This window comes from Lithobates pipiens, unplaced genomic scaffold (genome assembly GCF_037356315.1).
Source record: "Lithobates pipiens isolate NorthernLeopardFrog02 unplaced genomic scaffold, aLitPip1_a1.2 Scaffold_19, whole genome shotgun sequence".
Taxonomy (NCBI): Eukaryota; Metazoa; Chordata; class Amphibia; order Anura; family Ranidae; genus Lithobates; species Lithobates pipiens.
Window position 1 is genome coordinate 467,597,980 of NW_027507764.1, and position 288,358 is coordinate 467,886,337.

The 288,358-nt window shown below is 43.5% G+C and overlaps 1 protein-coding gene and 1 long non-coding RNA gene across 3 annotated transcripts; one reads left to right on the forward strand and one right to left on the reverse strand.

Annotated features, from left to right (window-relative positions):
* Nucleotides 1-4,994: 4,994 nt before the first annotated feature.
* Nucleotides 4,995-158,690, reverse strand: SLCO5A1 (solute carrier organic anion transporter family member 5A1). 2 transcript variants are annotated; one of them, XM_077492846.1, is made up of 10 exons: nt 158,441-158,690; nt 151,108-152,517; nt 78,749-78,881; nt 75,538-75,764; nt 69,400-69,564; nt 43,059-43,257; nt 40,606-40,765; nt 32,801-33,042; nt 18,189-18,253; nt 4,995-5,706 (listed from the first exon to the last, which is right to left on the reverse strand). In XM_077492846.1, the coding sequence occupies exons 2-10, from the start codon at nt 152,078-152,080 to the stop codon at nt 5,249-5,251; spliced, it is 2,622 nt and encodes an 873-aa protein (XP_077348972.1). In that variant the 5' UTR covers nt 152,081-152,517; nt 158,441-158,690; the 3' UTR covers nt 4,995-5,248. The 2 variants fall into 2 exon arrangements, with proteins under 2 accessions (XP_077348972.1, XP_077348973.1); XM_077492847.1 differs by lacking the exon at nt 158,441-158,690 and adding an exon at nt 154,152-154,264.
* Nucleotides 80,926-82,082, forward strand: LOC143997291 (uncharacterized). Its single transcript, XR_013277669.1, has 4 exons — nt 80,926-81,024; nt 81,115-81,259; nt 81,637-81,747; nt 81,909-82,082. It is a non-coding gene; the product is annotated as an uncharacterized LOC143997291 (long non-coding RNA).
* Nucleotides 158,691-288,358: the final 129,668 nt, after the last annotated feature.

Sequence of the window (288,358 nt, forward strand, 5' to 3'; positions counted from 1 at the left end):
TGAACACTAGACATGTGCATTCATTTTTGTCCGAATGCATTTTCATCCACACTTTGGGTATTTTCGTTATCGTTTTAACAAACGATAATGAATGTGCAGAATCTGAAAAACGAAAGATCCGACATAAACAAATGCTTTATTTTTGTTTTCGTTGTGACAACAGTTCTATATAGATAGGAAATTCGTCTTGACGCTGACAATAGCAATCTGTGTCTATTGAACCTGTGGTCGAATGTGCCTAACCTTAGCTCTATTAGTCCAAGATTATTCTACATAGAGAGAAAAGATTCGACATAGAGAGGAAAGATGCAGCATTATAGAGACAATAGCAGAAAAGGTCAAATGTGCCTAACCTACAGTAACTCTATTCGTCCAACATTATTCGACATAGAGAGGTAAGATTCGACATGAAGATTAGACGAAGCAGAAGCTGTGAGTGGATATTTATGGTCAAATGCTCCGCCCAAAGGCTATAGAAGAATTCTAATGGTTGACTGATTAATAAATATAATTATTACTAGTCTCATACAACATTAGAATTCTACTATAGCTTGTAGGCGGAACATTCGACCGGAAATATACGATTGCGGTGTCGTACAGTTTAGCTGCTCCGTCGAATGTTCCGCCTACAAGCTATTCCGTTGAATCTCCTTAGAACAGTGATGGTGAACCTTGGCACCCCAGATGTTTTGGAACTACATTTCCCATGATGCTCAACTACACTGCAGAGTGTATGAGCATCATGGGAAATGTAGTTCCAAAACATCTGGGGTGCAGAGGTTTGCCATCACTGCCTTAGAACATTCGACAGACACCATAAGCCTTCAATGACAAATTTAACCTTAATTCTTTCAAATTTTTGGACGAATGCATTTTTTAACTAAACAAAATAAATAAAAATGAATTTCGGGAGTAACTAAATAAATGTATTTTTCGGACGAAAACGAAAATTCGTAAACAAAATATTTCAATATGCACATGTCTAATGAACACAGATTAGTAGGATTCTATGCTCATTGTACCCTGGGGAGTGGTTCTCCTCTGCACACTGGGGGACGTCAAAACAATTCTCCAAGACTAGAACTACAGTATTTTTATAAGAAGGCATAAGAAATTAAAATTAATCACAAACAGAAAAAATGTCAGTCTAGGCATTGTATATACTAAACTCAATTTGAACCTATAGCCACTTACAAAAAGTTGATCAAACAAAACAGAAACGCTCTATCTGTACATTAGTCCTAAAAAAAAAAAAAAAAAAAAAATAATAATAATAACAAAAGTTATCATATAGTAACAAAAATGATGTGACTAAACCTTTGTATACTGTTCATATTTCAGTTGCTCATGTATTACCAAGAGGTTACTATGTACATATAAACCCCTATGCTGATAGTTATTATATCAATGCCTGCAGTGAAAAGTATTGTTTTAGGTACTCTTGCCTGATAGATAACATTAGTATGGCTTGCATATTTATGAGTATGATTTCTGCCATGCTTCCAATGCAATTCTCCACAGTGTAGTTGCATAGTTTAGGCTAATTCAATTGTGCTTTAAAGCATACCTCACAGTAAAGTCCATACCATGTTTAGTATCTTCTAATTACATGTAGCATACCTGGTATCAATGACAAACATTCCGATAGATAATGCAGCCTGTTGATTTCCAGCTGTTGGCACAAAATATCCCAGCTGGCCACCTAGTGGCTGAGTCCTGCCAGCTGTGCCAGTTCTGGCAGGCAGTTACTATCAATCAAACGCTTTTGTACTTCATAGAACATGGGGGAATATGAGACAGCACACTTGGAAGAGATTACTGATCTCGCCTTATAAAAAAAAAAGTGCTTGCAATGTCCTAACATCCTCTCCTTGTAGTCACAGAGCATCTTCCATCTGTATTTGGAAAAAATAAACCCGCACAGTGACTTGAGCTGACTGATGCTGACATAAAATGTATTTTCTATAAGTCAGTTCATTAACTACTCCAACGCCACTACCTAGAAGCATCTCCAAAGTAGGCTTTATATTACAATACAGTACTGTCATGGACTCAAAAGTGACGTTTTTCACATAGCTCTTTTCACTGTTTTCACCTGGTGATCTGGCCAGTAACCCACCTCCACTCTGGATGAAGGAGCACAGGGGCACCTTTGGACAAAAATATTGTTAATCTTGCAGAAGGAGGGTATTAGATGTATAGCTGTGGCCAAAAGTTTTCAGAATGACACAAATATAATTTTTTCACAGTCAAGTCTGCTGCTCAGTTTTTATGATGGCAATTTGCATATACTCCACAATGTTAAGAAGAGTGATCAGATGAATTGCAAATAATTGCAAAGTCCCTCTTTGCCATGAAAATGAACTTAATCCCCCAAAAAACATTTCCACTACATTTCAGCTCTACCACAAAAGACCACCTGACATCATGTCACGGATTCTCTTGTTAACACAGATGTCAGTGTTGAAGAGGACAAGGCTGGAAATCACTCTGTAATGCTGACTGAGTTAGAATAACAGACTGGAAGCTTTTGTAAACAGTAGGGTGGTGATTAAAATCATTGGGGTAGATTTACTAAAACTGGTGCACTCAGGATTTAGTGCAGCTGTGCATGGCAGCCAATCAGCTTCTAACTTTAGCTTTAGTAAATAACCCCCATTGCTCTTAATCTGTTAACCATGTGATTTGAAAGGTAACAAGGGAAAGGGATTTTTATGGTGCCATGATGTACATTTAAAAAATATATATTCTTTATTTGAATCAAAATTATTAAAAAATGGGGCATGCAATTGCTCTGAAATAGAACATTTGTTAAAAGGGTTTTTACATATATAACACACATATAATGTTAATCGCAATGCTTGTTGCTCGACATGTTTCGCTTTTCTGCTTTTTCAGGGGCTGTAAAGCATGTGTAACTATAAACAATAATTACAGTAAACACTATTGTCAAAACAAACAGTTACAATATATATATATATATATATATATATATATATATATATATATATTTATTGTCTGTTTATGTGTGCTATATTTGTAAAAAACCCTTTAAGAAATGTTCTATTTGGGAAAAATTGCATGCCCCAATTTTTAATAATTTTGATTCAAATAAAGAATATTTCTTTAAAAATAAATGTGTCATGGCACCATAAAAATCCCTTTTCCTTGTTAACTTTCAAATAATATTATTCTGGGATGAAGGTGCCCTTTAACTGTAGGTGTAGGTGGCATATTCAAAGGTACTCTGTTAACCATGGTTACCTGCAAGGAAACGTGTAGTCATCATTGCTTTGCACAAAAAGGGATTCACAGGCAAGGATATTGCTGCTACGAAGATTGCACCTAACTCGACCATTTATCGGATCATCAAGAAGTTCGAGAAAATAGGTTCAACTGTTGTGAAGAAGGCTTCATGGCACCCAAGAAAGTCCAGCAAGTGGCAAGACCATCTCCTACAGTTTATTCAGCTGTGAGATTGGGGTACCACCAGTGCTGAGCTTTCCCAGGAATAGCAGCAGGCAGGTGTGAGTGCATCTGCTTGGAGGATGGTCTGGTGTCAAGAAGAGCAGCAAAGAAGCCACTTATCTCTAGGAAAAACATCAGGGACAGACTGATATTCTGCAAAAGTTACAGGGATTGGACTACTGAGGACTGGAGTAAAGTAACTTTCTCTGATGAATCCCATATCCGATTGTTTGGGGCATCCAGAAAAAACCTTGTCTGGAGAAGAAAAGGTGAGCACTACCATCAGTCCTGTGTCATGCCAACAGTAAAGCATCCTGAGACCATTCATTTGTGGGGTTGCTTCTCAGATAAGAGAGTGGGCTCACTCACAATTTTGAGAACAGAACACAGCCATGAATAAAGAATGGTACAAAAACATCCTCCAAGAACAACTTCTCCCAACCATCCAAGAACAGTTTGGTGACAATGCCTTTTTCAGCATGATGGAGCACCTTGCCATAAGGCAAAAGTGATAACCAAGTGGCTTGGGGAACAAAACATTTACATTTTGGGTCCATGGCCAGGAAACTCCCCAGACCTTAATCCCATTGAGAACTTGTGTTCAATCCTCAAGAGGCAAGTGAACAAAACAAAGCCCACAAATTCTCACAAACTCCAAGCATTGATTATGCAAAAATAGTTTGCCATCAGTCAGGATGTGGCCCAGAAGTTGATTGACAGCATGCCAAGGTGAATTGCAGAGGTCTTGAAAAAGAAGGGTCAACACTGCAAATATTGACTCTTTGCATAAACGTATTGTAATTGTCAATAAAAGTCTTTGACACTTAAATGCTTGTAATTATACTTTAGTATACAATAGTAGTAACACCTGACAAAAAGATCTAAAAACACTGAAGCAGCAGACTTTGTGAAAATTAATATTTGTGTCACTCTCAAAACTTTTAGGCTACTGCTCTACTAGTAGATACAATAACAAAAGTCAAACTCCAGCTTACACTTTATAAGCAGTTACTGCAAATAGTTGTTTTCCCTTTTGGGATAAAGGTGTTACATACAAAAAAAATGATCACTGTATGTGCCCATGTCAATGGTAAATAGTTTGTCTCATCCCTCTAAATGCTTCATCTGCTTGTTTTTTCAAAAAACAACAGACTTACTGGCAGGTGAAAATAATGGAAAGGAAGCCTAAAAAGGAAAATGAATGCAGTCACCACATCTAAGAATTAGTAAGCTAAAAATTTATAAATACTTGTTTTTGGGTTTAATACTGCTTTAAACTGAATCTGTCAGCCATTTTCAAAAACTGCAGTCCTACCTGTTGTAACATCTGTTAATTACAAAAAATCCTCATCCGTGGATTCCTCTGATTAGCCTGTTTAGTGAGTGCCTCAGAGCTATTAATGATCTCGGTCTTTTCACAAGAGATATTGGGTAATTCAAGATGGCCAACAGGTAAACTTTACATTGCAAACCTTACAACCGAGATTTAAATGTCATGGAGCAATTCCAAATGTGCTGTTCCCATATTTCTTCAGTATTTTTTATTCCTTTAGGAACCATTTAGTAAAGTACAGATTCAGAAGGGTAGAGCACAAGTTTACCACTAACAGTTAAAAAAATGGAGAAAACTAATTTTGTTGAGGTAACCAGCCCCCAACAACCTTGTTGCTACTGATTAAAAGGTGTTATCATTTTTCCATATGTTTGTAGTTCATATACAAAAGGCACGTGTTGCACAAGGCGCCACACTAAACTCGGTCAGGAAAAAGGACTCTCCAAACTATGTGTCAGCTGGGGTCTCCTCTTGGGAATTATCAAAGGATGAATTTATTGCTTCCAGGAAAGGCCCAGGATAGGTTTGTGCTATGTGTTGGATTCCTTTGTCTATGCTACTGTCTTCATTTGGCTCTTCCCTGACGCCGAAGGCGGGGCAGGATCTGGTCCGTGCATAATTTGGCTCCGCTCTGGTGTTGCCGATCATCTCACTGACTGTGCTTATTGGGGAGGCCTGCCACCTTCTCCTTTGCAACTGATCTTCTTTGTGTTTAATGGAATACCAGGCCAGAAATATAAAAATGAATCCTAAGAATTTCAAACCAGCTGCCAGTCCAAAATAAACGAAACGAAATGATGTCACGTTGTATTCCCAGCAGGAGCCTTGCACTCCACAGTCCTGCTGCCAAAGCATGCAAGTTGTATCAATAACAGCCCCGAAGTAGATCGGTGTAGGAATGTAAGCTGCAAAAACAAAGACACATTGGGGAGTTTGGAAATTTGCATCATTTCACACAATAAATAATGTGCAGTGAGACACGGTAGGTTGCCAATGTAATTACAGAGTGTTAGATGGAAAATGTATAGCTAACTTTTTATATAAAGTATACAAAGACAACCTTATTTCACTACATGTTTGCATTTATTGATACGCGAAGATCAAAATGTTTTAACCTAAGTGTCAAAGCCCGAGTTACAAATCGCTCAACATATCAAGTAGCCCTGGTCATCTTTCAGAATTATTTACCTCTAGTCACTAAAGCAAGTAAATGCCACTGACCTGGGTCTTACACCACTTTGATGGAATTTAAATATATACCTCTATACAGAACTGCATTCGCTCAGCAACATTTGCAGACTGTTAAGCATTAAGAGGTCTTTTCAGGTCTTGTCACATCAACTGATTTCAGGCCATTCCGTAACTTAAGCCATTTAGCTGTTGACCTACTTGCACGCTTGAGATCCTTCATCCTAGATGACCCAACTGCAATTCAGCTTCATCTCATGGACTTATGGCCTAACATTCTACTTTAGAAGTTTCTAACACAAAGAGGAATTAATGGCTCCTTTGATAACAGAAAGGTGCCCAAGGCTAGTAAAAAATACTGAGTCTATCACACAGCCACCACCATGTTTGTTGGTGTAGGGTCACTCTATTTGGTCTTAAGGTCCATGTCATACAGTTAGTAGTAAATCCTATTTATCACTTAACAGTAGCCAAAAAATAAAACATTTTCTGTACTTACAATATGTCACAAAAGTGAGTACAGCCCTCACATTTTTGTAAATATTTTCTTATATCTTTTTATGTGACAACACTAAAGAAATGACACTTTCCTCCAATATAAAGTAGTGAGTGCACAGCGTATAACAGTGTAAATGTGTTGTCCCCTCTAAATAACTCAACACACAGCCATTAATGTCTAACAAAGGTGAGTAAACCCATAAGTAAAAATGTGCAAATTGGGCCCAATTAGCAATTTTTCCTCCCCAGTGTCATGTGGCTCGTTAGTGTTACAAGGTCTCAGGTGTGAATGGGGAGCAGGTGTGTTAAATTTGGTATTATTGCTCTCGCTCTCATACTGATCACTGGAAGTTCAACATGGCACCTCATGGCAAAGAACTCTCTGAGGATCTGAAAAAGAGAATTGCTGCTCTACATAAAGATGGCCTAGGCTATAAGAAGATTGTCAAGAGCCTGAAACTGAGCTGCAGCACGGTGACCAAGACCATACAGTGGTTTAACAGGACAGGTTCCACTCAGAACAGGCCTAGTCATGGTTGACCAAAGAAGATGAGTGCGCGTGCTCAGCATCATGTCCAGTGGTTGTCTTTGGGATATAGACATATGAGTGCTGCCAGCATTGCTGCAGAGGTTGAAGGGGTGGGGGGTCAGCCTGTCAGTGCTCAGACCATACGCCACACACTGCATCAAATTGGTCTGCACGGCTGTCATCCCAGAAGGAAGCCTCTTCTAAAGATGATGCACAAGAAGGCCCGCAAACAGTGTGCTGAAGACAAGCAGACTAAGGATATGGATTACTGGAACCATTTCCTGTAATTTGATGAGACCAAGATAAAGTTATTTGGTTCAGATGATGTCAAGCGTGTGTGACGGCAACAAGGTGAGGAGTACAAAGACAAGTGTGTCTTGCCTACAGTCAAGCATGGTGGTGGAAGTGTCATGATCTATGGCTGCATGAGTGCTGCCGGTGTTGTGCCATATAATGTCCGGCCATCATATAGTGTCCGCGCCGGAGCAGACGAAGCTTCGGAAAATCTCCGAAGCTGAAGGGCGCCTGCGCCGTGAGTGGAGGTGGTAGCCCCTTCATCCAAACGGACATAGGGTTGTGAATATTAGAGGGCCCCTCGCGGGCGAGCTTCCCTCGCCACGCTTCAGGCTCGGCCTCGCTGCGCTCGGCTCTTTTATATTCCTACTCTATGTCCACTTGGATAGTGGGGACAGAACCTAGACTCATGGCGCAGGCGCCGTTCATCCTCGGCAATTTTCGGAATCTGTGTTGGTGTGTACTGCGCATGCGCAGTATGCAGCGGACACTATCGGATAGAGGACCTTATATGATAATACACCGGCACTGGGGAGCTACAGTTCATTGAGGGAACCATGAATGCCAACATGTACTGTGACATACCGAAGAAGAGCGTGATCCCCTCCCTTCGGAGACTGGGCCGCAGGGTAACGAATGATAACGACCGCATACACATCTCCAAGGCCACCACTGCCTTGCTAAAGAAGCTGAGGGTAAAGGTGATGGACTGGCCAAGCATGTCTCCAGATCTAAGCCCTATTGAGCATCTGTGGGGCATCCTCAAACGGAAGGTGGAGGAGTTCAAGGTCTCTAACATCCACCAGCTCTGTGATGTCATCATGGAGGAGTGGAAGAGGACTCCAGTGGCAACCTGTAAAGCTCTGGTGAACTCAACGCCCAAGAAGGTTAAGGCAGTGCTAAAGAATAATGGTGGCCACACAAAATATTGACACTTTGGGCCCAATTTGAACATTTTCACTACAGTACAGGGATGTACTCACTTTTGCTGCCAACAGTTTAGACATTAATGGCTGTGTGTTGAGTTATTTTGAGGGGACAGCAAATTTACACTGTTATACAAGCTGTACACTCACTACTTTACATTGGAGGAAAGTGACATTTCTTTGGTGTTGTCAAATGAAAAGATATAATAACATTTTTACAAAACTGTTAGGGGTGTAGTTAACTTTTGTGAGATACTGTATGTATGTATATGTATATATATATATATATATATATATATATATATATATATATATATATATATTTATTATATACATACAGACACTATATTACCAAAGGTATTGGGATGCCTGCCTTTACATGCAAATCCCAGTCTTCCTCAGTAGGGTTCGTCTGTAGGGTTCAACATTGAGTTGACCCACCCTTTGCAGCTATAACAGCTTCAACTTTCCTGGGAAGGCTGCCCACAAGGTTTAGAAGTGTGTCTATGGGAATGTTTGACCATTCCCCCAGAAGTGCATTTGTGAGGTCAGACACTGATGTGGACGTGAAGGCCTGGCTCATATTTTCCACTCTAATTCATCCCAAAGGTGTTCTATCAGGTTGAAGTCAAGCCTCTGTGCAGGCCAGTGAAGTTCCTCCACCCCAAACTCGCTCATCCATGTCTTCGTGGACCTTGTTTGTGCACTGGTGCATAGTAATGTTGGAACAGGAAGGGGCCATCCTCAAACTGTTGCCACAAAGTTGTGAGCATGAAATTGTCCAAAATGTCTTGGCATGTTTTTTTTGCTTCCCATTACTCCCTCTCTACATTGTGGAGGGACTTTTGCGTGCCTTGACCAACCCATGACTGTTGCTTCACCACAGGACTAGGTTTAGTCCCTTCCCTAGAAGGATTGATTTTATACAATTACTGTTATATCTGAGACACTCACTGAAACATCATTATCTGTTTCAATCCCCCAAGATGACATTCTCTAATATGCTTGATGTATTCTATGTTTTGCTGATAATTGCTGTTGATACTCATCAATGATATTTCTGATTGTTTCATCTGTAAGCTTGTATTTTGAAAACCTTCAATAAAAAATTTTGAAACAAAAAAAAATGTCTTGGTATGCTGACGCTTTAGGAGTTCCCATCACTTGAATTAAGGGCCCAAGCCCATCCCCTAAAAAGCAACCCCACACCATAATCCCCCCTCCACCAAATGGTTTGGACCAGTGCACAAAGCAAGGTCCATAAAGACATGGATGAGTGAGTTTGGGGTGGAGGAACGTGACTGGCCTGCATAGAGTCCTAATCTCAACCTGATAGAACACCTTTGGGATGAATAAGAGCATAGACTGCGAGTCAGGCCTTCTCGTCCACATCAGTGCCTGACCTCACAAATGTGCTTTTAGAAGAATGGTCAAACATTTCCATAGACACATTCCGAAACCTTATTGACAACCTTTCAAAAAGAGCTGAAGCTGTTATAGCTGCAAAGGGTGGGCCAACTCAATATTGAACCTTACAGATTAGGACTGGGATGCCATTAAAGTTCATGTACGTGTAAAGGCAGGCATTCCAATACTTTTGGTAATATAGTGTATATACAGTGGGGAAAATAATTATTTGATCCCCTGCAGATTTTGTACATTTTCCCACTTACAAAGAAATGAAGGGTCTATAATGTTTATTATAGATGTATTTTAAATGACAGAGACAGAATATCAACCAAAAATACAGAAAAAAACATGATACAAATGTTATAAATTGAGTTGCGGTTCAGTGAGAAAAATTAGTATTTGATGTCCAAGTAAAACATGACTTAGTACTTGGTGGAGAAACCCTTGTTGGCAAGCACAGAGGTAAGTCGTTTCTTGTAGTTAGTGACCAGGTTTGCACACATCTCAGGAGCGATTTTGGTCCACTCTTCATCACTAAATCCTTAAGGTTTCTTGGCTGTCACTTGGCAACTCGAAGTTTCAGCTCCACCCATACATTTTCTATAGGAATAAGGTCTGGAGACTGACTAGGCCACTCCATGACCTTAATGTACAAAGTCTTGTCTGTACATTTAGCAGAGAAACAGCTCCATAGCATAATGTTTCCATCTTCGTGCTTGACTGTAGTGATGGTGTTCTTAGGGTCACAGTCAGCATTTTTCTTCCTTCAAACACGGCGAGACCCCTCCTCAAGAAGGCACATGTACAGTCATGCCAACCAATATCTAAATGATTCCGAGAAGGATTGGGAGAAAGTGCTGTGGTCAGATGAGACCAAGATTGAGCTCTTTGGTATTAACTCGACTCGCCATGTTTGGAGGAAGAAAAATGCTGACTTTGACTCTAAGAAGACCATCCCTACGGTCAAGCAAGGAGGTGGAAACATGATGATTTGGGGCTGTTCCCTGCTAAATGTACAGGTCGACTTTGCAGCATTGAGGGGTCAATGAACGGGGCCATGTATTGTAAAATCTTGGATGAGAACCTTCTACGCTCACCTAGAACACTGAAGATAAGTCATGGATGGGTCTTCCAGCATGACAATGACCTAAAATATACTGCCAAGGCTACAAAGTAGTGGCTCAATAAAAAGCACATTAAGGTCATGGATTGGCCTAGTCGGTCTCCACACCTTAATCCTATATAAAATTTATGGTAGGAGCCAAAACTTTGAGTTGCCAACAGACTGTAAAGAAACCTAAAGGGATTTAGAGAAGATCTGTAAAGAAGAGTGGTCCAAAATCCCTCCTGAGATGTGTGCATTTGTGCAAACCTGGTCACCAACTATAAGAAACGTCTTACCTCTGTGCTTGCCAACAAGAGTTTCTAAGGGTACCAAGTCATGTCTTGCTTGGGGATTGAATACTCATTTTACTCATTGAACTGCAACTTAATTTAAAGCATTTGTTTTATGTGTTTTTGTTTTTCTATTATTTAATGATTTTTGGTCTCTATTATTTAAAATACACCTAAAAATTATAAACCCTGATAAAAAAAATTATAGACCATTTATTTCTTTGTAAGTGGGCAAACTTACAAAATCTGCAGGGGATCAAATAATTATTTCCCCTACTGTTTTATATATACATACACATATATATATATATATATATATATATATATATATATATATATGGTCGTTCGGCCGTTAGTCAGGCGCTTTTAAAGCCTCAGCAAAAACAACTGTAAATCGCCGCTAAAAATAGCGGCACTTTACCGCCGACGCCTCGTGTGAAAGGGGTCTTACAGTACCAAATGTGAAATCCAAGCCCAGAGGGGGGAATTTACTTAAACTGGTGCACACAGAATCTGGTGCAGCTGTGAATAGAAACCAGTCATATTTTATTGTTAAAGCTTAATTGATCAAGCTTAAAAGCTGATTGGTTACTATGCACAACTGCACCAGATTCTGTGCATCAGTTTAAGTAAATCTCCCCCATTACATTCCTACAGAGGCCAAAAGGATAGAAAAGGATTTATACAGTGCCTTGAAAAAGTATTCATACCCCTTGACATTAATTTATTTTATTGGTATTTTCTATTCAATATGTTTATTGAGATTTTGTAGTACACTTATGACAGTAACCTATCCTCTTGCAGGCCAACGTAGCCAGTCAAGAGCTATAGACATGTAATGAACGGATCGCTAAAAGAAAGTCTTAGGTATTAAGTCATGCATAGATCTCCTTACTTAACCACTTCCCCACCAGCACACGACGATGTACGTCGACAGAATGGCACGGGCAGGCATATTGGCGTACAGGTACGTCCAATATTGAATGCCGCCCTGCCATCGGGAGCGCGCCGCTGGCGGCGCGCTCCCGCGATGGTCGAGACCCCCGTGAGTCCGGTCGCGGGACCCGCGAACTCGATCGCCGCGGGCATCCCCGCGATCGTCTCACGGAGCGGCCGAATGGAGGAAATGCCGAGTAAACAGCATTTCTCCATTCTGCCTAGCAACTAGTGACGCTGATCTCTGCTCCATGTGATTGGAGCAGAGATCAGTGTTCACTAAATGAAAGCCCAACCCCCCCACAGTTAGTAACACACCCCTAGGAACACTTAACCCCTACACTGCCACCCACTGGTTAACCCCTTCACTGCCAGTGTCATTTACACAGGAATCACTGCATTTATATAGCAGTGATTATTGTATAAATGACAATGGTCCCAAAAATGTGTCAAAAATGTCCGATGGGTCCCCCACAATGTCGCAGTCACAATAAAAATCGCTGATCGCCGCCATTACTAGTAAAAAAAAAATAATAAAAAATGATTAATAAAAATGCTATAAAACTATCCCTATTTTGTAAACGCTATAACTTTTGCGCAAACCAATCAATATATAATAATCAATCAATATCAATATCGCTTATTGCGATTTTTTTTACCAAAAATATGTAGAAGAATACGTATCAGCCTAAACTGAGGGAAAAAAATGTTTTTTTATATATTTTTGGGGGATATTTATTATAACAAAAAGTAAAAAATAATGTGTTTTTTTCAAAATTGTCGCTCTATTTTTGTTTATAGCGCAAAAAATAAAAACCGCAGGGATGATCAAATACCACCAAAAGAAAGCTCTTTTTGTGGGAAAAAAAGGACGTCAATTTTGTTTGGGAGCCACGTCGCACCACCGCGCAATTGTCAGTTAAAGCGACGCAGTGCCGAATCGCAAAAAGTGGTCTGGTCTTTGACCAGCAAATTGGTCCGGTCTGAAAGTGGTTAAATCGATAACCGCTATGAGTTTTCTGTCAGTTGTGTATCATTTCTATTGCAGTGTATGTTGAAAAGGGGATCAAACCAGGACGATAACAGAAGTAACACATCGTCACAAAACATGGTGGTCCCATGGGGGACCAGTGACCCCTATAATCGGTCAGCTATGTCAGCTGCCTATGTTGATGGGTCAATTGATAATTTCCACTGTGGGTAGTAGTCTCGATGGAACCAACTCGGCCAAGGTGCCCCCCGTGAAAATCACCCCACCCCTATGGGTACTTCACTGTGGAGTGAGAGAACTCGTGGGCCCAGTCCGATGGTGCACCCCGCCCATCACCCCTCCTCCCCGCCAGGGTATGCCCGACTCGGCAGTCTCCCCGGTCGCTGCACTCCTTGGAGTTGGGAGAAGGGGGTCCCTCCACCAAGGATTGTATTGGGATTTTATGTGATAGACCAACACATAGTGACACATAATTGTGAAGTGAAAGGAAAAAGATCAATGGTTTTCCAATTTTTTTTCCAAATATGTGAAAAGTGTGGCGTGCATTTGTATTCAGCCCCCTTTACTCTGATACCCCTAACTAAAATCTAGAGGAACCAATTCCCTTCAGAAGTCACCTAATTATTAAATAGAGTCCACCTGTGTGTAATTTAATCTCAGTATAAAAACAGCTGTTCTGTGAAGCCCTCAGAGGTTTGTTAGGGAACATTAGCAAACAAACAGCATCATGAAGGCCAAGAAACACAGCAGACAGGTCAGGGATAAAGTTGTGGAGAAGTTTAAAGCAAGGTTAGTTTATAACAAAAATATCACAAGCTTTGAACATCTCACGTAGAACAGTTCAATCCATCATCCGAAAATGTAAAGCGTATGGCACGACTGCAAACCTACCAAGACATGAGTGTCCACTTAAACTGACAGGCTGGGCAAGGAGAGCATTAATCAGAGAAGCAGCCAAAAGGCCCATAGTAACTCTGGAGGAGCTGCCAAGATCCACAGCTCAGGTGGGGAATCTGTCCACAGGACCACTATTAGTTGTACACTCCACAAATCTGGCCTTTGTAGAAGAGTGACATGAAGAAAGCCATAAGAAGTCTCATTTGCAGTTTGCAAGAAGCCATGTGGAGGACACAGCAAACATGTGGAAGAAGGTGCTCTGGTCAGATGAGATCAAAATTTAACTTTTTGGCCTAAAAGCAAAGCGTTATGTGTAGCTGAAAACGAACACTGCACATCACCCTGAACACACCATCCCCACCATGAACACAAGGTGTTGGCAGCATCATGTTGTGGCTTTTCTTCAGCGGGGACAGGGAAGCTGGTCAGAGTTGATGGGAAGATGGACGAAGCCAAATACAGGGAATATCTTAGAAGAAAACCTGTTGAGACTGGGATGGAGGTTCACCTTCCAGCAGGACAACAACCATAAACATACAGCCAGAGCTACAATGGAATGGTTTAGATCAAAGTATATTCATATGTTAGAATAGCCCATTCGAAGTCCAGACCAAAATCCAATTGAGAATCTGTGGCAAGACTTAAAAACTGCTGTTCGCAGACGCTCTCCATCCAATCTGACAGAGCTTGAGTTATTTTGCAAAGAAGAATGGGCAAAAATGTCACATTCTAGATGTGCAAAGCTGGTAGAGACATCCCCAAAACGACTTGCAGCTGTAATTGCAGTGAAAGGTGGTTCTACAAAGTATTGACTCAGGGGGGCTGGATACAAATACAGGCCACACTTTTCACATATTTATTTGTAAAAAAATTGGAAAACCATTTATCATTTTCCTTCCACTTCACAATTATGTGCCACTTTGTGTTGGTCTATCACATAAAATCTCAATAAAATACATTTATGTTTTTGGCTGTAACATGACAAAATTTGGAAAATGTCAAGAGGTATGAATAATTTTTCGAGGCACTGTATATGTATACTTAATGAAGAATGCAGAGTTTTTTTTATATATATAGGTGTCTCAGAGAAAGAGCAGGTTAGGAAACCTTAGGAAGTCTTTTTTTTTCTATAATGGTCAGCAGAAGGTGGGTCATACTTTAAAGAGCATCACTACCTAAAACATTGTTATCAGTGTGATTAGAGTAGGGAATGGTAATGGGAACTCCTGTCAAGTTTCTATTGCCATTTGTGGCCCAGCTGGGGAGATCCACTGTTTTCAGAACAGATGGGATTAACAAACTTTTACACTTGTAATTAAACAGGAGGTGGAAGGAAATCTTCCACTAGGGAAACCTGTTGTGATGAAAATTGTCTAAGACAAGATTGCCCCTTTAAAGAAATGTCCTCTCTTTCTGTTGTTAGATAGAGAGCCACTTTAAATATGTTGTTCTGTTTAGTAGGATTGCCATCATTTTATTTCTTTATTTTATTTTATTTTTTGTTTTGCCACAAATATGTCTCAAATTCTCTCACTGAGACAGTGGGCAGACGGGAGGACAAAAGGGTCTATTTGAAACACCATAACACACTATATGATTTTCTGCTGATTTTTTCCTTCAGATTTACCAAAACCATATAATATAATATGAGGTCAAACCTTAGGAGTTTCAATTTGTATGCAATCATGCAGGCCCTTCTACTACATGGTTTTGGTAAATCCGAAGGAAAAAATTAGAAGAAAATCTGATAGTTTGTATGAGGCTTAAAACCCCTTTCACATTTGTGTGACTTGCCCTGCGACTTGGGACTGCAAAGTTGCACGACAAGTTGTAACCCATGATTTCCAATGAGTACCATTCATATCGGTGCGACTTCAAAGTAATTCCTGTATTACTTTGGTCTGACTTTGATTCGAGTTGAAGTCCATAGACCTCAAGTTTACACAGGCATTCTCTGAAATCGCAGCAAAATTGCATGACTTTCAAGTTGCGGCAGTGTGAAAGGGACCTTATTAGATGATATGTTTGTGTCCATTACTGCAGAGCAACATGTTGAAATGACTCAAATAATATGTTTCCTAATATTGATCAAGCTTGAATCCCAGAGTTCTGATCACTGTTAGCAATCCATGTAAGGACAGTACAATGGATTTTAAGAAGAACTTAGGAAGACATTTAACAAGACAATCCAGACCTTCCTCTAAAGCTCCAGTCACACTTGTGCAACTTGTTATGCAACTTTGGACATCAAAGTTGCATGACAAGTCGTCCTCATGTTTTCCAATGATACCCATTTATACCGTATTTAACAGCGTAAGCAGGGGAAAATCGCAGGTGCGTGTTATACGCAGATCCCCCGCAGTTCTGAGCCTCTGGGCGGCTTTCAGCCGCCTTTGGCCATTCTTGGCAGCTTTCGGCCGCCTTCAGCTCGTCTCGGCGGCTTCTGGCCGCCTTCGGCCGTTCTCGGCGGCCAAAAGCTGCTGAGAACGGCCGAAGGCTGCCGAGAAGAGCCGAAGGCAGCCGAGAAGAGCCGAAGGCGGCCGAGAACTACCGTACGCCGCCGAGATACACAGGACATCCGGCTCTGTATCTCGGCGGCGGCATTTAAAAATAAAAATAAAAGAGACAAATAAAATTGATAAGGCTGCAATGGTGGACAAGGCTGCATATGACACTGACAAGGCTGCAATGATGGACAAGGCTGCAGATGGACAATGATAAGGCTGCATTGATGAGCATTTAAATGTAAGGTTTTTTTTCCCTTAAACTTCCCTCCTAAAAGTTTTTTTCCTTAAAATTCCCTCCTAAACTTGGGGTGTGTGTTATATGCCGATAAATACGGTATATGCGTGACTTAAAATTGCAGCAACTTCAAAGTAGTTCATGCACAACTTTGGTCCGACTTTCATGCAACTTGAGGGTCATAGACTTTAATGTTAACCCTCAGAAGTTGCATGAAAGTCTTACCTAAATGGTATACAAGCAACTTGTGTGCACCAGTTGTCCTTTATCACTGGTCAAAGCCAAAGCCGTGTACAAGTTGCACCCATAGAAAGGTTGTGTCAAAGTTGCATCAAAGTTGCAACAAAGTTGCACTCCAAAGTTAGCGCAACTTTGGAGTCGTACAAGTGTGAGTGGAGCCCAAAGGATCCTAGTGGTACAGGGTTTACCTCAATTTTTCACTGGGAGATTTGGCAAATTGGCCATTATTTAGTACATTCACTGCTTTTACAGCCTCACTGAATAATACATACTTTACTGACTGTGGCTCAAGACTCTATGATAGAGCTGTGAAGGAACTTTAGGGAAATTGTCCCTAAAATGTATGTAGTTCTTTCCCATATTTACAGTGCACAGCACTGATGGATCACTTAACATGAGCCATTCACATCAGTCCCAAACCTAGAAGGCGTTAACATTGTAATTTGTTTCCTCTGATCCCTGGAATTTATATTAATACACCCATTACTGGGGCAGAATCTCTCAGAATCTAAATATTTATTTCATTACTGTTATAAATGCTTTTTCTCCTGTGTAGTGTACATATTTTAAAGACAGCTAATACATATTTTAGCAAACATAAGACCAATATGAGAGCATGATGTGCTTTACAAATGTAAAAATAGCACAACAGCGCCACCTTGTGGATGAACACCACAAATACAGAGGGCTCTCACTTCGCTGCATTATCACATCCAACACTTATGCCGTGTACACACGGCTGGACTTTTCGACAGTCTGACGGAACAAATCCGTTCGACAATTTGATTGTGTGTGGGCTTCATTGGACCTTTGCTGTCAAAAAATCAGACGGACTTTAGATTTTAGAACATGTTTCAAATCTTTCTGATGGACTCAAGTCCGGCAGAAAAATCTGTTCTTCTGTATGCTAGTCCGACGGACGAAACCCGACGCTAGGGCAGCTATTGGCTACTGGCTATGAACTTCCTTATTCTAGTGCGGTCGTACATCAACACGGTCGAATCCGTCGGACTTTGGTGTGATTGTGTGTGTCCAAGTCCGTTTGTTCGGAAAGTCTGTCGGAAGTCTGCCGAAAGTCCGTCGGGAAGTCTGCCGGAAATTCCGGGCGTGTGTACGCGGCATTAGCGATGTTAAATGTTTACAGTTCAAATTTCATGATGGTAAGCCTAAAATTGCATTTATTTTCATTACACAGAATTTTTCAAAAATATATAAATGTACTACAGGTTTATACGAAACATTTAATTAACTTTACTTTCCACTTCATACAATGTATACGTATATGAAAACCACTGATGATGACCTGAATAATCTTTTTTGACATATAAAAATAATACTTACCAAGAGTTCTCAGCAAAACAAACTGCATTCCTAATGCAAAAGGCCGCTCACTTTCATCCACAGACCTGCAAAGAAAACATTGTGTGACTCAAAAATGATAACAGTAAAATGAAATATCAGATGAAAGGATTCCACTGGCACAACCGTCTTTTATCTCACTGTTTAAATGAAAAGGGTTGTATAGGCAAATTCTGAAGACGCTGTTTAGACTGAGGATACAAATGTATCTTTTACTTATTACATGCCAATTACTATACTCACACCCTTTTATCTGACACTGGCACAATGGAGCAGACAAAAGAGCAAGGGGTAGTCTTTGGAATACTGGTGCCCAACATGCAGTTCACCAACTACACATGGCCCAACGGAGCTCTCTGTGCGGCCCACCATGTGTTGGGCACTTTGTAGCAAAATGCTGGGTGCTTGGACTTTCCCTGAGTTCCTGCATCCAGAATATAATGAAGGAGGAGTGGTGGCAGAAAACCCACTGAAGGGATGCCCTCTGTGTACCCACTCTCCGCACTGAGACTAAGCCAGTACTGCCAGGAGGTGTGATCTCCACCTGACAAAAGTATAGTCCCATCCGGACCTCATCAGTGAAAGAGCAGTGTGGTAAATAAGGTGTGGTAAATAAATTAGAACTAGACTTTTATTTTATTTTATATAGTGTAAGAAAAGGTTAGAACTCATAGCAGTTTTTTTTTTTTTTTTTGCCATCTGTGTCCCATTGGGTAGATTTCCCTTCACTTCCTGTCCTATAGCCAAATAGGAAGTGAGAGGAAATCCCTGCAAATTAGGGGAATTCCTTGGGGATCCCCAGGTCACCTGAACTAGTGTCCTCATTGGAACATTTCCTCCCTATTTCTTTTTTGGGGACAACCCAAAATGTTGTATTTTCTTTTACCTTGACTTTCAATGACAACAATAAACAGGATAAATAGAGGGGGTGAATCTCTTTAATGGGGGCACAGACAGCAATAAAAACCTAATAGGTGTTCTAATCCCTCTCCGCTCTAACCAAAACAAAAAAATGCTTTAACTGTATTACCATTAACCACCAATGCAGGATCATAGATTTAAAAAAATTATATTTCTCATTTTCCATAATAATATGTATTGAAATTGCTTTTGAATCATTGATTTTCTTTTCTGTAGGAGTTTTATTACCAATACTATATTTACTTTTCCTTGCTCCCTCATATTGTGGACTGTAGAATAAAATTTAAAGTGATTGTAAGGCTTCATTCACATTTGTATGACTCCAAAGTTGCGCCGACTTTGGAGAGCAATTTTGATGCAACTTTGGATAGGTGCGACTTGGATACGACTTTGTCTTTGACCAATGATAATGGACGACTGTTGCACACAAGCTGCATTGTATAATGTTCAGGTATGACTGTCATGCAACTTCTAAGCCCTTGTACACACGGTCGGGCATTTCGACAACCAAATCCGTCGGATTTTGTCTGAAACTGTTGCATACACACAGTCGGACAAAGTTGTCAGAAAATCTGATCGTACTTAACGTGATCTCGTTATTTCGTTAGGACGGGACTACGTTCAGGCTAGTAGCCAATAGCTTTGGTCTAGGAATTTGATCTGAGCATGCGTGGCACTTTGTCCGATCGGAATTCTCAACACAGTATGTTGTCAGAAAATTTTATAGACAAGTTGGAAAACTTGGTCCGTCGGATACTCCGATGGAAACAGTCCAATGGAGCCCACACACTGTCGGATTATCCGACAACACGGTCCTATCGGACATTGTCCATCGGAATATCCGACCGTGTGTACAAGGGCTAAGGGTTAACATTTAAGTCTATGGCCCTCAAGTTGCATGAAAGTCGGACCAAAGTAGTGCATGAACTACTTTGAAGTTGCTGCAACTTTAAGTCGCTCATATATATGAATGGTTATCATTGAAAAACACGGGGAACGACTTGTAATGCAACGTTGGTGTCCAAAGTTGCATGACAAGTGTGACTGGAGCCTAAGGTTCGGTTCACAGTAGTCTGACTTCGATGTCGTACGACTTTCAGTGCAACTTTGGAATCTGACTTTGATGTGACGTTTTATACTCTATAGCCGCGTACACACGGGCGGACTGTATGGCCTACTTAGTCCATCATACAATCCGACGGACAGTCCGTCCTACTTTCGAATGAACGGACTTGACCACACACGGATGCACAAACAGTCCGTCGAAAGCTTGCGCGATGATGTGTACAGCATGTACGACGGGACTAGAAATAGGAAGTCGAATACACAGCAATGCAACCTTTCGCCGTGTAAATCCTTTCTGAGCATGCGCCATTCTTAGTCCGTCGAACTAGCCTACTGACGAGCGGATTGTCCGCTGAAACCAAAGTATGACGGACAGTATTTCGAAAAATCCGAAATACTTAGTACGCCAGACTGCACGCTGAAAAAGTCAGCTGAAGCCCACACACGAGCGGACTGTCCGCTGAAATGTATTTCGACGGACTAAGTAGGCCATACAGTCCGCCCGTGTGTACGCGGCTTAAGGCATTGAAGTCGTATTAAAGTCGGACCAAAGTAGTGCAGGAACCTTTTCTAAAGCTGAAGCAACTTGTCTCGGATCAGTTAAGATGTCTCATAGGGAAACATATAATTTGACATGCCATGCAACTTGTGCTCTCACAAGTGAGATCCCATGTCATACCAGTGTGAACCAAGCCTAAAGCTTACGTGTTTTATTAAAATAATCAACATGTCATAATTACCTGCTCTGTGCAATAGCAATGCACAGAGCGTCACCAAACCTCCTCTTTTCAGGTCCCTCAACTGATGTTCTAGGCTCCTCTTTTTCTCGGTGTGCCACCAGAGGATCAAGATAGGACTCAGGTAAGTATTTATGAAGATGAGAAAGCTATATTACCAATGAGACATTTTTTAATTTAATGCAGGGAATGCATCAAGGTAAAAATGTCCTGCCTTTAGAATCACTTTGAAGGGTCTAGCATTTTAACATGGTTTAAAGCGGAGGGCCGTTTAAAAAAAAAAAAAAAAAGTCAGCAGCTGCTGACTTAATAAGCCCACTTACCTGTCCAGGGCGCCCACGATGTCGGCCGCCCGAGGCCGACCCGTCCCTTGGCTCTCGGGTCCCCGCGCCGCCATTCCTTGTAAGGGAAACAGGCAGTGGAGCCTACTGCGCATGCGCGAGTCACGCAGCGCTTTGTGAATGGGACGCGCTTTGTTCTGGAACACACAGTTCCCAGAACACAGCGCGACCCATTACCCAGAAGACATCGCGACGAGGAGACAAGACCAGAAGATCTCCGCGGAGGAGGAAGAGGAAGATTAGGATTATGTGCCTAGCAACAGGCATTTCTGGTAAGTAAAAAAAAAAAATTTTTTTCATTTTTTTTTTTTTAGATTTGTCATTTTTAATATTTTTTTTTTCAGGATGGCCTTCCACTTTAAATTGGACAAATGATTGTTTCGATATTGTTGATGTTTAGAACTTTTCAATTTATCCAGTTTACTCACACATTTCAAATATAATAAGGCAGATAACATTGTCATGCAGAGTTCAGCATTACTTAAAAAGCTAAATTGTGTTGAAAAGCTGATAAACACAAATATTGTTTATTAAAATCATAATATACTTATGGCATTATGTTGGGATGCAGACTTGTAATGCCGCGTACACACGATCGGACTTTCCAGCAGACTAGGTCCGGCGGACCAGAATCCATCAGACAGATCGATCATGTGTGGGTTCCAGCGCACTTTTTTTTCCCCAAAAGTCAGACGGACCTAGAAATAAAACATAAATCTGTCCGACGGACTCGGCTTTCTAGCGTGCAAACCGTTTGTCTGTGTGCTAGTCTGACGGACCAAATACGACGCAAGGGAAGCTATTGGCTACTGGCTATTGAACTTCCTTGTTTAGTCCCGTTTACATCATCACGTTCAAAACTAATGGACTTTCGAATAGACTTGTCCGGTCGTGTGTGGACAAGTCTGTTTGTTCAGAAAGTCCGTCGGACCTCTGCCGAAAGTCCGTCGGGAAGACCGTCGGACCTAGTCCGTCAAAAAGTCCGGTCGTGTGTAAGCGGCATTACAATAAATACATGGGACTGACACCAATGTTAGGGGTTATTATTGTGGCCACTGACATCAACGCTCACCTCGGAGTTACTATTACTTCCACTGACACCAACAATGGGGCTTTGGGAAAGGTTTGAAGAAAAATGAATTCCTTAATCTGGCATGATTTTAAGCACTCAAGGAACCTTGGGAAGACTACATGACATTATTGCGTATATCTGGGCTCATACTGGTTCCACCATGACACTGGTGTCACAGAATGTTGTGGGTTTTCTAAACAGAGAACACAGCAAAAGCTTGTTTGCCTTCAGACTTCCTCTGTAGGGTTCAGTATTGAGCTGGCCCACCCTTTGCAGCTATACCAGCTTCAACTCTTCTGGGAAGCCTGTCCACAAGGTTTAGGAGTGGGAATGAAGAGCATTTGTAAGGTCAAGACAATGATGTTGGACGGGAAGGCCTGGCTCACATTCTCCACTCTAATTCATATCAAAAGTGTTCTATCAGGTTGAGGTCAGGACTCTGTGCAGGCCAGTCATTTTGGAACAGGAAGGGGCCATCCCCAAACTGTTCCCACAAAGTTGGGAGCATGAAATTGTCGAAAATGTCTTGGAATGCTGACATTTTAAGAGTTCCCTTCACTGGAACTAAGGAGTCAATCCCAACCCCTGAAAAACAACCCCACACTATAATCCTCCCCCCACCAAATTATTTGGACCAGTGCAGAAAGCAAGGCTCATAAAGACATGGATAATGTGTATGTGTGTATATATATATATATATATATATATATATATATTTTTTTTTTTTTTTTTTTTTTTAAACATAAAAAGGAAAATATATACAAACCATTCTACATTCCCCTTAACAACGATCTCCATTTATCTGAACATGTTTTTCTATAAATCCCCTAATGCACATTTAGTTGCTCTTTAAAGTGAACTGCTCTGTAAAAATCGGCCTCAGGCTGGAGCTGCACAGACTGAAAGCCTGTGATATTTAGCAAGTTCATTCCAGGACACTGGTGACAAAACAAATGAGGCAGAATGGCAGAGGAATATGTTTGCAGGCTATAGAACTTGTATCATGTGTGGTTGAAAGCAAGCTTCCCTGTGCACCTCTAATCTGCACTTCTGAATGTAATATTGCAGGAAATAACTATAGGGAATATACGCAAGCTGTCTGCCTAATAGACACCACGTTCCTTAGAAAAAGGAAGCAGAAAAAAAACCTCTAAACAATAGGGATTATTTACTATAGGCAAATCCACTTTGCACTACAAGTGCAACGTGCACTTGAAATTGCACTGAAAGTGCACTTGGAAGTAAAGTCGCTGTAGATCCGAGAGGGACATGCAAGGAAAATAAAATAATAGCATTTTAGCTTGCACATGATTGGATAAGAAAATCAGATTTACAGCGACTGCACTTCTAAGTGCACTTTGCACTTGTAATTTGCACTTTAGTGCAAAGTGGATTTGCCTTTCGGAAATAACCCCCAATGTACTCTGTCAGGGGGGACTCCCCCTCCATCAGAATACACAGATCAGTGCTTGCAGCCATTGGCTGCAGTGCTATAAACCCTTACACTATATCTGTAGGATAGGGTTGAATGGTCTATGCCAGGGCATGCGTTGTACCTGCCGTAGATAACCATGAAGAAAATGAAAGTCCAACTTCCGGTTCCGGCGCCACATGAGGAGGAGGTAAGCGGACACCGCTCCGACCGCTCACCCCCCTGAAACCGGCCTCTAGCCTGCCATCCGCCTCGGGGAACCCCCCCCACCAGACTCCGGGAGTCGACGAGCCGCCAATGGATCGCTTTGTGGAGCGATCCGCGCAACGGTCGCTCTCCACGGCGATCGCTGCGGATACAGACCCAGCCGAGACTGCGGCCAAGATGGCGCCCGTGCTCTGCCTCACAGAGCCTCCGCCGCTGTCTCCGGCAGCGCCCAACAATGCCTCGGCCCCCTCTGCTGACATTGCACAGGCAGTGGTCTCACTCCTGACCCCCACGCTAACTGCTACCATTGACACTGCGATACAAAAAGCCATGGAACAGCTCCGCACTGAGCTTCACCTGCAGGCGCAGCGCCTCACGCATGCAGAGGAACGTATCTCCATCATGGAGGATGATACCACAGCACAGTCCACGGCCATAGCACGTCTTACACATTCTAATAGGGACCTTTGGATCAAAATTGACGATTTGGAAAATCGTGCTAGAAGGAACAACCTGAGGGTTGTGGGACTGCCTGAATCGGTTACTAATGCACAGCTGATGGACATTTGTGCCGAAGCCATTCCTGCACAACTAGGCCTCACTACGCCCTGTATTGTCGAGCGGGCCCACCGCCTAGGCCATCCCAATGAACAGCGCTCTAAACCCAGGGCGGTCATTGTCCGCTATCTCAACTATGCTGATAAACATGCCATCCTACAAAAGTTTCGATCCCAACGCTCCCTAACTGTCGACGGGGCAAACTTACTTCTATTTGCTGACTACTCCATTGAAGTCATGAAGATGCGCAAAGCTTTTTCACCGATCTGTGCGGCCCTCTTCAACAACCATGTTAAGTTCACTCTGGCATACCCGGAGGTACTCCACGTTACTTCCTCTGATGGTACCCGTCACACTTTTACATCCCCTGCTGAGGCGGAACACTTTCTTAACTACCCTGCAGAAATGGACACTACCCATGCCCCCTCAACAAGAAGCCTCTCACCAGGATCAGCACTGGACCCTCATGCCGGTACCTCCCAACGTATGGGCCCTGAAAAGCCGCATTACAAGCGAAGCCGCTCGACCAATCACCCCCACCGCACAGCACTTCGCTGAAGATCTCCTCTTACTACCCATCGGTATCATTCTTTGTGTTGGGGATTCTATTATCCCTACTGCCCCAGTGCAGTCTGGAAGTTCGCTGCACGGCAGGTTTGCAAGTTATCCTGCAAACCTGCAGTATGTTGGTTTGCAAATGTTCGCTCACTTTTTATCCTTTATGTCTTTTCTGTTACTGATAGGAATGTACATGGTTAAGGTCCACATTTTTACTGTCTTTTATGGATATAGACCCTACTGCCTCCATTAGGCTGATTACTGTTTTGTTTTGCTCTTCGCATATGTCAACTGCTATATTGATGCTCTCATTGTTTATTTTGCTGCTATCCTCTGCTACCTCCCGCAGTCCCTTCTCCTACCCTCCTTCCCTGATTTTCCCTCCCCCCCTCTCCTCTTCTCCTCCCCTCTCATCCCTCCCTCCCTTGTCTTGCCCTGGCCCTCCCAATCTTTCCCCTGCTTGTGCTTTCACCCCTCCCTCCTCCCCGGGGAATAAATCACGCCTCTCCCAGGGGGTACGGTCACTCTCTGGGAGATGCTCTCACACATCGTTCCTTGTGTGGAAAAAGGTGAAGGTGTTGATAGCACTTGTTTAGTTGATCTACTGTTCTCTCTTTCTCTTCCTTCTTTACCCTTCTTCTTGTCTCTCCCTCTTCTCCTCTCCTTCCTTCTCCCTCTCCCTCCTCCCCCCCTGTATCGTGTGCCATCTGATGTATACCTACCCATCCTCATTACAGTATCCACCCTGATCCCCTTCAGGTCTCCCTTAAAAATGACACTGAGACTCTTATACACTCCCCCCCACACCTGATGGCTGACACAAGCGGAAACCAACTGACCGTGGTTACGTGGAATGTCAAGGGCCTTCGATCACCTGCTAAACGCATGAAAGTACTACGACATCTTAAACGTCTGCGGGCAGATGTTGCGCTCCTTCAGGAGACCCATCTATCCGCTGACGATCTTTTTCGCCTCAGAAAACTTTGGGTTGGAGAGGTCTTTGGCTCCCCTGCCGATGGCCGCAAGGCAGGTGTGGCTATTCTGCTACACAAGCACCTTCGTTATACGACACGGGACGTTCGCACTGACTCGGGTGGACGTATGCTTACCATACATCTTTCCTTGAATAACAAAGAACTAGCCTTCACTAACATCTATGCCCCTAATTCCCCTGATTCTGCATTTTTCCAGGACATGCTGGCCTGGATATCGCGCGTACCTGACGCTCTACATTTAGTTGGGGGGGACTTTAACTCGGTCATTAATCCACTGGAAGATAGGCAACTTCGGGATCCTCCCGTCTCCAGCGCAACCAGTCCCCACACATCCGCCGTCACTCCCTTAGACAGGACATTCTCCACTCTGCAGTTCATTGATGTCTGGCGCCTAACCCACCCTACCGATCGGGAATTCACTTTTTTCTCGCCTCCACACAAATCTTTTTCGCGACTCGATTACTTTTTTGCATCCCCGCCCCTATTGTCGTTCGTTAGAGACCCGGAGATTAAAGATATGGTAATCACGGACCATAGCCCGGTCTTGGTCCGTTTATTACATACCAAACCCTCTTCACCATTAATCACGTGGCGCTTCCCTTCACATCTGACCGACAGCGAGGATTTCAAGCAGATGTTGTTGACTAGCTGGTTGGAATATACTGAAACCAATGCGGTACATTTAGCTGATCCCAATCTGTTTTGGGAAGCGGGTAAGGCCTACCTCAGGGGCAAAATCATTGCCTATGTTTCTAGACACAAGAAACACTCCAAACAGCAATACCTGCTAGCCAGCCAAAAACTACGGGCAATGCATTTAAACCTTCTTCGCAGTCGGACTCCAGCCAACGTTCTTGCCTGGCAACTAGCCAAGCGGAAATTTGACTTGTGGGCTGACACGCAAGAACGTCTAACCTCCTCTTATCACACCTTACGCCTCCATAAATATGATAACTTCTCTCTAGACTTTGTTCAGGTTTCCATCGCCCCACCTACATACACACCTTAAAACGCGCAGACGGATCCCTTGCTTCTGCTCCTGAGGAAATTAGTAAGATTCTTACTGACTATTACACGTCCTTGTATGCAACCGACCCTATTGACCAATCCTTAGCGGATAGGCTACTATCCAAAATCCACTTGCCTAAACTAACTACCCCACAACTAGAAGCCATTAACGCTCCCATCACGCTAGAAGATGTTAAGTCCACTATTAAACACTTGTCCTCTTCCAAAGCCCCAGGCCCTGATGGCTATACAGCGGAATTTTATAAAATTACTCAAGACTTCCTCCCCGACACCTTATGTAAAGTATTCTCTACTCTTTGGCGTGGGGGCTCCTATCTCCCTACGGGTTCTCAGGCACATATAAAACTGATAGCGAAAAAGGGCAAAGACCCCTCCCACCCTGGATCCTACAGACCGATATCCTTAATAAATGTTGATGTGAAGATCCTGTCCAAAATTATTGCCTCCCGTCTAGCTACGCTCCTCCCCTCTCTCCTCCACCCAGCGCAATCTGGATTCACCACGGGCAGATCCGCCACCCTTAACATCCGCAAGGTTCTCTTGGCATTGGAATGTGCCAAGCGAAATCCGGATTGTGACATGGCCATTATTTCGGTCGATGCCGAGAAGGCCTTTGACAACATTAATTTTACCTGGTTGTTCAAAGTTCTTCAGACTTTTGGCTTCTCTGGCCCGGTTCTACATTTCCTGCGGCAGATGTATGCTGCCCCGACTGCTAAATTGGTGACTCCAGATTTTGTCTCCCCAACTATCCCTCTCACTAAGGGCACGCGGCAAGGCTGTCCCCTTTCTCCCCTACTCTTTAATTTGGCCATTGAACCCCTCTCAAGAATTCTAAATTCCCCTGAAGGCATTAGTGGTATCCCCATACATGGTCATAAGTTGCAATCTGCCCTCTTTGCGGATGACATTCTCCTGTTCTCATCAAACCCTTTAACTGATTTTGACACCCTTCGTGACCTGTTTACAACCTTCCGGCTATGCTCGGGGTTTCGAATCAATTATGATAAAACTGAAGTCCTAGCCCTAAACCCACGCAAAGCCAAACTCTGGCAATCATCTTCACCCTTCACTCTTGCACGACACTTCATCACATATTTAGGTATATGTATTGGTAGAGAACCCTCCTCTCTATACTCCCTTAACTATCCCCCACTGTTGACTAAGATCATGCAGGAATTGGAGTCTTGGGCGGGCCTGCCACTCTCACTCTTTGGGAGATGTCATCTCTTCAAGATGGTATCCTTTGCGAGACTTTTATACCCGATGCAAACTATCCCACTTTTAATAAAACACTCTGATGTTCAAAAATTACACAAAGCCCTAAGTGCTTTCTTATGGGCAAACAAAAAACCTCGCATCGCTCTCCAGAAACTAAGTCTCCCGAAGTCTGAGGGAGGGGCTGGCCTGCCCAATATTCGCTTCTACAATCTCTCCTGCCTAGTACGCCAAGGGTTGGATTGGCTAGTGGGCAAGTCTAGATATTCGAACTATGTTCTTGAAAGTGCACTGGTACATCCCTATACTTTTTCTGCTGTTCTTCATTCCAACCTGCATGTCCTCCCGGGTCATCTCAAGGCTAATGTTCTCATCCGTGATACTGTGATCGCCTGGAGGGAAACCAGAAAACTCATGGGACTACCTACCAACATCTCTAAGCATCTAACCATCCAAGGGAACCCAATGTTTCCCCCTTTCACGGCTCATCAGGCCTTCACACTTTGGGGCACGAAAGGTCTTACTTCAATTGCCTCCCTATATGACCTCCCTAGGGGACGACTCAAACCCTACCGTACTTTGGCTTGCGAATACTCCCTCCCTCCCTCTCAGGTATTCCACTACTTCCAACTGACTCATTATCTACAAGATATAGGAGGGACTCGGCCTGACTCTTGCTCGACCTCTCCCCTTGACTCCATGCTTCAACGAGACACTTATTCTATCTCCGATCTTTATACTCAGCTAATCACCTATCAAGCAGACAAGTACCACCTCGCTCCTTTTAAGAATTGGGCCTCCATCTTCGGCGACCCGGGCCTCTCCGACAACATCCTCAAAGGATACAGACTCATTCATAAACTCATCATCTCTGAAGTCTGGCGGGAAACTCAATTTAAAATTATCCACAGGGCCTACTATCCATTTTGCACTGCCAAGGGAGATCCTTCCCAATCCAAGTGCCCATGGTGCTCTCTGGATCGCCCCACCTTGCTTCATCGCCTCTGGGAATGTACTTCAATTTCCACCTTCTGGGACTCGGTGCTCTGATACATATTCACCATTACTAATGTACATTTACCTAAGGAGCAACTTATCTGCTTGTTCAGCTGTGACCCCACCAATTCTGAAAGACCCCAACCAGGATCTGTGGTGCTCTCTCATTGGATGCACGTCTGTCTACTTGCTGCCCGCAGAACCATTATGTCTCATTGGATCTCCTCATCTCCTCCGAGTCTCCATGGAGTACAACAAGCTCTTCTCTCCCTGTTCTACATGGAAAGGCTGGACACTATTTCTTCGCATTTCCAGTCTACTACCCGGTTCTTCTCACGGTGGAAAAATTACATTGAACACTCGTTTTCTCCTGCTGACATTCCATCGATAATGTACCCTTTCAGATATACCAACTGGTACCTCAAACGTAACCTCACAAACTCGCTGGGGAAGCTTAAACTACCGACCTCCCATCTTTCTACTCACCCCCTCAACATCGTGCATTATCCGCCTTGAGCCCAGTGGATATCCTTTGGACTGTTCTGGTCATCCCACCGCTTCATAGGCGGTTGATCTTTCTATTCACCATTCATTTACTTGCACTTATGTTCTGGTCTCCCACAGGTCTACTTTCCTTGGGTTATAAGCTTGTCAACTGTTAGTGGTAATTAGGGGTATTTGGTATTTTGCTTACTGTGTTTATCAGTTCCCCCTGCAAAGGAGGTTTACTATACTCTGCGGTAATAGTGATGGCACACAATCCCCTCATCCATCCTCCCCCCCCCCCTCCTCTTCTCTTTTCTTTTTCCCCCTCTTTTTCTTCTTATCTCTCAAATTACTGTAGTGTTTGGATTTTGTCCTAAGACTTGACATACTAGATACTTGGCATTCATATTTTATGGAATCTGTCAATTGATATGCTTTTTGTAATCTGTTAAACTCTAATAAAAATATATTTAAAAAAAAAAAAATGAAAGTCCAGTGTGGTAAAAAATGTGTCGACTTATGCAGAACCTCAACTGCATCACTTCCGGTGCGACTACGTCATAAAACAGTTGATCGCAGGGCTCCACTGCGCATGCGCATGCGCGGCTTCACCGCAGCTATACCGAGCATGTGCAGACTCTTTCAGTCGGGGAAAATTTTAGACTCTACTGCCTCCAGCCCCACCCCTTATATGCCCCTAGCCTGCCCTGTAGAAGGGGGCGTGCCCATTTGCTACATAGCACTGTCTATATCAATGTGAGCAAGGTCCAGAGAAAATATAAAGCTCCACGGCTTCCAGCCTCGTCCCCACCCCTAGCCTGCTCTGCTGAAGGGGAGCTGTGCCTGTGGGAGGGGCCAAGTCTTTGCATAGAAGACATTCCACATCAATATGAGCATCCACACTGCATGATGTACATAATGTGAAGGGCTGTGCAATCTGTTCAGAAACAAAAACAGCAGCTTGACACACAGAGCCTCCGCTTACACAAATCTGCCTGTGCACAGCCCTGCAAAATACATATACGGAAGGTCAAGGAAAATTATAGAGCAGTGACAGTGGAGGCTGGTGCTCAAAATTATTATTTTTTTTTTGGGGGGGGGGGGCGCAAACAAACTGAAATATACTTAAATCCCCCCCCCCCCCAATCAATTGCAGCCTCACTGTGCCTGTCAGAAGCAGCCACTGTACCCACCATATGCAGCCACTTGAGCCCATCATATGCAGCCACTTGTGCCCGTCATACGCAGCCATTTGTGCTTGTCGAATGCAGCCATTGTGCCTCCCATATGCAGCCATTGTGGCCCATCATATGCAGCCACTTGTGCCCATTATATGCAGCCAGGCATCTCCCCCGGCTCGGCTGTCACTTCACTAACCCCCCCTCGTGGCCGGTCTGGCGGCACTTACCGAGTCACGGGGCTTCCTCCTCTTCTGTAGCGGTGGCTGGGGCTCCTTTGTCCGTTCGGCTCCTCGGGCTTCTTCTGCCATGTCTCCTCTTCCCCCAAAGCATTAGGCATCCAAAAGGATCACCTAATGCTTTGGCCAATCGGGAGACAGGTCTCACTGACCTGCCTGCTGATTGGCAGGGAGGAACATTAGTGTGAAAATAGCGAACATTCATTTGCTATGTTACACAACAGGGTTGGATCGGGACGCAGTGCTCTGCGCCCCGAGCCCACTCTATTTTGAAGCCTATTACAGCCTCTGGCTCTAATCACGTGCTTCAAAATACACCCCTCGCCTATCCCCGTCATAATGTGTCTGGTGTCCTGAAAGGGGCCAGGCACATGAATAGGGAGGATGGTAGAGGTGACGGGGGGCGGCGCTCGTAATGCACGGGCCGGCCCTGGTCTTTGATCTGTCAAGTGCTGGATCGACTCTGCTGCTTTTCCTCCATTAAGGGGCCAAAGAAGCTGAGTGTGAGTTTACCTGTAGCCCTCACACTGGAGACTTGTACACCATCATCATGGCTTTCCAGGACAGTGGGTACCAGGTCCTCTGAGGGCAGAGCACATGTGTGACCCGCTTTGGGGTCACTGGTGGCTTAGGGAGAAGGAGAGGGTCCCTGGGGGAGAAGGAGAGGGTCCCTGGGTGGACATGGGAGAAGGAGATTGCTCCTGGGTGGACGTGGGAAAAAGAGATTGCTCCTGGGTGGAAGTGGGAGAAGAAGAGGGCTCCTGGATGGACGTGGGAGAAGGAGGGGGCTCCTGGGTGGACGTGGGAGAAGGAGGGGGCTCCTGGGTGGACGTGGGAGAAGGAGGGGGCTCCTGGGTGGACGTGGGAGAATGAAAACTCCTCCTCCAAGCTTTATCCAGACACTGTGCCAATGCGCTGCAAGCCACAAGCATGGCATGTACTTGTAGGGTGCTTATGGTGCCTCCCCATTTTAATCAAAAGCTTGGGTTCATTTGGGGTACAGCAGTGGCGGTGCGTCAATTAAGGGCTCACAAGCGCTGCCCCCTCTCTCCAGCCACCCCCTCTGTGTAGTATGGATAGATTCATGCATTGCATTTTCAGAATTTTTCAGTTCGTTTGCAACCCCTCCAAAAAAGTTTGAGCACCAGCTGCCACTGGGGTACTGCCTGCTGAATGCGACAGGAGAGAGAATTGCATGTGAACAGTCCCATCTGCTGCCTTTTCAGCTTAAGAGAGGGTGCTTAAAACGTTGCTCAACCACACATTTTTAGCCACTTTGGCCCCAATTACATGTTTTATTTGTATGTCTAAAACCTTCCACCTTACAACACTAAATGAACCTTTGCATTTTTTTGACCAGAATATGCTTTAATGTAATGACTTTGTATAATAATATTAAAAAACAATGGATCAGAAAATAATAATTTTTCAGGATTAATAGTCATTGTTTGTTAGGTGGGAATGCCATGTAGGTGGTTGGTTGAAGCATCCGGACGCCCTATAAGGCCCAATCATCTACAGATATGCCCATATACAAAGCTCCTGAATATATGTGAACTCACCTGAGAGTCACAATGATGGCTGAGGGTTGTGCACATGCTGTGATGAGAGTAACTATGAAGAGAAATATCAGAAATGGAATGAGTGTATTGCAGGTTCGATCGCATTTGCCCGACACAGCATAACCATTTTCATGCAGATAGGTCTTGACAATGACCACTCGGAGTTGGCTGCGTTGGCCCACTGTAGGTGGAGTGATGACTTGTCGACTTTGGACACAAGCACATTCAGTGTAATTTTTTACCTGCAACAGACACAAGAAGAAAGAGTTATATTTGATGTTTATATAAAATAACTGTGCTGATATTGTGGTAAGGGTGTAGACACAAGTGTGTCTTGTAATGGTGCATTTATTTGCAGCAGATACTGCAAAGGAAAAGCAGGCAAATAGACAAGTTAGGTTAGGTTAGGTTAGGCAGGTTAGGCTGTGAAAGAGGTTGTTTAGTGAGCTCAGTAGTTCAAGTAGAAATTTACACATGCATGAAGATGAATCAGTAAAGAATCCTCAGGCTTTGTTTGCATCACTTTTAACTTGGCAGTGTATTTTTCAGGGTTTCCTTCTGACTTTTATTTAGCAAGCAGGACAAAACAGCTTGTTCCACACAGGGCTATATCCAACAGAAGAGCAAAATCAGGGCTTTGGTCAGCTGGCAAGCTCTACCCTCATAGGCTCAACACACACTCTGTAATCGGGAACCTTTTTTAAACACTGCTGTTCCTTCCAAGACTGGAAAACCTTGCATGGAGTGGTGGCCAGGGAGCCCACCCTTACTCTACCTGGCCTAGCCTTCAGAGACCAAAACAAACAGTATCCTACTTTTACTTTTACAAAAAAACAGCCACTGCTTTGGTGGTAGGTATCAACTCCATATACATATTTCATATCCTGGATTAATAGTTCTTATAGACCGCACTTCCATAATACATTAAAACTATCATAACTAGTAAAGTATATTCTATTTCTTGTCCCTCTATTCTGTGGCACCTCTTTTATAAACTGGCAGGTGCCCTTTAACTTATGACTAATATTAAATAGATTTTCTCAAACAGGGAAAGAAATGCTTCAGCACATTCAGCACATTCCTAATATGAATACACTGTCCAGCTGGTAGTCAGTATGTCTAAGGTTAGACAACTTGGTGAGAGAATATATCTCTCTTGTTTCAATCGGTTACACTGATCCTTCTATATAAATAAATGCCAGTAACTAATTGGAAACTGGATCTGAGCTACCAGGGCATGTCAAGTCAAAGCCTGGAATAAGAACACTATTCTGTAAAAACACAGCTGATATGATGACAGAAGGTACAGTCTTGTAATCAGGATCACAGCAAAGAGTAAAAGGTAGGTAGAACCAGAAAAGAGTTCTCACGGCTGTCCAGACAGTGTCACAATAACCTAGCGTGGTGCAGGCTTCTCAGGTTGCCTTGGCTCAGCTTTGAATCACTGAAATGCCAACATGCCATGGGCTTACATCTTGCATAGTTAAATCATCCCTGTCCAGAAAGTGATAGCTTCTCTGAACAGCTTTTAGGCATGGCTGCCTTTCAAAATGCCTTTAGTTATTATAGGGTCCTCACTGCTCTCAGTCTCTGAACAAGATCATAATAAATGATAAAAGGTATGTTGGACTCATATGTTGGGACTGTTGATTAACATTACAGTAAACGTGAAACTGCAAGTTAATTGGTCATGACAGAAATACAGGGGCTGCCATTGCTGGCCTTCTGAAAATGTTAGTTAAAGAGGGATTTCACTGGAAAAAAAAATTATTAATAGCCAGCAGCTATAAATACTACAGCTGCTGACTTTTAATAAATGGACACTCACCTGTCCCAGGGTCCAGCGATGTCGGCAGCCGAGGCCGATTGATCGCTCGCCATTCTGGGTGAGGGAATCAGGAAGTGAAGCATTGCGTTTTCACTTCCCGGTTCCCTAGTGTGCATGCCCGAGTTGCGCAGTACAATAGGAATGGTCCGCGCTGTCTCTGGGACCCGTGTTTGTCCCAGCAGACAGCGCATCGGGACAGGAAGAGGCATAGACTCCTGTGGGAGCAAATACCTGTCTTAGACAGGTATCTGCACCCCCTCCCCCCTGAAAGGTGCCAACTGTGACACCGGAGGGGGGGATCCGATGAGTGAAAGTTCCACTTTAGGGTGGAACTCCGCTTTAAGTGTCTGCACTGCTGAACTACTGGCTTTAATATGTCAGACCTACTCATTTTGAGCAAATATGCAATCTAGCAAAACCAGAAGTTTTTGCTTCTGAGTCAGTGATTTAGAGCAATGTGTCTCAACCTTTTTTTCAGTCAAAGCACCCTTTAAAATTATGGACAGTCCCAATGCACCCCATTCTAAAATGTAAAAACGATTCTAATAGTTTTACACAATGCAACAACATCCACACGTAGGACACCTAACCTTAGAGGTGATTTATTCTTCCACAGCGAATACGCTTTTGCACACTGGTACTGATTAGTATTCCATTGTTTCTCTTCTCCCTCAAGTTCTCTCCATCAGTCAGCTAATGTGACCCCAGTGCTGAGAGAGAGGAGCACAGGAGGGTCAAACAAGAATGCTATGGAGGCAAAAGACACCCTTCTTAACGGATGACATCATTGTTTGTTAGGATGCCAGTGTCTCGTCGCAATGATGTATAATGAAAACGTGTGGCTTTGTGTAACTAAAGGGCAGGCTTGATCCACTTGCTGGCTTGTATACACTTTTTGATCAATTTTTAGGCATTTTGCCAAGGCACCCCTGAAGAAACCTCAAGGCACCCTGGTTGAAAAGGGCTGATTTAGAGCATGTAAAGGACAACTATACTACTCACAGAAAATCCTTAAATTCACTTCCCATCCCTCCTGGACTAATCTGAACACCCCCACCCCAATTCTTACCTGTGTAGCAGAGGTGCATTCTGTGCAAAGATTATCGCACACTGAGCACTTACTGGCTTGTATAGGGCTGTTGTGGATGCCTGCACTGCTTCCTGGTATGGCCCCATATACATGTTTCATAGCAAGCCGGCACTGAAGAGGAATTCTTCCCTGCATGAAGAAAACCCTGCACAGGACTTGGGTAAGAAATGCTACTGGGTATGTAGGAGGCTGGAGTGGGGGTGTTAGTGCAGGTTCGTTCAGGAGGAATCGGGCAGCTTAGAGACGTTTCTGTTAAAAGAACGGTTGTTCTTTGCACGGAATTGCTAGTATCAAAGTGTCAGTATTTCATCTAGGAAAAATCAATCTTCAGAAAGAAGACAGGTTAACTTTGTTGGATATTTATACTTTTACATTAAACTGTAGAAATAACTGTGAAATTGACCAGGCCTGAAATGTTTCTAAAGTACCAGTGCTAACTAAATTGCAAACCTCATGTACCTGAGTAAGTATTCAAATCAATCAATGTACCCTTTGAAGTCCTCATAGATCCCAAGCTGTACAGAGGTCCTCAACTTCTGCCAAAGTGAAAACTATTCTCCCACTTCCAGTGATAAGTGCCACTCCTGTCATTCAACTTTCTGATGCAAAAGCTTTTACCGCACTGAATTTCTGCCATATAACAAGTTAATGGTAGGGGGTTCATTTGGCCTGGTCTATCTGGCTTTATCCTACCTAGGGAAGAAGTGCATGCACAGCCCGAGCCTAGGATCCTAAGAAATCCACAGAAAATTGATTTGAAAACTAAAGCTGGCCAATACACTATTAGATTTTTAAAAGAACATTTGCACAAACATTTGAAACTTCCCAGCACCTTCCAATGATTTGCCAAACGTTGTTTTTTACATTTGATTTTGGAACAAATGGACTTTATGGAACAAAAAACACATACATTGTTAGAAATTCCTTCAAGGAGGACTTTCCAGCCTGCTCCTTTGAATTGTCTTGTTACTGTGGCCGAAAACAAAATCAATTTGACTCCACTAATGATTAGAAAATTAAAGGAACGTTCTTAAGGGTAACATTTCTATTAGTGTTTGACTAGCAGAACACAGATACTACATTGTAACTATTCTACAATACTTTGTTACTTTTGACACATTTTAGGTCCTGACAGGCTCACTTTAAAGTCTGTGCTGTAAAACTGTATCATAATTGTTTAACCTTATTGGTGCTGAAAGACTGCCTAGAATTAACTGGCCCATACAATGCAGAATTTAAACCACTGGGGGCCCTGCATCCCCTTCACCAGGACAAGGACCTGCTCTGTGATGAAGTTGGGGGGGAAGTTTGTGCATCAGGTTGGCCACTATTTTCTGTAAGACACCTAGTCGTAGAAAATTACATATGAATACAATTAGCGTAGATCGTTCTCTAGGTTGCCTGTAGATTTAAAGCACATCTAAATGCTAATGAACATATCTTATTTGTTCCCTTAAATATCACTGAAATCGTTTTCTTGTATTTGTTTGATAAGTTCAAAAAACACCCGACGATCTTGCCAAAAATGTTGTGAGCTGATAACTTCCTATGCTCTCTATACAATAATCCTCAAAAACCTCTTTAATCCTTTTTGGGGACTTTTCAGGTATTCCTAAGTGTAAGCAAAGATACCAGAATATATAACAAAAAAAAAAAAACACATAATACAAAAATACAATTACAAAATCATCCCAAAATCAGAATCCAATGTAAAACTAAAAAACATTAGTAATGTTGTTGAAATCCAGAAAGATGACAGTGTAGAAATATATTATATCTTCTCAATGTCTTTCACAGGATAACCTTTGTCCTCAGGAATTTATATTAGTTTAGGTTTTATAACTGCAATAGCACAGATCTAGGAGCACAAAGTCAAAAATACACATCAAATTCTAACAATCAGACTTTATATTACCATTAATCCTATATTACCATTATTCAGACTTTTACACACATATATGGATGCTGTGAAAAAAGATGAAACACACCTAAAACATTTTAGCATTTATACATTCCATTGGCCAAAATAGTTTTTTTTTCTAGCCAAATGAATGAACGGTTAAACTAAATGTGTCTAGAATTCAGGTACATTTACATGCATTTGACACATTAAGCATTATTTTCTGCCCAAAAGCTCCTCTCCTAAACAAGCTGGCGATGGTTTTTTTCAGCCTGTAAAACTACCTGTAAACGCCTATGTGTGCATAAACCCATAGGCTAACATAGAGGTGTGTCTACATGCAGAAAAAAATGCCAAACATCGGTAAAAGCCACATTTTTAAAGCCCAGTGTGCATGAGCCCTAATACAGCAAGATGACGAAGTGCTGTCATCTTTTTTTCCTGCAAAAATATGTGCATTTATTATTTTTTCCTTAAAAGTGAACTTACCCTTTAACCAAGCTCAATAACTGAAGAATAAAATTTCCATGTGACCTCCTTTCTTTCTCTCTACATTAGAATGTATATAAATTCCAAAATCAGGGACAGGTGATGTTTGCACTTATCTGGGTAATGAAACTGACATTTGTCAGGATTTTGGCCTTCGATATGTAATACGGCAATGGACATCAGACATCAGAACAATTTTTATACTAATGACCTGGATACGTCTGCTATGAACATGTCTAATATTACCTTGGATGTGTTTATGTTACAGAAGTACCTCAGCTGTATCTAAGGAATTGTATTTCTTGTTTATCTTTCACATGCCTGTATTTTGTGTCCTTAAAGTGATTGTAAAGTCTTTTTAAAAATAAATAATAAACAGGTTTATACTTACCTGCTCTGTGCAAGGGTATTGCACAGAGTTGCCCCAAACTTCCTCTTCTGGGGTCCCCCACTGACAATCTTGTCTAGCCCCCATACCAAGCCACTTGTGGGCTCACTCTCGAGCCAGGCTGTGTGTTTCCAAAGACACACACAGTGTGTCTTGGCTTCACCCCCTTGCTGGATTTGACTGACCGCAGCCGCTGTTCTCAGGAAAGCTGAAGGAGGGAGAGAAGATTTGCAGATGGGCACAGCGCTGAATTGATACAGGAGTCAGGTAAGTGATAGGGAGGGGGAGGGAGGAACACACAGTGGAAGTTTTTTTTACCTTAATGCAGAGAATGCATTACATTAAAAAAAAAACCTTCAGAGTTTGGAATAATTTTAAGAAATTTTAAGTGGATCATTCTTTTTTATCAACAACTATGTTTATTTTTCAATAACAGTATGTTCATTCTATGCGTGAAGGTCAGAAACCTTTAGGGTGCAGCTCCCCCTTCAGCCCCCAATCCCAATCCATCAATGTGCCCTAGAGCATAAGCTCTCCTAGGGCTCTCCCTCCTTATTGGCAGAGACATAGCAGTGGAAGCCACTGCCTACCATTGCTGTCAATCACAGCTAGTGGGCAGCGAGTGGGGGGCGGGGTCGAGATGCGCTCTGTGTGTCTCCTGGACATACACAGATGCACCACGAGAACAAGTCTGCAAAAGAGCCAATAGAGCAAGCTGCTTGGCACTCAGCGGGGGGAGGGGGGGCTGTAGCGTCGGTGGGGAAGCAGGTGAGTATGACATATTTGCTATTGGAAAAAAAAGTCGTAACCTTTACAAATACTTTAAAAAGACGGTCACGCTAAACAGGATACACCTTTTTTTATAACCCCTGATGTTCTGTTTATATTTGGGCTACACTTTAGACTGATGGCACTCCCACACCTTCCTCTCAACTTTAGTTGTACTAAAAAGGAGCCATTCAATTATTTTGATTCAGCAGGACAGCAACCCAAAATGTATTACAGGTATTTCTTGTCAAGCACTGTAATCCAGTTATAGCACAGCAAGGTAGATCCAGCACTCATGTTAGTTGTTTGAACTCCACACAGCACAGATAAAACCAAAAGCCAACACTCGTCTCTCACTCTGAACACAAGCTTTGTTTCAGCCTCACATTCTAAAACTTATGAATAGGGTGAATAGAACAGTAAGAACCATTTTCTATTGAACAGCAAGCATTGGTAAAGCTCAAAGAATTTTGCCCAATTCATTGCAGGCAAATGTGTTTTGGGGCATGTGTTGATGGGCTTTTATTCACATTAGACAGGTTTTTCATTCCCATACGAGTCTATGCACATTCTAAAAATCATGAAAAGGGTGAATAGAACAGTAAGAACCATTTTTCCATTGAAGTACAGGCATTGGTGATGGTCTGGGAAGTTTGCCTGATTCAGTGCAGGCAAATGTGTATTGGGTCCTGTGTCAATGGGCTATTGTTTCGCAAAAGACAGGTTTTGCATTCCCATACAGATCTATGGAAATGCCAGACCTGCTTGTAACAGGTTAGATGGAGCTCAACAGCAGGTAAAGTTATTGCAAAAACATGCACATGTCATTGATACATGATTGATTTCCGAAGCATCTTAAACCAATGTCAATTTGATGCCATCAAAACAAGTCCAAAGCCCATCAACACTAGAGAACCATTCACTATGTTCATAAAACACATCTGTTTGCACATGCACTGAATTGGGCAACATTCAATACACATTTACCAAAAAGCCATTCACCGTGTCCAATGAAGCATTGAACACGGTGAATGGCTTACTGGTAAATGTGTAGTGAATGTTGCCCAATTCAGTGCATGTGCAAACAGATGTGTTTTATGAACATGGTGAATGGTTCTCTAATAAGTGTGCACTGAATAAGTAGCGATGGTTGTTTGCAGGTAGATGTGCTTTATTATGATGAATGACTCTTCGTGAATGTGCACCGAGCATGCAGTAATTATCACATTCACCGCTTTAGAAATATGCTCCACTGTCATAATCTCATAAATATAAGCATTTGTCTTGACTTCCAAGCAGCAGAGTCAGTAGGCGAGTACGGTAGTTCACATTTTGTACTTACTGCAATGCTTTGATTTCCCACATTGCTGCATCCAGCAAGACAAGGATTGAAGTATGTAATTCCATCCGATCCACACACTGGCTCGTATTCATGTATTTTACAACCGCAGTTAACATTACAGCCACCTGTTAGATTCCTGTGTGCCATCGTTAACGTGGGGCTGAGAAGGAAAGAGAACATTTTACACTTACTACAAACTGTGTACTGCCGTGAAGACAAGATGATTTCATACGCCAAGACTCTAAAATGAAGTTAAAAACCTTCTTTTATCCCCTATTGCGGTTGATTAAATATATAAATGACAATAGACAGTGTTAGAAAAATTAATAGAAGTAGAAACAAACTTTGCTCCAAACTGTAAATTAAGACTCATTAATTGCTGCTCCCGTCAAAGAGTGTTGTGCTCCTAAAATGTGAAAATTAAATGTAGGGGGCACTATAATATATAATATTCATGCTATTGGTACATCTCTAAATATGTGGCAATCTCAATTGTTCATATATATGAATAAAAAAATAAATAAAAAAAGTCACCCTTTAACCAAAAATGGAAATATAACATCCCAACAAAGTAAAAAATTATATATATAGTCCCAGCAAAGTGACAAATATATTGAATAAACCACAGAAATTAATCACTGAGAAAAAGTTCTTCAAAAAGGAATTATATATATATATATATATATATATATATATAAAACATCCGTCTTCAAACCGATGTCTTCTACCAAATATTGTGTGATCCTTCACCAAATATAGATGACCGTGAACACCCAAGGTGAAATGAAGAAATGATCTGCTTACCAGATCAGTTTGACTTCCTTCCTAAGAAAGATAGTCAAATGACTTCCTTCTGATAATGCTGGTTGCTTGGCTGTCATTCTGATCTCCTTATTTCAATACTGACCTAGAACAAGCATGCAGATAATGACTTTACTCTGACTTTCTGATTTGCAGATTTGCATATTCGTTACCGGTCAAGGCCTGAGAAATTACTGATACAAGTGGGTCAGTATAAATCATTTTCAGTAGGAGGTCAGTAATTGTAATCCCTGCATTTCTGTCATGACACGATTACTTTAGAGGATAACAATATTTCTATACTATATTAGCCTAACTGCTCCTTATAATGGACAAGCTGTCTACTTAGTTGTGGGCTTGCAGGTAAATGACTTACAACTGATGTAGAAAAGATGCAGGTGCTTGGAAGAGAAGACAGCAGAGCCATCCAACCTGGCACAGGCTGCAACCTTTTGAAAAGTTTGCTTACTAATCTGAGGTCTCTACTGGCAACTATTCATGGCATAAGAGGGTGAGAGGGAGCAGTTTCAGGAAAATGTCTTCATAAAAGTAAAATATATCCCTTAAGGGGCTACTGATCTAGAAGCTGCTCCTGATTTTTGAATATAGTAACCTAAACAGGCTGCCACCACTCTGATGCGTCGCTTATTCCAGATGAATAACTTAAAGTAGAACTATAGGCAAAACTTTTTTTTTTCATTTTGGATAGAGTAAGGGAGGGTTGTAACCCCGTCAGATTTTTTTTTTTTTGCCGTCTGTGTCCCATTGCAGACATTTCCCTTCACTTCCTGTCCCATAGCCAAACAGGAAGTGAGAGGAAATTCCTGCAAATTAAGGGAATTCTGTGGGGACCCCCTCCTCAGCAGAACTAATGTCCCCATTGGAAGAATTCCCCTCTTTTCTGGGGACAACCCAGAATTTGTGATTTTCTTTTACGTTCACTATCAATGATAATGGTAAACAGGACAAATAGAGAGGGTGATTCTTCTTAATTGGGGCACAGACAACAATAAAAACTGACAAGCACACTAACCCCTCTCCACTCCAAAACTAAAATAAAAAGGTTTGCCTTTAGTTATACTTTAAAGGTAACATATAAGGATATAAATATATAAGCTGCCTTTGCTGACCTGTTCCTGAAGATGCGTTGTTGTGACAAGCATCCCAGGTTCCTTTTAAGGTAGAGCAAGGTTTTGAAGAACTGATGGAGAGGAAGAGGATAGTAAAGTTGTGGAGAGGTACTGTTATATTTTTCTTGGGTGGGGGAATTGTAGTTTTGGGGGCAGCTTAAAACTGCAGAGAGAGAGGGAGCAGCGGTACATGAATACCCACATCAATAGGTCCCACGTGCTTTTGGAATGGTGCTCCAGATCATAACTACTTAATTGAAGAGGTGGGTTATAATAATGATTAACTAACAAAATCAGAAGAAAAATTACTTTTCTAATTAGATATGATGTGTATTTTATATACATTTTATACAAATTGCTGTAAACTGTGTATCCACAAACATTTCTGGTAAAATAAAACACAAAAGTGTCTATGAAGGATGTCTATTTGAAATACAGCTCTGTGCAGAAAGCTCATAGCAAGGCCAGTGTATAACTAAAACTGTATTGGAAGCAAACATGGTCAAGAAAGTGTATACCTACCCAGTAGTATAAGGTATATTAATACCACCAAGATTGATGCTCTCACATCCCACAATGAACAGGGTAGAGAAACAGAGCAGGGACACACCACTACAGATCATAGCCAACTTTGCAGATTCTCTTGCGCTCAGTTTAAGTTTCTTGATGATGTAACCACCTAGCACAATCCCAACACCAGCACTGGGCACAATGATAAGGCCTGAAATTCATAAAAACAAATCAAATCAGCACTGGATTTTATTTTGTGTCCACTCAGAAAAAATAAAACTGCATACTTGTTGAACAACCTCAAGTCACAACCCTAAATACTGTGATTTATAAAGTGAAGACATTCAGTAACAGACTATTAGAATGTGCCTGCATTGGAACTAGTATGCAGTGTGGGGTCATTATACAATTGCTTTGTGATACTGTCCAGACCGAATGGGCCCCAAGAGGACAGGTTACCTTTAGAGTCCATACCAAGAGCAATGAGCTGCATTGATTAAAGCAGCCTTAACACAAGGATAAGGCAAATGCAATAGTTGTCTATGTGCCTTGTTCACACCAAACCATTGCATTGGTTTGGAAAAAGAGCTACATACAAACTGGAGAAACCTATAGCCTCATTTAATTTTGCTTTACAGATTGAAGAAAGGTGAAGTTTAATGTGTTATTATACATTATTACACGTTGTAAGGCTCTGGTGTCCAACCTTCAGACTTTTGGTACTTATCAGTCAGTAGTAGGAGCGGGTGGCATTGATTTGTGAAGGCACTGTAATTGCAGTGATTTCTCACAATCTTGTTTAACATGTCCCCAGTCTCTGAATGTATTTGGCAACACGTATCCGTTCTCTGACTGAACCCATTTCCACAGTAACTGATCATCTCCTATATATTGTGTTTCTACAGATGGTCTTCTGTAGCATTACATATAATGAATATTAAGTGTGGTGGCCCATTGGTGATGTTGGAGGATGTAGTTGAGGCCACCATTATAATCAGACATCATCACTTCAGTTTCATCTCACTTTGCATGAAAAGCAGGCCCACAGGGTTAATTTTACCAGTCTAAACCACTATAGATCAACAGACCTATCGATTTTAGTACCCAAAAACCCATCCAGGCACATCAAATATTTTTTATTTCTTTAATTTACTTTTATTTTATTTTATGTCCAGGTTTATTTCCTATTTAACTTCTCTATTTTGTTAACCAAATGTACTGCCTAAAAAGCATGAAACCTATTTAAAAGAGATGCTTACAACTTTCAGGAGACTTTGAAATACCTAGTTTAGGGCTGGAGACCGCACTGGACTTATTTGATTGGTCGCTATAGTATAGTTGGTAGGTGGCTCCATAATGAAGTAAGGAAGGGATCATTTCCAATGGGTTGAACCCAACGGTGGGTGGTGATGATAAGCCCCCTTGGTCCTGAGCACACACACAGCTGGATGTCCTGAGCATACACACAACCAAAGCTGAACAGAATAAAAAATCTGTTGATGTATTATGTGCTGCTCTTTCCCTGAGCAGTTTAAAAGGTTCATTGCAGTGCAAACGAGAATAACGAGAAAGTAATTAAAAGGCTGCAGCGATTCCTAACCTGGACCTTCCCTTTTGTCCGGCAGCAATCAATAACTGGATAAAAGAGCAGCCCCAAAGAAGGAGGAGGCAATTCCCCTGAAACACATTGGCTCAATTTAAATGTGTACACCTTCAATAAATGCTCTTTATCCCATTAAAGAGTTGGATCTTTCTGGACACCGGGCGCATCTTCCTACTCACTCACTCAGAGGACTTTGAAAGGGAAAGGCCTGATAATTACTGTAAAGGAGACACACTGAATGTGTTCTACACATTTTAAATGATTTAATGGGAGGGAGGAAGAAAGAAAGAAAAATTTGCAAGGAAGGAAGGAAAATGGTGTCACTTGATTTAATTAGTCCTGGCAGCTATGAAAAAGGAGTAACGCCATACACAGTGATCAATAATCGCTATTTAGAACCCAAGGCTGCTCTCTGTCTCCCCATGGATTGTGCATTAAGAGTTGTATGACAGAGGTGTATTTTCAATTTTTTTTATTTTTTTTTTTATGTATTCTACAACTCAAGTAGATACTGTATGTTGCCTGTGGCCTGGGTGGTAGTTGATAAAAAGTAACATGACCCATTCCATACTTAAATACATTCATATTTGTAGACTTGCATATTCAGAGGGATAACAAGGCAGGAGGATAAACATGGCAATCAAAGCACTGCAGGTAAGTGACATATGTATATATCCTTACAATTTGTGCAATCTGAATAAAAATTTCAAAGTTAGCAAAAATGAGTTCAGAATGACCTCACTGTTTCCCAGAGTTGTTTGGCCGAAATATTTTCTTTATATACAGAACACCCTCTGCAGTATACCAGGGTAATACATTTGCATTGTGCAGTTATTTTCAAGGACAAATCTGTCTCATCTAGAGATGAAATTGGGGCCAAGGCCAGCTCTGTTAATTTAATTACATAAAGTCAGCATTTGCCAAAAATAACACATATGAATTGCTTTACCTATAGAGTATTCTATGCACCATTCTGCAATTCAATATCCACCTTCAAGAAAAGTCTCCTGTTATTTATAGCTTTAATATGAAATCCACTAAAAGCTTTCAGCATGCATTAGTGTTTTAAAGCACTGCATTAAAGGAGCTTATGGACTTCCCTGGCACAGAAACCACAGCATAAAATAATAAAAAAAAGCATTGATTTACCATAAGTCATTGACAAAAAGGGAACAATGTATCTATTCTTACAATATGATCCACAGCAAAGTGAACACTAGCCAGCATGATTATTCATTTACTCGCTGTCTGCACTATTCCCCTTCTGCCTGTGTGGTGTAAAATACTAATGTTTTGTACATTTAAGTAGATGATCTCTAGCCCTGATATGTGCAGTTACAGCTGATTTGTCTCCAGTTAATGTAATCCCGTAAAGTAAACCTGGACTTGAAGGGTAGGTCTGCTTTCAAAAATACTAGATCCAGTGCTGTATTAAATTGCCATCATGTGTCTTAAGGCAGCAGAGGTGGTATGCAGGTGTACAGTACTAATGTCAGCAGTGCCTGAAATGCAGGACTACTGCAGGTCAAAAAAACAAAACATGCAGGTGTTCCATCAGATGAGGCGACCCGTCAGATTTTAAAATGGAAGTGACGTTCCGTCATGCCCATCTTGGTACACCCGCACTCTGCCACACAAAGCCTACAGTCTGAAGTCGCCAAAGCCTATAGTCTGAAGTCACCGCCGAAATCTTGCATTTGACACTTATTTTTACCACTAAACTGAGCTTATATAGTGAAATACAGTATTTACAATTCTGTGACACTGTTTTGATGTTGAATTTTAAAAGCAGCGGCAAGCCTGCTGATCTCACAGTTTTGCTAATCTGACAGAAGACCGCTGCTTTTAAAAATTCAACATCAAAACAGTGTCACAGAATTGTAAATACTATATTTCACTACATAAGCTCAGTTTACTGGTAAAAATAATTGTGAAATGCAAGACTCCGGTGAGTGTAAAAAGATGTCCGCTTGGTGACTTCAGACTGCAGGCTTACTGCAGCTGAGTGCAGGGTGTACCAAGATGGACGTGATGGAACGTCATTTTCATTTCAAGTTTTGACGGATCACCTAATCTGATGGAACATAGGGCAACAAATTCACTTTACACCCCCACCCCTATCCAGCAGACTATGGTTCATCTACCAGGTGGGCAGAAAAATAGCTGTTTTTGGTAAAAAAAATCCCAATAAGCATATCGGCTTGCACAAAAGTTACTGCGTCTACAAACTAAGGGATAGATTTATGGATTTTTTTTTTAAATGTTGTAGTCATGGCAGCGATCAGCGATTTTTAGCAGGACTGCGACATTGCAGCAGACAAATCTGACACTAAATGACACTTTTAGGGGACCAGTGACACAAACAGTGATCAGTGCTAAAAAGAAATTCACTGTCACTGTAGTAATGACAATGGCAGGGAAGGGTTTAACATCAGGGGGATCAAAGGGTTAAATGTGTTCCCTGGGAGTGCTTGCTAACGGTGTGGGGGATGCTCTGACTGGGTGAAGACAGAGATCTGTGTTCCTGCTTAGTAGAAACACAAGCTATCTTCTCCCCTGTCAGAATGGCGATCTGCCTTATTTATATAGGCAGACCACCATTCTGCCTCTCTCAGGAATAATCATGGGTGGCTGGAGGACATCGGGTCTGCTGGACCCTCTGATTGACTCCCTCTCTGTCCAATAAGCGTATGATTGGTCTCCTGCAGCATGTGGACACTCCCCCAGAGGCCATTGCATATATACAGGTATGTGATTTTGTGCAATATAGCCACTTTGCCGCAGTGCATGTACGTTACTTGGTCTGCAAGTCATTAAAACTGATTTTTGTTTTTCTCACTCTCGCCACCCTTCAACCTCCAATACACACAAGTTAACTTGACCTGGCCTAAAACAATTCTAAACACAGTCACTTCCAGTGCTAAAAGGTCTTCTGACATAGAGGGCAACAGGTAAAGTAGGAGTAAAATGAGTGAGCTTCCTCCTTCTAAGGAAGTGAGCCTCCTCCCAAGACTGGGTGGATGCTCACTTCCTCAGATGAGGTAACCCGAAGGAATCTGCAAGAAAAACAAAATGGAAGGCGCACCCAGCTTATGCATTACCAATGATAATTTAATAGTATAACATAAAAAAAATGGGTACTCACAAGCAGACATAGCTCTGAGGAAGGGGGTGCACCCCCAAAATGCATCAACTGTACCCTGTGTTGTGTTCCTGAGCATGTCCATACACTTTTAATACTATTAAATTATCATTGATAATGCACTAGGTGTGTGCGCCTTCCATTTTGTTTTTCTTGTAAAATATTTCTAGGTAACAGTGCTAAAGCGCATGAACCAATGGTTTAAGTCTTCATATAGATTTCTCTGTTCTTCAGGGCCCTCTTGAAACCTTGGGCCAAGATGTCCTCTTGCCGGGGCAATAATTAAGACCTAGCCTATCTAAACCTTGCCCATATCATTTTATTTTTAAAAGCGAACAGCCTCTACTGTCCACTGAGATGCTAGCATTAAATGGTAAATGGTAGAGGGTTGGGCTTTGTACCAGTTAATCTTGGCCTAGGCAGAAGTCAAGGCTCCATGTAAAGCCTTGGCCTACAACCCAAGGGTCTCCACAAGGATCAAAAATTATTATAGGAAATGAAGACTAGCATAGCTATTTTTGGACACCATATTGTGTGTGCATTTCAGCTCTGTAGTTTTAAAGCCTAAACATTTTTAACCTTAATACATTCCCTGCATTAACGTAAAAAATGTTTAGGTATTAGTATTACCCCCTCACCACCACTCCCCTATACTTACCCTAGCTCTCACTCCAGCGCTGTGCCCCCACTGTAGCGACACTCTTCGCAGGTTTTGCAGAGGCAGCATTAGCCATTGGCTGTGGCTGCTGTCACTCAAATACTGTGATAAGGGAGCAGAGGGTGGTGCCAAGCCACGCTGTCTCTGTCTATGGAAGCTTGGGATCGAGCCTGCTGGTGTGCCACGATAGGAAGCTGCTTTCTATGGTGGCGCACTGAGAAGAAGAGGGGCCAGGAGTGCCAACGGGGGACCCAAGGAAGACTGGAGCTTGCCTATATCATTACATTTTTAAAGCAAGAGCCTCTACCGTCCACTGAGATTCTAGTATTGAACAATTAAATGAAAGAGGGTTTGGCTTAGCACCAGAAAACAGTGAGGGTTAATCTAAGATTTTATGGTAAACTCCATGAGCAGGGCTCTCCTAATCCATCTGTATTGAACTATATTTAACTGTACTTTCTCTCTTTATATCTGTATATAAGCACTGCACAAACTGTTGGCGCAATATACATTTTGTATAATAATAATCTTGTCCTAGGCATAAGTAAGGGTCCCATGTAAAGCCTGGGTCACTACAAGAATCAAACTAGGGACTAAAAACTAACAACTATTTCTAGGCACCAAATGTGTGTGCATTTCAGCTGTGTTGTTATCTGTGTGATGAACTACACCAACCTATTTATTAATTAACAGTCGTTCACATCGCTATATTTCTTTGCAGACCAATTTTTTTCGTAGCACTATACTTCTGCATTTAAGCATAAACTTTTTTTAAACGTTAGCCCAATCTCCCATGGGGTCGAGTCCAAACCCTGCTATTGAATTAGCACCTTTTTTTTTTTTTTCCTCTTTTCCCAACTGTCAGGATATTAGACACTTGCTCCCTGAAGAGCTTGACAAACTAATTTTATTTGAGCCATATTGTTGTCCATGAATTTGGCACAGCACAGAACATGCAGCTGATAATATTGTGAGAGCCCATAGATGTCCATGAGTGTTTTTGCACTTATTCTGGCATTTAATAAAATTTCACAAGTGTTAAAGCAGTTTTTAGATTACTAACAATACTGAATCTATCTTAGGGTTTCCTGTCACCTACTGACTCTCTAGCTGTGGCAATGCTGCCAACAGCTTAAGCTGTCAGGTGGCACATAACAAATAAACCTTTTCACAGGAAGTTTCTTCGGTTCATTACTAAATTCTGGTACTGTCAATGCCAAGCTCTCTGATTTAAATTTGAGCAAGCTTGTTAGCCCTTGTACACACGGTTGGAAATTCCGTCGGAAAATATCCGATCGGACCGTGTTGTTGGATAATCCGACCATGTGTGGGCCCCATCTTACTTTTTCCGTCGGAATGTCCGACCAACAAAGTTTGAGAGCTGGATATAAAATTTTACCAACAACATGATCCGATCGGACTTTGTCCGATTGTTTGTAGAGAATTCCTATCGGACAAAGTGCCACGCATGCTCAGATCAAATTACGAGACCAAAGCTATTGGCTACTAGCCTGAACGTAGTCCCGTCATAACGAATGAACGGCATCACGTTCTGAACGATCAGATTTTCCGACAACTTTGTCCGACCGTGTGTATGCAACACCAGTGTCGGAAAAAATCTGATGGATTTTGTCGTCGGAATGTCTGACCGTGTGTACCAGGGCTAAGAAGAAAGCTCATTGGGGCATGTGCTACTGTGGAACCAAGCGGCTTGCCTGGTCCTGTATAGTCAGAATGAAAAAGACACAGGTCTATCCAGTTCAAACAAAAGAAAAAATTAATAAATGCTCATAGTTGATTCAGAGGAAGGCAAAAAAAAAAAATCACATAAAGCATGATCCAATTTGCTCCACCCGAGGAAAAAATCCTTTCTGATTCCCCAAGGCAATCAGGTATGCCATGGATCAACAATCACCTATATTCTGCACATTTAGGAATGCATTCAGCTCTTTTTTTAAACATTCAACTGAGCTGACTAGGACTAGTTCTGAGGAAGTCGCTTACTGTGCAGAAGCCTATCTATATGTAGAGGTTTAATCTCTTTTCGTTTGGAAGAAGAGTTTCCCCTTGTCCTTTGTAATGACCCTAAAGTGAGTACCTCTGTACCAAGTTCACTAGACGGTCCGCCTATGTATTTATACATGGTAATTATATCTCCTCAAAATCACCTAGTCTCAGGAGAGAATGAAATCAGTTTCGCTAATCTTTCCTCATAGCTGAGCTCCCCCATGCCTCTTAACAGTTTGGCTGCCATTCTCTGCACTCTCTCCAGTTCCCCAATATTCTATATTATGAACTGTTCCCTAAAACTGAACTGCATATTCCAAATGAGACATTACGAATGCCTTGTACAAGGCCAAGATTACCGTGCATCCAGGAAAGTATTCACAGAGCTTCACTTTTTCCAAATTTTGTTATGTTACAACCTTATTCCAGAATAAATGAAATTCATTATATTACTCAAAGTTCTAGAAACAATACCCCATAGTGACAACATGAAAGAAGTTTGTTTAAAATCTTATTAAAAATGAAAAAATAAAAATAAAAATCACATGTACAAAAGTATTCACAGCCTTTGCCACGGCACGCAAAATTGAGCTCAGGTGCATCCTGTTTCCACTGATCATTTTTAAGGTGTTTCTACAATTTGATTGGAGTCCACCTGTGGTAAATTCAGTTGATTGGACATGATTTGGAAAGGCACACACCTGTCTATATAAGGTCCCATAGTTAACAGTGCATGTCAGAGCACAGACCAAGCCATGAAGTCCAAGCAATTGCCTGTAGACCTCCGAGACAGGATTGTATTGAGGCACAGATCTGGGGAAGGGTACAGAAAAATGTCTGCAGCATTGAAGGTCCCAATAAGCACTGTGGCCTCCATCATCCACAAATGGAAAAAGTTTGGGACCACCAGGACTCTTTCTAGAGCAGACCTCCTGGACAAACTGAGCAATCGGGGGAAAAGGGCCTTAGCCAGGGAGGTGGCCAGGAACCGATGGTCACTCTGATAGAGCGCCAGTGTTTCTCTGTGGAGAGAAGAGAACCTTCCAAAAGAACAACCATCTCTGCAGTACACCAACAATCAGACCTGTATGGTAGAGTGGCCAGACAGAAGCCACTCCTCAGTAAAAGACACATGACAGCTTGTCTGGAGTTTGCCAAAAGGCACCTGAAGGACTCTCAAACCATGAGAAACAAAATTCTCTGGTCGGATGAAACAAAGATTGAACTCTTTGGCCTGAATGGAAAGCATCATGTCTGGAGGAAACCAGGCACCACTCATCACCTGACCAATACCAAGCATGGTGATGGCTGCGTCATGCTATGGGGATGTTTTTCAGCATCAGGAACTGGGAGGCTAGTCAGGATCGAGGAAAAGATGAATGCAGCAATTGATAGAGACATCTTTGAGGAAAACCTGCTCCAGAGTGCTCTGAACCTCAGACTGGGGTGAAGGTTCATCTCTCAATAGGGCAACAACCCTAAGCACACAGCCAAGATAACAAAGGAGTGGTTACGTGACAACTCTGTGAATGTCCTTGAGTGGCCCAGTCACAGCCCAGACTTGAACCCAATTGAACCTCTCTGGTGACATCTGAAAATGGCTGTTTACCGACGCCCCCCATCCAACCTTATGGGGTTTGAGAGGTCCGGCAAAGAAGAATGGGGGAAAATGCCCAAAAATAGGTGTGCTAAGCTTGTAGCATCATACTAAAAAAAAGACTTGAGGCTGTAATTGGTGCCAAAGGTGAGAATACTTATGTACATGTGATTTTTTTTCAATTTTTAATTTGAATAAATGTGCAAAGATTTTAAAACAAACCTCTTTCACATTGTCATTAATGGATATTATTTGTAGAATTTTGATGAACATAATTAACTTAATACATTTTGGAATAAGGCACTGTATGTCTCTCTATCTGTATAAAATACTGCTTGTGGTCTTCTAGGTCACCCGCTGATCTGAAATCTGCAGTTAGGGAAATCACAAACATGGGGAGCATAGGGGGTGACATTAGGCTTAATGTTTTTAAGAGTATTGCTATCCTTTTAACATTATTCTCAATCACTTGCAAATTAAGATTTAAGTTTTATCTCTTTAATTCTGTGTTGTATAAGCTACTCTGGCATTTATATATTTTTGTCATACAAATGCTATGCATAATAGCCATGAAACACACATCACTTTGTGTGGTTACTGAACTGCATTCAGCTGTGATAACCCTTTAGAATAAAGCTGTATGTGTTGGCATTTTTCATGTCACATAGAAGGGACCAGATGAGCCTATGCAGCTATAGGATAATCTGCTCGCTCAGGGGATCAGTGACCTTAAAACAGCCTTTCACATTATTCCCACACTATTTTCTGCCTAACACATGGCAGCGGTGATACTAATTACTGAGCATAAATGATGATCTCCCATAACTCAGGGAAAAAAGCATCAAATAATCACAAGTTATATATTTATTTGTTGTCCTGTGCCTAGATACTGATGTAATGATGTCATCAGAATGGTCATAATCACTGTATCATTAAAAGGGAAAATATTTTTACAGCTAATAAGTATTAGGAGTTATCAAAGTAACATTCAGGTCTTAGTAAATTTTTGTTATGGTCGCATTTTTTACAAGGTTGTTCTTCCACATTTTCTTCATATTAAACATAGAGACTAGTAGAATAGCCACTACATTGAGCCAACATTCAATTTACAATTACATTACTTAATACAAATACACCTACACAAGTTGAACTGGATTGACTAATGTCTTTATTCGACCCTACCAACTATGAAACTATGAAACAAGTGTTGAGATAAAATGTTTCAACAGTTGGGACAGGTGCATTGTGTTCAGTTCATCAGCTGGCCCTACATGTTTCAGCCTCTTTTGAGCCATGATTTCAACCACTTTCAAGGAAACGGTTTCCTGAAGATCACAACCATTCTTCATGAAGATGTATATGGTAGTCAAGCTCAAACAATTCATTTTCCTATTCTTTTAAAATAGATTCTAATGGGGAATCCAGAGATGAAGAGCTTGACTACCTAGTTTTCTTTAAACCATATTCATGAATTTGGTACAGCACAGAACATGCAGCTAATCATACACCTGTCAATACGCCTGTGAACTTACTCTAGCATATAATAAAGATTTGTCAAGAGTTAGAACAGTTTAGGCCACTAACAATACTAAAGGATTGTTATTGATCTGACCTGGACAAAGGGGTTTCCAACTGAATCCCATTTCTGAATTTCGATCCCTATCCTTGCTGTCAACAGAAATTACCAATTAAATATTTGACTGCTTTACAAATCCAAATATAGAGATGAACTTCACAAGTTCAAAACATTCTGCCATATGTATGGCCAGCTATAAGATGTCTATACATTAGTTGGCTGCCAAATGAACGTTCGTATGAACATTTGTGCAAACGTTTGTATGAAAATTTTGCTCAGTATATTTGACGACATAAAGTGTTTCTAAAGGCGCAAGTTTTTTTTTTATCTTAATGCATTCAATGCTTTACGATAAAAGACCTTCTGTGTGCAACAGCCCCCCTAATACTTACCATGTGACCCATCTTGATCCAGTGACTCTCCCTCCTGGCTGAGGGACACAGTGGGCGCCACTGGCTCCCGCTGCTGTCAAAGTCAGTGAGTCAATGAGGAGAGAGAGGGGGCAGGGCTGAGCCATGGATCTGTGTCTGAATGGACACACAGAGCAGTGGCTTGGCTCGGTTGCCCCCATAGAAAGCTGCTTGCTGTGGGGGCACTGGATAGGAGGGAGGGGCCAGGAGCCCCGGCAAAGGGACTAGAGAAGAGAAGGATCTTGGCTGCTCTGTGCAAAACCATTGCCCAGAGCAGGTAAGTATAACATGTTTGTTATCTTTAAACCAATAAAATACCACTTTATTATCACTTTAATCAATGTAATTTGAAAGTACTTAAAAATGAAATTATTTGTAACCTCCAATCCTGGAATTATTGATAGAAATTAATTCTTTTGAGAACAATTTTTCATCCCATTCATTTGACTTTCCTCATTACTGCGGTAGAAAATAAAATATTGATTTGGCCCCTCTAAGATTTGAAAATTCAACAAACCTCTTAAAGCGGGAGTCCGCCGGGACTCCGCGTTTTTTTTTTTTTTTAAAGCCAGCAGCTACAAATACTGCAGCTGCTGACTTTTAAAATAGTGACACTTACCTGTCCAGCGCGCCCGCGATGTCGGCACCCGAAGCCGATCTCTAGATAGTCTCTCGGGTCCTGCCGCCGCCATCTTGGGTATGGGAATCAGGAAATGGAGCCTTTCGGCTTCATTTCCCGGTTCCCTACTGCGCATGCGCGAGTCGCGCTGCGCAATAAGGACAGTCGCCGCTGCCTCTGGGATCTGTGCGTTTCCCAGCAGGCAGCGGGGCACTTGCGGAAAGGGGCGGGCACTTGCGGAAAGGGGCGTAATCTACGCCCCTTTCCGCAGAGAGCTATCCCGGAAGTGGGTGCAGATACCTGTACTGTACAGGTATCTGCACCCCCCTCCCCCCTGAAAGGTGCCAATTGTGGCGCCGGAGGGGGGGAGGGTTCCGATTAGTGGAAGGTCCACTTTAGGGTGGACCTCCGCTTTAAAAATGAAAAATGTCTAAGAAAATTCTACTAGTGTATGGCCAGCTTTAAACTTGCACAATGAGTGGGAGAAGGAAGAAGATATAGAAGCTTGAATATGTAATAAGCAACAACAAATGTAGGGAGACCATATGTGCAGGAGGATAGTGTGAAGGGTATGTCAGGGGGCAATATATGCAGGAGGAGAGTGTGCAGTGTATAACAGCAGCAGTACTGCAGAGGGTATTATAGAGATAATTCTGTGCAGAAGAGTGCAAGGGGTATTACGGGGGGAATAATGTGCAGAGAGTTTGACAGTGAGCAGAATGCACAGGAATAGGATATGGAGGATATTACCATAAGCAGTATGTTCAGTACAGGAGTTTAGAGGTATGACTGGGCAGTATGTGCAGGAGAGAATTGTGAGAGGTATGAAGGCAGGCATTATGTGCAGGAGGGTGTGGTGGATATGACAGCGAGCAGAACAGTTCATTTTTGACTCACAAATGGGTGCTGCTAATCTTTAGATAATTAGCAACAAACTGCTAACAAATAAGGTTGTAAGCAAATGGGTATATAACAAGGGTTCCATTATGCATTTGGCACTCATTTACAAAACTGTGTAATTTATAAAGCAACAGCATGGAAGCCCAGCTCTTCACAAAGGACAAGCTCTGGCAGTTGAGGAAATAATGCACACAAACTGAGACATAAGCAGACAAATAGAGAGCTGAACGTTTAACAAACATATATTAGGTGCTAAGTGCTGAGGGGTTAAAGGAGAAGTACAGCCAAAGCTCGTTTGACTGTACTTCTCCTGTGGATCACAGGAGTGCAGTTCATTCAGCACTAATGTGACCAATTTTAAGCTGACAGTGGTCTGACGTCCGCTGTTGGCTGACATCACAAAGTCGGTCCAGGCTGGGGAAAGATCGCGACCATATGGTCAGGATCCACCCAGATGCTTGAACCACCCAGCTCAGCCTCCGCTGAGGGCCTGAGCCAGCTGCTCCCGCTCCCTCGAAAGACAAAGCTCCATTAACCGGGGCGGGGGGGGCTCTAAAGCAGACAGCTGGTGACTAACATTCACCAGCTCTCTATCTGAACGACCAGCGGTGTTTGATCATTCAGTTCTCAGTCTTACAGCCAGCCACATACACTGCAGACAAGTCACTGAGGGGATTAAGACTTATAAGCGGGCGGTAGGTTACTGAGGGCTGAAGCACTGAGAAGTTTAATGCTAATGCACATAATAAGCAGGCTGGTGGTTATTGTTGGGTTAATGCACATGCCCTCCTTGCATAAAACTGGCAAGAGAGCACTGTGTACTGAAGGGTCCATCTCACTGTTGGTATGTATATTGGGAAGTGATGTGTGTGTGCTGGGGCAAGATGCTGGTGAAAGACCACTGTTTTCCCTAACACACACAATCCCCCACTACATAATTCAAAGTACTGAGTGGTTCTGCAGAGGGGGGAAGTGAGCAGAGACTGCTGCTGAACCTTCAGACTGTGTGTCTGGGCTCAGAGTTCAATTTCCATGAAGAGGATATAGACAGTGTTCAGTCTGCAATTTGTCTGATGGATGTGTGTGTAAGGGTAAACGAGTGGTACCTCCTCTGTGGTTTACCTCTTCGTTGGGCGCCAAGTGTGGGTCACATAGGAGGATTACCCAGGAGTGGGTTATTCTGGGCTATGCTTTGTGCCTTATTCATCAATGCTCTGGGACACAGCAGAGGCCTTCATGGGGGAATACTCAACATTAAGGCGGGTCTCTACTTTTAGAGATGATTGTACACCATGTATTGTAAACTTGCAACTGTTTTCCAGATAACGCTCGGGTACACGCAACGTACACCATTTCTGTTATCTGAGTTCAAGTGGGACATGCCAAGCCTTGTCCAAATTACCTGTCCAGCGGTTTCCACTACAATTCTCCAGTAGCAGAGTGGGCCTTGCCGTGCATCCTGCGCAGGCTCCACACATGCACTTAACTTAACTCTTGAACTTACATATCTCTCTACTGGATGGGAACCTCTGCAATGCGATTCCACTCCCATTATTCTGGGAGACAGACCGCTGGTGGAAGTAGTGCTGACAACATTTCTCTCACTGCTAGAAGCCAGTCCACCTACAGTGGGGAAAATAATGATTTGATCCCCTGCAGATTTTGTAAGTTTGCCCACTTACAAAGAAATGAAGGGTCTATATTATTCATCAAGAGAAGCGGCGGTGGCGACAGAAGAACAGGCCACCGCTAGTAAAAGAGCTGGAAGAAGAAAGCGGAGGACCGGCAAGAAGACCCAAAGAGGGGCACAAGACCCCTGAAGAGGGGGCAAAACCCCTGAAGTCGGAAGAAGACACCCGGACGGCGGAGGCGACGACGAAGAAGAAAGCCGGGTTCCTCCACTAGTAAAAGAGCTAGCAGAAGATAGCGGAGGAGTCCGGCGAGAAGACCCCCCAAGACAGAAGGCCACCAGAGATGTGCAATAAATTATTTTAAAAACATGTGTTGTGTTTTTTTCTTTACACTTTTTTTCACCAGGTGAATGGGTAGGGGTAAATGGTAACAATACTCATTCACATAGGGTGGGAGGCCGGTATCTGGGGGCCCCCTTATTAAAGGGGGCTCCTGGATTCCGATAAGCCCCCTGCCCGCAGACCCCGACAACCAACGGCCAGGGTTGTCGGAAAGAGGCCCTTTTCCTCATCAACATGGGGACAAGGTGCTTTGGGGTGGGCACGCGGCCTGGTATGGCTCAGGAGGGGGGGGGGGGGCGCTCGTCTGTGTGGGCAAGTCCGTTCATTTTAAAAGTCCGGTGGACTCCCGCCATAGTCTGGCAGTTTGTCCGCCGTACCTAGTCCGCCGGAAAAGTCTGGTCATGTGTGGGCAGGTCCGCTCGTTCGGAAAGTCAAGGGGACCTCCGCTGCAAAGTCACTTGGCAACTTGAAGTTTCAGCTCTCTTTATAAATATTCTATAGGGTTAAGGTCTACTTCTTGAGCCACTACTTTGTTGCCCTGGCGGTATGTTTTGGGTCATTGTCATTCTGAAAGACATATCCATGACCCATCTTCAGGGTTCTGGCTTAGGGAAGAAGGTTCTCATCCAAGATTTTACAATACATGGCCCCGTCCATTGGCCCCTCAATGCGCTAAAGTTGGCCTGTGCCTTTAGCAGAGAAACAGCCTCAAAGCATAATGTTTCCACCTTCGTGCTTGACTGTAGGGATGGTGTTCTTACGGTCATAGTCTGCATTTTTCTCCCTCCAAACACTCCGAGTCACCCCTCCTCGAGAAGGCACATGTACAGCCATGCCAATGAACATCTGAATGATTCAGAGAAGGATTGGGAGAAACGGCTGTGGTCAGATGAGACCAAAATTTAGCTCTTTGGCAACGACCAGCCGTTGGTTACAGAAGGATTTCTAAACTTCTGAATGTTCAAGTGAGCACTGTTGGGGCCATTATGTGGAAGTGGAAAAAACAATTTCACCACAAGCTAGGCACAACCAGGTGCTCCTCGCAAGATTTCTGAAGGAGAAGTGAAAAGAACCAGAAGAGTTGCACAAGAGCCAAAGACCATGCGGAGAGCTTCAGAAAGACCTGGAATTAGCAGGTACAATTGTTTCAAAGAAAACAATAGGTAATGCACTCAACCGCTATGGCCTGTATGCATGCTCACCACACAAGACTACATTGCTGAAGAAAAAGCATGTTGAAGCATGTTTAGAGTTTGCTGCACAACAAGCCTGTAAAATACTGGAAGAATATAGTCTGGTCAGATGAGATCAAAATTGAACTCTTTGGATGCCATAATACACACCATGTTTGGTGGTCAAATGGCACTGCACATCACCCCAAAAACACCATATCAATATGGAAGTTTGGAGGTGGGAACATCATGGTGTGGGGCTGTTTTTCAGCATACGGTACTGGCAAACTTCATGTTATTGAAGGAAGGATGAATGGAAAAATGTACCAAGACATTCTTGATAAAAATCTGCTGCCATCTACCAGGATGATGAAGATGAAACAAGGGTGGACATTTCAGCAAGACAATGATCCAAAACACAAAGCCAAGGAAACTTGCAAATGGTTTCAAAGAAAGAAAATAAAGCTGCTAGAATGGTCCAGCCAATCCCCTGACTTGAATCCAATAGAACGTCTATGGAAAGAACTAAAAATCTGATTTCCTAGAAGAGGCCAAAGGAACCTTCAAGATTTGAAGACTGTGTGGAAGAATGGGCCAAAATCATACTTGAGCAATGCATGCGACTAGTTTCTCCATGCAGGAGGCGTCTTGAAGCTGTCATTACCAACAAAAGATTTTTATTAAATACAGTTCAGTTAGCGTGTTCAATACTTTTTACCTGTGCCATTCCATTTTATTACACATAAATTCATTGCTAAATGTATGTTTTTTTTGTATACTATAGATTGCATGGCTTACTGCATGGCTATGTCAATAGCACCTTTAGAAATATATTTATCTAGAAAAATGGTGACATGTTCAATACTTATTTTACACACTGTATATGTAAAGCAATAGAAAGGCATACCCTTTTCTGGTCTCCATATTCAAAATATTGTACAAAGTATCTGTTTTCTAGCTTCTTATTAAATGAATTAATTAATGAATAATTAACAGTTCTATAAAGATCGAATAACACACATCTACCTAAAAGAGTTATTTTAGCTTTTGATAGTTTTATCGCCAAGCAGTGTCTTAAGTCTCTCAGGAACTTCAGTGGCAAAATCTGATTCTGACTTCAGTTCTCCAGATTCTGCTTCATTCTTTTAATTCAATTTCTCTTATGAGTAAAAGCCAACTGGGAATATGAACCCTCTTTTGTAGCAAGAGAAATGAGACTCAAAGAACTAAATCGGGAACTGGGAAAAAGAAATCTCACTGCCTGAGGCCCCACATATAGAAGAATCTAGCAGATAACTCCACCCACCAGACTCCATCTATAAACTTAACATCGCCTCTGGGTTAACCGGCTCCTAAAGATAATGTCTTTATTGAAAGCAAACAAGGAAAGACTGGCTGGTAATATAACCGACATCCACATTTTTCATTCTGAAATTTGATAGTTCTGGTTCTTTTGCTTTCTTTGTTCGGATGTTTGGATAAATATGATGGGAAGCATGGTAGCTCTACATTTCGTGCTCTTACATTTGAACTCTGTCTTAGGTTTAAATCCCACCAAGGACACTGCTTGTATGGGGTTTGCTTGGGTTTCCTAGCATATATAAAAAAACATACTGGTAGATTAACTGGCTTTACTCCAGACTGCTCATTGGGAATGCATGTGTGTGGCAGGAACATTAGGCTATGAGTACCTTCAGGGACAAGGGAGTGATGTGAATTGCCCTATACAATCTGTAGTAGGCTGGTGCTATATAAATAATGGGGCCCATAATAAAATCATTACAGAGTTTGAAGCTCTCTTACTGCCATCTTGGTGGTAGCCTTATTGTAAATAAAAATGTGACAGTCGTGTAACTTGGTAATATACTGTCATGGGGGTGTATCTCTGCAGCAGGGACTGACACATCTTTCAGGATAGAAGAAAAGTGGATGGGGCAAAATACCCTCACATTCTTGAGGAAAATCTGCTGCCCTCTGCCAGAAAGTTGTCAATGGGAAGAATGAGAATGACCCAAAGCACACAGTGGTTTATGGAGAAAAAGGTGAATGTCCTTTCATGGTGTAGTCAGAGTCCAGACTTAAACACCATTGAAAATCCGTGGAATGACGAAGACTGCACTCCAAAAGCAGATACCGGCAAATTTAATTGAACTTTAGCAGTTCTGCAAAGTCTAGATGTGCAAAGTTAGTAGCAACATATCCCAACAAACTAAAGGCTGTAATTAAAGCAACAGGTGGTTCAACAAAATACTGACGGGGGGGGGGGGGGGGGTGATTCTTTTTCCAACTTAATGATTCTGTTTTTGAAGTTTTTTTTTTTTTTTTTTTTTACATGTTGGTGTTAAATCTTTCACGTGGATGATATAAGTTACACTAGTAAGTACAGCTTAATGTGTCTGTCTGTGTTTGTCTTCATTTCAGGCTGCAAAGCAACAAAAATGGGATTTTTGTATACAGCTTACCTGTAAAATCCTTTTCTTGAGAGTACATCACGGGACACAGGAGCTTCATTACATAGTGGGTTATATAGGCACCTCTGGTGATTGGACACTGGTTGACCCCAATTAAGGAGAATTCCTCCCCTATATAACCCCTCCCATATGGGAGGCACCTCAGTTTTGTAGCAAAGCAATAAGAAACCACGTAAAACCCAAAAGGGCCGGGAGCTCTGTGTCCCGTGATGTACTCTCAAGAAAAGGATTTTACAGGTAAGCTGTATACAAAAATCCCATTTTCTTGATCATACATCACGGGACACAGGAGCTTCATTACATAGTGGGATGTCCCATAACAATGCTCAGATTGAGGGGAGGGAGACACAGATCATAATTATAGACCGCCAGGGACCGGAGGACCTAAACTGCAGCCTGCAGTACGCTGTGCCCGAAAGCGATATCCTCTTGCCCTCTGACATCCACCTGATAGAATCTGGTGAATGTGTGGACTGATGACCAAGTTGCAGCCTTACAGATCTGAGCCAGGGAGGCCTGGTGATGCACTGCCCAAGAAGCACTTACAGCCCTAGTAGAGTGTGCTTTCACTTGAAAAGGAGGAATCTTCCCCTTTACACTATAGGCCTGAGAAATAACCTGTCTAATCCACCTTGAGAGAGTGGATTTTGACGCCGCCTGGCCCTTCCTAGGGCCTTCCGGCAAAATAAATAAACAATCAGTCTTTCTTATATGAGCAGTTGCCTGAAGATAAATACCGATTGCTCTAACCACATCCAAAGTGTGCAAAGATTCTTCTTCTGCGGACTGTGGGTCCGGAAAAAAGGATGGTAGGATTACATCTTGATTCAAGTGGAATCCCGAAACTACCTTAGGTAGAAAGGACCTGTTGGGACGCATTACCACCCGGTCCTTATGAATAATTAGATACGGCTCCTTGCTGGAGAGAGCTGCTAGCTCTGATAACTCTTCTAGCCGTGGATATGGCTACCAAGAAGACCAATTTTTTAGTCAGGAGAACTAATGAAGCCAGATGCAAAGGTTCAAATGGTTGCCCCTGCAAAGCCGAAAGAACCAAATTCAGATCCCAAGGGCATACCGGAGGTTTGACTGGCGGTCTCATCCGCATAGCCCCCTGGATAAAAGCCCGTACCAGGGAATGCGATGCAAGTGGCTTTTGAAAAAACACTGACAGGGCCGAAATCTGCACCTTGATAGTGCTTATGGCCAAATTAATTTCTAGGCCTGACTGGAGAAAGGCCAAGATCCTGCTAATGACATACTTTCTAGGATTCCATTTGCTGAGTTCACACCAGGAAACATATGCCCTCCAGATTTTGTAATAAATAAGCCTGGAGGCCGGCTTTCTGGCATTGACCAGAGTAGAAAGGACTGGACCCGAAAGGCCACGGTCTCTGTTGAACCTGGATGCAAACAGATCTACGTCTGGGGTACCCCACCTGTGACATATTTTCCCGAAACACGTTGGAGTGCAGAGCCCACTCTCCTGGGAACAACTGCTGGCGGCTCAGAAAATCTGCCTGCCAATTTTCCACTCCTGGAATGAAGACTGCAGAAAGACACGGAACATGCTTTTCTGCCCAGACAAGAATGCGATTCACCTCTTTCTGGGCCACCAGACTTCTAGTACCGCCCTGGTGATTGATATAAGCCACTGCTGTGGCATTGTCGGACTGAACCCGAACCGGGAGACCTCGTAGTGTGTAAGACCACTTTATGAGAGCCATATAAACTGCCCGGATCTCCAAGACATTTATGGGCAACAGCTTCTCGATCGCAGACCATTTCCCCTGCGAGCACGTCTCCTCCAATACTGCTCCCCAGCCTGTCAGGTTGGCATCTGTTGTGATAATCTTCCATGGAAGAGGAAGAAAAGTTTTGCCCTTCAGCAAATTCTTGGTTTGTAACCACCAGACGAGACTCTTGCGTGTCCCTGGGGATAGACGCATAGGAAGATCCAAGGCTTGGGGCTTCATGTTCCAAGCCGCAAGGATGCATCTTTGCAGAGGCCTTGAGTGGAACTGGGCGAATGGGACGGCCTCGAAGGAGGCGACCATTTTCCCTAACAGTCTCATGCACAACCGAATGGGGGAAGATCTTCTGCCCAGAATTAGGTGCACCAGATCCCCAATGGCCAAGGCCTTTGGCCTTGGAAGAAACACCTTGCCCTGAGCGGTGTCGATGACCATGCCCAGGTATTCCAATCTGGAGGCAGGCTGTAGGGACGACTTTTCTAGGTTTATGATCCAACCTAGGCGTTCCAGGTGTTCTAGCATTCTGGTGACGCTGTGGTTCAGGAACGCTGCTGTTTTCTCCATGAGAAGCAAATCGTCTAGATAAGCCATGACGGCTATACCCTGAGCTCTTAGGTTTGCCAAGAGAGGGTCCAGAATCTTTGTGAAGACTCGAGGGGCCGTGGCAAGCCCGAACGGCAAGGCCACAAATTGAAAATGGCGCCGCTCTACCGCGAACCTTAGAAATTTTTGGTGTGCGGGAAAAATTGGCACATGGAGATATGCATCTTTGATATCTATTGATGCCATAAATTCTCCCCCTTGCAGGGAGGAGACCACAGTGCGAATTGACTGCATTCGGAAGGACCGGATGCGTAAAAACCGGTTCAGATCCCTCAGATCTAGGATAGGTCTGACACTTCCACTTGGCTTCGGAACGGTGAAGAGATTTGAGTAAAATCCTGAACCCTGTTCTTTTGGGTCCACTTCTACTATCACCCCCTGGGATAGTAAGTGATCTAAGGCCAGAAATAGCGGTTTTTGCTTTACTGGATCCCTGGGGATCCTTGACCTTAGGAAACGAGAAGGTGGAATCTCCTGAAACTCTAGCCTGTAGCCCAGAGATAACGAAGAGATACCAGGCTCCTGCAAACTGCAGAAGCCTTCCCCCCACTCGGCCGAGCGGGGGCGCCCCTTCACAAGGAAGCTTTTGGGCTCTGCTTGGCAGGCTTTCGCCCCCAAGTCTTCTTCTTCTGCCCCTGGGCTCGGCCCTGAGCCTTTCCTGTAGAGGAGGGCTGAGAAGGCCGTCGCCACTGCTTAGAGCTTGATGCTCCGGGAGAGAGAGCACGCCTGAATGAAGGACGCTTGCTCCTTTTGACTGGAAGGAGAGTAGATTTACCTCCTGAGATTTTTTGGACGAATTTATCTAATTCTTCTCTAAACAAACGTTCCCCTTTGAACGGGAACCCAATCAAATGTTTCTTGCATGACAGCTCAGCTGCCCAATTCTTTAGCCATAGGGCTCTTCGCATGTGTACCAACATGAGAGACAAACGTGATGCTTGCTGGACAGAATCCAAAATCGCATCAATCATAAAACACAGAATGTGAGGCAATTCTGCATAATTTTCTACTTCCTCACTGGGAAGGAGCCCAAGCATCTGCTTAACCCGTTCCTTGAGGAACTGACACAACCCCACGGCTGCAACTGTAGGTTGCACCACAGTGCCAGTCATGGAAAAGGAGGCTTTTAATAAGGTTTCCAGCTTTTTATCAGTTGGATCTTTAAATACCTGCGCATTATCCAAGGGACAAGTCAGGCTTTTATTCACGTAAGCAACAGCCGCATCGACAGATGGGACCCCCCACTTCTTGGTGAAACTTTCCTCCACAGGATAATGCATAGAAAACCTTTTAGGAGGAGCAAACAGTTTATCGGGATGTCCCCAATCCTCATACAACAATTCATCCATTAAGGGATGAATTGGAAAGGAATAGGCAGTCTGTGGGGCTTTCCTGACTCTCAGGGAAGAAACAGAGGACGTAGCGACTTCTTCAGCAGGCATTCTGAATGTGGTACGCACCAATTCAGTATAATACTGCACCTGGGAGGAGGGGACTCTCTCCTCTTCCTCTGATTCATCCGACTGCTCATGATCCCTATCCCAAGATAGGGATCTCTCCTCTTTTTTAGAAGAATCATCTGAGAGAGGGATTTCAGCAGAGGGAGGGGATCTACCCCTTTTCCTGCTATCTTTCAGGGAAGTAGAAATACAATTCATGATTCTCCCTTCAAAACCCTCCAATGTAGCCCTAAGGGAGTCCTCAGTGACATAAACCGGGGCTGGGACATTAGGAGAGGCTGCAAAACCTGACAGGGGCACTGACTCGTCTTGAGAGGCTGGCTCCAGTCTTGCAGGGGGGGATGGTAACTTACAGGCACTTTTAGAACCCCTGGACCTAGGCGGTGATTTACCAGTGCCCTTGTTACCTCCCCCTGAGACCCTCTTACGAGGAGACATAGTCCTAAGCTACAAAGCAGAGGTACTAGCACAAGTGCAATCACTGTTGTGCTTAAAGTCTCACAATAAATATATATGCTTAAACTGCACAACCTGATGCTGAGTAGGTGTCTAAGGTTTGCCTGGATCCAATCCCCATGGATGCTTACTGCCCACAGCTCCTGTGTCTCCAATTACAGCCCCCTGACGCTCTGGGCTTTTTAAATCTGCCCCCTGGCGCCTGCGCAGTACAGTGCCGTGCACACTGACGTGCATGGCTCACAACCACACTCCCCCCTCCTCCATTAGGCTGGGAGCGCGCCCGGCGCGCGTGCACGAGGACCGCAGGATCCAGGGGGGGAAAAGGAGAACCCCACCATAGCTGCGTGGGACCCCCAGACTACGAAGGACCCCTGTTTACCTTGATGTGGCAGGGACTGTAATGGAGACGTGAGTCAGCTGGAGAACCAGGCTTCACTGAGCATGTGTACTGAAAGGCATGTAAGTATGCATCAGGCTGCTCTTACTCCCTCTAGTGGTGGAAACCAGGTAAGACATACAACTACTCACAATGAAGACATCCATCATATAATTGTATATATACATAGGATTAACTTCCCTTACCTGTCCTCGCCGCAGGAATTGCTGACCAGACAAATTCCAGCCTTCACCCATCACGGCGGGTATTGTTAGCCAACCTTCAGGTTTATCTGGGGCTCTTTCTCGGAAGAGCCTCCTTACCTGGACCATGTAAAAAGCTCTGCCAGAAACTTTCGTGCGCTGTATAAACAGTACACCAAGTCTGGTTTTCCCAGAGCCCAGTCTTCCAATGGAGAGGACTTACAGGCCAAACCTCGCTTCTTCGGCTGACGAGGCCCGGGTACCATACCATCTTGGGAGTCAAATATCGGCCCGAGGTATGAATCTGGTTTTGTTGTAGCCCTTAGGCCCTCGCAGGGACCTGCATAGAGCTAATGTTTTACGTGACCAAACACCATAGACACTGGTGAAAACTGAGGTGCCTCCCATATGGGAGGGGTTATATAGGGGAGGAATGCTCCTTAATTGGGGTCAAGCAGTATCCAATCACCAGAGGTGCCTATATAACCCACTATGTAATGAAGCTCCTGTGTCCCGTGATGTATGATCAAGAAATATGATTTATAATCAATGAGAGATAATCAAGCATAAATGAATGGTACCTCCCCCCCAGCGCTCAGGAATTAACAATGATGTTAGATCAACCAAACAACATAAGCAGCCATTATAAAAATAAACAGATAAGCTCAAAGGTATGCTACAGTGAAACTATAACATTAGCAGCGCTAAGAAATCAAAGCAAAAAGCTGTAGAAATTGTATCCAGATTTTGACACATATATCATAAGTCCATCAGAAAAAGTTCATATGAGGTTAGAATCCAGCTGTATCCCATCACCATACTGCATGTGAGAACTCCCCTAAGGTAATGAACTTACCAGATAGATAAAGGTAATTAGGCTTGTGAAATTAGGCAACTTCTTTTAGCAGGCACTGCGTCTCTCCATCTAGGTATTGCCCGTGACAAGCAAGAGAAATGTACACAACGTAATCCTATAAAAATGTATCTGGTGATAAAAATATTGAGTATTTTTAATACATATTCGAGGTAATAGTAGAACATAATGTGTATGATATAAATAACTATCCAATATAATAGTAGGGTAGATAAAGAGTGTAATGCGGTTAGCAAGGTATGTAGAGATGTTTTATCTCTGCCTGCTTTGTTGAGCCATGTGTCTCCCTTTGTGATTTAAACTCACCATACATTAAATGATCGGTCAGAAGCGATTATGATGGCACCGATCATTATGTATGTATGGTGATTGCTGGACATGCATATAAGAATATGGTAGTGGTGGCAGGTGGATTTATCTAATGCCGCGTACACACGTAGCAGACTATCCGGTGGACTTCCCGCCGGACTGTCCGCCGGACTTTCCGAACGGGCTACTTGCCCACACACGGCACTTTTTCAGTGGACTAATATGGCATACTAAGTCCGCCGGACTTTTGAAATGAACGGACTCGCCCACACATGTGGAGGAAAGTCCGCTCATTTTGATCGTGTCTCCAGGTAGGCGGGGCCTGCGAAGGAGACGTCGCTGGCCCCGCCACCTGGTATGGACTTAAAGGGGAACCCCAACGCCGAAAAAAATCGGCGTGGGGGTCCCCCCCAGGTCCACATCAGACCCTTGTCCGAGCAACGCTACCCGGCCGGCCAGGAAAGGGGGGGACGAGTGAGCGCCCCCCCCCCCGAGCCGTACCAGGCTGCGTGCCCTCAACATGGGGGGGTGCCTTGGGGAAGGGGGGGCCGCGCGGCACCCCAAAGCACCTTGTCCCCATGTTGATGAGGACAAGGGCCTCTTCCCGACAACCCTGGCCGTTAGTTGTCAGGGTCTGCGGGCGGGGGGCTTATCGGAATCCGGGAGCCCCCTTTAATAAGGGGGCCCCCGGAAACCGGCCCCCCACCCTATGTGAATGAGTATGGGGTACAATGTACCCCTACCCATTCACCTGTAAAATAAAGTAAAAAAAAAAAACACACAAGGGTTAAAATAGTTTATTGCACAGCTCCGGGGGTCTTCCGTCTTCGGGGGTCTTCTCGCCGGACTCCTCCGCTATCTTCTTCTAGCTCTTTTGCTAGCGGAGGAGCCCGGCTTTCTTCCTCGCCGCCGCCCTCTTCTTCCGACTTAGGGGGTCTTGTCCCCCTCTTCGGTTCTTCTGCCTTCTGTTCTTCTCTTCAGATGTTGCCTCGTCGAGTCCTCCGCTCACAATGGCACCGACGCGACACGCGGCGACTTATATAGGGACATCACCGGATGATGTCCCCGCCCATTATGGTGTCACAGTCCCAGAGGATGCAGAGGAGGCATAAGGATGGTGTTTGATCACATTATTGGACTGCTATATTGTGGCATTGAGAGAATACACAAGTTCTCTGGAGGTGATTTGGCAGACTCTGTGGATTTGGCCAGACGGAAAGAGCATGTGCAGGGTTAATACCTGGTGCTCACAGTGTATTTAAGGATAGGCGCTGTGCTGTGTGGCCACACCCTCTGACGAAGTGAAGACGAAACGCATCAGAGAGTGACCTCGCAGCATCCTACGCTGTCTGATCATCTGTCTGCTCGACCCGGGAACACCGCTCTATGAGAGATCAGCTGAGTGGTGAGAGTTTGACATGCGATAGTGACAGGAGTTATTGAATCAATACATGCTTGTTTGGAATTTTAAGTTTTTAAGTGCGCATTGGTAAAGGGGGTATTTTTATCACCAAATGCATTTTTATTGGATTACGCTTGTGTACATTTCTCTTGCTCGTCACGGGCAATACCTAGATGGAGAGACGCAGTGGCTGCTGAAAACAATTGTTTAAACACAAGCCTAGTAACCTTGATCTATCTGGTAAGTTAATTACCTTAGGGGAGTTATAGTATATAATAGTATATAGTATATAGTTATAGTTAGGGGATATAGCTGGATTACAACCCCATTCTGATGGACTTATGACATATGTATCAAAATCTGGAAACAATTTCTATAGCTTTTTGCTTTGATTTCTTAGCGCTGCTAGTGTTATAGTTTCACTGTAGAATACTTTTGAGATTAACAAAATATGATTATTTTAAAGGGGTGTGATTATTTTCTATACCCACTGTACATTACTGGCACCTTTATAAATCACTGTGGAGCCAGAGAGTGGCACCTTGGACTCATATCACAATGGTTACATCCTTGGTTCTTGTACTAAATGGATGGGGATCATGGAAGGGTCTAGAACAAGTTCACAGTACAGGAATTTCAGATTGGTGGAGATACTCAACAAAAAAAATCATTATTATCAGATCCCCTTCTCTCATCAACCCAACATTCCGAGGAGAGGCCCCCTTGGTAGCACTATACCTCTTTTTTTCCTTAACCCAAATGTGCAGTTAGGATGATGATCTTACCAGTGTAGATGCTGGCACTGGAAGCTGGGATGCCAAACTGTGACTCGATGAACTTGGGAATGAAGGTAATAAAAGCGGTGACAATGGCACTCTCAGCTGTGTATGACAAACTCACAAAAAGGAATGTCATGTTGCTTAAAATTCTTACTGCTGCTCTTGGAAGGTCTAAAAATGACAAGAGATGAATTTTATAAACAATGAAGGGAGAAATAAACAATACATGTAGGATCCTTGAAATGAAAGGCGTGCAATGGAGTTTCTGCTAGTGAAGCTTTTTTGTTGTTTCTGTTCAGGATAAGTAAACCACAAATAAAATATATATCTAAACAGGAAAGCATTGGAAGCATGTGTATACCGCAGTGTTAAATATTCAGCTTGAATTACACCAGATGCAAAGATTGATCTACCTGTAAAGAGCATCATGTGTGTTAGTACTCTTCAAAGTTGACCTGTAGTGTTGGAAAAACGTATATGCAGCAAAGGAGGTAGGTAGGCATTGGCTTTTGTGTTCATTTGAAAGTTTCACTGTATTTCAGAAAAGTGATATACAACTAATAAAGGTGATATACAACTAATAATGGTGATATACAAGTAATAAAGGTAATATACAAGTAATAAAGGTGATATATAACTAATAAAGGTGATATATAACTAATAAAGGTGATATACAACTAATAATGGTGATATACAAGTAATAATGGTGATGTACAACTAATAAAGTTGATATACAACTAATAATGGTGATATACAAGTAATAAAGGTGATATACAACTAATAAAGGTGATATACAACTAATAAAGGTGATATACAACTAATAATGGTGATATACAAGTAATAAAGGTGATATACAACTAATAAAGGTGATATACAACTAATAAAGGTGATATACAACTAATAAAAGTGATGTACAACTAATAAAAGTGATGTACAACTAATAAAGGTGATATACAACTAATAAAGGTGATGTACAACTAATAGCTCCACAGCAATTAGCAATTTCACCTGTAAAATCTGAGCCCAATCCCCTGAATAAACTTCACCAATTTCCCACATTCCACTATAAAGAGGTTACATTGTGGAAAAATTTGGAATTATTTAAAAGTTCTGAATGTTAGCTGGGTCTCATGTCTAATTCCCCCACAATGTATCTTTGTTGGGTTTCCACCATAATCACAGCACACAGTGCCTTGAAAAAGTATTCATACCCCTTGAAATTGTACACATTTTGTCATGTTACAACCAAAAACGTAAATGTATTTTATTGGGATTTTATGTGATAGACCAACATATTTGTGAAGTGGAAGGAAAATGATAAATGCTTTTCAACATTTTTTTTACAAATAAATATCTGAAAAGTGTGGTGTGCATTTGTATTCAGCCCCCTTTACTCTGATACCCCTAACTAAAATCTAGTGGAACCAATTGTCTTCTGAAGTCACCTAATTAGTAAATAGAGTCCTGTGTGTAATTTAAGTATAAATACAGCTGTTCTATGAAGCCCTCAGAGGTTTGTTAGAGAACTTTAGTGAACAAACAGCATCATGAAGGCCAAGAAACACACCAGATAGGTCAGAGATAAAGTTGTGGAGACGTCTAACCACTTCAATACAGCCCCCCCCCCCCCCACAGTCATACAACACTGTACCCAAACAAAATTTTTATAATTTTCTTCCCACAAATAGAGCTTTCTTTTGGTGGTATTTGATCACCACTGGGGATTTTATTTTTTGCTAAACAAACTAAAAAATCACCAACATTTTTGAAAAAAATAAAAGTTTTTCTTTGTTACTGTAATAAAATTGTGTTTTATACTTCACTAGTGGGCACTTATGAGCTGACACTGATAAGGTGGCACTGATGGGCAATGATGAGGGGCACTAATATGTAGAATTGATGGGTATTTTTAGGCAGCACTGATATGCAGCGCTGATGGGCACTGATAGGTGGCACTGATGGGCACTGATAGGTGGCACTGATGGGCATTAATAAATGGCACTGATAGGCAAAACTGATGATGAGATACTGATTGGCATTTACATGGGCACTGATTGGCATCTGACAAGGGCACTGACAGGCGTTACTAATGGGCACTAATTGGCACTTTGATGGGCACTTACTGGCACTGTGGTGGGCACTGAATGACAGCTGTGGTGGCACCTCTGATGGGACTGAGCTGATAATCAATGCGCTGATTATCAGCTCAGACTCCCCCTCTGACAGGAGAGCCAAGATCGGCTTTCCTGTTAGCGTGAACCAAGAAAAGCCGTTTACTGCCACTTCCTGATTGCATGCTGTGATCAGCTGTGATTGGCCACAGCTGATCACATGGTAAAGAGCCTACATCAGAGGCTCTTTACCTAGATCTGAATTGCGGTGTGTCAGAGTGACACATAGCACCTTTGATTGCCACACTGCACACCACCTCGGGCACGCGATTGTGGCTTTTCCTGCTGGACGTCATACAACGCCCAGTCAGGATAAGGCAACCACAGCCCGGCTGTCATTCTGCTATAGGCCGCGTGGGAAATGGCTACCAATTCCATCCTTCCTGCCCAAGCCAATTTGTTGCTTTCAGTGCTGTCACTATTTAAATAAAAATTGCGCGGTCATGCTACACTGTACCCAAACAAAATGTTTATCATTTTGTTCCCACAAACAGAGCTCTCTTTTGGTGGTATTTGGTCACCTCTGCGTTTTTTTGTTTTTTTTTGCTAAACAAATAAAAAAAGACCAAACATTTTGAGAAAAAAAAAAAACGTTTTTCTTTGTTTGTTATATAATTTTGTAAATAAGTATGTTTTCTCCTTCACTGATGGGTGCTGATGAGGCTGCACTGATGGGCACTGATAAGGTGGCACTTATGAGGTGGCGCGGATGAGGTGGCACTGATGGGCACTGATGATGGGCACTGATAGGTGGCACTGATAAGGTGGCACTGATGATGGCCAATGATAGGCAGCACTTTTCGGCACTGATAGGTGGCACTGATGGGCATTGATAGGCAGCACTGATGGGCACTCATAGGTGGCACTGGTAGGTGCCTGTAATGGGCACTGAAAGGCTGCACTGATGGGCACTTATGGGTGGCACTGATGGACACAGAGATGGCACTGATAGGCATCACTGATGGCACTGGCAGGTATTGCTGATGGGCACTGATTGGCATCTGTCTGGGAACTGACTGTCATCCCTGGTCCAGGGTGGGATACCTGGTGGCCATCCATTGTGGGCATTCCTGATGGTCATGGTGGCATCCCTGGTGGTCCAGTGTGCTCATCCTTGGGGTGGCTGCACTGATAATCATTCAGCGCAGTTCCCCCCTGCCAGAAGAGCCGCCGATCGGCTCTCCTTTACTCACGTCTGTCAGACGTGAGTGGGGAAAAGCCAATACGTGGCTTTTCCTGTTTACACTGTGATCAGCTGTGATAGGACATGGCTGATCACGTGGTAAAGAGCCTCCGTCAGAGGCTCTTAACCGAGATTGGTGTTGTGGTGTGTCAGACTGACATGTCGCACCACCGATCGCCGTGCTGCTCACCGGCTATTGTCTTGAAAGACATCATATGATGTCCAGTCAGGATAACTGAACCACCGCCCAGCTGTCATTCTGCTATAGGCCAGGCGGGAAGTGGTTAAAGCAGTGTTAGGTTATAAAAAAATATCCCAAGCTTTGAACATCTCATAGAGCACTGTTCAATCCATCATCTGAAAATGGAAAGATTATGGCACAACTGCAAACCTACAAAGACATGGCTGTCCACCTAAACTGACCAGCCAGGCAAAGAAAGCAATAATCAGAGAAGCAGCCAAGAAGCCCATGGTAACTCTGGAGGAACTGCAGGGATCCACATCTCAGGTGGGAGAATATGTCCACAGGACAACTATTAGTGGTGCACGCCACAGATATCGCCTTTATGGAAGAGTGGCAAGAAGAAAGTCATTGTTAAACAAAAGCCATTAGAAGTTCTGTTTGCAAAAAGCCATGTGGGGACACAGCAAACATGTTGAAGAAGGAGCTCTGGTCAGATGAGACCAAAATGTTACTTTTTGGCCTGAAAGAAAAGTGCTTTGTGTAGCAGAAAGCTAACACTGCACATCACTCTGAACACACCATCCCCACCGTGAAACATGGTGGTGGCAGTATCATTGTGGGGATGCTTTTCTTCAGCAGGGACAGGGTTCTGAGTAGATGGGAAGATGGATGGAGCCAAATACAGCACAATCTTAGAAGAAAGCCTATTATGCCGCGTAAATACGAGCGGAATGTCTGACAGAAAAAGTCAGACGGAAGCTTTTCATTGTATATTTCGATCGTGTGTATGCCTCATCTGACTTTTTTCTATGAATATTATGACAGACCTAGAAATAGAACATGTTTTATATATTTCCGATGGAACCAATTCCTATCGGGAAAACCGCTCGTATGTATGCTGTTCCGGCGGACCAAAAACGACGCATGCTCTGAAGCAAGTACGAGACGGAGGCTATTGGCTACTGAAAACTTCCTTTTTCTAGTCCTGTCATATGTGTTGTACGTCACCACGTTCTTAACGATCGGACTTTGGTGTGATCATGTGTACGCAAGACAGTATCAGAGGAACTCCATTGGAAAAACCTTCAGAGTTTATTCCGACGTGAAAACCGGTCGTGTGTACATGGCATTAGAGTCTGAAAAAGAATTGAGACTGGGGCTGAGGTTCACCTTCCAGCAGGACAACAACACTAAACATACAGCCAGAGCTACAATGGAAGGGTTTAGCTTAACCTCCCTGGCGGTATGATTCAGTCTGGAATAAGGTGCTGAAAGCGGTACAATTATTTTGCATGGAAATCTGGCTTTTATTTTGTAGTCCTGTAATTCTTAGGAATAACGCTCTGAAATCTCTTCAAACCAGAGTCTAGCAGACATCCCGGGTATGATAAAGTTTATAATATAATAAAGAATAATAAAAATTATTCAATAATGTAATCAAATCCAAAAAAAACTGAAAAAGGGACATGTTTTGGTTGCTATGGACAATCTCCAAATTCCAGGCAGAAAAAACAGTATTTATAATATAAAAGTGCATGCAGGGCACTGCACAGACCACTAGGGACAAAGGGGGGTGTATTTTTTAATACAGCACTGTAATCTGTAAGATTACAGTACTGTGTGTGTTTTGTGTGTTTTTACTTTTTTGAATTTGCCGCCGTTCTCCGCTCCCGTGCGTCGTAACGTCGCAGGGAACGGAGCTCGGCGGCATTCGGCACTGTGAATCGAGCGGAGGACAGCTCGATCACACAGCGCGGAGGACATCGCTGGATCCAGGGGACAAGGTAAGTAACTCTCCCTGTGTCCTCCCCTGCATCGAGCGATCCGATCCCGAGTCTGGCTCGGGGTTACCGCTCCTGTAATTAAAATCCCAACCCGAGCCAGACTCGGGATTACCACTAGGAAGGTTAAAGCACATAAAATTGTAGAGACATCTCCAAAAAGACTTGTAGATGTAATTGCAGTGAAAGGTGGTTCTACAAAGTATTGACTCAGGGGGATTGGATACAAATGCACGCCACACTTTTCAGATAGTTATTTGTAAAATATTTTGAAAACCATTCATCATTTTTCTTCCACTTCACAATTATGTGCCATTTTGTGCAGGTCTATCACATAAAATCCCAATAAAATACATTTAAGTTTTTGGTTGTAACATGACAAAATGTGGAAAATTTCAAGGGGTATGAATACTTTTTCAATGCACGGTGCATGTGATAATACCAAACAATAAAACATTTTTCACCAATGGAAGAACCAATTATAATGTTTACCCCATTGTCTACCTCTTTGTCAGTCACCATTCTCTGACTTCTAAGTATCTCTGCACTACTTAAAGTAGATTTACAGCCAGAATGTTTCTTTCCAGTTTTGGATAGAATGGGAAGACCCTTTGTCACTGTTTTTATTGGTGTCTATGTTCCATTGACCACTTTGACATCCTTAAAATCCTAATATATTATTATTTGACCTTTACTGTAATTATCGTATTTATGTATTTGTTTTGGGCTATAAAGAAAGGGTATGTATGTTGGTCAGTAACTATTAGGAGTACAACCTAATACAGCAGATTGTCTGCAAAGCTGCAGCTATGACTCAGTCTTTACCTCTAAAATTCTTGCCAAATCCAATAGATGGGCCAACACCAGTGTCCATTTTTACTTTGTTGCTGGATTTCTCCTTCATCACATCATCATCACTGGACACGTCATATGAATTACTTTTCTTTTTCTTTTTTTTCTTCTTCTGTCGGGGTGGAAGTTTTTTGGGGAAGGAAAACATTGGGAAGATAACCAGTAGCATTGCCATTGCACACAACAGGAATCCACTCCACCTGCAAGAAGGAAGGAGGTGGGAGATAATATGTGCCAATGAAACGATATGAGAATCAGCATGCAACGCTAATATGGGTCAGATGACCTAACATCTAAAGAATGTCACATCTATTGTATGTCAGACTGCATATGTTTCCATAAGCATACAATGATTTTGATTTACTAAAGGTAAATAGGCTGTATACTCTGCAAGTGCAATTACTTCAAAGTTTAGTAAATGAGGGAAAGCTCTGCTGACTTTCATCATCCAAAGAAGAATGGCTGAAAATCCCCCAATCCAAGTGGTGTAAAGCCTGTTGCGTCATACCCAAAAAAAACTTGAGGCTGTAATTGCTACCAAAGGTGCTTCCACAAAGTACTGGTAAAGGGTCTGAATACTTAACCCCTTGGTGCCGGCCGCACGCAAATACGCGACCTCTCTGCGCCTAGTCCTTAGCGCCGAGGAGCAGCATATTTGCGTGAATTGCTGCCAATACACCAGTGCTGTGCTCTCTCAGCAGTTACCATTGCCTAACCAAAGCTCCCGATCAGTTTTACAATCAGGGTGGCCACGTGATCTTAAGCCCCGCCTCCTGGCATCATAAACCTGGGAGCCGCCGGCGCTAAGAGGTTAAGTACATGCGATATTTTCGTTTTTTCTTTAATGCAATAACAGACATTTCTAAAAGTCTGTTTTCACTTTGTCATTATGGGGTACTAAGTGTAGATTAATGAGAAAAAAAATGAATTTAAACAACTGCAGTATCAGGCTGCAACAATATTATTATTATACATGTGTAATATAACAAAATTGGAAAATGCAAAGGGGGTCTGAATCCTTTATGAATGCACTGTATATTTATTATGTGCATACAACACACATTACTCTTCTTTTGTAATTCAATGTCTTAATGCCTTTTTTGCTTTGTTAAGGATCAAGTTTTGCTCAGTTTAAGCCATTATAATAGGGATGGGTGCTTTTATCTAGTGAAGGATAGCTAGACCTTTATTTTAAAATCAATATTGTAATAAGCAATGCGCACTTATCAAATCAGCATTATACCTAAGTTTTCACTTTGTCATTATGGTATGAGTGTAAATTATTTAAAAAAAGAAAGAATTTTAAAAAACTGTAATATCAGGCTGCAACATAACAAAATTGAAAAAAGTGAATTGGTTTGAATATTTTATGAGTGCACTGTATGCATAAAATAAATATATTTGTCCACAAGGTATTGCATTATGTAATACAGCAAATTAGTAATACTAATGACTACTCTGCAAGTCCTAAGGAACAGACAATGGTGATACCATTTATAACCCGTTCTGGCTCATCCAGATCTCTCTGCATGTCCTAAGGAACTCTGTTGACCTGCACATTCCACATATATTAGCCTGCTGTTGTTGTTTAGAATGTACTGTAATGCCCCGTATACACAAGCAGAATGTCCGACAGAAAAAGTCCGGTGGGAGCTTTTCATCGTATATTCCGATCGTGATCAGACTTTTTACATCGAAAATTCTGACAGACCTAGAAATAAAATATTTCCGACAGAACCAATTCCTATCGGGAAAACCGCTTGTCTGTATGCTGTTCCGACCTACTAAAACCGATGCATGTTCGGAAGCAAGTATGAGACGGAAGCTATTGGCTACTGGCTATTGAACTTCCTTTTTCTAGTCCCGTTGTACGTGTTGTACGTCACCGCGTTCTTGATGGTCGGACTTTGGTGTGATCGTGTGTGCGCAGCACAGTTTCTGCGGAATTCCGTCGGGAAAACCTTCAGAGTTTATTCGACAGGAAAACCAGTTGTGTGTACATTTTATTTCCATGCCCAACACAGAAATCCATGCACATGGGCATTAAGAACTGGGCCATGCATACGTTGACAGCGTAGAACAAAGAGAAAAATTTGCTGCAAGGTATAACTTTACTGAAGATGATATGTTCTGGAGGGTCCAAAGCCAACAGACTGTTTGATTGTTGTCCACAGATTTTTAAAAGCAGAATTAGGTTGATGCCTGCATCATGTCTTTGGTTTTTGCTGTACTGGAACACCAATCATCCACATTAATCATAACAAAGTGGGAGATTTTCTAAAACTGGTGCACTCAGAATGTGATGAAGCTGTGCATGATAGCCAATCAGCTTCTAACATCAGCTTTTTCAATTAAAGTATTTGTGAACCCATTTATATAAGTCTATGCCAGGCTCTCTATTAGAGCCTGGCATAGCACACTATGTATGTCATTTACAAAAAGAGTAACGTGTAAATACTGATTTTCAGCTGTCTTCAGGGCAGTCACATGACTCGCGTCCACTTTCCAGCTCCGATGGATTGCTTCTGTGGGAGGAGCTGTGATCTCCCTCTGACATCAGCCAGGGAGATCACGTGGCCGTTTGTCTCCTCCCGCAGAAGCTCTGTCTCATAGCTGTAAAGTGGCTGTAAGTCACGTGACCCGCCTGAAGGCAGCTGAAAATCGGTATTTACACTGCTCATTTTTTAAAATGATCTACACAGTGTGGTATGCCAGGCTCTAATAGAGGGGCTAGCAGTGCCAAATGTAGTTTTTTTTCTATAATAGTGGCAGGGGAAATGGGGCTGAGGGGAGACAGAGAGGGAGGAGGGGGTGAGGGGGAGAGAAAACAGAGAGGACAGATACGTATGACGGAGTTACGCACTCTGACCACGGTGTTCAGGGATCAGCAGCCCTGATTTTCGTGGTCAGTATAGAGAGGGCATACAGGAAGTGGCAGGTTCAGGGAGGTCTTTAGAGTGGGGCAGATTACACAGCATAAGCACTGTGCTATTTAATCTGCTTTAGGGACCAGGATAGGATTTTTTTTTTGCGTTAACAAACACTTTAAGCTTTGGCGTTAAAACCTGGAGGCTGATTTCCATGCAGAGTTGCACCAGATTTTGCACTCTAGTTTTGGTAAATAACCCCCACAGTATTTACATCACTGATACACGGTACATTGTTTTAAGTCATGTGATCTTACCAGTTACCGATGAATCGGGGGTCACTCTGTTCAATGTTAACAATGGTTCGGGGATCAACATAAAATCCAATAAGAACGCCTCCTAACAAATAACCCGCAGCCGGACCAAGCGCACCCATGACGTACATGATTGCTGTGGAAAGCAAAGGATTAAAAAAAGTGTTAGCAGTAAAAAAGAAAACCCACGATAATTTAAACGCACAGCTCTCACTAAACAACAGGTGACAAAACAGTGAAGATAAAGAAAGCACAAGGGACACCCAAGAGATTTCCAAATAGAATAAATCAGTAATTTGCATACTTAAACCAGTTGTATCTTCCTCTTGCACATTTTTACCTACAAGTAAGCCTAAAATAAACCTTACTTGTAGGTAAAAGAGATATTCAGCTTAAAAAAAGAACTTGATTCAGACCTCCATCAACACCCCATTGCATGGCACCTCATCCCTATTAGAAATCTCAATAAATTTTTTGGGAAAGACCAAACCAGGGAAATGGGACATTAATGGTGCAATACTCAAAAAGAAGAATTATATATATATATAAAAGTTTATAAATGTTTTATTATAACAATCTCATAAAAGCAAGGAAGCAACCTATATAATCATACAAAAATGTTGTATACAACTTGCGGTCCAAAAAGAGGTATGGTTGAGGTAGTTGTAATAGATTTATCCCGACATGTTTCGCTTATTGCTTCATCAGAGGATATGCCAACTACCAAAATAACAGAATCAAACAATAGAAAAGAAAAAACATAGATTAAGTTTACAATGTCCAATTCTTTAAACAATTTACATAATTTTGTACATATAATCAACATATATATTATTGACAAAAGGCATGAGTAAGGCTCAAAAATGGAAAGGTATGCTCACCCCCACTTCACCACCCCATTCACCACCAAAAGGATCTTCCAGATGAGATAAAAGATGCAGGGCAGCAAGCCTGACAGCCAAGTGATATAGCAAGGAGGGCACAGACAGCGACTAATCGGGACAGATTGATAGAAAGAAATATATATTTTTGTAATTTTAAATATTTTATGAGGGGCAATTATTTTAGCGTTTTAATTATATTACAAAATAAATTCTAAGTATACCCTATCCCAATTCCATTTTATTTATCATTAACCATATAGGCATACACAATGGAGAAGAAAGAAATACCTCTCCAAATATTCATTATAATAATATCAGTTAGTCATAAACCTATTATACTTTTTAAAGCAGATGTTGTTTTTTTGAGACATTAGCTAATCTTATAATAATATCAACTTATTCTATCATATCCAACAATCATTTTGATTTAATCATTATGCTTTTTGTGTACAAAAGGAACAGATTTATTCTAATTCGTCAACTTACATAATCAAAGAGGAAGTAGGGATTCCTTTTTACGATCCACAAATTTATTGTTAGACCAACAAGAGTATCCAGAAGCCCCTTCAAAGTAAACTAAGCTACAAGGGATAGCGCACCCAACAAGCTTCACAGCCTGTTCACAGGGTGTCTAAAATATAAAGAGAAAATATATTGTAAATCAGCTAATACTTAGAAAGAAGGATTCCAAGGAATACATCGTTCAGGAGTTTATACTGACCGTTTTAAAGCATGAGCTCCCTCCTAGCACGGCTCCTCCAAGAAAAAGAAAGAACACCCCCATATGTCAATGGATCCGATCGCTATCATGGACCAGACTGATCGTGATCGGATCCATTGACATATGGGGGTGTTCTTTCTTTTTCCCTCCTTCCTATATTCCCCCCATCGCCGCCTATTTACCATGTGATTCCCCCTTTTGGAGAATCGCATAGAATCTTTATCCCAGATGCATTGGCGCTAGCCTGCGGCCTGTGTCACTGTGGCATTAGGGAGGAGCATACGGACGCCCAAGGACATCTTAGCTCGGTTTGATAATGTCCCTCCGAGCGAGATGTCCGTGTGTTAGCGGCAATGCCTGCGTATTAGTCTGGGGAGTTTGACATCAAAGGGCAGTGCGAGCATGTTGTTTTGAATGCCGCACTCGCCGTGTGTTCGCTGTTCTCTTTCAGCGTGACATTAAATGCCGGTGATTACACCGTTGCATTATGGGAAATGTAGTTTCCCGTTCTATCTTTTCCCCTCGCGCATGCGCATTGCCGCTTTAGACGTCCGCATCGAGCCGGTGACGTCAGACGCCGGCTCGATGGACAGCGGCTTTATATATTGGGACACGACTATACCCGGCTCAGTTGTGGAGGAGCCGTGCTAGGAGGGAGCTCATGCTTTAAAACGGTCAGTATAAACTCCTGAACGATGTATTCCTTGGAATCCTTCTTTCTAAGTATTAGCTGATTTACAATATATTTTCTCTTTATATTTTAGATACCCTGTGAACAGGCTGTGAAGCTTGTTGGGTGCGCTATCCCTTGTAGCTCAGTTTACTTTGAAGGGGCTTCTGGATACTCTTGTTGGTCTAACAATAAATTTGTGGATCGTAAAAAGGAATCCCTACTTCCTCTTTGATTATGTAAGTTGACGAATTAGAATAAATCTGTTCCTTTTGTACACAAAAAGCATAATGATTAAATCAAAATGATTGTTGGATATGATAGAATAAGTTGATATTATTATAAGATTAGCTAATGTCTCAAAAAACAACATCTGCTTTAAAAAGTATAATAGGTTTATGACTAACTGATATTATTATAATGAATATTTGGAGAGGTATTTCTTTCTTCTCCATTGTGTATGCCTATATGGTTAATGATAAATAAAATGGAATTGGGATAGGGTATACTTAGAATTTATTTTGTAACATAATTAAAACGCTAAAATAATTGCCCCTCATAAAATATTTAAAATTACAAAAATATATATTTCTTTCTATCAATCTGTCCCGATTAGTCGCTGTCTGTGCCCTCCTTGCTATATCACTTGGCTGTCGGGCTTGCTGCCCTGCATCTTTTATATCATCTGGAAGATCCTTTTGGCGGTGAATGGGGTGGTGAAGTGGGGGTGAGCATACCTTTCCATTTTTGAGCCTTACTCATGCCTTTTGTCAATAATATATATGTTGATTATATGTACAAAATTATGTAAATTGTTTAAAGAATTGGACATTGTAAACTTAATCTATGTTTTTTCTTTTCTATTGTTTGATTCTGTTATTTTGGTAGTTGGCATATCCTCTGATGAAGCAATAAGCGAAACATGTCGGGATAAATCAATTACAACTACCTCAACCATACCTCTTTTTGGACCGCAAGTTGTATAAAACATTTTTGTATGATTATATAGGTTGCTTCCTTGCTTTTATGAGATTGTTATAATAAAACATTTATAAACTTTTATATATATAATTCTTCTTTTTGAGTAGTGCACCATTAATGTCCCATTTCCCTGGTTTGGTCTTTCCAAAAAAATTTATTGAGATATTCAGCTTGTATGCAGCCTCTGACATCAGCGGTGCATTCGCTCTGAAGGTCTGGCGGATGCTGCCAGACTTTGCCGGAACGGGGACTCCCACGCATGTGCGGTAGTGACATCATCGTGGCACCGGGCACTCACAGCACCGAAGCCGCAAACCCAGAAGAAACGCAGAGGGAACATGTCAGGTCCCTCAGCAGTGACAGGGAGGCGGTGTGGGCACTTAATTCTAAGGTACACACTACCTCATTATGCCTTTGCCTTACAGTTTTTTTTTTTTCTCAAGGCATAAAACCACTTTAACGGAAGCATAAATTATGATTGGATTACTATATGATAATTCATTATTCTATTGTGTATAAACAACTTATTTATTTGGGATGTTTATCCTGATCAATCCAATGTCGCAGCTGTGTCCTGCTAGCTCTAAGGCCAAGAAATGAGTGATCACATGACCTCAATTCTCAATCTTTACTGAGCAGAGAGCAGTGACTGTCAATCATTGGCTCTGTGCTTTGGCCTCCAGTCCTCACTGAAGTGCCGGGCTGTGGAGGGGGTGGGAGCGCCTGGCTTAGGTTCACAGCGGTGCACTGAGAGGCTGTGCCAGATTCTGGTCAGGCATCTGGGTGGATACCACCATTATTGTCGGGATTCCTCCAGAGCCTGAACCAGCTCAGGGATGTCAGCTAACAGTGGGCCTTAACCCACTATCAGCTGATTCAAGGTCACAAGATCAGACTCCGGTGACCCAGAAGAGAAGTAGAGTATAGCCAAACAAGTTTTGGCTATACTTCTCTTTTAATCCTAAACAATGGCTGTTATAACAGGAAGTTCAGAGTGGTATATAAAGGACAGGATAAAAAGACAGCTTTGATAGTGCAAGGTCAGTAGTAATAGATATCTACAGCTTCAGTGCCGCATTGTGTTCAATGGCGCAGTGATGTGCGGTTGTTTATTTCAGAACCCATGTTGCTATGTTATAGTTCTGTACAGTCAAAGAGGAGATCTAACTGGCAGCAGAAGAAACATCCATAGTTGTGATTATCCTGTACGAGAACACAGCTGCAGGCTCATTATGGTCTCTAACATTGCTTATGTTCCTGTAATAGCATGCTACTGGAAATGTGGGCTGGTGCCGTGCTGCTATGTAAAGCCACTTGTGCTTTCCCCGTTCGGTCAAGGTTACATGCACTTCCATCTCTTCTACTAAAGTACGTCTATCAATTGCTTCCATTTCTGTTTACACACACAGATTCAGTATTATTGCTCTCGTGTACAACTCTATTTGCATTTGGTATCCTCAAGTGCAATTTTATTTGAGCTACTTGTGCTGAATATATTGACACACTATCTGTATTTATTTTCCTTTGTGATTAGTGGAACTGGAGCCTTTGAAGCATCTGTGGGATTTCACATATGGTTCATTTAGAGCTATTAGACAATGTTTCTTTAGCCCTGGTTCACACCCGTGAGATTTGTCATGTGATTTGACAGTTTAAAATTGCATGACAAGTCACACCAATTGCCAACAATGGAACTTATGCAAAAGAGTTGCAAATCATTGTGACGCAAGTTGCAGCGGCTTTTAAAAAGGTTCCTTCATTACTTTTTTGTGATTTCATTGTGACTTGCATTGACTTCTCTTAAATTAAATCGCAAGTCGCATTGAAATTGGGGGTCCACATCGCACTGATCTGCCGCTTTAAAAACGCATTGATTTCAAAGCCGCACTGGTGTGAACCAGGGCTAACTCGATGAAGCAATTTACGTGAGACTTTTTATCCATAGACTGAGCTTGGAAAATATACATGTACTGTATATTGGAATTTGAATGTGTAAACCTATGTTTTATGTTTGTGCTATCTAAGGCTTCATGTACACTTAAACTACTTTGACCACCGGCCATGGGAAAATGCAAAACGCAGCAAAAATCCCATCTCGATTTTGCCGTGTTTTGCAGCCGGTGGTCAAAACGTTCCTATGCTGAATGCGATTCTTCCACGTTCAGGAGAGGGCAGTTAAGGTAGGTTGAACCTCACCTAACTGCAGTAGCTCCTAAACTCTTCTAAAAAGCCTTTGAGTACACGGACACGTAGGCTTTTATGGAGTTGAGTTTAGGAGCTGTGCTAAACTAATGCCAAAAGCTCTTAAACTCAAGTTCAGGAGCTGTAGTGTACATGAGGCCTTAACGTTACTCTATATTACACATCTGCACCACATTGAGGGACTGGGTGGATTTCTAACCATGGTTTTAACTATTGTGAACAAATGTATGGGTATTTTTAATAAGTATGCTTTATAATGAAACATTTCTTTGGTCTTCCCATTTCTTTAGATTACATACTGTGTGTATTCTTTTGATGTTATGTAATAAAGTGCAGTTCTTTGGGGTTTATTTACTAAAGGCAAATATGCAAGTGAAGTTGTACTCTGCAAGAGAATATTCCCCAAAGCTTAGTGGATATGGTGAAGTTTCACTTTGCGAAGAATACCCAATCACATGTAAAATATATATCTATTATATCTTGCACATGGTTGGGTGATGGAAGTCAACAGAACTTCACTTATTCACCAAGCTTTGGGGCAAAGTCCCTTGCAGCATGAAACTGCATTTCCAAAGCTAACAGTCTAGTTGTCTTTAGTATAACAACCCCATTGAGCCTGTTCAGACAGGGGTACTGAGGGTTTTTATTATTTTACCGGAAATTTTTAACCACTTTCTATATCAGATGATATGGAGTTTCTGATATTGAAAATACATCCAGTATTACTTAAAGGAGGTTCCCAGGCTAATTCAAAGCTCAAACCCAATTTAGATAACAATGACAGGTCACCTCCTTCTCCACACCAACTCTTTGATTCTTTCTTGAGGAACTGCAATTATATGGTTCGGCTACTATTCTCCAACCACTGAGATATGATGTTATTTGGAATGTTTACGGGGTTCATGCACATGGCATTGTGGTTCGTGTGCATAATGTTTTTTCAAATGAGTGGTTTTCTTCAACATACAAGTCAGTATGAATGCAAACTCAACTTGAAGCAGCTTGGAGCAACTCCTTAGGCAACTGAAATGCAAATTCAAATCAATTCAACTACAAGCTATTGTAGAGGCACCTGAAAACTAACAATTACTTCTGAGACTGTAGCTCATCTACACAAGCCCATATAAAGATAAGACTTAAAGTGTTACTAAACTCACAACATTAAAAGCTTTCTGTATATGCAGAATAGCATGCTTGTTATACTCAGATACAGCATAAGGATTCAACTGTGGCCGCATTTATATAACCACCTCAAATCCTGACAGGGTAAGGGGGAGCCATGGACCTTCAACCTAGCTGCCCGGATTTTGGTCACTACCACGCTTAACATGCAGATTCTAATGCGCATGCGCCTGGTCCAAGAGCCTCAAAGATCCGAGACAGGGGAGATGTCACAGTGAGTGCATCTCTCTTCCCCTATAAACCGGTAAGTTACCAGCGAGTTAGTGGGCATGACCTGAGGAAGGGGACCATGCCTCAGGAACGTGTTGTCATGAGAACTGTGTGATGTCCTCACTCTCTTCCCCCCTCTATCCTGCTCATGTGGGTTCATGTGTCCTCGAAGAGCAGTGTCGGCTGGACTGGGCTCATGCGAATTAGGATCTGCATGTGTGTGTGGTGGTGTATAGCCTTGGATGTGCTGCCAGGATCCGGGCAGCTAGGTTGAACGTCCATGGCTCCCCCTTCCCCTGTCGGGATCCAGAGGTGATTATAGGAATGTGACTACAGTGGAATCCTTATGCTGTATCTATCTTCACACAATGTGAGTTTGATCATTGTGGTGTTTTTAACTTTTACAATATTAAAGCCAAGTTACCCTAGGGTGGCTTTGCACTCTCTCATTTTGTGTTTTGTCTAGACGTGTTTCTGCCACCCAGAGGATCCATAGAGAGCAACAGGACCCTTTGACTTGTCTAATAATCACCAATAGCCAGCTGGAGGGCTATACTAAACTGTTGAGCAGCGCAACTGCTAGTTTTTTCTTTTGTGTGTATTTTTCTTCCACATCAGTGCCTGACCTCACAAACGTGCTTCTGGAAGAATGATCAAACATTCCCATAGACAGATTCCTAAACTTTGTGGACAGCCTTCCCAGAAGAGTTGAAGCTGTTATAGCTGCAAAGGGTCGGCCAACTCAATATTGAACCCTACGGACTAAGACTGGGATGCCATTAAAATGAATGTGCGTGTAAAGGCAGCCGTCAATATGGGAAAGTATGATGTAAATTAGTTATATTAAAGAGCAATTGATTTTCACGCAAGAAAAATAATGGTGGGGGTATTTCAAAGATTGGTTAAGGAAGCAAATTCTAGGACAGATAGGAAAGCACGCATTATGTGGGTAAGAGGGATTTTACATAAAACACAACAGATCTCCCCACAAAGAATAAAACTCTTTCTCTTCTAAATACAGCTATCAACTTTCAAAAGCCTTGAAAAATTACAGACCCCTCCATACCCTATGCTGCAATCCACCAGGCAAGCTAGGAAGCAGGGTCCAATATCTGAGTTGGGGAATCTAGAACATGGTATAAGTCCTTGACATGGGGGAAAAGGAACCTGAAATTAAATTCCACTCACAATCTGTAGTTTTTTTTTTTTTTTTCCAATCATTTCCAAGTTACTATATGTGTGGTCATGTAGAGAATAACTACAGATACTAAAGATGGCATAATAATCATACCGACATAAATTTTAATAAAAATGTTTGGTGTTATAATTATTTGTTTAAGTACTAAAAACAGAGCACTGTACTCAGTGTTACAGTAATCCTTTCTGTAGCTTTGCTATAAAAAGTAACAATCATGTAGCGTAGTCTAGGAAACTGCTGTGGATTTGTTACTGCCGAAAATAACTGAATAAATCATACTCAAAAGAAAAGTTATATTTAAACTGTGTAAATCAACCTCCATTTTATTTATAGTGCCTAGAGGTAGTTAAGGAAAAAACATTTTAAAGGGTCTGCCATTTAATCACAGCATGTGTATTGTAATTTCTACAGCTTTACACCCCATTATCATTTCTCTTTATCCATTTTCTTACCTTTTCAATCACCCCTCACCAAAAAAAAAAAAAAAAAAAATCTATATTATATATTGGAATGATCCAATTATGTAAATATTTCAGTATATGCATATTCTTGTGTATGTTTCCACTTGCCATCCAGGCCAATTCTGACATTTCTCTGTAAAATTCATCATTTTTTTTCTTTTGCTCGAAAATTACATAGAACCCCCAAACATTATATATGTTTATTTATTTAGAAAAGACTGGCAGTCGTTGCAACTTTTTATCTGGCACGGTATTTGCGCAGCAATTTTTCAAACACTTTTTTTTTTTCATGTTTTAGAAATAAATAAATAAAAAAAGCATTATAGTTAGCCCAATTTTTTTGCATAATGTGAAAGATGACGTTACGCCGAGTAAATAGATAACTAACGTGTCACGCTTCAAAATTGCACACACTCGTGGAATGGCGCCAAACTTTGGTACTTAAAAATCCCCATTTGCGACGCTTTAAAATTCTTTACTGGTTACATGTTTTGAGTTGCATGTGTGGTTTGAGCACATACCTCACATGTGTGGTTTGAACACTGTTTTCATATGTGGGTGGGACTTGCGTATGCGTTCGATTCTGCGTGCGAGCACACGGGGACAGGGGCGCTTTACAATTATTATTTTTCTATTGTTTATTTTACTTTTTTTTTGTTTGACACTTTAAAAAAAAAAAATGTATCACTTTTATTCCTATTACAAGGAATGTAAACATCCCTTGTAATAGGAATATGGCATAATTGGTCTTATTTACAGTGAGATATGGGGTCAATAAGACCCCACATCTCACCTCTAGCCTGGGGATCCTGAAATCAAAAAAAATAAAATAAACAATCTCGGCTTCCCATTTGTTTGAATGCAGAGGCCGGGTGTGACACCGCGCCCGACCTCCGAACAATCATAGAGACTCCGGCGACCATCTGGTCTGCCGGAAATCTCTATGGTAAAGATCGGCGGATCCGTTCTCCAACTCACCGATAGAAGCAGTAGAAGCACCGGAGGGCGGAGGGAGGGGGGGGGGGTCATCCCCTCTTGCCACCCGTAAGAACGATCAAATGGTGGAACAGCTGCTATGATCCTTCTTGTGGTGTAGGGAATCAATGGCTGAAAAAGACGATATCTGAATGATGCCTGTAACTGCAGGCATCATTCAGATATACCCGAACAAAGTCAAGGACGTCATAGGACATACCTTGGGTAGGAAGTGGTTAAAGTGCACCCATCATGAAAGAATTATATAGGCTATCTTTTCTGAACAATGCTTTTGAGGATGCTCGTTCCATGACTGTCATATTATAGCATTGGATTTGATGCTTTTTGAGTCAGTGACCTGGATAAAGTGAATAGAGAAGGTATTCTGACAATACAATGTGCAATGTGCATTACAATGTGCTTGTTCCAGCTATGTGATATTGCTTGCTTGCTGCCCAGCGTATATATATATATAAATGTCCTGGGCAGTAAGCAGTTATAGCAGGATCATGGCTGCAACTGGTACCGTTTTTTTTAACGCTTTCCTATAAAAATGATGTGGGAAGCTGGACAACTGCGTGATCACTTTTACATGGCTGGCGAGACTTTCCCCTCTCCCACTGCCACTGCTCGCCGCCATTCTCTGGCTTGCCCATTCCACCTGGGACCTAGGACATCTGTTCCTCCATCTCCTCTGCAATCAATGAAGCCAAAAGTGATGAGGATTTTGTCAATTCTAATTTCAGAGCTGTCTTTCTCCTAACTGTGAAGCAGCTGATCAAAAAGATCTGTGTTTGATCAGCTGCTTTGAAAAAAAAAGAAGGAGTATTATGTTACTGCCCAAAGCAATCACAAAAGGCGTGTTCATGCCTTGTGATAGCAATAAAGTTAAATAAAAAAAGTATACAAAAAATATTTTAAAAATATATTCTCTCTAGCAAAAAAATACAGATTTTAACATGTATGTGAAAAAATTTCAAAACTGCCCGGGAGGCAAGCTTTTAAAGCATGGAAGCCAGACATAGCCAGGCAACTAATATTTTTAGAAGGTCAACAATAACAGCTCCCACGCATTGCTTATGAGTGGAATTTTGTCAAAGAAGCCTGTGTATTCAATCAGATATCTGCGAAAATGCAATAGCCACAGTAGTAGATTAGTTAATTTGTATTAAAAAAAAAAAAAAAAATCAGTGTATGGCCCTTTAAGTTGTACTAGAGACTTCCAAAAATGAATACAAAATAGATAGACCATCATATTACATAGATTTTACAGATTTTTTTAAAGCGGTTCTAAAGCCTAAACAATTTATACCTTAAAGCGGAGGTCCACCCTAAAGTGGACCTTCCGCTCATTGGAATCCTCCCCCCCTCCGGCACCACAATTGGCACCTTTCAGGGGGGAGGGGGGAGGGGGGTGGAGGTACCTGTACAGTAGAGGCGGAACTCCCAGCGGACTCCAGCTTTAATACATTCCCTGAATGCCATTGGCTCCCTCTGCTGTCAGTCAAATCCAGAGATGAAGGAGTACGGGGTGGGGCCGAGCTACGCTGCCTGTGTCTGTGGATGCTGGCAGCGTGGCTCATGATCGAGTTTTCTGCTGTGCTACAAAAGGAAGCAGCTTCCTATGGTGGTGGCACACCAAGAAGAGGAGGAGCCAGGAGCACTGGTGGGAGACCCCAGAAGAGGATAGATATTGCACAGAGCAGGTAAATACTGTATAATGTTACTTAAAAGAAAAAATAAATGACAATCTCTTTAGGTATATGTCCTCCTTTAGTCATTTATGTCCTAGCAGAACTTATCTATACTGATGTCTTCATATTTGACTACCACAGTGATTTAATAAGAATTTTAAAAAATTTACTAGATATTACAAAAGTCAATCCTAAACATTACAAAACATTTTAATAAAGTGTGACCTGCTTTTTTCAGTTTGTAGCAAAAGTACACTTCTTCCTAGAACATTGCTGATTCATACGTATCTACTGAACCATTTAGCTGGTCTGCAAAAAGTTGGCATCTGTACCCACAGGCATCTGAACTGAGAGATTTCCATTGTGTGACCTTGAAGAGCTGCTTCTCCTACACATAGGAATCAACCACTTATTTTTCGTAGGAATCCTAAAAGAGATAATGGGCTTATTCACTAAAACTGCAAAAGTGCAGTGCCCATGGCAATTCATCAAATACAAAGTATTATTTTCAAAGCCAAATATGTTTTTTATTTATTATTTTTAGATGTTAGTGGGAAAATACGTCCATTTTTGGATATATGAGAAAATATGTCCATTATCAGGCTCCATGCACACTGGACGTTAAAATAACCTTATAAAAATGCCAGTAGCTTTGTAGTGAGTCTTTCAACGTTTTTTAAAGTTTTTGCAATAGCGTTTATTAGCGTTTTTCGGCATTTTTTTTTCAATGGATTAAAAACGTTAAAAAAATGCTGGTGCATTTGAGAATTTATTGACGTTTATCAGCATTTAGCATTTTTTTGTGGTCAGAAAAACAACTCATGAACATGATTTTATGGTGTTTAGAAAACAGCCCATATACTCCTCTGCTGATAAACATCTAAAAACATCCATGTGTGTATGGACACATAGGATAACATAGAGGGGGGTTTATGGGCAGTTAAAATTAACGCCCAAACTCACAAAAATGCCCATTTATGAGCTTCAGTGTGCATGCAGCCTCATTCTTTTTGAATTTAGCGCTTCATGGTGCATGGTTTAATGGTCTCCTATGGTATATACACCTCTTCAACAGAAACAAATGTGTCATCTTTATAGCACAGTATCTATTAGAGCAGAAAGGAATTTCACCTACAGCAATAATCAATATGCCTCTACTTCAGCTTTATTTCTACTAATGCTTTTGTCTGTTAGCATTCCCTAGTCATTTCGCCTTCATTTCAAATTGGCAAAGTTTCTATACCACATATATACTTTATCTATACCAACACAGAGGGGGCCAAGTAATCAAGGCAGGCGACATCAACCATTTATTTCTATCATGGTTTCGTATAACCTAAAAAAAAAATTAAGCAGCATTGTTAATGCTGTTTGCTGAAGAGAAAAGATCTACCAGGTCTAAGCCCTTGTACACACGATCGGAGATTCCGACAACCAAAGTTATTCTGACGGATTAATTCCGGAAGAGGTCCGGAAGTGATGTTGCATACACACGATCGGACCAAGTTGTCGGAAAATCCGATTGTACATAACGTGATGACGTTATTTCATTACGACGGGACTACGTTCAGGCTAGTAGCCAATAGCTTTGGTCTAGGAATTTGATCTGAGCATGCGTGGCACTTTGTCCGTCGGAGTAGGCTACACATGATCAGGGTATGTCCAATCGGAGCATTTTGTCGGAAAATTTTACCGGCAAGTTGGGAAAGTTGGTCCGTCGGATATTCCGACTGAAACAGTCCGATGCAGACCACACACAGTCGGAATATCCGACAAAACGGTCTGATAGGAAAGATTCCGACTGAATCTCCGACCGTGTGTACAAGGGCTAAGGCTCCATTCACACTATTGTTTTTCATAAGCTCAAAAAAAGCTAGAAAAAATGCTGTGTGAAAAATGCTGATAATAGCATGTTTGTTCTAGCGTCTAATAGTAGCCTAATAGCTTTGGAGCAGTTAGGGGCATTACCATTTTATAAGCATTTTTGCAGTACATGAAAAAAAAAAAACCCCCACAAAAGCTGTTAGTAGCATGTTAGTAGCTTTTAGAAGCAGTTAGGAGCATTCAGCATTTTTTTTCTGCTGGAAAAACTCTCTAATGCCCTGTACACACGACTGGTTTTTCCGACAGAATTCCACTCAAGCTGTCTTGCGTACACACGATCATTCCAGGATGGTGACGTACAACACCTACGACGGGACTAGAAAAAGGAAGTTCAATAGCCAGTAGCCAATAGCTTCCGTCTCGTACTTGCTTCAGAGCATGCGTCGTTTTTGTTCAGTCGGAACAGCATACAGACGAGTTGTTTTCCCGATAGGAATTGGTTCCATCGGAAATATTTAGAACATGTTCCATTTCTAGGTCCGTCAGAATTTTAGATGTAAAAAGTCTGATGGAGCATACACACAGTAGGAATATATGATGAAAAGCTCCCGTCTGACTTTTTCTGTCGGACATTCTGCTCATGTGTACACGGCATTAGGTTCCAGACACACTGGGCTTAAAAAAAAGTCTGTTCTCTCAGGAGTAAAAAACACTTGTATAGAGCATTTTTTGTACAAAGTTTAGACGAGTTTAGGAGAGTTTTCGTTTTTTTCTGCCTCCAAGCCCCAATCACAAACGTGAACGAGAAGGTTTTTTTTTCTGCCTCTAACTGTTAAACTCAAAATATGCCGTTCTAATGTGCATGAACACATAGGATAACATTGAGCTGCTTCTACAGGCAGAACACAAAACTCCTGTAGAAGCAAGTAAGCAACATTTTATAACCGCTAGATGACCAGCCGCCGCAGTTATACTGTGGCAGGTTGGCTCGCCTAGGCAAATCGCCATAGGTATACGTCAGGCTCTTTAAGACCACTAGGGGGTGTGCGCGCATGACAACGGAGCCAATGCACATACCCAGCGGCCGTGATGTTCGCCGGGCACCTGCGATCACTCCTGATAAACACAGAATGGAGATCTGCCAATGTAAACAGACAGATCTCCGTTCTTCCAGAGGTGAGGAGACACACCTGTTGTTCATACTAAGTATGAACAGCAATATGTCTCCTGCTTCAAGCAGTCCCAGCCCCCCTCGACAGTTAGAATCACTCTTTAGGACACACATTTAGCACCTTGATCGACCCCTAGTGTTAACCCCTTCCCTGCCATTGACATTTATACAGTGGCTGTTTTCAGCACTGATCGCTGTAGGTCCCAAAAATGTGTCAAAAGTGTCTGATCTGTCTGCCGCAATCCCAATAAAAGAAAACTCAGATCGCTGCCATTACTAGTAAAAAATAATAATAATAAAAATAAAAATGGCATAAGTATATCCACTATTTTGTAGAAGCTATAACATTTGCACAAACCAATCAATATACGCTTATATTGCTTTTTTTCTAAATTTACGCTCTTTTTTGTTTATAGCACAAAAAAATAAAAACCGCAGAAGTGATCAAATACCACCAAAAGAAAGCTCTATTTGTGGCAGGAAAAAAGACAATTTTATTTGGGTACAACATCGCACAGCCGCGCAATTGTCATTTAAAGCGACGTAGTGCTGTATCACAAAAAATGGTCGGGTCAATAAGGGGGCAAATCTTTCTGGGGCTGACGTGGTTATGCCAGTGTGCATGGAGCCTAAGAAACTCTACAAAATAATTTTTTTTTCTTCTCCTAGACGCTAAAGCTTGAAAAATGCTAATAGCCCAAAGTAGTGCGCATGAACACATAGGATAATACTATTTAGCTTCTAGGAGCAGAAAAAAATGCTAATAACAGCTTCTAGGAGCTTAAAAAAACGCTAGTTTGCTTGGAGCCTAAAGAATTTTTTCCAGAACATAGAAAAATCTTCATAAGCTGTAATTAGCACCATTTAGAAAACTCATTACCACTTCCTTAAAATACCACTGAATAGCCTAATCTGGGTACCAGACCCTCTGACCAGGAAGAGAGTGGGTTACTTTTAACCAGTGTGTGTTTTTAGTAAAGTGGATGCAAGACCAATTTATTCAGATAATTTTTTTTTAGTTGATAGAATAGGATGACCCTGCTCCGGTATTTACTATTGTTTGTGTCTATATTGGGAAGGATTCACCCTCGAGGACTGAAAGTAAGGAAAAAATCTGAAATTCTGAGTCAGGAATCGATCTTCCAAAAGGTGATCATTGTTTGGTGACAACCGCCTTGACAGAAGATTTCCCGTATTTTGGAGAATCCCCCCCCCCCCCCCAATGGGGCACAGCAAACAAAAACATGTCAGGAGTTTCCATGAATTGAACTTCAGAAACCTTTAATTAAAAAAAGCCTTTAAAACAGAATAAAACCACGCCAGAAGTTTGTTTTAACTTCTGCATTAAAAGCAAAAAAAAAATGCTTTAGATATACAGTACTTTAAAGATGTGACAGCGTTTTGCTGGAATTTCCCTTTCCTCTGAAGTCCACCCTGCATTCGGATTGCGCTCTAGAGGCTACTGGCAGGCGGTAAGAAAGTGATGTGAGGCCTCCTCACTGCCTGATTTGACCCCGTTTTTGCTGACAAACGCACCTAAAACACATTTGCCCACTTGCTTTGGGGTGTAGTGTTCAGCGGGCTTGCTGCCCACCAATCGCTACATTTCAGGTAAACGAAACATTGCGCCTGCGGCATGTAAACACCCCCATCCACTGCCTATTGCAGATTGGTTGGGGGGCAGTTGGAGGGTGGGAGAAACGCGGTTTAACCATGCATTTTTGCTGCCCCCCAACCGCATACCTAAATGAATCCTTAAGATAAAGAATCTGTGTTATTTTAAGCAGGGTATTTCATCTCATCAGTAGCTGAAAAGGTGTATCATTTGTACCCGCGACAGAAGTAGGCTAGACTGAGATGCCTAAGCCTGGTACACACCAGTGTGATTTCAAATATAACTTTAGTCGCACAGAACGCATGACAAGGGAAATCACACTGTTTTCAATGGTGTCTGTTCACATCAATGCGACGCAGCACAAATCGATTCGGGAAAAGGTCCTGTAGTACTTTGGTGCGATTCCAGAGCAATTTTGACCCTACAGAATATACAAGCCTTATCAACGTTGCACTACATCAGGGGTGCTCAACCTGTGGCTCTCCAGCTGTTGCAGAACTACAAGTCCCATCATGCTTCTGCTTTCGGGAGTCATGCTTGTGTAACTGTCAGCCTTGCAATGCCTCATGGGACTTGTAGTTCCTCAACAGCTGGAGAGCCACAGGTTGAGCACCCCTGCACTACATAATGGCATGGAAAGTTGGATCGAAATCATATTGCAGCAATGTAAACCTTGTCTAGGATTAACATTCATGTGAAATCATTCTTTAACCACTTGCCGACCAGCGCACGACGATGTACGTCGACAGAATGGCACGGGCAGGCAAATGGGCGTACATGTACGTCCTTTAAATTTGCCGCCCTGCCATCGGGAGCGCGCCGGTGGCGGCGCGCTCCCGCGCTGGTCGGGACCCCCGTGAGTCCGGTCGCGGGACCCGTGGACTCGATCGCCGCGGGCATACCCGCGATCCTCTCACGGAGCGGCCAAATTAAGAAATGCCGTTGTAAACAGCATTTCTTCATTCTGCCTAGCAACTAGTGACGCTGATCTCTGCTCCATGTGATTGGAGCAGAGATCAGTGTTCACTAAATGAAAGCCCAACCCCCCCACAGTTAGTAACACACCCCTAGGAACACTTAACCCCTACACTGCCACCCACTGGTTAACCCCTTCACTGCCAGTGTCATTTACACAGGAATCACTGCATTTGTATAGCAGTGATTACTGTATAAATGACAATGGTCCCAAAAATGTGTCAAAAATGTCCGATGGGTCCCCCACAATGTCGCAGTCACAATAAAAATCGCTGATCGCCGCCATTACTAGTAAAAATGCTATAAAACTATCCCTATTTCGTAAACGCTATAACTTTTGCGCAAACCAATCAATAATCGCTTATTGCGATTTTTTTTACCAAAAATATGTAGAAGAATACGTATCGGCCTAAACTGAGGGAAAAAAATGTTTTTTTTATATATTTTTGGGGGATATTTATTATAACAAAAAGTAAAAAATAATGCGTTTTTTTCAAAATTGTCGCTCTATTTTTGTTTATAGCGCAAAAAATAAAAACCGCAGGGGTGATCAAATACCACCAAAAGAAAGCTCTATTTGTGGGAAAAAAAGGACGTCAATTTTGTTTGGGAGCCACGTCGCATGACCGCGCAATTGTCAGTTAAAGCGACGCAGTGCCGAATCGCAAAAAGTGGTCTGGTCTTTGACCAGCAAATTGGTCCGGTCTGAAAGCTCATTTGTTGGATTGAGGTTATCTAGGGTTACAACTATACATCTCTAGCTAAAAAAAGCCATATTACCAGAAACCCTTGTAATACTAGAAAAATTAAAATTTGTGTCAGATGTTTTATGTGGTACATTAAAAAAATAGGCCACAATCAACACATCAAAAATCAAGGATAAATGGCTAACTTACACCATGCTTAATTGGATATGTCATGTGACAGCAAGATGTCGAATTTTGCATGTTTCTTCATGGGTTTAAAGTCCCTAACGAGTCAACTCATTTTCATTCTAGTCGTTGATCTGAAGCAACAAATGCCATAATAACCAGCATCTTTAGCATTTCAAATCTACAAACTTTCGAGATCACAATTCTGTCCCCCTGACATAAATTAGTCAATGGCAATAGAGTGTGAAATGTTGCGCCTTTATCTTCTTTTTGCTGGTTTATGACAAAGATGACAAACTAGTTGACAGGTTGGAAGGGAGAAATTCTTACTACTGGAAGCATACCTGGAATACCTTCATGGACTACAGAATTACATGACAGAATGGACTTTAAGGTCCTTGTTTAGGCCTAATAGGGACAAACTACCCAGATAGTATATCCTCTCTCTTTTGCATACTCTTTGATGTCTCCTACCAATATCAGAATCACCAACAATGGCTTCAATGCCAAACAGTTTGACTCCAGCCAGGTCGTGCATATGCATCTCAAAAAAGTGACAAAGGACAGAATATTGCCCTACTCCCTTCAAAGAAAAAATTGGAGCGTGAAGAAGGGGGAATATCCCTAATGCCACGTACACAGGAGCGGACTTCTCATAAGACTGAACTCCGAGGAACTTTTCGATGGAGTTCTGACAGAGTTCCGCCAAAACGGACTTGCCTACACACGATCACACCAAAGTCCAATCATTTAGAACGCAATGACATACAACAGGACTAGAAAAAGGAAGTTCAATAGCCAATAGCTGCCCTTGCATCGTTTTTGGTCCACCGGAACAGCATACAGACGAGCGGTTTTCTCGATAGGAACCGGTTCCAGCGGAAAGATTTGAAACATGTTCTATTTCTAGGTCCTTCAGAATTTTAGAAAGAAAAAGTCAGATGAAGCCCACACACAATCTGAATGTCCGACAGAATGATTCAGTCTGACCTTTTCTGCCAGAAAGCCCGGTCGTGTGTACAGGGCATTATCCTTGTCCTGAAAATAAGCCAATATACAACATATTGTGTGCCGCAGTTAATGAACTGTTTCATAGTATATTTAGTTCCATCAGCCCATGATACATCATTGCAATGCCACATAAAATTCACAGGCTTCACAGTTTTTCATGCCACACTTGTAACCAGCCTTTTGGTCAAAGAAAGAACCCAACTTTTGGCGCTATGTTCACTAGCAGAAGATTTGACTTTACAAGGGGCTGGGGCTATCTAACAGACAAGTGGCTAGGACAGGGTCCTAATTCAGTATATTGTATTCCAATTTTTCACAAGGACTTGTTGGTTAGCAAAGCTTTGTTATTATATCTGGTACAGAAATGTTCACGATTCTACTCCAATTTAGATGTATTTGTTGATTTAATAGAGCCCTCAGATTTGTTAGCTCTATACCGATCCTTTTATTTTTCAAAGGCCTCATCTATTAAGGTATTATTACAGCACTTCTTTTGAACTTTTTCTTCAAGAAACCACCCTGTTCCACATCATCCTCCACATTAGTACAGGTGCACTTTAACCTACAGAACTGCCCAAAAGAGACATGTTGGATCCACCCGTGGTGGTGACTGATATGTGCATGTAGATATGAATTGCCTACCATAGCCAGCAGTTAGAGCTTCACGATTAATCGTTAAAGAATAAGATTGCGATTCTTTCCCCCCTCGCGATCTTAACAAAGCATTTTCCTGATTCTTTGCAGAGTTCTCTGCTCATAGCTGACAGCTGTCTTAAAAAAAAAAACAGGTGGCCTGCCAAGTTTATGACATCATCGCTTAGACCAGCCTCTCTCACCCTTTTAGATCAAGGGAACGAACTTTGGTCTGTAAATGAGGGAAGTTTAATCACTTAACCACTTAACAACCGCCCATTGCCGATTAACGGCTTCAGGGCAGTTGTTTAACTCTGAGAGGCCGTTAATTAACGGCCTCCCAGAATTCTGCTCTCGCGCGCCCCCTGGGGCGCGCACACGAGAGCATCCGTGACCGCTGGGTCCAGTGGACCCGGCGCATCACGAATCACGGTAAACGGCCGCTCATCGCGGCTGTTTACCACGTGATCGCTCCGTCAAATGACGGAGTGATCACTTGTAAACAAGCCGGTGTCATGTTATGACGCCGGTTCCTCCCTCCCCCTCTCTGTGCCGATCGGTACAGCGGAGGGGGAAGAGATCGGTGTCAGCAGCGATGTGGGCTGCATCTGCAGTGCCCACATCGCTGCTCACCGAAAATTAACCCCTCAATTCCCTGCATTACTCTGCAATGCCCTGCCATTACTCTGCAATGCCCTGCCATTACTCTGCAATGCCCTGCCATTACTCTGCAATGCCCTGCCATTACTCTGCAATGCCCTGCAACACTCTGCAATGCCCTGCAACACTCTGCAATGCCCTGCAACACCCCGCAATGCCTTGCAACACCCCGCAACACCCCGCAACACCCCGCAACACTCCGCAACACTCCGCAACACTCCGCAACACCCGCCAATAGCCTGCAACACTCTGCAATGCTCTGCAACACCCGCCAATACCCTGCAACACTCTGCAATGCTCTGCAACACCCGCCAATACCCTGCAACACTCTGCAATGCTCTGCAACACCCGCCAATACCCTGCAATGCTCTGCAACGCAGTACTCTGCAACGCCATACTCTGAGATACCCAGCCATAGTCGGTGATACCCTGCAATACCCAGCCATAGACATCCCCCCCCCTCCCGCCGCCCTCCGCCCTCCGGTGCTTCTACCGAATCGCTAATACGATCAAAGCCAGAATCTTTTTTTTTTTTTTTTCAGGCTTCCCAGCTTAGAGGTGAGATGCGGGGTCTTATTGACCCCACATCTCACTGTAAAGAGGACCTGTCATGCCATATTCCTATTACAAGGGATGTTTACATTCCTTGTAATAGGAATAAAAGCGATCAAAAAAATTATTTTTGGGGAAAAAAATGTCAAACTAAAATAAATAAAGTAAAATGAACAATAAAAAAAAATGTTTTTTTTTAAAGCGCCCCTGTCCCCATGTGCTCGCATGCAGAAGCGAACGCATACGTAAGTCCCGCCCACATATGAAAACGGTGTTCAAACCACACATGTGAGGTATCGCTGCGAACGTTAGAGCAAGAGCAATAATTCTAGCCCTAGACCTCCTCTGTAACTCAAAACATATAACCAGTAAAAAAAATTTAAATCGTCGCCTATGGGGATTTTTAAGTAGCGACGTTTGGCGCCATTCCACGAGCGTGTGCAATTTTGAAGAGTGACATATTAGGTATCTATTTACTCAGCGTAACTTCATCTTTCCCATTATGCAAAAATTGGGCTAACTTTACTGTGTTTTTTTTTTTTTTAAAGCACAAAACTGTTTTTTTCCAAAAAAAAGCATTCGAAAAATTACTGCGCAAATACCGTGCGAGATAAAAAGTTGCAAAGACCACCATTGTATTCTCCAGAGTGTTTGCTAAAAAAACATATATAATGTTTTGGGATTCTATGTAATTTTCTAGCAAATAAATGATGATTTTTACATGTAGGAGAGAAATGTCAGAATTGTCCTGGGTGCTCCAGAACACCTGATGGCGCTCCATGCATGTTGGGCCTCTGTATGTGGCCACACTGTGTAAAAGTCTCCCACATGTGGTATCGCCATACTCGGGAGTAATAGCAGAATGTGTTTTGGGGTGTAATTTGTGGTATGCATATGCTGTGTGTGAGAAATAACCTGATAATATGACAATTTTGTGAAAAAAAATAAAAAAGTAAAAAGAATCTTGATTTTGCAAAGAATTGTGGGAAAAAATGACAACTTCAAAAAACTCATCATGCCTCTTACTAAATACCTTGGAATGTCTTCTTTCCAAAAAGGGGTCATTTGGGGGGTATTTGTACTTTTCTGGCATGTTAGGGTCTCAAGAATTGAAATAGGCCGTCAGTACTTCAGGTGTGATCAATTTTCAGATATTGGCACCATAGCTTGTGGACTCTATAACTTTCACAAAGACCAAATAATATCCACCAATTTGTACTTATTTTTACCAAAGATATGTAGTGGTATAAATTTTGGCCAAAATTTATGAAGAAAAAATTACTAATCTGCTAAATTTTCTAACAGAAACAAAGAAAAATTCATTTTTTTTACCGAATTTTCGGTATTTTTTCTTTTATAGCACAAAAAATAAAAAACCCAGCGGTGATTAAATACCACCAAAAGAAGGCTCTATTTGTGTGAAAAAAAGGACAAAAATTTCATATAGGTCCAGTGTTGCATGACTGAGTAATTGTCATTCAAAATGCGAGAGCACCGAAAGCTGAAAATTGGTCTGGTTATTAAGGGTGTTTAAGTGCCCAGTGGTCAAGTGGTTAAAGACTAAACCCTTTTTCTGACATTTGTTGCTTACAAGTTAAAATCAGTATTTTTATAAAAAAAAAAAAATACTTAGAACCCTAAAACATTATATATATATTTTTTTTTATAGCAGATATCCTAGAGAATAAAATGGTGGTTGTTGCAATATTTTATGTCTTACTGCATTTGCACAGCGGTCTTTCAAACGCAGTTTTTTTGGAAAAAGCACACTTTAATGAATTTATAAAAAAAAAAAAAAACAGTAAAGTTAGCCCAATTTTTTGTATAATGTGAAAGATGATATTATGCAAAATCGTGAGAGAATCAAGATCTTTATTCTAAGCAAAAAAAATTGTGATTCTCATTTTGGCCAGAATCGTGCAGCTCTGCCAGCAGTGCAGATTCCTCTGTCTATGCTGTTTAGTGTGGATGGAGGAAACTATTGATCAAAATGTGTATGACTAGTCTTTGTTTTTTAAAGCCAATAGAAGCTGCCTATAGAATCCTGTATATAAACCTGCTCCAAAGAAACAACTAGAAAGGTATGACATATATGTTTTAATTATTTTTAGATATGTTGCATCAATGAGAATTGTAGCACTTTTACTATTTATATGTTTTACTGAGCTCAAGGAGAACAACCATCACTATATTTTTGGCGTTCCAAATTTGGATCTTCTGGTCTCCTATTCTGCAGTTTCAGTGTCCTTTTCAACGCCTAGCCTACTCTTACCCAATCACAGAAAGTACAAAGTATTCTGTGAATAGACAGTGGAGGGGAAGTGCGAGCAGAGTTGCTGAAGTGTAGCAGAGTGCATCTCTCCTATCAGAGCTTCAGGAGCATAGCGATAGCAGTGACAGGCAGGTTAGAGGAGGGAGAGGTGAGCTGCAGTGGTGTTGCAAGAGGCGGGGTGACACCACTGCACCAGTGATCCCCTTCTCTTGCGGTCGTGGGTTGTCCGAGCGGTCCCAGATCTTTCACATATGCACAGCCGAGCAGAGTGAAGCCGTCTCCCCCTCCTGTTTATGTGTACACAGGGGGAGGGGACCTGCTGTGCATGTGCCACGCTGATCTGAGGTTCTGAATGGGGGGGTCTGCATTGTAGGGGGATGTCTGCACAGAAGGGAGGGGGGTCTGTACTGAAGGGAGGGTCTGCACTGAAGGGAGGGTGGTCTGTACTTAAGGGAGAGTGGTCTGTACGTAAGGGGGGGGTTGCACTTAAGGGGGGGTCTGCACTGAAGGGGGGGGGTCATGGATTAAGCAAGCCCATGGTGACTAGCTAACCGCGACATGCGTTCCATGACTGGGCTATATGGGAAACAAAGGGAATAAGGGAGAACTTATACTGAGCATGCAAGACTGACTGTGGTACTTTCACAGCCGGCACTACCTTTGGCCACCACTAGAGGGAGACTCCACTCCAATCCTGCTAGCTGACCACACACAGGCAGACACGAATCTTACATACAATCTGGTACACTCTAAGGGTTGGGGAGCAATCTAGCAATTAGCACATGCTTCTAGGGTTCCTCCAGCTATTCTGAAAGCTTGAACCCCGGTGTTAATCACTCTTCCCACTGTCCCCACACCCACACACCAGACACACAATAAACGATAACCTGCCAACACCCAACAGTTTGTCGGCAGACTGGTCTGCTGAGCCACCAAACACACAGATGTTAGCGTAAGATCTGCATGCTATCTGCCAACATTCAGTGCAATTGCATACCGATTGGCACGTAACTTAGACCGAGTACTTAGACACTAAAATACAACAACCTCTCCAGAGATATGAGTCCTAGCTTAGTACACAGAAGTCACTTATTCATTTTATAATTTAATATCCAGAAAGTGAGCAGTGCATAAAAGATATACAAAGAAAAAGGAGTTACTAAAAAAAGATACAACAAATACAGAAAGACACACAATTGGCAATTTGCTATGAAAATAAAAACAGAAACAAACTTTACCGAAGTATATCTGTTAGTAGAAGCATACTGTGGGAACTCCCCAGTTTCGAACTGGCTTTGTGGAAGAACGATGGCCATATCTCAGGCTACCAAATTTATTGAAATATGGATGAGGGCTGGAATTTGGCCCTTGGCCAATCAACCCTGGGGGGGGGGGGGTTCCTGTCTCAACCCACAGGATGTTTTGTGTTCTGAAATTAACAGAGTCGAATTGACTCAGAATGGTGCTGATTGCTGAATCATAGATAGGATTTCCGATACCAGTACATCAGTCCAATCACTACCTGCCTGACGCAATCAGGCGCCATATAACGATTTTGTGTGGTTCTCTAGGATTCCACACATGCTAAAAATACAGAGTTACATGTACACGCAACCCATCACATGTACGATCAAAAGGAATTATTTTCATCTCTCTGCTGCTAATATTTTAGCTTTTATGAGAGATAAAATAGGTTCCTTAGATCTGTTGATATTAATCAAAGTTTGCAGAGCGGTTGGGGCCTTGCGAATGCCCCCTGCAGATCCGTGTAGCCAAGATGACTAGCAGTTTTCTTTGAGGCCTCAGGAAGGTGGCAATCTATGTTTACTCTAATGAGAACTTTTATTGGCATCTAGGTGTCACTTCGATCCTAGAATCTGGCTCTGTCCTTTCCAAATGCTAATGAAAGAACATATGTGCATGACTGATATTGAATACTATATTTTTAATAACCCAGAATTAAACTACATCTACAATTACACTACTTCTACAGATCACATCACATCTCGTTAAGGCAAAACTATCCTACACTTACATTTTCAGGACAGGGGGGTCTGCACTGAAAGGGTGGGTCTATACTGAATAGGGAGTTCTGCACTGAAGGAGGTCTATACTGAATGGGGGGTCTGTACTGAAGGGGGGTCTGCACTCTCTCCATATCCTACTATTGCTAAACACTATGGGGTAGGATATAGTATGCTGATTTATTACATTCACTAAGGAAATCACAAATAAACTTAGTTTTAATATAAATCAGTATTAAAAATAATAAATAATTATATAATAATAAATATAATCACTAATACCTGTAAAGTAAAAAAGAGCCTTGAATGCAGATGCCGTCTGAACAAAATGAAAGCTACTCCACCTACACCATATTAATACACAAAAATTACACATTTGATGTTCAATAAAGATTTATTGAGAGCTGTAAAACAGTTATTTGATATTTATCATCTAATTTGAATTGCTTTTCTGAAACTGCTTCTTTTGTTTTTTAGTCATGTGACTAGCACAGCACCAATCAGGGTTGACCAGACACAGACTCACACTCTAGAGAGCATAACATCAGCAGAAATAGAAGCCCCGCCTACTTACATTTGCCATAGACTTAGCTTCTTACTATTCTTTTTACAGCAACATTCAGGATGGGAGAAGGAGGAACAGGACTGGAATTCAATCAAGTGTGTCACATGCAAAGGTTCCTACATGCTGACAAGAGGAGAGAGCAAAGAGATGACCTACTCTTTCTCCTGCTACTCTTTCACTGTCCAGTCAAACTTTTGATAGAGAGAAGACACTGCTGAATTCCTTCTACAGTCTATAACTGTAACAGAGAAGGCGGTATTATCCACCTTCCTGTGCAGCTTGGCAGGGCTATGTAATTCCGAGAACTGGATGCAAACTCAAATAAAATACTTTATAAACAGCTTTTCTATTTTTCTAAAAAAACATTTGAAAGACAATAAATTCCCTTTAACTATTGGTTATGATGCAATCACCATTTGTTTTTCTATAATTACTCCACTACCCTTCTATATGGTAACATCCATTAATGTTCATTATTCAAGCTTAGCCATTGTCACACTTCTATCAGACTAACATCAAAAATACAATATTTTATCATAGTGAGCCATTAATGGCATCAGGAAAGGAGATTTGTTATAATTTAGTTCTATTGACAGAGCACTTAGTACACGTCATTGCACTCAGACGAAGATAAAAATACACAATGACTTATTTGTGCTCTGTGAGAAATAAATCCTCCTAATTTAGGATAAATCTCAGAAATGTCATCGCAAGGGCAGCTACATTATAGTCTGACCTAACATACGTTCTATAACCGCACAGGTGGAGTCAACAGTGAAGCCAAATCTAAAATGTATTTCTGTGTGTACATATATATATATATATATATATATATATATATATATAAATATATATACACACACACACACACAATTATATATATATATATATATATATATATATATATATATATATATATATATATATATATATATATATATATATATATATATATATATATATATATATATATATATATATATTTTATATATTTATGATAGATAGAAAGAGAACAAGAAGAATCTTCAGCATTCGTTATGGGTGTATCAGATGCATGGTCCCATGCAGCACACCATCGTTCTACCCGTAGGAAGCTATATCGTGACTACGTCTTTAATCACATACAGTGGTGTGAAAAAGTGTTTGCCCCCTTCCTCATTTCCTGTTCCTTTGCATGTTTGTCACACTTAAGTGTTTCGGAACATCAAACCAATTTAAACATTAGTCAAGGACCAACACAAGTAAACACAAAATGCAATTTGTAAATGAAGGTGTTTATTATTAAAGGTGAAAAAAAATCCAACCCATCATGGCCCTGTGTGAAAAAGTGATTGCCCCCCCTTGTTAAAACATACTATAACTGTGGTTGTCCACACCTGAGTTCAATTTCTCTAGCCACACCCAGGCCTGATTATTGCCACACCTGTTCACAATCAAGGCATCACTTAAATAGGAGCTGCTTGACACAGTAAGGTCCACCAGAAGATCCTTAAAAGCTACACATCATGCCGAGACCCAAAGAAATTCAGGAACAATTGAGAAAGAAAGTAATTGAGATCTATCAGTCTGGAAAGGGTTATAAAGCCATTTCCAAAGCTTTGGGAATCCAGCGAACCACAGTGAGAGCCATTATCCACAAATGGTGAAGACATGGAACAGTGGTGAACCTTCCCAGGAGTGGCCGGCCGCCCAAAATTACCCCAAGAGCGCAGCGACGACTCATCCAAGAGGTCACAAAAGACCCCACAACAACGTCCAAGGAACTGCAGGCCTCACTTGCCTCAGTTAAGGTCAGCGTTCATGCCTCCACCATCAGGAAAAGACTGGGCAAAAATGGCCTGCATGGCAGAGTTCCAAGGAGAAAACCACTGCTGAGCAAAAAGAACATCAAAGCTCGTCTCAATTTCTCCACAACACATCTTGATGATCCCCAAGACTTTTGGGACAACATTCTGTGGACCGATGAGACAAAAGTGGAACTCTTTGGAAGGTGTGTGTCCAAGTATATCTGGCGTAGAAGGAACACTGCATTTCATAAAAAGAACATTATACCAACAGTAAAATATGGTGGTGGTAGTGTGATGGTCTGGGGCTGTTTTGCTGCTTCAGGACCTGGAAGACTTGCCGTGATAAAAGGAACTATGAATTCTGCTGTCTACCAAGAGATCCTGAAGGAGAATGTCCGACCATCTGTTCGTGTACTCAAGCTGAAACGAACTTGGGTTCTGCAGCAGGACAATGATCCTAAACACACCAGCAAGTCCACCACCGAATGGCTGAAGAAAAACAAAATGAAGACTTTGGAGTGGCCTAGCCAAAGTCCTGACCTGAATCCTATTGAGATGTTGTGGTATGACCTTAAAAAGGCCGTTCATGCTCGAAAACCCTCTAATGTAACTGAATTAGGACAATTCTGCAAAGATGAGTGGGCCAAAATTCCTCCAGGACGCTATAAAAGCCTCATTGCACGTTATCGCAAACGCTTGGTTGCAGTTGTTGCTGCTAAGGGTGGCCCAACCAGTTATTAGGTTTAGGGGGCAATCACTTTTTCACACAGGGCCATGATGGTTTGGATTTTTTTTCACCTTTAATAATAAACACCTTCATTTACAAATTGCATTTTGTGTTTACTTGTGTTGTCCTTGACTATTGTTTAAATTGGTTTGATGTTCCGAAACACTTAAGTGTGACAAACATGCAAAGGAACAGGAAATGAGGAAGGGGGCAAACACTTTTTCACACCACTGTAGATTGGCACATGGATTGTCATGGGGTATCTGATGTGATCTAATTTCACTTGAAGGTTTTGGGAAATGGAGATACTGGATCTTAACTACGTTTTTGAGTCAAGGTCTTTACAATGCAAAGAAAGAAGAATTATTTTACTACAGTATGGCTTGTTTTGTTATTTCCTTGAATTTTCTACTGTAGGATCATGAAGATTTCAGTGAATTTATGGTGATGACTATTAGATCTCCTTTCGAATGGCCATCCTCCATTCTGATCAGCAGGGAATCTGTGAACCCCTTTCAAAACAGTCAAAGGTAACAGATGTCACTTTCGTGCCATCCATGTCTGTTTTTATTTTCCTTCAGCTTGTGAACAGAAGCTACCCATGATGGGTCTATGGGTAGGCAGATGTAAACAAACATGCATCGGTTCACCTCCTTTTACCTCTAATCTGTCACCTTAAGGTCCAAAAAAAAAAAAAAAAAAAAGGAAAAAGATGCGAGGTACAGAATACAAGTTACATGAGGTCCAGTGTGAAGTTTTCACAGTCAGTGATGATTTGGGGAGCCATGTCATCTGCTGGTGTTGGTTCATTGTGTTTTATCAAGTCCAAAGTCAGCACAGCCCTCTACCAGGAAATTTTAGAGCACTTCATGCTTCCCTCTGCTGACCAGCTTTATGGAGATGCTGATTTAATTTTCCAGCAGGACTTGGCACCTTCTCACACTGCCAAAAATACCAATACCTGGCTTAATGATCATGGTATCACTGTGCTTGCAAACTCGCCTGACCTAAACCCCAAAGAGAATCTGTGGAGTATTGTCAAGAGAAAGATGAGAGACACCAGACCCAACAATGCAGATGAGCTGAAGGCCGCTATTAAAGCAACCTGGGCTTCCATAACACCTCAGCAGTGCCACAGGCTGATCGCCTCCATGCCACCCCAAATTGATGCAGTAATTCCTGCAAAAGGAGTCCAGGTATTGAGCGTATAATATACTGTACATGGACATACTTCTAGCCAGTCGGGTCTCAGGACCCACTTCCTGTTCAGCGGGGAGGAGAAGCAACGGCCCTGGAGTGAGAAGTATCTGGAGCAAAAAGCAGCAGCCCTACCCTGGAACCTTGTCATCTGCCTCCTAAGGTAAGGAGGCCTCTGATCACTGCCTTCCAGTCTATCTCCCGCAGGGGGAGGGGTGGATGATCGCCGCCTTCCCGTCCATCCCCCAAGGAGGGAAGGGGTGTTGGTTTGCCGCCCCCCCCCCCCCCCCTCATACTATTGAGCACCAGCCGCCACTGGTTAAGAATACATACTTAAATAGAATCCAGAGTTCACAGTTACTTTAGGTTTTGTCAACCTGATTGCCATATCACAGACTGATTCACTCAACTCTGCTTGCTGCACATCAAAGAATAATAAGACATCAAAAGCATCAAAGCGCATGTCAACGCCCATTAATGCGTGTTGATTTGCATAAAGATGCATTCCCACTACTGGTCAAAAGTTTTAGATCACCCCCATTTTTCTAGTTTTTATTGAAATGTACACAGGTTAACGTCTCAATGTACAAAAAAAAACAAAAACCATGGAACAAATAAACAATTGGACATAAAAAAGAAATCATGGAATGGTTTTCTTTAATAAAATGTAATCTAAATGATCTTGCCATAGAATTAACCCCAACCAACTAGGCATATTACAGAGGGTATTGCATGGCACTGCAAAATGTTATGGTAGTTTTGGAAAAGAGTGCCACTCACTCTGTGCAAGTTGCCAACTTTGGATCCAGCAAAAGTGCCCCAGACTATAACCCTTCCTCTTCCATGTTTAACAGTTGGTGTAGGAACCTTAATTTCACCTACTCAATGATGTACAAATACCCTGTGTGATGAACTGAAGACCTCAAATTTCGATTTGTCAGTCCATAAGACCTTCTTCTGGTCTTCAGTAGTCTGCTGGTGGTGCTTCAAGCCCCAGGCAAGCCTCTTTCTAATTTTGCCTTCTTAGCAATGGCTTGCCCTGTCAAACGTGCAGCTCAAAGCATTCTCTTCACAGTTCAAACTGAGACTTGCTTACGTAGATCAGTGTTAACGGTTTGCCGACTGCCACACAAAGGAGTACGACAGCAACGCGGCTCTCCTGCGATGGATCACGTATAGTACTAGATACGTGATCCAGAACTTCTGTGTAGAGGCCACAGTTGCCGCATCAGCTGTGCTGTGATTATTCACTGCCCAAACCGATCAGCGGGTCCTGGCCAATGATTGGTCGCTGGCCTCCACTGCTCAGCAAAGAGCATGACAGGACAGAGCTCTCTGAATGTAAATACAGAGCTCTATCCTGTCAGTGGTGACAAGTGTCCCTGACACCAAGAGAAAAAAAGTGACAGGGGAGGGACCTCCAGCTGATTGGCATCCTCAGCCCTGTTCCTGTGTGAAAGGGGAGGCTTCCTTTCCCTCCCCTCCAATCAGCTGTCAAAGCTCTTCTCACTGAGCTCTGCAGTGTGTAATTTCAGCTCCCTACCTCCTTTTTTCTGACATTTCAAGCAAGCTTTATGGACGTTGAACAGATGTAGAGTGAAGAATAAAGATAAAAAGGAAAAACTTACAATACAATACTGTACAAATATTGCTTAAGAGGGTGTAGTAACAGTCTGTTTCAACACTGTTTTTATAAAGAGAGCTTGTAAGTAATCAATAAAAGTTGGGACACCTGTAGGAATTGTTACTATAAACTTTCAAGGCTTAATTTACTTACATTGCTGCAGAGTTACGTCCCTGAAAAAGGCTTTTTTTTAGAACTATGAAATGTACACTATTTTTAAGTTTTTGTTAACCTGAACTTTTTTTCACCTCCAGGTTATTCACTGGACTTGAACTGTTGGGCTTAAATTTCAAGAAAAACTGGAAAAATGGGGAAGTTCTAAAACTTAACGCATGCATCAAGATGCTTCGGATACGTTTCCTTTGGTTTCAATGCAATATGCATCAAGCAAAAGTGCAAAGGAGAACCCCACCTTAACCTTACTCGCTGCCAGAAGAAAAGCACGTTTACCACCCAATGTGACACAAATAGGAAAAGATAGAACATTAGTGTAGAAGATCTATCTGGTCTGTCAACTAACCTCCTAATATTCTGAAAATGATTAAACACACGAAATCGCTGGTTGTCATGGCAACTTGCTGACTCACCAAAGTAGCGGAGAAGACCGGCAGTAATAGTGTTCTATGCTTAGTAACATCTCGAAAGAGCAAGCCCGTGTCAAGCTTCACTATTCAGCAGTGAGACATTGCTCTGTGAACTATCTATTATAGGAGCCCTAAGCCATTTAACATTGCAAAATATACAAGCTGCAAGTCATGAAAGTTAATAAATTCAAGATTAAACTGCAAACTCCAACCTTGTTCTTTCAGCGCGTACACTTGATTGGGAAGTGCTAGATTCTTTGTCCGGTATTTATGGAAAAGATGCCATTACTTAATAACATAAAATACAAAACACATGATGTGGTTACACTAATTAAAGCAATGAAGCAATCAAGGAAAACCAGGGGCCGCGATGGGTGCAATCTCATTTGGACCGAAGCTGTGCTTAGATTCAAATAAAGCCTCCCTCATCTTTACTGTTAAACCAAAATGACTATTTACTTGCCCATTACTCTTTAGACCCTGCATTCACTATATCTGGTCTCCCACAGTACACGGAATATGGAAATGCAATTCATTTAGTAAATATAAACTGCAAAATACTGCTAACTACAGATACTGTAGCTGTTGTATTTACGAAACAGACACTTAAAGCGTAATTTCACTCTTTTGTACATTTATTAAAAGTCAGCAGCTACAAAGTGTAGCTGCTGACTTTTAATAAACAGACACTCACCTGTCCCATGGTCCAGCAATGCGGCCGCACGAAGCCTCGCTCCTCTTCCCCTCCTCTCCGCCGTCATTGCAAGTGCGGGCAACCAGCTGTGACAGCTTGCGGCTTCACAGCCGGGTGAGCACTGCTCATATGCGAGTCAATCCACGCTCTCCTAGTGGCCAAGCAATCTTCTAGGACCTGTGACGTGTCCCAGAAGATTGCAGAGAGGGAGGGGCCACCTAGGGAGAGAGGAGTCGCCTAGGTGGCGAGACGATGGAAGCAGAAAGTGGGACAGGAAGTACCTGTCAAAACCAGGTACCCACTCCCCCCCCAAAAAAATTACAAATGTGGCATGTAAGGGGGTAAGGAGTGCTTAAAGCGGAAGTTCCACTTTTGGGTAGAACTCCACTTTAACATCCCAGGAGTCCAGCGCTGTCTTCACTTAAGCCAGGTCTTTAAATTCCTGGTGCCGCCATCTTGGTTTTGGGAGACGGCTGCGACTCCCTGCTATTTCACACCAGGCTCTCCACTGATCGCTTTCTGATTGGTCCTGAAGCCTCCTGCCCCATGTCCCACATGTCCCAGGAGGTTTGGGTCGGGGGGGTGTCCAAACTTTCACAACTCTCACCTAGGCCAGAATTGCAGAAGCAGGAGCAAGTACAAAAAAAGAGATCCTATAAAAATACATTGTAGATGCTCTGCCATCTCAAGGACAGGGTGTAATATGGTTAACCATTCTTATTTAGTCAGTTCAACAACTCATTTTTAAAAAAAAAAAAACATTTTTGATTAGACCAGAATCCTTTAAATAATGACCTACTATGTTTCTTTCCATATAGTATGACAATTACAGATGGAAAACTCTATAAGAATATTTTTAATGCTTGTGCTGGAGCAGAACATCAACAAACCATTGTCAGCACATCACATCCCTAGAGAAAATAGACATCACTAGGAACAAAATGCATCCCCAGATAATTACCAGATGGGCAATTTCATGACAGCACTGAACAAGAACACTACAAGGGAATGCCTGCTGAATCTTCTTCTCAGCACAATGAGAATGGTGCAGTGTATGCTAATTTACACTTCTACTGCATTAAAGAGGTTCTTCCATAAGAAAACACGCTTTTTGCATTTGAGATAATAATGTGGACCCAGGTTACAGTGGCGAAAAAAAAATATTTGATCCCCTGCAGATTTTTTAAGTTTGCCTATTTACAAAGAAATGAAGGCTCTATAATTGTTATCATAGGTGTATTTTAAAATCAGGGGAAAATCGCAGGTGCGTGTTATACGCCGATCCTCCACTATTTTGGAGCCTCTGGGCGCCTTCGGCCCTTCTCGGCTGCTCCCGGCCACCTTCGGACGTTCTCGGAGGTTTTCGCCCGCCTTCGGCCCTTCTCGGCGGCTTTCGGCCACCTTCGGCCCTTCTCGGTGGCTTTCAACCCCCTTCGGCCCTTCTCGGCGGCCGAGAACGGCCGAGAGCAGCCGAAAGCTGACAAGAAGGGCCGAAGGCAGGCAAAAGCCGTCGAGGAGGGCTGAAGATGGCCGAAAGCCGACGAAAACGCCCAAATGCGGCCGGTAACTACCGATCGCTGCCAAGATACACAGGACATCTCGGCGGTGCCATTTTTATTTTTTTTTTGACAATGCTGCAATGATGGACAAGGCTGCAATGATGGACAAGGCTGCAATGATGGACAAGGCTGCAATGATGGACAAGGCTGCAATGATAGACAAGGCTGCAATGATAGACAAGGCTGCAATGATAGACAAGGCTGCAATGATAGACAAGGCTGCAATGATAGACAAGGCTGCAATGATAGACAAGGCTGCAATGATGAACAAGGCTGCAATGATGAACAAGGCTGCAATGATGGACAAGGCTGCATGACAAGGCTGCAAATGACACTGACAAGGCTTCAGATGGACACTGATAAGGCTGCATTGATGGGAATTAAAAGTTTTTTTTCCTTAAACTTCCCTCCTAAACTTGGGGTGCGTGTTATACTCCGGCGCGTGTTATACGCCGATAAATACGGTACTTTAAGAAGGTGCTCCTAATGACAACTTGTTATGTGTATAAAGGACACCTGTTCACAGAATCTTTCTTCCTTTCAAACCTCACTGTCATGGGCAAGATCAAAGAGCTGTCAAAGGATGTCAGGGACAGGATTGTAGAACTATACAAGGCTGGAATGAGCTACAGGACCATCAGCAAGAAGCTTGGTGAGAAGGAGACAACTGTTGGAGAAAATATTCACAAATGGAAGAAATACAAAATAACCACCAATCGCCCTCCGTCTGGAGCTCCATGCAAGATTTCACCTAATGGGATAAGGATGATCATGAGAAAAGTGAGGGATCAACCCAGAACTACACGGGTGGAGCTTGTGAATGATCACAAGGCAGTTGGGACCACAGTCACCGATCCGTTGCTAAAACAATACTCCACCATGGATTGAAATCCTGCAGTGCTCGTAACTTCCCCCTCCTCAAGAAGGCACATAAACAGGCCCATCTGAAGTTTGCCACTGAACATCTAAATGATTCAGAGAAGGATTGGAAGAAAGTGCTGTGGTCAGATGACACCAAATTTAGCTCTTTGGCATTAACTTGACTGGCCATGTTTGGAGAAAGAAGATGATGACTACGACCCTAAGAACACCATCCCTACAGTCAAGAACAGAGGTGAATACATTATGCTTTGGGCCTGTTTCTCTGCTAAAAAATACAGGCTAACTTTACTGCATTGAGGGCCAATGGACGGCACTATATATTGTAAAATCTTGGATAAAAACCTTCTTCCCTCAGCCAGAACACTGAAGATGGGCCATGGATGGGTCTTTCAGCATGAAAATGACCCTAAACATACAGCCAGGGCAACAAAGGAGTGGCTTAAGAAGAAGCACATTAAGGCCACGGAGTGGCCTAGCCAGTCTCCAGACCTTAATCCTATAGAAAATTTATAGAGGGAGCTGAAACTTCAAATTGCCAAGCGACAGCCAAGAAACCTTAACGATTTAGAGGACCGAAATCCCTCCTGAGATGTGTGCAAAACTGGTAACCAACTACAAGAAACATATTACCTCTGCTTGCCAACCAGGGTTTCTTCACCAAGTACTAAGTCATGTTTTGCTTGGGAATCAAATACTTATTTTACTCACTGAATTTCAACTTAATTTATAACATTTGTATCATGTGTTTTTTTCTAGATTTTTGGTTGATATTCTGTCTCTATCATTTAAAATACACCTATGATAAAAATAATAGACCCTTCATTTCTTTGTTAGTGGGAAAACTTACAAAATCTGTAGGGGGTCAAATAATTATTTTCCTCACTGTATATTTTTCATATTAAGGTCATGCATGCTAACTGACTTTTGACAGGTAATTACAGTAATCCTGCATCCTGACAATCAGTGGCAGCCCATCTATTGTTTTTTTTTTGAAGCACGTGATTAGAGCCATAGACTCTAAGCCCTTGTACACACGGTCGGACATTCCGACAACAAAATCCATCAGATTTTGTCCAACGGATTTTGTCCGAAACTTGTGTTGCATACACACGGTCGGACAAAATTGTCGGAAAATCCGATCGTTCAGAACGTGATGGCGTTATTTTGTTACGACGGGACTACGTTCAGGCTAGTAGTCAATAGCTTTGGTCTAGGAATTTGATCTGAGCATGTGTGGCACTTTGTCCGATCGGAATTCTCTACACACAATCAGACAAAGTCCGATCGAATCATGTTGTCGGAAAGTTTTATAGCCCAGCTAAAAAACTTTGTCCGTTGGATATTCCGATGGAAACACACAGTCAGATTATCCGACAACACAGTCCGAATTTTCGAATTTCCGATCGCGTGCACAAGGGCTAAGAGGCTTCAAAAAAGGATAGGCTCATCGCCCAGTTGTGTGAAGACAGCAAATTAATATTCGCTATTTTCACACTAAATCTCCTTCCCGCCAATCAGGAAGCGGGTCGTGAGACCTGTTTCCCGATCGGCCATAAATATCGGGCAATCCAATTGGACACCTAGTGCTTAGAAGGAGGAGAGAAGAGACGCATGGCAGATGCTGGAGGAGAGGACACCGGAGCCGCTGCCCGCAGCCCTGCCACCTAGATGGGGGTCGCCGTGCTCGAGGACACTAGAGCCGCTGCCCGCCACCTAGATGATGTAAGTGTCGGACCAACCAGCAGACAGCGCCCCCCCCCCCCAAAAAAAAGAAAACAAAAACAGCCGCCACTGCTGACAATTTAGGTTCCATCCATCCAGGGTCAGCATTAACTTTCTACACTGAGCAGCCAGCTCAGAGATAACACAATCATGTAATTTATAACACTGATCAGCCCTTTGCTGTAAATTGCCAAGCTAGAATGCTGAACTCTTATCACTGTGGTTAAAGAGGATGATGGGTTTACTTCCTCTTTGTCTCCCTGCAAAGGTAAAGCATATTGGGATGAATTGCATAGTAGTCCATTATGTGTCACTTACCTGACACAGGAGCCAGCGATGGCACCACTGTCCCCTGTAGCGCGAAGTCTCCATCTTCTTCCGGGTATCGCTGCTCCGGCCACTCACAGCGCCGGAGCAGCAATGATGTCACTCCCGCGCATGCGCACAGGAGCTGCCACTAACGGCATATCGCCGTTAGCAGCAGCATGCTCAGTGCGCATGCGCCGTAGACAGTGGTGCCTGTCTTTTTGCAAATATCTCCTAAACCGTGTAGGTTTAGGAGATATTTCTTGGACCTACAGGTAAGCCTTAATCTAGGCTTACCTGTAGGTCAAAGTGGTCTGTAAGGGTTTACAACCACTTTAAGGATACTTAGGAAATGCTTGCTCTTGCAGCAGACCAATGACATTATCTCAGCCCAGGCAAAGTCAAGGATGGCTTATTAATAATTAAAGGTAAAGTGTTGCATATTTTTAATTGTCAGGTACTTAGGCAGACTGCTCTATTTTACATCATCCCCTAGCAAAGAAAACATATTCTGCATTAACTGGGAACTGGGATTCCTTTTTATTTATTAAATTTTTTCTTTTTTTTTGTTGCAGAGTAGCTTTTTACCAGCATCTTTGTTTCTGGATGCATGGTTTCGAAAAAAAAATTTTTTCGTAAGTTCTGGACAAACTACCAACTGCACACAATGCTCCAGCACTGGTCCCTTTCACACTGACAATTAAAAACTCACTCTACGGGAAGCTGTTATATAAATTGTAGCCTGAAATGGCCTTCTTTTAAGTAGCCTTAAAATAAATAGCAAATGTACATAATACATGATTATTCAAATTAACCCAGAGGATTTGGCTGGATCAGGTTCCCCACTAAGTTACAGAATAACGCAGTATATTTTCTGAAGTCCCACTACCAGAATCAGTACACAGCTGTGATAAAATCAATCTGATGGCGAAGGTCAGCTCATTTATTTTTAAGTCTGTTTTGACACACTTACTAATGCCGAGATCCGACGTCTGCAGAGATCCCGTCGTTGCAGATTAAGACTTTGTGCTGCTACTTGATTTGGCATCTGAAAAAGGAAACCTGATCTTGAGCAGACAGTGCTTATCATTCTTCCCAGAATCTCCTGGATCGGGCACAATGACATTTTCTGAATTTTACCGCCGGTTAAGTTCAGTTATCAGTCCCACCAACCTTAATCTGAAATGCTAGCCTACTAATGCCATGTACTATTCGGAGAGTATAAAAGCAATTAAGAATTTCTCTTTTAAACTTACAAGCAAGAAACGCTTAAAACAGGGAATGGAAGGTTTTTCATGGTAGGAAAAGCCAAGGTGACAGAGGTCATAAACATTTTTTACTGGAGGTGACCTTTATGGGTCCTGCATTGCTTTTATGGGTTTATAATATAATAGTCATGGACAGTGTTAGGAAATGATCTGCTTAATCTAATCAGGCACCCGCTCTTGCAGTCTGGTAGTCCTGGTCATTCCTGTCTGCAACCCATGTCCTCTTCTGCCCTGCCTTCAATCCCCAATCCCCCATGTCTACTCCTATGACACACAGCAGCTCCAAGCTCCATATTCTTCTCACCTAGCTGAAAATGCTCCCATCTCCCTTATGCTCTGTGGCTATTTACCCCATTAGTTGTGCCGATTGTTCTTTGTATCTAACCTGTAAAAGTGATCATTTTTTGCTAACCAATGTGTACTACCAGTAAATTCCTCTTTACCCATAAATCTGTGTAGCTGTGTGACAGGGTGATGAATGTCAACATAGAACCTACATTTTGGATTTATGGCACAGTTTGTGGACCATATGTATGTCCATCCCCGGATACAATCTATGCCCAACTTCAACTATCCTTTGTTTGACTGTCTGGAATTGTTCTGCCATTACCTTGGACTCTTTGACCACCTGCCATTTTCTTATCTGACACCTGTTGTGCTATGGCACCTGTACCACAGCTCAATAAGTAGCTGTTTAAAGCCCAACTCCAGGCATTAGAAAAAAAAATCTACCCTTGCCGTGGGCAACTGCAAGGGTTAAATGCTCATCACGTGTATAAAGTGGGAGTGGGACTTTAACGGTACGGGGTAATTTTTTTTTTCTCAAGTGAATAGAAAGTATTTCTAGATCATTTAAAAGTTAACAAACCTTTATTGATACAAGATATATAAAAAGTTACAATACACAATAAAAATTATAGAATATAATTCTTTACAGTGTACTCAAGTTGAAATCGCCAAAACAAGGATGAAAATGGGTGTTCATCATTTTCATCATTTGTTTTGGTGATTCCAACTTCTATTCTATCATTTTTAACATGTATCATAACTTTTTATATATCTTGTATCAATAAAGATTTACTAAATTGGCAAAATGACCCATTATCGCAAAAGTCCCACTCTGACAATTTTTTCTTATACATATAATTCAGGGATGTTGGTACCCTACTAGCTACTATAAAGAAACACACATTAATACTTACGCTAACCCCTGCTCCAGCTGGTTCCAATACTGTCCTCTTCTCCCCAAAGATCCAGTCTTGGAGTAATCACATACAATGCAAGGCTATTAACCTTGCATTATAAGGGCTCATTCACACTGCAGCTAAAAAAAAAAAGCTTATTTTACAGGCATTTGAGCTTTTATTTCAGCTTGAAGGAGCTTGTACTTTTTTGGACCCTTTTGCCTGTTTTTATTGAACTTCTTTAAAGAGGAGGGCCGGTTTAAAAAAAAAAAAAATTTTTTAAAAGTCAGCAGCTGAAAACACTGTAGCTGATGACTTTTAATAAGCAGACTTACCTGTCCAGGGCACCCGCGATGTCGGCCGCCCGAGGCTGACCCGTCCCTTGGCTCTCAGGTCCCGGCGCCGCCATTTTGGCTAAGGGAAACAGGCAGTGGAGCCTTGCGGCTTCACTGCCCGTTTCTTACTGCGCATGCGCGAGTCGCGCATCGCTTTGTGAATGGGGCGCACTGTGTTCTGGGACACACAGTTCCCAGAACACAGCGCGACCCATTACCCAGAAGACACCGCACAGAGGAGAGAAGACAGAAGATCACCGCTGAGGAGGAAGAGGCAGATTAGGACGATGTGCCTAGCAACAGGCATTTCTGGCAAGTTAAAAAAAAATGTTTTCATTTTTTTTTTGATTTTTTTTGATTTTTTTCTAAATTTTAATGTATTTTTTTTTTCAGGGTGGCCCTCGTTTGGTGGGTTTTTGTTCTGCCTGTAAGATCATATGCCTGTAAACCCCTGAAAAAGCCATAGTGTCCATGGACACATTGACTAACATGGAAGGGAGTTTCCAGGTAGAAAAAATGAGAGCTCAAAAAAAGTTCAAAAGCCTGTAGGAACGGCTTGTTTGAGCTGCAGTGTGCATGAGCCCTAAGGCTGGAGTCACACCTATGCATTTTTAGTTGTTTTTGCATTTTGCAGATTTGCTCTACAGAAAGTGTTCCATAGGAAACCATGTTAAATGGACTGTAGTGCAAATCTTCAAAATGCAAAAAGCACTAAAACTGCATAGGTGTGAATCCAGCCTAAAGCTTTTAACCTAGCAATAGGTTAATAGCCTTACAATGTTACATTGTATGTTTACACAATACCTTACATATTATAATGCAAGGCTATTAACTTGGCAATAATCAGCTGCAAAATCAAAAGATGCTGGTTGTACCCAAGTGGATGGATTAATCCACTTAGTTACACAATCTGCCTGGCCAATACATGGTTTGAATGTCTCCCCTTTTTAGAGGGGAGGCTGCAGGGGAATAGCTGCACTTGAAAGATCATGGAATAAGATATTTCTCTTTATTCCGGCATCCCTAGACATAATGAGCATCAAACCCTTGCAATGCGGAGAAAGCCCACTGCAAGTATAGATTTTTCTAGTTCCTGGAATTGGGCTTATAAAACACAGAGATTGTCAAGTAGCAGACCACACAATTAAACTGTACCGGAAAGGTGCTTTCAGCGGGTGAAACAGAGCAGTACATATCAAACCTTAGCTATTATCTATAGTTTACATACAGGACTTCTTTCCTCATAAAATGCAGTAGGATGCTCATGGTTAGCAAGATCAGTGGAGCTGATATAGGCATTGCAGCAGCATGAGGTCTGCTCTACTACTAAAAGAAGAAGTCCAAGATTGAAATATCTCTGTATCAAGACAAGTGTAATAATGTGCTTTATGCAAAGCTCAGAGATTTCAACTGTAGCTTCTAGTTGGCTTGCATTGTTTCAGTACCCATAACAGCAAGCTAGTTTATTAGGCAAATCCCCATAGACATTTAAAAGACATTAAAGGAAGGTGGGCAGAGGGAGGAAATGTAGGGGACACAGACTTATAACAATAACTGGACAGGGGGCACAAAGGTAAGTCTAAACCACATCTATGTTACACTCACAAAACCCCCAGCATCCCGAGGGTACAGGCTAAAATGTGTGCTTAGGAAAACCTGCACAGGCTGATTACGTATTTTACGTATTTTGTGGGTTGTAAAGGTAAATATTTTTTTCACCTTAATGCATTCTATGCATTAAGGTGAAAAAACATCTGACAGTGCCGGTGTTCTGCCATATAGTGTCCGGCCATGATATAGTGTCCGTCCCGTACTGCGCATGCGCAGTACGGAGCAGACAAAGCTTAGAAAAATCTCTGAAGCTGAACGGCGCCTGCGCCGTGAGTGGAGGTGGTAGCCCCACCATCCAAGCGGACATAGGGTTGTGAATATTAGAGGGCCGCTCGCCACGCTTCGGCCTCGCTGCGCTCGGCTCTTTTATATTCCTGCTCTATGTCCACTTGGATAGTGGAGATAGAACCTGGACTCACGACGCAGGCACCGTTCATCCTCGGTAATTTTCGGAATCTGTATTGCTGTGTACTGCGCATGCGCAGTACACAGCGGACACTATCAGATGGGGGACCTTATATGATAGGACACCGGCACCCCTCGAAAGTCCCGCACTTGCCTCCGACATCCTCTTTGCCGCTCAGCCTGGCTGCTGATTGGCTGGAGTGGATGGATTGAAAGCAGCGCAGCACAGCCATTGGCTTGCACTGCTGTCAATCACATCCAATGACACGGCACGCCGGGGGCGGGACCGAGTGATACAGTGAGCGGCTATAGCCACCGGCTGTATCACGGGAGCACGTCCGCAAGTGCTTCTCACCATGCGAGGGAGCTCTCATGAACGTGAGAAGTACTTGCGGGGGGGGAGCCAAGACAGATGCAGAGGGACCCCAGAAAACCAGGTTCGGGGCCACGCTGTGCAAAAGGAGCTGCACAGTGGAGGTTAGGTAAGTGTGACATGTTTGTTATTTAAAAAAAAAAAATAAATTAACTTTACAACCCCTTTAACTTTATTTTAACATTTTATGGGATTAGTTTACACATTATGGCATTCTCCCAAGAGATTATAACGATCATTTCTAGAATTGGGTTGTGAGGATTAAAAAACTGGCATATATATTGTGTAATTTAATCAGGTAATAACTTATTTTTTGACCAGAACAGCTGTACTGGAAATCTCCTTGTTATACTTGATATTGGGCGATCCCCCAGTAGACTGGACCACCATCACATCTCTACACCAGTGTTTTACAGAGAAAAACAAACAATTCATGTCAGCCCCTGTCCCGAAAGAACACTCTAAAACCCCTACCATACCCATAGGGGTTGATTTACTAAAGGCAAATAGGCTGTTCACTCTGCAAGGGAAGTTGCACTGTGCAAGGGAATTTCCCCCAGAAATTATTTAATGTGGTGAAATTTAATTTTGCAAAGAATACCCATTCATGTGCAAGTACAAAAAAAAAATGCATTTTGCTTGCACATTATTGGATGATGAAATTGTTCAGAGCTTCACCCAAGCTCTTAGGATAATTCCCTTGCAAACTGCAACTTCCCATGCAAAATAAACAGTCTATTTACGTTTAGTAAATTAACCTCATAGACTCATAAAAAGTAGGGTAAATATTCAAGCCATTCAACCTACCATTGTGTTTTTGCATTGCGAGAAGAAACTGGAGCACATGGTCAAAACCCAAGGAAATATAGGCAGAAAGCTACAAACTATGTATTTCTGCTAGAAAAAGATGAGGTTTTCTAAATCTGAAATTATATGCAGCGAATTATGCTTCTTCTATATCATCAATCTATGCCGGGCCCCGGATGAGAGCATAAAATCTACAATCTATCCTCAGGAGACTCTGCAATAAGCATCACTGCATAGAATAACTCAATTAGTCACAGTGGATGGATAGTCATTACACATTCCATGGCATATGACAAAAATGCCCCAAAATTCCATTCCAATTCACAGCACAAATGACATGTTCTTGCACCTAGTTTCTTCAAACTCTTATCATTTATATTAGCTTAAGCATATGTAAATGTGTAATGTAATGAGGTATATTTTATTAATTATTGTTATTAACCACTTTCAGACCGGACCATTTTGCTGGCTTAAGATCAGAGCACTTTTTTGCGATTCGGCACTGCGTCGCTCTAACTGACAATTGCGCGGTCGTGAGACATGGCTCCCAAACAAAATTGATGTCCTTTTTTTTCCCACAAATAGAGCTCTCTTTTGGTGGTATTTGATCACCTCTGCATTTTTTATTTTTTGCGCTATAAACAAAAATAGAGCGACAATTGTGAAAAAAAAATAAACGCATTATTTTTTACTTTTTGCTATACTAAATATTCCCCAAAAAATATATAAAAAAACATTTTTTTCCTCAGTTTAGGCCGATACGTATTCTTCTACATATTTTGTTAAAATAAATTAATCGTGATTATTGATTGGTTGGCGCAAAAGTTATAGCATTTACAAAATAGGGGATAGTTTTATGGCATTTTTATTAATAGTTTTTTTTTTACTAGTAATGGCGGCGATCAGCAATTTTTATTGTGACTGCGACATTATGGCGGACACATCAGACATTCTTGACACATTTTTGGGACCATTGTCATTTATACAGCAATCAATGCTATACAAATGCACTGATTCCTGTATAAATGACACTGACAGTGAAGAGGTTAACCAGGAGGTGGCAGTGTAGGGGTTAAGTGTGTCCTAGGGGCGTGTTTCTAACTGTGGGGGGCGTGGCTGTGTTTTACAGATCACTGATCTCTGCTCCAATTACAGGGAGCAGAGATCAGTGTCACTTGTTGCTAGGCAGAACGGGAAGATGCCGTTTACATCGGCATCTCTCTGTTCTACCTCCCCGTGAGACGATCGCGGGTATCCCCACGACGATCAAGTCTGTGGGACCTGAGATCGGACTTACGGGGGTCCCAACCGGCACGTGCGTGTGCAGCTGGCGGCGTGCACACGACGCCCATTTGCCTATCGTGCCATTCTGTCGACGTACATCATCGTGCGCCGGTCGGGAAGTGGTTAAAGTAAACCTGTACTAATAATACTGCTAAGATACAGACACATCTGTGGAGCTTGTGTCTTTCTTCATATTAATCCCTGTGTAACTCCCTGTGAGGAGTAACTTGGATCCTAATCCCAGGCTGTAAAATGGGATCTACTGTCTCTGAGTGAAGATGAAGACATACCACCTCAAGGAACTAAGCTCCATCTTTAATTTTTTCATCTGTCAAGGGCTCCACCGCTCATGAAGTTTCAGCCATTTGACAGCTAGGGCTCGTCCACACCATATTCGTTGAAATGGCATAGCTCAACCCAGGCTCAATGCAAGGTCACAGAAAATAAATGTGCCCTGTTCACACCAACCAACATATTTACCTATTATTCTGGCTGTTGCAACATTTTTTTCCACTGTATAAATGTTTAAAAATTAAGCCACAACATACAATAAATTCAAAAACGGATAAAAAGCAAACGGTTGAAAAAAGTCAAAAACGTGGAGAAAGTAATGCTGGATTCACACCTATGCAGTTTGAAGTGCTTTTTGCAGCTACAGTCCATTTAACATAGTTTCATATGAAACACGTTCTGTAGTGCAAATCTGCAAAATGCAAAAAGCATTAAAACTGCATAAGTGTGAATCCAGCCTAAGAAAGATAAAAAAAGTTAGCAAAAACGAAAGTTCCCTCAAAAAAATCAAAAAATAAAGGAGAGAGAATAGGCATTCTTCAAGGTGTGAGGAGCTATCATGAAATTTATAGTAAAAAATGTTTTTATATATATATATATATATATATATATATATATATATATGTGTCTCCCCCTTCAGAGACTGGGCCTCAGCATGATAACGACCCCAAACACACCTCTGAGCCCACGTACACACGGTCGGAGATTTTGCCAGCCAAATCCGTCGAATTTTGCCCGTCGGATTTAGTCCGACGGATTGTGTCCGAAACTGTTGCATACACACGGTCGGGCCAAGTTGGCGAAAAATCCGATCTTTCAGAACATGATGACGTAATTTCGTTACGATGGGACTACATTCAGGCTAGTAGCCAATAGCTTTGATGTAGGAATTTGATCTGAGCATGCGTGGCACTTGGTCCGATGAAAATGCTCTACACATGATCGGATTAGGTCCGTCCAGCCCAGTTGGTCGGGAAATATTTCCAACATGTTGGAAAATTGGGTCGGACGGAGATTCGGACGGAATCAGTCCGATGCATACCACACACAGTCGGATTATCTGACGACACAGTCCGATAAGACTCATTCCGACAGATTCTCCGACCGTGTGTACAAGGGCTAAGAGGACCACTGCCTTGGTAAAGATGGTGAGAGTAAAGGTGATGGACTGTCCAAGCGTGTCTCCAGACCTAAACCCTATTGAGCATCTGTGGGGCATTCTCAAACGGAAGGTGGACGAGCGCAAGGTCTCTAACATCCACCAGCTCCGTGATGTCGCCATGGATGAGTGGAAGAGGACACCAGTGGCAACCTGTGAAGCTCTGGTGAACTCCATGCCTATGAGGGTTAAGGCATTGCTGGAAAATAATGGTGGCCACACAAAATATTGACACTTTGACCCCAATTTGGACATTTTCACTTAGGGGTGTACTCACTTTTGTTGCCAGCGGTTTAGACATTAATGGCTGTGTGTTGAGTTATTTTGAGGGGACAGTAAATTTACACCGTTATACAAGCTGTACACTCACTACTTTACATTGTAGCAAAGTGTAATTTCTTCAGTGTTGTCACATGAAAAGATAGAAGAAAATATTTACAAAAATGTGAGGGGTGTACTTTTGTGAGATACTGTGAATATATATATATATATATATATATATATATATATATATATATATACACGTGTGTGTGTGTGTGTGTGTGTGTGTGTGTGTGTGTGCATACATCATACACAAACACAGTGCCTTGAAAAAGTATTCAGATTTCACCCCTTGAAATTTCCCACATTTAGTCATGTTACAACCAAAAACGTAAATGTATTTTATTGGGATTTTATGTGATAGACCGACACAACGTGGCACATAACTTGTGAAGTGGAAGGGAAATGATAAACGTTTTTCAAATTTATTTAAAAATAAATATGTGAAAAGTGTGGTGTGCATTTGTATTCAGACAATACTTTGTAGAACCACCTTTTCTCTGCAATTACAGCTGCAAGTCTTTTTGGTGATGTCTCTACCAGCTTTGCACATCTAGAGAGTGACATCTTTGCCCATTATTCTCTGCAAAATAGCTCAAGCTCCGTCAGATTGGATGGAGAGCGTCTGAACAGCAATTTTTAACTCTTGCCAGAGATTCTCAATTGGATTTAGGTCTGGACTTTGAGTGAGCCATTCTAATACATGAATACGCTTTGATCTAAACCATTCCATTTTATCTCTGGTGTAGCTCTGGCTGTATGTTTAGGGTCATTGTCCTGCTGGAAGGTTAACCTCCACCCCAGTCACCCTTAGGTTGTCACATACCCACTAAATGTATACCAGTTTACCAGATTATGTAATGGTTTGAGTGATGTTCACTCTATATGCAGTTTGTTTTCTGTATTGTTTGTTGTGTATGAAAATAAATAAAATTCTACTTTTAAAAAAACAAAAACAAAAAAAAACCTCCACCCCAGTCTCAAGTCTTTTGCAGACTCTGACAGGTTTTCTTCTAAGATTGCCCTGTATTTGGCTCCATCCATCTTCCCATCAACAGTGAACCAGCTTCCTTATCCCTGCTGAAGAAAAGCCACAACATAATGCCGCCACCATGTTTCATGGTGGGGATGGTGTGTTCACTGCGATGTGCAGTGTTAGTTTTCCACCACACATAGCGTTTTGCATTTAGGCCAAAAAGTTCAATGTTGGTTTCATCTGACCAGAGCACCTTCTTCCATGTTTGCTGTGTCTTCCTCATGTCCTCATGTCTTCTTGCAAACTGCAAACAGGACTTCTTATGGCTTTCTTTCAATAATGTCTTTTTTTCTTGTTAATCTTCCATGAAGGCCAGATTTGTGGAGTGCACAACAGTTGTCCTGTGGATAGATTCTCCCACCTGAGCTGTGGATTTCTGCAGCTTCTCCAGAGTTACCATGGGCCTTTTTCCATTTTTGGATGATGGATTGAACAGTGCTCTGTGAGATGTTCAAAGCTTGATATAGATATATATATATATATATATATTTTTATAACCTAACCCTGCTTTAAAATTATCAAAAACTTTATCCCTGACCTGCCTGGTGTGTTCCTTGGCCTTCATGATGCTGTTTATTTACTAAGGTTCTCTAAAAAACCACCATGGGCTTCACAGAACAGCTGTATTTATACTGAGATTAAATCACACACAGGTGGACTCTATTTACTAATTAGGTGACTTTTGAAGGCAATTGATTCCACTTGATTTTGGTTAGAGGTATCACAGTAAAGGGGGCATACAATGCCACACTTTTCCTTCCACTCCACAATTACGTGCCACTTTGTGTTGGTCTAAACGTATTTTAATTATGAAGAGATTGGCTTCGGGTGCGAAAATAAACAGCCGTGGCCAGTGACAAATAAGTGAACCTCTTGCCTGCCTTGCACTGAATACACATTTACTTTCAGGTTACATTTACACTTGAGTCAAGCATCTATGGTTGTATAACAAGCGTTTAAGGTTTTTAGTTTTTCAAGCATTCCCATTTAGGCTTCATGCACACGAGACGCAGATGCAAACGCTGCTGGACACATGTTGAAACCGGCGTTTATAAACGCGCGTTTTGCCGCGATTTTTACCGCGAATTAGCGGCGTTTTGCCGCGATTTTTACCGCGATTTAGCGGCGTTTTACCGTGTTTTACCGCATTTGCGTCTAGAAGCGTTTAGTTAAGCTAACATCATAGACCCTCCCCAGCTCAAAAAAACAGTATTATTAACTATTTCAGCAATTTTGTGAGACCAGAGTGAGTAGCAGCAGCTGTGAGAGCTGCAGTGTACTTGTATTTAGCGTGTTACTTGCCACGGCACCTGCCACAAGTTGTGGATTGTCCACTTGCCACGTCACTTGCCACGTCACTTGCCACGTCATCTGCCACAAGTTGTGGATTGTCCAACTGCCACGTCACCTGCCACAAGTTGTGGATTGTCCACCTGCCACGTGACTTGCCACATCACCTGCCACGTCACTTGCCACGTCACCTGCCACAAGTTTTGGATTGTCCACTTACCACGTCACTTGCCACGTCACTTGCCACAAGTTGGGGATTGTCCACTTGCCACATCACCTGCCACGTCACCTGCCACAAGTTGTGGATTGTCCTCTTGCCACGTCACTTGCCACATCACCTGCCACGTCACTTGCCACGAGATGTGGATTGTCCACTTTCCACGTCATCTGCCATGCCACCTGCCACAAGCTGTGGATTGTCCACTTGCCACGTCACCAGCCACATCACCTGCCACAAGTTGTGGATTGTCCACTTGCCACGTCACTTGCCACATCACCTGCCACGTCACTTGCCACATCACCTGCCACAAGTTGTGGATTGTCTACTTGCCACGTCACTTGCCACATCACCTGCCACGTCACTTGCCACGTCACCTGCCACAAGTTGTGGATTGTCCACTTGCCACGTCACCTGCCACGTCACCTGCCACAAGTTGTGGATTGTCCACTTGCCACATCACTTGCCACGTCACCTGCCACAAGTTGGGGATTGTCCACATCACCTGCCACGTCACTTGCCACATCACCTGCCACAAGTTGTGGATTGTCCACTTGCCACGTCACTTGCCACATCACCTGCAACGTCACTTGCCACAAGATGTGGATTGTCCACTTTCCATGTCACCTGCCATGCCACCTGCCACAAGTTGTGGATTGTCCACTTGCCACGTCACCAGCCACATCACCTGCCACAAGTTGTGGATTTCCACTTGCCACATGACTTGCCACATCACCTGCCACATCACTTGCCACGTCACCTGTCACAAGTTGTGGATTGTCCACTTGCCACATCACTTGCCACCTGCCATGTCACTTGTCACAAGCTGTTGATTGTCCACTTGCCACGTCACTTGCCACGTCACCTGCCACAAGTTTTGGATTGTCCACTTGCCACGTCACTTGCCACGTCATCTGCCATGCCACCTGCCACAAGCTGTGGATTGTCCACTTGCCACGTCACCAGCCACATCACCTGCCACAAGTTGTGGATTGTCCACTTGCCACGTCACTTGCCACATCACCTGCCACGTCACTTGCCACATCACCTGCCACAAGTTGTGGATTGTCTACTTGCCACGTCACTTGCCACATCACCTGCCACGTCACTTGCCACAAGATGTGGATTGTCCACTTTCCACGTCACCTGCCATGCCACCTGCCACAAGTTGTGGATTGTCCACTTGCCACGTCACCAGCCACATCACCTGCCACAAGTTGTGGATTGTCCACTTGCCACACCACTTTCCATGTCACCTGCCACGTCACCTGCCACAAGATGTGGATTGTCCACTTGCCACGTCACCAGCCACATCACCTGCCACAAGTTGTGGATTGTCCACTTGCCACGTCCCTTGCCACGTCCCCTGCCACGTCACCTGCCACAAGTGGATTGTCCACTTGCCACATCACTTGCCACATCACCTGCCACAAGATGTGGATTGTCCACTTGCCACATCACCAGCCACATCACCTGCCACAAGTTGTGGATTGTCCACTTGCCACATCACTTTCCACGTCACCTGCCACGTCACCTGCCACAAGTTGTGGATTGTCCACTTGCCACGTCCCTTGCCACGTCCCCTGCCACGTCACCTGCCACAAGTGGATTGTCCACTTGCCACATCACTTGCCACATCACCTGCCACAAGCTGTGGATTGTCCACTTGCCACGTCACCAGCCACATCACCTGCCACAAGTTGTGGATTGTCCACTTGCCACGTCACTTGCCACATCACCTGCCACAAGTTGTGGATTGTCTACTTGCCACGTCACTTGCCACATCACCTGCCACGTCACTTGCCACAAGATGTGGATTGTCCACTTTCCACGTCACCTGCCATGCCACCTGCCACAAGTTGTGGATTGTCCACTTGCCACCTCACCAGCCACATCACCTGCCACAAGTTGTGGATTGTCCACTTGCCACACCACTTTCCACGTCACCTGCCACAAGATGTGGATTGTCCACTTGCCACGTCACCAGCCACATCACCTGCCACAAGTTGTGGATTGTCCACTTGCCACATCACTTTCCACGTCACCTGCCACAAGTTGTGGATTGTCCACTTGCCACGCCCCTTGCCACGTCCCCTGCCACGTCACCTGCCACAAGTGGATTGTCCACTTGCCACATACCTTGCCACATCACCTGCCACAAGTTGTGGATTGTCCACTTGCCACGTCACCTGACACAAGTTGTGGATTGTCCACTCGCCACGTCACTTGCCACATCCCCTGCCACAAGTGGATTGTCCACTTGCCACGTCACTTGCCACGTCCCCTGCCACAAGTTGTTGATTTTCCACTTGCCACGTCACCTGCCAGGTCACTTGCCGCGTCACCTGCCAGGTCACTTGCCACGTCACCTGCCACAAGTTGTGGATTGTCCACTTTCCACGTCACTTGCCACTTCACCTGCCACGTCACTTACCACAAGTTGTGGATTGTCCACTTGCCACATCACTTGCCACCTGCCATGTCACTTGCCACAAGTTGTGGATTGTCCACTTGCCACGTCACTTGCCACCTGCCATGTCACTTGCCACAAGTTGTGGATTGTCCACTTGCAATTGCAATTGTTTAAAATATTTTTCTAATGGTTTTTCATCATTTGCAATCATTTTTGAGATTTTTAATGTAAAAAAAAAAAGGTCACCTTTAAAAACGCATATAAACGCAAACGCGGCTAAACGCGGTAGCGGCGTTTTGCCGCGTTTTACCGCGTTTTGCCGCGTTTTGCGTCTGAAACGTGGAAATTTTTGCTTCTGAACGCATTTTTTTGCTTCTGGAAAAACGAGATTAAACGCAACTGCATAAAAACGGAAAAAAACGAGACTGTGTGCATGGACACATAGGATAACATTGAATGAGTTCAGGGGCAGTTGAAAAAACTGTCCAACTGCATCTGAACGCGCGTTTAACTGCGTCTCATGTGCATGAGGCCTTAGGGGAAAAGGACCAAAAACACTTGAAGCTTGTGTATTTTTTGAGCTAAAATATTTAAGCAACACTATACTCAAATGTGAACAGGAACAACTGAAACAACATGGGATCAAAATCCCAATGTTGATTGTTTAAAGCTTCAAACTAAAAAACGCTCAGGTGTGAGTAGGGCCAAAGTTATTTTGTGGGTCAGTGGCACTGACTGTAAATAAATAACTGTACATATTCAAAGTATAGCAAAATAGCGCACAAATAAAAATAAGGATACAAGTGAATGAAATTGTGTACACGATGGGCAGATAAAAATCCACATATAAAAGCAAGTAGAAACATAATGGTCGCACACATAAAAAGTGAAAGTTGTCCAAAATTAAAAAGGACCAAAAAAGGCCAACTAAGGAGGACCACTATGCATAACGGGTAATCCAGAGGGGTAAACCCAAGAGGAGGAGAAAGCGGAAAAGGAGGAAAAAATTAGAAAGAAGAGCGAGGAGTGACAAGAGCATCCCAGGGGGTAAGGGGGGAAGGCGTATCAGGTGTCCAACAACCGATTATCAAAACGTGAATATGATATCCAAGGTTGCCAATAGGAAATTTGTCATGAGGATCAGATAACACAGCTGTCAGTTTTTCGTTAACCATAATATCGTCCATTCGGTGTTTCACCTCTTCAAAACTAAGGACCGGGGACTTCCATGCCTTAGCGATAGTGAGCTTGGTGGCTGTAAACAAATGAGTAGTAAGTTGCTGCTCAGTTTGAGGGGGGTATCTATAGGCTCAAAAAGAGCCTCAAAAGGGTTTCTGTTAGACCCCTTTCACACCACACCACCCATAGTGTCGGCGGTAAAACGCTGCTATTTTTAGCTGCGTTTTACTGCCGGATTTGCGGTGCATTTCGGCCGCTAGCGGGGAGCTTTTACCCCCCGCTAGCGGTCGAGGGTTAAAACCGCCAGCAATACACCGCAATAGCGGCGTTTTGCCGGCGGTATTACAGCGCTGCCCCATTGATTTCAATAGGGAGCAGCGGTGGAGGAGCGGTAAACACACCGCTCCTTCACCGCTCCAAAGAAGCTGCTGGCAGGACTTTTCCCTGACGTCCTGCCAGCGCACCGCTGTAGTGTGAAAGCCCTCTGGGCTTTCACACTACAGACAATGGTGCAGCTTTTTTAGAGCGGATTGCAGGCGCTATTTCTAACTCTATAGCGCCTGCAAAACGCCCTGGTTTGAAAGGGGTCTTAATGTTAGAGTGTAACAACGTACGAAGGAAATTGTAGACCCAAATCCACAGTTTGCTCACCTTTGGGCAATGCCATCAGATATGCGTCATTGTTCCCTACTGGTTACAACCACGAAAACAAGTCCCGAGATAATGCGCGACAACCAGGCCAGCACATAATACCAGTAGTATGACACTTTGAAAAAATGTCTTATTCTTGAAAATGTGTACAAATACTATGAGACAGCCAAAGTCATGATCTGCCAGTCCTGAGGATGCAGCTCCGAAACCAGTTCACACTCCCATTGTTGCCTATATTGTCTTACAGGGGGTTGGTTGATAGAAACTATTGATTAAACCAGAGAAAGGAGGCCTGGTGAGTGCAGATGAGAGCGACAAAGGTTTTCAAAGGATGTCAAACTAGATGGGATGTGTTGGGATCGAAGGAGGCTGGAGATTGTGACAGAGCTCTAAATAACAGAAATGCATTGCATGTACAGAATCAAGGGTTTCAAAGGTCAGAATTGAATCCTGGTAGGCGTTAGGGGAGAGTGAACATTCTTAAAGCTCTGCTCGGACCACCAATGGAACTGTGTAGGATTTTCAAGAGTTAGGTTTTATTTTTACAAGTTTGCAATTAACTAGGTTTAGTGAAATTCTATAATAATCTGTTTTCATGTGATTTATTTCACCCATTCACATTGAAAAAAAAAAAAAAAAAAAACATAATATAGGACACAGTGAATATCTTAAAATATATCATGGTAGTAGTTAATGATTTGTTTATGATAATAGGGCAAGCAATATTCATGCAAAAAAAAAAAAAACCTTAATAAAAGAAGTAAAATATAGGTCCTACTTTTACATGAATTAAAGTATGTTCTGATGCATAGTCATGCTTAGAGAAACTATAGCGTGACCACATACACAAGCTCTTCTCCCTTGAGCCCTCCATTTCTTGGTTACCAGACTTAAGCTTAAATCAAGTAAAGGCCTGACTCAGACCTGTTAGACATGCACACTAAGGTGATGTCTAAAACAAGTACTGTCTTTATTCAACGGTCAATAAAATTTTTTAAAAAACACACACCCTTACATTATCAGGACACAGGGATAAAACCTTCCTGTAGCTATCAAAGGTAACAAAATTAACAACAATAAAAGGGCAACTTCACTCGTCCTTTAACCACTTGACCTCTGGAACATGTACCCCCCCCCCCCCCCCCTTCGTGACCAGGCCATTTTTTTGCTATACAGCACTTTGTTACTTTAACTGATAATTGTGCCGTCACGCAACGCTATACACAAATTTAATTTAATTTTTTCTCCACAAATAGAGATTTCTTTAGGTGGCATTTGATTACCGCTGCATTTTTTTATTTTTTGCACTATAAATGAAAAAAAATAAAAATAAATTAACAAAATTAAAAAAAAAATATTTTTTTTTACTTTCTGCTACAAAATATTTTAATATATATATATATATATATATATATATATATATATATATATATATATATATATATATATATATATATATATATTTTTTTTTTTTTTTTTTTAAGGAAAAAAACAAATCCCTTAATAAAACTCTAGTGTGAATTCTGCTACACATCTTTGGTATTAAAATAAAATCCCAATAAATGTATACTGATTGGTTTGCGTGAAAGTTATAGCGTCTACAAACTATGGGATATATACTGTTTTTTTTGTTTTGTTTTTTTGTTTTGTTTTTTTAACTAGTAATGGCTGTGATCAGCGTGAAATCTGACACTAACTGACACTTTGTGGGAACTAACTGCCACTGACCTTACCAGTGACATTATTACAGTGATCAGTGCTAATAATATGCACTGTCACTGTACTAATGACATTGAGCAGGAAGGGGTTAACATCTAGGGTGAGGAGTTAACCACTTGCCGCCCGCCCTATAGGCAATTGACGGTGGCAAAGTGGTTGCATAATCCTGATCTGACGTCATATGACGTCCTCAGGATTATGAGCCGCTGCGCGCCCCCGGGGGCGCGCATCGCGGCGATCGTTGTTGCGGGGTGTCAGTCTGACACCCAGCAACTACGATCTCGGTAAAGAGTCTCCGACGGAGACTCTTTACCACGTGATCAGCCGTGTCCAATCACGGCTGATCACAGTGTAAATGGGAAGAGCCGGTGATCGGCTTTTCCTCACTCGCGTCTGTCAGACGCGAGTAGAGGAGAGCCGATCAGCTGCTCCTCTGACAGGGGGGGTCTGTGCTGATCGATTATCAGCACAGCCCCCCCCGAGGATGCCCACACTGGACCACCAGGGACGCCACCAGACCACCAGGGAAAAGGTAATCCTCCCTAGACCACCAGGGATGCTAGTCAGCATAATGGATGCCAATGGGCATCACTGATTGGCATGCATTATTGTTTGGCACTGATTGGCATCCATTGGCATCCATTAGTACAGTATAACACCAATGCCGCCTATGAGTGCCCACCTGTGCCGCCTATGAGTGCCCACCTGTGCCGCCTATCAGTGCCCACCTGTGCCGCCTATCAGTGCCCACCTGTGCCGCCTATCAGTGCCCACCTATGTCCATCTGTGCCGCCTATCCATGCCCATCTGTGCTGCCTATCCATGCCCATCTGTGCCGCCTATCCATGCCCATCTATGCCAATCCGTGCCAGCTATCAGTGCCAATTTGTGCCACCTATCAGTGTCCATCCGTGTCGCCCATCAGTGCCGCCTATCAGTGCCGCCTATCAGTGCCACATATCAGTGTCCATCAATGCCACATCATTGGTGCCCATCAGTGCCGCCTTATCAGTGCCCATCAGTGAAGGAGAAAACGTACTTATTTACAAAGTTTTGAAACTGAAACAAAAAAAACAACATTTTTTTTTCAAAATTTTCGGTATTTTTTTATTTGTAGCGCAAAAAATAAAAACCGTAGAGGTGATCAAATACCACCAAAAGAAAGCTCTATTTGTGGGAAAAAAATGATAAAAATTTCATTTGGGTACAGTGTAGCATGACCGCGCAATTGTCATTCAAAGTGCGACAGCGCTGAAAGCTCAAAATTGGTCTGGGCAGGAAGGTGTTTAAGTGCCCAGTATTGAAGTGGTTAAATATGTGCCTAACAAGTGTTTGGAGGTGTGTGTGTGTGTGTGTGTATGTGTGTGTAATGTGTGCTGCTTTTACTGGGGATCTAGCCGTTTTCATTCCCTGTTAAGCAGGAAAAGAAAAAAAAACTACTAAGTCCCATCATTGAACACTCACGGAGCTGTGTATTGTGAGGCTCAGTTGATTGTCGGATGCTGGCAGTCAATCATTGGCCAGGACCCAGTGATTGGCACCCGCTATCCAGAAATGCAGACTCACGTATACGTGTTCTGCCTCCTTCCTACCCTCCTCACCCACTTTTGGTCATTTTTTGGGGGGGGGGGGGGGCAGGTACCTGGCTTTGATAGGTACCCAATGCTAATTCTAGGCCTAGGCAATTCAAGTGGAAGTTAAGCTTCTCCTTCTCTGACCATAGCCTTCTGGGACATGTCGCAGGTCCCACAAGGCTGTTGGACCATTCACAAGTGCTGCACAGCTTACGCATGTGCAGCGGGCTGCCGGCTGTGAAGCTGCAGGGAGTTACAGTCGGCTTCCTAAAGTAAATGTAGCGCTACCCCCGGAGGAGATATTTGCCCGAAGACAGGCACCGTTGTCTACGGCGCATGCACCGTAGACCGCGGCGTGCAGTGCACTGAGCGCGGCATTTTCAACGACGGAGCTGCCGCGCGTGTCGGCTCCCGTGCGCATGCGCGGGAGTGACGTCATCGCGGCTTCGCCGAATGACAGCGGGGGAGCTGCGAGACCCCACCGAGAAGGATGGATGCGCCGGACAACAGGGGACAGCGGTGACTTCGCTGGCTCCTGTGTCAGGTAAGTGACACATAATGGACTACTATGCGATGCATAGTAGTCCATTATGCTTTACCTTTGCAGGGAATCAAAGAGGAAGTAAACTCATCAGAGTTTACTTCCTCTTTAAGGCCCATACATACGAACTGAAAAAAAATCGGAAGTGATGTCATGTATTTGTATTGTATTTTCGGACGACAACTATACTGAATAAAACGGAAATCATATGATCTGGTATCATACGAGGAAAATTTTTGTGCTTGTCCTATTGAATAATATTGGATGAATTGTCATGATCGACTTGCGAAAGCTCGGTACTAACAATCCAATTATCGTACGAACGCGGCAAAATTTTTATTTTTCGTCTGATTTTTGGTTCGTGTGTATGGGCCATTAGCCTGTCATTTCTTTGTACAGGCTGGGTGGCCGCAGCTATACACATACACCTGTGATCCCAGCCAAAATAATCCACTGATTCTTGCCACTGTAATCTGCTGCATACAAATAATCACCCGTCTGAAGAGGCTTAACAAGTTTATAGTCAATGTCTTCTCTGCCAGGAGTCATTAACCCCTTCAGCCCTGGAAGATTTTAACCCCTTGATCAGAGCACTTTTTGAGATTCGGCACTGCGTCGCTTTAACTGCCAATTGCGCAGTCATGTGACGTTGCATCCAAACAAATTTACGTTCTTTTTTCCTACAAATAGAGCTTTCTTTTGGTAGTATTTGATCACCTCTGTGGTTTTTATTTGTTACGCTATAAACAAAAAAATGTTGACAATTTAAAAAAAAAAAAAAACACAATATTTTTAACTTCTTGCTATAATAAATATCCCCCAAAAATATATAGAAATAACTTTTTTTCTTCGGTTTAGGTCAATATGTATTCTTCTACATATTTTTGGTTAAAAAAAAAAAAACGCAATAAGCGTATATTGATAGGTTTGCGCAAAAGTTATAGCGTCAACAAAATAGGGGATAGTTTTATGGCCATTTTATTATTCTTTTTTTTATTAGTAGTAATGGCGGCAATTTGTGATTTTTTATTGGGACTGCGACATTATGGTGGACACATCGGACACTTGACACAATTTTGGGACCATTATCATTTATACAGTGATCAGTGCTATAAAAATGCACTGATTACTGTGTAAATAACACTGGCAGTGAAGGGGTTAACCACTTAGGGGCAATGAAGGGGTTAAGTGTGACCTAGGAAGTGATTCTAACTGTGGGGGAGATGGGCTTCAACTCACATGACAGGAAGCAGTGATCTCTGTCATGTCACTAGGCAGAACAGGGAAATGTCTCGTTTACATAGGTACTTCTCCATTCTGCGGCTCCGTGACATGATCACGCTGTATGCAGCGGCGCGCCTCTTAAAGGGGACATATAGGTTTGCACATTTACCCCCCGCTGCCATTGTGCCGACGTATATCGGCGTGCGGCGGTCGGCAAGTGGTTAACGACATTCCTGTGCTGCAGTATGCTCAAACTATTGCTAAATATTATAAATATGCTACAAGCAGTGAGGTTTATATCCACAGTTTGTGGGTATAAGAGCAGGGCTCCCACGCAGCTTTCATACTTAACCACCTAGCTACTGCCGTATTAAAAAAGAAAAAAAAAAATCAGCGGGTAGGCGGATGCCTATTTTTGGAGCTGCATTTATAAATAGCTGCTGAAACTGAAACGGAATCTGAAAAATGGCCTGGTAATGAAGGGGTATATACAAGCTAATGCTCAAGTGGTAAAGTGACCTTGTCACTGAAAACAAAATACAATGAAAGTGTTGTAGTGATAGAAGTCACTTCATACTTGGCTATTTTGGTGCCAGTTCATAGAATCCTCACATCTGACACCCTAATGTAGTATTTGGCGCCTGTGTCACCTGCTGTCCTCTGCACTTCCTAACACCGACCTTATGTCATTACACCACTGTACAGCCGTGGAAAAAAAGTTTTGAGAACGACACAAATTTAAATTTTCACAGTCTGCTGCTTCGGTTTTTATGATGGCAATTTGCATATAACTCCAGAATGTTATGAAGAGTGATCAGATGAATTGCAATTAATTGCAAAGTCCCGCTTTGCCATGAAAATTAACTTAAATTCCATTAAAAAAATCAACTGCATTTGTGAAAAAGGCTTTAGGACACCCAAGAAAGTCCAGCAAATGCCGGGCCCGTCCATCTCCTACAGTTGATTCAGTTGTGGAATCGGGCACCACCAGTGCGGAGCTCAGGAATGGCAGAAGGTAGGTGTGAGTGTATCTGCACGCACAGCGAGGAGAAGACCTTTGGAGGAAGGCCTGGTGTCAAGAAGGGCAGCAAAGAAGCCACTTCTCTTAAAGAAAAAACATCAGGGACAGACTGATATTCTGCAAAAGGTACAGGGATTGGACTGCTGAGGACTGGAGTAAAATCATTTTCTCTGATGAATCCCCTTTCCGATTGTTGGCGGAATCTGGAAAAAGCCTTGTCTGGAGAAGAAAAGGTGAGCGTCCTGTATCATGCCAACAGTAAAGCATCCTGAGACCATTCATGTGTGGGGTTGCTTCTCACCCAAGGGAGTGGGCTCACTCACAATTTTGTATAAGAAAACAGCCATGGATAAAGAATGGTACAAAAACATCCTCTAAGAGCAATGTCTCCCAACCATCCAAGAACAGTTTGGTGAGGAATAATGCCTTTTACGGCATGATGGAGCACCCAAAACGTGGCAACTGAGTGCCTTGGAGAACAAAACATTGAAATTTTGGGTCCATGGCCAGGAAACTCCCCAGACATTAATCCCATTGAGAACTTGTGGTCAATCCTCAAGAGGTGGGTGAACAAAAAATAAATAAAAAATTCTGACAAACTCCAAGCATTGATTATGCAAGAATGAGCTGCCATCAGTCAGGATGTGGCCCAGAAGTGTATTGACAGCATGCCAGGGCAAATTGCAGAGGTCTTGAAAAAGAAGGGTCAACAATGCAAATATTGACTCTTTGCATAAACGTATTGTAATGTTCAATAACACCAAATATATAAAATAGTGCAGTGCTACCAAAAAATTGATACACATAACATGATCTCAGAAAATGAATAAATTGTGACAAAGAAATAAAATGAAGTTCATCAAAAAAACTGTCCATAAGTATCCAAAAACAAGAAAAAAGAAGAAAAAAGAAAAATTAATTGAAATGTGAAATTAACCACTTAATAACCGGCCTATAGCCAAATGACGGCTACAGGCCGGTTTGTTATCTGTGGGAGGCCGTCATATGACGTCCTCCCGGAGAATCGTTCGTGCGCGCCCCCTCGGGCGCGCACACCGGAACATCCGTGCTCGCCGGGTTCACGGGACCCGGCGCAACACGGATCGCGGTAAAGGACCAATAGCAGCGGTCCTTTACCACGTGATCGCTCCGTCCAATGACGGAGCGATCACAAAATGTAAACAAAAAACGTCATGGGGTCATGCAAAGTTCATCTCTCTCCTCTCCTCACACCGATGCAGCGTGAGAGGAGAGGAGAGCTACATAGTGAACCGTGAGTGGGAAAAACAGTGCCCAGCAGTGCCCCAGCAGTGCCCCAGCAGTGCTACAACAGTGCCCAGCAGTGCCCCAGCAGTGCTACAACAGTGCCCAGCAGTGCCACAACAGTGATCAGCAGTGCCACAACAGTGCCATCTGTCACCTCTGTGCCATCTGTCACCTCTGTGCCACCTGTGCCACACCTGTGCCACCCCTGTGCCACCAGATCCACACCAGATCCACACCAGTGCCACTACAGTGCACACCAGTGCCACACCAGTGCCACCTGTGCCCATCAGTGCCACCTGTGCCCATCAGTGCCACCTGTGCCCATCAGTGCCACATCAGTGCCGCCAGTGCCCCACCAGTGCCCCACCAGTGCCATCTGTGTGCTAGTCAGTGCCACCAGAGCCACACCAGTGCAACCAAAGCCACTATAGTGACATCAGTGCCGCCTGTGCCCACCAGTGCCGCCTGTGCCCACCAGTGCCGCCTGTGCCCACCAGTGCCATCTGTGTGCCCACCAGTGCCATCTGTGTGCCCACCAGTGCCACCAGAGCCACACCAGTGCAACCAAAGCCACTATAGTGCCCAGTGCCGCCTGTGTCCACCAGTGCCGCCTGTGTCCACCAGTGCCACCTGTGCCCACCAGTGCAGCCTCACCAGCCACCAGTATGGCAAAAAAATATTTTACTAGCGAGGAGGCCTACCAGCTTCTAAGTATAACCGATGAGAGCAGCACGGAGCTCTCTGATTCTCTGTCCAATTCGGATTCTGCCTATGAACCCGTTACAAGCAGCGGGTCTGATACTGAATCAGAAGAGGAATATGTGCCCGTGAAAAGAATGCGTTCTGGCGTGGAGCAGCAGCCTACTACCAGCAGCGCAGTGCCGTCCACCTCGAGAGCAGTGCCGTCCACCTCTAGAGCAGTGCCGTCCACCCCGAGAGCAGTGCCGTCCACCCCGAGAGCAGTGCCGTCCACCCCGAGAGCAGTGCCGTCCACCCCGAGAGCTGTCCCGAGAGCAGTGCCGTCCACCTCGAATAGGGGCCATGCCAGCCTTCCCTATGCCCTTCAACACCCCCTGTGGCTGCCCTCTAATTCCGGAGAAGCAAATATGCCCCCCTTCACCGCCCAGCCAGGTGTCCAGGTGAACACCAATGATTTTTCAATGCTAGATTTTTTTCATTTGGCTTTCACCGAAGACTTACTATCATCCATTGTGGCCCAGTGCAACCTCTACGCACAGCAGCACATAGTAAGCAACCCTGGCTCTAGTTATGCCCGTCCCTTTCAGTGGAGAGAACTAACTGTAGAGGAATTCAAAATTTTCTTAGGCCTAACATTTTCTATGGGACTTTCAAAAAAAAAACAATTGTACTCCTATTGGTCTACCAAACCTGTCCACCACATGCCACTCTTCTCATCCCTTATGCCAAGATCACGATACGTAATGATTATGCGGTTCCTCCACTACAATGACAACACCCAGTGCCTTCCCCGAAATGACCCAGCTTTTGACAAACTATTTAAAATTCGGCCACTCCTAAATTATTTCTCTGAAAAATTTCCCCAATTATATACCCCCGAACAGAATATTTCCGTGGATGAGTCCCTTGTAAAATTCTCAGGCAGGCTTGGCATCAAACAGTTTATCCCCAGCAAAAGGGCCCGATATGGGGTTAAAATGTACAAACTTTGTGACCGAGCCACGGGATACATCTACTCCTTCCTTGTGTACAAAGGGAAGGACTCCCAACTGCACCCCCCTGAATGCCCAGAGTACATTGGAGCCAGCGGAAGAGTGGTCTGGCATCTTGTCTATCCACTCCTTGGAAAGGGATACCATCTTTATGTGGATAATTTTTATACGAGCTTGCCCCTCTTCCGCAATCTTCACAGGAGAGACACCCCAGCATGTGGTACAGTGAGACCCAATAGAAAGGGCTTCCCGCAAAAACTCGTCAATGAAAAGTTACAACGAGGGGAGACAGCATCTTTGCGGAACCAGGAGCTATTGGCTGTCAAGTGGAGGGACAAACGAAACGTCCACATGCTGACGACAATACATAATGACACCTACATAGAAGTCTCCAGAAGAAACGGCCCAATCCAGAAACCAGTCTGCATCTATGATTACAATTTGTTTATGGGAGGAGTGGACTTTAACGATCAGATGATTGAACCATACCTTCCCACAAGAAAATCCCGCCACTGGTATAAAAAAGTGTCCATTTATCTTTTCAGTTTGGCCATGTATAACACTTATGTCCTTTACCAAAAATCTACAGAAAACCCCGTATCCTATTTGTACTACCAAGAAGAAGATATTTCCACCCTTTTGTACCCTGAAGGCCCACCAGAAACTATTCGCTCTGATTGTGTGAGCAGACTCCACGAACGCCACTTTCCTGACAAAATCCCCCCCAGTGAAACAGGCTGCAGACGTCAGAAAAAATGCCGGGTGTGCTCCAGAGGAGGAATTAGAAGAGACACCACATTTTATTGTCCCGATTGTCCTTCCCAACCAGGCCTCTGTATAGGTGAATGCTTCCACCGTTACCATACTTCTCTACATTATTAGGGAAGTATGGTAAACGTAATTCTCATTTCCTGTCATTTTCCTCCACACCCCTTATGCCACTGCACTGAACTGTACATACCTCTGCCTTCTCCGACACCGACCCTGGCCTGTTATACGACCAAGCTTTTGCCTAACGCTAAACATACCTCTGCCTTCTCTGGAACTGACCCTGGCCTGTTATACGACCAAGCTTTTGCCTAACGCTAAACATACCTCTGCCTTCTCCGGAACTGACCCTGGCCTGTTATACGACCACGCTTCTGCCTAACGCTAAACTGTACCTGCCTCTGCCTTCTCTGGAACTGACCATGGACTGTTTGACCACGTTTTTTGCCTGCCTCTTGGATTGATCTTTTACCCTGCTATGCTAGTGGGAACAAAAGGGGTCTCACATATGTGAGGGGCTCCAGAATAGTTTTTCTGGATGAAGAAAACTAATTTTTTAGTTTTCTTATTCCCGAATTAGGGACTGGAGACTCAGAGGCTTCAAAGAGATTTGGGCGGGAGAAGCCTCTACCCCTTTCCCCATTATTTCATAGCCTGCTACTTGGACCATGTTCCTGCTTACTACCAGGATGGACAATATTCCTGCCTGCTGCCTGGACAATTCCATTCACTGTCGCTAACCACGTCCCTGCCTGCTGCCTGGATCAGGGCTCTCCTGCGGACAATTGGACTACTAAAACCACAGGTAATTTTTTGTTTACCCCTTACTTGGTATGTATGTGCTATGTTAGAAATATGAAGGGCCTTCAAAAATGTGATAGATTGTAAGGAAATTGGATGCGCAAGTTATGTTCCTAGAACATCTGATGATTCTTCTAAGATGTTGGGCCTCTATGTGGCCAGGCTGTGTAAAAGTCTCACACATGTGGTATCGCCATACTCAGGAGGAGTAGCAGAATATATTTTGGGGTGCCATTTTTGCTATGTACATGCTATGTGTTGGAAATATCTTATAAATGGACAACTTTTTGTAAAAAAAAATGCATTTTCATTTTTTTTTCCACATTTTCCAAAAACTTTGGGAAAAAAATTAACCATTCAAAGGACCCATTATGCCTCATAGATTATACGTTGGGGTGTTTGCTTTCCAAAATGGGGTCATTTTATGGGAAATTCCATTGTCCTGGTGCTCCAGGGCCTTCAAAAGTGTAATAGGTGGTTGAGAGATTAGATGGGTAATTTATGCTCCTAGAACGCCTGAAGTTGCTACTTCAATGTTGGGCCTGTGTATGTGGCCAGGCTGTGTAAAAGTCTCACACATGTGGTATCGCCATACTCAGGAGGAGTAGCAGAATATATTTTGGGGTGTCATTTTTGCTATGTACATGCTATGTGTTGGAAATATCTTATAAATGGACAACTTTTTGTAAAAAAAATGCATTTTCATTTTTTTTTCCACATTTTCCAAAAACTTTGGGAAAAAAATGAACCATTCAAAGGACTCATTATGCTTCATAGATTATACATTGGGGTGTTTGCTTTCCAAAATGGGGTCACTTTGTGGGCGTTTCCATTGTCCTGGTGCTCCAGGGCCTTCAAAAGTGTAATAGGTGGTTGAGAGATTAGATGGGTAATTTATGCTCCTCGAACGCCTGAAGTTGCTACTTCAATGTTGGGTGTGTGTATGTGGCCAGGCTGTGTAAAAGTCTCACACATGTGGTATTGCCGTACTCAGGAGGAGCAGCAGAATTTATTTTGGGGTTTCATTTGTTGAATGTACATGCTGTGTGAGAGAAATAACCTGTTATAATGACAATTTGGTGTGAAAAAAAATTAAATTTAAAAAAATCTTCATTTTGCAAAGAATTGTGGGAAAAAATGACAAGTTCAAAAAACTAACGGTGCCATGTACTAAATACCTTGGAATGTCTACTTTCCAAAATGGGGTCATTTGGGGGGTTTTTGTACTTTACTGGCTTGTTAGGGTCTCAAGAAATGAGATAGGCTGTCAGTACATCAGGTGTGATCAAATTGATACATTTTCAGCGATTGGCACCATAGCTTGTACACCCTATAACTTTCACAGAGAATAAAAAATTTCCACTAATTTGGATTATTTTTACTAAAAAGATATTTAGCAGTATACATTTTTGGCCAAAATTATGAAGAAAAATTACTTATTTACAAAAAAAATTAATAGAAATGAAGAAAAAAGCATTTTTTTACAAAATTTTCGGTATTTTTTCATTTATAGCACAAAAAATAAAAACCCAGAGGCGATCAAATACCACCAAAAGAAAGCTCTATTTGTGTGAAAAAAAGGACGAAAATTTCATATGGGTACAGTGTTGCATGACTGAGTAACTGTCATTCAAATTGTGAGAGCACTGAAAGCTGAAAATTGGTCTGGTTATTAAGGGTGTTTAAGTGCCCAGTTGTCAAGTGGTTAAGTTGCAGTGTCTCAGAAGAGTAATGTCCACAAGTGGTGAATAAACCAGATAGCAATATGCATGAGAGAACCAGCTTTTCTAAATCCTCTGTGAAACCACCACCAATATAGAAGATAGCAGCTTACCAGAATGCAATGGCTTCCAAACTAACGGAAAAGCCAAAAGCGCTGTAGGGAAATACTTTCCCCAGGTATATCCATAGAGGTACTAGCGGTCCTGACATGCTTCGAATTACAATCTCATACACAATGCATATACATTTAAAATATAAAGGATCATAGTGTGATACTGTGTAAAATGTTGTTTAACCACTTAAGCCCCAGAAGGATTTTCCCCCTTAATGACCAGGCTATTTTTTGTGATACGGCACTGCGTCGCTTTAACTGACAATTGCACGGTCATGTAACGCTGTACCTAAACAAAATTAACATCCTTTTTTCCAACAAATAGAGCTTTCTTGAAGCCGTAAGCTGTCACAGCCGGGTGCCCACAATTGCTATGATGGCGTTACGGAGAGGAGGAGGAGAGGAGGGAAGCTCAGGGTGAACACATCGCTGGACTGTGGGGCAGGTAAGTGTCGGTTTATTGAAAGTCAGCAGCTACACTTTTGCACTTTTTTAACAAACTAAAAAAGCTTCTGCCTTTGCAATGCCTTGAAAGGGAACCCCACAAAGAAAAAAAAAAGAAAAATAATAAAAGACCATACCAGACCAAAAAGTATCCGAGCATGCAGGAAAGGGGGGGTAATGAGCAAGCGAGCCCCCCCCCCCCCTGGACCATACCAGGTTACATGCCCTCAACATGGGGGGGGGTGGGTGCTTTTGGGGCAGGGAGGGCTCCCCCACCCCAAAGCACCTTGTCACCATGTTGATGTGGACAAGGGCATCTTCCCCACAACCCCGCCGCGGTCTCCCTGACCGTGGGTCCTGCGGACTCGATGTCCATAGGGTGCCCGCGATCATGCCACGGAGAGGAAGAATGGGGAGATGCTTTTGTAAACAAAGCATTTCCCCGTTCTACCTTGTGACATGACAGAGATCACTGCTCTTCCAAGCGACTGTACTTCCAAGTGCACTTGCAGTGCAAATTGGATTTGCCTTTCGTAAATAACCCCCAATATCACCTAATGCAAAACAGAGCACAGCAAGTCAGTTCTATTCACTAAGAAACAACACAAAGAGAGCAATACTAAACCTACAATAGAGTAGAGTAAAGATGGTCAAAAAGGCTTTTCATCCACACATTTGAAGTGGATGGGGGAATCCATCCTGCTGTATCTTTGTATTCTGATAGTGGGGAGCACATGCAGCATTGATTGAGCAGAAATTTTCCAACAGGCTATATTTAAACACAGGTCAAAACATCTGTTCAAGTACAGTGCCCATACATGGATCAAACTAACAGATTTGCAATCCATGTACAACCATAACCATGCCATTTCTAGCATCTAGTGTGCAGAGGGTAAAGACTCTGCAGTAGCTTTCTCATTCAGATGAAACGGACTTCATAGAAGTTGTGTGCACCACATTGATCACAGCAGCTGTGACTGGCACCCCCTGAAGCCCAGCGTACCTATGACAGTCAGTGGGTCCTGTGAGAGACTGCATACTTACCAACTGTCCCAAATTTCCCAGGACATTCCTGGGATTTTGACCTTTCCTGATTTTATCATTTCCCGGGAAATTTTTTTTTCCCCCGATTTTTCGTTTCTCCCCGCCGTCTCCGCTAGAGGTCCATGGGCGGCGGAGACAATGAGAGAGAGACAGCCGGGTGGCTGACAATAGAAACTGAGCTGCAGCACCGATCACCCCCCGCCCCGCTGCCAGTCTGTTTGTGACCTGTTGTGGAAAGCGCTGGGCGGCGCCGCAGCTCAATTTCTATTGTAGCCATTCGGCTGGCTCTGCCTCTATCTTGATTACCTCGGCCTGTTACTAATAACGTACGGTAATGGCTGCAGGCACGGCGGATGTAAGGAGAGACTCTGCTGGGGACACCAAAATGTAAGGAGGGGCTCCGCTGGGGACACCTGATGCACAGAGGGGCTCCGCTGGGGACACCTGATGCACAGAGGGGCTCCGCTGGGGACACCTGATGAACAGAGGGGCTCCGCTGCCAGGGACAGAGATCTGTAAGGAGGGCCTCTGCCAGGGACAGAGATCTGTAAGGAGGGCCTCTGCCAGGGACAGAGATCTGTAAGGAGGGCCTCTGCCAGGGACAGAGATCTGTAAGGAGGGCCTCTGCTTCTGGGGGCATCTGATGTAAGGACGGACTCCGCTGGGGGCACCTGATGGCATCTGGTGGCAGGCGACATGGCAGGTGAAACGCTCAGGGGTCCTCGATTCTGGATTATGGTGAGCTGAATGATTTCATTCTATATTACAATGTAATACTAGTAATAATGCGCTTCAATCCTCCTGACACAACAATCATGGTGCTGGGATGATTGAAGCGCTAACCACAGGTGTTTGGAGTATCTTTATCTGCTGATTTGTTAATCTCTGGAATACACATTTCTATTGTGGTTTAGGATCTGGGCCTGCTGTCCCTCCATCCCCCTTTCCTTCCCTCCTCCTTTCTTTCTCCCTCCCTCTTTTCCCCTTTCTTTCTCCATCTCTCAATCATCGCACCAAACATTGCATAGATCGCTGCACAAAATTGTGATGATCTTTCCCCGGAAGTGGGAGCGGTTTTAACAGGTATCCACTCCCCCGAGAGGGCCAAATGTGGCACCGGAGGGGAGTGGGGGGAGAATGAGATCTGCTCCATTTCTGGGCTTATAAAGATTAGCAGCATTTTAATCTCTATTACAATATGTTTCCACATTTGAGTAAAAAAGCATTCTACTGGCCTAGACTATTGCATTATTCTGCCCTTTGGAAAGCATTCACAACCATACGCATTTGTTTTTTTACAGGTTTAAATGTGTACATGCATTTGATTCTGTTCAAAATCTAGTCTCAGAATGAGTCTTTGATGTTTTGCTTTTTTTTTTTGCCTTTAAGAGCTCCTCTTATACTCTTGAAAATGCCTGTGTGTGCAAGGACACATAGGGGGTGATTTACTAAAACTGAAGTGTGCAAAATCAGGTGCAGTTCTGCATAGAAACCAATCAGCTTCCATTTTTTATTTATTTTTTGTCCAAGCTCAAAAAACAAACATTTTATACTCACAGCGGTGTTTGATTGCTCAGTTCTCATACAGAGATGTAGCATCAGATCAATGCTGCATCTGCCCCCTGCCTGTGTTCTGCCGTATAGTGTCCGGCCATCATATAGCGTCCGCCCCGTACTGCGCATACACAGTACGGAGCAGACGAAGTTTCAGAAAATTTCCGAAGCTGAACGGCGGCTGCGCCGTGAGTGGAGGTGGTAGCCCCACCATCCAAGCGGACATAGGGTTGTGAGTATTAAGGGGCCCCTCGCGGGCGAGCTTCGCTCGCCATGCTTCGGGCTCGGCCTCGCTGTGCTCGGCTCTTTTTTATTCCTACTCTATGTCCACTTGGATAGTGGGGCTAGAACCTGGACTCACGGCGCAGGCGCCGTTCATCCTCGGCAATTTTCGGAATCTGTGTTGCTGTGTACTGCGCATGCGCAGTACACAGCGGACACTATCCGATGGAGGACGTTATTAGACAAGACACCGGCTCTGTGTGAGAACTGGGCAATCAAACACCACTGATCGCTCAGTTTTCCCACTCCATTCTGAGCAGAAAGCTGTGACTGTCAGAGGCTCTCTGCTCTGATGTCCCCCCCCCCCCCCCCCCCAGCGTTCGCTTTGAGCACTGGGTGGTGGAGAGGCTTAGCCAGGTGCTGGTCCGAGCATCTGGGTGGATCCTGACCATTTGGTCGGGATCTTTTCTGAGCCTGGACCGGCTGAGGGACGTCAGCCAATAGAGGCTGTTAGCCCTCTGTTGGCTGTAAATGGGTCACAGGCGTGCAGAATGATCTGCACTACTGTGACCTATAGAAGTATAGCCAAAATAGTTTTGGTTAGACTTCTCCTTTAATTGAACAAGCTGAACTTAGCACAGCTGCACCAGATTTTGCAACCTCCAGTTTTAGTAAATCAACCCCATAGGCTTACACAGAGGGGCTTTTACAGGCTAACAAAAATAAGAAATAAAATAAATACCAGTAAAATGTATGAGCCCTAACTGACCAACCGTTTTCAGAAGCCATTGGCCACCTTTATGACTGATCTGGTTTTATTGCAATTGTATCTCAGGCTTCTTGTTTTTTTATTTTTTTGTTTTTTTTTTAAGTATTTTTGATTTTTTGTTTTTGGTCGGCGAGATGAAGTCTCAATAGCTTACAGAGATGACCTTGCTTTTGCTTTGTCTCTTAATTGAGAATCTGAAGAATTATAGATCGATATGATAGAGATAATGTGTTGTAACAAATGGATGTCAAGGAAGAGCATAGGAAATTTGATATTTACATCCACTGCCTTGTGCCAAAAAGTGGCTTAGGTGAGCAATTTCCTCCCTTCTGTCCTTTTATATAATTGGAAGGGTGCCTGCAGTTTCACCTCTCATATAGGAGAAGCTATTAAAAGGAAAATAAACTAAAAAATATATATATATATATATTTTTTTTTTTTAACCTTATCAAGTTTTAAAATGCTAAAATTAAACGTCCTGCCTAGAAGCTGGCTTACAAGAAGTCCACTATTAGCTTTACTAGACAATCTTCTTTTGCATTCATTTGGTCTCATTCTGTGACCGGGACCTAGCTTTATATAAAAGACAAAACATTTTTTGAGTGATGAAGGGTTAGGCCCTCTGCCTACATGTTTATTGTAGTCGGTGTCCCTGCTGGAGAGATTCATCCCTTTATTTGTCCTGGGTTGATATGAGAGCAAGAAGCAAGTGGAAATTTTCCAATGAGTACGAATGTTCCGGTGTTTAAAGCGGAGTTTCAGGCTTTTTATGTTTATTAAAAGTCAGCAGCTACAAAAAGTGTAGTTGCTGACTTTTAATAAACAGACACCTGTTCCACAGTCCAGCGATGCGGTCAAACGGAGCGTCGCTCCTCTCCCCCTCCTCTCTCCGCCGGCGCCTCCATTGCCACTCTGGGCACCCGGCCGTGACAGCTTTTGGCTTCACGGCCGGGCATGCACGGCGCATATGCGAGTCGCGCTGCACTCCTGGACAGGCCATCTCCTGGGACACGTGACAGGTCGTCTGGAGGGAGGGGCCGCCTAAGGCGAAAGAAGGAGTCACCTTGGTGGTCCCTGGACAGAAAGAGGAAGTGGGACAGGAAGTCCCCCTCATAACGAAGCCCCCACTCCCCCCCGAATAAAAATTACATACCAAATGCGGCATGTTTAAAGCAGAAGTTCCAAAGCAAGGTGAATTGCCCTCACTTTGGGGAGATTTCCTTTAACATCCTGTTGAGTTTACAAGACAGAAAGAAGAAAGTTCTCTCCAACGGGACACAGACAGCAATGATAAAGGTTTTACACCTTCCCTACTCTAATGCCCCGTGCACGCGGTTGGACTTTCCGACGGCAAATGTACGATCGGAGCTTGTTGACGGAAATTCCGACCGCGTGTAGGCTCCATCGGACAGTTTCCATCGGAATTTCCGTCGCACAAAATTTGAGATCTGGTTCTCAAATTTTCCAACAACAAAATCCGTTCATTTAAATTCCTATCGTGTGTACACAATTCCGATGCACAAAGTTCCACACATGCTCGGAATCAAGCAGAAGAGCCGCACTTCATTTTTCTTAGCTCATTGTATGTGTTGTTTGTCACCGAGTTCTTGATGTTCAGAAATTCCGACAACTTTTTGCGACCGTGTGTATGCAGGACAAGTTTGAGCCAACATCCGTCTGAAAAAATCCCATGGATTTTGTTGTCAGCATATGCAATCGTGTGTACGTAGCTTTAGACTTAAAAAATAGGTTATGGCTCTACAGACACACTTTGAGCAGCACCCCCTGTCCCTTGCCATTGTACAAGCTTTACTGGAAGCTGGAATGGCAGCTGTCAGGGCTTAGCCATCAAGTTAAACCTCAGTAACAAAGGAAAACCAAAATCAGAGAAGGACAATGAAAAGGCTTTTCTTGGCAATAAAGGTAACAGCAGGCTTATTATAGCGTCCAATTGTCCTAGTCTTATGCTTCAACTGACCTGCTAACAAGAGCACGAAAATTACCGCTACCTTCATCTTATAAAAAGAGGCACTCAGATAGAAAAAGCTTCATATAGTGCAGTATGAAATATGTTTTACCACTGATTTCATACTGCACTATAGAAAGCTTTTTATAGCTATAGTTAATTTGTGCAGAATATACTTGGAACCTTTGTTGGATGGTGAACCTGATAGGAATTTGTACAGAAAGTTGGAAAGAACAAAAAATAAGCTTCATGGCTTCCTTCACATATATGCAAATTGGATGCATTTTGAACCGCATCCGATTTGAATGACATGCGAATCAACCCGGTGCAGCAGCAGTGCGAATTTAAAAAAAAGAGTCCTGTGCGTTTTACTGCGGTGCGGTTCAGATGCGAATTCCAGGCTCATTGCCTTCTATGGGAACGCATTTGAATTGCACATTGGATCAGTTTTGAACACGAATTTGATTCAAAAACGTGACCCCAAAGCACATTGTGCCCATGTTTATGGGAACAAGGGCCTCTTCCCCACAACCCTGGTCGGTGGTTGTGGGGGTCTGCAGGCAGGGAAATTATCAGAATCTGGAACCCTGCTCCCCTCCCTATGTGAATGAGTAGGGGTACATTGCACTCCTACTCAATCACTGAAAAAAAGTGTCAAATAGAAATAAAGACACAGTTTTTGGCAATTCCTTTAATAAAAATAAAACAAATTGTCCCATGGTGTAGATCCATTGGAACGAGGTGCTTTGGAGTGGGGGGTTGGGGAAGAGCCCCCCCCCCCATGTTAAGGGTTGTGGTGTGGAATGGGTCAGAAAGGGAGGGGAGGGCACTTGCTTGTCCCCCTACCTTTCCTGGTCTGCCAGGCTGCATGCTTGGCTTGTTATGGATTAGGAGGATGGAGGGGGGGGGGGGGTGGCCCATAATGTTTTTTTTCACTTTTTTTTTGTCTGCAAGGTTTTTTTTTTTCCACAGTTGACGAGTCACCCGCTGTTAAGGACAGGGCGGCCAGCTTCCTGGCCCGCTCCTTAACAACCAGATAATGTTAAAGACGCCAGCTCCAAAAATTTGTATCTGAACCGCATCTAAATTGCAGTGAAAACAGAAGGGAAGTTTGCACCGGACATGTGTGAACCTAGCCTTAATGACTTATTAGGAGTCCTAAAATCTAGTGAATGTGTCTTACTGGAGTGCAGGTGACTGAGTTGTGGATATCACTTTGTGAAAATGCCACATTGTTTTTGGAGAATTCCACTACATGGACTGATTAATTATTGGAATGTCATTTTATATGTGTATCATATAATATGGATGTTTTTTGGTGGCCTTTAAGATGAAGGTTTTAGGTTGTTGGTTTGGTGAACTTTAAGTTAATGGCTTTGGGTTGAAGACTTAGTAGCACTAAGCCACACAAAGCCCTGGTACACACGGTCGGAGATTCAGACGGAATGTGTCTGATCGGAGCGCTTTGTCGGATATTCCGACTGTGTGTGGTCTGCATTGGACTGTTCCTGACGGACCAAATTTTCCAAACATTAGGGAGCATACATTTATACGAAACCTACATTTTGATAAAGGGCCCAGGTAATTTCATAAATGTGCTTGACCTACACAGGGAAGAAATTGAAAGGAAGAAAATGCAGTATTTTTCAAATGACAAGTCTCTTACCTAGGTAGAGTGAAGCATTGTCCTTCTTGACATTGTCATCTAAGTAAGTTGGACCCAGGGTGTAAATGGGTGTGGATCCCATACCAATGAGAATCTGAGCACAGATGAATAAAGCTACATAAAGGGAATGGTCTTTCCCTCCCGAGTCCTCTGGGCACATTGATGACTCTAACAGATCTTTGCCAGTTGTATTGCCATTCATACACAACCCCTTTGCGTCAGAAGAGTTCATTTCCTGAATTTGATATGGTGGAGAGATGAAATGAGGTAAGGAAAAAAGAGCTGCTCCTACGGCAATAAATAAACCACCTACTGCTAGCCAGCGTGGCCTGCGACCTCGTCCTCCAAAGTAGCTGATGAAAACCACCACTAAAAGGCTACCAATATCAAAACAGCTGACCAGAAGACCAGACTCAGAACTCTTCAAGCTATACCGTCTTTCAATAGTGGTTATCACACTGCTTAAATAACCAGACACCATCAAGGACTGGATGAAAGTTAAAAAGCACATGCAGACAAGGAAACATCGGGAATCCGTCAATGTTACACCAAAACCCCAACTGGTTTTTATTGTAGAAAGTGTCATTGATTGAGAGACGCCTTTTTTATTGTTGGTAGTGCTAGTGGATTCTATTTTATCTGTGTTTCCCGCACCTAGAAAACTGGATGCAGCAAAAGAAAAGATGGTCCTACTAGAGGGTGCGCTGCTTTGAGTGGACAGGTTTCTATGATGGCCAACTCTGAAATCCGATTCCTTTTGAACACCATACAAAAAACTTCTTGTTTGTGATGTGTCTACAACGTTTGACTCAAATTCTTGAAAGGTTGATTTACAACACCCATTTAAGACAGGCAAACTTAGCGACCGATAGCTGTCAATCTTCTCTGCGGGATCCCTCTGCTCTTCATGATGGTTGCCCTCAGAATGATAGGAGGCACCGAACAGCTTTGGACTGGGTTGTTCTACAGCCATGGTCAGAAAATGTTCTGGGACACAATGACTAAAACATGAAATGATATGAAAGAATTCCTAAAGCCATCATCATATAATCCATTTTACACGGCTTCCCATTTTTCCTGTCTATAGATAGTCAGATGCTGCACTGGGTTTTTACTATCCATGAAGGTGCTATTAGAAATTTTAAAGTCTTTCCGAAAAATGTCCTCTGAATAAACACCGATACAGCCAAGCAGCAGTCCCTGTACTGATTCAATGTAAACTGTTCCATCCGGATAAAATGACGATCAACAAAGAGGGGGCACTAGAGAAGGTCAGGCCTCAGAGCCGCGATACAGTACTTGGCCATTCTGCAATCCCCATCACCTTTCACAGCTCTGGTTCCACCACGGACAGCAGTTCTTTCGTCCCCATTGTCTCCAGCAAATATCTCCACTGGCAGTTTTGCTGATCTGTAATGCATGGAGAGAAAGCAAAGAAGGTCAGCATACTGCTTCCGTCAGCAAAGCATGGCACAAGCTTATAAGAACCTTAAGTGCTGTTTGCGCACGCTAAGCTTCACAGTTTTTCTCTCACCCTGCTTTCTGATTTTTGCTCTTAAAGAACTATAAGCTATTACGGTGTAATATTCAAAATATGCCAAGTGTAATTATCTTTCCTAATGTTAAATCCTCACAAGGATTGTGGAAAACACACCAACTAGGTTTACATTTAGGGTTCCCGAGTCTAACAAGGAGAACTAAACAAGTTATATGGATGTCAGGGAACCATGAAACGAGAACATGTGCCGCCAGCACACAATGGATCCTTAACATACCAAAACGTTTATTGAAGCGATCACATCACAAACGGCACTAGGGAAACATTTCAAGGCCGCACAGGAATGTCATCAGACACGGGGATGATAGACAAAGAGGTCCTGCGTAGCCTCAAAAAGTTGAGCTGTCCTTGACTGTGATGCGATTGCTTCAGTAATCCTCTCAAAGCTATATTAAGGATCCATACTGCGCTGGGGACATACACTGTATTACCAAAAGTATTGGGACGCCTGCCTTTACACGCACATGAACTTTAATGGCATTGTCACCAATGGTTGGTCCACCCTTTTTCAGCTATAACAGCTTCAATGTTCTGAGAAGGCTGTCCACAAGGTTTATGAGTGTGTGTATATGGGAATGTTTGACCATTCTACCAAAGGTGCATTTTGTGAGGCAAGGCACTGATGTAGACGAGAAGGCCTGGCTCGCAGTCTCCGCTCTAATTTATCCCAAAGATGTTTTATTGGGTTGAGGTCAGGACTCAGTCAGTCCTGACCTCAGACTGGCCAGTGTACAGGCCAGTCAGGTTCCTCCACCCCAAACTCGCTCATCCATGTCTTTATGGACCTTAATTTGTGCACTGGTGTGCAGTCATGTTTGAACAGGAAGGGGCCATCACCAAACTGCCCCCACAAAGTTGGCAGCATGACATTTTCCGAAATGTCTTGGTTTGCTGAAGTCTCTGAAGCCCAACCCCTGAAAAACAACCTTAATCTCCCCCTCCACCAAATGATTTGGACTGGTGCACAAACCAAAGTCCATAAAGACATGGATGAGCGAGTTTGGGGTGGAGGAACTTGACTGGCCTACACAGAGTCCTGACCTCAACCCGAAAGAACACTTTTGGGATGAATTAGAGCGGAGACTGCGAGCCAGGCTTTCTCGTCCACAATTGTGCCTGACCTCATAAATGTGCTTCTGGAAGAATGGTCAAACATTCCCATAGACACTCTCCTAAACCTTGTGGAAGCCTTCCCAGAAGAGTTGAAGCTGTTATAGCTGCAAAGGGTGGGCCAACCCAATATTGAAGTCTATGGACTAAAACTGGGATTCCATTAAAGTTCATCTGTATGTAAAGGCAGGCATCTGAATACTGACTACTTTTGGTAATATAGTATATATATATATATATATATATATATATATATATATATATATATATATATATATATATATATATATATATATATACACACACACACACACACACTGTAGATTTATATATTACGGCAAAGCAACAGTTAAGCTAGGGCTCAATAATATCGTACAGAGGAACCTTCTCTTGAACCTTTCAGCTCTTGAGGCGCCAGATCACTGAAGCACAATTCTGCATCTAGAGGCTCAAACAGATAACATTAAAATAGCACACGGAGGAAGAGCCAGCTAGCCATATACATGGCAATTAAATCAAGTAATCAGACTTTCAAAATTAATTTTTGGTACAAAATTGCACTGCAATCGAGGACCTATTATGGTGGGGGGTTTTTTTTTCAACTATATAGACAAGAATGCTAGTGTAACCGATAATACTTCTCAAACTGTAGGTGAATTTTGTTTATAAATTATATATTTTGGTAAAAAATAAATGCAATAAAGTGAAAACATTTGGCAAAACAAAAAAAAAAACAAAGAAGTTATCACACAAAAATAAATAAATAAATAAAAAGCAGACAAAAAAATAGTTAATATGCTTTAAAATTAACATGCCTACAAACTTCAATTTGTAAATATATCCCTCCGATCAATATAAGAATTGGATCAAATTAAAATTTCATGCAAAGTAATGCACACTGGATTGACACAAGCCCACTTTCCCCATTTCACAACTAATTGAATTCTGAAGGCTGGTCAAAACTGTGGGTGATCGATTGTTTGTTTAGTTCTGGCGATTACGTTTGATGATATTTGCAATTCGCAGTGGATGGAAAGTGGTTAATAGTAAAAGAAACCATTCATACGGATGGCCAACATTAGAACGATCATTTTCAGACACCATAAAATGTATAAATGACCCCTTTTTCTGTTTTTGCCTTTTATCTAATTTCTTTACTGTTTGGTCTTTACAAGCCATCTGGCTTTCCCAGTATGAATCACGGAGGACGTTTATTAGGCAGATGGGATTGACCATGATGTGACTGGTAATTTAGGGTTTATTTACTCACAAAGACAACCAGCAAAATAGCTACATTTTCAAGCAGCAGTTGCATGGACTGCTCACCAACCCAGCTTTATGTTGTCTACAGTGGGGCCTCATCAATCACTAGTCAAAAAACAGATGTTAGGAAAGTCATGAAAGGTTTTATTTTTTTTTATTTTTTTTGTGTGTAAATCTAAAGAATATTTTACAGAGATTCAAACATTCCCACAAATGTGTTTTTTTTGTTTTTGTTTTATTTTTGCCTTTTTTGTAGACATTTTTTAACATGAGTTTCTACAGAACATGTTCACATCAATGCATTTTTGTGCCTCTGCATTTTTGGAAAGGGTCCGGTACTTTTTTTTTAAACGCAAAATGGTGCTTTTTTTTTGGTTCAATAGACATTGATGGAGAAGCTGCAGGAAAGCATGAAGTGCATTTTTACTGTGATTTTGCAGAAATTTGAGTTTTTTTATCTGCCCAACATTTCCAAAAAAAAAAACAACAGATATAAAAAAAAAAAAAAAAAAAGCATAAAATTGCCAAACACAAATCATGACAAAATCACAGGTAAAAATTGCAAGTTGCTCAAAAACAACATGCATAGATGTGAATCGAGCCTAAACATGTTTTAAGTTTAACTGGATTTTCCACCAGGACAGATTGTTCCTTTAAGATGGAAACAATATTTTTATCAGTCAGTCTGCCCATTTAGTGCAATCTGTTTGTAAAAGATACAATGCTTTGCTTGCAACAATTGTTACATTACCGTGTATGGCTAGCATTGTGCTACAATACAGCCCATTGTGCCTATGCATTCACTGTCACTTGCAGACTTCCATGGCAGTCATTCAAATTTGAACATTTCCCATTGGGAAGAATAGAGAACTTTAACCACTTGATATTTGTGGCAGACAATCAGACACTAACTGACACTGCAGGAATCAGTGACACTAGTACGGTGATCAGTGCCATAATAATGCATCGTTACCGTACTAATGACATTGGCTGCAAAGGGGCTAAACATCTAGGGCAATCAAAGGGTTAACTGTATGCCTAGCCAGTGTTTTTGTGTACTGTATGTGTTGCTTTTACTGGGGGAAGAGATGGATTCTAGTCCCCGCTTTGCAGGAACACCAAATACATCCCTTTCCCCATAAGAATGGAACTCTGCCTTCTTTACATAGGTAGAGCTCCATTCTGAGTCTCTGTCTGACAATCGGGTACTGCTGGCTGGGGAAAAAAAATTATACATAAAATCTGGATGGTGCCTGTAGCTCCAGGAATCATGCCCGTATAACCACAGAAAGTCCATCGACGTCCGCCTGGCTGGGAGTGGAAAAGCGTGCTACAATTGCACCAAAACACACACTAAAAAATAAAAAAATAAAAAAATCACACCACACTCCACGACCAAAAAGGCTCTTGATCTTGATATTTTGGGGCATTTTTGGCATGGGTTGCCCTATGCACAACATGCATGTAAAAAGGGAACAAAAATTGTGGGAACGCGTTTCTGCTATATTCGGGTATGGATGGAATGCAGGATGACTTTGGAAGAGAGATGAGGGTTAAATAAAAAATAAAAAACCCACACAACAATTACTTTACCAAAGTCGCATAGGAATCACTTCTTATCTAATGCTGATGCAACTTCTCTCAGTTAACATAGAAATCTGTGGGACTGAAAATGCAGGACACCATTGAAAACAATGCGATTTCCCTGGTCATGCGATTCTGTGTGACTCAGAAGTCGCACTACTGTGAAGAGAGCTCATTTGTGACATGTATGTTCCAATGCAGAAAAAATGCAGCGGGTTGTACTTTTGTTGACTGTACCGGATCACACTGCACTGGTGAGGACTATGCCATAGGAATCCATGCAACCTATTGTTCTTGTATTTCTAATGCAGAAAAACACGCATTGTTGGACTGCATGTGGTGTCAGCCGGCCCTAGGAAGACTTGAATATTTATTTTTTTTGTACCAGAGTTTAGGATGACTTTAGCCGCACTTCAGATAAGGGTGAGCCAAGCAGAGATGAATGCCAAAGCCAGAGGCTAAGCAGAATGGTGGTGTCAGGATATGTACTGCTCACTGCATCAGTGTGTGATCGGAGAATACTGACACCTCTTAGTACATAGGTCCATCACACAGCCCGGCTCTCCCCTCTGTACATTCCCAGCTAATAGTGGGATCGCATGAAAGTTATGGCAGGTGCAGTGCAGGAGAGGACAGCGGGGACATGACATCTATGTACTATTTGGGGTGACAGGGACATCAGATCTATGTACTACACTGGGTGACAGTGACATCACATGTACTATATGGGGGTGGCAGGGACATCAGGTCTATGTACTATATGGGGGTGACAGGGACATCAGGTCTATGTACTATATGGGGGTGACAGGGACATCAGGTCTATGTACTATATGGGGGTGACAGGGACATCAGGTCTATGTACTATACGGGGTGACAGGGACATCAGGTCTATGTACTATACGGGGTGACAGGGACATCAGGTCTATGTACTATATGGGGGTGACAGGGACATCAGATCTATGTACTACACTGGGTGACAGTGACATCACATGTACTATATGGGGGTGGCAGGGACATCAGGTCTATGTACTATATGGGGGTGACAGGGACAGCAGGTCTATGTACTATATGGGGGTGACAGGGACATCAGGTCTATGTACTATATGGGGGTGACAGGGACATCAGGTCTATGTACTATATGGGGGTGGCAGGGACATCAGGTCTATGTACTATATGGGGGTGACAGGGACATCAGGTCTATGTACTATATGGGGTGACAGGGACATCAGGTCTATGTACTATACGGGGTGACAGGGACATCAGGTCTATGTACTATACGGGGTGACAGGGACATCAGGTCTATGTACTATATGGGGGTGACAGGGACATCAGGTCTATGTACTATATGGGGGTGACAGGGACATCAGGTCTATGTACTATATGGGGGTGACAGGGACATCAGGTCTATGTACTATATGGGGGTGACAGGGACATCAGGTCTATGTACTATATGGGGTGACAGGGACATCAGGTCTATATACTATATGAGGTGACAAGGACATCAGGTCTATGTAATATACGGGGTGACAGGGACATCTATGTGGGATCCCTCCATCCTCGGATCGTGCACTACATCACCCAGACAATAGATCGTACGATCTCCCCCCGATGTAGTTCTGTCTCTCATCCAATAACAGCCCAGAGCTCTCCTCTTTGTTCCATGCCATGTGTGCTCCTCTCCGCTCTGCCTTTGTCTCCTCTCCCCCATTCTCTGTACTGTGATCCGGGCACTGATGAGAGATGACAGTACGCTCCTGCTCAGGTCAGCGCTATGCATGCATGGTGAGGAGTAATCAGGATAAGAAGCCGATCACTCACCTGTGTCCATTCACCATGAGTGGAAGGAGTCTCTGTGCTCCGTGCCGTGTGTCTGCCGGTGTAGAATAGAATGAGGCTCTCTATGAATGTGTCCCATGTAGGGGTCCCCTGTGTCTTCTGAGCATGCACCGACTTCTCATCTCACCAGCGAGAGATCAGGGGAGATAGCCGAGCGCCGAGCTGACAACACTTAACCCCATAAATGCCGGCCAGCAATGGAGACACAGCAGGAGTGCAGAGTGTCAGGAATCATTAGAGGCGGACAGTCCGAGCTTATCTAATAGAGGAGGGGGAGGGGAGTGACATGCTTCACTGTCATTATCAACAGAAAGGAACAGCTACACACAGATATAACCCCACAGCTGCCACAATGACCCTTCAATGGCTGGGCACTTTTACTATGGGACTAGCGGGCACTATTTGAAGCCCACTGGTTATTATACAGCTGTCATTGGGGGGTTAGTGTAGGGGGCTTTCTGTCAGGAGGAGTGGGGGTTTGTCGGGGGGGTATCAGTCTGCGATGGTAGGGGTTGTCCATCTAGGAAACGGGGGTCTGCATGTGGTGGGCATAAGGTTGCCACCTCATCCCTTTAAAACCGAACACATATGAATTACACAGGTTCTGTGGCTGATGTGGGGCGGGGGTGTCCGTCGGGGACAGTGGGGGTCTATCGGGGTGGGGGGTATCAATATGGGAGTGTGGGGGTATCAATATGGGAGTGTAGAGATCTATTGGGGTGGGGGGGTATCAGTATGGGAGTGGGGAGGTCTACTGGGGCGGGGGGTATCAATATGAGAGTATAGATGTCTATTGGGGTGGGAGGTATCAATATGGGCGTGTGGAGGTCTATCGGGGTGGGGGTTATCAATACGGGAGTGTGGAGGTCTATTGGGGTGGGGGTTATCAATATAAGAGTGTGGAGGTCCATTGGAGTGTGGGGTATCAATATGGGAGTGTGGAGGTGTATTGGGGTTCTAATGGAGTGGGGGATATCAGTCTGGGATTGTGGGAGTCTGCACATGGCAGGCAGGGATCAGTAGTTGGGGGTGGAGGGTGTCACCACCAGTGCATCCATATGGGGCACAGGGGCACTGCCCCCCTAATCCATTCTTCCGACACCCCTAAACTACATACTGGGTGATTGACGCATGGATTTCAATGTTTTTTTTTTTTTAGAAGCACATGATTAGAGCCCGAGGCTCTAATTGGCTACAAAAAAGGGTGGGTTTGGGGTGCAGAGCCCACCCAGTTGTGTGACAATAGTGAATTAATATTGGCTATTGTCTTCCTTATTCTCCTCCTGGCCAACCCATAACTCGATTGGCCGAGAGGAGAAGGGATCCTATTGGCCGCCGAGGAGGGAGGAGACGCATGTGAAGCCCAGGAGGAGGACATGCAGGGTGAAGCAGCTCCCCAAGACCTAGATGGGGCTGGTTACTGATCAGGGGAGGGGGTGCCTGAGACAGGCTGGGGGGGGGGTGTGGCAGCGGGTGGATTGTTTGCCGCCCCCCAAATAAATACCACCAGCCACAGCTGCCCCCCACCCTGATAGAGCCCCACCCCCAACTACTGACCCCTGCCTGCCACTTACACTCCCACACATCCAGACTGACTACCCCCATACTTGCACCCCACACTCCTCCTGACTGAAAGATCAGAACCCTGATAGACCCCCACCCCCTCAGACTGCCACCCCCACACTTACAGACCTACACCTCTCCAGACTGACACCCCCCCTCCCCCTACACTGACACCCCAAATGACAGCTGTATAATAACCAGTGGGCTTCAAGTAGTGGCCGCTAGTCACATAATAAAGGTGCAAAGCCATCGAAGAGTTAACTGCGATCCTCCTGCTTGGCTCTCTCCTGGCAGCTGTGGGGTTAAATCTGTGTGGTTGCTGTCTCTGTTGATATTGACGACAGTGAAAGCATGTACCACCCCCCCCCCCCCCCATTAGAGATAGAAATGCCCGCAGTGCCCAATGATTCTTGACACTTCTTCGGCTTCCTCTCGCTATGAAATTCTGCACCCCGTGTGCCTCACATGCTGCCCAGGGTTTATGGGGTTAACCGTTTTCAGGTCGGAGCTCAGCTATTTCCCCTGATCATTCGCTGGTAAGATGAGGAGTCGGTGCATGCTCAGAAGGCACAGGGGGCAGATTTTCATGGGATAGAGAATCTCATGCTAATCAGCACTCAACCTCTCCAATGTCCATCTGTTCTGCCTGCCCTGCTCCGCCTGGCTGGTGAATGACAGGAATGACAGTCCCCAGGGTGGGCAGTGTGCAGGTAGAGGGCACAGGGGGTCACCCGGGGTCACTGCCTTCAGGAGAACACCTGCTCACTGAGATGCTCATGGCTTTGTCTGCTTGTCTCATAGATAAAACATCACAAGAAGGGAACAGGTACAGATTAAAGGTGGGAGGAAGTGACCAATCATAAGAGCGATGGAAGAAAAGAGGGGGGTGTATACTACACAGGCTAAAGCCCACCACTCCAAAAAAATCCTGATCACTTCAGCTCCTGTCTAACCTGGCCCATGTACTGTAAGTGAGACTGGGATGTTAGATTGAGGGCAGGAACTGATGTGAATGTTCGTTGTGTACATACTGACATTATCAGCAATGTATAAAATATATATATATATATATATATATAAATACCTGTAGTAAAAAAACACTTTAGCCAAATGAAATTTTTATAATTTTGTTCACACAAATAGAGCTTTATTTTGGTGGTATTTATTCACAAATCAGTTTTTTTTTTTTTTTTTTGCGATATAAGCAAAAAAAGAGCGGAAATAAAAAAAAAATAACAATATTTGCTACTTTCTGTTTTAAAAGAAATCCAATAAAATCTATTTTTGTCATAAATTGAAGCCAAAATTTATTCTGCTACATGTCTTTGGTAAAAAGAAATCCTGTTAAGTGTATAATAATTGGTTTGTGTGATCACGGACATACAGTACAGACCAAAAGTTTGGACACACCTTCTCAATCAACAGAATGCCAAGAGTGTGCGGAGCAGTAATCAAAGCAAAAGGTGGCTACTTTGAAGACCCTAGAATATAAGACATATTTTCAGTTGTTTCACACTTTTTTGTTAAGTATATAATTCCACATGTGTTAATTCATCGTTTTGATGCCTTCAGTGTGAATCTACAATTTTCATAGTCATGAAAATAAAGAAAACTCTTTGAATGAGAAGGTGTGTCCAAACTTTTGGTCTGTACTGTATGTGCACAGATGATCATGTACAGGTGTACGCAGATGATCACGGACATATGTGTGCAGATGATCATTGGGACATATGATTTTACTGTTACATATGTGGGACAGGTGTTTTTTACTGTGTGTGGACATGTGTGGGGACATGTGTTTTGTGGACAATATGATTCTACACTGTGTGAGGACACTGTGCCAGTGAGGTATAATCGTCTTTTTTTTAGAAAACACATACAGAGGACAGAGCAGATTATATAAAGTATTCAAAGTTATTTCATCAGGAGGGGGGGGGCGGGACCTGACACAGGAGCCGACAGGCAGGGAGGGAGGGGAGAGGAGGATTGGAGAGCTGAGGATGACAGAGGCACGTAAACTGACCATGGTGTCAGTGCTCAGCACCCATGATTAACCGTGGTCAGTTTACAGAGGGGAGGGCAGAAACTGGCAGGATCAGTCAGGTATTTCAGGTGATAGAGAGGGCCAAATTACACAGCACGTGCACTGTGCTGTAACACATGCTTTAAGGGAACAGGATCCAATTTTTTTTGTTAGGTTAACAAACACTTTAACTGTATTTATTAGCAGATAACACACACTTTTTCACCCTGAAAATTGGGTGAAAATCATGTGTGCGTGTTATCGTTCAGTTCTGGCTGCCTCGGAGGGGACAGGGAGGGGGGCAGGATGAGCTCTGACAGATTACATACAGTGAGAATCTCCTGGCATTGGATGACTGTTCTGTCTATCATAGGAGGCAGGACTTTGTCGCCTCCGAGGCTGCAGATGGGCATGGATCAGGCTGCACTGATGGCACTTGTGAGGCTGCATTCATGGCAATGGTGAGGCTGCATTTATGGCACTTGTGAGGCTGCATTCATGGCACTTGTGAGGCTGCATTCATGGCACTTGCAAGGCTGTATTCATGGCAATGGTGAGGCTGCTTTCAGAGCACTTGTGAGGCTGCATTCATGGCAATAGGGTGGCTGCATTCATGGCAATGGAAAGGCTGTATTCATGGCACTTGTGAGGCTGCAGATGGGCAATGACGAGGCTGCATTGATGGGCACTGACCCTTATTTTGCTTCACAGTTCTGTATTTAAAATTAAATTTTTTCCCTGAAATTTCCCTCTTAAAGTGAAGATGAGCGTGTTATACGCCGATAAATACAGTAATCCTAAAAATGCTCCCTCCCCCTCCTCAGTGACTACAGGGAAGAGGAGGGAGCGCCATTGGAGCCTATAAGGGTGACATCACTGTCCATAGAACTTTGTAGAGGTCGACTGATATGGGTTTTTCTCTGGCCGATGCCGATATTTAGAAATCGCCGCGGCCGATGGGCGATATATGATATCGATTTTTTTGGGCCGATATGTTAGGCCGATTTTTTTTATTTTTTTTCCCCCTTCATCTCATAAAATCTAATAGACACCTTTCACACTGGGGCATTTTTCAGGCGCTTTTGGACTAAAAATAGCACCTGTAAAGTGTCCGCAAAACGGTCCCCCTGCAGTCTGTGTGGAAGCCCGAGTGCTTTCACACTGAGGGGATGCGCTGGCAGGACGTTAAAAAAAGGTCCTACAAGCAGCATCTTTGGAGTGGTGTATACCGCTCCTCCACCACTCCTGCCCATTGAAATGAATGGGCACCGCTGCCGAAGCACCTGCAATGCGATTTGGCAGCAGCGCTTCACGGGCACATTTAACCCCTTCCTTGGCCGCTAGCTGGATTATAAGTGCCCCGATAGCAGCCGAATAGCGGCGCTAAAATGACGGTAAAGAGCCGCTAAAACTGGCAGCATTTTACCGTCAACGCCTGCCCGCTCCAGTGTGAAAGCGGCCTTAAGTAATACAGAAAATTTCTTACATTTAAACATTTATTAAAAAAAACATCAGTTCACTTGTATGTATAATTTAGATTAAAATATATATATATATATATATATATATATATATATATATATATATATATATATATTAAATACACAAAAACAGGTAACCCAAACTTTTGGATGAGAAAATGGGCTAACTTTACTGTTTTCGTATTTTTTATTTTTTTTTAATCAGTGTATTTTTTCCCAAAAAATTGCGTTTGAAAGACCGCTGTGCAAATACTGTGTGACATAAAATATTGCAACAACCGCTATTTTATTCCCTAGGATCTCTGCTAAAAAAATATATATACGTTTTGGGGGGGTCTAAGTGATTTTCTAGCAGAAAATACAGGATTTTTATTTGTGAGCATCAAGTGTCAGAAAAGATTTAGTTTTTAAATGGTTAAACTGAAAACTCTACACACTGAGTTGAATTCATTCAGAAGTGTAAACATTGTATCTCTTTGCTCTTTTCTTGGCAGACTGCCCAGAGAGGAAACAAGTCTCTTCACTGATGTCTTCAGGCAACATGCATTGACTTCTATTACTGAAGTCATTTGCAAGTCATGCTGAAGATATCATCTGCCTTTTTTAACAGCACAATCGGCCGATGCCGATTAATTAAAAAACACCAAATATTGTCCGATATATCGGTCGACCTCTAGAACTTTGTATCCTTAAGGAAAGATGAGTTTGATGGGTTGTACTTTTCAGGAATCTACTGCGCTAAATTACCAGATATTGGCTAGCAGGTATTGATTCACTGTAGTAAATCAATGTTTAATTGCTTGCTCTTAAATAGCGAACTTTGCATTTGTTCATTGGACTTTGCACTGCCCTATTAAAAGTGACTATGATATTTTTGACACAATTTTATTTCTGGTTGTCGTCTGAGATTAATATCTTCAAGTCATTTTTTGTACCAATTTTACAGTATTTGTTTTATTTTTTATTTTTTTTACTATTTACACACAATTTATATTTTACAAAAAGGCATTTAACGCAGGTTTCATCCATTCACAATGCATTATGGGATTTCTAATGATAAAGCCCAGAGGAAGCTGTTTCTTCTCTGATTAACCCCCCTGGCGGTATTCCCGAGTCTGGCTCGGGGTGGAAGTTTTACACCAAATGTGGTAACCCAAAGCCAGACTCAGGACCGCATCGCTGAATCCAGGAGGAGGTTTACTTACTTTCTCCCTTGGATCCAGCGATGTCCCCCCGCTGTACGAGCGGCTCGTCCTCCGCTCGGTTCATCACGGAGCCAAGCTCCGTTCCCTGCGAGCGTTGCGACGCACGGGGACGGAGATCGGCACCAAATTCAAAAAGTGAAACACAAAGTATACATACAGTATAATGTAATCTTACAGATTACATTGCTGTATGTAATTATTTCACATCCCCTTTGTCCCTAGTGGTCTGCCCAGTGCCCTGCATGCAGTTTTATATTCTAAAAACTGTTCTTTATGCCTGGAAACTGGAGATTGTCCATAGCAACCAAAACTGTCCCTTTACATCAAAAATGATTTTAGACCAGCTAGAAAACAGTGATAATAAATTAGAATCACTCGCAGAATTGAGCGATAGCGATTTGTGGGGAGATCCGTCATCAAATATTGAAAAGTAATGACAGTGACAATTCTGCAACTGAGCAAATTTCAGTGTTTTTGATTTGATTAAATTATTAAATAATTTTCATTATTGTTATATTATTATTTGGTATAATTATTTATAGTTATTTATTATATTATAATTTATGATTTCATTTTTCAAACTTTATCATACCCGGGATGTCTGCTAGACTCTGGTTTGGACAGATTTAAGTGAGTTATTCCTAAAGCCGCGTACACACGGGGCGGACTGTCTGGCCAACTTAGTCCGTCAGACAATCTGACGGACAGTCCGTCATACTTTCGAATGAACGGACTTGACCACACACACCACTTTTTGAGCGGACTAATACGGCGTACTAAGTCCGCCATACTATCCGCCCTACTTTTGAAATGAACGGACTCGCCCACACACGCGGAGGAAAGTCCGCTCATTTCGAGCGCGTCTCCAGGTAGGCGGGGCCCGCGAAGGAGACGTCGCTGGCCCCGCCGCCTGGTATGGACTTAAAGGGGAACCCCAACGCCGAAAAAAATCGGCGTGGGGGTCCCCCCCAAGTCCACAACAGACCCTTGTCCGAGCACGCTACCCGGCCGGCCAGGAAAGGGGGGCGAGCGAGCGCCCCCCCTCCTGAGCCGTACCAGGCCGCGTGCCCTCAACATGGGGGGTGCCTTGGGGAAGGGGGGGCCGCGCGGCCCCCCCACCCCAAAGCACCTTGTCCCCATGTTGATGAGGACAAGGGCCTCTTTCCGACAACCCTGGCCGTTGGTTGTCGGGGTCTGCGGGCGGGGGGCTTATCGGAATCCGGGAGCCCCCTTTAATAAGGGGGCCCCCGGATACCGGCCCCCCACCCTATGTGAATGAGTATGGGGTACAATGTACCCCTACCCATTCACCTGTAAAATAAAAGTACCAAAAAAAACACAACACACGAGATAAAATACTTTATTGCACAGCTCCGGGGGTCTTCCGTCTTCGGGGGTCTTCTCGCTGGACTCCTCCGCTATCTTCTTGTAGCTCTTTTGCTAGCGGAGGAGTCCAGCTTTCTTCCTCGCCGCCGGCCTCTTCTCCCGACTTCGGGGGTCTTGTCCCCCTCTTCGGTTCTTCTGCCGGGCCACCGCGCCTTCTTATAGCTCTTTTACAGGCGGTCTTCTGTCGCCGCTGTCGCTGCCGTCGCCGCCGCCTTCCGTTCTTCTTCTTCTTCTTCTTCTTCTTCTTCTTCTCCAGGAGATGTTGCCTCGACGATCTCTCCGGCCGGAATGCCAGGGACGCACTGCGCGGCCACTTATATAGGGACAATGGGGCGGTGTCACATGGCTTTATGTCACATGGGTTGGTCACATGGTGACCCCGCCCCCTTATGATGTCATAGTCCCCATGTGACATCAACCCATGTGACCAACCCATGTGACATAAAGCCATGTGACACCGCCCCATTGTCCCTATATAAGTGGCCGCGCAGTGCGTCCCTGGCATTCCGGCCGGAGAGATCGTCGAGGCAACATCTCCTGGAGAAGAAGAAGAAGAAGAAGAAGAAGAAGAACGGAAGGCGGCGGCGACGGCATGGCGACGGCGGCGACAGAAGACCGGGCCACCGCCTGTAAAAGAGCTATAAGAAGGCGCGGTGGCCCGGCAGAAGAACCGAAGAGGGGGACAAGACCCCCGAAGTCGGGAGAAGAGGCCGGCGGCGAGGAAGAAAGCCGGACTCCTCCGCTAGCAAAAGAGCTACAAGAAGATAGCGGAGGAGTCCGGCGAGAAGACCCCCGAAGACGGAAGACCCCCGGAGCTGTGCAATAAAGTATTTTATCTCGTGTGTTGTGTTTTTTTTGGTACTTTTAATTTACAGGTGAATGGGTAGGGGTACATTGTACCCCATACTCATTCACATAGGGTGGGGGGCCGCTATCCGGGGGCCCCCTTATTAAAGGGGGCTCCCGATTCCGATAAGCCCCCCGCCCGCAGACCCCGACAACCAACGTCCAGGGTTGTCGGGAAGAGGCCCTTGTCCTCATCAACATGGGGACAAGGTGCTTTGGGGTGGGGGGGCCGCGTGGCCCCCCCTTCCCCAAGGCACCCCCCCATGTTGAGGGCACGCGGCCTGGTACGGCTCAGGAGGGCTCGCTCGCCCCCCTTTCCTGGCCGGCCGGGTAGCGTGCTCGGACAAGGGTCTGTTGTGGACTTGGGGGGGACCCCCACGCCGATTTTTTTCGGCGTTGGGGTTCCCCTTTAAGTCCACACCAGGCGGCGGGGCCAGCGACGTCTCCTTCGCGGGCCCCGCCTACCTGGATACCCGCTCGAAATGAGCGGACTTTTCTCCGGGCGGGAAAAGTCCGCTCATTTCAAAAGTACGGCGGACTGGCACACACACGGGCGGATTGTCTGCCGAAAATGCGAGTCCGACGGACAGTATTACGGAAATTCCGAAATACTTAGTCCGCCAGACTGCACGCTGAAAAAGTCAGCTGAAGCCCACACACGAGCGGACTGTCCGCTGAAATGTGTTTCGGCGGACTAAGTAGGCCAGACAGTCCGCCCGTGTGTACGCGGCTTAAGAATTACAGGCCTACAATATAAAATGCCAAATTTTCATGCAAAATAATTGTACCGCTTTTAGCACCAAAAATCTGAAATAATCGTACCGCCAGGGAGGTTAAAGCTATATACAGAGCCCTCTGAACATGTAACTGGAGAGAAGGAAAGAAGGGGAGAAGTCACTGCTTTAACACAATTTATTTTGTGTATACATTTCAGCTTGAGCAACTGAGTTCTGTAAGCAATATGCTTAAAAACATAGGGTAAGGAGAACCTGAAAAATATTTGAAAAGGAGGCTAAAGCTCCAACTGCTGGCTGGATATCAGTAAACTCAGAATTCATATACAATGGGGTGGATTTAGCAAATAGACTGTGCACCTTGCAAGTGCAGTTGCACTTGTTTTCCTTTAGAGCTTAGTAAATGGGGTAAAGCCAGTGATGCCACTAGGGTTGGTATCACCTGGTGCCAGCCCCCAAAAATGTTTGCAACCTGCGGGAGAGAGAGGAGGTGGGGGGGACGGAGAGAGAGGAGATGGGGCAGAGAAAGAGATAGGGAGAGCAGGGAGAGAGGTCAGGGAGGAAACGAGAGGGGTGCAAGGAGAGAGAGGGGTCAGGAAGAGAGAGAGGTGTCAGGAAGAGAGATAGGGCAGGGAGAGAGAGAGAGGGGCAGGGAGAGAAATAAAGGGAGAGAGAGGGGGGCAGGGAGAGAGAAAGGGAGCAGGGAGGGAATGAGAGGGGGTGCAAGGAGAGAGGGAGGGCAGGAAGAGAGAGAGGAAGGGAAGGAAGAGAGAGAGATGGGGCAGAGAGAGATGGTGTGGCAGGGGGAGAGAGAGGGGGGCAGGGAGAGAGAGAGGGGACAGGGTCTGGTCAGTGCTCACTCACTTGGATGGTCCTGGGGGCTCACTGGCTCAGTCAGTGGCTTCTCTTTCAATGTGGCTGTTGGCTTCACAGATGGAGCCCACAGTTAGGGAGAGAGGGGTGAGCGAAGGGATGAGTGTCATGCTGTTTAGACATGCTGGAGGTGGACAGAGCAGTGTGGGGATCCCATCCTTCCAGGACAGCTGCAGCTCCCGAGCCAACTGTCACCTGCACCCGCAGAGGACGGAGCAGACATTGGAGAAGTTGATGGAGCTGGGGGTTCCCCTGGCCCTGCATGTCTGCTGTAGAAGGAGTCCAGCCTTTCAAGGGGAATAAAAAGCCGCCTGGCTCAGTCCGCCCCTGGTGTCACCACTCTAGCAGTTGAGTCACCCGGGTACGGTCTGCACCGCCCTAGCGGCGCTACTAGTTAAAAGTTCTGCAGATTTCCATTGTCCAATCAAGTGCAAGCAAAAAAGCTGTTTTGTATTTTCCTTGCATCTGATTGGGTATACTTTACAAAGTGAAACTTTACAACGCTTGCATTTATTAAGGAAAATGAGTGCAGCTGCAATTGCAGAGTGTACAGTATATTTGCCTTTAGTAAATACACCCCAGTGTGTTTGCATTACTCAAAGTTCATAACAGTCTCACCAAACTCATCCAAGCTAATTTCTCAGCAGATCAACTCTCTCTGTTCCCCCTCCCAGCAGTGACGTGGCAGCCTTCCAATCTTTGCATTCCTTAATTTAAACTGTTTTATGAAATGTGAATATTTGTATTATTTAGAGGTTGTTGTCAGGACTAAGTGGATTTTAACTAATCAAACAACTCCAAATTACTGCAAATAGCAGAGAACATATTGACCCATCCTAAAAATAGTCATGCAATCCTCTCATATGTACTGGGCATCATCACCCTGGAAGACTGGTGACATTTAATGGTGGTAACAATTTTTTTTTTGGGGTGTACAGCTTTATAGAGGAGTCAAGTATTGTAAACAGGGCTGCTGTCTATATTTTTTACCATAGCTGGGTCATTCATTAAAGAAAAAAAAATGGAATTGGGCTTTAAAATGTACAAAATTAAGAGTCTGGTAACTTTTTTGGGCTTGCCCTAACACAGTCCAAATTAGCCCAGGTTTGAAATAAGTCTGTAACTGAAGATTTTAAGACTATTTGTACTAGTATTGTATGTAGCGCCGGCTCCTGAAGAGCACGTGTTTTTCAAATTTAAGGTTACACCTGAATTACAGTTTGGTTGGTACAATTGTCTAAATTTGGACTTCAGCATCAGCCTGACTGGACTATGAGATGTTCAGCCTGGCCACAGGGGGCACTGTCTCTTTTGGCAGGCATGGAACTATGGTCTGGTTGGGTGCTTAAGTTACTCTCTCTCGGAGCCTGCCCAGTGGGAGTGGTGCTCTTGCTGTGCTTTCTGGGAGAGGGTATTTAAGGTGCGGACATCACGTGGTTCAGGGTTCCGGTCCAGAATGATAAAGGAGGATTCTGAGGTGGTTGGGTGCCGTCTCCGGTTTGGGTGTGACTCAGTGACTTCAAGCATTCCAAGGGAGGACTCTTCAGAAGAAGACCACGTACGGGTTGGTTTCTTAGTAAGAGCCTGGAAGGGCTGAATTACCCAAGAGAATCCGGTCTCATGGATATCGCCAAGCTGGCTGAAAGATCCAGGTATCCTACGAGTATTCTTCAAGTTTAGTTTCCCTACGTGTTCTACAACAACGTCTGTGGCAGAGACATTATCTTGTATGTTCTACAACAACGTCTGTGGCAGAGACTTGTTCCTCAGTAAGCACCTTGTTGGCTGCTAGGCCTTGTGAGAGAAGGACTGTCCAACTTGAGTGAACATCCAGTTGCGAATGGCTATTCTCTGGATGAAGTCAAAGTAAGCAAGTTCTTCAACATTGACTTTGGCACTGATGCCGCGTACACACGATCGAACTATCCGGCGGACTTAGTCCAGTGGACAAACCGCTGGACTTTGCAGCGGAGGTCCGCCAGACTTTCCGAACGAGCGGACCTGCCCACACATGACCGGACTCTTTTGAAATGAACGAGCATCCTCCGGGACTGTGACATCACAAGGGGGCAGGGTCACCATGTGACATCCCCTCGTGACCCTGCCCATTGTCCCTATATAAGTCGCCGCACAACGTGTCCCTGTCATTGCGGTCAGAGACAGCGTCGAGTCAACATCTCTAGGAAGAAGAGAAGAAGAAGAGAAGAGAAGGCGGCGGCGATGATGGCGACAGAAGTCCGGGCCACCGCTAGTAAAAGAGCTGGAAGAAGGAAGCGGAGGCCCGGCAAGAAGAACCGAAGAGGGGCACAAGACCCCGAAGTCGGAAGAAGAGGCCGCGGCGACAGAAGACCGGGCCACCGCTAGTAAAAGAGCTGGGAGAAGAAAGCGGAGGCCCAGCAAGAAGAACCGAAGAGGGGGACAAGACCCCCGAAGAGGGGGACAAGACCCCGAAGTTGGAAGAAGACCCCTGGGCAGCAACGAAGAAGAAAGCCGGGCTCCTCCGCTAGTAAAAGAGCTAGCAGAAGATAGCAGAGGAGTCCGGCGAGAAGACCCCCCCAAGACAGAAGAAGACCCCCGGAGCTGAATTATTTTAAAACCTTGTGTTGTGTTTTATTAAAAAAAATTTCACCAGGTGAATGGGTAGGGGTACATTGTACCCCAAACTCATTCACATAGGCTTTGGCGGGCCGGTATCTGAGGGCCCCCTTATTAAAGGGGGTCCCGGATTCCGATAAGCCCCCAGCCCGCAGCCCCCGAAACCAACGGCCAGGGTTGTCGGGAAGAGGCCCTTGTCCTCATCAACATAAGCTAAGCAAAGCACCCCCCCCATGTTGAGGGCACGCGGCCTGGTTATGGCTCGGGGGGGGGGGGGCGCTCGTTCGTCCTCACCCCTTTCCTCACTGGCCAGGCTGCATGCTCGGATAAGGGTCTGATATGGACCTCGGGGGGATCCCCACGCCGTTTTTTCAGTGTAGGGCTTCCCCTTTAAGTCCATACCAGGTGACGGGGCCAGCGAGGTGTCAATCTCGCCGATGGAGGTGGCGACATTGACCTCCTTCGCTAGTACCGTCTACCTGGAGCCGCGTTCAAAATGAACAGGTTTTTCTCCATGTGCGGGCAAGTCCGTTCATTTCAAAAGTCTGGCAGACTAGCACACAGACGGCTGGATGCGAGTCCGGCGGACAGATTTGAGTCAAAACGTCTTTCTAAGTCCGCCAGACTTTTAGGGAAAAAAAGTCAGCTGAGCCCACACACGGGCGGATAGTCCGCCAGGTAGTGCGATCGTGTGTACAGGGCATAAGAGTACCTGAACTTCCTTTCCAACCCTCTGATCCCATTTTAAGAGACTGTTCATTGTCTATGTTTTTTGCAAATAAAATCCATTTGAGTGGATCTGTCATCAGTCTCTCAAGTTTGGGCCATCTACCACAGGACACTCCTAGACGTGAAGTGAGGAGAAAGAAGGTAACAGTAAGCCAAATCTAACCAGCAGCTCCTTCGGGGGTTAGTGCTACATGTATTTTTACACCCATCTTTCTTGTAATTGGAATTATTTAACTTCCCTCTTGTTCAGTGAACCACCCAGGAGAAAGCAAGCAGAAAGCTTTGTTATATATTTTAATGTGGCGTGACATTTTCCAGGGGAATCTGATTTTGAGTGTATTGCTCTTTAATCCGTATCATCCTTATCTGTATCCCTTGACCAATTCTTACTTCATTCAGAGTGAAACAAGGACACAGTAACTACATTAAAAATGAATCATAGGATGCACATCTGGTAAATGAAGCATGAAACTTTTATAAATCAGCTGTGTTTTCATTGTGTATTAAATTGTGTAGTTAAAAGAAAAATAATAAGAAGCTATGGTAAAGAGACTATCTTTTTATTGAAAATATATTAAGCATTGTGGATCATACACAATTAAGATAAGCAGGAATACGTTTAAGGACTCATGCACACTGAAAATGACGTTCTAAAAATGTCAGTAGCTTTACAGTGAGTTTTTCAACTTTTTTCAAAGTTTTTGCAATATTTTTTTAGCGTTTTAGCGTTTTTTTTAATGGATCAAAAATGATAAAAACCGCTGGTGAGCGATGTTTTTGGGCGTTTATCAGTGTTATCAGCGTTAGAGCATTTTTACAGCTGAAAAACGTCTCTCAAAACCCACTAGTCTTGGGGGTTTTTTACTGCTCAAAAACGCCACTGCCCAAAACTGCTGATAACAGCCTATGTGTGCATGGACACATAGGATAACATGAGGAAGAGTTTAATGACTGTAGAAAAAACCGTCTACAGCCAAAAACAGCTGCTGTAAAAATGACAAAAAATGTTCAGTGTGCATGAGGCCTTATAATGAAAAATTACAATTTGTCTGAATAAAACCAAAGGGAATGTATACAGCTATATATATATATATATATATTTTTTTTATGGTTAGGACTAAAAAAAAAAACTTGTCATATTTTTGTAATAGGGTAAATGTGAAACATTGGGGTGGATTTACAATGAACAGTCATTTGCACGATTTTGCTTCGTTTATTGCAGAATACAACTTGGGTGGAACAAGGGGTGATATGAGATGCCCCTAGTATTTGGTATATTGCACGACAATACTAAATAGCCTTGGCTTAGAAATTATTTTACATCTGGTATTCTCAGCAAACTATTGAAACACTATTTCTTCACTTCCAATTTTGACAAGGAAGAATCACTCTGAATAATTCCATCTTGCAGACTATGACGGTATCTGAGAATAAAAGAACCAGAGGCCTAACACAGCCTCTCCCAGATGGATCAATGAGTTAGACAGCCACACAGTCTTTGGAAGATATTACCAATGTGCTAACCAGACCAGAGATAACACGGTATCTCCCCCCGATGGCCTGACACATGGTAATAGAAGGACTACTGTTCCCAGCCAGTCCTTTACTGTCAATGCTGCATTCCCCGGTCACAGCATTCTGCACTACTCTTGATAGCTTCTCTTCTGTTGTTCCGTTTACAGTAACCTTTAGCTACTTGGTAGTTCTGTGTCCCCGGTCACAGAACTCTTATCTATTCTCCTCCACTTTGCTGCTACTTCTGTATTGATCTTGTCCAGCCATCAAATTCTGTGTTCCCCGGTCACAGCAGCTTGATACCCTTTCATAGACGAAGATCTTTATCTAGAGCTCCCTTCTAGTGGTTCCTCCATCCCTTCACCGCGCTCGGCGCATCCCCATGTGGGGATGCCCGGAACAGCACCTCAATACTCCATGCTGTCTTTACTTTACTCCATACTCCCTCCTGGCAGCATGTGACCCCAGCTTATATGGGAGGCCTGCCCCCTGCCAATACCGAAAGATAATTGATCAGGGCTCCTCACATGAACTGCCTGACACTCAGACTTCAGGTCCAACCCCTATTCCAGAACCATCTTTCTGGAAGCAGGGGAGGCATCTCTGAATCAAAGCACAGATGACCACACCCACCACTACACTGAACACTCCCAGTCCCAGAACCAAATCACACAGGCCCAGCTTGCAGCATAAGCCTGCCTAAATTTACCTGTACATATCCTGAACTGTGAAAAATCTTATTCTAGCACCTACCTTTAGGTAGAGGGTGCTACACACAAGATTGGAGGATGGAAGTCATCAGATCATTCCCTCATTTGCTAAGCTCTGAGAACAACTGCAATTGCAAAGTGCACACTCTATTTGCTTTTATTAAATCCTCCCCAGTGAGTCACTAGAGGCAGATCTGCTGACTTCTTTAGGATTTACTGCTGCTGAGGGGGAGCAAGCAACACTGTGCTGAAGAGAAAAGAAAAGCAGGAGAGGGGACAGGACAAACTCTGTTGCCAGGGAGACACAAAAGATTTAAATCAGAACTATACTGCATCTCAGTGCCACCAAACAAAAACGCTATTTAGTTCATTTTTCATATTCAAAGAAAACTCATCTATCTATCCATGTCTCAATGCTCAGGCATTCAGGCAGGAGGGTGTGCTTAGCTAAGAAACCCTCTCTTCCCCTCCTCCCCTCCTGAAGACTCCAGGGATGTATGACATTTTTTTCCTCGGCCTGGAAACCAGGCAGTAGCTGAAGAAATGTTAAAAAAAAATACTGTGCCACCCTATCTATTTACTGATAGCAGGATAAAGATAAAAACAAATCGGTGTTGACTGAGAGAGTGAGGTTTCATTTTAAACTTAAGCCGACCATAGATGGTAATAGATGGTCCCTACTGAACCAGCAGAGATTCAAACCATCTATGGGCAGGGCACCCATGTTTCCATCGAACAACTTGGGTACAACCAGCATGTTGGATTTTTTGGCATGTGATTATGGCCTGCAGCTATAGAATAATCGCTGCGTCTTCCTTGCAGGGATGGCTCCCCATGCCCCCACCTGGAGAACACAATAGCTCTACGGTAGTGATTCCCCCATCAAAAATGACTGTGTTGATGGGGGAATCAAGCAAAAAAAAATCACACCATCTATGGCCTGATTAACAAGGATAGTGTCTTTCCTTATCTCCCTGATATTCTCTCCTTTCTTGTCAATGTAAAGCTTCTGTCAGCCCTGATCTCTAGCTGAACCAAGGCTTGAAATGCACACATTTTAATTACAGAAAGAGGTTAATTTACTAAAACTGGAGAGTGCAAAGTATGGTGCAGCTGTGCATAGAAACCAATCAGCTTCCAGTTTTTTTTTTTTTTGGTCAAAGCTTCATTGTACAACCTGAAGTTAGAAGCTGATTGGCTACATTGGACAGCTGCACCAGATTTTGCACTCTCACGTTTTAGTAACTCAACCCCAAAGTAATATATTGTTTTTGAGACCAAGGAAAAGGGGGAATTTCCAACAAGAAAGTGACTGCTCTGGTCTTCAACAAAGTGGCAGCCTCCATCAAGAAGAAACAGGAGCAATGCTGGAGGCAATTTACAGCACACACACTTTTTGGTAACGTAATTATTAAAGTGGTTGTAAACCCTTACAAACCACTTTGACCTACAGGTAAGTCTAGATTAAGGCTTACCTGTAGGTCCAAGAAATATCTCTAAGGAGATATTTTACAAAAATCGGGCACCGCTGTCACAAACACGTCGCTTACGGCTCCGGCGCAAATGCGCCAGAGTGACGTCATAGCTGCTCCGGCCACTCACAGCACCAGAGCAGCGATACCTGGAAGGAATATGGATGCTTCGTGCTACAGGGGACAGCGGTGACATCGCTGGCTCCTGTGTCAGGTAAGTGACACATAATGGGCTACTATGCGATGCATAGTAGTCCATTATGCTTTACCTTTGCAGGGAAACAAAGAGGAAGTAAACCCATTAGGGTTCACTTCGTCTTTAAAGTGTTACTAAACCCACAACAGTAAAATCAGTCTGTATATGCAGTAAAGCATGCTTGTTATACTCACTGTGGAACCTAAGGGGTAATCCTCTGCATTGTGTAAAAAGGCTGTTTGATCCTGTCTTCTCTGATCCTCCTCGTCTTCTAAAGTCCCCAAAGCATCTCCTGCTAGAACAGAGGCTAGGGGACAAACTGTACATGCTCACTTTGGTGTGTATTTTTTTGTGGGAGGTTGCATGTGATCAGCCCAGGGCCAATCAGCACTGTCCAGACAGGAGGTCCTGCAGGCTTATAAGACAGTCAAAGCAGAATGGAAACTCCTCCTACCAGTTTTAATTCGAAAAGTGTCTGGCACCCATCACTTCATCTTGCATCACATGACCCACCATGCCTTGTAACCCACTCTACAAAGATGGATTTCAGTTCTCCCTAACTCTTGAGGTCACCATTAGGCCTCTAGGGGTCGGGGCTCTTGCTACAAGTATTTTATAGATTTGGTTGACATATCAAAACAATCACCCAGTCAGGAAATTGGATTGATATCTACATAGCTAACAGAAGGAAAAAAGTACAAATCTCAGTCTTTTCTATGCCTGAGGTCCCACACACACTGAACAGCACACTGACATTAGCAAAGAAACCAACCATCAAAAGATTTTTTTTAATCCCATGACAAGCACAGACATGCCTTTTGGTGATTTCTTATGACAGTACATGTATAATATGGAGATGAATTATTTGAAATGTTTGAAACTTATGGAACATTAATTCAGCAAGTCCTCCAGTGATCTCTGGAGCAGTCATCCATGCCCCAAAGATAGCCAGTTGTTTGTCCAAACCTTTTAAAATCATATTCAACTGTGGGCAGCTACACTTACCCATATCTACACATCAAAATCTGGGATTATATCAATTATGAAAAATGCTTAAACCATGAAGAACTCAAGTTACAATTCTAAAATGTAGTAATTAGAGATGAGCTGTGGGTCCGGGTCGAACATTAGCTTGGCCTGAATTCAAGTTGTTCACAGTTCTGGCTGTTGGCTGCATTAGCAACCAGTTACCAATAATGTACTTCTTGGTTTCTGAACTGCGGTCAGGTGGCTGAGAAGGGTCAATAATAGGGTTTTTTATGCTCCAGGCCCCTCCGAATAAATGTCAGCAGCCTTTTGGCATAGTCTGTTGGGGAGATCTAGATTAGATAGAGAGAGGTGATGGTGTTTGCAGGGAGAAATAATTGCTGCTATACTACACAGTGCTGCTGAACAGTTCTAAATTTAAATCGGGGGAGATTTAATAAAACTGGAGAGTTAAAAAATCTGGTGAAGCTCTGCATAGAAACCAATCAGCTTCCAGGTTTTATTATCATAGCTTAACCTCCCTAGCGGTATGATTATTTGAGATTTTTGATGCTGAAAGTGGTACAATTATTTTGCATGGAAATTTGGCGTTTTATATTGGAGGCCTGTAATTCTTAGGAATAACTCACTTAAATCTGTCCAAACCAGAGTCTAGTAGACATCCCAGGTATGATAAAGTTTGGAAAACAAAATCATAAATTATAATATAATAAATAACTATAAATAATTATACCAAATAATAATATAATAATAATAAAAAAATATTCAATAATGTAATCAAATCAAAAACACAGAAATTTGCTCAGTTGCAGAATTTTTGCTGTCATTACTTTTCAGTGTTTCATGATGGATCTCCCCACAATTCACTATCGCTGCTCAATTCTGCGAGTGATTCTAATTTATTATCACTGTTTTCTAGCTGGTCTAAAACCACTTTTGATGTAAAGGGACGATTTTCATTGCTATGGACAATCTCCAGTTTCCAGGCAGAAAGAACAGTTTTTATAATATAAAACTGCATGCAGGGCACTAGAGAAACCACTAGGGACAAAAGGGATGTGAAATAATTACATACAGTAATGTAATCTGTAAAATTACAGTATGCGCGCAGGGAAAGGAGCTTGGCTCCGTGATGAATCGAGCGGAGAACGAGACGCTCACAATGCGGGGAGACATCGCAGGATCCAGGGGACAAGGTAAGTAAGCTCTTCCTGGATCCTGCGATGCGATTCTGAGTCTGGCTCAGGGTTACCGCTTTTGCAGATCTGAACAGTGCGTTGCAAGCCCCGATTGGCTGAAGCAGTGAAAGCTTCAGCCAATCAGGGCACAGAGCACTGTCAGAGTCATGATTGGACACTGTCATCATGACTTTATCCAATCATGGCTCATTCCCACCCCACAGTATAAAAGTATTCTTTCAATGCCAGCCATTTTCAGTGTGATTTTGGCATGGAGAGAGATAGAGCAGGGCTCTGTTTAGTGCTAATAGTTAGTTAGTGTGCTATAGTGTGTTATTTTGCTTCAATTGTCAGTGTAGAATATTAGTCTAGTGTGAGTGTTGTGAAAAAGACCATCATTCAGCTTTGCATAGTGTGCAGCTAGAGTAGGGATAGCTCAGATAGTTTCCCTGTAGTGTAGTGAGACCGTGTCATTCATACATACATTAGTGTAGAATAGGGACAGCTCAGATAGTTTCAGCATAGTGTAGTGAGACCATGTCAGTAATCTTTACATTAGTGTATAGCTAGAGTAGGGACAGCTCAGATAGCATCAGTGTAGTCGCGGTTGAACACCTATTTATTTGATTGCATTACTGCCAGTTTAACACCATTTACTTCTGTGTGCATTACTCCCAGTTTAACGCCATATAGTTCTGTGCGCATTACTGCCAGTTTAATGCCATATAGTTTTATATAGTTTTGTGTGCGTTACTGCCAGTTTAACGCCATTTAATTCTGTATGCATTACTGCCAGTTTTTAACACCATATAGTTCTGTCTGTGTCACTGCCAGTTTAATGCCATATGGTTTTGTGTGCATTACTGCCAGTTTAACGCCATATGGTTCTGTGTGCATCACTGCCAGTTTAACACCATTTACTTCTGTGTGCGTTACTGCCAGTTTAACACCATATAGTTATGTGTGCATTACTGGCAGTTTAACGCCATATAGTTCTGTGTGCGTTACTGCTAGTTTCACACCATATAGTTCTGTGTGCGTTACTGCCTGGAGCCAGGAATGGTGGTGTGCTATAATGGTTCAAACCTCCTGTCCGCTGTCCGTTACTGCCAGTTTAACGCCATATAGTTCTGTGCATTACTGCCAGTTTAACACCATATAGTTCTGTGCATTAATGCCAGTTTAACGCCATACTTCTGTGTGTGTTACTGCCAGTTTAATGCCATATAGTTCTGTGTGTGTTACTGCCAGTTTAATGCCATATAGTTCTGTGTGCATTACTGCTAGTTTCACGCCATATAGTTCTGTGTGCATTACTGCCTGGAGCCAGAATGGTGGTGTGCTATAATGGCTCAAACCTCCTGTCCGCCCTTAGACAGGGAAAGTTGACACATGTGCCATAATAACTATAAAAAAGTAGGTCTACTGGTTTTGCCTGGTTCTTTGGTGCACATGTGCCATGCCTGGCACATGTCCTCAATTTGGTGGTGCAGAGTTTCCTAAATATGTACCCAGGGTTGCAAGATGTGCTAAAGCTGGCCAGAAGAGTCTGTAGCCATTTCAGGCAGTCATACGTGCCCAGTGCTCGATTGTCTGAAATTCAGAGGGAAATCCAACTGCCCATACACCGCTTGGTTTCTGACATACCCACCAGGTGGAACTCGACTTTGGCAATGCTGCAGTGGCTATACATGCAGCGCAGGGCCGTCAATGAGTACCTGTGCGAATATGGCACAACGACAGGCTGACGATCCACTGACTTACTGAGCCTTAGGAATAGACCACTGGTCAGAACTTGCCCAGTATGCTATTGAGCTGTTGGACTGCCCTGCATCCAGCGTGCTTTCAGAATGAGCATTCAGTGCTGCAGGAGGTTTTCGTTAATGATCATAGACTCTTTGACTTTTATAAAAATGGATCAGTCCTGGATTACCAGCTATGAAGCCCCTGATGCCGATGTCACTGATTAAGTCTTTTTGGGATGTGGTATCTCTGCAGGACTTCAAGGCTGCCTAGCTTTGAGGGTGTTCAATCAGTTCATCTGGAAGAATGTTTTTGGTATAGGTTTCATGGGCATAATTAACACCCAAAGACCAATTTTGCAGCACCTGTTTGACAGGTGCATATCATTGCAATTGTTTTTGCCTTCATCAAGAGCACCTCTATAGGGTTACAGTGGGAAGGCGCCCCCGACACCCAAATAATAATTTTGCCTGATTTGTGCAGCAGAGGGGAGGAGGAGGGATGGGAGGAAACTTGTAATGGATGGTGAAGATCCACTTTAAGCCCTTGTACACGCGGTCGGAGAATCCGTCGGAATGTGTCCTATCGGACCGTGTCGTCAGATAATCCGACTGTGTGTGGTATGCATCGGATTGATTCCGTCTGAATATCCGTCTCACCCAATTTTCCAACATGTTGGAAATATTTCCCGACCAACTGGGCCGGTCGGAAATACTCCGATCATGTGTAGAGAATTTTGATCGGACCAAGTGCCACGCATGCTCAGATCAAATTCCTACATCAAAGCTATTGGCTACTAGCCTGAATGTAGTCCCATCGTAACGAAATTACATCATCACGTTCTGAAAGATCGGATTTTTCGCCAACTTTGTCCGACCGTGTGTATGCAACAGTTTCGGACAAGATCCGACGGACAAAATCCGACGGGCAAAATCGGAAGGGATGTTTGCTGCTTTACTATACAGCTCTGCTGAGCAGTTTTATAATAGTTACAGTCAGTCATATACACCCTTAGTTTGTGTTGGAGAGACCTGGCATAGATAGGGATAGCTTGCAGAGTGTTTGTAGGGAGAAACAGTTATTGCCATACTATACAGTGCTGCTAAAAACTGTTATATACAGTGCAGTGGTACTATGCACAGTCAGTGTGTCTTGGAAAGTTTTGGCGTACATAGGGAAAGTTGACACTATGCTGTATTGAGCTACATTACTGTGAATTGCAGTGTGATGGACTACATATTAGTGCACTCCCATCACAGTGCATACAACAATCCTTTCTAGGACCACCCTTCTGTGTACGACAGCAACAACTTAATTTTCTGTTTAGCCTCTCCCCCCCATGCTTGTAGTTTTATTTTTTATTTAACATTTTTATATTTCTTTTTTACTATCATGTAAGTTTTAAATATATCACAAAAAAAAAAACAACAAATGGTTGGGATTTAGCATTTTAGGATTGAGGTTTATTGTTTTAGTTTTTTTTTTTTTTTGAGGGAGGTATATATATTTTTTTAAATATAATTTTGCTAGGGTCTTATTTTTTATTTTAGGGTTAGCAGCATCAACTTGCTCCTGACACAGGCAAAGCTGCCCTTTGTTTGCACCACATCACCGAATACTGGTGCTACAAAATGTTGTGCACCAAATCACCAAATCCTCTACTGCCTTTTGCTATAGCTGCTAATAAAGTTAGGCAAAGTGTAGGAACGAAATGGGTATTTAGCACAGCACAATGCCAAGGGCAGAGGCTATGTACAAAGAGCATTAACTAATTAGATTGTCTAATTTCCCTTCTGACTTCAGTAAGATGGGCTCCAAGGGTGAAAAAATTCCTTCCTCACCCCCTAAGGCGGTCAGATTGTCCCTGAATCATCAGTCTAGGGTGCCCAGTTCATCTCCTCATATAGAGAAAAAAAACATACATTTTATGCATGATCCCAAGCTCCACCTGCCAAGGTTATGCCCGAAGTGTATACATGTTATGTATGGTGCTATGTAGATGTAGCACTGACCCCCGAAGGAACGGCTGCTTTTCTGGGCTTACCGTTTACCTTCTCCACCTTTATGTTCTTGTCTAGGGGTTCCCGAGGTTGATGGCCCAATAACTGCAAGGACCGACAATTGAAATCCCTTTTGAGGAATTTTTATTTGCATAAAACGTTGAACAGAACACAGTCTCTCAGTTGGGAATAGAGGGTATGGGTAGGAAAGCTCAGGTACTTGTTTGGAAAACTGCTGACACTTGAAATGTCTCTCTCTAGATGATCCAGGGAATAGCCACTCGCAACTGGATACTTCAACCAGGCCCGGACTGGGACAAAAAATAGGCCCGGGCATTTTGCATTGAGCAGCCCATGACATGTTAACCGGCCCCTTCCCCACTCTTCTCCCTGACAGATCCCCTGAGAGGGGGAACCCACCAGAGGTGTGGGGGAGGGGTGAGGTGGGACCAGGAAAGAGCATGGGGTTGGAGAGCACTGGGAAGAACCTTGAGAACATGGGGTGGGGCGAGAGCACAGGGGAGAGGCAGAGAACACGGGGAGGAAGAGGAGAGCACAGGGGGGCAGCATAAAGCATAGTGGGAGGTGGAGAGCACAGGGGAGCATTGGAGAGCATGTGTGGAGGTGGAGAGCACAGGGAGGGCGTCAGAGAGCACAGGGAGGCTGGCGGAGAGCATGGGGGCGGCGGAGAGCATGGGGGCGGCAGAGAGCATGGGGGTGGCAGAGAGCATGGGGGTGGCAGAAATCATGGGGGGATGGCAGAGAGCATGGGGGGGTGGCAGAGGGCACGGGGTGTTGGAGAGCATGGGGGTGGCAGAGAGCATGGGGGCGGCAGAGAGCATGGGGGTGTCAGAGAGCATGGGGATGGGGGGGAGGTGGAGAGCATGGGGGGGTGGAGAGTATGGGGGGATGGCAGAGAGCATGGGGGGAGGTGGAGAGTCTGGGGGAATGGCAGAGAGCATGGGGGGAGGTGGAGAGTATGGGGGGGTGGCAGAGAGCATGGGGGGAGGTGGAGAGTATGGGGGATGGCAGAGAGCATGGGGGGAGATGGAGAGTATGGGGGGATGGCAGAGAGCATGGGGGGTGGAGAGTAGGGGGGATGGCAGAGAGCATTGGGGGAGGTGGAGAGCATGGGGGATGGCAGAGAGCATGGGGGGAGGTGGAGACTATGGGGGATGGCAGAGAGCATGGGGGAGGTGGAGAGTATGGGGGGGTGGCAGAGAGCATGGGGGGTGGCAGAGAGCATGGGGGTGGCAGAGAGCATGGGGGGGGTGGCAGAGAGCATGGGGGGTGGGAGAGAGCATGGGGGGGTGGCAGAGAGTATGGGGGAGGCGGCAGAGAGTATGGGAGGATGACAGAGAGCATGGGGGGGAGGTGGAGAGCATGGGGGGTGGCAGAGAGTATGGGGGAGGCGGAGAGTATGGGGGGATGACAGAGAGCATGGGGGGAGGTGGAGAGTATGGGGGGATGGCAGAGAACATGGGGGGAGGTGGAGAGCATGGGGGGATGGCAGAGAGCATGGGGGGGAGGTGGAGAGCATGGGGGGAGGTGTAGAGCGTGGGGGGGATGGCAGATGGCATGGGGGGGAGGTGGAGAGCATAGGGGGAGGTGGAGAGCATGGGGGGGGTGGCAGAGAGCATGGGGGAGTGGCAGAGAGTATGGGGGTGGCAGAAGGCATGGGGGGATGGCAGAGAGCATGGGGGATGGCAGAGAGCATGGGGGGGAGGTGGAGAGCATGGGGGGATGGCAGAGAGCATGGGGGGAGGTGGAGAGTATGGGGGTGGCAGAGAGCATGGGGGGAGGTGGAGAGTATGGGGGGTGGCGGAGACTATGGGGGGGTGGCGGAGACTATAGGGGAAGGCAGAGAGCGTGGGAGGAGGTGGAGAGTATGGGGGGATGGCAAGAGCATGGGGGAGTGGCAGAGAGCATGGGAGGTGGCAGAGAGCATGGGGGAGGCAGAGAGCATGGGGGGGGTGGCAGAGAGCATGGGGGGGTGGCAGAGAGCATGGGGGGTGGCAGAGAGCATGGGGGGAGGCGGAGAGCATGGGGGGTGGTGGAGAGCATGGGGGGTGGCGGAGAGCATGGGGGGTGGCAGAGAGCATGGGGGGATGGCAGAGAGCATGGGGGGTGGCAGAGAGCATGGGGGGTGATGGAGAGCATTGGGGGATGGCAGAGAGCATGGGGGGGTGGCAGAGAGTATGGGGGGTGGCAGAGAGCATGGGGGGAGGCGGAGAGTATGGGGGGATGGCAGAGATCATGGGGGGAGGTGGAGACTATGGGGGATGGCAGAGAGCATGGGGGGGGAGGTGGAGAGCATAGGGAGAGGTGGAGTGCATGGGGGGATGGCAGAGAGATTGGGGGGGAGGTGGAGAGCATGGGGGATGGCAGATGGCATGGGGGATGGCAGATGGCATGGGGGGATGGCAGAGAGCATGCGGGGGAGGTGGAGAGTATGGGGGGATGGCAGAGAGCATGGGGGGAGGTGGAGACTATGGGGGATGGCAGAGAGCATGGGGGGGGGGAGGTGGAGAGCATAGGGAGAGGTGGAGACTATGGGGGGATGGCAGAGAGCATGGGGGGAGGTGGAGAGCAAGGGGGATGGCAGAGAGCATGGGGGTGGCGGAGAGCATGGGGGTGGCGGAGAGCATGGGGGGTGGTGGAGAGCATGGGGGGGAGGCTGAGAACATGGGGGAGGTGGAGAGCATTGGGGAGACGGAGAGCATGGGGGGGTAGCGGAGAGCATGGGGGAGGCGGAGAGCATGGGGGGGTGGCGGAGAGCATGGGGGGTGGCAGAGAGCATGGGGGGGGTGGCAGAGAGCACGGGGGGATGGCAGAGAGCATGGGTGGAGGTGGAGAGTATGGGGGGATGGCAGAGAACATGGGGGGAGGTGGAGACTATGGGGGGATGGCAGAAAGCATGGGGCGGACATGGGGGGGTGGCAGATGGCATGGGGGGAGGTGGAGAGTATGGCAGAGAGCATGGGGAAGGTGGAGACTATGGGGGATGGCAGAGAGCATGGGGAGGAGGTGGAGAGCATGGGGGGGAGGTGGAGAGCATGGGGGATGGCAGAGAGCATTGGGGATACGGAGAGCATGGGGGGGTAGCGGAGAGCATGGGGGTGGCGGAGAGCATGGGGGGGTGGAGAGCATGGGGGTGGTGGAGAGCATGGGGGGTGGCGTAGAGCATGGGGGGGTGGCGGAGAGCATGGGGGGAGGCGGAGAGCATGGGGGGTAGCGGAGAGCATGGGGGAGGTGGAGAGCATGGGGGTGGTGGAGAGCATGGGGGGGTGGCGGAGAGCATGGGGGGGTGGTGGAGAGCATGGAGGGAGGCGGAGAGCATGGGGGAGGAAGAGAGCATTGGGGAGGCGGAGAGCCTGGGGGATAGCGGAGAGCATGGGGAGGCGGAGAGCATGGGGGGTGGCGGAGAGCATGGGGGGGGTGGCAGAGAGCATGGGTGGAGGTGGAGAGTATGGCATAGAGCATGGGGGAGGTGGAGACTATGGGGGATGGCAGAGAGCATGGGGGGGAGGTGGAGAGCATAGGGGGATGGCAGAGAGCATGGGGGGGTGGCAGAGAGCATGGCAGGGTGGCAGAGAGTATGGGGTGGCAGAGAGTATGGCACCCCCCATGGTGGAGAGCCCAGGGTAAGCAGCAGAGAGAAGCAGAATAGGAGGAGGGGGGGGGGCGGCTGCATATAGAAGATTAATTCTCTCCATCCTCCTCCTGCAGTCTCTGAATGCTTCTCCTCTCCCTCTCGCAGGCATTCCGCTACTGCAGGAGGAAGATGGAGAGAATTATTCTTCTATATGCAGCCGCCCCCCCCCCCCCTCCTATGCAGTTTACAGGGGGGCTGAACTCACGGTTTTTCGGGAACTTCCGAAGGTGTCTGCTCTGGCTCCTCCTACCACTGATGGCTGACCTATACGGGCGGCCGCGCAGCCGCTCAGAGGCCGCTGTAGGCGTCTCTTCTAGCTCCTCCCCCCGGCGCCGATGGCTGAGCTTAACTGGCATCCGAGGAGAGGCTGGATGAGCCCGCAGGGTCATGCAGCCTGGCGGCCGCGGCCCACCGGGCAAGTGCCCGGTTTGCACTATGGCCAATCCGGGCTTGACTTCAACTGTCGGATAAATCCTGGTTTATGGATTTAGCAGCCGACAAGTCATTCAAACTTAGCAAAGTCTCTGCCACAGACTTGGTTGTAAAACTTTAGATGAACACAGAAAGTCTCTCACAGGAACTTTGTAATGCTTGTAGTTGTAACCAAAGGATGAAATTAGGAACTTTCTTACAGTACCAGAATCTTGCAGCCGGTCCGGCGATACCATAAGAATGCAGATTTACTTGGTGTCCTTACAGCTCAGCTTCCAGGCTCTTACCGAGTCCTCCCCTGGCTGCGTTTTGAGTTGCTGGGCCTCTCTAAACCCGAGACAGCACCGGATCACCTTGAAATCCTCCTTCCAGTTACTGCACCTCTAGTCAGTCTTGAGATTCAGAAACGAATGGATCCGCACCCCAGGCCATGAGGGCCTCTGGGGGCTGGTCGGGAGGACCAGGACCCTGGAGTCAGAACATACTTCTGGCCCGGAACCCAGAACCACGTGACCCTGGAATACACAGCGAGACAATGCACCCACTGATTGGCTCAGAGAGAGAGAGTCTGGCACCCAATGCGTCCAACCAGACTGCGTTCCAATGCCTGTCAGAGATGATACATGCAACTATGACCAGGCAGAACATAGTACAGTCCAGCCAAACTGATGGCAAAATCACAATTTAGTGAAATTAACCCCAAGACCAAACTATGGTCTTAGGAAAAATTTACAAACATAACGCGTACTCTTCAGTAGTACCGGCGCTACACAGACATGATATGTAAAATGGTATGTATGGTGGTAAGTAGACATGTTATGTATAGTTCTATGTATGCAGGTATGTATTCAATAAAACACACTTACTTGCTTGTTCACAATCATCTTTGGGGCTCATTCAGAATATATGCATTGAGCGTCTGCACAGATCAGTCCCCCCCCCCACTGATCAGTGTATCTGCCCACCGCACCAATTCCTCATGTTTTCTGTGCCCAGCCCCCTACAGGAGGACTGGTGGTACTCCCTTATTGGTGGCCCTGATGGCGGTATAGTGGTATGTATGGTGCTAGGTAGGCATGCTGTGTATGGTGGTATGTATGGCGCTATGTAGACATTCTATGTATGGTGCTATGTAAACATGCTATGTATGATGCTAGGTAGGGTGGTGTGTGTGATGCTATGTAGACATGCTATGTATGGTGCTATGTATGGTGCTATGTAGACATGCTATGTATGGTGCTATTTAGACATGCTATACTATGCTATGGAGGGATATCAAAAGCCAGTGCGCCAGGTAGCCACAATTATCTCCACTCAGTACTCCTCAGTGCCATCTCACACCAGGCACATCTCTGCTGATGTCAAATCCCCTCGGCTGGTGGTAACGAGGCTCTGCCCTCGTATGGCGGTGATGACGCTCTTCCCTTGAATGGTAGAGACCAGGATTTCTGTTGATATCAAAAATATCACTGCCCCTTAGATGGTGGTAATCAGGCTCTACCCACGGATGTTGGTGATGTGGCTCTCTGTTAATGTCATTGTCCCTCTGATGGTGGCGACGAGGCTCTCTGTTTGTCACTACCCACCGATGATGGTAATGATGCTCAGCCCTTGAATGTTGGCAACAGGGCTTTCTGCTGATGTCATTGTCTCTTAGATGGTGGCGATCAGGCTCTCTGTTGATGTCACTGCCCCTCAGATGGTGGTAATGAGGCTCTATCCTTGGATGTAGGCGATGTGGCTCTCTGTTAATGTCATAGTGGCGACGAGGCTCTCTGTTTATCACTACGCTCCGATGATGGTAATGAGGATCAGCCCTTGAATGTTGGCAACGGGGCTCTCTACTGATTTCATTGCCTCTTAGATGGTGGCGGCGAGGCTCTCTGTTGATCTCATTGTCCCTTTGATGGTGGTAATGAGGCTCTGCCCTCGAATGGTTACGACGTGGCTCTCTGTTGATGTCATTGCCCCTCAGATGTTGGCGACAAAGCTCTGTGTTTATGTCACTGCCCTCGGACGGTGGTAATATGGCTCTGCCGTCAAATGGTGGTAACAAGGCTCTCTGTTTATGTCTCTGCCCCTTGGATGGTGGTAATGAGGCTCTTCCCTCGAATGGTGGTGACAAAGCTCTCTGTTAATGTCATTGCCCCTCGGATGGTGGCGACAAAGCTCCCTGTTAATGTCATTGCCCCTAAAATAGTGGCGATGAGGCTCAATGGTAATGTCACTGCCCCTTGGATGGTGGAAACTAGAATGGTGGTGATGAGGCTCTGTGTTCATGTTACTGGTTTTACAGTGGTGATTATCAGGCCACCGGCTGCATTTCAAATGCTCGCTCAGGTAGGTGAAGCCGTATAAATTTTTTCTGCTTTCATGGAGCTATCGGCCTCCCATGGTCTACATTTTGAATGAATTCACCCCCTGGAACGCCTTCACTCAGGTATTCCTTATGAATCTGAAAAGAGAAAAAAGTATTCTGTCAATGTTTCTGATTGATACAGAAAAAAATCGATAGAAATCTCCCCATTGTGCTGGGACTCCTCCCTTATCTGTATACTTACATGTCAAGATGGAAATGGTGGCAGTGACTTCCCTTTCTTTGTTTCCTTCCAGTCCATCTTTCATAAGAAGAGGTGTTCTCTGATATATCTTACTCGCCTCATTCGCTTCTCTTGGTCTTTACATAATAACTGTAAAGAGAAACAAAATAGAATAAGATACACTGGAATAACATGAACAATCTATGAATAATTTAATATTTGATTCTGACAGTTACATATTTCAGTTTCTATTATTTTGTTTTCTAACCTGTTACTATGTCCTGATTGGATCGGATGGTAGCATGGTGCCTTATTTGTGTCATATTAGTTCAGAATAATTCTTAAAGGAAAGAAACATCAGATATTTTGTAATTAACTATGAATTAGGAATGTATTAAAGATGGCAGAACCGTCACTTCTGGTTGGACTGCAAGCCGCAATCCCAACCCTGCGCTGCTCTCTGGCTTCTGGATAGGCCCTCAGACAGCCTAGTAGCCAGATGTTCCCAGGATAGGCCCAAACTCCGGCCTAGCAGCCCGGGCAATACAACACACCACCCAGACAGCCATCCAGGTGGCACAGAACACTGATCCCCTGACTCCGCCCAAATATGTAGGTTCTCCCAGCAGGCCAAGGGATTTAAGAAAATCCCTGCCCATTGGCTGGGATACCCCATATACCCATAATCTGACCTTGGGTTGCCCTTCTCATATATAATGTCATCAAGTACCCAGCCACCTAGTGGCAAAAGAGCGAATGCAGCAATTACAGACAGAGTGAAATCAATTGATCCCTAAGCCCCCGTACACATGGTCGGACATTCCGACAACAAAATCCGACGGATTTTTTCCAATGGATTTTGTCCGAAACTGGTGTTGCATACACACGGTTGGACAAATTTGTCGGAAAATTCAATAGTTCGGAACGTGATGATGTTCGTTCGTTATGACGGGATTACATTGCGGCTAGTAGCCAATAGTTTTGGTCTCGTAAATTGATCTGAGCATGCGTGGCACTTTGTCCGATCGGAATCCTCTACAAATGATCGTAAAAAGTCAGATCGGATTTTGTTGTCAGAAAATTTTAGGTCCTGCTCTCAAAATTTTTCAGGCGGAAAAAGTCCACATACGATCAGATTTTCCAACAAAATAATCTGATCGGACCCTTTCCGTTGGAATTTCCGACTGTGTGTACAGGGCATTACAATGGACCAAGGTAGCTGGCAGGTAAATTTAGGAGCAACCCTGACTAAACACCAGGGTGCTACATAACATACATAGGAAAATTACATGACCATGTGGCCATTCCATGCATAGTAATTATACTGTGAATTGTCATCCGGCATTAAAGCCGAGAAGACTGACCAGATCCGCCGGAGCAAGCTCGGGTTCATCCAACCATGGATCCCAGAGTTTTTTATTCTTTCCTGAGCATCCCCCTATGCCAGTGATGGCGAACCTTGGCACTCCAGATGTTTTGGAACTACATTTCCCATGATGCTCATGCACTGCAGTTAGTCTGGGGTGCCAAGGTTCACCATCACTGCCCTATGCTGATAAATAATCTTTCCCATCCTACAGTGTATTACCCACAGTAGTGATACACTCTTTGATTGTGGGAGGATTCCCCAGCTGTGACCAGGGCTGGACTGGGACAGAAAGTTGGCCCTGGAATCCATTCAGACTGGCCCACTTACATTTTGAGTGTCCCATCAGTACTCCCTTACATCAGAGTGTCCCATCACCAGCCCCCTTACAACAGAGTGCCCCATCACCAGCCCCCTTACAACAGAGTGTCCCATCACCAGCCCCCTTACAACAGAGTGTCCCATCACCAGCCCCCTTACAACAGAGTGTCCCATCACCAACCCCCTTACAACAGAGTGTCCCATCACCAACCCCCTTACGTCAGAGTGGCCCATCAGCAGCCCCCTTACATCAGAGTGTCCCATCAGCAGCCCCCTTACATCAGAGTGTCCCATCAGCAGCACCCTTACATCAGAGTGTCCCATCAGCAGCCCCCTTACATCAGAGTGTCCCATCAGCAGCCCCCTTACATCAGAGTGTCTCATCAGCAGCCCCCTTACATCAGAGTGTCCCATCAGCAGCCTCCTTACATCAGAGTGTCCCATCAGCAACCCCCTTACATCAGAGTGTCCCATCAGCAGCCCCCTTACATCAGAGTGTCCCATCACCAGCCCCCTTACGTCAGAGTGGCCCACTGAGCCATCGGCCCACCGGGAAACTCCCGGGGGTACCAATGGCCAGTACATGCCTGGCTGTGACATTCCTGTAGGACCAGATCACACCATAGAAACGCAATCCGAATGCGTTTCAGATGCATGCTTGTTTTTGGTGCAGTCCAGTGCATTTTTCCCCCTCTTTTTTCTTAACCTTAAATAAGGACATGTGTGATCCAGTACATTTTTGGTGTGTTCCAGTGTGGATTTGATTCTTTTTACAGCGTTCCAGTCCAGTCCAGTTCCACTTTTTAATAGTACACCCTGGAACTGCAAGCACTGGTGTGAACTATGCCATTGAAAACCATATGACCTACTTTCTATGTGTTTTGATGCCCCCCTCAGTCCCCCTTTACTTACCTGACACCTCATTCGATCCAGCGCTGTGCACGTCTGCAGATATTTTCTCCCCTCACTTCCGGGTCTCGCTGGCTTCCGGGTCTTGATGGCTTTGCTGGGGCACCAGGAGCCATTGGCTCTTAGTGCTGTCAATCACAGCCAGTGACGAAGAAGTGGGGGGGCAGACAGAGGGACTCGCGTACAAGCCCATAGGAAGGGGCACGGGCCAGAGAGGAGGGGCCAGGAGCGCAGGCGGGGGAACCAAAAAGAGGAAGTTCCCGGCTACTCTGTGCGATTCCATTGCCTACCTCTCGTTGGAAGAAGTCCAGTCCAGCTCTGCCTTATGGCAGACCGCGGCCGGATATACAGGGCCTTGCGTGTCCACACTAGTGCGTGGGTGCCATGCCATGACACAGGCACGATGGTCAGTAGTTGCCGTGCACGTGCTGCGTGGCCAATTGAACCAACAGGAAGTGGAGCAATGTCATGCGCTCCACACACACCAGCGCACACACGCGGTGTTCTGTCAAATTCTCCAACCCATCAGAAACTCCACCCACCTACTTAATTTCCGGTTTCTTTGAACCAGCAGTAATTGGAGTTTTTGACGAATTGGTGGTTGGACACAACACCGGGAACTGAATAGAGTCTGGTGCAGGATATTATGAGCGGAGATTGTTACTCCACACCGATACTAGTCAACAAAATGGCCACCTCCGAGGCTTGTATCAAAACAGCTCAATTCTCCTGTACCAGACTCTATTCAGTTGCCGGTGTTGTGTCCAACCACCAATTTGTCAAAATCTCCAATTACTAAGGGTTTAAATAAAGCGAAAAGTGACGTGGTTGGAGTTTTTGATGGGTTGGGGAAATTCACACAACAAAGGCAAGCAGGGCCAATCTGGAGGAGGCCTGCCCATACCAACGCCATGTAACAAGAGGGGACCATGATGGGAGATCGCAGTGACCCCCTTTGTGCTCTGGTAGGGAGCAACCAATCAAGGGGGGGCACAGCCACCATCCAAAAGCCTATGTTCCAGCTATGATGTCTATGACCAGGATGTACAAGTCCGCTGGTGCTTGCCAGTTCACCAGAAGGATGAGCGGCATTACTACTGGCTCTCTGCTCAATACGAGAGCCCTGCGGTTCTTGCACCTCAACAGAAGAAGGGGGTCGAGTATGCCTTACCATAGCAGGGACCACTACTCCATTATCAGAGCTATCTGTCAGTGTGCCGCTGCTCTCTACAGGTTTGTATACTGAGCCTGAATCTGACAGTAAGGTGGCTTCCCCATTGCTCTCATCTGTCATGCTCAGCAACGTGTAGGACTAAACAAAATTTACTGGTAATGCTAGCAGGGACCAGGCATAAGTCTGCTAATGCTGTAGTTTTGTGTGCTATGTTTTGTAAAGCCGCATACACACGTAGCCGTCTGTCCGACGTACTTAGTCTGGCGGACTTCCCGCCAGACTGTCCGTCGGACTTTCCGAACGGGCTACTTGCCCACACACGACACTTTTTCAGCGGACTAATACGGCGTACTAAGTCCGCCGTACTATCCGCCCTACTTTTGAAATGAACGGACTCACCCACACACGCGGAGGAAAGTCCGCGAAGGAGACGCCGCCGGCCCTGCCTCCTGGTATGGACTTAAAGGGGAACCCCAACGCCGAAAAAAATCGGCGTGGGGGTCCCCCCCAAGTCCACAACAGACCCTTGTCCGAGCACGCTACCCGGCCGTCCAGGAAAGGAGGGGCGAGCGAGCGCCCCCCCCTCCTGAACCGTACCAGGCCGCGTGCCCTCAACATGGGGGGTGCCTTGGGGAAGGGGGGGCCGCGCGCCCCCCCGACCCCAAAGCACCTTGTCCCCATGTTGTTGAGGACAAGGGCCTCTTCCCGACAACCCTGGCCGTTGGTTGTCGGGGTCTGCGGGCGGGGGGCTTATCGGAATCCGGGAGCCCCCTTTAATAAGGGAGCCCCCGGATACTGGCCCCCCACCCTATGTGAATGAGTATGGGGTACAATGTACCCCTACCCATTCACCTGTAAAATAAAAGTACAAAAAAAACACAACACACGAGATAAAATACTTTATTGCACAGCTCCGGGGGTCTTCCGTCTTCGGGGGTCTTCTCGCCGGACTCCTCCGCTATCTTCTTGTAGCTCTTTTGCTAGCGGAGGAGTCCGGCTTTCTTCCTCGCCGCCGGCCTCTTCTTCCGACTTCGGGGGTCTTGTCCCCCTCTTCGGTTCTTCTGCCGGGCCACCGCACCTTCTTCTAGCTCTTTTACAGGCGGTGGCCCGGTCTTCTGTCGCCGCCGCCGCCTTCGCCTTCGCGGGCCCCGCCTACCTGGAGACCCGCTCGAAATGAGCGGACTTTTCTCCGGGCGGGAAAAGTCCGCTCATTTCAAAAGTACGGCGGACTGGCATACCCACGGCCGGATTGTCCGCCGAAATGCGAGTCCGGCGGGAAGATTGGAGTGCAACACAGCATTCTAAGTCCGCTGTACTTTCGGGTCAAAAAAGTATGCCGGAGGCTACACACGGGGGGGATTGTCCGGCGGACTTGAGTTTGCGGGACTTTTCTACCCGCTTGTTTGATCGTGTGTACGCGGCATAAGTGACAGTGATAGATTGATACTGCACTGGGGTGGGCTGAGTGGAGGGACTAAATGCAGGTGCTGGCAGGTGTCTGGGCTGATCCCGCTAACGCAGCATTTTTTAGGAACACTAAACTATTGGGGACGCTAATATAGATCTGATCAGATCAAAGATATTGACCCGTTCAAACACTATACTAGTAAGGGAGGTGTACAGTGTGCGTGTGTGTTAGCATTACTGGCAATCAAACAACTGACGCTGTCTGAGTTTGAAGCTAACTGACACCGACACCTAACTGACGCTAACTAGCTAATCCGTGACACTAATACGATGATTAGAAAAAAAGATCTGTACACTATACTAATGCCACAGTGACAGGGAGTGAAAGGGTTAACTGGGGGTGATCAAGGGGTTAAACCGTTATTAGGGACTATATGGCAGGTACCCTAAACCTATCTGCAATGGCCGCTAACTGCCTTACCGCTGTTTAGAGTCACAAGTGACATGAATACAGTGATCAGAAAAGAGATCTGTACACTATAGTAGTGACACTGTGACAGGGAGTGAAAGGGTTAACTGGGGGGGTGATCAGAGGGTTAAACCTTTATTAGGGGGTCAATGGTACCCTAAAGCTACCTGGGCCTGCTACTAACTGCCCTAACGCTGATTATTGTCACAAGTGACACCAGTACAGTGAAAAACCTAAAAACTGCACTTGGTGGCACTGACAGGGAGTGAAAGGGTTAACTGGAGGGGCAATCCTCTCGCATTGGAACTGAAAAGGGCTCCATGAGAGGGGGTGTCATCACTTTCTCTGCCTGTGTTTACATTACACAGGTAGAGGACAGTTTGTCCTTTCGTTAGAATTGATCAGTAGGTCCAGGCCAGAAATCATTGGCCTGGACCATTGGTCTGATGGGTTCTCTACCGAATCCGATCATCGCGAGGACGGCAGGTGAAAGCGCCCCCTACCCGCATGACTGACGTACACCTACGGCGATTTGCACAGGGGAGCCGACCTGCCGCAGGATAGTGATAGTGGCTGGGCGGCAACTGGTTAAGATACATTAACCACTTGCCGACCGACTCACGCACATAGATAGCGGCAAAGTGGTTCTTTCCAGTGAATCACCGTACCCGTACGTTGGCTCCTTTAAGAGCTATAGCAGGCATGCGCTTGCATGCCTGCTGCATGACAGCTTCATGACTAAGCACTCCATAGTTGTGTGAAACATGTCAGCTTTTCATTGATCCTGTGCCTCTGATGTCTTTGTACCAGAATTTTTTTTAAACCGTCTTCAATAAAGGTGTCAACAGAGTGTGACAGCAGTGTGGTTGGAATCACATGCAATGTCTGGCATCGTGCTAGTTTGAACCCGGCCCAAAACAATCAGAGGTCAGCTTTCAAGGGTATCTAAATCCAATAACAAAAATTTAATATTGCAGCTTACCAGTCCATAGATGTGGTGGCTGCATTAGCAATTTAGCATGCTTTATGCAGGCATTTGTTTTTTGGGTTTCTAAATAAATTTTTAACGGATAATTCCGCCGATAACACACAATGAGCAGCTTTGTCACCATAGGACAGAAAGTGTAAGGCAGGGGTTTCCAAACATTTGACCTTCCTGGGCCACATTGGAAGAAGCGGAATTGTCTTGGGCCACATATAAAATACACTAACTATAATGCCGCGTACACACGATTGGACTTTCCGCCAACAAAACCACTGATTTTTGTTCGAAGGTAGTTGGCTCAAACTTGTCTTGCATACACACAGTCACACAAATGTTGGCCATCAATTATGAATGTGGGAGTACGGTGACGTACAAGAGCCAAGCCAAGAAAAATTAAGTTCAATAGGCAGTGCGGTTCCTTCTGCTTGATTCCGAGCATGCGTGAAGTTTTGTGCGACGGATTTGTGTACGCACGATCGGACTTTCCGACAACAAAGTATTGTTGGTGGAAAATTTGAGAACCTGCTATCAAACATTTGTTGGCGGAAAGTCCTACAGCAAATGTTTGATGGAGCATACACACGGTCAGACTTTCCGACAACAAGCTCACATTTAATATTTCCCATCAGAAAATCCAACCGTGGAATACTGTGGTATACGCAGAATAAGGATAGCTGATGGGCAGATCACAAGTTTAAGCGGAACTTCAGTCATTTTTCATCTTTCCATCTATTAAATCTTCTGCCCTTAAAACATTTTTTTTTCTGCCAGTAAATACCTTATACAGCCCACTTCTTCTTTCTTGTCTGGTCATTAAACTAGACTTATGACATCATGCACAGCTCTCTCTGAACAGGCAGTAGTTTCAGCTGCCCACAGTAAAAATGGTTGCAGCCAGACTCTGTGGAGGGAGATTTCTGCAACATGTTTGACAAGTACAGACTCACAGTATATATAAAATAATATGCGGTTGAAGGGAAGCTTCAGAATGGCAAATATATTTTTATTACAAATTATGTAAGCAGACTGCAATTCCTCTTTAATGATCACTGATATAGATAATCTATAGTAACAAAACTTCATTTTTTTTATATATATTTTTTATTACAGGGCAACATAAAACGAATGCGATATTTGACACTGTTTTTGATAAACAAAGGCATCAATATCTAGTTCGATGGATGTAGTAGCAATTCTCAAATAATTCTCAAGGTGCTTATTACTGTAGATATTTTGGTTCTAATTTTGCCCTTTGTGTGTTTTATCCTTGAAAATAGTTGCTTACTAATATACCGTATTTTTCGGACCATAGGGCGTACCGGGCTATAAGGCGCACTAGCAATGATCGGCTACTAACGGGGTTTATTTTCATTAATAATTAAAAAAGAGTCCTGCGCAAATGATGCCACAAAAAATAAATAATGTATAAAAATGTGAAGAAAACAAGAGTCAATGTAAATATTTCAAAAATAAACACACCAATGGTGTAAGTGTGTAGTGAAAAAGCACTGGAGAAAGAACAGGACCAAATGTTCCAAAGGATCAGGCTCCCAGAACTCTCACCTCAGAGATGGAATAGTAAGGCAAAAGAAAGTAATTCCAATGGACTTCTCCTTCACTTCTCTGTGCACAATCATCAAATGGTATAAACTTCTACCACTAGAGGGCCGATTCAATCTCCTATGAGTAATGCTGCAGCATATGTATCCTCGTGGTATGAAACTTAAAGAAAACACAGAGGGGAAGGGGGAAGGGAGAGAGAAAGGGGACTCCAATAGTGTAGTGGTTTCCAAAACTGAATAAATTTATTTAAGAGAAAGCAAATGGACTCTCACATTTAAAAAGAAAATATCAAACAGAAAGAGATCTGGCGTGTACAGCCAGTCTTACGCTCGTTCCGGTATTCCTACGGCCACTCCCTACGCGTTACGTCACCACGTGACTTCTTCATGGGGATGACGCTAGACCGTTCGTAACGTACTTATATACGAGAAAACCGGAAACGATCGGACCGGAAACGTCCGAACGACCATTTTGAAAAAGGTAAAAAGCGTCCGAACGACCATTTTGGAAGAGGTAAAAACATGTTGGCCGGATGTAGAAACTCCGCCATCTTACTCCTCCAAAATGATGAAAAGGGAAGTGTACGTACACCACCATTTTAGACCGGAAATAATTCTTCGGCCATTTTAATACAATATGGTGTACAGAAAAATATGCATTCTCCCTTTAAAGAGCAAAAAAGATCCGAACAAAATATAAAATCCGAACGAAATATAAATACTACAAAATATAAAGCCTAAAAATCGAAAAGTAATAAAATTGAAAAATAATAGAAAAATAATATATATCCAGTAATTTATATTAAGATCATCAAAAATTATATATAAAAACCGCAATAGACATGAATGTATAAATAACATAATATACAAAATAGGAATATATAAACAATGTGGATAAGGAATAAAATATCCTAGGGATTTAAAATATTCCGTCACTGTATAGAAAATGTATATAAATAGCGGCAATAGATAAAATATTTAAAATATTTAAAAAATATAAAAAATATATGTAAAAATAGTAGATATAGTCAAATATAACTCAGACTGTTCACCAATTAAAGTGCCAAAAAATAATGGCATACCGGAAATAGAGCAAGACTTGACATGAAATATCCTATCATAATAAAAATGTATACAGTATAATGCATAAAAAATATTTAAAAATTGTTTAAAAAACAGTTAAGATCAAAATCAACATTTAAACCATCAGGATAAAAAGATCACATAGTAAAAATCCACCTAGATTCCTTCTGACTGATGGTTCTAATTTTATGGCTACCCCTCCATGAAGGATTAAATCTTTCAATACCCCAGAATTCTAAATGGGAAGGGTCCCTATTGTGAACTTGGTCGAAATGTCTGGAGACACTGTGTTGTGGAAAGCCCTTTATGATATTCTGTATATGTTCTTTTAGTCTTACTTTAAGTGCTCTTTTTGTTCTTCCAATGTATTGTAATTTACAACTACATTGTAAACAATATACCACGCCTTCTGTATGGCATCCAATAAAATCACGTATCGTATGTGTTTCTCCGGTAATAGTACTAGTAAAATCAGATCTTTTATTCTGAAATTTCTTGGCATGTCGACATGTGAAGCAATTCTTGCAAGGATAAAAACCTTTTCCAGTAAAAAAAGTAAAATCTCTTTTAGGGGGTGGATCAACCACGGATTTGGCTATAATATCTCTCAACGTGGGAGCCCTTTTAAAAATAATATTAGGTTTTTGCGGCAAGAGATTGCCCAGATCTTTATCTTTCTTCAATATGTGCCAATGTCGACTTAACAAACGGGAGATTTCTTTGTGTTGTACATTATAATCCAATATAATCGAAGGTACTTCTGGATTACTTTTACTTTTGTTCTTACTGTTGTTTTCAAGCATTTTGAACCTATCCATACTTTTAACATGTTCAATTTCTTTTCTTATAAAGGCGTCATCATATCCTTTTTCTTTGAATCTGGTAGCAATTAAGTCAGCTTGTTCTAGATAATCATCAATTTTGCTACAGTTTCTTCTAATTCGAACCAATTGTCCTTTGGGTATATTAAACAACCATGGCTTAAAGTGGCAGCTGTTGATGGAAATATAACTATTGGCATCAACGTTTTTAAAATGCGTTTTCGTGATAATCTTATTTTTATCCAGGGAAATATCTAAGTCTAGAAAATTAATTCTACTATTGTGTATTTTCCATTCTAAATGGATGTTTTTGTCATTCACATTTAGTTTTGTTAAATATTTCTCTAGAGCATCTTGGTTACCATTCCATACTATGATGATGTCATCAATATACCTTTGATAAAAAGTTAGCTCTGCTGGTGTGTTTTTGTATATGGCATCTTCTTCCCAATAGGCCATAAAGGCATTTGCAACACTGGGCGCAAATTTAGCGCCCATAGCTATCCCTATAACCTGTCTATAATAAGTTTGATTATGCCAGAAAAAATTGTGTTTTAGGCAAAAATCCAAACATTTGATCAGGAACTTCCGTTGTTGGCAGCTTAATGTAGTGAAGGTTCTCAAAAGCCATTTAATAGCAGAACATGCTTCATGATGTGCAACAATAGTATATAAGGAAGAGACATCTGCGGTGGCAAGCAAAGTTCTTCCTTCTAGAACGGTTACAGTTTCTAGTAATTGAAGTGTGTGTTTTGTATCTTTAAGGTATGCTTTAGTCTTCTGTATGGCTGGTTGAATAAAAAAATCTAGATATTCTCCCAATCTGGAAGTGAGAGAATCGATGCTATTCACGATCGGTCTGCCGGGTGGGTTATCTCTATTTTTATGTATCTTTGGAATCATATATATAATAGGTACTCTGCATGATTCAGGAAGAAGATATTTGCTTTCTCTTTTACTTAAAATAGCTTTCTTACTTCCTAAATGAATTAACTGTTCCAATTTCTTTTTATATTTCGTGGTAGGATTACCCAAAAGTTTGGTATATGTATTGCTGTCTTGTAATTGCCGATCCATCTCATCTAAGTAGGATTTTTTTGATTGTATAACGACTGCGCCTCCCTTGTCAGCCGGCCGAACAACAATATCTTTTCTTTGTGTCAATGTTTTAATACCTTTTTTGATGTATCCTGGATCGGAAACTTTTTTTATCTTCATGGTATATATATCATCCAACACGAGTTTTTTGAAAACTTCGACATGTTGATTACCACTGACTTGTGGATTAAACACTGAATTGTTGCGTAAAGTGCTAAATTGTGCAGGATTAGGTTCATTTGCTGTAATAGTATTGGATTTAATAGGATTATTCATAATGTACTTTTTGATGTTGATTTTTCTAATGTATTTTTGGATGCCAATGTACGTGTCAAATTTGTTCAAATTTTTTGTGGGGGCAAATTTGAGACCTTTATCAAGAACGGCTAGTTCTTCTGGGGAAATGGGAGTATCGCTCAAATTGATAACTCCCTCTCCAATCATTCTCTTTTTCGTTTGGATTCTCTTTCCCGCTCTGCAGCCTCTCTTCGTTCTGGGCTGTTTCGTATTCTTTCGTTTTCTGTTCTTCTTATGGGGGAGTGATACGGTTCCTGTGGTGGTCTTCTTCCCGGCGAATCCCTCCTCCAATGTGTCTCCTGAGGTCTCCTTGGGGAGTAGTCTCTCCTGTCCCGATCTAAAAAATGATGATCCTGTGTGTCTCGAGGATACTGATGATACGAGTGCTCATAGTGGTTTTGTTCCGGATAATTTCTAATGGGTTCATATCGGTTAGATGTTGGTATGGGGCTTCTATCCCTTCTTCCCTGATAGTCATTTTGATATGAAGGCCTTCCATTATTTCTTTGGTGCCAGTTATTATAATAAGGTTTCTTAAATTTTTTAAAAGGTTTTTTCCACCCTTTTTTAGGGGTCTGTTGTGTGTAATTTCCCCCATATGCATGGTTGTCATATGGGACTGGGGTGGCATATTGGTTATTATACGATGAATCATGTCTTCTCGGCATCTCAGGATAACCCCTGTTATAATGTGTAACAGGTGGTTTCTCTGTTCCAAATCTACCATTATGTTTTTCCCATATAAGATCATTGGCAACATGAGAAGATGTGGGATCTTATATTCTTACTTCTCTTTCTGGAGTAGATTGTGTAGACTCCGGAATAATAGGTTCCAGTTTACTTTGCCATTTAAATATTTTATTGGCTTTATAATCTGTAGTATCACGGTGATATTTTTTCATTTTTCGTTGTTGGACCTCTAGATCTTTAGCAATCAGGTCTTTATTAAGTTGTGTAGCCATTTTATTAAATTCTGGCGATTCCTTATGTGATTCTAATTTGCTCCTAATTTCCTCAATCTGTTTTTCAATTAAGTGAGCCTTTCTTTGCTTTCTTTTCAGTAAAAATTTAACACATTCTACACTTTTACTATTGAAAAATTCAAACCACTCCTCCATAGATTCTTTGTCAATCAGACCGTCATTAGGTGGTAACTCCCACCTGATGCGTCTTGGAGCAATGTTTTCTCTAATATATTGGTCAAAAGTAATGGTATCCCACCAAAGACTGATCTTTTTCTCCATATGATGTCCTAACTTTCTCATCAGACTATCAAGATCAGAATTACGTGCTTTAGTATGTGAAAAGATTTCATCCAAATTAATATTTCTATTTTCTAAAAACGTGAACACTTCCATAATGGCAGCAAAGGAAAAATGTGTAGAAATATAAAATGTGTAAAATGGACCCTCGCGCCACTATGTGCTAGACGTGAAATAAATCTACGTGCATAACAAAATATAATGTAACAATCTGTGGAATAACGAAAGTGCAAGTGCTACTAAATAAAACAAAAAATGCAGCGGGACAAAATAGTAAACACAAACTATCACTTGAATAATTAAAAAAGAGTCCTGCGCAAATGATGCCACAAAAAATAAATAATGTATAAAAATGTGAAGAAAACAAGAGTCAATGTAAATATTTCAAAAATAAACACACCAATGGTGTAAGTGTGTAGTGAAAAAGCACTGGAGAAAGAACAGGACCAAATGTTCCAAAGGATCAGGCTCCCAGAACTCTCACCTCAGAGATGGAATAGTAAGGCAAAAGAAAGTAATTCCAATGGACTTCTCCTTCACTTCTCTGTGCACAATCATCAAATGGTATAAACTTCTACCACTAGAGGGCCGATTCAATCTCCTATGAGTAATGCTGCAGCATATGTATCCTCGTGGTATGAAACTTAAAGAAAACACAGAGGGGAAGGGGGAAGGGAGAGAGAAAGGGGACTCCAATAGTGTAGTGGTTTCCAAAACTGAATAAATTTATTTAAGAGAAAGCAAATGGACTCTCACATTTAAAAAGAAAATATCAAACAGAAAGAGATCTGGCGTGTACAGCCAGTCTTACGCTCGTTCCGGTATTCCTACGGCCACTCCCTACGCGTTACGTCACCACGTGACTTCTTCATGGGGATGACGCTAGACCGTTCGTAACGTACTTATATACGAGAAAACCGGAAACGATCGGACCGGAAACGTCCGAACGACCATTTTGAAAAAGGTAAAAAGCGTCCGAACGACCATTTTGGAAGAGGTAAAAACATGTTGGCCGGATGTAGAAACTCCGCCATCTTACTCCTCCAAAATGATGAAAAGGGAAGTGTACGTACACCACCATTTTAGACCGGAAATAATTCTTCGGCCATTTTAATACAATATGGTGTACAGAAAAATATGCATTCTCCCTTTAAAGAGCAAAAAAGATCCGAACAAAATATAAAATCCGAACGAAATATAAATACTACAAAATATAAAGCCTAAAAATCGAAAAGTAATAAAATTGAAAAATAATAGAAAAATAATATATATCCAGTAATTTATATTAAGATCATCAAAAATTATATATAAAAACCGCAATAGACATGAATGTATAAATAACATAATATACAAAATAGGAATATATAAACAATGTGGATAAGGAATAAAATATCCTAGGGATTTAAAATATTCCGTCACTGTATAGAAAATGTATATAAATAGCGGCAATAGATAAAATATTTAAAATATTTAAAAAATATAAAAAATATATGTAAAAATAGTAGATATAGTCAAATATAACTCAGACTGTTCACCAATTAAAGTGCCAAAAAATAATGGCATACCGGAAATAGAGCAAGACTTTACATGAAATATCCTATCATAATAAAAATGTATACAGTATAATGCATAAAAAATATTTAAAAATTGTTTAAAAAACAGTTAAGATCAAAATCAACATTTAAACCATCAGGATAAAAAGATCTCATAGTAAAAATCCACCTAGATTCCTTCTGACTGATGGTTCTAATTTTATGGCTACCCCTCCATGAAGGATTAAATCTTTCAATACCCCAGAATTCTAAATGGGAAGGGTCCCTATTGTGAACTTGGTCGAAATGTCTGGAGACACTGTGTTGTGGAAAGCCCTTTATGATATTCTGTATATGTTCTTTTAGTCTTACTTTAAGTGCTCTTTTTGTTCTTCCAATGTATTGTAATTTACAACTACATTGTAAACAATATACCACGCCTTCTGTATGGCATCCAATAAAATCACGTATCGTATGTGTTTCTCCGGTAATAGTACTAGTAAAATCAGATCTTTTATTCTGAAATTTCTTGGCATGTCGACATGTGAAGCAATTCTTGCAAGGATAAAAACCTTTTCCAGTAAAAAAAGTTAAATCTCTTTTAGGGGGTGGATCAACCACGGATTTGGCTATAATATCTCTCAACGTGGGAGCCCTTTTAAAAATAATATTAGGTTTTTGCGGCAAGAGATTGCCCAGATCTTTATCTTTCTTCAATATGTGCCAATGTCGACTTAACAAACGGGAGATTTCTTTGTGTTGTACATTATAATCCAATATAATCGAAGGTACTTCTGGATTACTTTTACTTTTGTTCTTACTGTTGTTTTCAAGCATTTTGAACCTATCCATACTTTTAACATGTTCAATTTCTTTTCTTATAAAGGCGTCATCATATCCTTTTTCTTTGAATCTGGTAGCAATTAAGTCAGCTTGTTCTAGATAATCATCAATTTTGCTACAGTTTCTTCTAATTCGAACCAATTGTCCTTTGGGTATATTAAACAACCATGGCTTAAAGTGGCAGCTGTTGATGGAAATATAACTATTGGCATCAACGTTTTTAAAATGCGTTTTCGTGATAATCTTATTTTTATCCAGGGAAATATCTAAGTCTAGAAAATTAATTCTACTATTGTGTATTTTCCATTCTAAATGGATGTTTTTGTCATTCACATTTAGTTTTGTTAAATATTTCTCTAGAGCATCTTGGTTACCATTCCATACTATGATGATGTCATCAATATACCTTTGATAAAAAGTTAGCTCTGCTGGTGTGTTTTTCTGGCATAATCAAACTTATTATAGACAGGTTATAGGGATAGCTATGGGCACTAAATTTGCGCCCAGTGTTGCAAATGCCTTTATGGCCTATTGGGAAGAAGATGCCATATACAAAAACACACCAGCAGAGCTAACTTTTTATCAAAGGTATATTGATGACATCATCATAGTATGGAATGGTAACCAAGATGCTCTAGAGAAATATTTAACAAAACTAAATGTGAATGACAAAAACATCCATTTAGAATGGAAAATACACAATAGTAGAATTAATTTTCTAGACTTAGATATTTCCCTGGATAAAAATAAGATTATCACGAAAACGCATTTTAAAAACGTTGATGCCAATAGTTATATTTCCATCAACAGCTGCCACTTTAAGCCATGGTTGTTTAATATACCCAAAGGACAATTGGTTCGAATTAGAAGAAACTGTAGCAAAATTGATGATTATCTAGAACAAGCTGACTTAATTGCTACCAGATTCAAAGAAAAAGGATATGATGACGCCTTTATAAGAAAAGAAATTGAACATGTTAAAAGTATGGATAGGTTCAAAATGCTTGAAAACAACAGTAAGAACAAAAGTAAAAGTAATCCAGAAGTACCTTCGATTATATTGGATTATAATGTACAACACAAAGAAATCTCCCGTTTGTTAAGTCGACATTGGCACATATTGAAGAAAGATAAAGATCTGGGCAATCTCTTGCCGCAAAAACCTAATATTATTTTTAAAAGGGCTCCCACGTTGAGAGATATTATAGCCAAATCCGTGGTTGATCCACCCCCTAAAAGAGATTTTACTTTTTTTACTGGAAAAGGTTTTTATCCTTGCAAGAATTGCTTCACATGTCGACATGCCAAGAAATTTCAGAATAAAAGATCTGATTTTACTAGTACTATTACCGGAGAAACACATACGATACGTGATTTTATTGGATGCCATACAGAAGGCGTGGTATATTGTTTACAATGTAGTTGTAAATTACAATACATTGGAAGAACAAAAAGAGCACTTAAAGTAAGACTAAAAGAACATATACAGAATATCATAAAGGGCTTTCCACAACACAGTGTCTCCAGACATTTCGACCAAGTTCACAATAGGGACCCTTCCCATTTAGAATTCTGGGGTATTGAAAGATTTAATCCTTCATGGAGGGGTAGCCATAAAATTAGAACCATCAGTCAGAAGGAATCTAGGTGGATTTTTACTATGAGATCTTTTTATCCTGATGGTTTAAATGTTGATTTTGATCTTAACTGTTTTTTAAACAATTTTTAAATATTTTTTATGCATTATACTGTATACATTTTTATTATGATAGGATATTTCATGTAAAGTCTTGCTCTATTTCCGGTATGCCATTATTTTTTGGCACTTTAATTGGTGAACAGTCTGAGTTATATTTGACTATATCTACTATTTTTACATATATTTTTTATATTTTTTAAATATTTTAAATATTTTATCTATTGCCGCTATTTATATACATTTTCTATACAGTGACGGAATATTTTAAATCCCTAGGATATTTTATTCCTTATCCACATTGTTTATATATTCCTATTTTGTATATTATGTTATTTATACATTCATGTCTATTGCGGTTTTTATATATAATTTTTGATGATCTTAATATAAATTACTGGATATATATTATTTTTCTATTATTTTTCAATTTTATTACTTTTCGATTTTTAGGCTTTATATTTTGTAGTATTTATATTTCGTTCGGATTTTATATTTTGTTCGGATCTTTTTTGCTCTTTAAAGGGAGAATGCATATTTTTCTGTACACCATATTGTATTAAAATGGCCGAAGAATTATTTCCGGTCTAAAATGGTGGTGTACGTACACTTCCCTTTTCATCATTTTGGAGGAGTAAGATGGCGGAGTTTCTACATCCGGCCAACATGTTTTTACCTCTTCCAAAATGGTCGTTCGGACGCTTTTTACCTTTTTCAAAATGGTCGTTCGGACGTTTCCGGTCCGATCGTTTCCGGTTTTCTCGTATATAAGTACGTTACGAACGGTCTAGCGTCATCCCCATGAAGAAGTCACGTGGTGACGTAACGCGTAGGGAGTGGCCGTAGGAATACCGGAACGAGCGTAAGACTGGCTGTACACGCCAGATCTCTTTCTGTTTGATATTTTCTTTTTAAATGTGAGAGTCCATTTGCTTTCTCTTAAATAAATTTATTCAGTTTTGGAAACCACTACACTATTGGAGTCCCCTTTCTCTCTCCCTTCCCCCTTCCCCTCTGTGTTTTCTTTAAGTTTCATACCACGAGGATACATATGCTGCAGCATTACTCATAGGAGATTGAATCGGCCCTCTAGTGGTAGAAGTTTATACCATTTGATGATTGTGCACAGAGAAGTGAAGGAGAAGTCCATTGGAATTACTTTCTTTTGCCTTACTATTCCATCTCTGAGGTGAGAGTTCTGGGAGCCTGATCCTTTGGAACATTTGGTCCTGTTCTTTCTCCAGTGCTTTTTCACTACACACTTACACCATTGGTGTGTTTATTTTTGAAATATTTACATTGACTCTTGTTTTCTTCACATTTTTATACATTATTTATTTTTTGTGGCATCATTTGCGCAGGACTCTTTTTTTTTTTAATTATTCAAGTGATAGTTTGTGTTTACTATTTTGTCCCGCTGCATTTTTTGTTTTATTTAGTAGCACTTGCACTTTCGTTATTCCACAGATTGTTACATTATATTTTGTTATGCACGTAGATTTATTTCACGTCTAGCACATAGTGGCGCGAGGGTCCATTTTACACATTTTATTTTCATTAATAAGGCGCATTAATATTGAATTCTCTCGCAGCTGCTCTATTTCCATGTTAGCGTCTATTTCCAAAAAATCGGCGTGGGGGTCCCCCCAGGTCCACATCAGACCCTTGTCCGAGCATGCCAGGAAAGGGGGGGCGAGCGACTTATATAGGGACAAGGGGCGGGGTCTTTGGTTGATGTCACATGGGTTGATATCACATGGTGACCCCGCCCCCTTACGATGTCACAGTCCCGGAGGATGCTGGGACTGTCGCCATGTGACATCAACCCATGTGATATCAACCCATGTGACATCAACCGAAGACCCCGCCCCTTGTCCCTATATAAGTCGCCGCGTGCCCGGTCCCCGTCATTGTGAGCGGAGGACTCGGCGAGGCAACATCTGAAGAAGAAGAAGAAGAAGAGAAGGACAGAAGAACGGAAGGCGGCGGCGGCAGAAGAGCTAGAAGAAGGCGCGGTGGCCCGGCAGAAGAACCGAAGAGGGGGACAAGACCCCCGAAGTCGGAAAAAAGAAGGGCGGCGGCAAGGAAGAAAGCCGGGCTCCTCCGCTAGCAAAAGAGCTACAAGAAGATAGCGGAGGAGTCCGGCGAGAAGACCCCCGAAGACGGAAGACCCCCGGAGCTGTGCAATAAAGTATTTTATCTCGTGTGTTGTGTTTTTTTTGTACTTTTATTTTACAGGTGAATGGGTAGGGGTACATTGTACCCCATACTCATTCACATAGGGTGGGGGGCCGGTATCCGGGGGCCCCCTTATTAAAGGGGGCTCCCGGATTCCGATAAGCCCCCCGCCCGCAGACCCCGACAACCAACGGCCAGGGTTGTCAGGAAGAGGCCCTTGTCCTCATCAACATGGGGACAAGGTGCTTTGGGGTGGGGGGGGGCGCGCGGCCCCCCCTCCCCCAAGGCACCCCCCATGTTGAGGGCACGCGGCCTGGTACGGCTCTGGAGGGGGGGCGCTCGCTCGCCCCCCCCTTTCCTGGCTGGCCGGGTAGCGTGCTCGGACAAGGGTCTGATGTGGACCTGGGGGGACCCCCACGCCGATTTTTTTCGGCGTTGGGGTTCCCCTTTAAGTCCATACCAGGCGGCGGGGCCAGCGACGTATCCTTCGCGGGCCCTGCCTACCTGGAGACCCGCTCGAAATGAGCAGACTTTTCTCCGGGCGGGAAAAGTCCGTTCATTTCAAAAGTACGGCGGACTGGCATACACACGGCCGGATTGTCCGCCGAAATGCGAGTCCGGTGGGAAGATTGGAGTGTAAAACTACTTTCTAAGTCCGCCGTACTTTCGGGTCAAAAAAGTATGCCGGAGGCTGCACACGGGGGGATTGTCCGGCGTACTTGAGTTTGCCGGACTTTTCCACCCGCTTGTTTGATCGTGCGTACGCGGCATAAGTTACCATCCCCCCCTGCAAGACTGGAGCCAGCCTCACAGGACGAGTCAGTGCCCCTGTCAAGATTTGCAGCCTCTCCTAATGTCCCAGCCCCGGTATATGTCACTGAGGACTCCCTTAGGGCTACATAGGGGGGTTTTGAAGGGAGAATCATGAATTTTATTTCTGCTTCCCTGAAAGATAGCAGGAAAAGGGGTAGATCCCCTCCCTCTGCTGATATTCCTCTCTCAGATGACACTTCTGACAATGAGGAGAGATCCCTATCTTGGGACAGGGATCTTGAGCAGTCGGATGAATCAGAGGAAGAGGAGAGAGTCCCCTCCTCCCAGGTGCTCAGAAAACAGGTGCAGTATTATACTGAATTGGTGCGTACCACATTCAGAATGCCTGCTGCTGAAGTCGCTACATCCTCTGTTTCTTCCCTAGGAGTCAGGAAAGTCCCACAGACTGCTTTTTCCTTCCCAATTCATCCCTTAATGGATAAATTGATGTATGAGGATTGGGGACATCCCGATAAACTGTTTACTCCTCCTAAAAGGTTTTCTATGCATTATCCTCTGGAGGAAAGTTTCACCAAGAAATGGGGGGTCCCATCTGTCGATGCGGCTGTTTCTTGTGTGAATAAAAACCTGACCTGTCCGTTGGATAATGCTCAGGTATTTAAAGATCCAACTGATAAGAAGTTGGAAACATTATTAAAAGCCTCCTTTTCCATGACTGGCGCTGTAGTGCAACCTACAGTCGCAGCCGTGGGGTTGTGTCAGTTCCTCAAGGAACAGGTTAAGCGGATGCTTGGCCTCCTTCCCAGTGAGGAAGTGGAGAATTATGCAGAAATACCTCAAATTCTGTGTTTCATGATTGATGCGATTTTGGATTCTGTCCAACAAGCATCTCGTTTGTCTCTCCTGTTGGTACACATGCAAAGGGCCCTATGGCTAAAAAATTGGGCAGCTGAGCTGTCATGCAAGAAGCATTTGATTGGGTTCCCATTTAAAGGGGAACGTCTGTTTGGAGAAGAATTGGACAAATTCGTCCAAAAGATTTCAGGGGGTAAATCTACTCTCCTTCCAGTCAAAAAGAGCAAACATCCGTCATTTAGGCGTGTTCTCTCTCCCGGAGCATCAAGCTCTAAGCAGTGACGACGGCCTTCTCAACCCTCCTCTACAGGAAAGGCTCAGGGCCGGGCCCAAGGGCAGAAAAAGACTTGGGGGCTGAAGCCTGCCAAGCAGAGCCCAAAAGCTTCCATGTGAAGGGGCGCCCCCACTCAGCCGAGTGGGGGGAAGGCTTCGGCAGTTTGCGGAAGCCTGGCGGGAAGAGATCCGGGACAAGTGGGTGATCTCTTTGGTATCTCTGGGCTACAAGCTAGAGTTTCAGGAGATTCCACCTTCTCGTTTTCTAAGGTCAAGGATCCCCAGGGATCCAGTAAAGCAAAAACTGCTATTTCTGGCCTTAGATCACTTACTATCCCAAGGGGTGATAGTAGAAGTGGACCCAAAAGAACAGGGTTCAGGGTTTTACTCGAATCTCTTCACCGTTCCGAAGCCAAATGGAAGTGTCAGACCTATCCTGGATCTGAAGGATCTGAACCGGTTTTTACGCATCCGGTCCTTCCGAATGCAGTCAATTCACACTGTGGTCTCCTCCCTGCAAAGGGAAGAGTTTATGGCATCAATAGACATCAAGGATGCATATCTCCATGTGCCAATTTTTCACGCACACCAAAGGTATCTAAGGTTCGCGGTAGAGTGGCGCCATTTTCAATTTGTGGCCTTGCCGTTCGGGCTCGCTACGGCCCCTAGAGTCTTCACAAAGATTCTGGACCCTCTCTTGGCAAACCTAAGAGCTCAGGGTATAGCCGTCATGGCTTATCTAGACAACTTGCTTCTCATGGAGAAAACAGTAGCGTTCCTGAACCACAGTGTTTCCAGAACACCTGGAACGCCTAGGTTGGATTATAAACCTAGAAAAGTCGTCCCTACAGCCTGCTACCAGGTTGGAATACCTGGGTATGTTTATCGACACCGCTCAGGGCTAGGTGTTTCTTCCAAGGCCAAAAGCCTTGGCCATCGGGGATCTGGTGCGCCTAATTCTGGGCAGGAGATCTTCCCCCATTTGGTTATGCATGAGACTGTTAGGGAAAATGGCCGCCTCCTTCAAGGCCATTCCATTTGCCCAGTTCCACTCAAGGCCTCTGCAAAGATGCATCCTTGCGGCCTGGAACAGGAAGCCCCAATCCTTGGATCTTCCTATGCGTCTATCCCCAGGGACACGCAGGAGTCTCGTCTGGTGGTTACAAACCGAGAATTTGCTGAAAGGCAAAATCTTTCTTCCTCTTCCATGGAAGGTTATTACGACAGATGCCAGCCTGACAGGCTGGGGAACAGTGTTAGAGGAGACATGCTCGCAGGGGAAATGGTCTGCGATCGAGAAGCTATTGCCCATAAATGTCTTGGAGATTCGGGCAATTTATATGGCTCTCATAAGGTGGTCTTCCAGACTACGGGGTCTCCCTGTTCGGGTTCAGTCCGACAATGCCACAGCAGTGGCCTATATCAATCACCAGGGTGGTACCAGGAGTCTGGTAGCGCAAAAAGAGGTGAATCGCATACTTGTCTGGGCAGAAAAGCATGTTCCATGCCTTTCTGCAGTCTTCATTCCAGGAGTGGAAAATTGGCAGGCGGATTTTCTGAGCCACCAGCAGTTGTGCCCAGGAGAATGGGCTCTGCACCCCGACGTGTTTTTGGACATATGTCGCAGGTGGGGTACTCCAGACGTAGATCTGTTTGCGTCCAGGTTCAACAGAAAACTGGACAAATTCGTATCAAGAGATACACTTGCTCAGGGGTCAGATACTCTGACAGTTCCCTGGGATCAGTAAAATCTGATTTATGCCTTCCCCCGTACCCGTTTCTGTCGCGGTTCCTGGGAAGAGTCAAGAGGGAAACAAAGTCGGTCCTTTTGGTAGCCCCGGCTTGGCCCAGGCGACCGTGGTACGCAGAGATCATGAACTTGGCAGTAGGCAGGCCATGGATCCTCCCTCTCCGGCCAGATCTGCTCTCACAGGGTCCAATCTACCATCCTGCTTTACACAGTCTGAATTTGACGGTTTGGCTGCTGAGACCCACATTCTGAGAGACCGTGGGCTTTTGGGGCCAGTCCTTTCTACTCTGGTTAATGCCAGAAAGCCGGCCTCCAGGCTTATTTACTACAAGATCTGGAGGGCATATGTTTCCTGGTGTGAACTCAGGGAATGGCATCCTAGAAAGTATGTCATTAGCAGGATCTTGGCCTTTCTCCAGTCAGGCCTAGAAATGAATTTGGCCGTAAGCACTATCAAGGTGCAGATTTCGGCCTTGTCAGTATTTTTTCAGAAGCCACTTGCATTGCATTCCCTGGTGCGGGCTTTCATCCAGGGGGCTATGCGGATAAGGCCGCCAGTCAAACCTCCGGTATGCCCATGGGATCTAAATTTGGTTATCTCGGCTTTGCAGGGGCAACCTTTTGAACCTTTGCATCTGGCTTCATTAGTTCTTTTGACCAAAAAAATTGGTTTTCTTGGTAGCCATTTCCACGGCTAGAAGAGTGTCAGAACTAGCAGCTCTCTCCAGCAAAGAGCCGTATCTAATTGTTCTTAAGGACCGGGTGGTCATGCGCCCCAACAGGTCCTTTCTACCTAAGGTGGTTTCGGGATTCCGTTTGAATCAAGATGTAATCCTACCATCCTTTTTTCCGGACCCGCAGTCCGCAGAAGAAGAATCTTTGCACACTTTGGATGTGGTTAGGGCAATCAGTATCTATCTTCAAGCAACAGCTCAGATAAGGAAAACTGATTGCTTATTTATTTTTCCGGAAGGCCCTAGGAAGGGCTAGGCAGCATCAAAATCCACTCTCTCAAGGTGGATTGGACAGATTATCTCTCAGGCCTATAATGTTAGAGGGAAAATCCCTCCTTTTCAAGTGAAAGCGCACTCTACTAGGGCTGTAAGTGCTTCTTGGGCAGTGCATCACCAGGCCTCCCTGGCTCAGATCTGTAAGGCTGCAACTTGGTCATCAGTCCACACATTCACCAGATTCTATCAGGTGGATGTCAGAGGGCAAGAGGATATCGAGTTTGGGCGCAGTGTACTGCAGACTGCAGTTTAGGTCCTCCGGCCCATGGCGGTCTATAGTTATGATCTGTGTCTCCCTCCCCTCAATCTGAGCATTGCTTTGGGACATCCCACTATGTAATGAGCTCCTGTGTCCCGTGATGTATGATCAAGAAAATAGGATTTTTATATACAGCTTACCTGTAAAATGCCCAAGAAATTAGGAGCTCCCTAACAATTATAACAAAATACTTTCAATGATATATTTAACAGATGTACTATTTTATACCCTAAGTGCTGCACTAACCCTTTTATTCAACCTCTATATTACTGTAGCCAAGTCTCAGGCCTCTCCAGGCCTAATGGTGACCTCCAGAGTTAGGGACAGCTGACATCCTTCTATGTAGAGTGGGTTGTGAAGCATGGTGGGTGTAATGCAAGGTCGATTCATGGGCACCAGACACTTCTTGAATGCAAAAGAGATTTATTTTCTTTTGAACAGAACTAGGGGAGAGAGGGTTAAAGCAGGACACCCTTTAGTAGTTGCAATGTTAATTAACAGACTCTGAGACTTCTATAGGTAGACAGCCATGCAGGGAAAGGCACCCAGCTGGGCAGCACAGAACAGTTTCTTGAACAGTTTCTAGCAGTGGCGGAATTACCAGGGTCCCAATAGTCGTAGTTGCGATGGGGCCCTGGCATTCCATCACTATGGGGGGGGGGCCCAGCAGGGTTTCTATCCACAAGGCTCTGAGTGGAGAGCGTGTCTCTCATGTAACAGCAGCACAGAGCGACCAGCATTGAGGTTTCATTTCCCCCTTATCCATCCTCTCTCATACGGGATGACATAGGAGACACAGCTTATCTGCTCCCCCTTCTCCCACCTCCCCTCTCCTGTCTTCTCTGCAGGCAGTCAATTGTGAAGCTAACAAGCTCACATTTCCCATGGAGCACACAGGAGAGGGGAGGTAGGAGGGGGGGGGGGGGCAGCTGTGTGTCCTGTGTCATCCCATGTAAGAGAGGATGGACAAGGGGGAAATAAAACATCAATGCCGGTGTCTCTGTGCTGCTGTTACATGAGAGACACACTCTGCGCTCAGAGCCATGCTGTCCTGAGAAGACAGAGGACTCTGATGGGCACTGATAGGAGGCACTGATAGGGGACACTGATAGAGGACACTGATGAGCACTGATAGGAGACACTGATAAAAGGCACTGATAGAAGACACTGGTAGGGGACACTGATAAAAGGCACTGATAGGGGACACTGATAGAAGCCACTGATAGAAGACACTGATAGAAGGCACTGATAGGGGACACTGATAGAAGGCACTGATAGAAGACACTGATAGAAGATATTGATAGAAGGCACTGATAGAAGACAATGATAGAAGACAATGATAGAAGGTACTGATAGGGGACACTGATAGAAGGCACTGATAGGGGACACTGATAGAAGGCACTGATAGAAGACACTGACCCAACCCTACGCTGCTCTCTTGCTTCTGGATAGGCCCTCAGACAGCCTAGCAGCCAGATGTCCCCGGGATAGGCCTCAGGCTTTGGCCTAGCAGCCCAGGGGAAATACAACACATGTCAACCCAGAAAGCCATCCAGGTGGCACAGAACCCCGATCACCTGACCTCACCCAAATAAATAGGCTCTCCCAGTAGGCCAAGGGACCCAGGAAGGTCCCCACCCTTTGGCTGAGATACCCCATCTATTCCTAATCTGTCCTTGCAATGCCCTTGTCTTATCTAATGCCACCAGATACCTGGCCATCTAGTGACAGAAGAGAGAAGTGAAGCTATTCCAGAATTTAAGTGAAATCAATTGATCTCCTATCAATTGGCCAAGGCAACTATACCTAGAAGGTACATTTACTAGTAACACCGCCTAAACATCAGGGTGCTACATCACCTAATGTGTTATTTTGAAAAGCCAATATAAAAGGCAAAATAGAGATCTAAAAAGCACTTGTATGGTTTATCCAATTATTTTCTGGATATTAGATCTTTGTGGTTTTTGTTACCGGGCCATGATGGGAAGTGTCTGTGTGCTAAAATGTGTCCCTCTACATCATTTCAGAAATTTGGGAGATACATGGCATTGTTGGTGTTGACATACACTTTCTTATATTGCACCATTTTAGGCTGTGATAAGCCCAGTTCTTACACAGGTTTCTGTTTTGTGCTTTCTGTGTCATACGTAATGTCTGGGACTGGAAATGACATGCAGGGGAAGCATAAAGCTCTCAAGTTCATAACCACAATCTGGTTCCTTATCTGGCTGTCTCCCTTAGCACTTTGTTATTTGTTTGGGGCTCATCACTGTCTTTTCTAACATAAATCATGATCACAGTGATGGACTGAGAAAGAAGGCCTCCGGCTGTAAAGAGTCTGTGTGCTGTTTAAGTATTGCAGAAATAAAGACAGCTGCCGTGATCGTCCCCATAGCAGAGTTACCCACCACACGACACCCAGAGGCCAAAACCGAAAACCAAAACCAGCGGCAAAAGAAGACCTGTTCTGTTTCAAGTCAAAACCAGCTGAAAAAGAAGACCTGTTCTATTTCAAGTCAAAACCAGCTGCAAAAGAAGACCTGTTCTATTTCAAGTCTTAAATCGGAGTTCTGCTTAAAAAAATAAAACAAAAGTCAGCAGCTACAAATACTGCAGCTGTTGACTTTTAATAATCGGACACTTACCTGTCCCAGGGTCCAGCGATGCGGTGGAACAAAGCCCCGCGTGTCTCCCTCTCCTCTCTGCGGTGTTGGCATTGTAACCGAGGGTGCCCGGCTGTGGCTTCACAGCTGGGCACCTACTGCGCATGAGCAAACATGCTGTGACTGGCCGGGAAATCATCTGAGAACTGTGACGCATCCCAGATGATTACCGAGAGGGGAGGGGGGAGAGGTGATCTCCCTTCCCATGCCACGGTGCCCCGGGAGGAAGTGGGAGCTGGGACCCTCTAAAAAGAGGGTATACACTCCACCCCCCCAAAAAAAATGACATGCCAAATGTGGCATGTCAGGGGGGTCACCTCCCTTAGAGCGGAAGTTCCATTTTTGGGTGGGACCCCGCTTTAAGTCAGATATTGGCTTATTTATTCAAACTATTTATACAGCACCACCAGATTCTGAAGGATTGTACAGAGAACCATATGCATTCATCACAACCCCAGAGGAGTTTAAATCTAAAATCCAGGCAAACAGCTAAATATTCATAGGAAATATATGAAAGGGAGCTATTTTATCTTTTGGCTGATTTATATTATTGTCTATCCAGTCCTGGTAGTTAGATTTAGGCTAAGTTCCCAATAGAGCGCATGCACATTTCACTTGGATCACTTAGTACAAAAGTACCATTCAAAAGAAGTTTCCAAAAGACGTGCATGCACAACTTTATGTGCGATGCAGTGCGATTTGAGGCTTTTCAAGTTCATGAGAAATGCACAGAATTGCGCATTCCTATGCAATATATAGTGTGAACCGGGGCTTAGACCTGTGTGGCAGGGCAGGAAATCCTGTTTTTCTCTTCTGCAGATAAGCAACACTTTACACATCTCTTGTTCTTCCAACATATATGTACAAGTACCACCACTCTACTATAATAAGCATAAGCCTGCAATGTATCAGACTGTTATATTACCGGGTTTGCTGCTAAACAGAGATGTGTGTTGCCACACCAACTGAACCAAATAATACAAAAAAGCGTAGTGCTACCTCCATTTTTCCAATATGTGTAAATAGTTTTGTGGGAACCTCCTGATTATACAGTGCCTTGAAAAAGTATTCATACCCCTTAAAATTTTCCACATTTTGTCATGTTACACCCAAAAACGTAAATGTATTTTATTGGGATTTTATGTGATAGACCAACACAAAGTGGTGTATAATAGTGATCGTGGAAGTAAAATGATAAATGGCTTTACATTTTTTTTACAAATAAATATCTGAAAAGTGTGGCATGCATTTGTATAAAGTTCCCTTGAATCTGATACCCCTACCTAAAATCTAGTAAAACCAATTGCCTTCAGAAGTCACCTAATTAGTAAATAGAGTCAACATGTGTATAATTTAATCTCTGTATAAATACAGCTGTTCTGTGAAGCCCTCAGAGGTTTGTTAGAGAACCTTAGGGAACAAACAGCATCATGAAGGCCATGGAACACACTAGACAGGTCAGGGATAAAGTTGTGGAGAAGTTAAAAGATTATAAAAAATAATAATCCCAAGCTTTGAACATCTCACGGAGCACTTTTCAATCCATCATCCAAAAATGGAAAGAGTATGGCACAACTGCAAACCTACCAAGACATGGCCATCCATCTAACCTGACCAGTCGGGCAAGGAGAGCATTAATCAGAGAAGCAGCCACGAGACACATGGTAACTTTGATCAGATGAAACCAAAATTCAACTTTTTGGCCTTAAAGCAAAACGTTATGTATGGCAGACAACTAACACTCAGGGCCGGGACAAGGGGTGGGCAGGGGGGAGCTACCCTGGGCTCAATTGTTTACTGTAGGCATGGGGGCACCTTCCTTTCTGTTACAAGGATGACAGGAGTAGTGACAGTGACAGTGATTTTGATAATCGAAAGACTGCTGGGAGTAGGAACCCCTAAGGGTGCACATCATGAATGGGGGGGACGCAGTTTGGCATCTTTGCCCTGCTAACACTGCATATCATCCTGAACACACTCACCCCACTGTGAAACATGGTGGTGGCAGCATAATGTTGGGGGGATGCTTTTCTTCATTAGTGACAGAGAAGCTGGGTAGAGTTGATGAGAAGATGGATGAAGCCAAATACAGGGCAATCTTAGAAGAAAACCTGTCTTCAAAAGACTTGAGACTGGAGCAGAGGTTCACCTTCCAGCAGGACAACGACCCTAAACATACAGCCAGAGTTACAATGGATTTGTTTACATCAAAGCATATTCATGTGTTATAATGGCTCAGTCAAAGTCTAGACCTAACTCCAATTGAGAATCTGTGGCAAGACTTGAAAATTGCTGTTCACAGATGCTCTCCATCCAATCTGACAGAGCTTTTTGCAAAGAAAATGAAAAAGAACAGCACTTATAATGCCACATCCGTAAATTGTAGGGAGAAAAAAGGGTACTAGAAAAAGTAACCAAAGGTTGGACTTTTGAGGCACGGAAAAAATCAAGAAGTAACAAAAATAATGTTTATTGAAACAGGTATATGGTATAATAACAATATTTAAAAAAGATAAAAAATTATATAAAATTATATAATTTGTACAATGAGCCCTTGTGCGACTACTTGTTTCCCCATGAGGCTTCTTCAGGAAGATCAAGGTTCAGAAATATAACACAGAAAGAAAAAGGGAGGAGAGTGAATCTCACATCTGAAATGAGATATATTCTAATTAAAATCCAATACAACACATACACATTACATCATATTGCATTAAAAAGCGTATGCTAGACCATCTACGAGAAACAAAAGGGACAAAGAGACACAAACAGCCATTCAAGATACCTTAAAGTGGGCTAGGCCTCATGTACAAATCTCCAGTGGCTGGAGGGTTACCAAAGATGTGGAAAATTCCCAACAAACTGTAAAAAGGGAAATAGTACGCAATTGATTTCCAAAGAAAAAAAAATCTGTACCTACTAGTCAATAAGAAAGTATTCCTACAACGGGGCAGATGTGCATCCTAAATCAATTTATGAAAAAGGACAGAGTTGCAATCAAAAGTCTGGGGTCCATACAGGAACAGTTACACAAGCGAATCAATATTCGCTATTGCTTTATAGCTTGTCCTCCCGGCCATTCAGGGCAAGAGGTGGATCTGAAGAAGACCAAGTTGGCCGGGTGGAGAGGTGAGTGTGGACCTGGGGGGGGGGGGGGTTTATTGCTGACCCCCAAAAAAGTTTAACACCAGCTGCCACTGGTACCCAGCTTTAGTCATAAATGTTTCAGTTGTTGCATTACGATCCACCCTTCTTGTGATTTATTCATAAAACACATCATACCTATTGCATACATTTTCAAGTATGGGGACAAGGGCCAGATTAAGAGCATCATGGGCCTGGTGCTAAGGATTTTGGTGGGCCTTTTTATGAAAATAAATAAAATGAAAATGCACACAAGGGGGAGGGGTGGGGGGGGGTGATACCGAGATAGGGAGCTGAAAGAGAGGGGATGAGAGGGAGGGGAAAAGAGAGAGAGGGGGTGAGAAAAAGGGGAATAGAGAGAGGATGAAAGAGAGAGAGGGTGTTGGGAAATAGGGGGTTGAAGGGGGTGAGAGAGAGAGAGAATGGGGGATGGAGGTGGTGAGAGAGAACAGGGTGAAAGAGAGGTGATGAGCGACAGAGGGGGTGAGGGGGTAAAAGAGAGGGGGTGAGAGTGAGGGAGTGAGTCTGTGGGGGGGAGGGGCAGCACAGCATAGTACATTACATGGGGGGGGAATAGCACAGTACATTACATGGTTGGCACAACACATTACATGGTAGATACAGCACATTTAATGGTGGGCAAAGCACAGCAAATTACATAGTGGGCACAGCACATTACATGGTTGGCACTGCCCAATACAGCACATTACAAGGTAGGCACAGTACATTATATGGTGGGCACAGCACATAACATGGTTGGTACAACACAGCACATTGCACGGTGGGAACAGAACATGCACAAGGTGGGCACAGGACCTTATATAGTGGGCACAGCACATGACATGGCGGGCACAGCTGAGCACATTACATGGTGGGCACTGCACATTACAAGTGGGCACTGCACAGCCCATTATATGGTGGGCACAGCATATTATATGTTGAGTACTGCACATAGTGGGCACTGCATAGTGGGCACTGCACATGACAAGGTGGGCACTGCATGACGCAACATGACATCGTGGGCACTGCACGACACAGCAGTGCACATTACATTGTGAGCACAGCACATTAAATGGTGGAAACCGCACATGGCACGGTGAGCCCTGCACACCACATTCCATTGGGCACATTGTTGGGCACTGCACGACACAGCACAGGCAATTACAGTGTGAACACAGCATATTAAATAGTGGACACCACACATGACATGGTGAGCCCTGCACACCACATTCCATTGGGCACATTGTTGGGCACTGCATGACACAGCACAGGCAATTACATTGTGAACACAGCATATTAAATAGTGGACACCACACATGACATGGTGAGCCCTGCACAGCACATTCCATTGTGGGCACTGCACGACACATGCCATGGTGGACAATGTACAGCACATTACATGGTGAGTACAGCACATTACATGGTAGGCACTGCATGGCGCAGCACATGACATGGTGGGCACTGCATGACACAGCACATTACATTATAGGCACTGCATGGCACAGCACATTTCATGGTGGGCACTGCATGGCATAGCACATTTCATGGTGGGCAATGCAACTGCACATTACATGTTAGGACCGGCATATTACATGGTGGGCACTGCTGAACAGCACAGCACATTACACAGTGGGCACAACACACTACATGCTGAGCACAACACATGGCAGGGTGGGCACAGAACAGCACATGACATGGTCGGAACTGCACATGACATGGTGGGCACTGCATGGAGCAGCACATTACATGTTGGGCACCGCACATTACATGGCGGGATCACTGCATGGCACAGCACATGACGTGGTGAGCACATCACATGACATGGTGGGCACTGCACATTACATGGCAGGCACTGCATGGCACAGTACATGACATGGTGGGCACTGCACATTACATGGTGGGTACTGCAAGGCACAGCACGAAATAGTGGACACTGCACATCACATGAAGAGCAATGCAATGCAACGCACAGCACATTACATGGAGGGCACTGCACATTACATAGTGAGCACTGCAATGCACAGCAAATGACATACTGGGTACAGCATATTACATGGGGGCACTGCAATGCACATGACATGGTGGGCACAGCACGACATGGTGGGCACTGCAAGGCAAAGCACAACATAGTGGGTACTGCACATTACATAGTGGGCACTGAATTACACAGCACATGACATGGGGGGCATAGCACATTACATGGTGGGTACTGCAATGCACAGCACATGACATGGTGGGCACTGAACACAAAAGAGCACACTACATGGGGGTCACTGGGCACAAGAGAGCACATGACATGGTGGGCACTGGGTACAAGAAAGCACATTACATGGGGGGGCATTGGGCACAAGAGAGCACATTATATGGGGGGGCACTGGGTACAAGAGAGCACATTACATGGGGGGCACTGGGTACAAGAGAGCACATTACATGGGGGGCACTGGGTACAAGAGAGCACATTACATGGGGGGCACTGGGTACAAGAGAGCACATTACATGGGGGGCACTGGGCACAAAAGAGCACATTGCATGGGGGAAGCAGAAGTGTGTTCCCTAGCACAATAATTACATAACACCTCCCTGACAAATTGACTAACCTTATGTCAGCAGCATGGGAGATGTCCTTCTTCCCGGGCTCCTGCTGTGAGGAGAACATCAGCGCCCCTCCCCCAGACAGCTCCCAGACACAGAGGATCTGTATGAGTGGAACAGATCCTGTGATAGGAGTCAGACATCTGCAGAGACAAGCCTTGGCTGCAGTGACTACACTTGTCTCCTCCATGTGTGCAGTGCACAGAGGGGGCTCCTCTTCCTTCAAGAAGGCTACAGATAGTGATAAGCCACTGGCATGGGCCTATATTGAGGGAGGGGCCTGGAGCTTCAGCTCCACAAGCCCCTATGTTAATCCGGCCCTGATGGGGACCTATATAGAATTTTATCACAAATTGATTCCTTGCCTGCTGAATTTTAGTTTTACTATTGAACATAGGACAAGAAAACAGACAATTATTTATACACTTTATTGTCAGGCTTGTTACACAGATTTTCTGTTCTTGGAGGCTTGGATGCTGATTTGTTGTTTGGTTATGCAGTTGTTTTGCTGGGTCTTTTTTTTTTTTTTCCAAAAAAATAAAATAGTTTGTCAGATTGTGCTTCATCTGATTGCTGCCACGCTAACTGCCTCGGAAAGTAAAGTGCCTTGTTTTTTATATTTTTAGGATGTATGCAAGTTTGCCCTGAAGCATAAGATGCAATTAGGGTATAGGTCTGAGTGGATCAGCTTTGTCCCCGGTGATGAATACAAAGAAAACTGTAGTCAACAAAAGTGTTTTTCCTCTTGCAGTGCAGTTCTTCACACCAGAGAGTGGAGAGATAGACAAAATGATGGATTTCCTGGAGAGTCCAATTTAATCTACAGAAGGATCTGTGGCTTGCATACTGCGCTCTTTTGATCTTGGATTGTCATTGGGTCAAATTTCAATTTTCAGTGCCCAAAGCACAGATGTACATTTTGTAATACACAATCCAGTCTACATGATCTTGAAGAAGAAAAAAAATTAAAGAATCTTCCTCAAGATAAATGCAATGCCTTTTGGAGAAACTTCAGAAGAATAATGGAAGAAAAAAGGTGTAGTTGCAAGGTGAATAGCTATATTTAAAGCAACTGATCTACCTAACCTGCCACTAGTCCTACATTCTGATCATTCCAGCCTCAACAGTATATGTGGAGGGGATATTCTCTATGATGACATACAAATGGAATGATGTATGGGACCAGTTCTGTGTAAAGGAGTGAGTTCCTGATCTTGCTTAAAATTTGTTCTGTCCTGTACCATTTACCTCCGGACTTTGAAGAGTCGGTCCTTAGGCCATGGAAGCTAATGGATTGGTGGTCAGGTCACCAATGGGGGCTCTCCCCACTCCTCCCATCCCCTCCCTTCTACTATCTTTTATTTTCTGCTCTCTTAAGACCCCTCGGCTGTTGTTTATCCTTACCCAAATTAACAGATCCCCTATTACCAAGGGGTAATTTCTCTATAGCCGAGCCCAAATGCCACTAAGGTAGTCCAAGGCACTTACTCCGTCTCCTAGCCTTCACTCGATTTCCTGACACAGCATGCCTTGCCCCTCTTTTGAGGGCTCTTGCTCCAGCCCTAAATATACCCCGTGTACTGTATATTGCAGCTCAAGCCATCCAACTGTATAGTTTAGATTACAGTTAGCACCTTTAATTTGCACTGTGCTCTATTCTAAAAGATTCTTTTTTTACTTTGTGGTTTATTTACCAAATATTGATTGTACCAAATTGACCATTACATACACGTTTATTGTGCTGTTGCTATATTTACATGGAACTACCTTGTAACTGTTCTTTATGAATGTTTTATACCCTGTTCATTGAATAGCTCAATTAAAACTCAGAACAAGAAAAAAACTTTATAGTGGAATTTTGTCCTGTATCGACTTCCATTAAGTCATTTTGAAGGACAAATCATTGCTTAATGCAGGGGTCTCCAAACTTTCTGAACAAAGGTAAAGTTTACTGTCTTTCAGACATGGGGGGGGGGGGGGGGGGGCTGTGGCCATTGGGAGTAGAAAATGCCCCAGAGTCAATGTAAATAATGTGTCAGGCTTGGTGGTGAGAGTAAATAAAAAAAGAAGCATAACTCCTGCGGCCAGTAGGAGAATAGTGTCCCATAATTGGTATTGGTAGGAGGAATGTTGCCCCATCATTGGTGTTATTGGGAGGACTATTACTCCATCACTGATATTAGTAGGAAGAAGCTTGCCTCATTCTTGGTGGCAATGGGAGGAATTATGCCCCACTGTCGTGTCGGTGTCAGTGGAAGGAATGTTGCCTCATCGTTGGTGTCAGTGGGATGAATAGTGGCTCATATCGGTGAGAGGAATGGTGCCACAAGGGCAGGATAAAGGAAAGCAAAGGGCTGCATCCTGCCCATGGGCTGCAGTGTTGGAGACCACTGACCTAATGCAACATGGAATAACAAAAAAGTACTCAGGAAGGTCAAGTAGAGAGATTTTGATATTGGCTCAACAAAGAATGACTTACTGACTTTCAGCAGAATATTAATATTGGAATGTTTTTCCATTACTGATAGGTACAGTATTGGGTTGTATTAGGACTAGGATGAACACCAAGTTATTGTGATGCTTCAGCCTAGTTTGTGTCAATCCAATCCACATTACGAAGCTATAATATGCAATATCTTTTTTACACATGTTGTATGAAACACTGTAAATCATGTGTGTCATTGTAATGAATTGCTTTGAAGTAATTTGAGCATTATGTGCTTTACTCTGCATGCTATTACGGCTTGCACACATGTGCGGTGATCTCTGAAGCGCAATCCGTGTTCAGATCACTTTTCAGAGAGCATTTGGCAGGCAGTGAGGAGGTGTTGTATTGCTTCCTCACCATCTGTTTAATCTGTTGGGCCTTGCAGTAGTGCGCTTCAACCATGTTGGTATTATGCCTGCCAAAGCCCAAAACAAAGCATCATAGCTGTGGCATATGCACACCCCTGGCCACTGTCTCTGCAGCTAAAGGGGTTAGTGGTTGGTGGTAGTAAGACTACGGCTCATCTGTAGGGTTTTTACCACCTCCCAACCACATGTATAAATGAGCCCTTAAATAGTTAAACTTTAGAATTTTTGAAAAGGTTCACTTTGGTGGACCACCATAATACTGAATAAGTAGAACGCTTTATTAACTGCTGCATTGCTCAATTCAATAACAAGCCAAAACCCTTTATTAGAAATAGGTTCAGTTCACATCAATATGTTGCATTGGCGTGTACTGGGTGAAAAACAGAACAGACATTGTAACATTTCATGGTGCACTGCAACACATGCAAAGAACAAAAAACAATGAGGGGAATTTATCAAGAGTGGAGCAGCTGTGCATGGCAACTTCTATCTTCCTTAACCACTTTCAGACCGGACCAATTTGCTGGTCAAAGACCAGACCACTTTTTGCGATTCGGCACTGCGTCGCTTTAACTGACAATTGCGCGGTCGTGCGACGTGGCTCCCAAACAAAATTAACGTCCTTTTTTTCCCACAAATAGAGCTTTCTTTTGGTGGTATTTGATCACCCCTGCGGTTTTTATTTTTTGCGCTATAAACAAAAATAGAGCGATAATTTTGAAAAAAACGCATTATTTTTTACTTTTTGTAATAATAAACATCCCCCAAAAATATATAAAAAAACATTTTTTTCCCTCAGTTTAGGCCGATACGTATTCTTCTACATATTTTTGGTAAAAAAAATCGCAATAAGCGATTATTGATTGGTTTGCGCAAAAGTTATAGCGTTTACAAAATAGGGATAGTTTTATAGCATTTTTATTAATAATTTTTTATTATTATTTTTTTTACTAGTAATGGCGGCGATCTGCGATTTTTATTGTGACTGCGACATTGTGGGGGACCCATCGGACATTTTTGACACATTTTTGGGACCATTGTCATTTATACAGTAATCACTGCTATATAAATGCTATATAAATGCAGTGATTCCTGTGTAAATGACACTAGCAGTGAAAGGGTTAACCAGTGGGTGGCAGTGTAGGGGTTAAGTGTTCCTAGGGGGTGTGTTACTAACTGTGGGGGGGTTGGGCTTTCATTTAGTGTACACTGATCTCTGCTCCAATCACATGGAGCAGAGATCAGCGTCACTAGTTGCTAGGCAGAATGGAAAAATGTTGTTTATACAGCATTTCCTCCATTCGGCCGCTCCGTGAGACGATCGCGGGGATGCCCGCGGCGATCGAGTCCGCGGGTCCCGCGACCGGACTCACGGGGGTCCCGACCAGCGTGGGAGCGCGCCGCCGGCGGCGCGCTCCCGATGGCATGGCGGCAATGAATATTGGACGTACATGTACGCCAATATGCCTGCCCGTGCCATTCTGTCGACGTACATCGTCGTGCGCTGGTCGGGAAGTGGTTAAAAAAATAAAAAAAAATATGTGCTGTAAATATCAAACTAAATAAATTATTATTATTATTATTATTTTTGTCTATATTGATTGAAATACCTTTCTGATATTTCATTAATTTATTTTGTTTGACATTTAAAGGGACAGCACACAGATTATTGTTTATATTTCTAGTATTCAGGATTAGTAAATTGCAGCAGTCTGATACTTTCTAACCAAGCGCAAGGTTTTGTTGCATTAGTACAACTTCTATCTTTTGTTTTCAATGCTTAACTGAACAAGCTAAAGATAGCAGCTTTATGGTTACTATGCACAGCTGCTCCAGATTCTGTCTGCTTCAGTTTTGATAATTTCCCTCGATTTGTATTTTGGCAGCTATTGTGAACAAAAAAAAAACACACATAAATGTAATTGGCTACAGTAGAACCTAGTACCGTAGAACTAAAGGCATTTTTGATAGAGAAAGGGGCAGTGGTGGAATTACCAGGGTCGCAACAGTCGCAGTTGCGACGGGACCCTGTCATTCTGTCACTCTGGGGGGGCCCCAGCGGGGTTGCTATCCACAGGGCTCTGAGTGAAGTGCGTGTCTCTCATGTAACAGCAGCACAGAGACACCAGCATTGACGTTTTATTTCCCTATCGTCCGTCCTCTCTCGCAGGGGATGACACAGGACACACAGCTGCCCCCCCAGGCACTGATAGGGGACACCGATAGGGGACACTGATCGAAGGCACTGATAGGGGGAACTGATAGAAAGCACTGATAGGGGACGCTGATAGGGGCACTGAGAAGGCACTGATAGGGAGCACTGAGAAGGCACTAGGGGGCACTGATAGGGGACACTGATAGGGGGCACCAATGGGAGGCACTGGTGGGCACTGAAAGGAGGCACCGATGGAACGCACTGATAGGATTTACTGATGAGCACTGAAGGGAGGCACTGAGATGGCACTAGGGGGCACTGATAGGGGACACTGATGGGGGCACCAATGGGAGGCACCGTTGGGCACTGATAGGAGGCACTGATGGAACGCACTGATAGGATTTACTGATGAGCACTGAAGGGAGGCACTGAAAAGGCAATAGTGGGCACTGATAGGGGACATTGATAGGGGGCACTGAGAAGGCAATAGAGGGCACTGAGAAGGCACTGATAGGGGACACTGATGAGTACTTATAGGTGGCACTGATGGGCATTAATGAGCACTGATAGGCAGAACTCAGGCAGTATTGATGGGCAGCATTGAAGAGTACTGATAGGGGACACTGATAGAAGGCACTGAAAAGGGACACTGATGGGCACTGATATGGGACACTGATAGGGGGCACCAATGGGAGGCACTGGTGGGCACTGATAGGAGGCACCGATGGAACGCACTGATAGGATTTACTGATGAGCACTGAAGGGAGGCACTGAGAAGGCACTAGGGGGCACTGATAGGGGACACTGATGGGGGCACCAATGGGAGGCACTGGTGGGCACTGATAGGAGGCACCGATGGAACGCACTGATAGGATTTACTGATGAGCACTGAAGGGAGGCACTGAGAAGGCACTAGGGGGCACTGATAGGGGACATTGATAGGGGGCACTGAGAAGGCAATAGAGGGCACTGAGAAGGCACTGATAGGGGACACTGATGGGTACTTATAGGTGGCACTGATGGGCATTAATGAGCACTGATAGACACTTAGGAACACTGATAGGCAGAACTCAGGCAGTATTGATGGGCAGCATTGAAGAGTACTGATAGGGGACACTGATAGAAGGCACTGATAGGGTACACTGATGGGCACTGATAGGGGACGCTGATAGAAGGCACTGATAGAAGACACTGATAGGGGAAACTGATTGAAGGCACTGATAGAAGGCACAGATAGGGGACACTGATGGGCACTGATAGGGGACACTGATAGAAGGCACTGATAGAAGACACTTATAGGGGACACTGATAGAAGGCACTAATAGGGGACACTGATAGAAGGCACTGATAGGGGACACTGATGGGCACTGATATGGGACACTGATAGAAGGCACTGATAGGGGACGCTGATAGAAGGCACTGATAGGGGACACTGACAGAAGGCACTTTCAATCTGTATAATAGAAGACACCAATAAGGGAAAAACTGATAGAAGGAACTGATAGGGGACATTGATGAGCACTGACAGGCAGCATTGATGGGCACTGATAGATGGCACTGATGGTTGGGACACTGATTCTTGATAGTTAATGGCAGTCCTTTCCTTACACAGGCAGAAGGTGGGAGGAAAGGGCTGCGGATAACCAGCAAGTCTGTTTATATGTGATCAGCTGACATCACATGGTAAAGGGCCACTGTGATTGCACTGGATGCACGTTCCAGGGGGCATGCGGGAAGTACGGTTTTGGGAGGATGTCCATGGACACCCTCACAAAATTTGAAACCTGGGGCTCAGATGGAAGGGGGGGGGCCATCATGGTTTCTTGCACCGGGGCCCTGAAGGTTCTAGTTACGCCTCTGGAAAAGGGGGTTTATAAACCCTGACAGTTTTTTTTTCACCTTTCAATCTGTGTCCCACTGGGGAGGTTTCTCTTCAGGATGAAGAAAGGGAAGTTTTCTCGAAATGCGTCTTGCACATGCTCCAGGTGGTGATACCACAGTATTGGATCTATGGACAAGTACAGCTCATTTGAGTCCTTGGTGAAGAATAGATCCTGTTGGGCAAGAGCCTTCCGGATGCCGCTTTCATGTCCTCACCCATGCGCCTGGCCAGGACATGTGAATGACACTTTTCACCCTGTCTCCATCAGTAAGGTTTTACATCTTTGTTAGTAGGTTATTTTGTTTTTAATAAAGTGTTTATACTGATGGTACTACACTATGGTATTTGCGCTGTGTTTCTCCCTCCCCTTACAAATTTCTCTTCATTTCCTGTCCCATGGCCAAAACAGGACATTAAAGAGGAGTTTCCATAGAAAAAAAAAAATAATTAAAGTCAGCAGCTACAAATACTGCAGCTACTGACTTTTAATAATCGGACACTTACCTGTTCCAGGGTCCAGCGATGCGGGGTAACAAAGCCCCGCTCGTCCTCCCCTCTGCTCAGCGGTATTGTAACTGTGGGCACTTGGCTGTGGCTTCACAGCCGGGCCCCCACTGCGATTGCGCGAGCGGCACCGTGCACCGTGATTGGCCGCGCAGTCATCTGGGACCTGTCACATGTCCCAGATGACTGACAGGAGGGAGGGGACAGAGCTGAGCCCTTCCTGTGCCGAGGGGAAGTGATGTCACTAGCCCAGGCACTGAAGGAGGCAGACTACGAGGCACCCCCTAGCAACAGGCATTTAGAGGTGAGTTAAAAAAAGCGAGAGAATCCCTGCTTGTCACCAAGGTCACCATAACTAGTGTCCCCACTGGAATATTTCCCCTCTTTTATGGTTGTGGTGACAACCCAATTTTGTATTTACTTTCACTCTCACCTTGAGTGATAAAAGTAAAAAAACTAATATCTTTTTAACAGGGGCACAGACAGCAATAAAAGCCTGACAGGTGTTCTAATCCCTCATCACTCTACCCAAAGCTGCTTTTAGTTATACTTTAAAAAAATGTAATTAAATGCAACACTCTATGTTAAAAAAAAAGAAAAAAAAAGATGTCAATGTATGTCAACTCAACACCATTTCTTTTCTTTTTTGTCCAAACAAAAAACATAGCATTCTTCCAGCAATCACTGTCCATGGTGCTAACCCTGTTTTTATACCTACAGTATATACTGTAATATGGGTTCAGCTGCCTGTGAATGTTGGCAAAAACTGATGGTCTTATCCTATTATATCAAACCTCTGGTGGAATCCTTTGGGTGAATATTCATTGGGTGACTTGCCCATTGATTCTTTAAAAAATAGGCTCCTTAATCAAGTCTGATTGAATGGAGATTTCTGTGGAATTCTCTGAACAGTCTATTTGTTATTTTATTTAAGTTACTCCACTGATGGAAAAGCTAAAGGTTGAGCATGAGAGATTATAAACTCAGATTATAAGAAAATAGAATATGAAAAAAAATGTTATATGCCTTAACACCTAATGCTTTGTAGAATTATTATCCTACAACACGATTGAATTGCACAATCTCTTATAGTGGACCTACAATAGACTCAGGCATCCTTAATGGGCATTCTGCTGCTTTTTTTCCATAGGCCCTCTTTTTCATCCATCCACATTGGTGGGTGACACTTAAGCCTCATACACACGATCGGATTTTCCACCAACAAAACTATGGACTTTTGTTCTGAAGGGCATTGGCCCAAACTTGTCTTGCATACACACAGCACACAATTGTTGGCCAACAATCATGAACGTAGTGATGTACTACGTGGTTTTTCAGCTCTTTAGCGCCACCCTGTTCTTTTCTCGCTTTTCATTTAGTGCTTTTCAGTTTGCGTTTTTCATTTTGTGCTTTTCGGTTAGTTTCTGAATGCCCGTTCATCAACCAGACATGTTGCGGAATCTGAGGAGATAATGTGTTATCTATTATTGGCCTTGGAGTTATTGCTTTGACATAATTTTTTTGATTGAATAATGATTTGATTTGGTATATTTTCTATATTTTTGGATGCATAGAATGCACTTTTTGGTTACATTCTATTGGCAGATAGCATGTCTAATCTTATTTGTTTTGTTTTTTAATGCACAATAAAAAATATTTTGTAGAATCATACCTGGCTATGTGTTTTACTTCAAATGACAGTTTGGGAGTAGGCAGTTACATTTAAAAAATACAATGAAAAATTGACAAGGGACACCAACATAGTTGTATCTTTGATCTTAAAAACTATGGGATAATGGTGTTGTGGTAACTTGCCCAAAAAAAAAAAAAAAAAAAAAAAAAAGCATAATAATATTATTCTTGATACCACTAGAAAAAAAAAGCCTTTTAAAATACGTTTGCCATAACTCCATCAGTATCACCAGCAAAACAGCTTCATTATTATCCCATTAAAGAAGAAGAGAATTGTGCGCTAGACATGTGCACACTGAAATATTTTGTTTCGGAATTTCGTTTTCGTCCGAAAAACAAATGTATTTAGTTACTCCCGAAATTCGTTTTTATTTATTTTGTTTCGTTAAAAAATGCATTATCGTGCTTATGGTGTTTGTCAAATGTTCTAAGAAGATTTGACGGAGCAGCTAAACTGTACAAATCCACAATTGTACATTTCCGGTCAAATGTTCCGCCTACAAACTATAGTAAAACTCTAATGTTTTATGACACTAGTAATAATTATATTTATTAATTACTATTACTAGTCAACCAACATTAGAATTCTTCTATAGCCTATGGGCAGAGCATTTGACCATAAATGTCCGCTCGTGGCGACTGCTTCATCAAATTTTCATGTCGAATCTTTTCTCTCTATGTCGAATAATCTTGGACTAATAGAGTTAGATTAGGCACATTCAACCTTTTTGTTATTGTCTCTATAATGTCAAATCTTTTCTCTCTATGTCAAATTTTTTCTCTCTATGTAGAATAATCTTGAACTAATAGAGCTAAGGTTAGGCACATTCGACCACAGGTTAGATGGACACTGATCGCTATTGTCAGCGTCATGTCGAATCTCCTATCTATATCGAACTGTTGCAACGAAAATGAAAATAAAGCATTTGTTTATGTTGGATGTTTCGGTTTTCAGATTCTGCACGTTCGTTATAGTTTGTTAAAATGATAATGAAAATACCCAAATTCAGAAGAAAATGCATTCAGACAAAAACAAATGCACATGTCTATTGTGCACTGCATTTCGAGATTTCATAATTTTCCACGTCATGAATGTTAATTCTGTATTACGAACGCTAGTTTACAAGACCAACCACTTCTGGCTTGTCCTTGCTTCCATGCATGCGTGTTTGTACTTTGGACTTTTGTCCGACGTACTTGTGTACACACGCTCTGAAAATCTGACAACACACATTTGTTCATGGAAAATTTTAAAACCTGCTAGGCAACATTTGTCCACCAACAGCCTGTCATCGAACATTTTCCGGTCGTGTATGTAGCGGCGGCTCCTGAAGAGCACACGCAATGCTTTTTTCAAAGTTAAAGTTATGCCTGAAGTGCAGTTTGGTTTGGGTACAATTGTATAAATTTAGACTTCTGCATCAGTCTGACTGGACTGTGAGATGTTCAGCCTAGCCAACTGCTTAAGTTACTCTCTCTCGGAGCCTGTCCAGTGGGAGTTGTGCTCTCGCTGTGTTTTCTTGGAGAGGGTATTTAAGGTGCAGACGTCACATTGTTCGGGGGTTCCGGTCCAGAATGATGTACTGACTTCATGGTCCTGGTCCTTCTGACCAGCCCCCAGGAAGGCTATGGCCTGGGGTGTGGATTCACCTGATTTGGATGTGTCGGGGCTGGCTAGCCCGAGGCAAGGAAACGAAAGGAGGATTCTGAGGTGGTTGGGTGGCGTCTCTGGTTTGGGAGAGACCCAGTGACTTCAAGCATTCCAGGGGAGGACTCTTAAGAAGAAGACCACATACGGGTTGGTTTCTTAGTAAGAGCCTGGAAGGGCTTAAGTACCCAAGAGAAGAATCCGGTCTCATGGATATCGCCAAGCTAGCTGAAAGATCCAGGTATCCTACGCGTATTCTTCAAGTTTAGTTTCCCTACGTGTCTACAACAACGTCTGTGGCAGAGACATTATCTTGTATGTTCTACAACAATGTCTGTGGCAGAGACTTGTTCCTGAGTAAGCACCTTGTCGGCTGCTAGGCCTTGTGAGAGAGGGACTGTCCAACTTGAGTGAACATCCAGTTGCGAATGGCTATTCTCTGGATGCAGTCAAAGTAAGCAAGTTCTTCAACATTTTGACTTTGGCACTAAGAGTACCTGAGCTTCCTTTCCAACCCTCTGATCCCATTTTAAGAGACTGTTTATTGTCTTCGTTCTGCAAATAAAATCCCTTTAAGTGGATCTGTTGTCAGTCTCTCGAGTTACTGGGCCATCTACCATGGGACACCCCTAGACGTGAAACGAGGAGAACAGAAGGTAACGGTAGGCCCAAATCAAACCAGCAGCTCTTTCGGGGGTAGTGCTACATGTGTATGCGGCTTAAGACTCCATACACATCTGCACGTCCAATGCGTTTTCCATGAATGTGCAAAAAACACGCATTGCACTTGCAGTGCCATTAATTGGTAATGGCACCACAAACGTAACCAGCAAACATTTGTTTTTATGCAGCAAAATGTGTGTCAAATGAGCTTAAGCACACAGTAAAAAACATGTGAACCTCTACTCCTCAAAAAGGTGCAGGAGCTTTTTTTTTTTAAGGAGTTTTTCTTCGTGTGTAGGGCAGTCCATTCAAATGAAAAACACAGAGGTGTGAATGGAGCTTAGGGAAGTCACCATATCAGTCACCATATCAGTGAAGGTATAAGCTTTCAGCATACAGCTCTTCTTGTTTCTAGACCTATACCCAGTGACATCATCAATCAAATCTAAACGTTGGATGCCTAGCAGGGCTGGACTGGCCTACCGGGAGATTTGCTGGCTGGGTCTGTGTTCGGCGGCCACGCTATAACACGGTCCCGCCCCCCTAGATCGGCTTGTGTGATAGGCAGAACACTGATTCTATCTATTATCACATTATCACACGAGCCGGTCTAGGGGGTGGGACCATGTTACAGCACCACCTTTTTGGAACATTATAATATTGAAGTTGAAAGTTTAAATTAGCTCAAAACAGCTAGAGCTAGCCACACAATCTTTTTCAAGCAAATATTCTTACTGTAAGATTTGTTTGTACCATTTAACCTAAATGTAATAGATACATGGTTACCAGGTTAACTGACCACAAACAATTACTGATCTACATAACCCCAATAAAGAATCTGAAGATTAGCTTATTTAAAAGGCAATGTGCAGTTATTCCTAGTAACTATATCAGGTTTCAGTATACAGCAAATAACAAACTATAAATGGCCATTCTGTCAAATGCTTGATGGGTAAGGCCGCGTACACACGCGCGGACTGTTGGCCCAACTTTGTCCGTCCAACAGTTTGAGCGAACAGTCCGCTCAAACTTAGCATGGACGGACATGGCCACACACGACGGACGAACAGTTTGCTGAAACCGTGCGCGATGACGTGAACGGCACGTACGACGGGACGAAAAATACGACGTCCTATACACTGCAATGCAACCTTCCGACGTGGAAATCCTTTCTGAGCATGCGCGAGACTTAGTTGGCCGAACAAGCCTACACACGAGCGAACAGTCCGCTGAAACCTTGTTTCAGCGGACAGTTTTTCGGAATTTCCGTAAGACCTTGTTCGGCCAACTGTCCGCTGAAACTGTCCGCTGAAGCCCCACACACGAGCGGACTGTCCGCCCAAACACTGTTCAGCGGACAAGGTTGGGCGAACAGTCCGCGCGTGTGTACGCGGCCTAAGAGGACCTCTCGAGTAAATGTGTGCCTGCTCCTTTGAAGAATTATTCTGACAGGTGACATTATAGAGAGGCATGAGATGTTGGGGTTGATTTATTATAGATGTAAAGAATGTTTGCTTTCGAATGTAACTTTCACTTTGCCAGGTGAATTTTCACTTATCTTAGTGAATGGGGTGAGACAAAGGGAAAATTCACTGTGCAAAGACTACCCAATAATGTGCAAGGAACAAAAAAAAATAACTATTATTGCTTACACATGATTGGATGGCTAAAGTCATCACAACTTCACTTCATTCACTTTGCAAAGAGAAAATTCACTTGACTTAATTAGCTTCTCCGTTATGATCCACTGCGGCGCATCCCTTGCATAATAATTGGGCCTCAGCATGTAGCGAGTGAAGCTTTTTCCTTCTAACATAGCTGGGCTCTCCTCCTGGATTTTTTTTCCATAAAATGTCTGTTGCTCTCTACAAACAGTAATGAGAGTTAAAACAGAATCCTTTATATGTTGTCAGAGAGGGAAGATGGGATGAGCACTATGGCTGCCCGTCTGATCATAGAAGGTACAGTATGTGAAGTATGGTATTACAATACATTGGATGCAAAGGATATCAGAACAAAATAAAGAAAGCAGAAATTTAAGCAAGGAAATATTAAAAAGCGTTAAAAGGAAGTGAGAGAATGATATGCATGTGTTGTGTACAAATGGGAATAATGTAAGCGATTTTAGAGCGATACTTGTGTATGTTTGTGAATGCTGGAACTTTTAGTTCTATCGCTTGTGTCATGTACGCAGATGTGGCCCCCTCCTTTGTGCTCTCCTGAAAGAATGTGGCTGGCATGAGAGATTGGTGATAAGCTGGAAGGACACCATGCCAATTTCAGTTTTTTAGACAAAACATTTATAACAAAATGTGCCGGGTTAACGAATCTAATGATAAACAATGTGATCACAATTATTTTTGAATCTGTTTTCCAAACATGGTAAAATGAAGGTTACAAATTAACCGTGTCTTACACAAATTTAATATCCTGTGATAGTGGAAACAGTGCATTAAAAAAAAAAGAGAGAGAAATTGAGTAAAATTAAGTAATATGTCCCCCTTTAAGGACATTTATCTGTGCATATATTTTAGTGTTTGATATTGAAATTATCATATGAGTATTAATTTCTAATATGAGTTTAACAATTTTATTAATAAATATAGATATATTGAAACTGATTTAGGCAACCTTTGGTTGGAAATGAAATCAAGGTTAATGGGGAAATTGGTAAAAATGGAATTAGTTTAGATTAAGATAACAATTTTGTACTTTTACCTTTATTGAGTGGAAGGAAAAAAAAGATTAAGATGAGGCTGTTAATTTGAATACAGCTGCAATAATGTTTAACAAAGCCAAGATGAATGGGATACATAAGGAAGTTTTTCTACAGAAATGAAATCTTAAAGTCTGATAATAACTTGATGTGCGGTCCATGATGTGAGAGTAATAATAAATAAAATGTAAATATAACAGACCCATCACATCAAGTCCATACACCCTGTTAGGATAGCTGCTGCCTACAGCCAGTTGGTTTATAGTTTTTGATGGCCAAGTGCTTTCTGGTTCGTCATACATATTGTTGATCCTTTCGTTTTTATGCATTTTTATTTTTGAAATCCAAAGCAGAATGTGTGGATTGTGAAATGATGTGCCCCTTTTCCTTGTAAGTGCAGTGGGTATAAGTAGAAGAATACTTAGGCCGCGTACACACGGGCGGACTGTCTGCCCAACTAGGTTCGTCAAACAGTTTGACAAACAGTCCGTTCAAAATTAGCATGAACGGACTTGACCACACACGACGAACGAACAGTCCGCTGAAAACTTGTGCGATGACGTGAACGGCACGTACGACGGGACTCGAAAAACGACGTCCTATACACTGCAATGCAACCTTCGGCGTGTAAATCCTTTCTGAGCATGCGCGGAACTTAGTTCGACGAACAAGCCTACACACGAGCGGACTGTCCGCTCAAACCAAGTTTCAGCGGACAGTCTTACGGAAATTCCGAAAAACTTTGTTCGTCAGACTGTCCGCTGAAACTGTCCGCTGAAGCCCACACACGAGCGGACTGTCCGCTGAAACACTGTTCAGTGGACAAAGTTGGGCGAACAGTCCGCCCGTGTGTACGCGGCCTTAGGGTTTATGGACATCTCTGTATGACTGCAGGGTATTGTTATCGTTTATTATAATATTGCCAGGAAAAAGTTGTCTTTTTGAAACATGAAACTGGAGTTCTTATACAAACAGCATGATAGAAAAAAGCCATTGTTATATTTACGCAAGCTGGACCCAGTAATGAAGGGTTCACTCCGATGTATCAGAGCTGTAGCTTTATGCAAAGTTGCTATTAGACAAAGTTACAGATATTATTTTGGTTGAATATTTAATTTTTAATAGTCCGACATTCTGCACAGCAAATATATAGCTAAGTGTTTGTCTAATGAAAGGTTCAAAATATGAATTTGTTTTGTGTGTTTATGTACAAATCTAACAATGAAAAATGTGTACATTTGAATCCAGCCACCTTATTGCCTCTATTGGAGGAGGCTGGAGACAAAGAAAAAGCACATGTTTTAAAATGATGACGTAGGAATCAGCTGCTGTGAGCCCAGTGCAGGACACTCTCCCTGAAGACCCGAGTATTTACTTTTTTGTAGTGTTATTCCTGGTTTTATACCGAGGATGAGGTTTATCACCTAGAAGGATTCTCTGTATTCAGAGTCATTGGATCCTTTTTCCCCAGCTCAAGAAGCAGAGCTCCATGTTTTAGAAAAGCCTGTGAGCTATAAAAAGGGTATATATTTATATAGATAGTCGAGATATAGAGAGCTTTTGGTTCCATTTGAAGGGCCAGAAGTTTGTTTTTACTTCGGCGGGTAAACCAATCAAGCACGCCAAGTTAATTTGATCGGCTGTTTTCAGCCTTCCAGTTTCTTGCTGAGGTAGCCATACTAACAGTAAAACTCACATATGGAAGCAGACCAGGCAACTCTTAGGATGCTGCATTTACAGCCCCGGACACTTTCTGGGTCTGTGCAACTCACAGATTCCACCCTAGTTTTGGCCCAGTATAGCTGGGATTAATAATTCAACTTTAAGGACCCCAGAACGAGAAGCACAAGTGGTCCACAGAGGGCAACTTCTTACGAAACAAGACTTTGGAAAAAGTGATCATTTATGTCTGCCAGACACTCTTTTCCCTTCAGCTTGACACGTGGACCGTGTCATCAGTCACAAGTAGTTATGGCTGCCTTAGTAAATGAGCGTGGGATAGAGCCAGGGTTCTCCACAGTTGTTTTTATAACATACCACTTCTTGTTTTACCTGTTACCAAAGGTGTTACCAAAAGCTGAACATCCCTTCCAGAGATAACAAAAAGATATATCCAAGTCAGGATCTTACGAGTATGTATTTTGTTTGTATGGACATGTTTTCTGGATGTCCAGTGGCAAATGCTACTGCAAAGGCCACAGTAAAAAAGTGTTATCAGAAGTAGTTTGTAAGTACAGAGTGCAGAATCTACAGAGAGTAACAGAGGAAATCATTTTTATAGGAGAGTCCTTACTAGAAGTATTGAGGTTTTATTTTTACACCCCCTACTGTCTACAATGTAGCGGACAAAGTAGAGTAAGAAACTAGAAAACTTTTGCCTGAATGTTTTATTATATTTTATCAAGCCCCTAAGTGGATGTTGGACTCTCTCCCTATGGGATTTGGTTTGGGAGTGTGTTACTCACTTGCTTATATTTTGTCTCAGCAGCTGAAGTCCTCCATTCGGATCTGACAGAGAATGTTGCTGATTTTTTTAAGGTTTTTGACAAACTCATTTATGTATAGAAAAGGAGGTTTGGGACTTTAAATGAAGCGCTTAGATAGTGGAGGTGAGTTTTAGTCATGATTGGATATTTATTGATTATTCAATGGAGAACCATAAATTATAATAATAGAACAAATTCATAATATATATAAGTATCAATACATTAAAACACAATATATAGTATCCACATAACAGTACTTGACAATGGTAATGTACAGTAAATAAATGAAGTGGCATAGTGATGCCTATGACAGCATGCCCGGCATCGATAGGTGTACCCACATGGTAGATGAGCATCCACTAAGTATAATTGATATATATTTAAGTTCATCAATTCATAACACAATAAACATGATTCCATATAAAATATAAAACTGGGACATCTAATCAGTAAAGCTCGACGCGTTTCGTGGGTATCTCCCCACTCATCAGGAGCTGATGTTATTACAGAGTTCCTGTGGAGTAAAATAACAAATAAAAAATAAAAATAATGTACCAACCATAATAATGAGGATTTGATAGACATAGATGGTTTGGCCAAAGCAGACTCACCAATCCAGGCGGCAAGCGCTGTGTGTGCCGGTGGATGCTGGGTGGGCTAAGGCACATACTCGCTCCCCGGGAACTGAGGCGGCTGAGAAATGGATGCGACCTCGGGCAAAGCAAGGAAAGCACCAGCAATAAAGTGTGTCTAAAAATAAAAAATAAAAAGTGTGATGATAGTTTAACCCAATTAATCTAGGGACAAGGTGTGGGATAAAGGTATATACACTAGAGAAATGTAATAATGAAAAATTATTTTAAAATAATTGGTGAAACCCAATGAAACCCAAAAAGAGATGAACAAATAAACCAGATGGTGCTGTGTTGTGTTTGTGTGAATAAAAATGTCATTTTATATGATGCACTAGTTAAAGGGAATAGTATGGGTGTATGCATGGAAGTGTAGGTGCATAAATTAAGGTGAGTGAAATAAGTAAGAATGTGATGTGTGTGTATCATGATAGATAGGGGGGAATGATGAAGTTGCCCATGAACGCTAATGTGATGGTTGTATAAGAAAGGGGACAGAGTTTTTACCTAAAAGTCGCTCCAAAGATACCACCAACAAACCAAGAGGTTGGTGTATATACACCCCATACAGAGACCAGCGGCAACATACAGCTGGCTCCGAATGGGGTTTAAGTATGCCGCCAACGCCACGCACGTGAGAACACACAGGGAGGGGCCACGCCTGGCCTGGATTGACAGCCAGCGACAGGCATGCCAAACCCCCCCAATGGCTACACGGAGATGGAAGTACCGAGCGCCGGCGCGATGGCGTCAGAGGCTGACGTCACACGCACGGCGTAGGCTGCGTGGCGCCGATGCGCAAAGCGGAGTCCACCGAAACATCCCGATCAGAGAGTGATAGGGGAGGAAGGGAGGATACGCTGGCGCATCGTAGTTCCCACAGGGAGGAAAAAGAGCCCAGCAACGCCCAAACATCCAACAGCCCCACACAGGACAACACCAGCTGGCTAGTGAGCGTGCAAAAAAAGGGGCCCTAATAGTTAAACATCCATGTGGGGTACCTATACAGTGTCGATGAGTGCTGACAATTTACAAAGAGAAATAGAAATTGTAGGTACTTTGAACTAAGAATCTAGAGATATCAATAACATTTAGATATACCTCACACTGGGAGGGTAGGGGAACACTACCTCTCCCATGTATCCAAGTGCTTCCATCCCGATATATATGTAAGTAAGGGGGGGGGAGTTTTTTGGGACTTTAAATGAGGCCTGGATACATGCCTCCATCCCTGTAATTTGATATGTATAGAAAAGGAGGTTTGGGACTTTAAATGAAGCGCTTGGATAGTGGAGGTGAGTTTTAGTCATGATTGGATATTTATTGATTATTCAATGGAGAACCATAAATTATAATAATAGAACAAATTCATAATATATATAAGTATCAATACATTAAAACACAATATATAGTATCCACATAACAGTACACATCCACATAACTCATCATTCCCCCCTATCTATCATGATACACACACATCACATTCTTACTTATTTCACTCACCTTAATTTATGCACCTACACTTCCATGCATACACCCATACTATTCCCTTTAACTAGTGCATCATATAAAATGACATTTTTATTCACACAAACACAACACAGCACCATCTGGTTTATTTGTTCATCTCTTTTTGGGTTTCATTGGGTTTCACCAATTATTTTAAAATAATTTTTCATTATTACATTTCTCTAGTGTATATACCTTTATCCCACACCTTGTCCCTAGATTAATTGGGTTAAACTATCATCACACTTTTTATTTTTTATTTTTAGACACACTTTATTGCTGGTGCTTTCCTTGCTTTGCCCGAGGTCGCATCCATTTCTCAGCCGCCTCAGTTCCCGGGGAGCGAGTATGTGCCTTAGCCCACCCAGCATCCACCGGCACACACAGCGCTTGCCGCCTGGATTGGTGAGTCTGCTTTGGCCAAACCATCTATGTCTATCAAATCCTCATTATTATGGTTGGTACATTATTTTTATTTTTTATTTGTTATTTTACTCCACAGGAACTCTGTAATAACATCAGCTCCTGATGAGTGTACAGCCAGTACTCTGTAAATATGTCTTATCAATCATTTGTTTTTCACAGTGAAAAGTCATTTTGTAATGAAAAAAGCTTCACAGCTATTATTTTCTCCACAATGGAGTTTTTGCCTATTTGGCCAAGACTACCTCCAGCTAAGCGTGTGGAGGTTCCAGGTTAAAGGTGATAGCAGGTATGGTTAGTGATCAAAATATTGATCAAAAGAGAGGAGACTGTAATGGAAATTTGTAGGTTCTGTATATAATTGTATTCTATTTTATATGTATTGCACGATGCCCTCACTGTGCACACGGCACTAACAATGTTTTCAGTACATGTTTTGCATTCTTTCAAGTCCTAAATAGAATTAGCCTGCCTATGTAACGCCCCTTGTTACCATAAACGTACAATTGTAATATTAATGTGATACTTACGTAATCATGTGTATAAAAGCCTTCAAATGCGTCATAATAAAGGAGAACGGTTATTTGGAAAGATGCTGAGCGTATCTTTTGTGTCTGTTCCCTACTGCAGTAGTTATTAATTTGGAACCACTAATCAATATGAGGATAGGAGTTGCCTATAATTAAAATATCCTTTTAATTGGTAAAATCCAGTTGGGGACCTGAAGCCTGAAGATTTTATAGCGATCTGGGTGGGATGGAATCTCCAATCCTGGGACCGGGTTTTGGGAACAGACAGGAGTCTGGCTTATTGATTGTACAGGTGGGTCATGGGCTTATAGCAAAGCCAGGACCAGGGTTCTGGGCTCCACGCTCCCAAGGAGTCCAGCCTAACAGAGCAGACAGAGGCCCCAAGCCAGTGGGCTGAAGCAGCCAGGAAGCTGTGAGAGAGAGTGTCACCAGAGGTACAGTGTGGGTACCAAACAGGGACACACTTACAGGGTCAATAGGACAGAGGTCCACGCCTGAATAGCAGTGCTGACCAGAGAGCCAGGTGGCTCGGTATTTTCCATTTATTTAATTATTGCTTTGAAGTTGAAACCCCTGCGTGGGAATCCTGGATGGACTGTTTTTTCTTTTACTTTAATAAACATGGGCCAAAAAAGCCCTTAAACTGCATATCTGGTGGAGACTTGGCTCACTGGTAAGCTCTAAATTGAAGCTAAGTAAGCCCCAATATTACTATATATATATATATATATATATATATATATATATATATATATATATATATATATATATATATATATATATATTTTTTTTTTTATTTTTTTTTTTATATTAGAAAGCCAGTATGGTGTCTTGAATTTATGGGAGGAGCCCACTCACCTCTGTCCCTTGTTGGCTCCAATGGTTCTGATTACATCACTAGGCAGACTCTTCCCAGCTCACTTCGTGGTTCGTGAGTCAGTGTGATCAATTACCCGAGTGTTGCTGCTCCTCCGATGGTCTTCGACGGAGGTTCTCGCCCCCTGTCGCATGTAGGATTCAAACCTTTTTCGTACCATATGCAATATTGTTTCCTATCCCGAAAGCCCCCGAGTCGTTGTCAGTCGTGTTCCAACATTGCTCGGCACAGGCTTCGTAGATTCGTAGGTTCTCTCAACCTTGTTGTCTACTAGTCTGCAAACATACGACTTGTTCATAGTTTTGTAAAAGCCTCCGAGACATTGTTGGTCATTGTCCGACATCACTTGGCACAGGCCTCACTGATTCATAGGTTTTCACAGCCTTATTGTTCATTTCATACAAACATACGACTCATTCGTAGTTTCATAAAGCCTCCAAGTCGTTGTCGATCGTTGTACGACATCACTCCTCACAGGCGTCGCTGATTCGTAGCTTGTTGTTTCCATAGCATGATCGTTGCTTCTACAGTCACACATAGGCACCCCGCAGGCCCATCGCACTGCATTCAGCTCAGTTTGTAGGCCTCACTGCAGTCGGCAGGTCAATTCCACACACTCCACGACAGCTCGATTCGAATCCTGGTCGCGTCGGCACAGCGATTCGAATCCTCAGCACGATCCAACACGTTCTTTCTTTCACATACACCACAAGCTTCCGCAGCTCGGCCTCCCCCTTGAGGCACCTGCCACCAAGCACCCAGTCGCTACTCATACCACTCATTTGCACGTTCGCTCTCACGCACATTCATGCAATACTCCAGGTTCACTAATCCGACACAAGTCAGCACACTTCATTCTCATTTTACGTACATACGTTCATGAAACACGATTAGCATGGCCTTGGTTCGTTCCCACACACACTCCGATTTCTCTGTTTTCTTTGTTTCTTTGCCTCCCTTGTGAGGCTCCTTTCTTGCAACATGTGTCACACAACCTCAGCCACTCATCATCTCTAGTGGCACACATTCGCAGCCACTCCACTCATGTTTTGTCTGTCTTTTCTCCCTTAGGTTGAGTTCAGTTTGTTCCATCCAGCACAGAGGTTGGACGTTTTGCTACAGGTAAAAAATATAAAAACAATAAGAATAATAATAATAATAAAAAAAATGAGGGTTGCATATGTTTTTATACAGGGGGGGGGGGGGGTCAGTCATATTTAAGGGGGCAGGGCTGGCTTAGGGGTCACTTCCACGCCAGGTTTAAAAACCTTGACCTCCATGTCACCTTTTCCACAGGTTCCCAGTCGTCTGAGTATTCTAGGCCACAACAAGGACTTTTGCAATCAGGGCATTGAGCCAGATGTGTAATACACTGATGGCACCCTAACATCACCCTGCAGCACCCTTTTCACCTTGTTGACTTCACATACATGATTTGGGCTGCTGTCTGGCTTTTAAGCTACTGTCACATTCCTTTCTTGACTAAACTGTCTTTGGAAGGTCATCGCCTTCACATTGCGCAGACACGGTTGCTAAACGGTTTGCTTGTTGACAGTACAAGCTTTAACATTCCGACCATAGGTATATACTACAGAATGCAACATCCTTACTTAGGCCACAACCAGACATCAGGTTCTCGCCCCAGCACGCCCTGGTGCTCTGGTTTCACAGGTCTGTGCATGACACAGACCGGGCACCCGAACTATCGGTTATCTGGCCAGTCGCCTCCTGGCTGATCTTGGTTGCCCCGCACCCGTGAGTTTTTCTTCGCTACGCCTGTCGCTCCTTTTCTGTTTTTTCACAACATTTTTCTTACCTGTTCTTGTGCACTTCTTTTCTGTTCTTATCTTTCTGACACTCCTTAACATATACACCACCCCTCTTGTCTTATAGCTGAAGTCATGTTGCGGTCAGGCAGCAAGAACCCTGCCTCCGCCCCTCTGTCACCCTCCACAGGTTCAGAGCACGGAAGCCTCAGTCCCTGAGGGGTTGGACCATCCCCAAACTCACGGTGGAACTGCAGCGTAGGGGCATTCCCTATCCTGCCACAGCCAGGAAGGCCAAGCTGTTCAGGCTGTTTTTTCCCCCCCACCAGCAGCAACAGGACCCGGCATACAGCAGGCGTCCCTGCAATCTATTTGCTCGGCTCTCCCCCAAGTGGCACACCATGGTCGGTACCCTGACCACAGATGTCCAGGCGAGGGTGGGAGTCCTGGAAGTGCACCCAGCAAAGGACTCCCTGTGCACGGTTGCAGCTCCTATCATAGCATTCCCTCCCATAGGTACCATGGATGGCAGTCCCACCATCTTCCCTGCACATCTTGTCCCAGCAGGCATTAGGAAGGCCATCCTAGAGGACAAGTAGGTAAACTTGGCCTCTCTCCTCATCTCGGCCCATGACGTTGCAAAAAACAAGTCCTATGCCTGGGGGGACGTCTCAGTGGTAGTGAGGTCCAAGGATCCCAGACTCAACTGCAAGTTGTTCATTACTGAGTTTGTGTTAGCGTTTGGTATGTTTAGAGATGTCCTATGCTCGGCCAGCCCCAACAGGAGGAAAGAGCTGGATTTGTACCTCCATGCTGTCGTTGACTTGGGGTACAAGTACGAGGGCTTTGCTTTCTATGATTACCATTGGTCATTCGCAGCTAAGGCCATAGCCATACTTTCCCAGTTTCAAGCCAGTACTAATTGGATACTGAGCTCTTCTACCGCCACTTTGCGGGCTTACGGTTCTCACTCTGCTCCATTTGCCAGTCCTCCACTCACACGACAAACTGGTATTCCAATGTGGATTCCAGATGTTCCCTGATCTTACCCTCTACCTCCAGTGTCAGCCAGGGCATGCCTACCCCCATGCAGCATCAACAAGTGGAAAAGTTCAGGCGGCCTGTCCAGTTGCTGGGGAAAGCACACATCTGTAATAACTATGCTACCTGCAACTTCAGCCAATTCCAGCTGCATCATATCTGCGTCATCTGCCACAGAGCATATCCCAAGATCACCCTCAAACATTTCATTTTTATTTGCCACGTCACCTGCCACACATTGCGGATTGTCACTTGCCACGTAGCCTGTTATTTGCCACGTCACCTGCCACACATTGCGGATTGTCACTTGCCACGTAGCCTGCCACACATTGCAGATTGCCACTTGCCACGTCACCTGCCACACATTGGGGATTGTCACTTGCCACGTCACCTGCCACACATTGCGGATTGTCACTTGCCACGTTGCCTGCCACACATTGCGGATTGCCACTTGCCACGTCACCTGCCACACATTGCGGATTGTCACTTGCCACGTTGCCTGCCACACATTGCGGATTGCCCCTTGCCACGTAGCCTGCCACACATTGCGGATTGTCACCTGCCACACATTGCGGATTGCCACTTGCCACGTAGTCTGCCACACATTGCGGATTGTCACTTGCCACGTCACCTGCCACACATTGCGGATTGCCACTTGCCACGTCACCTGCCACACATTGCGGATTGTCACTTGCCACGTCACCTGCCACACATTGCGGATTGTCACTTGCCACGTCACCTGCCACACATTGCGGATTGCCACTTGCCATGTAGTCTGCCACACATTGTGGATTGCCACTTGCCACGTATGGGGGATATATAAGCAGCCCACTCACCTGCATCCCTTGTTGGATCTGGTGAGTGCTACCCTCCCACAGGGGCGGATCCAGAGTCTAATCTCGGGAGGGGCACTGCTATAAAATATGTTTTTTGGGGGGCAATTTATATGGGAAATGGCTGGTATTGGCGCTTCAATCATTACGGCACCATGGTTGTTATGGTGTCAGGATGATTGAAGCGCATTATTTCTATTAATACATTGTAATATAAAATTAAATGGTTCAACTCACCATATTGCAGAATCAGTGGGAGCCCTGAGGATGTCACTTGCCATGTCGCCTGCCACCAAATGTGGATTGTCACTTGTCACCAAATGCGGATTGTTATTTGCCACGTCACCTGCCACACATTGCGGATTGTCACTTGCCACGTAGCCTGCCACACATTGCAGATTGCCACTTGCCACGTCACCTGCCACACATTGCGGATTGTGACTTGCCACGTCACCTGCCACACATTGCGGATTGTGACTTGCCATGTCACCTGCCACACATTGCGGATTGTCACTTGCCACGTCGCCTGCCACCAGATGCGGATTGCCACGTAGCCTGCCACACATTGCGGATTGCCACGTCACCTGCCACACATTGCGGATTGCCACTTGCCACGTCACCTGCCACACATTGCGGATTGTCACTTGCCACGTTGCCTGACCCACATTGCGGATTGCCACTTGCCACGTCACCTGCCATACATTGGGGATTGTCACTTGCCACGTCACCTGCCACACATTGCGGATTGTCACTTGCCACGTTGCCTGCCACACATTGCGGATTGCCACTTGCCACGTCACCTGCCACACATTGCGGATTGTCACTTGCCACGTTGCCTGCCACACATTGCGGATTGCCCCTTGCCACGTAGCCTGCCACACATTGCGGATTGTCACCTGCCACACATTGCGGATTGCCACTTGCCACGTAGTCTGCCACACATTGCGGATTGTCACTTGCCACGTCACCTGCCACACATTGCGGATTGCCACTTGCCACGTCACCTGCCACACATTGCGGATTGTCACTTGCCACGTCACCTGCCACACATTGCGGATTGTCACTTGCCACGTCACCTGCCACACATTGCGGATTGCCACTTGCCATGTAGTCTGCCACACATTGTGGATTGCCACTTGCCACGTAGTCTGCCACACATTGCGGATTGCCACTTGCCACGTAGTCTGCCACACATTGCGGATTGCCACTTGCCACGTAGCCTGCCACACACTGCGGATTGTCACCTACTGGTGGTCTTTTGTTGGGTCCCAGAGTGAAGATAGGCAGCAGAGAGATGATGCAATCTCTCTGCTGCACACAGCTTCCTACACAGTGAGGGTGGAACTGGAGGGATGCAGGGCAGTGAGAGATGATGTCATCTCCCTGCTCCCCTGCCTGCTGGCTTCCTGATTGGCCAGCAGCCCTCCTAAGCCGCCCAGCTGCCCCCCCCTCACCCGTCCACTCAGCGCGGGTACCCGCGGAACCGACCGCGATTGGACCCGCGGAACCGGCCGCGGGTACCCTCGGAACCGGCCGCGATTGGACCCGCGGAACCGGCCGCGATTGGACCCGCGGAACCGGCCCGCGGAACCGGCCGCGATTGGACCCGCGGAACCGGCCGCGGGTACCCGCGGAACCGGCCGCAATTGGACCCACGGAACCGGCCCGCGGGTACCCGCGGAACCGGCCGCGATTGGACCCGCGGAACCGGCCGTGCTGTCATTAGCTGGCGGTATTCTCGGAGGGGGCAATTGACCCGTTGCCCCCCCCTGGATCCGCCCCTGCCCTCCCACCTGTTCTCCTCTTCAGGGCACTTCTTTGCACATCCTCTACAATCAATAATTACTTAGCTGTGGGAATGCCCCCTTTTTTGGCGTACTGACCAGCTGGCACACCTCAGGTCTATGTTATGTTGTGAGTCTTGTGGCGTCTTTATGTGGTACCATGTCTGTCTCGGTTATATACATATATATATATATATATACACACATATATATATATATATATATATATATATATATATATATATATATATATATATATATATATATATATCAATGTTCTGCCTTCCATTTCTATTTTAAACAGAATGGGTTGTTTTACAAGGTGAGGGTTTGCAGGACATGTTTGTAAATCTAAATCTAAATCTGTAAAATTTGTTAAGACTTTACTTTATAAATGTGCTTCAGTTTTAAGCAGTTGTAGATAATTCCAAACATTCTCAAGAACCTAATGAAGACTTTGACTAATCACATCAAATGCTGAAAGGTCATCAAAATGCTTCTTTATTGACAGACCTCCACCCAAAGAACGGTTAAAAAGGCTGCCAACAACAAAGCTTTTATGCAAAAAAAAAGAAAAAAATGTGTTTTTTTTCCTCAATTTCACTTAAAATGTACCCCTTTCCAGTTTAAACTCATAGAGTAAAAAAAAATCTGCTATTAAAATGCAAAAAGGTATTTGAGATTCAACAAATACATTGCCAAAACCTGAACAAAATCTCTGAAAGTTATAGGGGCTTAAAGTTCTGAGAATAAAATGCCTGTTCAGCTCCCTTGTCTAATACTTTAAAAAGTAAAATCGTTTTTTGGGCGCAAGAATGCCTAACTATATCCTTTTTGATACGTAATTATTTATTTATTTATTTTGAATCAGGAAAAAGTTTGAGAGAGATCAATAAACCATTTAGAAAAAAAGATAAGAAAGTTCCAGAGATTCCATACATACAGAAAAGCAATGTCAAAGAATAGTCACATAACATAATCCTGACATTGACATGTATATCGGTAAAGATTTTGCCTCATGTTAAAGCGGAGTTCCACCCACATATTTGATTTTTTTTAAAACAAACTCAGACTATTGCAGAATGTGTATCATACAATTGTTACTCTTGTCATTAGCACTTCATTTCTTATTCTTTTATTAAAAGAAATACCTTTAATTGAGCCTTCTCAGGCATTCCCATCTTACTTGTGGGCATGCAAAGCCCACAACCATATTCTTCCAGGATATGGCGTTGCTGTATTCCCAGCATGCTCCGCCCGTTCTCGCAAATGTGCAGTAAAAGCATGTAGTGGCACAGGTTGCCATCACAACGGGCGGTGGCGGCGGAAGTGCCCACCTGTTGTGATGACCAAATATTCTAGCCCTCAGGGAAATTATGTCAGCTGTCGCGGTGAGGAAGGGGGAGATTAGAAGCATAGCAACAGGCATTAAAAAGTAATAAAAACTATTTTTTTTGTCCAAATGTTGTTGGTTAGGTTATTTGCTGCACAGTAATGTAAAGTTCTTTTTTATGGGTGGAACTCCACTTTAACTATAAAATTATGAACAGATACATAAACTTACATTCATTGTTATCTCATTATTCACCACAAGATGGCAACATTGTATAATCACAGAATCTCCAGTCCCCTAAATAATCGTTCCACTAAGCAGTTTATTCTGTACGATCTCCTTTAAATTTATCAAAGATTATTGCTGGCCCGTTTCTTTTTATTTATAATTTTTTTTTAGCAATAAGCTTTTTGGCTGGCTTCTGTCGATGAGGCATGAACAAAAAAGGTCTGTCGATTGGCTCCTGATCAGTGCTGTCAGCCATTGACCGGGGTGTTCTGGTGGGGGGAGATTGCTGTACTAAGATCAGATGGTTAGTAGAGCTGCGCTGACCTTAGCTGTCAGTTTTTTTTTCAGCTGGGTTGAATAAAAAATAAAAACTAGTAGTGTGTACTGGGCTTTAGGTTCAAACTACTAGGGGGTTTTTAATTCAATCCGATTAACCAAATGCTGTTTACAGTAGATGATAAATGCCTATGATGAAGCCACTACAACCTGAAAACATTGATTCTTCTAGAGCTAGCTTGTGTAGTGAGTTTTTAGATAATATTGTTAATATTGCATGATCATATGACTGTATGCAATTAAAGTGATAAAATGTAAAATCATATAATCATTTACACATTGTATTTCAGTTATTTCCAGCCCCCTCCTATTACTCTGAATGAGTCCTTGAATTCTGTGACACATATTCACTATGCCCTGCGAGAAGGCTCCGCTGTGTCACACATATCAAAGAGCCTGTCTTCTCAACTACAGAGGTGCTGAGAGGAGGAGTTTCAGGAGGCTGAGTCAGTACAGAAATCACTACTTGCAGGCAGCAAGGTACCATGGGATATGTAGTCTTTAGAAATTGAAAGTAAATTGCAGAAGAGAAGCTGCAAAGTATGCATACAGGGAGTCCAGGAAGTTGAAAGAAATGGTCAGCATAGGGGCAGAATTCTCAACACGAAAGGAGATTTTTAAAGTAAGCTTATATTGGATTGCCAAAAATAATTATTGTTTGCATTGTTATTGCATCGCTGATGTTATGAACTGGAAGTGTATGCTGTGGCTATAGGTTTCCTTTAACTGTACAAAACAAAAGGGAAAAGGGGAATGGGGACACAAAATGGCTCATCCAAAATAGTTCAGATTGCAGTAGTCTTGATGACCAGGCATGAGCGATCGCCTTACCTACTATTTAAACAATCTGTAAGTACCATCACCCGAGGGTTTCAAAACATAATAAGTTTGATACCATTCGGGGTGGAAATCACATATAAGAAAAATAGGAAAAGATTCCCAAAGTACTCTTTCAAAAAGGAAACACCGGTTGAATTAACTAAATATCTTTATTGATTAACCACATATATATATGTAAGTAGAAAATTAATATATAAATACACCCAGTTTGACACATATATAATAAAAATTAAGACACCTCTCCCAGTCATACAACACTCTCAGACACCATAGACAGAGAGATCTCCCACACAACCAATTTCACCGATATTCATTGCTTGAACGAATTTCCTTTCAAACATTTTCTGTTCAGGTAGTATATATAAGAAGAAAGTTCAAGCAGTTGAATGAAAAGCATATTCTCTACGCTCCGCTTCAAAGTAAAGTGCATGGGCATTTAATTACAATATTGCCAGTTGTACCTAAGCAGAGGCCACAAGCTGATATATCACTGTATAGATCATTTTCATGACAGGAATTTAGATCAGTAATTAGATCTGTTGGTCACTGACTGGTGAACATCATAAAGATCAAGGAAGCAAACGGATGTAAATTAAACTGTTTCAGACGTCTTGATACATTCCTCCAGTGTGATCTTCAAACAACATGTCATGTAAAGATACTTTTATTCAGGCATTGCTCAGTCAAGCTGGCAAAATATAGGGAAGAGTCCGTCCCGGTTATCCAGACAGGCATTCCAGATTGAATTGCATGATTTTAAAAGTCCTGCAAAGAAATTGCTATACCCTCAAGTCTGCACACACTCAGGCAATCAATCTTCCATAGAGCATATGAACACAGTCACTTGGAGCATAGTTGTTGGTGGGGAGTTCAAAAAGTTAAGTCCAGAAATAGGTGGAGGTAGTTGAAGGGGGGTTTTTTGCCGCACCACAGAAAATTAGATAACGGAACAGTAATGAAATCAAGTAGTTACCTTTGATACATAAATATAAATAATATGGGTTAGATCATAGTATATATTTTGTTGAAGGTAGATTGCACATATAAATCAAAATGTATATGTCATCATTGTTCCAAGAAGACTGATAAATTGCATTCATGATTTAACCCATACGGTCTAAATTAAAAATCCACATTTTTTCTTTTTGGTATAAGATCCTATCGAAATCACCTTTACAGGGGGGTAGATTCAGCTTGTATATTCCTTTGCATTGCAATAAAAGGGGGCGTTCATAATACTTTTTCAAAATGCTTTGAACATGCTCAACAACCCTGATTTTTAGAGATCTCTTTGTTTTGCCCACCTAGTTCAACCCACATGGGCAAGTTAGCATGTAAATCACACGTTCTGTTGAACATTTAATACAATTATTAATTTTATACTGTTTCCTGCCGTCTGAATTAGTAAATGAATTTTTTTTCCACATATTTGCAAATATTGCACCTCCCACATGGAAACATGCCCTTTAGAGGGGGAAGGTCAATAAGCCATCCCTTTTTCTTAGGTCTTTGGTACTCAGAATGGACCAGACCATCCTTCAGATTCATGGCTCTTCTGGCTGTTAACAGCGGCCGCTCGCCAAATATTTTACCAAGAATTGGGGCCTCCGCTAGAATGTGCCAGTGGTGACCAAGTATGTTTTTAATTTGCTCCCACTGTGCCCCATATTTGGTAATAATCCTAATAGGGGTATCCCCTGGAGTTTTTTGCTTTTGATCACTGTTTCCAGACAGAAGTTCCTTCCTATTTGTTTGGCATGCTCTTCTCTTGGCTTTCCGAATACAGGCATGTGAGTAACCCCTATCACAAAATCGCCCATACAGCTCGTGGGCCTCATTTTAAAAGTCTTCCACCTCAGAGCAATTCCTCTGTATACAGAGGAACTGACCGACCGGTATCCCCTGTATGAGTGACTTTGGATGATGACTCGAAGCCAAGAGAAGGGTATTGGCCGCTGTCTTCTTCCTAAAGGTTTTGGTAGATAATTTACCATTTTTGACAGAAATGGCCAAATCCAGGAAGGGTAAAGTCTCAGTATCAAATGAGAAAGTCAGACGTATGTTTCTATCGTTCCCATTTAGTTCTTCAATGAACAGTTTTAGTTCCTGAGTAGTCCCCTCCCAGATCATGAACATGATGTCGATGTACCTCAGCCACAACCGGCAGTGGCTGAGGTACATTGAAGAAGTGAACACAAGATCCCTCTCTCAAAGTCCCAGGTGCAAACATGTATATGACGGAGCCCAGGGGGCTCATCGAGGTCCCTCTGATCTGCTGGTAATTCGTGCCCATGAACTGAAAGCAGTTATATTCGAGCATGAATTCCAGCATCTCTGTGATAAATTCATTCTGCGAAGCCTGATGGGGAAATTTTTCACAAGAAAGTGAAACACAGATTTGAGTCCCCAGTTATACAGGATCGATGTATACAATGATTCTACATCGATTCCAACCAGAATAGAGTTTTCAGGTGGAATGATGTTTTCAATTTTAGATAAAACAAATTCCCGTGTATCACAGACATAGGAAGGAAGTTCACACACTAGTTCCTTGATCAGTGCATTCACATGCTTTCCAATTCTTTCCAAGGGTCCCTTAACCCCCCTAGCGGTAATCTCGAGTCTGGCTTGGTTTAGGAATTTACTGATAGGAGTGGTAACCCCGAGCCAGACTCGGGATCGCTTCGCTGGATGCAGGGGAGGACACAGTGAGACTTACTTACCTTGTCCCCTGGATCCAGCGATGTCCTCCGCGCTGTGTGAGCGAGCTCACAGTGCCGAATGCCGCAGAGCTCCGCTCCCTGCGACGTTACGGCGCACGGGAGCGAAGAACGGCGGCAAATTCAAAAAAGTAAAAGTACACAAAACACACACAGCACTGTAATCTTACAGATTACAGTGCTCTATTACAAAATTACACACCCCCTTTGTCCCTAGTGGTCTGTGCAGTGCCCTGCATGCACTTTTATATTATAAATACAGTTTTTTCTGCCTGGAATTTGGAGATTGCCCATAGCAACCAAAAAGTGTCCCCTTTTCAGTGTTTTAGGATTTGATTGCATCCAGCGAATCGATCCCGAGTCTGGCTCGGGGTTACCGCTCCTATCAGTAATTTTCTTTTAGTAAATCAGGGTCAGTAGGTTTTCTGTATTAATCCTGTTCCTGAAAAGCGATATACAAAAAAAATTGTTAGAGAGCGGGGAAGTGTTTGAAGTTCCACTAGATTTCTAGTGATGTTTGGATCTCTGTCCCCAGATTACATTTAAAGCGGAGTTTACATTTTTTGTTTATTAAAAGTCAGCAGCTACAAAAAGTATAGCTGCTGACTTTAAATAAACAGCCACTCACCTGTCCCATGATCCAGCGGTGTACTCACCCATGCTGTTTCCACCCCATGTCCTCCCTTGAGGGTGCTGGCATCTCTTCTATGGGAACCCGTCTGTGTAAGCTTGCGGCTTCACAGCCAGGTGCCCACTGCGCATGCGTGTACGGCACGGCGCTCTGTGACTGGTCCTGAGGTCTTCTAGGACCTGTCATATGTCCCAGAAGACTTTGGAAGGGAGAGCTTCCGTTCCGATTGCCTAGGAGTCCAGATTGGAAATGGGAGCAGGTACCTGTCAAAATCAGGTACCTGCTCCCCACCCCCTCCCCAAAAGCTCTTTTTCACAAACAGGAGCCGGGGAGGAGGCTTTAAAGCAGAAGTTACACTTTTGGGTGGAACTTCGCTTTAATATAGAACTGACTTACAGAGCATGCTTCAGAGTCATACTGGCATTCAGAACTAAATTAATAAGAAGTTAAAAAAGATGAAGGCAACAGAGAGGAACATGAAGCTCTAGAAGCCCTAGTTGCCCTTTTAGAGGAGAATCCTGGCTATGATTCTGACAGTGAGACTTCGATCTCCTCTCAGACAGGCCCACGTCTGGCCGATTTGACAATTAGATCCCTCAAAATGTCACCTCTTTCTATGCATAAGTGGATCCATCTATTTTTGGAACAGGTCCGGAAAGACCTGACGAAGATAGATTGGAAACAAAAGGGCATTGATAATCTTACTAAAGAGGAAAAGAAAGCCTATAAGGAGCTGGAGGAGGCTTCCGATATTATTGTGAAATGTAGTGATAAAGGTGGTAACACCGTTCTTCTTTCACAGAGTCTCTATGAGGGAGAGACGTTGCGTCTACTCAGAGATAACACTACTTATCGCAACCCCTTTACTCAAATTGTCGCTGAACTTAACTTCAAACTCAATTTAGCTTTTGAAGAACAACTGATCACACGTAAAGAGTTTACCTATCTGTCTGTGCAGGAATTTAATACACCCACTTTTTACACGATTCCAAAATTACACAAATCCCTCCAAAATCCACCAGGAAGGCCAATTGTTTCAGCCATTAACCTCCCTGGCGGTATGATTCAGTCTGGATTTAGGTGCTGAAACCGGTACAATTATTTTGCATGGAACTTTGGCGTCTTATATTGTAGTCCTGTAATTCTTAGGAATAACTCTCTTAAATAAGTTCAAACCAGAGTCTAGCAGACATCCCGGGTATGATAAAGTTTATAATATAATAAAGAATAATAAAAAATATTCAATATATTTAAATGTAATCTGGGGACAGAGATCCAAACATCACTAGAAATCTAGTGGAACTTCAAACACTTCCCCGCTCTCTAACAATTTTTTTTGTATATCGCTTTTCAGGAACAGGATTAATACAGAAAACCTACTGACCCTGATTTACTAAAAGAAAATTATTTTATTTTTAAAAATGAAGTTTCACTCCTCTTCAGGTAATTAAATAATAATAATAAAAAATAAATAAATCAAAGGATACCCAACCATGTGCATAACGAAGAAAAAAACACAAATTTCCTTGATTGGATGATGAAAGTCAGTTCAACTTCACCTTATTCACTAAGCTACATACCCTGTTTCCCCGAAAATGACCTAGCGTGATTGTCGGTGATGGCTGCAATATAAGCCCTACCCCCCAAATAAGCCCTAGTTAAAGTCCTTGTAGGTCTTATTTTTGGGGAAACAGGGTAGGGCTTATTTGTGGGGTAGGAATAGGGGTGGAAGGTTGCGCTATGGAGCTTATATGTAAATATAAAATAAAATAAAATAAGATGAAATGAAATAGGTAGGAGCTGCCTCTATTAGTATCCACCTGGTAGGGTGGGGAATATTAGATTGGGGGTTGTTATGAATAGATCTGGCGCTATACCTATATGTGGAAGTATGTCTCCAGGGACTTAATGGTGTAATAAATTAAAAGTGTTACATCAACCTAATGTGTAAGTGACAATGTGCAATGTGCTGTTCTAGTATGAAATATAGAAGTAAAAATTGGAAGATGTAAAAATAGAGATATTTGCCACAATAGATATTTGCCAGCGTGCTGGCTATAAAATGAAATTATGTGCAATTAGTGATCACTTCTTAATGTCTAAAAACATATAAATACCCAAAACATGTACGGTGCTAGTGCTAGTTCTACTTAATATATTAGTGACAAATATAAAATGTAAACACAGAATTAACCAAACTATAAAGTTTAAAGTGCACAAATGTGACGGTAAAATATATGCATGCAGTAATAAAATCCACAGTAATGTGTGATAGATGTCAGTACATCAAGTGGGACATGCCAAAAAATTGGGAGTGAAAAAAGGGGTAAAAATGAAAATAAAAATGTATATTTATCCAAAAATATAAAAATATATAAAAATATAAAAGAGGTAAAAATGTAAAAAAGAGCAAGAAGTCTTTGGTGCAGTGCAATTAATGGGATTTTTTCCGTGGATAAAAGGAGGGGATGTGATGGATCCAAATCTATTCTTCATGCATTGTGGACACTTCTAGGTTGTACTCTCACCAGAAAAATAACCCCATCCGGGGAGGATCAGCCTTCACAGTATGAGCTACTGTGTCGCTCTCTGGCTTGCTTCTGGTGGGCTGCTGGAGATCCCTCGTTATTTCCAGGTGGAGTGTGCCACAGTATGTATATATTAAAAGAGAGGACCATCCATAGTGTGATACCGTATAAATCAATTTATTAAACAAATACTTAAAACTACTCACAATTTTAGGTATAGGTAATGGCATAAAAGGTTGCTGTATAAGAAGTAAGGAAGCTGCTGCGAGCGTTCCGTTCGGCTTCCACGCCGTCTGTGTTGAAAGTGTGTGTTCGATAAGCCACGCCCTACGCGTTTCGTCACTGGGACGTCATCTGGAGCGGCCATCTTCACACACCTTACGCTCTATATAGAGCACAATACACCCATCGCGCATGCGCGGGCAAACGCCGCCATTTTAACTATGGGAATGCCCTTATATCGAATAAAGCGCTGTGGTGATTGTGTTCCTGCTACTATCCTTTACAGTTATTTACAATTTAGCCCACCGGAGGTTTTTCAAGACCTACAAAGCATATATGTGCATGTCCATGCGTATATGCCTATTTGCTGTTATATATTTATGCTCTATGCTAAAATTACGGGCTAATCTAAAAATCAGTAAATATAAAAATGCAGATAAAAATACAGGTAAAATTGCAAATAGAAATGACATTAACAATAGACAGACCGTGCTATAAAAAGTGAGATACAAATATTAATACCCGATCATAGAAACGATAGAGGCTTGGACGGATATTGTTTAAATTTGGATATATGATACAGAGGGAAGGCAGTATGTTGTGAATGGGAATTATCATTCCTTAGCAGCATGAAATGTATCTAGGCATAAAATAAAGACATATATGTATGATGGAAAAAATGCCTGAAAGTGTGAGGTAGGGGGTTAGAATTGAAGGATTGGATTGGGATGAAGTGAATACAGTGATTTTAATGAAATTTACTTAATATGAGATGTTTGGACTTTTCGACTACGTGAATTGCATAAAACCATATTATATATATGTGTGTGTACAAAGAGAGTAAAGAGGAATGTTTCAAGGTTAAATGTGCCCCTCCACGGTTATTGTTTTTCGTATTAAGATAATGGATTGGAACGTTGGTTTATCGAATAGATAACCTTCGACCCACAGTACTGCAGGCTTCATTCGGTCCGAAATTCGACCTAAAGACATATGTATTTTTTCTTTAATAGTGTTAAAATGGTTGCTTGGTTTAATAGGTGGACAACATTCGGCCTAAAATGCTGTGGACTGTATTCGATCAAAAATTCGACACTAAATAATATATTTTCTCTTTGGTAATAGTGTGGATAGAGTTACATTCGATCTGGATGAATTATTAAAAAATTAAAAAATTAAAATTATTGAAATGTTAAAAGGAAGAATTTTAAATGAAGAATTTTAAATGAATATCGAATTAAAAATTAGTTAAAAAACAATTCAAATCCAGGTCTATGTTCATTCCTGCTGGGTGTAAACTTTCTAAATTAAAAATCCACCTTGTTTCATTCTGTGTAATCTTTTTAGTCATGTCTTCTCCTCTCCAGTGTCCCTTCACTTTATCAATGGCATAAAAAATCATTTGATTGGGATCTTGATTGTGAAAATCCCTAAAATGCCGCGAGACACTGTGTTTGTCATATCCTTTCTTAATATTTTTAATGTGTTCACTGATTCTTATATGTAGTTCCCGTGTTGTTCTTCCTACATATTGTTTGCGGCACGGACATTCTATGACGTATGTCACATGCGTGCTTTTACAGGAAATCAGTTCTTTTATGAGGAATTCCCTTCCATTGGTGGCTGACATGAATTTGGTGGTTTTTCTTTGGATTTTTTTGCTTTTGCGATTTTTAATTTAGAAAGTTTACACCCAGCAGGAATGAACATAGACCTGGATTTGAATTGTTTTTTAACTAATTTTTAATTCGATATTCATTTAAAATTCTTCATTTAAAATTCTTCCTTTTAACATTTCAATAATTTTAATTTTTTAATTTTTACATTTCAATAATTTTAATTTTTTAATTTTTTAATAATTCATCCAGATCGAATGTAACTCTATCCACACTATTACCAAAGAGAAAATATATTATTTAGTGTCGAATTTTTGATCGAATACAGTCCACAGCATTTTAGGCCGAATGTTGTCCACCTATTAAACCAAGCAACCATTTTAACACTATTAAAGAAAAAATACATATGTCTTTAGGTCGAATTTCGGACCGAATGAAGCCTGCAGTACTGTGGGTCGAAGGTTATCTATTCGATAAACCAACGTTCCAATCCATTATCTTAATACGAAAAACAATAACCGTGGAGGGGCACATTTAACCTTGAAACATTCCTCTTTACTCTCTTTGTACACACATATATATATAATATGGTTTTATGCAATTCACGTAGTCGAAAAGTCCAAACATCTCATATTAAGTAAATTTCATTAAAATCACTGTATTCACTTCATCCCAATCCAATCCTTCAATTCTAACCCCCTACCTCACACTTTCAGGCATTTTTTCCATCATACATATATGTCTTTATTTTATGCCTAGATACATTTCATGCTGCTAAGGAATGATAATTCCCATTCACAACATACTGCCTTCCCTCTGTATCATATATCCAAATTTAAACAATATCCGTCCAAGCCTCTATCGTTTCTATGATCGGGTATTAATATTTGTATCTCACTTTTTATAGCACGGTCTGTCTATTGTTAATGTCATTTCTATTTGCAATTTTACCTGTATTTTTATCTGCATTTTTATATTTACTGATTTTTAGATTAGCCCGTAATTTTAGCATAGAGCATAAATATATAACAGCAAATAGGCATATACGCATGGACATGCACATATATGCTTTGTAGGTCTTGAAAAACCTCCGGTGGGCTAAATTGTAAATAACTGTAAAGGATAGTAGCAGGAACACAATCACCACATCGCTTTATTCGATATAAGGGCATTCCCATAGTTAAAATGGCGGCGTTTGCACGCGCATGCGCGATGGGTGTATTGTGCTCTATATAGAGAGTAAGGTGTGTGAAGATGGCCGCTCCAGATGACGTCCCAGTGACGAAACGCGTAGGGCGTGGCTTATCGAACACACACTTTCAACACAGACGGCGTGGAAGCCGAACGGAACGCTCGCAGCAGCTTCCTTACTTCTTATACAGCAACCTTTTATGCCATTACCTATACCTAAAATTGTGAGTAGTTTTAAGTATTTGTTTAATAAATTGATTTATACGGTATCACACTATGGATGGTCCTCTCTTTTAATATATACATACTGTGGCACACTCCACCTGGAAATAACGAGGGATCTCCAGCAGCCCACCAGAAGCAAGCCAGAGAGCGACACAGTAGCTCATACTGTGAAGGCTGATCCTCCCCGGATGGGGTTATTTTTCTGGTGAGAGTACAACCTAGAAGTGTCCACAATGCATGAAGAATAGATTTGGATCCATCACATCCCCTCCTTTTATCCACGGAAAAAATCCCATTAATTGCACTGCACCAAAGACTTCTTGCTCTTTTTTACATTTTTACCTCTTTTATATTTTTATATATTTTTATATTTTTGGATAAATATACATTTTTATTTTCATTTTTACCCTTTTTTCACTCCCAATTTTTTGGCATGTCCCACTTGATGTACTGACATCTATCACACATTACTGTGGATTTTATTACTGCATGCATATATTTTACCGTCACATTTGTGCACTTTAAACTTTATAGTTTGGTTAATTCTGTGTTTACATTTTATATTTGTCACTAATATATTAAGTAGAACTAGCACTAGCACCGTACATGTTTTGGGTATTTATATGTTTTTAGACATTAAGAAGTGATCACTAATTGCACATAATTTCATTTTATAGCCAGCACGCTGGCAAATATCTATTGTGGCAAATATCTCTATTTTTACATCTTCCAATTTTTACTTCTATATTTCATACTAGAACAGCACATTGCACATTGTCACTTACACATTAGGTTGATGTAACACTTTTAATTTATTACACCATTAAGTCCCTGGAGACATACTTCCACATATAGGTATAGCGCCAGATCTATTCATAGCAACCCCCAATCTATTTGTGGGGTAGGGCTTATATTGCAGCCATCACCGACAATCACACTAGGTCCTATTTTCAGGGAAACAGTGTAAATTAGGGTTGTGCTGACTTCAGGTATGCACGAGATTGTGTGTTCTTTCCAAAGTAAGTTTTCACTTTGTTTCAACTCATAAACTTTACTTTGGAAGTGAATATGTCTACTCATTTTAGTAAAGCAGCCCCACTTCCATGTTCTTTTTTTTTTTGTACAACATTACTCCATGCAGCCATTAGATGGCGTTCGATGGATGAGTAAACGGATGTGTATAACACACCTGTGAAAGAGGAAGTAAACCCTGATGGGTTTACTTCCTCTTTTTTTCCCTGCAAAGGTAAAGCATAATGGACTACTATGCATCGCATAGTAGCTCATTATGTGTCACTTACCTGACACAGGAGCCAGCGAAGTCGCCGCTGTCACCTGTAGTCCGCCGCATCCATCTTGGTTGTGGCGTCTCTCGCAGCTCCGACGAATGACAGCGGAGAAGCCGCGATGACGTCACTCCCGCGCATGCGCACGGGAGTCGCGTCTCGGAGCTCCGACGCTGCCATTCGCCGGAGCCGCGATGACGTCACTCCCGCGCATGCGCACGGGAGTAGACAAATTTGGCAAATCCATTCTTGGACTTGCCGCATTTAGTGCGCCTGCGCGCCGCTGTCTACGGCGCATGCGCCGTAGACAGCGGTGCCCATTTTCGGGCAAATATCTCCTAAACCATATAGGTTTAGGAGATATTACTTGGACCTACAGGTAAGCCTTAATCTAGGCTTACCTGTAGGTCAAAGTTGTTTGGAAGGGTTTACTTCCATTTGAATTCCTGCATTAAGTATGTGACTTCCAATAGAGATAAATAACCATTTATTTATGAGCTATGAGGAAAGATTAGAGGAACTGAATTTATTCACTCTTGAGAAGAGGAGAATAAGGGGGGATATGATCAACATGTTCAAATATATTAGGGGTCCATATAGTGAACTTGGTGTTGAGTTGTTCTCTGTACGGTCAACCCAGAGGACAAGGGGGCACTCTTTACGTCTAGAGGAAAAGAGATTTCATCTCCAAATATGGAAAGGTTTCTTCACAGTTAGAGCTGTGAAAATGTGGAATAGACTCCCGCCAGAGGTGGTTCTGGCCAGCTCAGTAGATTGCTTTAAGAAAGGCCTGGATACTTTCCTGAATGTACATAATATAACTGGGTACTAACATAGGTAAAGTTGATCCAGGGAAAATCCGATCGCCTCTTGGGGGATCAGGAAGGAATTTTTTTCCCCTGCTGTAGCAAATTGGATCATGCTCTGCTGGGGTTTTTTTTTCGCCTTCCTCTGGATCAATTGTGGGCATAAAATTGGGTATTTGGATTGTACGATTATTTTTTATTTTATTTATTTGTTTTTAAGGTTGAACTGAATGGACTTGTGTCTTTTTTCAACCTGACTAACTATGTAACTATGTAACCAATCAGTAAATGAATAAAGTGTGGACATTAACTAAGTGAGTTGCTGCTCTCAAAAGTGCATGTGCCTTTTAAATATGTGATCAGAATAAGAGTGCTACCCTGTGCTATACTAATGAATCATTAACACAAAAAACATAATAACCCTAATCAATATGCAATAATAGTAGTGATTATAATTATAAAGTCCATAAAAATTCTAAATAATGTTTGTGAACTTTAACTTTGCAATTATTCAAATGTGCAAATGAAAGTGCCAACTGCTGAAAAGATCATCTGTGCAACCCGTGCCCCCCTCTGTGTGCCCTCTCACTCACCAGAGATCCAGGACTCCCATGACAGAAGTCGTAAATGCTTGAGAGGGTGGCTGGGCTTTGTAGTCCCATGTGCTATGTTTCCAACTGCAGCGTGTGTTGCCTTCAATAAGCCATCAGAGATCCACGATTCCCATAGAAAAGCATACAAGTATTCAATGGACAGCTGGGCTCTGTAGTCCCACACGCTGTGTCTCCAACTGTGGCATATGTTGTCCTCAGCAACCCATCAGGGATATGTACAAACGGCAAAGAGAGCAATATAGCATAATTCTGATTTTTTTTTTTCATAAAACAAAAACTTTCCATATTATTCCACTCACATGTAAATGTTTAAAACCAGCAGAACCGGAAGGGCTGGAAATGATGTCACCGCCTGTGGTCACCGTGGTCATTAAAGGGTTGGCTTCTAATGACATGGGTTACTGTACTGGATGACCCAATTGGGCCATCTAGTACAGTTTTTAAATTAAGATACTGTACCTTGATGTGGTTGCGGGTACTGTAATAAAGGAATCAGGGATAATGCCGAAATAGCTGGGATTATTTAGGATTTGTTTTTGAAGGATAGCTAGTGGCCATTCTAAAAACAGTGCTAATATCTGTAAAATGATTGTTTGTTTGGATCAGTTATGCAGGGGCTATATATACAGTATAGGGATGTTGTACTGTTAATTGACCAGGTAGGCTATTCTATATCACTTAAAGTGATAATAAACTCAAAATGAAAATTGTGTTATATTACAGCATACCAATCATTAAATGTGGTGGCTGCATTATTTTTTTTTACTTTTTTCCCCTTTCTTTTTCCCTAGTGATCTGGCCAGTAACACACTTCCTGTATAAGGGCTCCTTCACACGGACGTGTCCGTGTCCGGAGCCCGCTCTGCTCAGCAGGGGATTGCTCCGTCAATCCCTGCTGAGCAGAAAGATGACAGGTCCGTCTCTGCACACTGTGCAGGGACATACCTGTCAGAGCACCGCTCTCCCCTATGGGGAATTGGATGACGACAGACCGCAGAGTCCATTGTCACCCGATCCGATCCGCAGACGGATGGAAAATAGGTTTTTCCTCCATCACACTTTTTCGGATCGGAGCGAGTTGGATGTCAGCGGACATGTCACTGCTGATATCCGTCCCTCCATAGACCTCTATGGAGTGTCCGTTCAGGTCCACCTAAAAAACTGACAGGCGGACCAGAACGGATCATCCATGTGAAAGGGGCCTAAGAGTGCTCCCACTCTGAAGGAGCAAAGGAGGCACAGCAGACAGCAGCATTGTCAGTCTGAGGGAAGGGTATTGTTAAATGTATTTGCAGAATTAGATACAGTAACAAATTTAAGCCAAACTCCAGCCCACACTTTATAATCAGTTACAGCTAACATTGTTTTTCCTGTTTGGGATAAAGGTTTTGCATTAATAAATAAAAGCTGATCATTTTAATCACCCCTTCCAGTGGTAAGTGGTGTGTAAACTGATATATTTTGCTGGTGAACTTGTTCTTTTGAAAAACAGACCCACTGGCTGGATCCCCAAATGAAAATAGAAGAAAGAAAGCCTAAACAAGGAAACAAGTACAGCAATCACCTCTAAGCCCTTGTACACACGGTCAGAAATTCCGAACGGAAAATGTCCGATCGGACCGTGTTGTTGGATAATCCGTCCGTGTGTGGGTTCCATATGACTTTTCCGACCAACAAAGTTTGAGAGCTGGATATAAAATTTTCCAACAACATGATCCGATCGGACTCTGTCCGATCGCTTGTAGAGAATTCCAATCGGACAAAGTGCCACGCATGCTCAGATCAAATTACGAGACCAAAGCTATTGGCTACTAGCCACAACGTAGTCCCGTCGTAACGAATGAACGTCATCATGTTCTGAATGATCGGATTTTCTGACAACTCCACCAACACCAGTTTCGGACAAAATCAGTCTGAAAAAATCAGACGGATTTTGTGGTCGGAATGTCCGACCGGGCTAAGCCCTTGTACACACGGTCGGAGAATCCGTCGGAATGTGTCCTATCGGACCTTTTTGTCGGATAATCCGACTGTGTGTGGTATGCATCGGACTGTTTCCGTCGGAATGTCCGTCGAACCAAATTTTCCAACTTGCTGGAAATATTTTACGACAAACGTCCGATCGGACATACTCCGATCATGTGTAGAGAATTCTGATCGGACCAAGTGCCACGCATGCTCAGATCAAATTCCTACATCAAAGCTATTGGCTACTAGCCTGAATGTAGTCCCATCATAACGAAATTACATCATCACGTTCTGAATGATCGGATTTTCCGACAACTTTGTCCGACCGTGTGTATGCAACAGTTTCGGACAAGATCCGACGGACAAAATCCGACAGATTTGGTTGTCGGAATCACCGACCGTGTGTACAAGGGCTTAGAATGGGTAAGCTGCAATATAATGTTTGCTTTTGAGTTTAAACCTGCCTTAACGATGCCCTGTAAAACTTTGTTGGTAAAATCATACACCTGTACCCTTCTTGTTTGCTTTCTTTTTTTACATAGTTACATAGTTAGTAAGGTTGAATAAAGACATCAGTCCATCCAGTTCAACCTGAGTGAGTGTCTACAATTGTCCCTATCCCTATACATTGCACACTCACATTGGTCCCTACCCTCAAGGAGCCACAATCCAAGATCCCCAGTTGTATACTAGGGCCAATTTTAGACAGAAGCCAATTAACCTACTTGCATGTCTTTGGAGTGTGGGAGGAAACCGGAGTACCTGGAGGAAACCCACGCAGGCACAGGGAGAACATGCAAACTCCAGGCAGGTAGTGTCATGGTTGGGATTTGAACCAGTGACCTTTTTTACTGCTAGGCAAGAGTGCTAACCACTACACCACTGTGTATTTGTTTTTCACAATGTAATTTTTATTGATATTTTCATAATAACAAGAAAACAAATAAGTAAAGGTAAATAGTTCCATGAAAACAGTTATAGATATAGCATCTTCTAAAAACAAAAAATAAAATCAGCATTGTCAGATCGATACACGTTCTACAGTGTCTTGAAAAAGTATTCATACCCCTTAAAATTTTCCACATTTTGTCATGTTACAAGCGAAAACGTGAATGTATTTTATTGGGATTTTATGTGATAGACCAACACAAAGTGGCACATAATTGTGAAGTGGAAGGAAAATGATAAATGGTTTTCAACATTTTTTTACAAATAAATATGTGAAAAGTGTGGCGTGCATTTGTACTTTGTAGAATCACTTTTCACTGCAATTACAGCTGCAAGTCTTTTTGGAGATGTCTCTACCAGCTTTGCACATCTAGAGAGTGACATTTTTGCCCATTATTCTTTGCAAAATAGATCAAGCTCTGTCAGCTTGGATGGAGATCGTCTGTAAAATCCCAAGAAAATACATTTATGTTTTTGTTAGTAACATGACAAAATGTGGAAAATTTCAAGGGGTATGAATACTTTTTCAAGGCACTCTACTTGTTACAAAAGGTGTATAAAGGCAAGGAGGCTAAAACACAGAAATAAAGAAAAGGATTATATAATATTATATTATTATTATTATTATATTATAATATATAAGAATATTTTGAGAGAACAATTAGAGTATAAATAACCAATGTGGTGGGTAAGCGGTATTATGTATGTCCTATTGCAATGTGCAACGGTCCTAAGAGAAAGCATTGCTTTCTTTTTTTTACCAGTCATCTTTATTTTAGAAGGAATCCCTCTTTTTCTAGAGATCTACTTCTAGATTGTAGTATAATAACTATACTGCTGTTCTAAATTATATAGAAAAAATGTGGCAAAATAAATAAATTATATTTCTTGTTTCTTTTTTTTTTTCTAAATGTCTTCCAACACAGAGCTGAATGAATGTAAACTGTCTGTAATTTATGTAGAGTCCAGTCCAGTCCATACACATTAGATACCTATCGGGTAGTTTTTACACTTTGCCAGTAGGGGACAGTATTGCACAGCTACAGTTGTATCATTAAGCCAAAGGAATAGTTTTCTCTAGGATAAAATATGAGCATTGAGGCCACATTCACACTATTGGTTAGACAATGTTCATCACATCCCAGCATTTTTAGTTGCCTGGGAGACCCAGGCGTAGCATGCAGCCCACTGCCAGCAGCCCTGCCAATATCAATGACAACCTGAAATATGTGATGGCTGTATGATTTTCCCAGCGGTGCTGGAGTTCAGGGTTGTATACCTAAAATGTGGAATTCCTGCATTTGGAGCACTTTGGAGTACTTTTTCTTGTAAAGAAGTTAAAGCAAAACTCCAGCCTTACCTTTAATCTTTCACAATTGTATAGGCTCCTCTCCTGTACTGATATTACTTACTCTGATGCCACTGCACACTGTAAGCTTACCATAGTGTGCATTAGAAGCTGTAGCAATGCATTGTAAAGTTGCTTTTTAAAATTATAGCTCATACATATCTATATTGAGTGTAGAGGAGTTTTGTATTGGAACATCTACCTAATGTATCCTATTTTGAAAGCTGTCATATAGTCATGGTTATATTCATCTTTACTTTGTGTTCCATGGCAAATGTATTACTACTTTTGACTGACTGAATAATTCCCAGATATCTGATTTAATAAATAAAAAAAGGAAAAGAGACTATTCCTCATATCTTAGAGAGGAGATAAGGGCGCTCTGGTGGAGGTGGATAGCTGGTCAGAGGGATGCTAATGATGAGATGGTCCTTCTGGCAGCACTTTGGTTAGAGGAGAAACTACTTTTTTATTCCTCATATCTGATACCTGATATATGGGGCTGATTTTTTGATCTAGCTTTGAAATATTGCACTGGCATAGATGCCAACAGTCCTGATTTTCCCAGGACAATCCCAATTTTGGGACCCTCGTCCCGATCGGAGGCCATTCCGGATATGTTATTTTGCCTTTTGTCCATGGAAAAACCGTAATGTTTGGCTCTGCAGCAGTTGTGGCTCCTGGCTCCACAGCGAGAGCTTTTCCCTTGTGTTCAGCTACATCTCCTCTCGTTCCTCGTGTTCAGTGGAGAGGGGAGGGGCCGATCCGTGCAGCCAATGAATCGGCTTCTCTCTTCACAATTCTCCAGCCGGGGTTAGCTGCATGGATCGGCCCCTCCGCTCTCCACTGAACACGAGGAACGTGTTCCTCGTGTTCAGCCAACACTCCGCTGGGGGCACTGATTTAAAAGCCACTCTACTGGGGGCATTAATTTAAGAGGCACTTCCTTTGGGGACACCTGATGTAAGAGGCACTCCGCTGGGGACACTGACCGTTGGGGACACCTGATGTAAGAGGCACTCCGCTGGGGACACCTGATGTAAGCGGTACTGTACTGGGAACACCCGATGTAAGAGGCACTCCACTGGGGATACCTGATATCAGTGGTACCGTACTGGGGACACCTGATGTAAGAAGGCACTCTGTTGGGGACACCTGATGTAAGGAGGGACTCTGCTGGGAATGCCTGATGAAAGGAGGCACTCCGCTGGGGACACCTGATGCATACTTGCCAACAGTCCCGGTTTTCCTGGGACAATCCCGATTTTGGGACCCTCATCCCTATTGGAGCTCGTTACGATTAATTTCCTGGGATTTTGCCTTTGTTCTGGGAAAATCGAGAATGTTTTAGGAAAAAACGGCCGGCAGGCTGCAAAAAGATGGCACAAGGATTATTTCCCCTTTTGTTCAGTGGAGAGGGGAGGGGCACTCAATCAGCTTCTCCCCTCTCCACTGAATATACACACAAGAAAGCCGGGAACTGTAGCTGCCGTGCTGCTGGGGGACACAGATGACTCTGTAAGGAGGGCTCTGCTGCTGCTGCCAGGGACACTGAAGTAAGGAGAGCTTGGTTGCTGCTGCCAGGGACACTGAAGTAAGGAGAGGTTGGTTGCTTGGTGACACAGATCGCTCTGTAAGGAGGGCTCCGCTGCTGCCAGCTGCTGGGCACACTGAATTAAGGAGGGCTCTGTTGCTGGGGGACACAGATCTGTAAGGAGGGCTCCGCTGCTGGGGGACACCAGATGTAAAGGAGTGCTCCACTGCCGGGAACACCACATTTAAAGGATGGTTCCGCTGCTGGGAACACCAGATGTAAAGGAGGGCCCCGCTGCTGGGGACACCAGATGTAAGGAGGGGCTCCGCTGCCAGGGACACAGATCTGTAAGGAGGGCCTCTGCTTCTGGGGGCACCTGATGTAAGGACGGACTCTGTTGGGGGCACCTGATGTAAGAAAAGACTCTGCTGGGGCACCTGATGTAAGGACAGACTATGCTGGGGGCACCTGATGCAAGGACGGATTCTGCTGGGGGCACCTGATGGCATCTGGTGGCAGGCGACGTGGCAGGTGACACGCTCAGGGGTCCTACTGATTCTGGATTATGGTGAGTTGAATGATTTCATTCTATATTACAATGTAATAATAGTAATAATGCGCTTCAATCATCCTGACACCACAACAACCATGGTGCTGGGATGATTGAAGTGCTAACACCAGGTGTTATCTTTATCTGCTGATTTGTTAAACTCTAGAATACACATTTCTATTGTGGTGTAGGATCTGGGCCTGCTGTTCCTCCATCCCTCTTTCCTTCCTTCTCTCTCCTTCCCGCATTCTTTCCTTCTTTCCTTCTTTCTCTCTCCCTCCCTCTTTTCCCCTTTCTTTCTCTCAATCTCTCATTCATCTCCGACTCTAACCACACCCCCATTTGAACCACGCACATATAAGCCACGCCCAATATTCAACGTAAACCACACCCATTCTTCTGCATTTTACTTTTTTGCTATGTCACGCATACAAATGCATGACCCGCCCCCTAATTATAAGACTCCGCCTAGAGCCAAAAAGTGTCCCTATACATTTTTTTTAACAATGTTGGCAACTATGCACTGGGCCAATCACTGGTACAATCAGTGTGTGAAGCGAGGTTGTGTATGGCAGTGTTGTCTGGAAATTTTTATCTTGGTGTTAGTGTTATTTTAAGAGTTTGAGTCTTTAAAAGTTGACAGTTGTGTTAAAGGTTAATAAAGTTTATCTTTTCATAACAATTTCTGGAATTTGGGTTTGTGAATTCCATCAACAACTGGTAGTGAATCCATCACTGTCATTAAAAACATATACACCTGCACTCATGTCCTCACGCATTGATGGGGCCTAGTGTTCCCCAATCTCATTAAATATTATCAAGCGACCCAACTTCGGGGAATTGCTTCCTGGTTTACACAACGCTCGTTTAATAGGTGGACGGAAATGGAAAAACCGTGGTTAGCTCCTATACACCCTAATAGCTTACTTTGGATTGCAAATGCAGAGGTAGCACCTAGTCAGATGTTAGGGATAAGCTGTCTCACCAATATGTCCTCTCCTCGGAAAAATCATTACTGACCTCCTTCGTGTATAACCCCAAGATACCCGCTAGCCTCACCTACTCCATGTCCTTTCCTTGGATGTCGAGGAATCTGTTCTACTTTTGCCACTTGGTTGACTCTATGTCGTGTAAACTATTATCATTTACCCAATTACAGGAAATATTTGGCCTTCCTCGCCAGATGTTCTGCAGATATCTACAGATCCGTCATTATGCCCAAACCATAGCCCCAATTTACAATTTTCAGCCCCATCTTCCTTTGAGTGTATCATTCTGGAAAGTACAGCACAAAAGGTCACGATTTATGATATCTATAAATGCTGAATGCTTACTCCATCCAAACTCAATGTAAACCCAAGGTAAACATTCTTACACGATTCGTTGGAATCTCTGGAAGATTGGCAGGTTATTTGGTCTCAGGCTTCTAAAGGCTCCCTGTATACAAGGAAAATGCATATAAAATCCTTTTCTTTTTTTTTTTTTGGTACCTGATCCCAGATGTACTCCACTCCATTTACCCCACAAGCTCAAAATGATTCTGGCCTGGTCTGGGAGACCTTTGTTCCGTTCTGGCACTCTGTCCAGCAACTCTTGGGCAGCCTTTTCGAGACAACTCTCCCTATGACACCAAAGTCATTTTTGCTAGGCCTCTACCCAAAAAAAATCCCCAAAGTCCGTGGGAAGTTGCGAGTGACTGATTACAGTGACTGATGGCTTCGAAAAACCCACCATTGCTCCAAGGTTTTTACAATTTTTAGCTTGGCATTTCTCACGTACGTTTTGTGGTGGAGTATCACTTGAAGGACAATATATATATATATATATATATATATATATATATATATATATATATATAATTTATTTTTTTCCTTTTAAATCATTGTGATTGGACTTCTTTTTTTAAGAAGTTTTTTTAGGAATTCATTTTTGATTTATTACCACTCTATTTATTACGCATTTGTTTGTTAAAAGTTTTTATGAGAGGTGATTACACACATTGATATTTTTACAGTCAATATATGAGTTAGTGCCACACCTTTTTTTATCATCAATTCATTTAATTAATTTAATGGCCCAGTCCAAGTCCAGACCTAAATCCAATTGACAATCTGTGGCTAGATTTGAAAATTGCTGTTCCCAGATGCTCTCCATCCAATTTAAAAGAGCTTGAGCTATTGTGCAAAGAAGAATGTCTCTCTCTAGATGTTCAAAGACAGAGAGACATACTCAAAAACGACTTGCAGCTGTAATTTCAGAGAAAAGTGGTTCCACAAAGTATTGACTCAGGAGGGCTGACAATTTATAATTTTCCTTCCTCTTCACAATTATAGTTACATAGTTAGTCAATTTGAAAAAAAGACACAAGTCCATCTAGTTCAACCAAAAAAATAAAAAATACAATTCCATATACACAATCCTTCACCCACAGTTGATTCAGAGGAAGGCGAAAAACCCCAGCAAAGCATGCTCCAATTTGTTCCAGTAGGGGAAAAAATTCCTTCCTGATCCCCCAAGAAGAAATTGAATTTTCCCTGGATCACCTTTTCCAATAAATTTCAGTCCCCAGTTATATTTAGTCCATTTAGGAAAGAATCCAGGCCTTTTTTACAGCAATCTACTGAGCTAGACAGAACCACCTCTATTCCAAATGTTCACAGCTCTTACTGTGAAGAAACCTTTCTGTATTTGGAGAATACATCTTTGTTCCTATAGACATAAAAAGTGCCCCCTTGTCCTCTGTGATGACCTTAATGTGAATAACTCAACACCAATTTCACTATATGGAACCACTTATGTATTTGTAAATGTTGATCATATCCCACCTTAATCTCCTCTTCTCAAGAATAGATTCAATTCTCCTAATCTTTCCTCGTAGCTGAGCTCCTCCTTCTTATCAGTTTGGTTTCCCTTCTCTGCATTTTCTCCAGTTCCCCGATATCCTTTTTGAGAACTATGTTCCACTTTGTGTTGGTTTATCACATAAAATACATGTACGTTTTTGGATCTAACATGTCAAAATATGGAAAATTTCAAGGGGTGTGAATACTTTTTCAGGACACTGTATATGAGCAGAGCAGTGGACAGTGTCAGTAGAGCAGAGATTGGTGTCAGTAGGGCAGTGGACGATGTCAGTAGTTTTTGTATTTTTTACAATATTATTTTTTTTTTACAATTTTCTTTTTTAGCAGCCCTGTTGAGGGGCTTTGGTGAAATATCAAAAGCCTAAACAGACTCCTGATGTCTAACTTTTTTAAGACAGAGAAAGGGACTGTGGACAAAGATTCCCCAGTCCCTTTCTCTGCAACCTCAGCTGCACTGGATAGTGAACAAATGGGAAGTGTTATGCGGAGTGGCTTCCTGTTCATTCACAAACGGAAGTATAGTAAACATAGTTTACTATGTTTCAGTTAAGAATGAACACAGGAGTGATCGGTACAGATTACCCATTGAGGGTTATTTACTAAAGGAAAATCCACTTTGCACTGCAAGTGCACTTGGAAGTAAAGTTGCTGTAGATCCGAGGGGAACATGCAAGGAAAATAAAAAACAGCATTTTAGCTTGCACATGATTGGATAATAAAATCAGCAGAGCTTTCACTCATTTCAGATCTACCCCTTAGAGTTAGAGCGACTGCACTTTTAGTGCACTTTCAAGTACACTTGCAGTGCAAAGTGGATTTGCCTTTCGTAAATAACCCCCACTGTATTTGCTCAAAATAAAAAGGGAATGGTAAATTAAATATTTACCGGCGCCTTCCACCTCTCTCCATCCTAAAACATCCCCCACAGCAGCCGACAGGAGAGGAGAGGCAGGAAGCTGGCAGCACTGCAGGGGGGAGACAGGGGGTGCCAGAAAGCAGGGGAAACAGCACTGCGCAAGGTGATTAGGGTGTGCCCAGGCACACCTGGCACACCATGTGTGCATGCCTATGTCTACACCAACATTCTGTACACAGGCAACAAGCAAGTCTGAAAAGTACTGACACATAGCATAACAATATCAATAATACATTTGTAGCCCCCTTTACTTTTAGGTAGTTAATAGATTAGTATTTTTCTAGTTGAAGGACTGGATACAGGTTAATTTAGCCAGGCCTGTGTTTCTATTCCAGACCTGGTTGAATAAATTTGGGAATGGGAATGTCAGTATAGTGGGGTGTGTGGCCACCTACACTCGGGCTAAGAGATCCTCTCCTGCTTTCAGTGGAATTGTTCTGGAAGGGAGGCTGTGTGGCCAGGGAAAACAGTATGGATAGAAGTGGACGGGCTGGAGCAATAGTCTGTCGTTTAACATGTGCCAAGTTCAAGTTTGCAACAACTTCCAGAGACTGTGGGTCTGTTAGTTCTTTGAGCCATGGAAGATAGGCGGTATAGGCTTTTGGCTCTCTATTTGTAGCAAAGACTCTACCGGGGAAATCCATAAACAAGGCCAAGGCCATGGATGATAACCGATCCTTCTGAAATATTCATGGGCATCTTATACATCCCTCATATCTCTCCAAGTTTATCCTAGCAAATAAAATCAAGAAAACAAAACAACTGACTGTTTATTGTCTTTTGGGTGATTGATGAGGGCATGGCAGCAAGGTGATTGGCGGATTGCTACAACCACACCCGCAACCCCTACAGGGGTACCGCTATACATTTTATGTATTCATTTGTTGCCTTCCCTTCCTGATGTACCACAAAGACGGAGCTAGGCCATAACAGGCTAAATGTTGGAGCCCAAAGGTCTCATCATCCTGTAGTTTCAATCTCTGAGTTCCCATTATTGTAGGTAAAAACCTGATCATAACTGCTTGGGTTCTGCTAATTTCATTTTGAATTAGACCGACCCTTTACCCTGGTCCTGGTGCATGTTTGCTTGTTTATTGAACCTTTTCCCAATAAACAACTAACCATGTTTCTACAGCCCTTAATCTTGAAAACAGACTTGTCAGTCAGCATTTATCGTCAGCATTTTTTTTACTTACTACTGCAAAAAACAGCACACTGAGCAGCATACTGGAGATCTTCAATACACTAACCGAAATAAGTGTGCGTTAAAATGGCTGCAGTTAGTATAGCCTTTGACATTGCAGTGTGAGTTTAACTCGTGAAGAGTTTGTGACTGGAAATGGCTCAAAATGAACACAAAGCATAGTCGGTAATGATTTGTTGCTGATGTACGCATTAACATCGCTGATGTTTTCACTTTAAATCCAGGACTTGTTCAAAGGAGAGAATCCATTTTCAAAATAAAATCAGTTTAAGTTTCTTTTTGGAAAGACTCATCTTCTGCCTTCTGTAGCAGTCACAATATATCCTTGTGGAGAAATTAGGAGGGCGGTTCATGCCATAAGGAAAGATGGGAAATTCTGGTGGCATTCTATAAGGCACCACCTGATGGCCCATTAGATGTCTGTTAAACAATGCAAGGCTTTGGAATCAGAAACCCCTGTGTACAAAGAAGCAGGAACAACTGTAATTTCAAAGATGAAGGGCTTGGCAGGAGTGGGTGCAGTTAATTGCAGGGGTAGTACGGTGTTAGTTTATGTGATAATTCTGCTTGAAGTGCCACTAACTCAAGGAAAGGAAGAGAAGTCGGTGTCATATGACAACAATAGCAGATATTAAGCAAAGTAAAGTTTCTCTGGCGATGGGGTTTCGTTGGGATCAAGTCGTGGGAGAAAATATCCCTACAATGTTTCCACAGACCAGGACTAGTCAACTTATGAAGTATAGGGGCTTCACCTGTGGCCCCTGATTTTCCTAATGGCCAACAAATAAATTTCAGTATGTTTAGTAGAGTGCCCATTTACTCACCATGCTCAGATTTAGGTGCAAGCCCTTTTATTTCCTTTTCCTACAACTCCATAGGTTGCTAGACACACCCAGGGAAGATAAACTTCTCAGTTTCCCTTGCTGAGCATCTCAGAAATGCTAAACTGATGAGGAAGAGGTAGCTGGGCAAGTGATCTGCACCCAGGTGAGAGGCCCCTCACTGTCACTCCACTCCACTGTGGGCAGCTGAGCCAGAGCCTAATAGCACTGAGCTTCTCCAAAATACCCAGCTATTGTGTCGGGCCCCACCCTAACTGCTACCAGTTTACCGCAGTACCATCTGGCTGGTGCTTTGTTCTTGAACTTTGGATCCCTCCAGTCGTTCACCTGTGTTATCTGGACTTCACTGAGAGGAATGATGTTTAGAAGGATAAGAGAAAGGATCTGTTTGTGTTCGGAAATGTTTTACTGCAGTAGTGATTCTCCCAAACTTTTGCTATAGAGATTATTAGTAGTGTCTCTCTGACTCAATCAGGGTAACACGTGGCTGCAAAGCATAGTATTTATAACAAGATAGTCAAGCTTGTAAGGTGGGGGTGGGGGGGGGGGGTAATAGGCAGTGATAAAGATGGACCTTTCCTTCATGCTTCCCATTAACTTGTTGGGCACCAAATTCTGGGTCACATGAGAGGACTACCCTTGGGGTGGGTTCTTTGAGCTATGCCAGGCGATGTCTAGGGGCACTCATAGTAGCACAGTGGTAACACCTTGCCCAAAGGCGTGCTCACCAATGCCCTGAACCAGGTGGAGGCCAGGGTCATGTAAAGAGTCAAATATTAAGGCAGTCCCCCAACTTAGAGATGAGCCACTTGTGTGTAGTGTTGTATGTGGAGTCCCTCCAGAAGATGTTGTCCTTAGTCCTACACACTTGTACAGGTGTATATGTTGCATTAGGAGGTGCACGTGGAGCCTTTGCCCACTCCACCAGAGTACCTCTGTTACCTTACTCCCAATAACAGAATGGGGTCCCACCGGGCACTTAGCACTAACCTCATGCATGCTTTTACTTAGCTCTAGCCTTGCATACCTAGTGACCAGGGCATAGATCTCCGTAAGGCTGTTCTGCTCCCGGTGACTGACGGAGACAGACAGCTAGTGAGGGAGTTGGATCACTGAACACCCTTGCTACCAGAGGACCCGTCACCTATCCAAGTACCACGCCAACTGGTTGCTGAGTCTTTCTGTGGTTACACACAGCAACTTCTTCTCCTCTTAGACTCTCAGGCTAACCTTGCATTGCATTGATGTTTCACAGACCCCAATGTGCTATTTCTATACTGGTTCCTTGAAGATACGCCAGTACCCAACATGCAACCCTTGAGTAACTTCAGAACAGGCTTTGAGAAGTGGCAACAACTTTATTTAACATTGGACAGAACTGTGGCTACCCCAGGTTACCTGTATGGGTGAAGTCTCTTAGAGCAGTGGTCATCAACCTTGTCCTCAGGGCTCACAAACAGGTCAGGTTTGCAAGATAACTGAAATACATCACAGGTGATATCATTTGCTGCTCAGTGATTGCAGTATTCTAGTCTGCATCTCCTTAAGGTAATATATAAAACCTGGCCTGTTAGTGGGCCCTGAGGACAGGGTTGATGACCACTATCTTAAAGTATAGTCTAAACATGGCAGTCCTCTCCAACAGAAAAATCCTGTTCCAGAGCAGACCATAGGACCCAGTGAGTCTTTAGCATAGATTCGCAATGCATTTCCCCATGTGTTCCCTTGAGCCCCCACAGGATCAGGACACCTTCACTTTCATAGAACATGGGAGGGAGGCTGGTCTGGAACCCAGCAAAAGCCCACAAACACGCTGGAAAAAAGGCAGCAAAAAAAATGAATTTCCCCCTGACCTGGGCAGCCAGGTGCTAGCTACACACAGTATGTAACCTGCCTACAAGCTGAGAAGCACTGCTTCAGTCAAACAGTTCAGAACACAGCTACAGTATTTGCAATTATTCACATAAACAGCATCTCTCACAGTGAAGTCTAGGGTAGTTCTGGTAACACAGGTGAACAGCTCTGAGAATCCAGTATCAAAGGACAAAGATCCATCCCACTGGAATTTTAGTGCTCTTGTAGTAATCGGGGAGATGCTCCCCACAGTATCTGGGTCTTCTGGAGAAGCTATGTACTTCCAGTGGGATGCCACTCTGCAGGTCACTTAACCAGGGAAGCTAAGGAACTTAACCACTTGCTTACTGGGCACTTAAACCCCCCTCAGTCCCAGACCAATTTTCAGCTTTCAGCGCTGATGCACTTTGAATGACAATTGCGCAGGCATACAACTCTGTACCCAAATGAAATTTTTATCATTTTTTTCCCACAAATAGAGCTTTCTTTTGGTGGTATTTAGTTACAGCTCAGAGTTTTATTTTTTGCTAAACAAACAAAAAAAGATGAAAAAAATAAATAAAAAAAATCATGTTTAATAGTTTGTTATAAAATTTTGCAAACGGGTCATTTTTCTCCTTCATTGAAGTGCGCTGATTAGGCGGCACTGATAGGCTGCACTGGTGGGCCCTGATGGGCTGCATTGGTGGGCACTGATGGGCTGCACTGGCGGGCACTGATAGGTTGCACTGGTGGGCACTGATAGGCATAGTTAAGGCGGCACTAATAGGCACAGATAAGGCGGCACCGATGGGCACAGATAAGGCGGCACTGATGGGCAAAGATGGGCACGGATGGGTGGCACGGATGGGTGGCATGGATGGGCACTGATAGGTACCACTGATAGATGGGACTGATGGGCACTGATAGGTGGCACTGATAGGTGGCTCTGATAGGTGGCACTGCTGGGCACTTATGGGCGCACTGCTGGGCACTGGTAGATGACACTGATGGGCACGGATGTGGCACTGGGGTGCAGCACCTTTGAGGCAGATTGTGGGCACTGCTGGGTGGCACTGTGGGTGGCACTGTGGGTGGCACTGCTGGGTGGCACTGTGGGCACTGCTGGGTGGCACTATGGGCACTGCTGGGTGGCACTATGGGCACTGCTGGGTGGCACTGACGGGGGGCACTTACTTTTAATACATTTGGCACTGCATGGGGCAGGTGGGCACTGGCAGGGGGCAGGTGGGCACTAGCAGGGCTGGCCGTGATCGGGACTGATGTCCCGATCACGGCCGCCGGTGATCGGCTTTTTTTTTTCTCCTCGCGCTGACAGCGCGAAGAGGAATAATAGCCGATTACCGGCTCCGTTATATCACATGATCAGCTGTCATTGGCTGACAGCTGATCACGTGATAAGGGGTCGGGATCGACCCCTTGCACGGATCGGTGATCAGGCGAGTCTCAGGGACTCGCCGATCACAGAGCGCGCCGCGCGCCCCTCAGGGGGCGCGCAGGCCGCTCGTGCACGGGACTACGTCAATAGAGGGACCGGAGGACCTAAACTGCGACCTGCAGTACGCTGCGCCCGAAGGCGATATCCTATTGCCTTCTGACATCCACCTGATAGAATCTGGTGAATGTGTGGACTGATGACCAAGTTGCAGCCTTACAGATCTGAGCCAGGGAGGCCTGGTGATGCACTGCCCAAGAAGCACTTACAGCCCTAGTAGAGTGCGCTTTCACTTGAAAAGGAGGAATCTTCCCCTTTACACTATAGGCCTGAGAAATAACCACCTAATCTAATCCACCTTGAGAGAGTGTGGATGCACAACCGAATGGGGAAGATCTCCTGCCCAGAATTAGGCGCACCAGATCCCCAATGGTCAAGGCCTTTGGCCTTGGAAGAAACACCTTGCCCTGAGCGTGTCGATGATCATGCCCAGGTATTCCAACCTGGTGGCAGGCTGTAGGGACGACTTTTCTAGGTTTATGATCCAACCTAGGCGTTTCAGGTGTTCTAGCGTTCTGGTGACGCTGTGGTTCAGGAACGCTGCTGTTTTCTCCATGAGAAGCAAATCGTCTAGATAAGCCATGATGGCTATACCCTGAGCTCTTAGGTTTGCTAAGAGAGGGTCCAGAATCTTTGTGAAGACTCGAGGGGCCGTAGCAAGCCCGAACGGCAAGGCCAAAAATTGAAAACGGCGCCGCTCTACCGCGAACCTTAGAAATTTTTGGTGTGCGGGAAAAATTGGCACATGGAGATATGCATCTTTGATATCTATTGATGCCATAAATTTTCCCCCTTGCAGGGAGGAGACCACAGTGCGGATTGACTGCATTCGGAAGGACCGGATGCATAAAAAAACCGGTTCAGATCCTTCAGATCTAGGATAGGTCTGACACTTCCATTTGGCTTTAGAACGGTGAAGAGATTTGAGTAAAACCCTGTTCTTTTGGGTCCACTTCTACTATCACCCCCTGGGATAGTAAGTGATCTAAGGCCAGAAATAGCGTTTTTTGCTTTACTGGATCCCTGGGGATCCTTGACCTTAGAAAGCGAGAAGGTGGAATCTCCTGAAACTCTAGCCTGTAGCCCAGAGATACCGAAGAGATCACCCACTTGTCCCGGATCTCTTCCCGCCAGGCTCCTGCAAATCGCAGGAGCCTTCCCCCCACTCGGCCGAGCAGGGGCGCCCCTTCACAGGGAAGCTTTTGGGCTCTGCTTGGCAGGCTTTCGCCCCCAAGTCTTTTTCTGTCCCTGGGCTCGGCCTTGAACCTTTCCTGTAGAGGAGGGTTGAGAAGGCCGTCGCCACTGCTTAGAGCTTGATGCTCCGGGAGAGAGAGCACGCCTGAATGAAGGACGCTTGCTCCTTTTGACTGGAAGGAGAGTAGATTTACCCCCTGAAATTTTTTGGACGAATTTGTCTAACTCTTCTCCAAACAAACGTTCCCCTTTAAACGGGAACCCAATCAAATGCTCCTTGCATGACAGTTCAGCTGCCCAATTCTTTAGCCATAGGGCCCTTCGCATGTGTACCAACATGAGGGACAAACGTGATGCTTGTTGGACAGAATCCAAAATCGCATCAATCATGAAACACAGAATATGAGGCAGTTCTGCATAATTTTCTACTTCCTCACTGAGAAGGAGCCCAAGCATCTGCTTAACCTGTTCCTTGAGGTACTGGCACAACCCCACGGCTGTGACTGTGGGTTGCACCACAGCGCCAGTCATGGAAAAGGAGGCTTTTAATAAGGTTTCCAGCTTCTTATCAGTTGGATCCTTAAATACCTGCACATTATCCAAGGGACAAGTCAGGTTTTTATTCACGCAAGAAACAGCCACATCAACAGATGGGACCCCCCAATTCTTGGTGAAACTTTCCTCCAGAGGATAATGCATAGAAAACCTTTTAGGAGGAGCAAACAGTTTATCGGGATGTCCCCAATCCTCATACAACAATTCATCCATTAAGGGATGGATTGGAAAGGAATAGGCAGTCTGCTGACTCCCAGGGAAGAAACAGAGGACGTAGCGACTTCAGCAGCAGGCATTCTGAATGTGGTACGCACCAATTCAGTATAATACTGCACCTGTTTTCTGAGCGCCTGGGAGGAGGGGACTCTCTCCTCTTCCTCTGATTCATCTGACTGCTCATGATCCCTGTCCCCAGACAGGGATCTCTCCTCATTTTCAGAAGAATCCTCTGAGAGAGAAATTTCAGCAGAGGGAGGGGCTCTACCCCTTTTCCTGCTATCTTTCAGAGAAGCAGAAATAAAATTGATTATTCTCCCTTCAAAACCCTCCAATGTAGCCCTAAGGGAGTCCTCAGTGACATAAACCGGGGCTGGGACATTAGGAGAGGCTGCAAAACCTGACAGGGGCACTGACTCATCCTGAGAGGCTGGTTCCAGTCTTGCAGGGGGGATGGTAACTTACAGGCACTTTTAGAACCCCTGGACCTAGGCGGTGATTTACCAGTGCCCTTGCTACCTCCCCCTGAGACCCTCTTACGAGGAGACATAGTCCTAAGCTACAAAGCAGAGGTACTAGTACAAGTGCAATCACTGTTGTGCTTAAAGTCTCACAATAAATATATATGCTTAAACTGCACAACCTGAAGCTGAGTAGGTGTCTAAGGTTTGCCTGGATCCAATCCCCACGGATGCTTACTGCCCACAGCTCCTGTGTCTCCACTTACAGCCCCCTGACGCTCTGGGCTTTTTAAAACTGCCGCCTGGCGCCCGCGCAGTACAGCGCCGTGCACACCAAAGTGCACGGCTCACAACCACACTCCCCCCTCCTCCATTAGGCCGGGAACGCGCACGGCGCGCATACACGCGCCCGCGCGCGTGCACGAGGACCACGGGATCCAGGGGGGGAAAGGAGAACTCCACCGGAGCTACGTGGGACCCCTGTGTTACCTTGCTGTGGCAGGGATTGCAGTGGAGACGTGAGACAGCTGGAGAACCAGGCTTCACTGAGCGTGTGTACTGAAAGGCATGTAAGTATGCATCAGGCTGCTCTTACTCCCTCTAGTGGTGGAAACCAGGTAAGACATACAACTACTCACAATGAAGAAATCCATCATATAATAATATATATAGGATTAACTTCCCTTACCTGTCCCCGCTGCAGGAATTGCTGAACCAGACAAATTCCAGCCTTCACCCATCACGGCGGGCAGTGTTAGTCAACCTTCAGGTTTATCTGGGGCTCTTTCTCGGAAGAGCCTCCTACCTGGACCATATAAAAGACCCTGCCAGAAACTTTTGTGCGCTCTGTGTAAACAGTACACCAAGTCTGGTTTTCCCAGAGCCCAGTCTTCAAATGGAGAGGACTTACAGGCCAAACCTTGTTTCTTTGGCTGATGAGGCCCGGGTACCATACCATCTTGGGAGTCAAATATCGGCCTGAGGTATGGATCTGGTTTGTTGTAGCCCTTAGGCCCCTGCAGGGACCTGCACAGAGCTAAAGTTTTACGTGACCAACCACCATAGACACTGATGAAAAAACTGAGGTGCCTCCCATATGGGAGGGGTTATATAGGGGAGGAATTCTCCTTAATTGGGGTCAAACAGTGTCCAATCACCAGAGGTGCCTATATAACCCACTATGTAATGAAGCTCCTGTGTCCCGTGATGTATGATCAAGAAAAGTATTTGGTTACCTAAGAGGCTTCTCTGTCCTCCACTCATTACCTGTATTAATGGCACCTGTTTGAACTTGTTATCAGTATAAAAGACACCTGTCCACAACCTCAAACAGTCAGAACTTGCACAATTGGTAGCTGACTAAATACTTTTTTGCCCCACTGTATATTACTCATCTGTTGGTCAGATTATACAATCAGATTGTAAAAATGTGCATACCCTGCCTTGAGCTGTCTAATGTAAAGCGAAATAAATAAACAAATGCCTGGGTTGATATTCCTCTTCAGGCATGCAGTATTTATACAGCACTTATGCTAGGTTTACACTGTTGCGGGTTCTTGCGGATGCAGGCCAGCATGTAAATTGGTTATAAAAAAACTCCTATATTAACTACAAAAATCAAACTGCAACTCAGGCCGTTATACGACGCCGGACAGAACTGTAAAAAAGATGAAGCTGTGCTAAAAAAAAGACTAAACCAATGCACTCACAACTGGTAAACGGTTGATGTGCAAAAAAGTGATGGGTAAAGAAACTGGTAAAAAGCAGTATATCAATAAGTGAAACAACTGAAAAATGCTAAATAATTGCATAAGTGCAAATGGCTTATAACCCAGCCTGGGGTCTCAGTGGCGTGCACCAAACTCCTCACACTCAGCAGCGATAATGCTCATCCGAATGGAATACGATGGTTAATTCCCATAGAATAAGAAATAGTGTAAAAAACTTCAATATTTATTTATAATCAAAGGGCGAATGGATACTTAAGCCGCGTACACACGTAGCCGTTTGTCCGATGTACTTAGTCTGCCGGACTTCCCGCCAGACTGTCCGTCGGACTTTCCGAACGGGCTACTTGCCCACACACGGCACTTTTTCAGCGGACTAATACGGCGTACTAAGTTCCGCCGTACTATCCGCCCTACTTTTGAAACGAACGGACTCGCCCACACACGCGGAGGAAAGTCCGCTCATTTCGAGCGCGTCTCCAGGTAGGCGGGGCCCGCGAAGGAGACGCCGCTGGCCCCGCCGCCTGGTATGGACTTAAAGGGGAACCCCAACGCCGAAAAAAATTAGCGTGGGGGTCCCCCCAAAGTCCACAACAGACCCTTGTCCGAGCACGCTACCCGGCCGGCCAGGAAAGGAGGGGCGAGCGAACGCCCCCCCCTCCTGAGCCGTACCAGGCCGCGTGCCCTCAACATGGGGGGTGCCTTGGGGAAAGGGGGGCCGCGCAGCCCCCCACCCCAAAGCACCTTGTCCCCATGATGATGAGGACAAGGGCTTCTTCCCGACAACCCTGGCCGTTGGTTGTCGGGGTCTGCGGGCGGGGGGCTTATCGGAATCCGGGAGCCCCCTTTAATAAGGGGGCCCCCGGATACCGGCCCCCCCACCCTATGTGAATGAGTATGGGGTACAATGTACCCCTACCCATTCACCTGTTAAATAAAGTACAAAAAAAAAACACAACACACAAGATAAAATAATTTATTGCACAGCTCCGGGGGTCTTCCGTCTTCAGGGGTCTTCTCGCCGGACTCCTCCGCTATCTTCTTGTAGCTCTTTTACTAGCCGAGGAGCCCGGCATTCTTCTTCGTCCCCGCGGCCTCTTCTTCCGACTTTGGGGGTCTTGTCTCCCTCTTCGGTTCTTCTGCCGGCCACCGCGCCTTCTTATAGCTCTTTTACAGGCGGTGGCACGGTCTTCTGTCGCCGCCGCCGCCTTCCGTTCTTCTTCTTCTTCTTCTTCTCCTGGAGATGTTCACTCGCCGTTCTCTCCGGCCGCAATGCCAGGGACGCGCTGCGCTGCCACTTATATAGGGACAAGGGGCGGTGTCACATGGGTTGGTGTCACATGGGTTGATGTCACATGGCGACAGTCCCAGCATCCTCCGGGACTGTGACATCGTAAGGGGGCAGGGTCACCATGTGACATGAACCCATGTGACATCCACCGAAGACCCCGCCCCTTGTCCCTATATAAGTCGCCGCGTGCCCGTTCCCTGTCATTGTGAGCGGAGGACTCGGCGAGGCAACATCTGAAGAAGAAGAAGAACAGAAGAACAGAAGAACGGAAGGCGGCGGCGGCGACAGAAGACCGGGCCACCGCCTGTAAAAGAGCTATAAGAAGGCGCGGTGGCCCGGCAGAAGAACCGCAGAGGGGGACAAGACCCCCGAAGTCAGAAGAAGAGGCCGCGGCGAGGAAGAAAGCCGGACTCCCCCGCTAGCAAAAGAGCTACAAGAAGATAGCGGAGGAGTCCGGCGAGAAGAACCCCGAAGACGGAAGACCCCCGGAGCTGTGCAATAAAGTATTTTATCTCGTGTGTTGTGTTTTTTTTGTACTTTTATTTTACAGGTGAATGGGTAGGGGTACATTGTACCCCATACTCATTCACATAGGGTGGGGGGCCGGTAAAGGCACCCCCCCATGTTGAGGGCACGCGGCCTGGTACAGCTCAGGAGGGGGGGCGCTCACTCGCCCCCCCTTTCCTGGCCGGCCGGGTAGCGTGCTCGGACAAGGGTCTGTTGTGGACTTGGGGGGGACCCCCACGCTGATTTTTTTCGGCGTTGGGGTTCCCCTTTAAGTCCATACCAGGTGGCGGGGCCGGCGGCGTCTCCTTCGCGGGCCCCACCTACCTGTAGACCCGCTCGAAATGAGCGGACTTTTCTCCGGGCGGGAAAAGTCCGCTCATTTCAAAAGTACGGCAGACTGGCATAAACACGGCCAGATTGTCCGCCGAAATGCGAGTCCGGCGGGAAGATTGGAATGTAACACGACATTCTAAGTCCGCCGTACTTTCGGGTCAAAAAAGTATGCCGGAGACTACACACGGGGGGATTGTCCGGCGGACTTGAGTTTGCCGGACTTTTCCACCCGCTTGTTTAATCGTGTGTACGCGGCATTACAGTCACGTTGAATAAAAACAGCAAAAAAGACAATCAAGCAGGCTGTCTCTCAATAGCAGCCCGTTCCTTCCGGGAATAGCGCAGCACGCGGTGACGTCAGCACAGCGCTCCTCCCTACGCATTTTGTCACTACAAAGGATGTCGTCAAGCCTTCACTAAGATCTACCGCTTTCCACTTTTTCTTAATTTTTTCTTTTTTCATCAGTTAATACTTGCTATATGGACTCAATGTTTGTTACATATATTTTATAATCATTATTCACTTGTTTGATTATTTTCCATTATTGTCACATATGTTTACCAGTATTTGCTATCGTTCACAGTATTGCATGATTGGGTTCTAATAATTTTTTTGCAGATGCTCTGTTTTTTTGTGGTTTTAATTATTTGTATCTGCTTTTTATCTGTTCACTGATTATTTTTAATTTTTTAGTTGTTTCACTTATTGATATACTGGTTTTTACTAGTTTCTTTACCCATCACTTCTTTGCACAGTTGTAAGCGCATTGGTTTAGTCTTTAATAGTTTGTGTCTCACAGATCAAGTTTTAGCACAGCTTCATCTTTTTTACAGCATGTAAATATTACCACACCCACATAATAAACCAAAACGTGCTGCTGTTTTGCAGATGCATGGGTGGGGTGCCATTTATTCTTGATGCAAAAGCACCATGCGATTTCTGCGTGGCTTTGCTTCTAAATAAATAAGACTTTTTCCCGGTGTTTTCCTGCATTTATAGCAGCCAATTTAAGCTTCACAAAACACGACAATGTAAACCTAGCCTTAGTACTATTATTGAAAATAAAGCATTCATCACTTAGGTGTGATGTACCTACCCAAAGTGACCAATCTGAAATCATCCCTTAGGGGGGCTATAGATGAGCCTAAACTGGCCAAGATTTGAACCGTGTATGGGCAGGCTGAATGTACCCAGTTGAGAGATCGATCAACCTGGGTACAACCAGCCTGCTGGATTCACTTGCAAATTATCGCTAGTGGTTGCTATAGCTGCTAGCAATAATCACAGTCTTCTCCAGGCTGGGATGGCTTCCCTCACCCCCCAGGCACAGATAATTGATCAGCAGGAGGGAATCCCCTGTCAGCACTGTTTGTGTTGATGGGGGAATTGTGTGAATTTCTTTGTTGCAGGAAAGAAATGTACACTGTCTATGGCCTATCTTAAGTGATCTGACTGGACTAAAAGGTCTATTGCTATCATGTACTACTAAATAAAACCAAATTTGGCAAATGCTTTGCTTCCACACAAATCATTCAGAATCAGGGTTATATAAATAGTTTTAAATCACATGGTATCATCAGATCATTCTCTTTTAGCAATTGTCTCATTTACTTTGCAAGTGGGACAGTTTTTATTAAAAACAGTAATCTCATTCCTTTAAAGTATAACTAAAGGCAAAACTTTTTTTTTTTTTTCGTTTTGGATGGAGTGGAGAGGGATTAGAACACCTGCCAGTTTTTATTGCTGTCTATGCCTCCATTAAAGTGATTGTAAACCCTAAGGCCGCGTACACACGGGCGGACTGTTCGCCCAACTTTGTCCGCTGAACAGTGTTTGGGCGGACAGTCCGCTCGTGTGTGGGCTTTCAGCGGACAGTTTCAGCGGAAAGTTGGACGGACAAGGTTTTTCGGAATTTCCGAAAAACTGTCCGCTGAAACCTTGTTTGAGCGAACAGTCCGCCCGTGTGTAGGCTTGTTCGTCAAACAAAGTTGCGCGCATGCTCAGAAAGGATTTTCACGCCGAAAGCTATAATGCAGTGTATAGGACGTCGTATTTTTCGTCCCGTCGTACGTGCCGTTCACGTCATCGCGCACGGTTTCAGCAAACTGTTCGTCCATCGTGTGTGGCCATGTCCGTCCATGCTAAGTTTGAGCGGACTGTTTGCCGAAACTGTTGGACGGACAAAGTTGGGCGAACAGTCCGCGCGTGTGTACGCGGCCTCAGGCTCCATGCACACTGAAGCTCAAAAAAGCTATTTCTGGACGCCAGATTGCTGGCAGAAAACGCTGGTTGAAAAACCTGCTTTTAACAGCGTTTTATACTAGCGTTTATGAGCGTTTATGAGCGTTTTACAGCGTTAGCGTTAATGGGCGTTTTTTATAAAAATACACAGAGGACACTCCAAAAATCCCACAATGCATTGAAAAATAGAATGCCGAACACTAATGAACGAGCGTTTGTGAGCGTTTACAAGCGTTTATGAGCGTTTATCAGCGTTTGTCGTTTTTTGGCGCTGAAAAACGGCACTTTGAACGCGAATTTCTGGCGTTCAGAAAAAAGCCCATAAACTCCACTGCTCATTAAAGCTGAAAAACGTCCATGTGTGCATGGACACATAGGCTAACATAGAGTGGAGTTTATGGGCTTTTACAAAAAATGCCCAAACTCCAATAAACTGCAGTTTATCAGCTTCAGTGTGCATGGAGCCTTAGGACAAAAAATAATCCTACAAGACAAAGGCATAATGAGCTACTGTGATTGGCCGGAGCCACATGTGCACGGGAGCCGCCGGTAATGGCACAGTCTAACTGAAGCAACGGCACGTACATGCCATTAATTCAGTTTTCTTCAGTGCACATGCAAATACAGGGATATCTCCTAAGCCATTCAGGTTTAGGAGATATACATGGTAGCTACAGGTAAGCCTTATTATAGGTTTACGTGTAGCAAAAAGTATGTTGTAAGGGTTTACAACCACTTTAAGGATATTCATCCTCTCTATTTGTCCTGTTTACCATTATCATTGAAAGGGAACTTAAAGAGAATCCCACATTTTGGTTTGTCGCCAGAAAAGTATTACATGGGAAATCTTCCAATAGGGACACTAGTTCTGGTGACCTGGAGGCCCCCAAGGAATTCTCTAAAGCCTCATACACACGGTCGGACTTGTACAAACTTTTACGTGGACTTTTGTACAAAGGGCGTGGTCCACAAGTTTGTATTGCATACACACGGTCGGACTTTTTGACAACAAACACGAACGTGGTGACGTCACAACGTACGGACGCCACTTCAAAAGAGGACGTTCAATGACTCCAGCGCCACCTTTGGTCAACTTCTGTATTGTAGTCTGATCGTTTGCATAGGTTCTGAGCATGCGTGTTTGTACCTTGTACAAAAGTCCGATGCTTTTGCGTACACACGGTCAGACTTTGCTCCATCAGACTTTTGTTGCCAGAAAGTTTGTCCGTTCGCACAGCCAACAAAAGTCCGATGAAAACAGAAAAAGTTTGTCCGATGGAGCGTACACACAGTCGGATGTTGCTCCAAAACAGCTAATTTGCATGTTTGTTGTCAAAAAGTCCGACCGTGTGTACGGGCCTTTAGTTTGCAGGGATTTCCTCTCACTTCCTGTTTGGCTGTGGGACAGGAAGTGAAGGAAAATCTCTGCAATGGGACAATGATGGTGAAAAAAAATCTGACAGAGGTTATATCCCTCCCTTACTATATCCAACATTTTAAAAACAAGTTTTGCCTATAGTTCTACTTTAAATGATAAAGCATGTATTATTTTTCTATTTTCCTATACTTTTACTTAATAAGGCTGGCCATACATTATAAAATTTTCATGTACAATTTTCCTTTAGATTTATCAAAACCATATAATATAAACATTTTTCAATTTGTATCCAGTCAGGCGGACCCTTGCACTACATGGTTGGAGGTAAATCTAAATTAAATTGAACAAGAAAATGATATACTGTCTAGCCAGCTTAAGGTAGTTTTCACCACCTTATTCAATAAAGGTATAACATAAAATACATGGTTTATCATTTAAAGGAACAAAAATACTGCTTTGATAAAAACTGCCTCATTTGCAATATCTTAAAATCAATCAAGTAAATGAGGCAATCGCTTAAAGAAAGTAATCCAATGAAGCCAATGATGACGTTCAACCATTCAGGTTTCAGTTTACCGATTTAAGGTCAATGAAAATGACTTCTGATCAGGACTGTATGGGCTACTGCACTTTGTGGTCTTGCCTTTATAACAAAGTCTGTACATGTAACAAAGACACTAATAAAGCTAGAGTGTTCCTTCCAGTGCCATTGACATTAGGCGACATTTCCATAACAGGAGGGGTTGTTGTGCCTTGGAGTTTGTTTTGAATGCAAGTTTCCAGATCTTTGGAGAACTGCTTGTAATTTAATGTGTGCACCATCCTAATGACAAGAGCTCAGTGGGATTTATCAGTATTTTACTGCATTATAAAAGCATGATCTAATGAATGCGTCCAGCTCCTCAATGTTGTCTATAGACATTGAACAAAGCAGAATCCTGTTGTGTCTCGTCATCCAGCAACATAGAGTTGCTCACATTTCAGGCCCCATACATCTTTAATTGGTATTAAGCTCTCACAGTTTCTTTTTACAAAAGGTTTCTAAGTTTCCTAGGTGTTATTTGTTATTCTGCCCATTATGATGAACTTCTAAAATTCTTTTCCTTTTTGTGTGAACGAAGATTCAGCATTTTCCCTTTCAGATGGTAAGAAAACAAATAGTTATTTTAAGTGTGGTCAGAACAGAATATCCCTGAGATACAGGGGCTTTTATTCTTATTAAAGTCTGTTGTTGATGTGTTAATTACACGTTTAGGGTCCTAAGGACCATACTACATAAGTGTTCTCTCTGTATGTGCAGTTGAAAATGGCCATTACTATTTGTATACTGTTTTCTTACATAAGGCACACACAAGTATTTGCAATCATTTTAAACAGTTGATGTCTTGTTTGACCAATTTCAACTCCTGTGGGTCCTGTGGGATTTAATTGGCCCATTTCTAAATTTTTTGATCTGTTGCAGTGATTTATTAGCCCATCCTTTGTTTAATGCCCAAAACTTTAACTCAGACTGCACAACATGGCTTCCATTGGCCACAGCAGCACTTTATCCACAACCGTTAACATTTCTGCAAAGTAACCGCAAACAAACAACCATTTCAACATAAAACAACTGTTACCAAGAAGGTGTTTTTGACTGTCTGCCAGCCTATAGGCTTCACTAAGATCTACCGCTTTCCCCAGTTGCTTGCCACTGACTCAAGGACAGTTCCAT

Excerpts from the sequence above, each read along its gene's own strand:
- SLCO5A1 (XM_077492846.1), bottom strand. The coding sequence starts at position 152,080 with ATGGCTGTAGAACAACCCAGTCCAAAGCTGTTCGGTGCCTCCTATCAT. Across the intron at positions 78,882-151,107 it reads CAATGCTTCACTCTACCTAG|CAATCATGTACGTCATGGGT; the intron begins GTAAGAGACTTG and ends TGCTTTCCACAG. Across the intron at positions 5,707-18,188 it reads TGTTTTGCTGAGAACTCTTG|CTTACATTCCTACACCGATC; the intron begins GTAAGTATTATT and ends TTGTTTTTGCAG.